Source organism: Aquila chrysaetos, chromosome 6 (assembly GCF_900496995.4).
Source record: "Aquila chrysaetos chrysaetos chromosome 6, bAquChr1.4, whole genome shotgun sequence".
Classification (NCBI taxonomy): domain Eukaryota; kingdom Metazoa; phylum Chordata; class Aves; order Accipitriformes; family Accipitridae; genus Aquila; species Aquila chrysaetos.
The window spans coordinates 51,826,631-52,070,423 of NC_044009.1; the positions used below are offsets into that span (position 1 = coordinate 51,826,631).

The 243,793-nt window shown below is 39.4% G+C and overlaps 5 protein-coding genes across 25 annotated transcripts; 2 read left to right on the forward strand and 3 right to left on the reverse strand.

Annotated features, from left to right (window-relative positions):
* Positions 1-24,148: 24,148 nt before the first annotated feature.
* On the reverse strand, positions 24,149-29,336 carry RBM43 (RNA binding motif protein 43). Of its 9 annotated transcripts, none has more exons than XM_041124265.1 (5): positions 29,114-29,336; positions 26,492-26,690; positions 25,881-25,975; positions 25,226-25,799; positions 24,149-25,129 (listed from the first exon to the last, which is right to left on the reverse strand). In XM_041124265.1, exons 1-5 carry the CDS (start codon positions 29,276-29,278, stop codon positions 25,056-25,058), a joined length of 1,107 nt encoding a protein of 368 aa, XP_040980199.1. In that variant the 5' UTR covers positions 29,279-29,336; the 3' UTR covers positions 24,149-25,055. The 9 variants fall into 9 exon arrangements, with proteins under 9 accessions (XP_040980199.1, XP_029874029.1, XP_029874030.1 ...); XM_030018169.2 differs by adding an exon at positions 28,800-28,833 and having other exon boundaries at positions 24,149-25,799; positions 28,912-29,130; XM_030018170.2 differs by adding an exon at positions 28,800-28,816 and having other exon boundaries at positions 24,149-25,799; positions 28,889-29,130.
* An 819-nt stretch (positions 29,337-30,155) lies between these two features.
* On the reverse strand, positions 30,156-40,863 carry NMI (N-myc and STAT interactor). 8 transcript variants are annotated; one of them, XM_030018172.2, is made up of 11 exons: positions 40,667-40,773; positions 39,766-39,843; positions 39,453-39,503; positions 37,795-37,872; positions 37,341-37,499; positions 35,761-35,868; positions 34,464-34,626; positions 33,466-33,572; positions 33,160-33,349; positions 32,398-32,504; positions 30,156-31,437 (listed from the first exon to the last, which is right to left on the reverse strand). In XM_030018172.2, the coding sequence occupies exons 3-11, from the start codon at positions 39,495-39,497 to the stop codon at positions 31,249-31,251; spliced, it is 1,146 nt and encodes a 381-aa protein (XP_029874032.1). In that variant the 5' UTR covers positions 39,498-39,503; positions 39,766-39,843; positions 40,667-40,773; the 3' UTR covers positions 30,156-31,248. The 8 variants fall into 8 exon arrangements, with proteins under 8 accessions (XP_029874032.1, XP_029874035.1, XP_029874040.1 ...); XM_030018175.2 differs by lacking the exon at positions 39,766-39,843 and having other exon boundaries at positions 40,667-40,863; XM_030018180.2 differs by lacking the exon at positions 39,766-39,843 and having other exon boundaries at positions 39,386-39,503; positions 40,667-40,767.
* Positions 40,864-41,020: 157 nt separating this feature from the next.
* TNFAIP6 (TNF alpha induced protein 6) lies at positions 41,021-72,298 on the forward strand. Of its 2 annotated transcripts, XM_041124269.1 has the most exons (8): positions 41,021-41,128; positions 41,304-41,399; positions 56,411-56,589; positions 64,908-65,045; positions 66,392-66,553; positions 68,741-68,969; positions 70,056-70,096; positions 71,187-72,298. In XM_041124269.1, exons 3-8 carry the CDS (start codon positions 56,490-56,492, stop codon positions 71,348-71,350), a joined length of 834 nt encoding a protein of 277 aa, XP_040980203.1. In that variant the 5' UTR covers positions 41,021-41,128; positions 41,304-41,399; positions 56,411-56,489; the 3' UTR covers positions 71,351-72,298. The 2 variants fall into 2 exon arrangements, with proteins under 2 accessions (XP_040980203.1, XP_029875091.1); XM_030019231.2 differs by lacking the exons at positions 41,021-41,128; positions 41,304-41,399; positions 56,411-56,589 and adding an exon at positions 58,722-58,977.
* A 1,716-nt stretch (positions 72,299-74,014) lies between these two features.
* RIF1 (replication timing regulatory factor 1) lies at positions 74,015-111,093 on the forward strand. 5 transcript variants are annotated; one of them, XM_030019086.2, is made up of 35 exons: positions 74,015-74,229; positions 75,640-75,718; positions 76,401-76,497; positions 79,086-79,216; positions 79,660-79,754; positions 81,714-81,903; positions 84,283-84,375; positions 84,468-84,606; positions 85,972-86,123; positions 86,913-87,033; positions 88,535-88,708; positions 88,962-89,072; positions 89,320-89,382; positions 90,308-90,408; positions 90,837-90,923; positions 92,621-92,694; positions 92,803-92,983; positions 94,045-94,152; positions 94,391-94,540; positions 95,960-96,059; positions 97,231-97,495; positions 99,256-99,298; positions 99,638-99,840; positions 100,028-100,127; positions 100,500-100,643; positions 101,387-101,529; positions 102,542-102,631; positions 102,713-102,767; positions 104,069-106,846; positions 107,375-107,515; positions 107,784-107,861; positions 107,954-108,069; positions 108,431-108,584; positions 108,838-108,946; positions 109,886-111,093. In XM_030019086.2, the coding sequence occupies exons 1-35, from the start codon at positions 74,123-74,125 to the stop codon at positions 110,104-110,106; spliced, it is 6,993 nt and encodes a 2,330-aa protein (XP_029874946.1). In that variant the 5' UTR covers positions 74,015-74,122; the 3' UTR covers positions 110,107-111,093. The 5 variants fall into 5 exon arrangements, with proteins under 5 accessions (XP_029874946.1, XP_029874947.1, XP_040980585.1 ...); XM_030019087.2 differs by lacking the exon at positions 107,784-107,861; XM_041124651.1 differs by lacking the exons at positions 74,015-74,229; positions 75,640-75,718; positions 76,401-76,497; positions 79,660-79,754 and having other exon boundaries at positions 79,144-79,216.
* An 861-nt stretch (positions 111,094-111,954) lies between these two features.
* Positions 111,955-242,982, reverse strand: NEB (nebulin). Its single transcript, XM_041124650.1, is given in 164 exon segments — positions 111,955-112,852; positions 113,567-113,676; positions 113,981-114,130; positions 115,103-115,195; positions 115,681-115,864; positions 116,188-116,295; positions 117,369-117,461; positions 117,742-117,834; positions 118,131-118,223; positions 118,526-118,618; positions 119,575-119,667; positions 120,151-120,243; positions 120,836-120,928; positions 121,540-121,632; positions 122,435-122,527; positions 123,769-123,861; positions 124,378-124,470; positions 125,664-125,756; positions 126,217-126,309; positions 127,812-127,904; positions 129,948-130,040; positions 130,870-130,974; positions 131,606-131,710; positions 132,163-132,267; positions 132,407-132,520; positions 134,008-134,118; positions 134,587-134,697; positions 135,559-135,663; positions 136,977-137,081; positions 137,859-137,963; positions 138,111-138,221; positions 142,081-142,179; positions 142,306-142,407; positions 142,900-143,010; positions 143,487-143,597; positions 143,704-143,808; positions 144,392-144,496; positions 144,616-144,720; positions 145,968-146,072; positions 147,305-147,412; positions 147,591-147,695; positions 150,442-150,546; positions 152,045-152,149; positions 152,636-152,740; positions 153,280-153,384; positions 153,699-153,803; positions 154,931-155,035; positions 155,469-155,573; positions 156,275-156,379; positions 156,550-156,660; positions 156,889-156,987; positions 157,182-157,286; positions 157,380-157,484; positions 158,126-158,233; positions 159,729-159,836; positions 160,117-160,224; positions 160,533-160,637; positions 161,366-161,470; positions 162,141-162,338; positions 162,826-162,939; positions 163,629-163,736; positions 164,214-164,318; positions 164,410-164,514; positions 165,097-165,201; positions 166,101-166,298; positions 167,021-167,134; positions 167,221-167,328; positions 168,286-168,390; positions 168,975-169,079; positions 169,164-169,268; positions 169,405-169,716; positions 170,575-170,682; positions 170,870-170,971; positions 172,119-172,217; positions 172,468-172,572; positions 172,875-173,186; positions 173,279-173,383; positions 173,909-174,013; positions 174,238-174,441; positions 175,462-175,773; positions 175,950-176,057; positions 176,202-176,306; positions 176,506-176,709; positions 177,188-177,499; positions 177,676-177,783; positions 177,928-178,032; positions 178,232-178,435; positions 178,914-179,225; positions 179,402-179,509; positions 179,654-179,758; positions 179,958-180,161; positions 180,640-180,951; positions 181,336-181,443; positions 181,622-181,726; positions 182,810-183,013; positions 183,420-183,731; positions 184,689-184,796; positions 185,294-185,398; positions 185,877-186,080; positions 186,491-186,802; positions 187,367-187,474; positions 188,178-188,282; positions 189,042-189,245; positions 189,949-190,260; positions 191,210-191,317; positions 191,412-191,516; positions 191,875-192,078; positions 192,727-193,038; positions 194,238-194,345; positions 194,441-194,545; positions 194,904-195,107; positions 195,756-196,067; positions 197,267-197,374; positions 197,470-197,574; positions 197,933-198,136; positions 198,785-199,096; positions 200,296-200,403; positions 200,498-200,602; positions 200,961-201,164; positions 201,813-202,124; positions 202,493-202,600; positions 203,409-203,513; positions 203,993-204,196; positions 204,391-204,702; positions 205,516-205,623; positions 206,523-206,627; positions 207,110-207,316; positions 207,463-207,774; positions 209,289-209,396; positions 210,218-210,322; positions 211,859-212,065; positions 212,823-213,134; positions 213,516-213,623; positions 213,785-213,889; positions 214,590-214,796; positions 216,304-216,615; positions 217,532-217,639; positions 218,687-218,791; positions 219,020-219,226; positions 220,449-220,760; positions 221,598-221,705; positions 222,074-222,178; positions 222,839-223,045; positions 223,177-223,488; positions 224,168-224,275; positions 224,373-224,477; positions 224,972-225,070; positions 225,768-225,872; positions 225,966-226,025; positions 226,027-226,074; positions 226,157-226,258; positions 226,916-227,032; positions 227,804-227,911; positions 228,102-228,206; positions 230,061-230,165; positions 230,911-231,015; positions 231,120-231,224; positions 231,535-231,639; positions 233,081-233,188; positions 234,126-234,329; positions 236,878-236,922; positions 241,450-241,515; positions 242,061-242,179; positions 242,888-242,982. Coding segments are annotated over 162 exon segments (22,821 nt in total). The 5' UTR covers positions 241,483-241,515; positions 242,061-242,179; positions 242,888-242,982; the 3' UTR covers positions 111,955-112,678.
* Between the last annotated feature and the right edge of the window lie 811 nt (positions 242,983-243,793).

Here is a 243,793-nt window from a genome sequence, read left to right on the forward strand (position 1 = left end):
GCCCAGCTCTACTCCCCTCCCCTGGCACAGCAATGAGTTCCTCCTCTTCAAGTTATTCTCATACTAATTAGACTATGGCAAATAAAGAGAAAGATCAATGTGCAGTCCCAGCCTTAGATGTTTGCAGCCACTTAAGCTGGCAGGAGAAACGGCTCGGAAGGACACATAGTTCCCAGGAGGCCACACGTACGAGGGTGGTAGGAGGTGGACACGGAGCGCGTTTGCAAGCTCCATGCCACACAAGAGCAATTTCAAAATTGTAACCATTAACTTCATAGAAATGGCAGGTTTCAGCCACATGCAAATTGCACTAAAAACCACATAAGAATTCTGGGTTTCTTTTTTCCCCAAGTCTTCCACCTGCAGATGACAAATGTATACTGATATGATCGCTGGCATCTCCTCCCCTTAAATTACACCAGCTACGCTAAAAAAACCCTGAACCATTGCCACAAAGCACAGCCCCCCCGCACCTGCTGTCCCAGGAGGAGCTCAGGCTCTGGGTTGCACCTAAAATAAGACCCTGCACCACCTCACTTGCAGATCCCCAAATCTTTAACGCCAAACACGGCAAAAACAGTGCCTGTGCAAACAGCACTCCCAAACATTCAGATAGTTCATATTCCTAGAGCACGAAAGCATTAATTTTTTTTTTGTACAGCAGTTTGTTTAATCTTTCTTCTTGTCATATCAAGTAATTTGTCACCGGAGGGGAACTGCTCTTCTCATTGTATCATATTCACAGGGAGCAACACCCTTGCGGCAAGCCATGCTCTCAGCAGTCAAAAGCTTCGGTTTCGCTCTGGTTTATATCCCCAAAAGCTATTTAATAGTTTGCACATTCCTTCCCATAAAGTTTACCCTTTCAGTAATTTACGGCTCAGCTGGAGCAAGGGCATTCAAAGTGCCGGAGCTGAACTCGTCACCGTGCAGAGTGGGCACACGGCGGGAGCCACCGACTGCATGGACAACATCAATGCTTCTTCCCAAAAATAGGAAATTAGGACCTGATCCCTATTCAAGGGATATCATCCCAGAAGGAATTGGGAGGACCGTGGTCAAGCCCTGGGTTGGACTCCCCAACATCCACCTGTGCTACGACCTCCTGCCATATGTGCTATGCAGCAGGGCAGTTGATTACCTGCCTTTCCAAAGCCGTCTCTGTTTCACACAAATCACAGATTACGTGCCAAAATTGTGCTGTAGGGAGGTTGCCTGGTTGCTCAGCAGCTGCATTTGTGCTGAACAGAGCTTGGGATGGCAGGCAGCTGCCTGCAAGCCCCTGCCGGAAAGAGAACGAGGTCGAGATTTGGAGAAAGCCATTTAAATAGAAGGGCGAGCACTGCTTACCGAGACTAGGTAAACTCCAGTTTATTTCAGTTAATAAAAATCAGCAGTAAATTGCTGCAGGAGGAGGAAAGTACCCTGAGGTTTGCCAGCAGCAAAGCTTTGGGCGGAAAAGTGTCATTTTGGTTTCCCTGTTCTTCCTTGCTCCAGTTAGCTGTGAAAAGGAAGGGAATAAATAGCATGGGACGCACGCAGGCTGCTGCGGCAGCACCAGGGGCTGCCGCGCGAGTGCTTGGCCCCTGCCAGCCAGGGAAGCGTGAAATGTGGCACCGTCTGTGCTCCCCCCCGAGAGCTGGTGACACCACGAGCACATCTTCTGCCTCCTCCTACGAGTAAGGGTGGCACGTTCAAGAGAGAAAAACCGCCGTTGCAGGTTCAGAAAGTCAGCCTTATTTTGCATGTTAAATAGATAAAAAGACCTTTGAGTGCAGGAAGAGCCTGCCTAGAATTTCTTTTGCAAGCCTTGCTGCTGGTGGCCCCTGTAATCCACATCTCCTGCTCACCAAGCTTAGCCCTCCAGGTTACGGCTCTCGAAGTGACAAGTGGCCGATCCTGGCATCGCTTTACAGTTTACAGAATGTTCCCCTTAATTATTAAATACAATATTTACAACCCATCGCTCCAGATTCCCTTTAAAGCTCTTGCTGAGCTCTGAGCCCCTTCTGCGGCTGTCCTGATCCCAGTCCGACCTCCAGCCACCTCCATCTGCAAGAGCAGTTCCCACCGACCAACGCCTGCAGGAACACGATCCGTGCACCCATCGGATCAGAGCTAAATTCTTGTCTTTCCCACCTGTTCTTAGATTTCCAATCCAACCCAACCCCGGTAATTTTATGGTTCCCATTTCTTGCTTTTAAGCAGAAGTTACACGCAGTGACTGCTGCTATTCGTTATGTAGTGATGGATGTGCAAAAACATGAAGGAAGCACTCCTGGTACTGTGGGATTTTTACTCTTAAAATCCACTTTTTGAAGTCATAATATTTCAAAGCACATTTATAATATGTTTGCAATATGGGTAAAAAGATTACTTTAGTCTCCTGGAAAATGTAATTTTCCAGTAATTGGTGTTCTCCTACAGTATCTCATATACATGCACTAATCCCTCTCCTTCAGCCTTGCACCTATTTTTACCCTACATTATACTAAAGTAGGGTGCTGAACTTCCCCAGTAGTTCTGATCTTTAAAATCCCAGTAACTCCTTGTAAAATCAGATTTCCAAAAGGACAGAGAGTTTCTAATTATCTATTACATGCTCTGAGATTCAGTTCTATGCCCATAGCACAATTTTCAGCTTTTCTACAATTTGCAAAACTGCCAGCTCCCCACTCCTCAGTTGCAGCAGCTTTTCTGAAAACAAGCTAATATTTTCCTTAAAGGTTTCACCTTTGGGATAACAATGGTTTTAGCAGTATTACGTGCATATTCTTGAAAGTGAATTGATTTGTATCGTAATCACTACCCGTCTATTATCTGCAAGGGCAGAAAATCAGTGTAATATTGTACGACCTGATGAGACTTTGCTTGTGCTTACAGTGTGGACACTTGTGACTAATGCATCTCTGCCCTCTCCGCACTGAGGAAGAGACCTTTCTTCTGCTATTTGGGCAAACAGATGAGGTTTTGGTGGGTTTTGTGTGATTCCCTATTCAAACTTCGGTCCTGCTGGGGCCTTTTTCTCCCAGTCCTACCTGCTCCAAGTCTGTGGCAGGAAATGGTAAGTATCTGTTGAAAATTTAATCAGTTCATCAAAACCTTTTGGGTATTGTATTAGTAATTAATTCAACATGAGTCAACATAACTCAACATAGTCATGTGTCATGGAATAATAAAATACAGAGATGGTAAAAATCTATTAGCATACTTATATCCTCCTGCTGTCTGTGCAGGATATATGCAGGGTATATTTTTCTCCACTGCATATTTAATACCCATTTTCCAGCACAATGGCCCATCATTATTCTTTCTATGCTATTTTTGACATAAATGAGCAGTTTAATTTCTCTTGCATAAACAAATCTCAGACCTCCTGTATTGTAACATCCGTGTTTTCCCCAGTAGTAAAAACTTTAACATTAAGCTGAGTTTATTCTCCTCTCAGCAGGGAGCTGGCACGCAGCACCCTCACCTCCATGGCACCTGGCAATAAGTACTGCAACACATTAACATGCTCTTATAAGAAACTTGATGACAAAAGAAAAAAAAAAGGAAAAAAGACAGCCCAGGGAAATTAGGAGGTTCTGCATTCTATCATGATGGAAAATCATGTCAGAAAATATTCCAAAACTCACTGGTGCATCTTTACCCATAGATGAGCTGCCCATCCACCTCGATACTTTAATTTCATACACCACCAGTTTCTAAGTGAACAAATACAAGGATGTTCTGGAGTCCAAACATCCAAGTATATTTTCTTCTACTCGTTTCACCCCAACATCACTGTAATATACTGCTGTGCTAAGAGTTAGGGGCTGAAAGACTTCTGTTTTGTTTAAAAGAAACTTTAACTCATCCCTGCTCCTCGCTGCCTGCTGCCCCTCCTGGGGTGCTGGGAAGCCAGCGGAGGTGGAGGAATCCCACCCTTGCACATCACCCAGCTATTGCTCCAAAGCAAAATCCTCAAAGGCAATTATCTTCTGCTTTAACCTCCAACAACCTCAGTTCAAAGGTCAGTGCCCAATAAATGTGATTTCTGCTCAATTCTCTAATCACCGTTAATCTTGTTAGCGTGATCCTCAGCTCCATCCGTTCTTCGACGTCTCTTACTTGCACTTTCCCATTCCTTCCATCTTTCTTCTTCCTTTTAATTTCCTAGGACTTCTCCAAGCACATTTACGTTATCTTTCCTTTTTCTATATTTGGAATTCTCAACACTTTTTTTTTTTTTTTAAACAAAACTACATTTCAAATGCTTCCAATTTCTGAATCTCTCTTATTAAGATCCAACAAAATTGCATTGAAAATGCTATTTTTTTTCCAAGTTGACTTCCTATATGTCCTAAATCTGCTAAATTTGCAAGAGCTATCTTTTCCTGTACCCTTTGAATAGCTTATTCTTTAGACTCTAACCCAACAGAGCCTTGATACAGAAACTTTTCCACCCTCTCAAGACCTTTTCTCTCCATTATGTTTCCCTCAGATTACGTTTTTCTCTTGTTTTGGCCACTGTTTTGGTCTTAGATAAAATGAGAGTCTCTATTCATGCTCTTTTTTTTTTTTTTAACCTCTCCTGATTTTATGCTGGCATAGCTGTGTTTGTGAACTTCTCCTTAATAAAAATAAGAAACTGTTCTCCAAAACAAAAAAAGGGAGCAGAATTATGCTGTGCCTGCTCCTTCAGTTTCAATAGTGTTGATTCTATCAATTGTCTACTGGGATTTTTGCAACTGCAGGAGAAAGAGATGCTTAAAAGGTAAAAAAGGAAACCTTTAAAGCAGTGTGTAGAACAAAACTGGAAGTTTCGAATCCTCAGACATGTCATTTTTGTGTCAAATCATAAAAATCCCAGGTATTATCCATCTGACAGTATACATGCATATGTTTCTATATTTAGCAGCTAGGAGATAAGCTTAATAGCTAGCTTGCATTTGCCATCAATAGGCCACGTGGCAGGCGTGCGCATGGGACAATGCTCTGCTTCTACACCATGAACTTCTGTTCCCTACTTCATTTGTTTTGAAAAAACAATCATAACTCAGATCTTAACTCATTTCTTTGAATGCCTACGCTGCAAGTGTTCAAATTAAAGATATTTGGGTTTTCCTGCTAGCAGCTTTGGGGTTATTCTGTAAGAGGGAGGTGGGAGAAACAGTCTTAGTTACCCTGAAACTACATATAAAATATTAACAACTAGCAACATCCTTCTATCGCACAGATGCTGGTACCTGGTTCTCTTATTATTACATTCAGTTGAAAGGATTTCTGGTGAGATCAAAACTGAAATCCCTGTAACGCCTTTTCCCCCAGCCCCTGCTTTTCATGCAGGCAGGAGCGGGAGCCTTGGTCCCTCACGTGAGCCTCTCCCCTCGAGCTCAGACCTTTCCGAACGGCTCTTCCACCGCCTGCTCCATCACTCGCTGCGGAGACTCCATTAGATATGGGGAGTAAGAAAGCGTGATCCTAGAGACTTTTTCCTTCCCATCCTTCCCCTTCCCTCTTTTTTCTTTCTTGAATGCTTGTTTTCCTCAAAATTTTAAAGCTATGTTATTTGTATCTTTCTAGTCTTCTTACATAATGTTTTCCTTGGGGGGAAAAAAAAAAAAAAAAAAAGACATTAGTGAAGCCTCATCTGCGCACTCCTGAGACACGCTGATGTGACTTCCAGGCAAAGAGCACGCGTACACTTTCTGCGCTGTTTTGTTTCTCACCCAGGCTTTTTCCGTACGACGCAATGATTAGATGTGCCATCGAGCCGGGCAGGCTCGGGCAGTGGTTGCCTCAGTAGGGTACTGGGAAGACGAGAAGTGGGGTTTGCTGCTTAAAGCCCTCGTCTTGCCAAGAGCTGAGCAGGAGCTGTGGGACTGGAGTACCTGGGAGGGCTCAGGGACGAGGGGCCTGACGGCTTCTCAGCAGGACGGAGGCATGACCTGTATGTTAGCAGACACCCGAAGAGTGCCAAAACCCTGTCTTTTGGTTTTCTGCAAGCAGAATACCAACCACAACCGGATAAAAGCCCCGGGCAGATGCTGAGGCTGCTGCGTACATCAGCCCCCACCTGCATCCACGTCAGGGTTTATGGGCGCAGGGAGGAGAGACTGCTCTGCTCTCCATCCTTCTTCCACCCTCTTTCCCCTTTCCCAGTCCTTGTCAAAGAGAGAAGAAAAGCTGCTAACAGCCACGTTATCAAAACAGCGTTGCATCCTCCAGATATACTGCTCTGCACTACACAGATGTGCTGGCTGGCTCGTCGCTCTCATTAGGAAGAGCACGTCGTTAATGCCCCCAGAGCTCCCCAGAGCTGGCAGGGTCAGGGTTTCACCCGTAACACTTCTTGCATCGAATTCGAGCCGTTCAGCAGTGACATATACTACCTTGCCATACAAATCCCTTTTCGTTAACTAGGAAGCGGAAGAAAGCCTTAATTAGGATCTCAAATTTCAGGAAAACGCAGTAAAGGCCCTTCAGCCTTGAGGTTTGGGTCTCTGCGTGCCCAAACACTGAGGGCACAAAGCCGATGTGCCAGGCGTCACGCGCCGCAGACAGTGGACACGATGGGCCGTGACTGTCACATCGTTTACGAGCTGACATGCAATTACAGAGGGGTCTTCGGGCGACCAGCTGTAGGACAGAGGCCGCCTTCCCAGAGGAAACATAAGGCAGCTGAAGAAAATAAACCGCCAAGGTCATAAAAAAAAAGAGGTGTGAGGTACTAGCCTAGTACTGGCTGACTGGTCCCCAAGTAGTGGTTTCTGATGCTGGAGGACAGTGGGTTTCACGGGCATCAGGTGCGGCATTTAGTTTGTCTAAACAGAAAAAAAAAATTTGTTGACAATCCCAAAAGATGTTTCTATCATGACTTCAATTAGCATTATCTGAGGCTCGGTTTTTTGGGTTTTTTTTTTTTTTTTTTTATATTAGGACACTCCAGAAGGGGCAAACAGGATCTGAATGGACACAGAGAAGGGAAGGCTGACCCACTGTGGGTCCCACCATTGGGCCTGCCGTGGGATCTGCAGTAGGGCCCACCGGGGGACCCACTGTTGGGCTGACGATGGGACCCATGATGGGATCTGCTGGAGGACCCCCTGGGGGGCCCATGGCGAAACCTGCTGAGAGGGCAAGCCCTGTGGCATGCCCTGGGACTCATCATTGGACCTGCTGTGGGACCTGGCAGGCTCAGGGAATAGAGGGCCAGAGAGTGGGAGACCCAGAAATGGGTGAGGGCAACAAAAAACCAGGAGGCCCAGAGAATGTGGGAGGTCAAAAAAGTGTGGGAGGCCCAGTGGCACCTCCCACAGCACTGTGTTGCAAATATTCTGGTAAAGAAATCAAAATTTAATCACATAGAAGAGTTAGGTTTGTTTAAGAAGTAAAATTGTGAAGCATAATGTATAGGATTGTTAAGTTTGAAATGTAGCCATATAAACTTTAGGAACTGTGTTATGTGTGACTATAGGAACCTTAATATTGTTAAAGTTTGAAATAGCTAACCATAGAAACCTCACCAGGAAGTTACTGGTTTTTCTATGTTTTGTTTCAAGAAACTAAGGAAACCATCATGAACACCAGTTTGTCGCTTGGAAACCCCCTTACCCTTCCCATCTCGATTTGAGTATCAAAGATTCCAATCAGTAGAGCTAAGTGTAACTGACCAATGATTGTTTTTAAATAAGAATATCAATAAGGTTATATAATCAAAGGAGCAATCATTATAAAGGTTAAATTTAAGAGCGAGCATAATATGCATTTTTATGTAGAGAGCTTATGTAACAATGACCTGACAGAAAAAGTCTATAAAAACTGATTGATTTTGATATTAAGTTGGACACGCCTTTGGAGGAGCAATTCCCCGTGTCCCCAGCGCTGCAATAAATGAAGTCCCTGCTTCTTAACTTCACATTGGTGTTAAGGAGTTTTATTCCGGATTTCGGTAACAACTGTGGGACCTGTTTTGAGACCTGCCGTGTGGCCTGACATGAGACCAGCAGTAGGAGGCCCCAAGACTGTTGTTCCGAAGAGTGGAGACTCAGAAAGAGATGGAGGCTGAGAGAAGATAGGCAGGCACACAAAGTTTGGGACGCCCGGAGAATTTAAGGAGGCAAAAAAAGTTTGGCAGATGCATGGAAATGGAGAAGGGCAAGGAGAGTTGGAGGCCCAAAGAGTAGGGGTGCCCAGAAACATGCGAGAGGCTGAGATTGAGTTGGAGTCTGAAAAAGCAAAGGAAGCACAAAGACTGGAGAACAAGAGTAGAGGCCCAAAGAGACCTTCCATGGGACGCAATGCAGCACCCGCTGAGGGACCAGTCTCAGGAGTTGCCATAGCACCAGACGTGACACAAGCAGTAGGAGACCCAGAGAGGGTTGTCCCAAGGGCTGGTGGCCCAAAACCATCAGACCTGTGTGGGTACCTTGTGCGCTTAGAGCTGGAGGCACACCAGAGCCCTCAGATGGCAGAAAATAAGGACAACCGGCACCAGTGAGAAAAGCCAAGCTGGCACACCTGGGTACCGTGGACCAAGCCTTACAGGGAAATGCTGTTTGCTGTGATTAAGATTTGTCTCTTTTTTTCCTCTTTCTCCAAACTGCAGGTCAGAGCATACCCAGGGTTTTACTTTCTTGCTCCTAATGGTGCACAAACGTTGTATTTTGAAGAGTTTTCTGCTTTACCCTTTTTGTTCAGGGGCCTCATAAAGGGAACAAGGTGCAGCACTGGGGTAGGGGACCTTTCCTGCAATGGGGACAAAGGGCTGGATTTGTGCTTTTTCACTCTTCTCTCTTGCTTTTAAAGTGCATTCCACTAATATTTACAACTATTTAGAGAAAAATACTCCATTTGCCCTAAGAGCTGGTTATGGGCTTGTAATGATGAAATAAAAAGCAGAATGATTTCATCCTGGCTATTGGTGATGGGCTCAGCCAGGCAGTAAACAGGTCCCTGTGGTGCACGTGGGTTGTGCTGAGCTGCAAGCCCACGTGTCTGCCACAGGAGTGGACGCAACAGTTAAGGCAGACCTGGAAGAGAAAAGGACCATTTAAATAAGGGATAGCTGCGGAAGCTCTTGGAGAAGGGAGACATGAGAGTCCCTCCTCCAGATCCTGGCTCAGGTCAAGGGTTTAGAAACCACGTGTGAAATCTGGGCTTGAGCAGAGGAACAGCTTCTGGGTGCTCTCCTGTGTGGCTGAGAAAGGACAATTCTCTTCGCTGCCAGTCCTATGGCAAGGGGAAGGAGTGGGGCAGGGAAAATGAGATATAATCGGATGAAAGATGCGGTTACATAGATTGCTGAATTCCCTGACAAATTGGGAAAACCGCATGGCCTGATTACTGTTTGGAAAAAAAAAGTAAGATGAATGCAAGCATCAATGCTTTGGAAGGAATTAGAAGATGTGCAGATGACTGTATTATCCAACCTTAAGTGAATATTTCGCCGATTAGAGCAATAGATCTATGTCACAACTGGGCTGGAATACAAGTCCTTGGGACACATCACACAGAAACCTTCAACGACAGCCAAGCAGGGGGAACAGCCAGCTCTGGAAAGCTGCAGAGCACAAAGTGGTCTGCAAAGATGCTGTGTCCTGACCTCTCATCTCGATGGCTCCCGTGGGCTACGCACTGCCCTAAATGTGCCTACTGAGGTTTCAGTCCTCGACGGAGTGGCTGTCCCTTGTCCCTAAGGCTCCCTCATGGACACCACGTGCATTGTTTGCCCGTTAAATCCAGAGCCTCCGGATACCCCGTGTCACACTGCGGGGTGGTTTCTCACGGCATCCAAAGACATCGACACCCTGGGAAGGAGGCCTGGAGCACACGCGTCGCCCCGAGCGCAAACGCAGGGACCCCCTGGACCACCCATCACCCTTTCCACACCCCCCCCCTCCATTCCTGGCTCGGCTTGTGCTGCCAAACCAGTGCTGAGGAGAGGAGGGAGCCTTGCCCCAAACCTCCTGCAAGGCTTTGGGGTTCAAGAGCTGTCCTTGGCCCCTCCTGCCTCACCGTCCCCAGTGGTGTGCCAGCTCTCCCCAATTCTCGCCTCCAGCCCCCAGATCCCTGTCCCCTCCAAGCCTTTGGGACAGGGCAATCCAAACGCAGGTTGCCCAGAGCCTAAGCTACTCCAAAACAACCAACTTTCACCCCATCCCTTCTTTAAAACAGCGAGACAAACGCTTGGAGAAGATGAAGCACCTATTACCGTGTTTGAAATGAAATTTGGGGCTCAGAGGAACGCTTGCACAGCCTGCAACGTTCAACCCTGGACTTCAAAAGACCATCAGCTTCTCAAAAAGCCACACCCGCTCAAAAGAAAGGCCTTTTTGAAGGCCACAAGGGCAGCTGAATGACCCTCAGATTGGCTCATCATCTGGTTTAAAAGTCAATACTGATAAGCAAAGTACTTAAGCAAACTACTTCAGGTTAAGCACCTGTTTTGTCAGGGCTGAGTGAGCACTACAGGCTCAACTGCAGCCTGTTGACATGGAAATGACATTTTTCTGTTATCCTAAACTGAGCGCTAATAACTTTTTCCCATGCCTGGCTCTGCAAGCCATAATAATGAAGGGCTGAAAGCAGTGAAATTTCGCTTTCTCCTCTGTAGATGCAAAGGGGTTCAGCCCTTCTTCGGCATCGCCTCATGCCAAACCTGAGCAGGTTTGAGGGATTACAGCACAGGTCCCACCGATAATTCATCTGCCTTCAAAAGGCAGCTTTGGGAGCGCTCCATGCCACCCGCCTGGGACCATTTCAGGCAGGGATTTCAGCTCCTTGCTGTCGCAGCTCTGCGGAAATAGAATTTATGGGTTTCAGCGTGTCCCAAGCGGCCTCAGGTCTCAGCCCTACATGTCCAGACCTGGATGTCGGTCTTGAATCTACCCCAATCTGAACGGGCAGGACCATCCCCAGCAGCATACTGCTAAGGACAACCAGAGAAATACCTTCTCAGCCAAATGTCAAGCTTCACCTCTCTCCGATAATACCTGCATACAAAGAAATTACTTCCCTCAATCTCAGTAAAAGCACATTAGGAAAAACTTCCATTTCTAGGAAAAAGACTTGACAGCTGTGTTGAAATTACCTCTGGTAATTTTAACTGAGTGGAAGCTTTTATATTCAATTGCACCAAAAATGTAAAGCATGTCACTTATTAAGCTTTTATGTCTGACATTCAGCCTAGTACCTGACGACATCTTTCTAGCAATCTGGAGATCATGCAGCTAATGTACTTGGAAATGGTAGAATTAGGTATGGTGGAAAGTCATTAAATTTGAAATTAAATGGGCTCTCTTGGTTCTTGAAGGTAATCTTAAAAAAAAAAAAAATGCCTCTGCAGAAGTCAGAAAACATCTCCCATATTAGCTATCTGAGCTTTCTTGTTCTTCCTTTAATAGCGACAATTAGTTGACTTGAGTATCACACCAGCTTCGCTGTGATTAAGGAGCAGGCACCTGCAGGTTCCCACAAAAACAAAGCATCGAGTCCTCCTCGCCATTGGCACCAGACAGAGCTCCTGTCTTAGTCTGAGCTTTATTAGCCCGACTTCAAAGGTTAAAAAAAATGCCATGCAAGTGGTCTGATGCTCTGGCAAGCCAAGCTATTTTCTACCCAAGGCTTTTTCAGCAAGAAATGTCTAACCATACATCATAAGGCTGCCTTTAAGGGGCAATTGGAGGGAGGGACGAAAAATCTCACTTAGACTAGTCTATTAAAATCCACATAAAAATAAAAATACAAAAATAGCTGAAGGAAAAAAAATGCCTGTAAAGTGTTTAGGCCAAATTAAACAGCCTAGAAATGCTTAAAACAGCGTTGCCATGGTTTCGTACACCAGCTTGACGCTAAACCATCCATACTCTGCGATTCTTCCCCGGGATCTGGGAATCCCAGCCCCATAAAGGGTGATGGGCATAACACGGCAGGGCTGGCTCCTCGCCCCACGGCTCAGCAGAGCACTCCCCTAGCACACCCAGGCATATTTTTGTGCGAGGGCTGCGTCAAGCTACCTGTGCAAACTCACACGGCATCCACTCCTTTGCAGGAGTCTGATGGGTGACGGTACGGTGGTATAGGTGCAACAAGCTAAAAACCCCTCAGATGCTGCCACTGGCCGTGTCCTCTGGGATCAGCCACGCTCTGGCATTAGGAAGCACCACCAGTGGCTTGTAGGGCTCTCCGGAAAAATCTTGGTTCCCACCTTACGGCTGAGCTGAGGCTGTGCTTACCAGAGCATAGGCATCCTGTGGTTCATTAAGGGGGTAATGATCTCTGGGTGAACATTAATGGTCTTTGTGCGAGTATAAAACAATGCATCGCTGCCAAATATCTGGCTGCGGTTAATAGCTTCAACTCTAAAGGTAAGCACCGCAGAGGAAAATATAAATGTGTTATTAAAAAAAACCTCTCTCAAAATAAACCTTAAAGAACAATAAAAACAAAACAGTCACAGTATAAACACACCCTTTTGCGCCTTTCTGCTGTAGCACATACCGCAGAACATATGGCATATAAGATCACCCACGGACCAGTGCTTCCTCTGCAGGCTAACGGTAACTCGAGATGGGGAATAGCGAGACGTGATTTCCTTTACTGCTGCTACCAGGGACCCCTTCTGCATTTCACGTGGCTCTCGCCCCAATAAGGGGGGGCTCTTGCAAACCCCTAACGGCTCTCGTTAGCGGCGCGGGCAATCAGAACGGATATAACCTGACAAACGGAGGAAAAACAGGCGAATTGGTTGTACCCGAGCATAACCGTGGGACCTGCTGGAAACCCCACCCCTGAAGTTATTTCGCTGACGCGCATATTCACAGGCACAAAGTCTGCAGTGCCGTTCCCTTGTGCCAGGCCTGTTGCCTGCAGGGTATCCGCAGCGCCCTGATGGGGACGTGCCACCAGCACATCTGGGGGAAGCACATCTGACGGGACAAAGGCGGTCCCGTAAAACCTGCTTTGATTTGTTTAATGAGCTGCTTATTGCCAAAGATGAAAGAAAGGAGCGTGGCAGCTAACAAACCTGGGAAGTGCTATTAAAGTTGTTTTCTAGCACTTCTTGATGGAAAAAAAAAAAAAAAAAAAGACACATTTCTTGGCTTTGTCCATAAGCCCGCTATCTCCAGGCTCTGTAAAGCTGTGTATAGGGGGTCCCGACGCCCTGGGGTATCATGTCATGAGGGCACCAGGAATGATACCCGGAGGACATGGTGTCCCAGGGGTATCTGTCCAACCTCCTGCTTCACGCCTGCAAAGTCCTACAGCACCTCCATCCCCAGCAGGGAAGGGGCCAAGAGCGAGAGCTTACGAGTTACATCATCAGCTGCCATCTAAATCAAAGTAATAGATTTTAAAATGACATTATAGAGCCGAGATAGGCCATCCCCAATTTCCCCACTGTCGCTACAGACCCTACGACGCAGTGCAAACATAAATATCCAGACAGATGTACACCCCCCCCAACCCTGGCCGATGGCAGGTCGCCTTTATAACCTCATAACCTGCACGTCCCGTTCACAAAGCGAGCAACGGCTGAAATCCGGACTTTAAAAAGGGCCCGAAAAGAAAAAGATTCAGCGGTACGAGAGGCCGACGTAACGAGCTCCGCGCAGCTTCCATGGGCGCAAGGCACCGCGAAACTGCCGACAGCTACAGAGGTAATTTTAATGGTGTATGTTTGAAGTGTAGTACACATTAAGTACCAGTGGGTAGTAAAATACTTCTAATTATTCCCACGTCCCTGAGTTTTCACACCTCCATTTTTTTTTATATTCAATTCCCCTGTTTTCTTTTTTGGAGTTAATTCTTTTTTCAGGCAAAGAAGAGCACAAATATGGTTTGTTACACAAAATAAACTGACATGCTCTGTGATTTGGCTACAAAATAGGCACGTTTTGGGAATGGCATATACAGCATACTGCATAAAAACACATTTTCACAAGGAACCATGTCAGACACAGCAGTTCCTTTCTCTAAACAAAAAGAAGTCTTGTTTGCTAAGTCAGTTTTACTTCTTTGGCTAGCGAGAAGTTTTCCAAATTCTTCATTTCTTTTCAATTTATACAATTTTTCACAAAGTATTTTCCAGCTCCGTGAACTGCCCAAAGCACAAGGTGCAAAAGCAGAGAGCTGACTACAGACAAAGAATCAGGAAAAGTCTGAATGCGAACATGCAAATTCAGCACCTGGTGAATTTCTCCCCAAGTGTCCCTGCTCACACTCAGCCAGCTTCAACACCAGCATAACACAGTTTTCTGGCTCTCACAACATTATCATGAGCCACAACATATCCTCTACTCCTTTTCTTAAGGCGCCAACTCTGATTCCTGCAAATACTTGAGATTCTCAGCAGTCGTTATTTTCACGATTTTCAATTCTTTTCATTTTCAGGCTTTTTAATCTGCTTTTCAGTTAAAGGGCTGGAAACATGCACCTTTAAAAGGCAAAGAACTCGACATGGAGGGCTTTAGAATATAAACATGGCGTGGGGTCTCGTATCCCATGCTTCCTGAATGCTTGAGGCTGACAAAGTGTTAATATTTCTCTGGCCTGTCAATTTTTATTCTGCTATTGAATGTGTAGCCTCAGGCAAGCATTTGCCCTCTTTGCCTCAATTTTACAATCCATAAAATAACAAAGAAATTACAATACTTTGACAGTTATGAAAACACATGACATTTATACTCATTTTACATAATGCTTACTTTTCAAAAAATGGACTCATTGCCTCAGATTTCATGTTAGTGCACTGGACTATCATGGGAAATATCTCCAGAGGCAAACAGAAATAGTATAAACTTCATGGCAGGTGGAACCAAAACTTCACAGCATGAGGCTGTAGCAAGCCCCTTGCATCTGAGGAAAACCAAATCATATTATACCAGGAGCCCAAACGAACCAAAGAACATTATCGCTTCATCTGTTCAAAATTTCCTAAGCCTAAGGTGCCACAAACACATTTATATGAATGATTTTAGACTAGATAGATGTCTTAATATTTAAGATGTCAGATGGAGTAATATGTAAGTAATTATGTTTTGCCTTTCATTCAGTCTTTGTCAGGGGTACAGACTGATGGCCCTGGAGATTGAAGGCTTCTGTCTAGATAGTGCAAATACTCATTTTTAACACAACGAGCGCAAGTGTTAGCTGCCGTGCTTTCCCAAAAGGGCCAAAAGTGGGACCGATCTATTCGGCTGCGGTTGAATCTTGTCCAGAAGAAGAGTGTCCTCCCTTTGGTAGCCTAGGGAAATATATTAATATATGGAGCATGCACAGCTGGTTTCCTGAGCAGCGGTGAACTGGTACCAGTATGGAGCACAGCCTCAGCGGGTGCCTTACGAGTGCTGCCCATACTAAGAGTAGTGAATGTAAAAACTGCCATCACTGGTGCGTCTGCCTTTGCAGATCTACCACGAACAGGCAGTCTGGGGTCACATCTCCACCCAACCTGGGACACGTAGGGCAGCAAAACTCAGCCTCTCCCAAACCTCCCCTAGGCAGCAGATTCGCTCGAGTCGAGGAGGTTTGGCTCCTCCGGCGTGAAGGCAGCGGGAAACTGCTGAGAAATGGACCGAGAAACAGGGGTGACGATGATGATTTTGAGAGAAGTCTCCCAGGGGAACGAGGGAGGTACTGGTGGAGGTGCCAAGTCAATCCACATCAGAGAAAAATGAAAAAAAAAAAAAAAAAAAAAAAAGAGAGTCTTCCTGCTTGCCAGATCATGATCGAGCCCTGAGGATTCACATAAGACGACCTCGCTTTCGGGAAGCCGGCTGCATCCCTGGTGATCTGCACCCTCCTGGGAGATGCACCCCGTCATCGCACAGCCTGGAGTGGACCAAGCCGTCAGCAAGCCGCTGGCCCACGAGACGGGGAGACCTTTTTCAAACCGATCTGCCAGTTTTCCCTGTGTTTGATACAGCCCTGCGTGGCCTCGTGTGCTGCCCTGGGTGGCCACCGAAACCCACGCGTCCCGATTAGGACACATTGCTCCTAATCCGCTGCTGTTACCATGCTCCAGCCATGCCTATATTTATTGCCTATTCATACGACAGCACAAATTCAAGTATAAATTCAGTGCAAAGCACAATTCATCAATTGGCCATTAGCAATGTTACATACGGACATGAAACCAGGTTTACATAGCCCAATAGCAGGACTACTAATATCTACCCACCGATGCAACCATTAAGATGAATGAACATCACAATTTTACCTGTTCACTTTTAGCTGTTACCAGCCTTGTACAGTTGTGATGAATCTGCAAAGGCCACTTAGCAGCAATATTTGACAATTCTGCTTTATTTTGCCCAGCTTCACTATTAAAGAACGCCAGTTATTTGCAAAGTAGTTTGTAGAAATGTGAATATGGCACATGAAGGGAATGAAACCATTTCTCAAACTCCCATGCCCGCTCCAGACCTGCAAAAATTAATTTATCCTGTGAAAAAATTGAACTGCTCGATATAAAAATGTGTTTCTTCCGGAAACTCAGAAACACTGCCCTGCGTTTTTCCCTTCCCTGCTTTGGTTAATTTGCCCCAATTTGCCCTCTCCTGACAGAGCCCATACCACGTGTCACCATTACCTGGTTGAATTAGCAACAGCCCACAGTAAATATTTAAAAGGAAAAACTTCACAGCATGATGAGCAGACTTTTGCAAGTTGGCATAATAACAGAAGGAGAAGCAAACACCTCTAAGAAATACCTGTAAGAATTATCAAAGGGTCTTTGGGTCTCACACGCCAGAGCTGCAGCTACAACTGTGTGCAGGCATGGCATTTTGCTGATCTTGAGGCTCATTAGTGGAAACACAGCTGTTTTCTCCAGGAAATTGTCAGCCTCTTGATGTAATACTGACTTCGTGGGGGGGAAGCTGTTTTAATTACCACCTGGAAATACACAGCAAGTGTTTACAAGTTGCAATAGGCTCTCCCCTGGGGAAGAATACAGAGTTTTCTTAACTCTTTAGTGCTGTGACCCAGGTATTTATTTACTTCTGTTTGTGTTTGCGCAAAGCCTGGGAGTCGTGATGGATGTGCCTTGGGACTGGCTGATACAGAAGCAGCATAAATGTCAGTTGACATGAAGATAAGAACTCAAGAGTTGATCGGCTCAGGCTGAGGTGCTGAGCAAACCAGCTGCATCTCGCCTGCAAGGCCTCTGGCATGCTCATTTTTAACACTTTAGCTTGGTGGCACTCTCAGCATGAAGTATTCCTCCCTGAGCAAAACAGGTCAGGAGCGCAAACACCTGATTGGGAAGGTCCGTATCAGATACCAGGGCAAGTGCAAGCTCCAGGCACCTGAAACGCTCAGGAAACTAAATCATGCCTCACCTACGGTTGTATGTCTGGGATACTCCTCCAAGAGCTGAAAGAGATCTGCTAGACGTGCGAGGGTTTTGCTTTATCTCCAAGCACTGGGAAACTTGGAAGAATGCTAAGGAGGAACACATGTTAACCAGTCCACAATCCCAGCAAACACACTGTATGGAAACTGGAGACACAAGGACAGTTTTACACACTGACCTCTCTGACGCTGGATGCGTGTCGCAAGCAAGGGCTCTTGCAGGAGAGGCACCGCCAGCCCTTTGGTGCCTTCCTCTGCGTTCCCAACGGGACAGCAAAGCAGGCAGGTAAGTAGAGGCAAAAGACTTACCTAAAAATAAGCAACAAGAATCCAGAACTGTCTAAAATTTGTCCTCTATGCTGTTCATCTAGACACCCTGTACAGTAAGGAAGGCTGTGGATGCTATCTGTAGAGAGCACTGCATATCACCTGTCCCAAAGCGGGGTAAATGTTCCTTCAGAGGAGGCTGGCTATCCCCAACAACTATATAGTTAGTTCAGGCAGCTGACTTACTACTGGGCATCTAAGTTCTGGTAAGAAAAATATCATTCTTGAGGATCTCTTATTTCATTAGGTATTCAATATGCGATTCCCATGGCAGTACTGCAAGTCTGGAGGCTCTTCAAGGTTACCCACATTAAAAAACTGAGAGCATAACACAAAAAGCTAGAAATGTAACACGGGCCCCAAATCAGCAAGACTTTAAATACCTTCCACAGCGCCGAGGCTGACGACCTTGCACACCGAGTTCACCGCTGTGAACGTCTGGTACCCAAACAACCACAGCCCACAAAGAGAAGGGGTGGTGTGAAAGTTGGCCTTGTTTCTGCAGCATCACCGCCGCGCGCTCAGGAAAGCCAAGCACAGCTCTGGGGCGGTGCGTGTGCTTTTAACAGGAATGCAAAGTGGTGTGGGAAGAAGGAGCGGGAGCCAAGCAGCTGGCTTCAATTAATCATCAGCTCTGGTGGAGGCTGGGAGGATGACTCTGGGGTGGTGAGGACCAGACCTCATGGGTTGTGGAGAGGGATGGAGAGGAGGCGGGTGGCGTGGGCAGGCTGCGATGTGGCCGGGCAACCTCAGAGCGTGTTGGTTAGGCACGTCGGGGAGCAGCGATGGCGGGGGGGGACAGCTCTGCAAAAAGCGTCGAGCCAATAACTAGATAAATACAGTTATTTTGGTTTTGACTTCGGGAGAGTTTGGGGGAAGGTCGACAACTGTAGTTGTTATAAATACTGTTATGTTGTGGATTTTCTTAAGCTTTCCATCTTCAAGTTCTTTGTTTCTTTCCTCTGTAGCTGATTCACCCTCGGTTGCTAGCAGTGAGATAGAGTTCAGCTACATCAGCTAACAGCTCCACGTGTGGAAAAATACTCCAGCTGCTACCAAGAACAGCATTTATGACTGTGATTTTAAGTGTGTTTTTGGAAGCACAGGTAAAATCGTATCTATGTAAGGCTGTGCCCCCAGTTCCTGTCCCTTTTGCATCTAAATGAGGCCCCACCCCTGAAGGAACATCTCTTCTCTATGTAAATAACACCAAACTTCCCTAAAGGCCTGTCTCTACCCTATGTAAATAAAATCACAGCCCCTCCAGGCCTGTCAGTGCTAGGCATTAATGAGCCTGCAAAATCGTTTCTTCTCTCATTTGGTTTGGCAGTGCAGATGCTTAAGTCTCTCAATGTGTTATTCAGAAAGTTTGGAAAATGTAAAGTATGCCTGAGAGAAATGCCAAATCCCTTAACTCATGGGGGAAGTGTTCATATAACTTAGAGGGGGGAAAAACGCGCTGTGGTGTTTACTGTGTGTATTAAACTTTCCAGTTGTTAAGAACTGGCTGTATCTGCACAAGAGCTATCTGCTAATAAACAGAAGCACCCAGACAATGGTAAAAATGGCGAGTTTCTGCAAAGTAAGTCCCTGTGTGCAGGCCAGGCAGAGGACGTCTATTTGCAACACCAAGGAGAGATGTTGCTTTTATTATAATACTAGGAAAAAATTGTCAGAGTCCATGCCAAAATAGAAGTGAAGATTTTTAATTTTTTTTTAAGGGTGTCAATTGAAAATCAAACCCATGGCTGTATACCAGCACTGCCCACTGACTTCAGTCCCAGCCACGCCAAGAGGAGATGAGATGGGCTATTCTTATTTGCAGGAAGGGTTAAATTCCTCAATGCAGCGGTGGCTCCAAAGCCCTTGTACTTCGTGGGATCTGGAGGAGACCAGGAGCCCGAGAGCAGTGCAGGTAAGCCGGGATCCAAGCGCAGTCTCAGCGTAGTGGTAACGGGGTGGTCATCCCCACAGCTCACATGTGCACCAGAGTGATCTGCCCTGCATGGTGCCACGTTGTGCTCGCCTGATTCAGGGCTCTGTGGGCTGAAAGAATTATTTTTAACAAGAGATTAACTACAGCAGTGCTCAGGCTTCTGGTCATCTCAGCCATTTGTAACTTCGGTGTGAAATCAGTAAGTGCTCGATTTCCTTAACCCTTTTTATACAACCTTGAATGAAGGTGATGTAAAAGCACCTTGTGAGCGATGAAAGACTGGACGGGTCTACTCCCAACATCTGCTGCTCCGCTTCCACCAGCTAAGGGACAGAGCAGGACCTGCTTCTGGCATCTCCTTCCTCCAGCTGCACCCAGGCCGGACCCCAGCAGAGACTTTGGGATTTCAGCTCCAAAGCATCTGGCTCCCTCTTGTGCTCCCCGTGTTTATGGCAGGAGAAGTCGGATGGGACAAAGTCTGGAACCCACTGGGAGAGATGGTCCCCGCTCATCTCCTCATGTCCAGCCCGAGAAGCAGATCACATCAGTAGCTGTTAGTCCAGACCTGACCCACTATGGACCATCTCCGTATTCTGGTACCCCTGAGCTTCCCAGGAAATACCAAGCTGTTCCTGCAGCACAGCTAGGGAATAGGGTGTGCGGCTCCATATGCACTACGTGCAGCCTGCTGCTTATAGCTTGATCGGGGATGAGTTGTGACTGTCAGCCATGGCTTCTACCTTGGAGAAAATCCACCCTTCTTCTGCACAATTCGGTCCAAGCGACAGCACTGCCATCTGTACGTACCGCTCTCAGCATGCGATGTGTTTCCTCCTCCGCAGTGTCAGGAATTTAAGGAGTATGAAAGGATTTCACCTGTACAAAGATAATAGAACTTCATTTTTCCAGTATTTGATACAGCTTTTTTTCTAGTAAAGTACTCTGTGTAGCAGGTCCTGATCCATACTGTTCCTATTACAAAGGTGGTAGCAGTAACGAGTGAGAAAATCCACCTGAAAAATGGCTTTAATGCAATGCTCCAGCAGCAGTGGCCGCTGCCATTAGAGGTAGTATTTCTTTTTAACTGAGTTACTTTTAGGAGATTTCTTTAAAGGTCATTAATGGGTGTCAGGAGACAAAGGAAAGCTGTGTTAGGTGAAGCGGAAAAAGGGACTTGTTTTCCAGCAGATGTTCTGCAACTATCTATAGCCAAGGAAAAAGTAAGTACAACCAGACCGGGCTCTGTCAATTCTGAGGTTTTGCAGTTTTGACTCAGTTTTTCTGTTTTGTTTTGGTTTTTAAATCATAATTAAAATTAATCTTTTTTTTTTTTTTTCTCTTAGCCAAGTTGTCTGGTTATCTTCAGGCAGCCTGCTGCAGAAATCAGGGAAGATTCCCATCTTCTAATGGTAGGTGAAAATGGTAAAGTATCTACACGTGATTTCACTGCTCTTAGTTTAAAAGAGAGGGATGGAAAAGGTCCTTTCATCAGTAACAGCAGCAGATTGAAGGGTAGAAGCCCCAAGGACAAGAAATGAGTTATTTTGAATTAAATTGGATAGAAGCCACGCATCCTGTAAACACCCACCAGCCACACTAAATGCAAGGGAAGAAGTCACCCCTGAAATGTTGTGCAATGGAGAAGGAATTTCCCCAGCATTAGCTTGGCCCTGCTCTACAGCTGCTGTTCTCTTGCACAAGATGTGCAACAAAACAGGAACGTGTGTGTGTTTATGGGAGCCTCTCGAGAGCCGAACCGGAGCCAAGCGAGAGCCTCAGCTCCTCCGGATACACAGACTGCTGAATTAATCTCCTCTCTCCTGGTGGGAGTACGTCCCCATCCGACCCCAGTGGGCTGCAGGTACTGACTCACCGACCACCCTGAGCTCACCCTCAGCTGATGACTATTGTCTGTTTTCATCTGGATTTTATTCTTCCAAGTCTCCAGTGTGGCCAGATGAAGATGTAAGCCTAAAAGTTGTCTTAAAAAAAAAAAAAAAAAAAAGTAGGAAAAGTAAATAGCGTTACTAGCAAATAACTCGTTCTTTAAGCAAGATATGTGGCTCCAAAAGTAGCAAGTACTTCTTCCTTAGGAAAATGTCACTCTGGCATTGCAATCTTTCAGGAGACATGACAGGTCTTTTGTACTATGTGCTTTTTTAACAAATGCACAGAGAAAGTTTCAATGCAACTCAAAGGTGGCAGAGGCAGTTTTGATGACAACAATTAAACTTGCAGGAAGGGCTTTTCTCCTAATGGAAGAACCTCCTTCCCGTAGGAATTGAATACATCTTTTACACTGCATAATTAGAGGCACAGGTACAATGGGGAGTAAAGGAGGCTTTGTCCTCCCTTTGCCACGCCAGAGCAGCGCTTTGTGTCAGCGATGGCGAAAGGACTCCAGTAAATCATTCTTCCTCCATCCACCTCCCCCATCCCCTCTGGTCAACAAGGAGATTGCTTTTGCCTCCAAATTGTATAATATTTTCCTGCTAAGGGATGTCAAATTATCTCTCAAATCCTCAGGATTTCAGGCGACAGAAAATGGTGTTTACCCCACTAACTGTAGTGGGGTGCTGCCAGGAACTGGGCTCAGATTCTGCTGCTGTTTGTGACCCGTTTTTTATTTTTTATCCTCCTTTGTCAGTAGGAGTTGTGCATTAAGTGAAAATTAGGCTTTGTATTTTTACAATGTGAACTGTTATGTATTCCCTTCTGGTGTAGGGCAGCAAGCGTCGGCACAGCAATGAGGATAAATATTTTGTTGAGGTCCCATGAGCAAATTATCTTGTCAAATTAAAAGTGCAAACCTGATGCTGAGAATACTGAGTCAGCAGCGATGGTTTAGATCTAGGAATAACATCTGATATGGTTTCCCAGATATCTTCCAATATACACAAATACAAAATGCCTTTGTCAAGTGGAGTTTAATAGATAGAGCAGTGCTTTGCTTGCCATAAAAATAACTGTGCGAACGGGAGCTGGCAAGTCTCTTACCACACCTAATACTGATTTGTTTTGTTGTATTTGTTTAAGTATTCATGGTAATGACAAAATTGGACTTTCTTTTTTTGCTAAACATCTATTGTTTTCCATGGCATCCGCATCGCGAAGGAAGGAACAAATACGTGTTTCACTTATGATGTTATTCTCCTGAAATGCTGTTTATATTTTACAGCAAACACTAGTCTACTCTGGTGAATCACAGCTTTTTTTTCCTGCTACAGAAAGCAGGTTCCTCTGTGGGGTTACATCTTAGAGCAGCTCAGTCACAGGCCATACGTGCCACAGCCTCTCTACTATCACTAGTAAAGACCCTGCGCTTGCACAGCTACAAGGACCCATCAAAGGTGACAAAGGTGGGGTGTTTCTGGCCAATGCCACTGCAAATCCGACATGAAAATTAGCCCTGGAAAGCCTGGAGCGTAACAATAGCTACTATTTACTAATCCACCCCAGACCCAGATCCCTATTTGCTAGGCACTCCATAAACAAAACAACCAAGGCAAAGCTCTTTTTGTCTAAAGAAATGACATCCTCGGTATGAGACCAGAGACAGCAGATGGGAGAGCTCCGGGAAACAATGAGACAATGCTGGCTGGCGGGGGAGAAACGGCCCCAGCACTCGCAGCCGAGCACTGCCAAGGACGTGGTGGCAAAGGGGAGTTCGGCGAGTGAATCAGAAGAGGAGCTGTTAGAACTGAACCAGGATTCAACAATAAAATTTTATTCAACTGTGATGTTTTCAAGACTTTAAGATCTTGACTGAAACTCGTTCAGTAAAAACCATCTTGCTTGCCAGGCAGTGAGACCTGAATGACCCCTGTGCCCATGCTGCAAACCATTCTGTTGTCAAGCTTGACTCAAAAAGCGACGCTCAGCCAGTAGTAACCAGTCAGGATTCAAACTAACAGCAGTGCCACCAGTTTAGCAGTCTGGCCCTAAACATTTATTGAAGTGAATAGGAAATCCTAATGCTATGAATCAGAAAAAAATGAGGCTCTTCAGAAAAGAGAAGGGAAGACCAATCAGGACACTAGAAGAGAGCACTAATTTCATTAAAGGATTATCCTTCATAGAGGATTTTCTCTTTTACAAGGTTGAAAAACTTCCCGTCTTTGCTTAAGCTGCATGGGGAGTACCCAAAACAGCCGGGCGCTGGAGAGCTGTCTGCGCTCCGTGGGGAGCAGCGGAGCGGCTCTTCCAGGGCCTGACTCCGGCTGTCCGCCTTCAGCCCCATCCCTGACCCCCCCTTGGTGAACCTACTGGCTACAGGGGAACTTGGAAGAGATTAAGCCTTTAAATACTACTCCCCTCCTTCCAGTTCAGCAAAGTACTTAAGCTCATCACCTTTCCACTTTTGACGGTATATTTTAATACACAGCATTGGCACTAGTTTAACAACTTTCTCTTTCGTGGGCATAATTGCAATGGATAATCAGTCATGACAAGAAAATGCCTAAAGCATTTCTTGGGCTGTAGGTCTGGGCTTCCAATCAAAAGTCTGGGGGTTGGTTAAAAGAACACGGACACGGTATTTTGTAGAACTAATTTCTTTAATGGCATAAAAACTTAAAACTTTTACTGCACATAAGGCAAAAGAGACGGTGCTCTGTATGTTTTGACAAAGTATTCCAAACACACCGATATCACAAAATAAAAGTTGTTTTCTAAATTGGTTTTATAAAAAGCCTAAATTAGGATAGGCATTTGGACTCCTGTAGTGGATATAGAAACAGATTTGCAAAACAGAATCTGATTCAAAAGTCTAAATGCCCCAAGATTTTCACATCAAAACTTTGGATACATTTTCATGTCTAAATAACATGCTGTCAAGGGATGCTGCAGATGCTGTTACAGCTGGGAAAAAAAAAACATTATTGCTCCTATGAAAACAAACTCACTTATTTTCTACTGTCAAGAACTTCCAATGCCTTCCTCTAAGGTCCTTCTCAGGACGTGGCAAGCCTGTAAATTTAATAAGCATGCCATCCCTTCAAGTGTCAAAGCTCTATCTTCTTCATGTACCTCAATGACAAGAACTTCCTTCTGCAGATAAAGGCAACAGAAAAAGGCCACCATTCCTGTTTCCACTGGTCATCTTGCACAAAGAAACACTAACTCAATGCAGTATTTCATATCAGGTTGACTCACCCAGCTTTGTCAGCCTGACTTCTTATGCTAATGAGAACTCTCTAAAAAATGTTCTTTTCTCATCACATGTTCCCTGACAGCAAGACAGAATGAGTGTACATGTGCCCAAAATGCAGCTAACAGAAGCAAAAAAATGGCTGTATCTGGACAGGAGAGGCCTAATTTCTTCAGACTCTAAGCTCACAAGAGATGAGATGCAGTGACAGATCTGCAGTGACATAGAGGTGCACAGGTTACACCAGTACAGTCTGGTGCTGGAGAAGCACAATGTGTAAACAACATGAACACTAACTTTCTACCTTGTTTGAAACAGGCTCTGAATCTTATTGCTCACTTTCTTTGTAAATTCAAAAATTTCAGCAGGATTTCCTACAATATCAATGTGAGTATCATAAGGAATGATCAAAACATGAGGGTAATAGGGTTTTAGATTTTCACATGCCCATTTATATCTCTGCTTCTCACCTCTGGTGTGCTCCTGAAAGTAGATCCTTTCTTTACGTAAAGTGTTATGGAGTTTTATAGACTGATTTTCAATTTTCTCTTTGACTTTTAATACCTGTCCAGCATCAGACCTATTTCCAATATTCTTAATGTATACTGTAGTTATATCACCATCAGTGACATCAGAAATTACAACATTGTCATTTACTAGGAATGTCCTGGAAAAAAAGTACTTCATGTAGTGATATATATCTGTGTCGAGAACAACCACTTGTTTTTCCCCATCTGCACCATCAACAAAATTACTTGTCTCTGTGGTAAGTCTCTGTTGCTGTAGCCTCCTCCTTGGTCTCTGATGGGTCTTGCTTTCTTCTCTTTTGTCCTTCTCTGAAAGGGATTTTGCTTTTAGTAAGAGAAAGTCTCTTAGCAATTTGATTGCTGGAAATGACCCTTGAACAGAAATATGCCCATTGGATTGCAAAGGACCAAAGCTTAAAGCTGTGCTCTTCTTTTTAATTTCTTGTATCAGATCTTCTAAAACAAACTGATCTTTGAAAATAGACATATCGAGGACAGATGTGACAGAGCTGAAGACCTAGAATTTTGAATTAGAAAAGTTAAGTAATGGTTAACATAGTAATGGAAGTACAACTAGATAAGTTATGAATGAGCTTACGTTTTCACAGTAACGGGTTACTTTCAGCGGATAGTATCTGGACAGCCTCTTGTCTTCTAGTCGATGTTCATCCTTCTTTAGAACACTCTCTACAACTAAAGAGAAAGCCAGATTCACTTGCTGCGCAGTAAGATAACGCGTCATTGCCAGTCTGATGGCAGAACACTTCACGGGTGTTTTTCTCTTGATGCTTTCCCTCACAATCTTCCATACATACACACAGGTGATTCAATATTCTTGCCTAATATTCTATGTATTAGTCGAAATTGTTCAGAGAGAGACAGAAGCCTGTCGTCTTAGAACATTAATTGGCAGAGATTTATTCTGAAAAGCCTGACTACAAAAATCATATCTGTTATGCATGGTATAAATTTATTCCTAAAAACAAACATAACAAAACGCTTTGCACGAAGCCTGTTCAGAGTCACGACTTCGATGAACAGAAATAGAATCCTAAAACTTTGACTGACTAAAAGAGAGGTGTTAGTCTCCCAGTTCTATAAAACCCTAGTACCAGTAAACAATTTAAAATAATTTGGTTTAGGGTTAACATTCTAGGGCTAATTCTTTGGGGGATGGCTGTATTTACTATAGTACATTAATCTAAATACCTTCCTGATCTTCAAAAGTTACATATGCAACGCCTTTTCTCCTTGTTGGATACATTACTTCTTCCACATCTCCTCCGTTGTTCTTCAACATTTGGAAATGAATCATCAGTATGTCAGTCATGACATCATTGTGCAGAAGGCCATCTGGAACACCAGTGATGACAACTGTCCTTGCTGATTTAGCAGCTTGTGCTGTTGCCTGCGCACAGAGACATGGCACACTTGTAAATGCGAGGAGTACCGGTGACCTCCCGTAGAGGTTACCCAGATTCACCCTGACTGCTGAAATGACTCCCCTTCCTTTTGCACAGTCAACATGCATGTTTAGTAGGTAATTAAGAAGACTGCTGAAATCAGATTTCAGTGAATGCCAGACCCCCTCAGGCACCTTTACATTACTGCAGTAAAAAATGGCCTGACTCTTAAGTGTAATTTACACCCTCTCAATATTTTCTTTCCTTAAAGCGGTAAAAATTAGAACTAAATTTAACAGTTTCTCAAATGAAAGGTCCGGTGTCACACTGATCAGGTTGTTTCCTCCGATTCTAATATTCAAAATTTGAAGAGAATGAAAAATTGCACGTACTGTTCAGTAAGGATTTTCTTTTCAGAGTGGAAGGGTCAGATTCAGACTGTCCTTACTTGTCAAATTCGTGAGAGCTGGGATCTAGGGTTGTGCTCTGACTCATCTCTCTCCACTTATTAAATGGATAACCTTGTTAAATTGGAAGAACATAATCCCAGCCATCTGAGACTCGCAGTGTGTAAAACAACTAACTACACACATGATTTTCATCACAGCCAAACCTCCCAATGCTGCAAACATGAAATCCATCCTAAATAGGATTTGCATTCATGTCTTGTTAAGAAAAGCATATTTTCTTTCCGTTCTTACTACACAGACATAAACAGTCATATTTCATTGGGAATATCATGGCAAAATTACTGTAAATGGTGGAACACCGAGTAAATTTTGTAACAGTTCATTGACTTTTTGGAAGAAAGAAAATAATGTAGTATGTCTGCATGGCAGCGTTCATGGGAACGAACTGTCAATAACTTCAGAGCGACTGTACTCGAGGTCAGTCACTCCATCTAAATTCTTTAGGCTTCCCTTACAAAGTTTCTTCTGGACCTGGGCTGCATAAAACATTAGGGCCAGCACAGCAGTTACAAAGCCTACAGAATGTGCCGCCGGGGGCGAATGCTTCGTTGACGTGCGTCGAAAGCCTTGTGGACCACCACCGCAGTGTTTCTGAAGGGAGTGAGGAGACAGATTAAATGAGACTGTGCAACCATGCAAGCTTTTAATTCATGAAGACGTAAGGCCTTTTTTTATCACCCATCAAATTTAAAGAGCCAGGAGCTTTAATTATATTAGGCAATTATTTTGGTGGTAATGTTCGTGTGAAAGGAAGTTTCTGCACTAATGAGACAACATGAAGAGAATATAAACAGGGTGCTTCCAAGATTGACGGAGCTTTATGCAGGACTTTCTCACGCTTCACACAGCCGATGCGGCCCGTGCACGAGCGGGAGCACTCAGCTGCCAGACAGCATCTCGCACCTTGCCAGCTGGTATTTTGGAACAACACCCATGCCTGCTATTGGGGTTAGACAAAAAAAAAAAACCACGAACGTACAGTTCGTTTTGAGCTGAATCACTTGTAAGACAAGCCAGCGTTCGGTGGCCGCTGCCAGGCAGATAACGCGGAGCCGCCGAAGGCCAGGCCGCGCGTTTTGCCGTTTCTTGGCCAATCTGCTACGCGGGTCGACGCTGGCGGGAGGTCGGATGTGAAGACTTACCTGTAGACCCCGCCGGTTCTCAGTGTTATTAAAAAACAGAAACGTTATCCCTGCTGAGGGGGGGGAATCAGACCCGTTGCTACCACTAACTGACTGGAGGGCCAGGGCAGCAGGCCGCGGCAGAGCGCTGCTGTCGGAGCGCCCGGTATTTATTTATTTCTTCGGCGCGGGGACCGAGGGCGAGGCGGCCACGATTCGCTCCCTTCGTTCGCCTCGCCGCTGCTTTTAACTCTCCGCGGTTTCTAAGGAGCGGTGCGAGGCGAAGGCCCCTCTTCCCGCCCCGCCTGGCGGGACCCACCCGCAGGCCCGGGTCGCTCCCCTGTGAGGGGAGCTCCGGCGGCGGGAACCGGCCGGCGGGAAGGCCCGGGCTCTCCCCCGGCCTCACGGCGGCGCAGCCGCCATTCCCCGGAACCTCCCGGCGGGAACCGGCCCTTCCCCTGGGGCGGCGGGTCGGCGACCCTCCCCTCACGGCCCTGCTCGCCCCCCGGCCGCAGGCACTTGCCATGGCTGCCGCCGGCGTCCCGGGGAGCGGGCGGAGAGGGGCTGCCCGCCTTTCCCCCCCCGCCCCGCCTCGCCTCTTTCCGCCGCGGGGAGACTCGGCGAGGAGCGGGCGGGCTCGTCCTGCCCCGGCCCGGCGGTGAAACCGAAAGAGAAACGGCGGGGCCCGGAGCCCCGCGGCGGGAGGGGGAGACGGGACGGGGCACCTCCTCCTCCTCCGCGCCGCCCCGCGGGGACGGTCTTGGAAGAAGCAATACCCCCGATTTTTATTCACATTTCGTGGCAGGAACCCTCCCCGGCTCGGCAAAGGCAACGTACCCTGGCTAGCCCACCGCCTCCCGGTGCCCCCTCGGCGTCTCCCCGGCGGCTGTACCCGTCCCGTCCCCAGGCCAGGGCTGGCTGGAGGAGGCGAGACTCGAGGTTTGGCTCACGGTGGAAGCTGCGGCGATGAAAACGTGAAGTATTTGTATGTAGTGCGGGCATAAAAAAAGGTCACGGCTGTTCTCCAAGCTGCCAGTCAAAGGTGACTTCACCCCAGTAGGTGGGGGGGGGGAAAGGGCATTGCCATTCATAGGAACATCGCCTGAATTCTGTATTCTTGGTTTTCATCGTTAAAACTGTTGTCCGGCCTTTATGCGGCACCGCTATTGCTTTAAACGGTACAATCAATTCGTCAGAGAGGACACCGAGACGCTCACAAATACTGTCTTAAAAAGTTGCTTCAAATCTCACCTTGATTTTATATACTTAAAACCTGTAGCTTCTCACTACTCCCGCACACTGTGATACCTTATGAGAATTTTAAACCTTTTCTTTCTTAAAGCTTTACTTCTCAACATTTATCAGTGAGGTACAATTAAAATTCATGACATTTTTTACCTTCAGCAGGTTTTCCCCCCCTTTCTTTTTTAAGGCATCTGATCTTATCAACGTTTTAAGACTGCTACATGCAAAAGTAGGCAATCTCCATAAATACTCCGGTACTACTACTTTTTTTTGTTTAATTTCATAATTGTCAGGTAATCAATCCATGCCTTTGCATGCACGAAACAGCAAGAGGTGCTACAGTCACATGTATCTCTCCCAACAGTAAATTCAAAATCAACTGTGGTGCTAGTACCCTTTCAGTTTCTGATATTTAACCGTATCTATTGCCTACTAACAGTTTCTTTTGAATAATAATACCTGAGGTATATTTGTAGTGCTCTTCCTGCATACCAAGATGTCAAATACTACGAAAATAAGTTATTTTCAATGTTAGACCCACGCTACTTTGAAGTTAAGATTATTGTTGCCAAACCGTTTCAGCCCCCAAGGGCAGCAACTAAAAAGGACCACAGCAGAAAAGAAAAAACATTCCTCCTTGGAATTTCCATTTTATTTCAAAGGTCTTTGAGAATGAGAACTGGAAGGATGAACTGGAAACAAAAGGGTCATTTTACATGCCGAAAAATTAAGTTGCCCTAAACCCTATATGCCTTTTTCCAGCTGACCCCTCTCTACAGACCCTCCCAGAGCCAGCAGCCGGGCCAGTCACCTGCACCAACACAGATACCTCAGACACAGTGTCCACCATCGAACTGTTTCCCCAGCATTCTTACAAAGTAATCTGTTTTAGATACAGAATCATCTCAATTCTTAACTGTGATATTTTAAAATAAGCAAAACCATGAACAAAAATGAGGAAAAATGTAACTGTAGAAACAAGTATTAAAACCAAATAAACCAGGCTATTAACTTATCGGAAGCTCAGCAGAATTTGCATCAGATCCTAAGAGAAGTCACAGCATTGCAACAGCTAAAAGCAGCATTACTGCTATGGCATTTCTTTATAAGAAGTGCCTTATAGGCACTATTTCCTGAGTAAATCTGTGGTGGTTTTGCACTCTCCCTTTTTATATTTTAATTTTATGAAGAATTTGATAATGCAGCTATTATGAAATTACAGCATAACTCTTTTCAGGTATTTGAGTTATGGTGGCACACAGCAGTCTCAGCAGGACTGGAGTTCTGTCCGAGCTACCTTCTGAAGCTGTGGCACTTTAAAAAACGCAGGTCCGTGAAGATGCTTTTGATTGAGATTACATACAGCTTTTGTAACCAAAATGTAAGAAGGAACAGATTCATCCCACTTTGGAGTATGTGACCTATCTAAGATTTGCAAGATACAAAATCTGCAAATTTGCAGAAAGCCATCTTAGATTAAGTTTCAAGTGCTGGTAAAGACTTTTTTTATGACTTTAATCAGGAGCCTTTGGAACGCCAAGCAGTGAGTTTTACTGAGTTTCTATGCAAATCTGTGCCATTACACAAATCAGAACGACAGGTAGTTCCTCTTTTTCAAGTGTAATTTCAGAACATTAAAGCACAATGTCTCCGTAACTTCCTACGCCTCTCATGAAGCAAAACCTCAGAACTTCATGAGTTCAATCTACAATTTCCTATACAGCATTCTAAGTATCCTCCTCAAACCAAACCCATGTTACTCCTTTCGATACATATTTGATTTTCTCTATTTCCCCACCACTATTACTAGGCTTTTGAAAATGAATTTCAATCATGTCCTGTACACTTTCCTCGTCATCTTCCGTCTCTTCAATTCTTTTCAACAGAATGGTCTTCTTAGAAATCCCACAATAGAGCTATTGAGGAAAGGAAAACAAACTCCTATTACACATCAGCTGTTGCATGTACATCTAAAGGAACTCACAGATACTAGAAATAAACATATCCTTGATCAGATATGGCTAGGATCTTTGATTACATTTTAAGACTTTGGACAGTGTGGTATATTTCTGTCACTGAAAATAGCAGGAGTTCAGAACTCTGTCATACACTACGGAGTTCAATAGGCAATGCACCTAGCCTCCTGAACTGGTGTGTCCCACACACTGGATTTGGGGATCGCTGATGACTCTAGACAGCATCACTCCGTAAAAATCCATGCCAATACATAATACACACCTGCAAAGAATGCTGTTGTATCTCATAAAGGCACACACTCCAGTCAATGCTTTAATTATAAAGGCCTGATTATATACACAATACTGACTTGATTACAATCTATTCATTCAAAGCAGAAGACAATTTCAGTGAGAATATGATGAGCAAGCAGACTAGTGTTACCGGAAAAGAAGTCATCATTTGGGTTGAATGAATGAATGAAAAAAAAATGAATGAGCAAATGTTTCATAGAACAAGAAGGGTCTCTGCTGAGACTATCAACACGGCCTCTCATTAGGGATGAATATGACAGTGCTTTGTGACTTGGAAAAACGTTGTTGTGTTTACTATTAACCTACTTCACTTCACAAACAATTCAGTATTTGCCTCCCGTCTAGCACAGACATTATGGTAAGTAATGATATAATTTGATCAAGGAAAGACATGCACACTCTTTTAAAATAAATTATAGCTTTCACACTGCAAAACCTAAGATTATAAGCAAAGCGCCGTATTGCAGATTCACACTTACTATTAAGTTCCACAAAGTGTATGACACAAAAGCTTCTGCAGTCCTCAGAACTGAAAATTCTGCCCATATCTCATATTTCCCACATATCTGTTCTATTTAGCGGTTAGCCTGGACTAGATTCTTTTACCTGAAACTTTTCCAAGTGTACGTCGGTGTCTGGGGAAACAGAAAGCCTATAGCACCTTCCGTTTACAAAGAAAGGATATTTAGTACATCTTGCCAAGCCATTAGCTGCTGTAATGGAGAATGAGAAAAAGAGGAGTAAGAGTAATATAATCTAAAATGCATTTTGTAAGCATATCAAAGAACAGACTAATTTTTCTTATATGGATTTGGAAACTAATATATGATAGCACACTTGTAGATTCTTCATATGCATTTTGCAAAAAGTTTATTTGGCATTTCCAAAAAAGCAAAATCCTTAAATATCCACAAAAGCTTCTGAAATAAATCTAAAGCAGCTGCTCTAAATGGATGTGGCTCCACTGATCTTCATCAAATTTCATACAGTTGGGCAATCTGAATGCCTGTCTAACTTCATTGTCATGAAACAAGAGCTTAAATCAAACACATTTTCCTAATTTTCTTTTTGCAATATGTGTCCAGCAATGCAAAGAAAAAATAGGGGTTTGACAAAGTTAAGAAAGAAAGAAAGCTCACAAACTGCATATCAGGTCATGTTTGATCAAAAAGGAATATGATGAAATACTGCTTTATTTACAGATGTGTGGGTGAACCCACATCTTTTCCTGATCTACTTAACTCTCTGTGGGAAGAATTTGCTACATTCAGTGGTTAAGTAAACACAAAATGTAATATGGAATGGAATGTGACACAGAATGGACAATATGGCCTGTACATCTACCTAACGAAGTATTACATACTATACCTCCAGGTCTGAGGAATGTAATAACAGCTGTTCTAGACTGCTTGTCATAGTTCACATTTTCTACTTCTCCTCCTCCCTGTTCAGATTTGTAGAAAGTCAGCTCTAATTTGTCTCTCATCCAGTCTTCAGGAATGGATAGCTCAGGTACTTCTGAAACATTGATCTTCTTTCCAGAAATAGTAACATGAAGCTAAAAAAATTAATTTTTTGTGAACTTTGTAACTGAAAACACCCAAAAAACTGAACTTAAAGCTTTTTAAGTACTGCAAGTTCATATCTTTACAGTTTCATATCTCAGTTGATTACCTCAAACTTGACTCCCATTTCAAGTGCAAAAGGCTTGACTCTCACATCTGCTATTTTGCTGTCCAGGTTCACAGCATGCTTACCCATTTTTATCAGTCTCTGGGCAACTAAGGAAAATCACAAGTTTTCAGATATGAAAAGCCTTGTTTAATCATTATAAAACCAAAACTATTCCCCACTCTCTTAAGGAAAATCTCCTTTTGCATCAATAAAGAAGAAATAAATAACAGTTAGGCAACCAGATCCCACTACCCCTGTCTTCAGGCATGTCTACTTCCATAAAATCTCAGTGGTTATAGGCAACAGTTAAAATATCATACTATCTTTAGAGTAGTACAGAAAATATCCTTGGATAAAAACTACACATCGCTACCAGGTGCAGAGAACGCCTATTAGCAATGTTAGATTTTAGCTGAAAGAAATGAATCAGACACTAGTTTTGTATCTGGAATATACTTGCGTAACTGAGCCACCCACCAAGCAGGCCCAGCCAGACTGCCTGCAGGCTCCTTGCAGGCAGGCACCAGGCTGTCCCAACAGCAAGCATCTCAGTGGGAAGCAGGCAAGTTACAGACTGCACCATCCCTCTGTCGTCTCAGATCTACCCATCATCTGACGTGTACACTTAACCAACGTAACTGCTGTCAGAATAAGGTACTGCCCAGAGTAAAGAAAATAACCAAATTCTGCTGTCAAAACATTTTGACTCATTCTTGACAATACTCTGTGAGGTAGAAACATATTCCCAATGTCAAACACCAAGCATTGTTTGTATTAGCTGGGAGCAGAAATCTGGTAATCCAACAAAAACATGCAGAGTGCTTGCAAGAATTTTTCTTCTACTGATTGGTATCATAATAGTGAAAGGTTCTCTGTATATTCTTTCTTTGGCTGTTGTTGATTTTTTTTTTTTTCCCAAAATGTTTATGTACATCTTTTTCCTTTGGCAATGAAATACAACAGAGACATTAATTTTATACATAAAATATGTGTCATACCTTCTTCATCTTCAAAAGTAAGCAGTGCCTGGTTTTGATTCAGTCTGAATGGGAGTTTTGTAGTTACACCAAAAACACAGTGAGTATTCATATCTGCATAGTCATTCTTCATTTCTTCCATGTGACTGAACTTCATTTTCATTTCTGCTACCTGTTTTTTAATCTAATATTTTAGAATCAAGATAGGAAAAAAAATCATTTCTGTAATTTATTGCAGAACAGAAAAATGAATGGTAGTCTTTCCTTGAAGTGCTACCTGTATTTTGGTCTTTTTAAGTTTAATAGTCAGATTGAAGTCATGGCTCATTAAACAGGTAGAACTCATCTAACTAAACTGACTAGTTGTACTTTTCTATTCCTGGGATTTTTGTCAATGAGGTGGGTTTTTTTTTTTCCCCTTTGATTAACTTTGAACTTAAACTGACTGTACACAGTAAAAATTCAATTGAAGTCCACAGGGATTTCCACCTGCAGAAGTAGAATACTTTTGGTGTCTAAAATTTGCAAAATTCAAGTATCGGAGTCACTTGTGTTGCCATTTACTCTTGCCTAATTGCATCACTGCTCTACAGCAATGGGAAGTCTGCTAATGAACAGCCTTGTTTGTTGCCATCTTAGTAAAATAGGTAAGAATATCCACGTATTTTATAACTAGGATAGATTAAAACTGTTCATGAAAACATTGGTTGGGAAAGGCTGCTCTGATAGACTTGAGGGAGTTTCAGAGAACTCTTTTTTCCCCTTTACGTAACTATTTCAAAATAAAACCCTGTGTAGAAGAAAAATACTGTTTGTGTCAAGATAAAATAACCAGAGTAATTAAAGCATTCCTGCCACCTATCTTCAAAACCAGCATCTTATCTGTGAGCCTCCTTTCTTTCCTCTGCTGCCAACGGAAAGAGAGAGACTTCCTAAAGATAATTCAGACACTGGGTGTAGCTCCCTGTTCATACTGAATCTCCTTCTAGAGGAGCCTTGCCCTGTCCAATGACTGCATAGGAAATTTAGGAGGCTGGACTTAACTGACATCTCCTAAAATGAGAAATGTAATTTAGAAAGCTAAAGCTAGTATTGTAACATTGTTATCATTAAACAAGGTAACACTTGGATAGAATTTCAAGCTCTGTATAAACACATTATCTTGCCAGGTAAAATAAGAAAATAAAACTTCATGCTGTATTTTATATTGAAATGAGTAGAGGTTCAAATGCTGAACAACTGGCCCCAGTGGCCTAGAACTGGCAAAATAAAAGTGTGCCCCTCTAAAAGACAAATTGCAAAATATTTCAAACTTTACCTGACCATCCCGTGAAAGCCCTGAACTACATTTTGCAAGGTCTTCTTTGAGCTTTTCAATCTCTCTCTTCAGCTCAGCATTTTCTTCAATTAGTACATGGAGTTCTCTCTACAGCCCAAAAAGTATTAAATGCAAAATTAAACACATAGAAGACACAAATGTATTTCAGCAAAATCTGCAGACATCAGAAACTGTTTCAACTTTTAATTATTCTACATGACAGCTGTGCACGATGCATTTTTTGCATAGCTTTAACCATCCACAAGGTAAATTCACTCACTGAGGAACAGTTTCAGTCAAAGTAAATTACAGTAAGAGGGTTTTTGAAGAGATGCATTAGTGTTTCCAAGCACCAAGTGTACCATAAATTGCACAGCACTTTCCATAGTTATGTCAGTTCCTTATACATGCAAGGTCAGAGCCTATGTCAACACATAAACATTTTATTTTTTTATACCATGTGTGATCTTAGTAACTGTTTTTCCCTTTTCTGAAAAGTTTACCAGGTAAGGGCAGTTTCTAACAAACTGCTACTCTTCCCTCTTTATACTTCAGCAAGGAAGAGGGAACACCTCTTCTACCTCCTCTTCTACCTCCTATTTGCTACATACTTCCTCCACACCAGTGAATCCTAAATGGGCATAAAGCCTATGTAACTAAATCCAGTACTTCCTGGACAGGGTACACAACAGAATGAGAAGGAAACACAGCAGATATAGTCAGCTCCAGCCATCCACAATTAGAAGATGGCTCCTTTAACGTCATTAACCACTTGAGACATTTAGACCAGTTCCCATCAGCTGAAGATAATGTAAAACAAAAGCTAGATGATGATAATGACCTCTTTTGGGTATAAAAGCCAAACACTTATGACTGGAGAACCAAAACCAACTTTCGGAAAATCTCGTGCCAACCTGAATGTACTTAACCTATTAATTATATTTTAATAGCTTGTAATATTGAAGCCATAACTTGTCATCAGTGATTTACAGGCCAAACCAAACTTCACTGAAACCACCTCCTTGACAGCTTATGAAAACTTATCCTATTACTGTACCAATGACTGCACATGGCATATTGAGGTAATGAACCAATTAGTTCTAGGACCAACTAGTTCTAGAGAGAGGAGGCCTCTTCAAACAGGTTCTGTCTCTTGCCCAGCTCATTGTCACTTAAGAAATGCTAACCCCTTGGGTGCTGTAACATCTTCTAAGACGGGCTGGGAGTTGACAAAGCAGTAGAATCAATCCATTCAATTTTATCTGCATCACGCAAAACTGAAACCCGTCTGTTACTGGAGAATCTTGGAAGAGGAAGACTGGTTTTGTCAGTCTTCATCTTCTATACAAAACAGGTCTCAGTTTTACTTTCACTCTTCCAACATTGCCATAAGACTTATTTTATTGCACTGATTCTTAATCTGCCACTGGAAAATTATGTGTAGAACGTTCTAGTCATACAGTCTGCAAACCAGTAAAGCCATTTAAACTGAAAAGGAAATATTACTCTTATTTTTTCTAATCAACACCTCCTTCACAACTCCCCAAATACTAACAGTTATGAGTAAGCCTTCTCCATACCTCATGGGTCTCCCTAGACATAATTATGTTCTTATGCTGTTTCTCTTGAAAGTCCTTTAGCTTTATCAGCTCCTCCTCTGCTTTAACACACTCTTCATCAGCACTTACTTTACAGAGAAAAAGGTCAGCTTTTGCTTTTTCAGCTTTTTCAACTCTTTCCTGGATAGTAAAAAGAAAAAGACTTTTAAATTCTTTTTTCTTCCACGGGAACAAACAAAACCTTAAGTAAGGCCTTTATTTATTTTTAACACTTTGGCTAAATATTTTTCTTAGACTTACAAGTGTAGTTACCACCGAGATCAACACAAGCATGTACCACTGAAGAATAGAGGACAAGTTAGACAAACATGCTACGATTGGGGGAAAGTTGATTTGGTTTTAGAAGGCTGGACTAAAGGTCTTCCAAGTATCTTTCAGCTAATTTCCATGATTCTATGTACTTTGTAGAACTTGCCTTCCATTTCTTCAGTTCTCCCGCAAGTCTTTCCATCTCATCTTTTGATGTGCCAAAAGGGTCAGGGGTTGCCATACTCTGGAGAGAAAAGAAGAGGCACACACAGGTTTTCCCCTCCACTAGGCAATAACTGAGACACTTCAAACAATTCAAATGAATCTTCAAAGTAAAAATAAACCCTCTGCAGCTGGATGAAGCGTTTTGCCATGGTAGTTTTCAATGTATGTCCGTTAATGAAAGTCCAATGTATTTTGCCTGTGTGCCCATTTGCTGTTTTTCTCCAGTTACGCAGGCCAGACATGCGGTGAGTCAAACATTTTGAGAGACCAATTATATTTCGTAATTAAACCTTCCTATCTGCATGCCAGAGAATAGCATATACCACATAATTTTTAAAAAATGCATTCAGACACTTAGGCCAAATCATTGAACTATTTCAATGGCTGGACAGGACAAAAATCTAAGAAAATGGATCCTGGTCAGTAATCATTATTTGCTAACTATCCAACTGAAAATATTCACAGGCTAGTATTCTGATAAATAATAAAAGCAAGCTGTCTCTATATTCTTCCATAGGGATCTAAGCCCCTCAAACCCACAAATGTTTATCTGTATGCTTTCTCAGCAGTTCCTCTAAGAGAATGTATAAAAAATATACAGGCCTAATGAGGAAAAAATTTCAAGACCCGATGCTTCAAAGCTCAGGGAGATTGGACAATAAAAGGTAACAACAAGCGGGAGGAAGGTGATAAAAGAAGCATTTCAGAATTTAAGTACTTCAGGGCAGAAGTTCACGAGCATGGGAAAACTACAACTGGATAAAGCCCAAGAAGACAGACAATCTTCTCTGTTCTGTTTTGTTTCTATGGCTGCAATATTCTGCAGAAAAGAAAAAAAAAATCCAAAGAGACCCGCTGAAGCATTCCCTCCCTTTTACTTAAGATTACATAAAACTTGAATGTGAACCATAAAATTTAGGCATGGAAAAGATCTAAATTAGATAATCTTGTCAACTCTCTTGGTAATGCTGGGTATTTCCTAAAAACAATAAAATATAAAATAATTTTTTCCACTATTTTGTTCAGTTTCAAATGCCTATTAAGCAACAGGGAAATCCCCATCTGCATATAACTTAAAACCAGAAAAAAAATTCCTTTGCTCAAGGGATTGAGTGCAGGAAAGTAGAAGCATGCACCTGCCACAGCTGGAAGCTGATAAGAAAGGTTGCCTCTTTTTTTACTGAAAAATGGTCTAAGACAACAGTTTCCAACCTGAAAGAAGGAAAAAAATAACAAGGAAAACACAAGAAATCCCAGGGAAAGCCCCATCAAACTACTTGCCGCACTGCAGGAACTGAATCAAGGGAGGCACCAGGAAAAAGGAAATTCCCCTAAGAAACCTCCACAGAGACAGATGAGCAAGCGAGGTAGGACAGGAAAATTCTAACAGAATCTTTAATGCAGACACTTTGGAATGGGACTCTCCCTATGGCAACAGGAGGCGGGAATGAGGAATGTGCAAGGTATTAAAGGATGGAAGAAGATGAGACAAGAAGTTTCAGAAGAACTGTCCTAGCAGTCCTACCACAAACCTTCATTCAGAAATACTGTTGTCAAATACAGATTTTTTTTCCAGGCAGCACATGAGGAAATACTCACAAAACCATTATCTTTTAAAGATAGCGGGGGACTTGTAAAATCCATTGAAACCTGAGGGAAAAGGAAAAAAAATTACAACATTGTGCGTATTGGCTTTTTTTTGCAGCAGAACAGAATACCAGAAAGGAATACCAGAAGCTGTGTTGAGCTAAAAGAATTTTTAAATGTAAATGTTCTATCATTTTATAGGCAAAAGTGATATGTATTGGATATCTGAAGCCTCCTTCCTTACTGAGCATAAAAGCCAGAGACATATGTGAGGAATTCTGTATTGCACAACTTAATTTTTCTGTCCTGAAACTTATGTACTTACCTTTACACTACTTTTGTAATGTTACACACATGCTTAACATCCTGTATGTTCTGTGCTTCAGAGAGATAACTCTTAATCCTGCTTAACACAAATGAAAACATTTCCTTTACACAGCAGACAATGTAAAATCTGGAATCCGTTGCCGCAATGTTTTGTAGAGGCAGATAAAAAGGAATTTAGATAAGGTCATGGGCCACTGATCCAGAAACAGACGCTAAGGCGCACAGATTCCCAAGCAAATCTAACCTGTGGATGCCGGGGCAGCGCAAGGGCTTCGCACCACGGGTTAGACACCGTCTAAGCAGTGTCGTCTACCAACTGTCAAGACCTGAGCAGCTGGCAGCCCAGCATCCTGACCCGGCTGGACATTTCCAATGCTCTCACCTGGAAATCCTGAGCTTGGCTTTTACCCGACACCACCGCACCTGTTGCATTCAAGAAGGAGGCTTGAAATGGAGGCCGTCTCTGGTTAATGATCCAGGAATCCCCTTCTGATTTGCGTTCAGTCACCAAAATTTACTGACTTACCTACCGATTCTTGATTTAGAAAAGCGAAAGCAGCGTAACTGATAAAACATCTTCCCTTGGTTTCTCCACAGGACGGCCCAGCCTGCAGCTACCAGGCCAGCCTCGTCCACTCCGCCATGCCTTCCCTCATGGTCCGGGGGACCGAAAAGGCGGCTGGCGCCCGCGCTCGGAGCTCTACCAGCCCAACCGCCGGCGCTAGCCCCTCACCTCCCGGGCTGAGACCAGGGACCGCGTCCCAGCTCCCCCCCTCCAGCCACCCCCCGAGGCCGAACGCCACCAAGAGCCCGAGGCTCGCTGCCCGGCGAGGACCGACGGGCACCGGGGCGGGAGACGAAGCGGCCTGAGGACGCAAGCCGGGGCTCACACAACTTACAGAAGCCGCGGGTCCCCGCGGAGGCAGCCGGGCTCCCCACGACCCCTCCGAAATCACCTCCCCGCCGAGACCGGCGCCGCCCGCTTTCGCTTTCGCTTTCCCGCGGGGCGGAGGAGGAGCTGGCGGGTCCCCCGGTCTCCCTTCCTCCCCCCGCCCGCGATCCTGTCGCACTTTGCGGGGGGGGGGGGAAAGCCCCGGTCCCCGCGGAGGCCGCCGCTCCTTTTCCTCGAAATCACGTTGGAGGGAGACGGCAGCGTCCTCCGCCGCCTCCTCAGCGGAGGGGAGCCCGGCCGGGCCGCCTCCCCGGCGGCAAGGCGGTCTCCCGCCCTTGCCCTCTACCCCCTCCACCCCCCCGGAGGGGCATGAGGGTTGCGCGTCCCACCGTCCCTCAGCTAAACGGCGGGGAGCCGGGGCGGGGGGCTGGTGTGTGGATTTCGGCTGCGGAGCCCTGAGGCATCGCTGGTAAATAGCCCGTGGGCAGCACCCGCCTTGTAGCGTCCTGCCGAAAACGGGAAAATCCCGGGAAGGGTAGGGAGAGGGTGGGCTGGCGAAAAGGCGGCTCGTTGCTGCACCTTCAGGGAGGGCACGAAGGCTTGGAGTCGGCCATCACCTCCCTTCTGTTTGTGCTCTTTTTCAGCCGTCTCTTAACGTGACTGAAAGCTTGACTGGTTTGGCCTCTGGATCTTTCTGTGAAGTAAAGTGACCAAGGCTTGGCGTTCTCAGGCTAATCCTGATGAATTTGCTTTATTTATCGTTTGTTTGCCTGTTTTAAACCACATTCTCTGGGACTGTGTGTTGCATTATAAGGAATAGGTCTTCCTTCTTCGATGGGCTGTGGCGATAGGCTTAAAACATTCGGTGATAGAAAGACCCTTTGCTGATGGAGATGCTGCATTCAAAAAAATCATTTCTGGAAGAACCCTGGAAAAGCGAGTGGCAGGCGGTGGCCACGCGGCCCTTTCCCTGGAACGGCAGCAGCCCACCATCTCGGAGGGAGCTCGCCATCTTGGGTCAGGGGGATGGGGCAGGGCCCTGGGGCAGGGGGTGGCAGCCGTCTCTCATCAAGCAGGGGGCTTCATCCTCCTTCCAAGAGATATGTGGTTGATTTATAAACCCTTCCATATATAGATTCATAAAAATGACCCATGGCAGATGTGCCCAGAATTGGACAACAAAGTCATTGATGGGCAGTCTATAGGCAATGCCAACTTCATTCTGCGCTAAGTGTTTAAGGGCTCTCAGTTTTTTTCAAGTCCTTTGGCTGGCCATAGCATGTGTTTGGTGAGTTGGATTGGAGCACCGACCTGACAACTACCGCCTATCCCTCCCCCCCAAAAAAAACCCGTCTTTGGCCAGATCAGTTCCCGGATCTGACTACAACAGCTAGTGCCAGCATATGGAAAGAAGGGGAGGAGAGCTTTAGCATGCATATGAGTCAGCTTAGAGAAGTCATGAAATGTGGACTGATGTGAAGTGACTTATGGCTGCAAACATTTGCTGTGTTAGCCAGTGGGCACTCATTTTATGAAGAGATTTCAGGGAAGAGCTGCTTCGGGGAAAAAAAAACCGCTTTGATTTAAGTGATGATCAGTTTGAAGAAGAGAAAGCACTGACTCTTCATTGAAGGGGAGAGTAAAAGGCTTTGGTTACTGAATGATCCTTCTTCATGTAGGTAACTAAAGGAAAGAGTCTCTTACTGATCTTCAGAGAGCTGCTATGACTCACTTTGTCGTGCAGATTATGTTGCTAGGACAGACTGGACTTCTTTTCATGGGAGTTGTCAGGTGGCAGGTACAAAGTGTGTGTACTTCAGCATGAGTGGGTGAAAGGAGAGTACCACATGAATCTTTCACTAGTAGCTCTTGGATTCAGGAGCACACAATGCATCCAAGATTGTAGCCAAGCAGTGGGATGCAGCTGATTGAATTCAAGACTTACTATCTATTTAGATAATCATAATAGATGCATTGCACTCATGAACAAAATTTGGGCAATGTCTATGTCCTAGGGCGAGAAAAAAATAAAGCGTATTTCTTTCAGGTTTCCTTTAAAACTAAGCTGACTAATCTTTTAAATGTTGCCCTCAAAATTGCAAACAGACTCGTACTCATTGGCCAGAGTATTTTGTATGGTTAGCAGTCAGTCAGCGCTGACTGTTAAAGAAATTAATCCTCAGAAAATCAAAATATGCCAAATAGTTGGGGAACAAGTAGAAGCTGACTTTGTCACTTAGCAGATGTGGATTTCTACTTTCAGAGGAAAGCAGGAGGAGCTGTATAGCAGCGAAGCATTGCAGTGAAATTGGTTGGGCTCTGCGTGCACGGTTGATGAGGCCTGTGCAACAGCAGCCAGATCAAGGTTTTCAGAACTTTTGCTTTCATTGGCTATACAAATGGGATCTTGGATTGCACCCTGTTTGGATAGCAATCACCTTGTGCCACTGAATTCAGTGGGCATTTTACCCATGGGGTAATTATTATGGCAATTTCAAATGTCCTTATCTGTTTTTTAAGACACGTGGATGAAACTATGACCCTGTATTCGAGATTTTTTATTATTATTTTATGCCTTGACAATGGATAACTGTGTTTACTATTGCTTTATAAACACAAACTTGGTTACTAATGAGATGAGTAAAAGGGAGAGGTTTAGCTGGAGTAGCCAGGGAGGAGGAGGTGATTATGTTATGACCTAAGTACATCAGATTTCAGATTTAAATGTCAGAGTGGCAGGCTGTTGTCCAGTAACCGTGGTCATGTTGGGAAGTCACTGCTGATCTGAAGGAGCCTTATTCCTCCAAACTCCAGGGAATGCAGCAACGCCAATCTGTTTACATGGCCTGCTTTGGGATTTGAACTGAACAGTGTGTTTGTGATTGTTTGGTGAAGGAAATTTATTGGAGATACTGAACTGTGCCAAGTTCCTTAACTGAAATGGAGTTGACTTGGAGTTGATATGTTAATTGATTTCTATGTGTTGTGAATTTATAGTGTTAACCACATATGAATCAGTGTGAAGGGAAAAGCATTGATTTCATAACTCTGAAGAGTCTAGCTAAAGGGGAAAATCAAGGAGTAAAATATAGCATAGAGTACAAGAAGCTTTAAAACTTTCAGGATTTCTCTGAGCAGTCTGCATTGATACCAAACTTGTTCTTCAGGAGTCTGAAAAACTCTTGATGAGCCTAGAAATCTGAACTGGAAACTTCAAAAGAAAACCATGACCCTTCTGGCAGCGTAGGATTAGGACTCATCTACAGCAGGAAATACTCTGATTAATCTGGAAGAAGGTTTACAGCCATAAGCTTACCTTTTATTGGTACCAAAACAACTTGACCATACCTCAGCTTCTGGACAGTAACTGTTAAGAATCTCATGGCATTACCTTCAGGGGGAGAGTATTTTGGGTCTTTTAAAGTTAGAACAGATCCAAAGAAGGAAGTAAATGGAATTTAGGTGCTTAGATCATAACTGTCATAATGAAAACCCTGCTCAGTGTCCATCTGATCCTTGAGGTACCCCAGCTGCAAAGGAGCCTTGTTCTCCAGACAGGTCTAGTAGCACCTTAATGTTGGCAGTTCTGAGTGCTTTAGCTTGATAATGCTTACAAGCCACATTCAACCACTGAGGTGTTCTGGTGGCCCATATGGTACTTTCATACTCCATCAGAATCATGTTCCACAGCTGTCCGGTTTATTTTGTGCTTTCTTTCAAAACCTGGCCAGCAGAGGCTAGTGATGCCTTCCCTGCTTGTCTTCAAAATTTGCAGAGTCTGGAAAATGGTGCATCCTTTTGTAGATTATTAGAGCCTGGAAAAAGAAATAAAATTTTAGCTTCTTCTTTAAGGACCTGCTTATGTATTCTGTTCACACATTATCACACAAATACATTCCTTAATAAGCAGGGTACAGTCATGATTCCTGTTTATCAATGCTTTTTCTCCTGTGTTCTTTGAGGAGTTTTCACACATTCTAAGAGAGAGAACAGAGACCCCATGTCCCAGAGCAACCAGTATCGTGTGGTCAGAGCACTGTTCCAGCAACTGGGAGAAACAGGTTTGACCTCTCTTCAGTGAACCCAGGTGTTCCAATCCTTTGCACTTTGTCCAGCAGCTAGCCTGCCTAGAGGGAATGATGATTGCTGTACCACCTCCCACCCTTAGTGATCCCTACTCAGTTACTGGAAAAAAAAAAAACTATAAACCCCAGGAAAACAGAATTTCTTCTTTCTATCCTTGGTGCAGTGCCAGGCCCTGGAGAGGGGCAGATCTGGATCTGACATTTATTGTATTCTTAGTAACTGTAGGTGATATCTTACGCAGTGCGCAGACTTCTAAGCAGCATTGAAAATCACCATGATGATAGTTCTGGATCCCACCGCTGAGATACCAAAGTCTGTAGTTCATCAAACCCTGATGTCAAAGGGACACCAAGAACACATGGAAGGTGGTGTCTCTAAAGAAGCTGCCTTATCTACCCTTCATTCCGCTATTTCTCCCGTATCCTGAGCATTCGTGCAGCCACGTGGCAATCTAGACTGGGAAATGGACCAGCTTAAAAACTAACCCTGAACAAAGTTGCTCTTAGCTGGCTCATTTCAGTTCATGCTGTGGTCAAAAAACAGTGTGCCATCCCAGGAGGGGGTGGCATGCAGCAGGGTCAGTAGGCTCAGCAGGAGTGAATAACAATTTATTTCAGCGGTGCTGGCAGCGTATCATGGCTTAAAGCACTCATCAAAATACAGCCTCATTGTCTGATGTGGTATAGGGTGCCTCAGTGCCATAGAGGAGGTTCCAGATTTTGTTTCAAGGGGCCTACATTTTAGGCATGACAAAACATAGTCCTTTTTTTAGTCCTTTTTTCTAGCAAGGCAAGAGAGAAAAATATACATGACAATGAACATCCAGCACCTTTAGATGTCAAATATCTGCCTCTCATAAATGTACAAGTCCATTTCCAACACAAGCAGAATTATGAAATAAATACTTTATACCAATTTACATTCTTTACAGGAAGGATTCTGAAATGCGTCCAGCAAGACTTGGGAATGTTTCAGCTTCCCTAAGATGTGTGTCCCAGAACACAGTAGTATGAGGCAATGCAGTGGTTTAGTAAATAGTCCCAGCACAACCGCTAGAAAGCAAACAATGAAAAAGAAATAATCTAAGATGTGTGTTGTTATGCTTGAATCACATTCCAGTTCTTTGGCTATAAATCACTGCATGTTAATGAAATACTTCTTTCAAATAACATTGTCAGTGTTTCAGTGAGGATTATTGGTTTATATGGGCAGAATAAATTCTAGCATGCAGGCCATTTTACACTGAGAAGACGTAAATGAGAGGGAAGGGAGAGTAGGAGAGGGGGTAGAGGAGATGTGCCTGTCAATAGTATTAGTCTGTGCTTTTATTTCATTTGAAGAATGAATAGAAATTGATTGTTTATATTTCTTAGGAATGAAAAATGTTGCCTCTGAAAATCCCAGGTGTGTCCCAGGCTAACCACTGGCCATAGCATGGACTGTAACAGAGGGCAAAATGTTTCTTTGGTCCGTCTCTGGCCTGAATGACAGATTCTGAAATTGTCCATAAGAAAAAAAGACCTTTTCTGTTTCTTGCCAAGAAGAAAAAGATCTTTTCTGTTTCTTGTAGTCAGCAGGATTTCTGAATGAATACTTTATCAAGATAATCTTTTGGGGAATGTTTAAGTAAGTGCCTTAGTCTCTGGAAATGCTTTTTGAAAGAGATTGTGAGGTTTCCTCCTTCTTTTAATTTCCCAAAATTATTTAATACATACCGTGCTTCATGAAAGAAACACTTAAGGTTCTGTCTTAAACAGGAAGCCATGGTACAGCTGAGATAAATTTAAAAGTAAATACATGTGAGTTAAAACATGAGAATTGCTTATGTAGAGGATATCTCTGTGCAGTAAAGTAATCCCAGTATTATATAGCTTTGGCCTTGAAATATTACTGGAAAAACTCAGAACTCTAAATGGTGAAGGAAGGTCACTTTGCCTGAAAAACTGTTAATGAGAATTGAATGTATTAGGTTTAGTTTATAACAACACTGTTTTGGTCAGTGCATCTCAATCCCCAGTTCAGATAAACCCTAGGATTTAATAAATCATATACTGATATTCCAAGTCTTATCTTCTGTAAGTCTTAACAAACCTAACCTCACTGGGAAAATTGTTAAGTAAGTAAGAATGAAAAGCTCGCATTTTTAGAGAATGCAGCTTCTTTTTCCAACTTCTGCCTCCATCCTTAAGTCTTTTGGCAGAGCCCAAGTTGCAGAATGCTGAATAGACTGCCTGCAGATATTTGCAGGTACTTCATTTTCTTTTACCCTTTTTTTATTGAAAGGCCCAATGGGAAGCCAAGGATTGACTAATGGCTATCTCTTATTCTTCTGTGGAATATCACCACGTTCTTTCGAACAGAGAATAGATCCACAAGAAAGGCCCTCACCAGAAGTATATAGAGTAAGATGTCATGGGTTGTGCTGTTTTTCTTGTTTTTTCTGTGTTCTTGGCTTCCTGTTTTCTGTGTCCTTGTTTCTTTCTCGGCGAGGGGGATGGGACGGGGAGGGAGAGTGGGAGGGCGAGGGAGGGGGAGGCGGAGGTGCGGGGGAGGGAGAGGGAGAGGGAAGGAGAGGGGGAGGGAGGGGAGGGAGGGGCGGGGAGGGAAGGAGATAGGGAAAGGGGACAGGGAAGGGGAAGGGAACGGGACAGGCGAGGAGCGTGATGAGGAAAGGCGGTACAGGTGAAAGTTTCCCTGTAACTTTACTTTCGATTGCCTTCCCTGTATCTAGGTCCCTTGTCTTTCTCTTTCCCTTTCCCTTTCCCTTTCCCTTTTTTTCCAAATAGAGCGGGGTTTAATTGTTTTGGATGAACTTGTATTTCAATTTATTCCCGTGCTCATGCACATAAAGCAATGTTTTGAAGATAAAGACACAACAGCTGTTAGCCGAGCTCATTTCCAAATGAAGTGTTACTAACTCTTAAGAGCTCTCTTTAGTTTTTGCAGGGTTTTTTTTTTAAACACTGGGTTTTTATGCCACTGATTCTGGCTGAAGATATTTTGCTGTGTCCAGCTCTTAAATAAGTGGCTCATATTCTCTGATACTCTGTTTTAGATCTGACAAGTCATCACGGTTACATGTCAAATCAACATTAAAAATGTCTAGTGTGAAGTTAATCACAGCTGAAGACAGCCTTAGAATACAGTGAATGAATTTGTATTTTTATTATTTCACCACAAAAAACTGACTAACACTTTTAGGGAGGAGAAAACTGTTAATAAATTCAGATAAAAAACAGTTGTGGCAAGAAAAAAAATATATTGAAGAAGCTCAAATATTTGTTTCAACTCTTCCAAAATGAAACCGTTTATTTTTCATTTCAGACATTTTGGAAAAGAGCCATATTTCGTAATTAAATTTTTTTAAAACTTGAAATGAATTTTAAGTACTTTAAATCAAACAAAATAAAAACTTGACCCAAAATCAGTCTGTTTCACTAAAATGTCACTCTCTATTTTGAAATAACAGACAACTTTTTTTCCTTTCTGTCTTTTCTTCTTTGTGTTTGGCCAGGAAATAGAAAATTCATGGGGTTTATTTCTTTACTTGGTTCTCCCCACAAACGTTTCTCAGTAGTTACCTTTCTCAGTATGAGTGTGCAGGCAATAACGGTCTTGTATCAAAGCGTAGGATATTCAACATGCAGTAAAGTTTCGGTAAGATTTGTATCATCCTAGCTTTGGGGGAAAGATGATTCATTCAGCTCTACAGCTTCATTACAGTGCTCTAAATTTGGGATATTTATTTTTTTATTTGATGGAGCTGTTAATATTCAGAGAGGACAGAGTATACAGTTTCTAGAATGACAGCCAGCAGTCCTTCTGCTTACATTGCCAGCTTGATAGCTTTTAAAACACTGTGCTAAAGTTGGGCTGGGATTCCTGTAAGATACCTGGAGCTGTTCTGCAAACAACTGAGTATCAAAACCCACACATATTCCACCTATATGGAAACACGTATATGAAAAAAATGAGGAAAGCTTAAGTCACAAAGAAGTAACCAAAAATTAGGCTAATTTTCATTCGGATAATCCATTGTGGCAATGCTATCAAGGACAGCCTTTGATTTTTTTTTTTTTTTTTCAGGCTGAATTTGTATACTTAAAGATACTGAATAATAGACTGAAGATTCATCTTGCTTTTGGCCCAAGCGCGGATCACAGTTTTGTCACTTGAATCAGCTACACTAGGTTTGTGATAGTGCAAAGTTTTTCTAAAATTGTATACTCATGTATATACATCTTTAAGTACAGAAATTCATGTGCCAATAAGGCACTTTCTGTAGTACTGTTTAAAGACTCCTTACACTGAGAAAAAAAATCTTTCTGACTTACTTGTTCTTAGAACTGCAAGAATTCCCTTTTTACCTTTTCATCTTCCAGTGGCAAGAAATTCTAATTTTCCATTTATATTCCCATTTTGAATTTTTTTTCTGCAGTGCCTAGAGTGGTATTTAGTAATATTTACTGTTGGTTCTTTCTTAGCAAGATAAATATCAAATGAATATCAATCAATTATATTGTAAGTAACAGGGAAACACAGCAGCAGCTATAATGCTGCTGAAGGTTCAGAATGACTAAGAATGTTTAAGAGCAATTAGCTGGCTTATTTTTATCCATTTTTGACACATTGTATATGATGTTGGTTTAAAAGAACTATAGTTCATAGATGTATTTGTACAATTGAATTAATCTCTCCTGAAACGGGTTGCTTCACTTCATTTCAGAAGTAGTAGGAATAATCCATACCATTATAAAACCATTTCCAGCCAACTTGTGCAACTGGGCATTTCCAGGATTATGACACAATGCCAAGAATATTAGTTAACACCATACTGAATGCTGTAATCACGGTATTGCATGCGTAAGGCAATGATCAGAGAAACCAGCTTGTTTCTCTTGAGCTCACAGGATGTGAATTATGCCCACGCGTATAAGCAAATCTGTAGCCTCACTCTTCTCAGATGGTTAGAAAATGGGTGACAGAGATCTAATACATCATACTAAACGAAATAAGATAAAACCCCCAAAAAGCTGGTAAAATACTGAGTCACCATGGCATTAGGAAAATTGATTTCCTCAGAAGCTGAAGCAGACAGCAGGAGGGAGGAGAGAAAATGAATGTGCAGTGGGGTAGGAAATGAGTGTTGCAGACATAAAGGGACATCTTAAGCAATGACTGCTGAGACTAATCCACTGAGTATGTTATCACCATATTCATCTATTTGGGTTTCAGAAAGGAATTTAGCATAATACTGCAAAGCAGATTAATGTGTATGGTTAGCTTTTATGGGACTGGAGGTATTGCCCTTGAGCTAGCAAGGCGACTGTAAGACCAAGGACAGATTCTGCCACTACCATACCAGTGTCTAGAATGGTAAGCTAACATTTGGTTTTCCAAAGGACATCCCTGTGGAAGATCCCTGTATTCAACTACAATGTCTGACATACCACACAAAATGAGTGAGAGAATAATAAAGCAAATGAAAAGTAATAGAGGGGGAAATCAAGAGAAAGGGTAAGAAATGGCTGTCCACTTGAGATTCACAGTGTGGGTGGACAGCTTGCCACAGAGTGGGCATGGGTGTGCGTGTTTCTGAAGAGGAAAGCAGACCTTAGCCTGGTTTTTGTAAAATGAGCCACTAGTGGTGAGGTAATGCTGCAAGGCAGCAAGAAGGCATTAGACTCAAGGAGTCTGAAGGAGATAGTGGAAGAGTGAGCCTGAACAGGTAGCCCCTACTGATTTAGGGATTTTCACTTTGCCCTAGATTCTAGGACCTGCCCCAGACTCTTCATGTGTTTTACATAGCTGTATTTCTGCAGCCACTGGATAAAATGCATGATGAGTTCAGTGGCCTCCAGGTTTCCAAAGTGCTGAGTTTAGGGAGGAGTGATGCAATGCTGGGCTATCCACTTCAGTTCCACCCTGGGTCTAATAAATTCCTTTTTTAATCTATCTACCAGGAATATCAATCAGAAACAATGTATTAAGAACAGAGCAGGAGACATTTTGATGACCTCCTATAAGGACAATTTTTCCAAAGTATTTATGTATTAGTATTTAGTATTAGTATTACCTGGCAAGATTTTCACAAGTATTTGTGCACAAACTCATGGCAGTATTTTGCTTCTGAAAATTCACTACCTGCCTAGGTACATCTTAGGGTATGAAAATAATTTTTAAAATCTAAGATGTTATGAGATGGACAAATGAATGGGTTCTAAAGTAAAACAGGTGAAAAACAGTGGTCAGATATTCAGCATATATATGCTCTGAATGCCCATTGGAGGCTCACTTGATGGAAAGGCCTTAATTCACGCACTTAAATTAGATGCTTAGAAGTATATTGTGTGAATACCTGTGCTATGTTGTATGCCAATGAAATTATAAAAATAAGAGATTAAAACAACCCTTTATGAATGCTTAGTTACTTTAATTATAAAGAAAAAATAATTAAAATAGTAAAGGTGTTTACTTTGTAGGCAATACTCTGTCAATTTTGCAACAAATTATGCAATATCTCACTGAAAATGTAAAGTGAGTAATGTGATTTTTTTCCTGTGCTCTTTAATTTAGTTATTAGTTCATTCTGTCCACTTGGTGTATTTTAACTGTTGCCAGGATAGGGATCATTCTCACAGTGCCAGAAAACTCTTTAGTCACATAATTAGTATAGATAAATAAACCATCAGAGAGGAAAAATATTGTTTCCTTTCTGCAGAAGTAATTACTCACTGCAGCTTATTAACTGTCCTTTGCAGGCAGAAATAATTATTTCTACTATTTCATACATGGGAGGTTTTCTTAGAATTACCCATTTATTTAAAGCGTATAAGCTTACAGGAATGTTTATTTCCCCAAACTGCTTGAAAACAAAGTCTCTCTTGCAAAAATTGTCTCCATGTGGTTGAATGATCACCAGTGATTTGACTCTAATCTTGCTTTCACCAATGTAAAAATAGTTAATATACAATGTTTTTTAAAAGTATTGTAATGTAAATACTAGGTGTTTCATATAAGTTTGCCTGACACTAATATTTTTATGGACATGTTTACTAAAAAGAAGAACATAATCTTTTAAACCTCTGATTATTAGGTATTTTATGTGCATATTACAGGTGTGTATGTATCCTTAAAATCTTCTTAATGTCTGAGCACATCCTGGCACTTCGCATAGCATAAATGTTTAGTTGATATTGGATAAAACAGCATTTTGGTAGGTAGGTTTTCTTCTGAGAACCAAACTGTTTGTCTTTGAGGTCAGATGTGACTTCAGTGTTACCAGCTGCAGGAACATGGAGGAACAGGTCTCTGTCTGTACCTGTGATTTGTACCGTGAACCCTCTCTAGGATCTTCCTCTGAGCACTGAAGCAAATTCAGCTTCCCAGCAGAAAGGAAAACTTTTCTGTAATGGCACTGCTGGAGAGCAGCTTCCAAAACATTGAGGATATTTGAACCTACATTGCTTAGCCACAATGGGCCTGTGCCAGTCAGCAGTCCGTAGGTATTTTAGGGCAACTCTGTCTTAGTGTTTCCCTTTAAAGCTGCTCCACTTCGGCTAGTAAACTAAATATTCCTTGTATCCAAGAGCAGGAGAAAAACATTCTTCTAAGAACCCTGGAAGAACAAGGCCTGGGTCATATTTTTTACTACATTGGCAGTTTGATATCTAGTATTCAGTGAACAAGACTCAAGCGTCCTACCTTTGGTCCTAAGGGACTAAATTCTGTACATCTGACATTTGCATACATTAATTTTGCAATCAAATATTAATATTTTCACATACACCCCCAAAATTGTTGCAGTTTGCTTTGCAATGGCTGGAGTTGCAAGTTATTTTTTCTTTTAGGAGTTTCTTGGCAGTCCTTGGAGCCTGTTTGTCTTGGCATCCCCCTACCATATTACCCATTCTTCAGTATCATATTCTAAAAACTGTGTTTACAACATTTTGTGATTTTTTTAATATATTTATGTATTTTTAAAATGTAAACATAGAAGAACATCCATGAGACACTTGTAAATTTTATATCTGTATATATTTTTAATTTTGACAGGTTCAACTATTTTATTTAGAATTACTGTCACTATAGGACTTCAACTGACAAATATTTTAACTTGGCATATGTTCAGATTTTTTATAAGTGAATCCATTATACTCTCCTAACATCTGCTCTTAATAATCCCAAATATTTTTGGTTTGTTCCACTTTCACATGAAGTTTTTTGTTTGCTTTTTTTAACTAAAGCACCACTATACAGAATGGTTAATTCTTATCTCACTGATGTTGCTGATAAAAATGGGCATTGATTGCAATGAGAATTAGACTATAAGACAAAGGAGAGTAAGTTTTAAAATATTTAGTTGTAGGACAAAATACTCTCTGAAAGATTAACTTAACACTGTGACAATAAATAGTAAAATCATTGGCCAAATAAGTTCTCACGTTATAAAATTCTTCTAAAATTGCATCATCTGAAGCATATGGGGGAGAGAAAAAGTTAGGAAATTTGATTAGAAATCTTTCCTTTAAATACAAAAAATGTGTGGCAATTTAGAAAACCTCTTTTGTAAATTCATTGGGAGGTGAGTTTCTCACTAGTCCAGAACATAAATGTAAGAGTTTCATAAACTCTTTTCCACAGCACACCATTTCGGTAACACTTTTCAGGTTTCACTGAAACAGAAAGCATACAAGAAAAGAGAGATTTGAAAAGCAATTTAATATATTCAGGTAGGCCTACCAAATCTGATTGGTTTCTTTCATTTTGGATGCATTTCATACTTAAAGCATCTTGTCAAAGGCATTGTAAATGAAATAGGTATTTTAAAAACCTGACTTGTTATTTTAAAAGGAAATCTTACTAACATCAAATGCCAAACTAGGATTTTGTATAAACTGAAATGTCATCTGGAAAATATATGACTCAATTCTGCGCTATCTGACACTGCAGAGTCTTTTGTTGGAGTACTATGTTTAGTTTTGGCATGACACTTCAAGAAGGATGCAGGCCACCTGGAAAGAGTACAGGGAAGAGGAACAAGAATGATCAAGAGTTGAGGAAACATGACCTACAGGAAAGATGAAAAGAACAGCCTGTTTATTTTTAAGGAGAGACCTGAAGCAAGATACAGTAACAGTTGTAACATTCCTGCTACAAAGAGGCAGCAAAGAATCTGTTACTCCAGTCTTCTGAAGCAAAAAGAAGAAATGGGCTGAAGTTGCAGCAGGAAAGATTTTAGTTAATACAAGAGGTTTTGGTTAAGGAAGGTGTTTAAAATGTCAGGAAGATTTAAGCACCAGGAGGCTGTGGAATTGCCATCACTGCAGGTTCATAAGAATAGGCTACACAAGTATCTGCCAGGAATAATTTGGGTGTAATTATTTCTGCCATGTGGCATATGCTTGGGATCTGATGGTTCTTAAGGTCTCCAAGGAGGTCCTGGAGTGTGGGACAATCCTTCAACTTGTACCTTGACAGCTCAGTTAATGAAAAAAAAAGAAGTTTAAAGTAAGGTAAGATTTGTTTAAAATGAGATAAAAATAAGATAGAACTGGAAATGGCCTTCTCCCAAAGAACATCAAGTCCAAGCTCCTCCTCAAATGTCATCTCAAAATAAGTTAGGTGTTCTGTTTGGCTGTTCTAAAACTTCTCTGGACTTATGGTTTGAAATTGTCTTCTACTTTGCAACCTAAATTTGTATGGGAAGGGATGGGTTGATATTGTTGTTGGGCTAACTTTTTCCTTTCTTTAGGTTAAATAGCTCTTCTTCCATTCTCAGGTTTCCCACAATGTAAATTCAGTCAGTGTAGTCATATTCCCCCCTTTCACATCAGATATTTTAGTTTTTTCTCGTAAGAAAAACATAGCTTTAATTGTTTCACTATCTCTTTCCCTGCACCCCTTTTTCCTACACTTTCCACCAAGTAGTTTTTTCTGAATGAGATTAGTTGCTTGCAAAAAAACTCCCAATGAAAGGCCTTTCACTGTATACCTTTCCATTTAAATACATCTTTCTTGGTATCATTCTCAAAGCTATAAACAATATAATTGTCATATATTTTATATCACCAATAGTAATATATGAATCTTAGAACACAAAAGCTATAAATATTTGCACCCTTTTCATTCATTTATAAATAGAAGAAAAATGAAAAGTTTACATGCTTAATATTTAAATTAATGCAAAAGAGATTCGTGACCGAAATACACTACTGTTATTTTTTTTAAATTCCTTCATCCTCAGTGGTTCATCCATTAAGCTACTGGATTGTTTTTTCTCTCTGTCATTGCAGTTAGTCTTATATTGCTATGGGCTTCAGATCACAGTCTGAGAACTACCAAGTTAGGTGTTCACTTCGAATGCTAGTCAAAACCACAGAATAAATTTCAAACAGTATTTCTTAGCATATGTATCTATGGAAGGAGTTAAGGAACACACACACACACACACACACACAGAGTGTATATAATATTTGTCTGGGATATATTTAAATGTGGAAAACTTGGAAGAAAACTTAAGAAAATACTGTCAGATGAACGTCTCCAAGTGCCCACGTACAGCTGTGGAATATCTTCTTGCTGATGAGAGGTTCTGCTAGGATTTGCAGATGAAAACTTTCCTTTCCAGCTCACTTGGGAGGCAGATGTATAGGACTGAATGTGTTACTTTATTGACACTGCAAGTTGCGCAGACTTATGCCTAGGCTCAATCTGGAGCATATGTCGAATGTTAATGCAACACAATAGCAAATATTAGGTTGTTTCCTCAAGTATCAAGATATCCACCATACCCGATTACTCGTCACTATAAAACATGTACTGAACTGTGTAGAGCTTTTGTTACTGTCGAACAAAGATGAAGTTTATTCATTTGAGGGATTATTTGGAGGATATTATAATAGAATCTGAATCCTTGCTTCAAGACTGGATGATGTCTCATGATTCCTTACAGCCTCAGTTATTCTGGGATTCTATGATTCATAAGCCATTGTATTTCTTTGGACTTACTAACAGATAGCCTTGTTCCTCCAGGGAGGTATATATTCATTCAAACATTAGACCTTGTATAAATCAAGAGATGCTGTCAGATGCTGTCAGATACTGTCATTATTAGAATTGTATGCTACTTTATGTCCTTTATTGATTAAGTTGCTTTTTCTAACTGCGGCCTTTCACCATTAACAGTTAACTTCAGTAAAAAAAATAAATTTTATTCATTATTGCATGAGTGTCTTTCTCAAGAATTTCAGTATGGTAATCTATTACAAATCATCTCCAAGCTGGTATGCACTCCTTGCTTTTATGTGTTAGTCACTGTTAACACATTTTTGTGATCTTGTGGGATTGGCACCCACCTAGCACAGAACAGTAATTCCCTGTAGTGTGGACATCTGGCTCTGATATAAGATTATTAAGCTATCAACTCACATTGCAATGTGATCCAGAGGGTTTTGCATGGAATGGCAGACGAAAAGGTGTCCTGTGCAGAGGAAGACGTCCACATCACACTTCTTCCAGAAAGAGAAATCTTCGCGTCAAAGAGGATTCTCTTCATCTGAATCAGTAATTTGTCTATTTAGATTACCAGTGAATGATATTTCAGTTGGATTTCCACTTCCTTTCAGTTTCCATTCCTTCCCTCATGCCTCTTGATTGTTTCTAGGTTCTGAGAACATACCAGGAATATGTCACAACTCCAAACCAGCAAAGGCTAAGTGCCAATCTTCTTCAGCTAATGAGAAATGAATGCTCCAGAGCAATGCACTCAGCACTGTCTCCTCCATTCACCACCACCCCCCCCCCCAAAAGTTTATACTGCTGTCTTCCCAACTCATATCCCAGGTAACCTCAGATGCATGTTTTGGATATTGATGTTTAGAAAGCAACAGACTTCTACCAATATGCTTTCACAGAATAATGTTGAATTAGGTCTCATTCAAAAAGCTTGGACTCTTATCTGTTGGGCATTAAAGTAGAAGACAAGTACAAAGAAAGCACCAATCCTCAAATCTAGAGAGAAGAAAGAGTAGGGCTCCAAGCTCTATGCAATAAGACAAGACCTGGAGCACAAGTCTTATGAGGAGCGGCTGAGGGTACTGGGGTTGTTTAGTCTGGAGAAAAGGAGGCTGAGGAGAGACCTTATCGCTCCCTACAACTACCTAAAAGGAGGTTGTAGTGAGGCGGGTACTGGTCTCTTCTATCAGGTAACTAGTGATAGGATGAGAGGAAATGGCCTCAAGTTGCGCCAGGGGAGGTTTAGATTGAATATTAGGAAAAATTTCTTTACTGAAAGGGTTGTCAGGCATTGGAACAGGCTGCCCAGGGAACTGGTGGTGTCACCATCCCTGGAGATATTCAAAAAGCGCATAGACAAGGCACTTCAGGACATGGTTTAGTGGGCATGGTTGATGGTTGGACTCGATGATCTTAAAGGTCTTTTCCAACCTAAACAATTCTATGATTCTATAAGTCTCTGGAGTGCTTTCTTGTTTTGCTGACATAGGAGCTGTAAAGTGTGGTGGGACAAGCAGTGTGGTGGGATGATCAGTGTGGCGGAGACTGGTGAACAAACTGGCAGGCAATATCCCTGGTCCCAGCATCCCACTCTGTAGTAGCTCACTAGCAGGGCAGGAAAGAGGACAAGAAGCCACCATGCCCTGAATGTCCCAGGCTGGTCGGAGGGAGCCAGCGGGCTGCCATCAGCTTTCTCGGATACCTCAGTGGAAAGTCCCAGTGCCAGACCTTGACATCAGAATGCATGTGAGCTTTGTTGGGAGCGAGAAGACATATATACGTTGTACACCTACTGCTGCACACTGAAGGTTCAAACTTGAATGGGTAAGGCACGGGTGTGCACAACGGGATTGTTACACGTAGGTGAACTTTATTGGAAGAACAGGTTTGCTCTCATCAGTGAGTGCTGCAGTGACAGGTCAAGACATGGGGATTTTGGTGGAAGGTGCCTTGCTACTCTGATGCAGGGGAAAGCCTCTCACTCAACTTGGTTTCCCCACAGTTCTCCCCTTCATCATCTGCCCGAGTTGTAGGTGGGAGGAATACATGTGTGTGTCTGTGTATACAATGTAGCTAGGCACTCATCACTTTATGTTAAGACTGGAGTGATGAAGAATATCTTCCGCATTGGTATAACAGTCATCTATGTCAAATATTTTTGAGTAGGCACAGAGTCCTCCGCCCTTTCCTTTTCATTTATTTTGATTGTGTTCGTGGCCATGAGCACATCTTTTTCTACAGCTCCTGACTCAGAAGTTACAAATGTTATCAGAACTGGAGAGCAGACTCTTCCAATGGCTGCTCAGGAGTGCGGAGCACCAGACTATTTTCCATACTCTCATCTTTCCTCCTTTCTACTCTCCCAGTCATTCACAAGGAGCAGCTGCAGCATTCACTTTCAGCCGGAAGGGAAGACAAGCAGACAGCTGTCATGCTATGAATCAGATTTTAAACTGTGGGTTGGAGGAGAAGATTTTAGCTTTATTTCCCACTTGCAGAACAAAGAGCATCTGTTTTTGACACTTGCAGTTTTATGCTGATCTGGGAGTTTGACTTGCAATTACAGATTCCATGGAGGGAAACTGAATTCAAATAGCCAATGTAAAATATTCTCCTTACAGTTTTTTTCATTCATTAGGTCACTGTGAAATTAAATTCAAATTATATACAAAAAACCAGAATGTTTAAATGAGAATGAGAGGTACTGTGTGTGATTCTCTTCAGTCCTGTAAATGGTGTGACTAGAAACACCATAAGCAGTTAAACTGGTTATTAGTTTTATTGGTTTATGGAACTTGAAGACAGTGAGTGCTGAAGAATGAACAGACTTTGGCTTGAAAAGTGTTCATGTGTGCTGCAGTAGTGAGGGATAGAATGGTTTCTTGGACATGCTGGGAATCAAGAGAGCCAAAAGTGAGTCACATGGACGACTGCAGACATCACATCTAATTGTGTAATAGTACTGCAGCAAGCACAATTGGAGCAGGCTTGCTGACCTCACAGCTGAAAGCACTATTTAAGATCTGGCTACCAGATGTTCCAATAGGATCTAGCCAGCTGCTAGCAGAGGTTACCCTGAGTGTTTTAACAGGGAATATTTACAGCCTAATAGTTCGGAAGAGATGATTGCACTAATTTTCTTTTCTGCCCTGCTGTGGGACAAGGCTCAAGCATGGGGATTCAAGGACGGAGTGCTGCATAACTCTATTTGGTTAGGTAAGAAATAATTTAATCATCAATGTTTTGCTGCAAAAGTCACTGTGTTTGTCTAACAGTATAAAAATGAGCACCTAGCAATACAAAAGGGAGCCATGCATTAATATTAGCAAAATCCTGCATTGAATTGCTGATCATTTTATCTGAGTAGTGACTGTAAGTTTTGTCCTTATGAGCTTACTACTTTTACTATTTCTCTGAAGTGCAGGAAAAAGTAGTTATGGAATATTTCATCTGAATGTATTTTCCTACAGTGTGAGGTAAAGTGAAAACAGCATTAAATAACGGTTGCTTCTAATGAAGGAAAACGAGTATGAAAAGAAACATTTGCCAAAAGAATGAATTACTTTCTGCATGAACATACTTCAAATGCCTGGGGTCCTACACATGAAACTAAATGATCTGGAAATAATAGCGGTAATATTTCATAGGTTTCTAGGAAGGTACAGAAATGTATATGTTTTGGCCATTGGTTTGTTCACATCATTAAACAGTAGAGAGAAGATTTCAAAAGGACTGTAGAAAATGCTGTGGGAATAGTTTCTTATACCTCAAGAGGGTTTAAATAGCTCTTAGAGTTCTTTAAGAGATCTTTATAATTATCCAATATAACAGAAAAACATATTCAGAATATAGTCACAAAAAGGGTGCCAAAACAAAAACATGCACTGAGTGGTCCATTTTATAAACAAATATTTACAAACTCCTTTATCCTCTCTAGAATGTTGTGTATTTCTTTAGGGATATTAAGGAATTCCTGTAGCCGGTACACATTTCTGTTGTGCTCAGATGTTTCATGAGGGATTGGGGCCATGCTCTATTAGCTGGTGCAGCAACCATGTCACTCCATTCCCTTCTCAGAGCACCATGTAGACTAACAGGAACATAAATGAGAAGGAGAAGTGATCTATATTGTTTTCCATTTGACTGCACATTTTTAATGACTTCTCGTTCCTTCTAAACTTGGAACACGCCTGCTGTGTCGCATAGTTGCTGAAGGTGCTCAGGTGGGAGAGAGCTCCATGGCAGGACAGCTTGGCAGCTTCACGCACCACCTCAAGTGGCTGGTGGTCCATTCAGAAAAAGGATGACAGAGAAGAGGTCTGTGTGAGAAACAAGCAAAGCTTGTATTCTTGGCTGGAATAACTGTAAGGAGACGCAGAAGATAAGTAGGACTGAGGCTATGTTAAGCCCTGATAGTAGGGGCATAGAAGTTGAATTTGATACAGGCTGTGATGGGTATTCTTGTAGAGAAGAGATGTGGTCAGGGCAATGAGCAAAGGGGCTTGCTGCGTCAGGGCCCTTGCTGATCTGTAGCCTGTTCAGGCTGTCCCTGAACAAGTGAACAGCACATGGCCGTGCACAGGTCCTGTCTGTGGTTTAACCGTTCTCACGTTCCCTGGCACAGTTTTGCTCTCAGCCAGCCAGTGGTCTTCTAAAGAGTACTCCAGTGCTGGGCCAGGGAGAGCCGGGCCATGGGCTATCCCTGGATGAGACCACCCTGGTGATGGGGAAGAGAGCTCAGGCACACACCATGCCACTTGCACTCACGGACCCATTAAAGAATGGGTCCTGGGTGTTCCATTTGCAAATATTGGCATATCCACATGACTGTTGCAACCAGCCACCCTGGATGTAGCCTTTAGGGGCTTCTACAACATAAATGTGAATTTGTGATTGCGGTGATCATTTAAGCAGTTCTATGAATTGAAGTCAATTTGAATAAAAAATTTTCTGGCTCTTTAAAATGAGGAAACAGTGTTAACTGGAATGCATAATAAAATTGTGTTTTGCTACACCTTTAGCATTTATCATGAGAGTAAATAAAAATAAACCATGGGGTAAAAACTGATGACTTGCTCTAAATAAACAAACGCATGCAAAATCTGGAAGCACAGTGTGCAACTTTGAAATCAGCCACTCTGCTTTCTTATCTCCAGGACTCTATTGAAGCTTCTTTAGAAACGCACCATGTAGTCTAACTACACCAGTAAAATTATTGAAAAAAAACTCAAAATGCAGTTAATTGAATTACCCATGGAATTCAGTGACATTATATATACATGAAGAAAAACTGGCAAAATCACAGCCATCCAACTTATGCATCTTTGTATTAAAAAAAAAAAAAAGTGTAACTTTAACAGTAAAACAAGTAACCCCAATCTCATACTCACTATGCACAAGCATTAAAGCAAGACCCCTTCCCTTGAATAAAACCTAGGAATGCGTAGTGACATCTCAGCTTTGCTTACCTCCCCTTCTTCTGGTAAAGCACTATAAACACCAAATTGAAAATGAAGGGTTTTCCATTTTACCTTTCTTCCTCAGCAAATCATTAGCATAAATATAAAATCTTGAATTACTGGCAGTCTAGAAATGCTCATGTCTTTTACCTTTTTTCTTGTTATAAAACATCTTCTGTTTTCTCAGTAAGCATGCAGTTCTGCTGCAGCTGGCTGTATCGTCTTCCTTTTAATACCTTTCTTCTGTGAATGGAATTTTATTGTTGCTCATTTTTGACACAAGCACATTATAACCTAAGGTTTATTGTAAACTGATGAGAGGATTGGAGCTGTCTTGCCCAAATATGCTCATACGCTTATTTGAGTGCCAGTTCTTAGTGCCAAGAAGTAGGTTTCCCAGGACAGCTGCTGCACTCTTTGTGTTCAAAATTTCATCCCCGTTCACACACCGTATGTCAGTGTGGTTTAGGGGCCATACCTACCCCGTTTGGTGGAGTACTCTGAGTACGACCGTGCGTGTTAGCAGAGGCCCATGCTAGTAACTCTGCATGGCCATGCTCTGCTTAAAAGTTAAATATTTCTTTGTATTTAGCATTTAGTATTTGTGTCATGCATATTGAGGGTACTTTATTAGGCCAAATTTCATGCTTGTTGTGTTTGTGCAGGAAAGATTGGCTACATTTTACCATCTCCTGCTGCTGTGGGTGAGTAGAGGGTTGCTGTCCTTGCAGGATCCTGCTGTCTCTGGAGTTCAAGGAGAGATTTTAAGAAATGTGAGTTGGAAGAAACATGTCCTGTCAGGCATGTAACCCATGGCTTTTGAGTAAGAGCCAAAGAAGAAAAGTAGTTGGAGAAATCCCCAAGAGAACAGTCCCAATATGCAGGTTTTCAGGCAAAGAGAGAAAGAACTTTGTTGAAAGTTCTCGCTGTAGTCCAGGAAGAGGAGGTTTCAGGCAGGTCAGATAAAGCGAGCAGCCTTCAAGCAGAATCCCCCATCAGAGCAGATGCCCAGCTGAGGCTGGAACAGGTTGTACTCTGTAGTGTGGGCCCCATGGTACATGAACGGTGTGCATTTACAGTGGTAGGCGTGCACTTGTGCTTGCCAGTGAAAACAAATTTCATGCACATTTACCTACACAGCCATGATATTGCTTCCATAAAGACTAATGGTAATTTGTGTGTGTGTGTGTGTGTTCATGTATGACTGTGAATATGTGTATATATGTATATACATATACAGATACATAAATATGTAAATGTATATTAATAGTTAATGAGTACAATGCTTTGACCTAGGTCTGGTTTCGCTGATGCAGTGTATCTTTCTGCACAGCCCCTAATGTAATTAAGAGGTAAGGGGAAAAAATGCCAGTGAAAAGATCTGATCAGTTAATTAGGATATACTGTTAGGGAATACTGTATCATTGAACTGTGACACACCAAGCCAGCATCAAATCTCAAAGCTTGGTGGAGTACCTGTGTGTGGTCTATCTTTCCAAAAGCTACTTTTGTCATGTTACAAAGGAGTAACAGAGATACAGATTGGTGATTGCTCTCAGCAGGGTAACACCACCCACCAAGACCTTGCACGAAGACTCAGTGGTGCTGCTGTTGGTACAGCAGCCCTTGCAGAAACTGCGAAGAGTGGATCTTTCCAGCAATATTCTGACAAACTTGATGCCTGTCCGTAGTGACATTTCAGCATCAATAAGCGGGGGTAGATACCTTTTGAGGGATAAGATTTGAAAACAATATTGCCAGGTGAAAAAGTCAGGAGAACTAAAAATGATAAGTTTTTACTGTTAGCTCCAAGAGTGATGAGTCCAAACAGTGGCGATTTCCCCTGAATGCCTGGTGGTACATCCAGCAGTAGTTCCAGGGAAGGAACAGGGTGAGTCTTGCAAAGGTGGCTGCCAGAGCGATGGGAGCTTCTATCAGCAAACATCATTGACAATAAGCTTTAAGACTGCTCTTGCTTTGACTGTGACTGGTCACCTTTGCGGAGGTGACAAACCATGGAATTCAGCTGCCCCTTACTCTTTGATTTGGTGTAGGTGGGGCAGCTCAGCTAATCCCAAGGACTACAGTCTGTGTTTTTCAATTCACCTTCCAGTTCACTTCCCTGTGAGCTGCAGTGATCAATAATGTCAATTGCAGGTTGTCCCCTGAGTGTGCAGTGAGGCTAAAAGGTGTGCTATTTTCTGTAGTACTCAGATCTTCAATTCATGCATACTGAATCCAATACAGTCATACTGTAAAGAAGCAGTTAGTGGATTTATCAGGTTAGACATGATAGACTGTTGAGTGAATGAAAAATAATACTTTGTATGAATAATTTTTTAATTAAAATAGATTTTTTAAAAAATATAACATACCATTATTCCACAGTTGTTAGTTGTGACTCTTCTATGCAATGGAACTGGCTTCTTCAGAAAGATTTTTCCACAGAATGTATGTTATCCCATGCTCAAGCCAGTGACATTCCCAACAATGTTACAGAAAGCAGCTCTCAGTCTTCTGAGACTATAATCAGCAATATAATTTACTTCACTGGGCACAAGGCCAGTGACTGTGGGTCCAAAATCTACATTGGCAAACGTCATTCTGTATCTAATAAGGGAACTCACCATTGCTAACCACAATTCAGTGGTGACCATGTTTTTTTAAAAAATACCCTAATCTAGCCAAAACTACTGACTCTAAGTGTGTCCCTAAAAAAGACATTATTTTTCTTCCCGTGGTACAAATAACTACTGTAAAAAATTCTTCCTCTTTTACATCTTTTTTCAGTCATGTTGACTAGTGATAGCTACAGACAGCCATTTCTCTCAGATTATACTAAATATAAGAAAGATCTAAACAAAAACGCCATTCAGATTAGATATGCAGATTGGTTCTGAGACAGATTTCCATACATATGGCATCAGACAAGTGCAACATGATAAGATTATAAAACTTGTAGTAGTACTGACAGTTTCTAGGTTTCCCTGGAAAGCTGATTTATACTGTACTTGCAACAGCAAAGAAAAAAATAATGAAGAAAGTATATTCATTTTCTGTGCAGCAAAAATGTCTGCCAGCAATTGTTCTGGTCCTGCCCTTTGTGACACAAGCTCAGATATTTTTATTTCACATTTTTATTCCCTTTAATTTCTGCCTCTCCTCTATCCAAGTAGCTCTGATTTAACTTCTCTGGAGATTCAAAACAAAGCTCTGATTCATCTTACAAAGGCACTTAAAGTTACATCCAAACGTATGCTGTGATAGCAATCCAGAAGGAGCTTCCCTGGAGTCAGACAGGATACACGGAACTAGTGATGCTGACACCAGCCAGTTGTTCCCATAACTACTGACTTCTGAGTAGTCCTTGGGGAGTCCTTCCCTGCATTTGTTGATTTTCTGTTTTTCAAAACTCACCAAGCTCTGACTAGCTCTGTTTTTCAAGACTTCTCCCAAACAAAAACATACCTTTGGGTTGCAAAAATATGCTTTTGGGTTGGGAGGGACATATTTTCCTGACATTTTCCGAGTGGCACAGTTACTAGCTGAACATGTTGTTTCTCTTCTCACCTGGACAGTAGCCTAAAGTGCAGGTCTTGGGGAAACTGCTGGAGGCAGTGAGAGCACACTGGAAGGGGGGCCAGCTGAGATGCAATAGCGAAATCATTTATTGCTTTGGTCCCACAGAACGAGCAGCTGGAGTGTATCACAGGGAGTCACGCTCTGGAAAGTACCAGCTCACCTATGCAGAAGCAAAAGCAGTCTGTGAATATGAGGGAGGACATCTAGCTACCTATCAGCAGCTGGAGGCGGCAAGAAAAATAGGTTTGAAAAAAATCATGGCTGTTCACTTTTCGCATTGCTCATTCATAATGTTGCCAGTCTTGTATTATCATGAATGTTACAAACTCTGGGACTGAGGGACTTGTAAACTCCCTGGATTTTTGCCCACGTTGCATGCAATTTCCCCCCTCAGTAACAGAGCATGACTGCGCTACCTACAGAGCTGTCGGGGATAACATCTGCACACAGTGCTACGCATCCCCCTGAGCTCTGGGTGCAGCACAGTCCTGGAACCAGCAACAGCCAGCAGAGAGCCATCTGGCTGAGCTGGGAAGCAATGGTACCTCCCCAGCTACAGCACCTGGCTGCTGCTGGGGGCTGCAGGCGAAGGTGTTTATCCCCAGGGAGTTTCTACAGTAAATGTGCATTGCTATTTTTCATATCATCAGTCAAGATGTTTTCATAATGTTTATTCCAGCCATATTTGCTCTGAGAGAAAGTGGGTGGTGTGCTCGGAGTGAAAAGTGCAGCTGAGTGAGGGCTTTACTGTATTTTTATTTGATTCCTAATAAGAAATGATCAATTCATTCAGAACATTAGGAAAACAATGGAAAATATCCTCCACTCTAGAAATTTGCAGGCTACGCCGTTGAGTCAGAAGCTGGCTCTCGGCACCAGCGCACATGTAAAAAGGGTACTTTTGTCTCTTCTGAGTAGCTCATAGTCCTAGGACGCCACAAATATGTTCCAGTTCGTCTCCGTGAAAACACTGAATTGGTCTCTACCAGACAGTGACTAACATTGCATTCTTTGGCTATTGTTTTTAAGTTCTCAGCCACAAAATGCATTAGCAGGATCTTTTAGTTTAGCAAGAAATACTTGAGGCATTCCAGGTATTTAAATTTAAATTGAAAGTATTTTAAGTAAATACTTCATTTTCTTAGCTGTCTTCTGTATGTAGTATTTTATTCACTCTCACAACTTAATGCTGCAAGCTCTTGAGATTTGATTGAGTAAATTTGTATGACTTCAAAAGGGAAACAAAGAACGCACTTATATAACTCATCCAATGTATAATTTGGTTACAAATGCTGGTACAGCACTTAAAACTCACTACCAGGAAACTATATAGTCCATCTGCATTTGATTTTTGTTTCCAAATGAAGAACCAATAATCATATTGTGGAGAACGCAATGCAATTTTATATTCTGTGTTTAAAATTATCCTCTCAAAGTACTGTTCTTTCCTGGAGTTCAATTTCTATTAGGCCAATTACATCCAAGTCATTGATCAGCTTGAGTAAGGGTTTACTTACTTGAATAAAAAGCAGAGTTTCTTGCCTAGAATTGATTTATCACATCTATGTCTCATTTTCTCCCTGTTGCAGGTTTCCATGTATGTGCTGCTGGCTGGATGGCAAAGGGCAGAGTTGGTTATCCCATAGTAAAAGCTGGAGCCAACTGTGGCTTTGGAAAAACTGGTATTGTTGATTACGGGATTCGCCTCAACAGAAGCGAGAGATGGGATGCCTACTGCTACAACCCTAACGGTGTGTTTAAAAAATAACCCATTGCTCTTCGGGTCTAAGATTATGACTACACGCCATACTATCTGGCTGCGCAAAGGCACCCCGCCTCTGAATGAGTTAGCTTCAATACCATAAATGTGCTGTCTGAAAAGGGGGGTGTATAGATACACATTTATTTGGAGCCTTGCACTAAGCCCCCTCTGCTGTTACCTATAGCTGATCTGGCTTGCTCAGAGCTCTGTGTCTCTGCAATGCATTGTACCATATATCATAGGGCCTAAGCAAAGTCCTTTCAGAAACTAAAAATGTAATGATATGCTGTTGTTGAGTAAAAAGTTAAGTAATATTTCCAACGTGATGTGCAAATGTCTTGTTTTGTATAAGAGGTTACGTTTAGCCTACAATTTCATTTAAATAACTAATCTGAGGTGTTTAATGTGGGAACCCTTTTCCAGACATTTTGCCTGTAAACAGGCTAAATTTAGTGTTAACCCTTATTCCTTCTTTCTCGTGCCTGAGATAGAACAACTTTTGAAAATGCATGCCATGTCTGGGACTGAAACACCTGACAGATCCAGCTCCCAGCAGTGCCTTGTGTGTGCGTATGTGTGCGTGCATGTGTTAACTAGATGGAGGAAAGTGGATCTCCAAAGCAGAATGGGAGACACAGTTCGAACATGACTGGCAAGACTTAACCACATACGGGACATCTCTCCATTCCCCTCCATTCAATACACTGCAGGTGACTAAAATATTGACACGGCCACTGTTTCAGTTTAGCTTGGTATCACTTCATATAGCAGGGAAGACAGAAGTAGGACCAACAAGAAAAGCAAAGCTTAAATTTGTGCACTGCTCAGCTTTCCTACTACTCCAAGTGTACTACCCTGCCTGGCAGAGCCAAAAGTTGGAGTTGTCCGTGACGTCTGTACAGCTGTGCACATTTTGTTTGTGCTCACAGGGCTTCAGCTTGTTTATGTTAGCTGGGCAGTTGTTAATCAAATAGCTCTGTGGGGTGGGGGACATTCACAGATGTTCAGCATACAAAGAAAACTGCAAGAGAGACTACTGCATTCATTATTACTTCATGTAAACTGTCAGCCCGACTTTATCCTTTGTCAGCCTTCTCCTCTGGGCTGAGAGGTAGTTACTTTCCAAATGCTCTGTTTGGTTAGAGGGCAAAAGGAAACCAGAACTGCCAACACTCAGCAGATGGCTTGAGTCTCTCCCATTAAAGGGATATGTATTCACGCTTGATGGACAGTCTGCTACAAAGCCTGGCAGGGTTGTCTGTTTGCAGGTAGAAGACAAGTAGCCTAGGGGAACAAAGACAAATTTCTGATTGAACTGAGCCTATGCTCTTCTCTAGGATGCTAAAGATGTCAAGAGGAACTTGTGGAACTGATCACAAGTTTGAAGTGTACATCCAACCTAGCAGTGATCTGGAGCTGAAAAGCACAGGACTTGAGGACAATGTACAGACTAAGAGGGTTAATCACACTGTCCAGCTTAAGGCCCCTAACTCACATGCACTGAATCACCCTTAGAAAGTACCTCCCTCTCCCCCAGGTCTGCACTTGGGGAACTATGACAAATCCTAAAGTCAGGCAGTGTGAGGTACCCAGATTGGTTGGTCCCACTGTCAGGGATCTGGTAAAGTTCAAATGTCCATTGAATCAAATGGGAATGAATGTTTTTCATCCCAAAGGAGACATTCCAAAGGGAATGAAGAGCTGCAGCAATAACAGGACTACAATGCAATATACATGATCACTAGCCTTTATAAGTTTTCTTGTAAAGGCACACTTTCAAGAGGTTTCTGAAGAAGAAAGGATGAAACTGAATGCCAGGGTGACTTGCAAGTACACCTGTAAAGCTTACAGTTTGACACAGCCAGAAACCCCAAATGCCTTTTATATAACACACTTAGCTGTGGCCCAAAGTCCACGGAAGTCAATGAAAGATTTTCCTCTGAATTCAGTGAGGTTTGGATCATGCCTCTTGTTTCCAAATTATCTGCTCCCAAAAGCTAGGAATCACTGACATTTCTTGTGAATGCTGAGTGCTTAAATGTATGAAAGGTGCTATCATGGTGGGTGTTCCTATGTGCTTTTCTATGGATCTGCTGGGTCAAAGTGCACAAAGATTTGAACCATAGCCATATCTAGAATGAATACTTAAACCCTGATATTTTTATTTTTCTCTTAGGAAAAGAATGTGGTGGAGTCTTCACAGATTCAAAACATGTTTTTAAGTCACCAGGCTATCCAAATGAGTATGAAAATGACCAAATTTGCTACTGGCATATTAGAGTAAACTATGGACAACTTATTCATCTACAGTTTCTAGAGTTTGATGTTGAAGATGACACTGCTTGTATGGCTGATTTCTTGGAAATCTATGATAGCTATGATGATATCAATGGCTTTGTGGGCAGGTAAGGCAATTCCAGCTTTAATATGCAAATAATCAAATGATTTAATTTTTTCCCCAGAACATTACTTTAGAAGAAGACTGTATTACCTTATCCAATTAGCACCTCTGATATGCCCATAATACTTGTAGCAGTAGTTAGTTCCCAACTTATCTTTCCTGGCAATTTACTGTCATTAACACAGGCCTGTGAAGAGTTTCAGAGAATTACACTTTGCCTTTTTCTGCTTTGTTAAAGTACATGAAAGAAAGCTGCAAGACTTTTTAGTTAGCTGCTTATCCTAATTCTCTATTATTTTACGGGAAGAACTCCTAGCAATCTCAAACAGTATTTTGTATTTGCATATTTGCTTTAATTGAAAGGAGGGAGGTGGGGTGTTAAACTGTTAGCAAAAATGTATTTAATTTAAGTTTCTATTCACTACAGAAGTAAAATATTTTCTAACAATATCAGAACAGTACAAGTGTTATATATATCATCTCTCTTACTAGATTTAGTTTCCCTCTTTGCCTAATTCTCACTTCCTTTTCTTCGATGTCATATTTTTGCTTGTCCTTTAGCAGTCATATTTTAGTATGAAGTACCTCAATTTTCCATAACAAAAAATGAACCAGAAAAAGTGATACAAAACACTTCCCAATTTCTGCCACTTTTCACATGCTCTCTACAAATCATCTGTAGCAAAGCAAGGATATAGTCCATTTGTTCTGCCTTTACAGATGATTTTACATGTTTCTCTTCACAATGTTCTTCCTTTCTTAGCCTTGGGCCATTGTTCTTTTCCTTAACACCTTGTTAAATTGCTCTTTGTCTTGTTTTGCATCATTTACTTCCTGCATATATTGAAAAATGCATTTTTCCCTCCCCTAAACCTTACTATAAGATAATGACAAAAATCCTTTAGGCAATTGCTTTAACATATAGTGGAGAATTACATACACTGAATACCTAGAACCAATATAGCCCCATGAGCCACAGCTCCAAAGGCGAGTACAGCCTGAGAGCCACCATTCAGTGTAGGTCCCCATATAGCGGGGTAAGGCATATTTGTTGTGTCGTTTAGTCATGACCATTTATATTTTTTTCCAGGTTTTGTGGAGATGAGTTGCCAGATGATATCATTAGCACAGGTAATACATTTGCACTCTTTATGGTAAAAAAAAACAGCCAAAATCACCTTTTGTCCCTACTTTCTAATAATATATGGTAAAGATGTCCAAAGACACAATCTCATCTTCATGGCCAGCATGTCATAAACTGCTATTCCAAACTGCCAGCATGCTCTTTCATCAATGCTATTACTTCTAAATAAATGTAAAAGAAAAAAAGTCTCGTTAGAAGATAACCAGGGTGCATCCCGCTGGCCTTACAGAGGTAGTACACCTACGCATGTTATGGGATTTTCACACAGGCGGCTTTATACAGCAGATCTGTATGCACACAACCTTCATGCACCAGTTTTTCCCAGAGCAAGGATTGCAAGAACACTTCCAAAGCTGGTTATAGACATTGCTCTGTGTGTGTGTGTGTTTAAACAGCAGGTCAAGGTCTGATTACATGTAAATCAAAGCCACTTTCACCTCTCTTTGCTCAAGCGTCGCAAAGTCGCTGTAGCACAGCTGTCACACGGGCTACCTGTGCAAGGAAGTAGCCATGTTCCCTGGGATAGTCTATGGACAGTCTGTGCAGGAACTCACGTTACCACACTCCATCCCACAGCCGTAACCAGCAGAAAGAGAACAGAATAGTTGAATTGTTCCATCCCTGACCTCCCAGTTTACACAGGCCTGGTGGAGGTGAGCAGATGACCCCCATGGGAGAGCGATGTAGCAACCTCACCCCTGTGTCACCTAGAGATCCATGAGGCTCTACGCCAGACGTGTCTCACACATGAAGCGTGACATTTCACAGGTAGAGTGAAGCAGAGCAGCACCTTAAAGAACGGGAAATGATTTGCAGGAAGCACTGGGTACACCAAAACTTTATCAACCTCTGGGCTCTGCAAACAAAAAAAAACTGATGAAAATCTGCCTGTTTTTTTCCATGGGGCTAATGGAACTATAATCGTCCCAGGCCACATCTGGGAAGTAGACAGACCAGCTGGATTGCTCTAAAGATCACAGAAGCAAGCAAGAAAGAGCACTTTAAAAATAACTCTGAAATATCCCATTTTTATGCCACCCGAAAATGTAACCTTTGTTTTTCTTTTTCTTGTCCCAGGCAATGTTATGACCTTGAAGTTTTTGACAGATGCCTCAGTGACTGCTGGTGGTTTTCAAATTAGATATACTACTATGGACACACCTTCAAAATCAAGTGATGGAAAGAATACAACATCCCAAGGAAAAACAAACTTCTTATCCGGAAAATTTGGTATTATGTGAGCAGAGTAATGAGATACACTCATTAAGAAACATGTTTTAGAACCCAATTCAGATATCTGTTTCTTCAGATAAGACATTTTCTTCATATCTTTCTGACTTTTTGTTTTCTGCCTTTATATACATTTTGTTAATAAAGTATACTAGGAAATAACTTATAAAATATACTTACATGAATAATAGAAGACTATTTTTAGATTACAAGTACTGTAAAAATCTGAAGAATTCATTGTTAACAAAGATTTTAAAATTATTTTTCTATGTAAACTGCTCCTTCTCCTCATTTCTTGCACCATTTGAACAAACTTTTGTGTGACCGTTTCAATTATTTTTAAATTTAATATGCTGTTCTCTCCTTATTTTCTTTGATTTCCACATATTTATTTTTTAGATTGTTGCTTTGTTTCTTCATTTTCTCTACACATTGTTATTTTTTTAATTAACTCATTTCCCTGAACTCAAAAGGCCTTTAGAATAAGCTTATTTTTTAGATGCATAAATTCATTTTGTGGATGGCCTAGCGACCACCTATGTAATCTCTGAAGCCAAAAGATTGGCAAGCAGCATGAACAGCACAGAATCAATTACATCATTGTCATAATTTTGTTGTGAGATGAATTAGAAACTACTCAGTGAATTTTGTCAGGGTTTCCTCATCCAGAGAAGAGATGTTCAAGTCCTTTCACTTCTCTGATTTCACTTAGTAAAGAATCAGATTAAAGACCTGGTAATGATAATAAAACTGGTGAGATGAAGCATCAAAAGAAATTGCTAACTGAGCACCAGCAACTCTGTTCAGACGATACTGTCGAGATGCTGTATGTTGTTTACACGGGTTTTAAGAAGACTGTACTATTTTGAATTGATGAACATAAGTCATTCTCTGTGTTTTTAACTTCCGTTTAAATTCCTCAGTCTGAAGCAGCATTAAAGCTACCTCTGTTTTAATCATCTTGTGTTTCCAATGAATTATTTTTATTTCTTGAGAACTTTTCAGACTTTGAAACATTTTTTCTTAATTGAAAGCAGTAAATAAGTTTTAAGAGTTTCTTTCGCTCTGAATATTTTCTTGACCCCAGATCTGCTGAAGTCCAATGCCCACTGAGAATCTTCCTGTGAATTATTTTTTTTGTTTCAAGCCTTGTGAATTCCTCAGAAAGTTTTGCACAAGAGGGGCAGGATCTTAAGCTAATCAGACCCATCTTTCCTTTATTTATTCTAATCCTTGGTTCTTTAAATTTATTTCATCTTTGAGCTTTTCTTATTGCAGTTTCACTGGGAATACAATCCTGCTTCCTGGCCGTACTGGAGAACAATGTTGCGGCTAGCACTGCAGCTTCTCTCCCTGTCATTTCCAACACTATTCATGCTTCCTGTGGGCTCCGGGAAACAAAGTTCGTGTCATTACATTTAATAATTTACTGGTGCTTTTTAATCCTGCCACCTGGTGGACTGAGTAAACCCGTTCACATCCTCCTGTTACAAAATGTCATTCCTGTTCTCCAAGATCAGCAAAAGTGTTTGTTAATAAGGAAAACGCCTGGAGAGAGCTGTTAACATTTTGTTTATGACGTAGGGTGGCTTTTTGTTGGTTTTGAGGGGGTTTTGTTGTTGTTGTTGTTTCTTTAATTGAGGAGCAACAGGTGTTGAACTGATATGGATCAGAACCAAGGGGTGTACAGGAACTACCTGCCTGTCTGGAAACCCCTATGGAGCCAGAGGGGTGACGCTGTTTGGGGAAGAGTTTCTTTCCCGAGCAGGCACTCCTTCTCAGCATCCCCAACGCCACTATGAAGCCCTGCGGGTGACTAAGGAAGAAAGAAAGCCTCAGCCATTAACGTTACTGCTCAGGCCTATCTCTGTCCCTGAGAAAGAGGGTTTCTCCGCACTTCAGACTTGCTGCCGCTGCCGTTGTTCCATATTACACTCACCGACGCCCTGATGCCATCCACACACCCGTCACTCGTCCCCTCAGTGACTTTACCGTGAGGCGGGATATATCGTGCGCGGCCAAGCTCTAACGTCTCCCGCCCAGAGAAGACGACGGCGGTGATGGACGTCGGGCAGCGCTTGGTGCCGCAGCCATGGCGGGGCGCAAAGACCCCGGGTCACTTTCTGTTGCACTCGCTTTTCCCCGCCATTTGGAAACCCCGCATCTACTCGGGGACCCCTCGTTAAATGGCCGTCATAAAAAAAACCCGACTGGGAACGGCCGCGGGGCTACACATCTCACAGCACCGACCCACCTATTCGGGTCTTAAGGAATGTCAGGTTTACGCAGGCAGGTTTCTGCGAAGCTGGAGCTCAACTGTAGCCGCTGAGCAGCTGTGGGAGGTCTGGAGATTATTTTCCAGTCACAAATAAATGATTTGTGGGTTGAAGGGGCTGAGGGGAGAACCGAACTCGCAGCCCTACCGCCTGAGGTGAGCGACCGCCCCTCGCGCCCCCCCCCCCTCCCTCCCCCGCCTCCACCAATCGGCGGCGAGGGGCGGTGCCCGCCGTGGGCAGGGGCGGGGCGGTGCCCGAAAGGCGCGGGAAGCCATCCATCGCTCCGCGCTCCGCCTCGCGCGCGGAGAAGGCGCGCGACGCCGTTCGATGTCCTCCGGCTCGGCCGCCGGCCCCTCCTCCCCGCGCTCCCATTGGCTGGGCCGGCCGAGCCCGGGCCCGCGCGCCGCCAGTCCCGCGCGCCGCCATCTTAGCCCGGTTAGGCGGCGAGGGCCGAACGGCGGCTGGCCTCGGGGCTGGCGGCACCGGGCTGCCCGCCCCCGCCGCACCATGAGCGCTCCCGCCGCCTGCTCCAGCCTTCAGCCCCTGCTGGAGACCTTGGAAGACCCAGCCGCCCCGCCGGGGGACCTCACCGACGCGCACCTCACTATCGTCAAGTGAGTGCGGGCCGCGGCCGCCTCCTCACGGCCGCCTCCTCAGGGCCGCGGGGGCGGCGTGAGGGGAGCGGGGAGGCCCGCGCTGCCTGAGGGGACGGCGGCCGCCCTCCGGCGGTGTGGCTCCTCGCCGGAGCGGAGCGGGGAGGGGGGGGGAGCAGCCCGCAGGCCCGGCGGGCTCGGTCCGCGTGTGCCCGGGCCGGGGGAGAGTCAGCCCCCGGCAGCCGCTGCTGCCGCGGCGGAGCGAAGCTTCTGCCCGGCCTGAAATGGGGAAGGGCTGCAGGGCGCGGGGTTGCGTGGTCGCTGGCTGGAGATCGCGGGAAACGTGCGGGCCTGGGGGGGGGGGGGGGGGCGGCGTCTTTTTGGTGCCTGCTCATCCCAGAGTCTCTCCTTGTGCATTTCCTGGGGAAACTGCGGAGATGGGTGAGGGAATGTTGGGAAGTAGTAACTTTTTTCTTTCCTGACTGGAAAAAGACTTGGCATTTCAGCTTTGTGATTGGAAAGGCTGGGTTTTTCGCGTTTGGGAATGATCGTGTCTTCTCTTAATTGTGTTTCTTTCTGGAAGGTATTTCTTAACCATGAGGATCTGCTTTTACCTGGCTCTTTCGAATTTGTTAGCGTATGCAAAGGCAGCGTCTCTTTCCATCAGTATCTCCCTTGAGTTCCTGTCTTTTGGTTCTGTACTACCTTTTAAAGCTGTAGCTGCTTACATGTCAGCAATATTGATCACACTGTAAGATTTTACAGGTTTCCAGTAATAACTGACAAAAAAGAAGTGCTAGCTTAAAGATAGTGTTAAGCGACAATAGATTTCTCAGGTTGCCTTCTGGATGATGGTGCTTAATATGGTTGGTTTTTGCTATGTCAGACTGATTGTTAACATTTTGTAGGACAAGTACAGCTTTTCTATATGGATGTTCTTCAGATATGTGCAAAGTCATCACTCTTAGTTGTTAAACCAGAATTTTGGGGGAGCCTGCCTTCTAGAACTGCTTTTGAGGAATGTGCTTTTTAAGCTCATATGTTTTTGTGGAAAGTTTGTCTAATTTTCAGCAGTCATTTAAAGTTTGCATATTAACTTTTAATGTTTTTATCACAGTTGACAAAAAATGAAAGCCCTTAATGTTTTCTTTTATGCTCCATAAGCACAAAATGGGTCATTAGTCACTTCACTTTTTCTAATATACTAGGACATGTGTGCTTTATAACACAATACTTTACTGATATGTTAGGCTAACTATGTGGTGAGTGGCATTTTTGCTCTTTAATTTCTTCAGTGTCGTATTTTAGCTTTCTAAGGAAAGAAACGGTTCTATACTAGGTAATGAATTGTGTATTAAAAATTTAAAGTTATGTCAATTATAACATGTTTAACCTGTGAATATTACTTGTTTTCCCTTCTGCTCCTTGAAGTCGCTTGACTGGTGAGGAAAGCAAAGAATTCGTTGCAGATGTCAGAAGACACTTTCCTCAACTTTGCAAAGTGTTTAAGGTATGTCTTTTTCCATTCGGTTTTCTACACTTCAGTGAACAAAGATACATTTAGGTGGTCAAGGTCAGTGGCCGTTGTAAGACTCGAACTTGACTTCATTTAGTAAGAATCCAAGCTAATGACGTAGCAGTAAGGGGTTGTTGGCAAAATATATCTTCCATATTATTAGAAGTTACTACAGAAAAAATAAAACACAGGGTCTTGGATCTGTTCAGGCAGTGTGATGGAGTCAAATCTAATCTTCCAGCCAGAAAGGATACTGTGTTCTGTCTGCCTTTAGATGGACTTTGGGGATGTAGAATATGTGGTAAATGTAAAATTTTTTTGAAGATTAATGTAAAGACTCTTCTTGGCCATCTTTTTTTCCCTACTGTTTTAGATGTTTAAAAACAATTGGAGAGTCAGGTGATAGTACATAACAAGCGAAGAAGTAGAACTTTGGATGTTTAGAACTTCAGTAAGGATGTCTAAATTTCAGAGAACAAAAATGTCTTCAGAACCTCAAATGGTTTTATTGATTTGGAGTGTATGTAATCAGGAAGAGTATCCTATAATGGTGCATTTTTCATCAAGTGTTTGCTTTTGACAGCTCTCTTTTCATTGAGCAGAAGTGTTGGTATTGAGACAATACTTCACAGCTACTTCTGTAAACTGAGACTTTATGTGCATTGCTTTTTTTCAGGCACACATTTCTAGTCAAAATACAGAGCTAAGTAATGCAGCATTACAGGCGTTAGGATTCTGCGTTTTCAATTCAAATACTACATCTGAATTACCCGGTAAGCAAGCAAACTTCAGTGTGGATGCTGGTAGTGTGTGTATGTGTGTTTGTGTGTCTATATATATATATCTATATCTCGGAGTTCTTTCTTCATGTCCTTATTACCATATACTTTAATTTTGACAAAGTTTACAGTTCCCAAGTGGTGCAGTGGTTTTGTCTCTAGTATGAGCAGTGTGATCAGTTCACTAATTCCATCTTGTACAAAAAAACTGTAAATTTTTTTTCATGCTGTTATGCTAATACCGTTTTACTAACTTCTAGTTTCATTAAATGCTGCGGTAGCAGTTAGGTACTGTAATTAGTTTTGTGGAATTAGTAATCAAAAAAAATGTCCAGGTGGAAAAAGAATGAACAGGGTTTTTTTTGTTTGTAGAATTTGGGTATGCATTGTAGTGTTTTCCAGCCTTTACCTGGTGATTTCTAGTTGTTACACTAAATCATAGGATGGTTTGGGTTGGAAGGGACCTTTAAAGCTGTTGTGGTTTAACCCCAGCTGGCAACTCAGTCCCACACAGCTGCTTGCTCACCCTCCCAGTGGGATGGGGAGAGAATCTGAAGGGTAAAAGTGAGGAAACTTGGGGGCTGAGATAAAGACAGTTTAATAGGGAAAGCAAAAGCTGCACACACAAGCAAAGCAAAACAAGGAATTCATTCCCCACTTCCCATCGGCAGGCAGGTGTTCAGCCATCTCCAGGAAAGCAGGGCTGCATCATGTCTAACGGTGACTTGGGAAGACAAACGCCATCACTCCCAACGTCCCACCGTTCCTCCTCCTTCCCCCAGCTTTATGTGCTGAGCATGACGTCCTATGGTCTGGAATATCCTTTGGGTCAGTCGGGGTCAGCTGTCCTGGCTGTGTCCCCTCCCAACTCGCTGCTGGGGTGGGGTGAGAAGCAGAACAGCCCTTGGCTCTGTGTAAGCACTGCTCAGCAGTAAGGAAAACATCTCTGCGTTATCAACACTGTTTTCAGCACAAATCCAAAACATAGCCCCATACTAGCTACTGTGAAGAAAATTACCTCTATCCCAGCCAAAACCAGTGCAAAAGGTCATCTAGTCCAACCCCAAATATTTTGCTGGTAAATATTTCAACTTAAACTAATTTAAAGTAATTCAAAATCTTATGGCCTACATTCCTAGGAATCCCTTTAATGAAAGGTTTTGCTGCTGAGAACTTGAGGCTATGCGTCAAGGTAAAAACACTGGATTTTGTTAATACGGGAGAGCTAATGTCCAAGTTGGCTGGTCCTCGGGAGGTACCTGTTCCACATTCCAGGGGTCAGGCATATCCAGTTGCAGTAACGTGATCAGAAGCTGCTCAGTGTCAGCTGTCTGTGTGTGTGTCAGATGGACAGGTTGTGTGGTGGTGGAAGGTGGTTAGGCTAAGGTTGCCTTTCGTAGGCACACAAGGAAATACATCGTGATTTGGCTCTTGCATGGTGCCTTGATGGTGCAGGAGTCTATAGTGACTCTTCAGATCGTAATAACAAATGGCTTGCTGTCAATTATTCTTTCTTCTGAGGAGGAGGAGTGTTAAATACTCTTGGACAAGTGTTCTGGAATGACCTTTATTAGAGAGAAACTTGACCTCAGGCAAGACAGAACAAAATCATATGGGGGGATGTGCAGAGAGCACTTTTTCATGTGACTGCCATTCTGTTTATTGAAATTGCTTCTTTCAGTTCTTCTACTCAATTTTTCAGTGTGTCCTGCTTTCCTATTCTGCAGAATTTAGCCAGATTTCCTATGAGAATGAGGCATCTGTAATAATGTCTATGTGGTCCCCTTCCTTTCCCCCATAACTTTTTAACCAGTTGATAAATTACAGTCAATTTTGTTAGAGAATGTCAGGTTTCAGAAGTAATTAAGTCCTGAAAACAGTGGAGAGTTAGGGAGAGCAGACAAAAACCATATGTACTCTTGATTGAGGAAAGGACTGTATGTGTGTTTATGTTTCTCTGATAGTGAGATCATTTACCCACAAAGCCCAAATTTACAAGGAATCAGGCATCATTAGTTTGGTATTTTAAAGGAATACATGATTTCTCCATCTATGTTCCTGGTTGCGTTTAAGTCCTGTGTTACCCCTATTCTTTTTTGTGTAATAAGCTTGCTGTTACCTCAGTTACAGCTCTACTGCCCTCTTTAATAATAAAGCCTCTTGTAGGCTCTAAAATGAATTTATGCAGGTCAGTATAGCAGTGAAATTGACCAGACAAAGTGCTGCTAAATTCACTTGAAATTCAAGAAGTTTTGAATAATTAAATATTTAATCTTTAGTGTTTTTAGGTAAAATAGTCTTCTAGTTTTATGGGTTTGTGGTTTCTTTTAGAGGTAATATAGATGTACTACATAAATAGTATCTGTATATTAATATATGTTGAGCTTTTTTGCTAGTTTATTTTGAGAGAAATTTCCAAAAATTGCCAAAAAATAATGTTTAAGACATTAAATCATGTCCATTGGGACTTCTAGTTGAATGGATCTTTAGTAATGTTAACTGAGCAAGATGACCCGAAACTTGGGAAGAAGCTGATTGGAATTGCATGAACAGAATTTGAGTGCTGTGCATTCTGCTTTCAGCAACTGAAATACACGACTTGCTTTCAATGGTGAACAGTGTTGCTGTAAAAACTTCAGACAAAAACACTCGCACTCGGGCACTCTGGGTGATCTCTAAGCAGGCGTTTCCTTCTGAAATTGTTAAAAAAGAGGTAAGTTTCTTCACTTTTTTTTGTGTGTGGTCTGATTTCCTAGGGAGATGAGGCTTGTGCAATCTCTTGGTCACTCTCCACTCAGTAGCTTTTGAATCTGAAGGTTGTTTTCCAATTCTTGGAAAAATCGTAAGGGCAGCTACAGAGGGAAAAGAGCCAACAAATTATTGCTTCTCGAGGAAGAAGCTGCAATGTGAGCAATTCTGTTAGACACCAGTGAAGCAGCATAGGGGAGAAATGTTGTGACTATTCCAGTTTGGTTGGAGTGATTCTTTAAGCAGTCCAAACCACTCTGTTTTGTGACAAGCTCTAACCTTAAAACTAGACCGAGCATAATCCAAACACAGGGCACAGTCCTGGGAAACAAAACTTCATCATTCCAGCTTCTCATGGGGAAATACTTGTATTTAGGTGCTCGCTCTAATGTTATCTTATATCCTCAGGTGTCCAATATTATTTCTGCCCTGGAAACGATACTTACTAAAGGAGATGTACAGTCTATGGTGGTTGAATACGAAGCACTAAATGTTATTATACGGTACGTTCACTGCAATATTAAATTGTTAAAATAGATGCTTAGTTTTGGGAGGAAACTATTGAAACAAAATCTTAGTGGCACTAAGTATTCTAAAGAAAGTTTTTTTGAATGCTCTTTGAATTGTTCAATATGTTCAAGGCTGTCTTCCCGCAGTGTTTTGTATTACAGTCAGTAGAACAGAGTGAAATTGTGTGAACTACTATCTCTGTTTCTGTCTCTTTGCCAGTGGTTCTCCTGAACCGGTTCGCTTGAAAAATACTCCTTTCATGATAATCCAGCAATTGATTCTGACACAGAAAGTAGTCAATATTCAAATAAACTTTCATTGCTTTCATTTTCAATGGCTTATTAGGAATTATTTCCAAAGTCTCGTTTGCCTTCACAAGTCCTTCTTATGTCCTAGCTTTCATTTTCAGAACATACCTGATTGAGAAATTCTCAGCTGTTATATGGGGTTTTATTAAAAAATGTCTCTGTGCTGCTTTACAAATTTTACTGCAATGTTTCTCATGACACTGCTGAGGGTACTGTTTAATTCCAAAGGCAACTTTTTAGGACCAATACCAAGAATGTGTTGGTTTGGTCAGCAGTGCTAGAATAGTAAAATTTTATCTTTACTTAGTATTAATTTAATTTCTTTATTAGTAAATATGTTGAGCTTATATCTTTACTATTATTTAAGTATTCTCTAAACTTCTTGCATCTGGTTTGAACTGCAAATCCATTTTAAAGTGAAATAGTTAAAGCAGTAATTATCTGCTTATTTTATCTCTATTCTAGTACACCCATTTTCTGTAGCAGAGAAGTTGGATATTATCATTTAGTTAGTATTTAGCAACTTCTTGCCTTTGGCTAATTGTACACTAATGCCTCTTTTGCAAATATGAGATTCAGTAGACAGTTGTTTCTGGAAAATTAAGCGTTTTATTAAATGCTTTCTTTTAGTTATTTTATATGTGTGTGTATATAAATATAAAAAATAATTCTATATGTGTTTATTAAAAAGAATGTAGTTCTCCTTAAGAGCAAGAATTGTACCTGCAAATAATCTTTAAACAGATACTGGGTCTCAGGCTGATTGACAGTAGTGGTAAGACAATGCTCTTGTGCAGAAGTTAGGCTGCTGACAAATGTAATGGGAAACCGTTCTCTTAAGCAGTGCTTGTCCTCTGGCTTTCATAAAATATTTGAAACGCAGCAGTTTTCCTTAGTACAGCAAACCCTTTTCTAAGCTGTAGTGTTGGGGATTTGACATACCCGTGGCAAAGAGGACACTAGCAAAATTCCATCACTTAGAGACAACCTGGTTCCTACAGGCCAGTTTGAATGTATGCTGGGTACTCCCACTTCTGAAAGTCTCATTGGCTTCTATATGGAATGGTTGTAAGCATATGGAATTGCTTATCATACTGTGCTCTTAACAGCTCAGCAATAGAGGGATAAGATAAGAAGACTTGACCAGGCTAATGTACATTGAGTCTGTGCAAACCTGTGCTGCTTCAGGGTTTGGGGTTTTTTTCAAAATCAGGCATACATTGTTTTCAGCACATGTGGCCTGCTGGAGCTGGTCTGGACTGCTGAGAACACACAAGGGGTGGTTAATATGCAAACTTTGTACTTGGGCACTGATAAGGAAGTATGGTGTGTTTCCTTCAGGCTCTCAGTTCAGCACTTTCGATCAAAAAGTTGTGATAGAATAGAAAGGACAACTGTAAATGTCAGTCTGCTCTGCTTTTGCAGAGGTTTATCTGAAATGACACTTCAGCATTGCGGTTTTAAGTGAACTGTCAAAATACAATTGTTTAGAAAAATAAAAAAAAATGAAATTGTTTAGAATGGTTTCCTGTAAATCACATGTTGAATTAGAGCATTTATTGATGATACCAAGATTATCTTTGAGTGTTTGAGCAGTATCTCTGTTGGAGATTTGTAATAGCTATATTTGTTTTTTGGATCTAGCTTAATGGAGCAAGCTCCAGCCCAGATGGGAGAAGAGGCTGTGAGGTGGGCAAAACTGATCATTCCTCTGGTCGTCCATTCAGCTCATAAGGTGCAGTTACGAGGTGCCACTGCCCTGGAGATGGGCATGCCACTGCTGCTCCAGAAACAGCAGGAGGTAGCGGCTGTCACTGAGCACCTAATGACCACAGTAAGTGGAAACGCTGTGCCTTTTTTCTAGAGATGGCAGGAATCTTAATCGGGGTTGTTGGTTGGTTGGGGGTCTTTTAATTTTATTTATAGTCTAGGTAGCGCAGGAAAAAGCTACTGTGCGTTGACACCAAGTTCTTGATGACAGCAGTTTTGACAGAAATTAATATAACAGCAGTGTAAATATAGGACCACCGTAAAAAAACAAAACAATTACATTTCTGACAAGAATCATTGATCAGGAAAATAATTTGCCTTTTTAAAATGACCTTCAAGCACCTGTCTTGATAGCATTAACTCATAGATGTCATTAAACTTTTATTTTCTCTTAAAGAGAATTTGCTTACCGAACTAGAATCAGCAGAACTTGGTGCGGCAGTAACTCACATCATCTAGCTTAGCTTCCTACTCAAAACAGGCCTAGCTTCAAAGTTAAGGCCAGATTGCTCAGAGCCTTGTCCAGTTGAGGTCCGAATATGTTAAGGGATGGAAATTCTACAGCCTGTCTGGGCAGTTTGTTCCAGTGCTGAACCACCCTCATGGTAAAAAATAGGATTTGCCTTGTTGAAACTTGTGTCTGTTGCCTCCACTCCTTTCTTTCAGTACTTCTCAGAAGCATCTGGCTTCTTCCTTATAATCAAGCTATACATAGTAGAAGACTACAATTATATTCCATCCCACCCCAAGCTAAACAAGCCCTGGCTCTTCTGTCATGAACTCTGTCCCGTAACCATCTTAGTGGTGACCCTCTGCTGAATTCACTCCAGTTTGCCAGTAGCTCTGGTACTTTGGTGCCCACAGTTTGGTATAGTGTTCCAGAGATTATTTGATGAGTACCAAGTAGAGGGGTCAGTTCTCTGGACTTGTTTCTTGTGTTTTTGCTAGTGCAGTCCAGTATGCAGAAGCGCATTCCTGATTTAACATTTACATTTTTGTCCCCCACTTCTTTTTCTGCAGAGGTGTTACATAGCCTGTGAGTCCTTAGTGGGTACCAGTACATGGAGTTCATCTATCCCAGGTGTAGGACTTTGCCTTTGAATTCTGTGAGGTTTCTGTCAGTCCATTTTTCGAGCTTGTAAAGATCCTTGTGAATGGTACCCCTGTCCTCCAGCATATCTACTGATGCTTCCCCCCCCGCCGTCGATTGTGTTAAATCGTATCAGCCCTTGTTGACCCTTTGTGAATTGCACACTTAACCTGGGCTCTGAACTGGTAACCACCAACCTTTGAGCCTAACAGTCCAGCCACACACCGTGTAATCTAACTAGTTTGTATCTCCCCAGTTGGGCTACAAGGACACTAGAGGAGACTGTGTCAAAAGCCTTGCTAAAGTTGGAGTGGAGAACATCTGCTACACTCCCTGCATCTGCAAAACCAGGCATTTCCTCATAGAAGTCAGTCAGATTGGAAAATCAGGTTTTGCCCACAGTAAAACTATGCCGGCTGTTTGTAAGGACCTTCTTGTTCTTCTGTGTGCCTAGAAATGGCTTCCACAGGAATTTGCTCCATAATTTTTCCAGGCACAGGAGTGAGATTGGCTAGCTTGTAATTCCCCAGATCCTCTCTTTTGTGGTTTGGTTTTTTTTTGGTTTTTGGGGGTTTTTTTGGAAGGTTGCATAAAATTTGTCTTGCCCTACTCCATCATTGGGGATCTCTACTGGTTGCAGCGACCTCTCCAGAAATAATAGTGTGGCCTTGTTGTGTCATTGGCCTTTTCCTTCAACACCTTTGGATATACCTTGTAGAGTTTGATGGATTTGTGTATGTCAAGTTTATTTAAGTAGTCCCCAACTCAGTTCTTCTCTACCATGGGTAGTACCTGTGTGCCCAGCAGCAAAGGTAATGGGAGACGGATGTTGGAGGCCTGAGGGTAAAGATGGAGGCAAGAAAGGCATTGAGTACCTCAGCATTTTCTATGTCCCTTAAAAAATTCCCCACCCTATTCAGCAACGGCTCCCTTGGTCTTTTTGATGAAGCTTTTCATGTTCCCTTTCACTTCCAGAACTGTAGGCTTATCTATTTTGCCTTATTCACTGCTGAATTTAAGTACGTTAACAAAAAAACCCAAACAAACAAGGTGGTTTTTAGGGTTACAGTGTGTTTTGACTTGAGAGTTAGACTACAAATATTTAAGGAAATGGATTTTGATTTTTTTGGTTGTGCGTATCAGAATAGTTGAAGTTTATGGTTGGTTTCAATTATGGTAGCAATGTTCGACTGATGTATTAGCAAATGCTATGCGGTACAGCATGAAATCCTTCTGATCTAGAAATAGCATAGTTCCAGGTTGGTTGTTTCTCCAGACATTGGTATGAGTATTTAGTTTTTAGAATACTTTGAATATATTTCTTGTAGAAATTATGTTTCTTTCTGTCTGCAGAAAATAATTTCAGAACTTCAGAAATTGTTTTCTACAAAAAATGAGACTTACGTGTTAAAATTATGGCCGCTGTTTGTCAAATTACTTGGAAAGGTAAGCAGAAAAGCACCAAGTTTTACAGTCATGAGTCTTGAAGAAATTTTTGACAACATAAATATCTTTATTCTGAACTTCTTTATCTTCAGACTCTGCATCGTAGTGGCAGTTTTATCAACTCATTGCTGCAGCTGGAGGAACTTGGATTTCGTAGTGGCTCACCAGTGGTAAAGAAAATAGCCTTCATTGCATGGAAGAGTCTAATAGATAATTTTGCTCTAAATCCAGGTAGATTAAAAAAAGTTAACCTGAATTGTTTTGACTACTGTCACTTTACATAACTGGAAGAGAATATTCTGTCTAATGGTGGTTAATACTATGTTACATACCACTGGATATACACATAGTATATCTGTGGTATATACGTAGTGGTGTATATATATACATAGTGGTATATACTGTGTGTATATACATAAATAAAATTCAAGTTGTTTTGTTTGTTTCTTTGTTTTAAGGAAAAGTGACAGTTTGATCAGTAGTTCTATCTTAACTTTTCTGCTAGGAGAAATAAATAGAATAAAATAAACAAACTTTTGTTCTATAATGCTTTAATTGATCCAAACAGCAATGAAATAGAGAGTAAAACATTTTGTAGGTCTTATTTTGGACTGCGTGGATTAATTGGGGAATAGCAATGCTTCAGGATTCTAGAGGTGTTAAAAAAAAGTTGATTTAAAGGTATAAGTGAGACCTGAACAAGCCTTTTAAGTCTACCCTGTGTCAAAAGACACTTTATTTTTTACCTTGATTGTGCTTCTCCTTACTCTGTGTCCTGAAGAGAAAGCTAAATGTGGACATTTCTTAGTTTAGCTGAATTTAACTTAAATTGTCATTTTAATTTGTTTCCTATCTGGTCATTTGTTCTGATCATTGTTTCCTGTAAATTAACTAGTCATTTGTTCTGACCATTGTTTCCCGTAAATTACTAACAAAGGATTTGATTCTTTTGGAAGATAAAATCCGTGGCACGACTGGCCTTCATTGTGCGTGTTCCAGTATGGCTAATAAGGATTGCATACTGCAAAAGCAGTCTCTGTCAGCAGTTTCTTATGAATTGCAGGTGGACAGGTTCTGATGCTGCTGGGCTGGCTAAAAGTTTTTCTTTTCTTTGAACACTTGCATAGGCTTGTGCAAACTTCTGTCCAGACATGCTATGCTAGTTCTGCTTCAGTGGTAGATGATCATTTGCAGCCTCAGCATGCTGTATTTCAGATCATTCATTCTCATCCAGGGGTAATGCACATGTGTTAAGTGTTTGGTTTTTCTTCTACTGTGGCAGATAGGAGTCTCTTAACATAGCGAGCAAGAGTGAATTTCCTTCTGTTTATGTTGATATTCAGTAGATTTCATTTCGGTCTTGGTATTGGAATGAAATACTTGCTATTTCCAGGGTTGCTCTAGACAATAGAGCAGTAAAATAGTCTGAAAGGTTGGTGCATTTACTATGTGTTTTAGTTTTGCAAATTGTCATTAATTGAATTTTAAACTAAAATATATTAGGAAAAAACCTAATAGTTTAAAAATTTTCCTTTTTTGTTGTTATGTGATTTAATTATTTGTGTTGCTTAAAAATATGCTTTTTTGGTCTTCAAGATATATTGTGCAGTGCTAAAAGGCTGAAATTGCTAATGCAGCCACTGAGCTCGATCCATGTGAGAACAGAGGCTTTGGCACTGACAAAACTGGAGGTCTGGTGGTATTTACTCATGAGGCTGGGACCTCAGCTGCCTGCAAACTTTGAACAGGTAACGGAACTGAAAATAGTCATAGCTTGATCACTTAGCCTATGTTGAGTGTGTGAAGTTAAGTCCCCTCTTTGTTACCATAACTAATTCTGTACCTGCTTTGTCCTTCTCTAGTTTATTATTAAAATAAGACTGTCTTAAGGAACCAAATACGATGTGTGCTGTGCATGCGTTCTACATAGCAGGAGTGCTTGGGACTATACGTCCAATCTTTTTAAAGTTCCAAAAGATTTGAGAGCTTATCTGCATGTCATGTGAGCATCTCGGTGAAGATCTCCAGCAAGTGAATGCACAGCAATAGTAAACGTAAGCACGTTATGTAAGGACTGCTTTGTCCTTTCGCTGTGCAAGTGTATGCTTTGGAAAGTCTGCCATAGGAAAACATACTGAAAAGATCACAAAATATTTAGAAAGATGCATAGAGAGGAAAAATGATGGAGGTGTTTCATTACTACTCACATTATAACGGGAGTGAACGTAATATTTCTATCAGGTTTCTAAATTTCATTAAATTAAACTTCAGGGTGGGAGTAAAGAAAAAAATTACCTTTTTAGATACAGTATAGTTGGATGATTCTAACATAAGTTGTTTAACTTAGCCGTTTCTAATTCATGTATATGCATGTTTTATACAGCATCCTAAAAATATTGTTATAAGTACCTGGAAACTCTGAAACACTGATGCTGTGAACAACAGTACAGTCTATGTGATATTTGAAACATGGTTCTTTGTGGCTTATGGCTTGTATGTGTCATGCCTATTTTCACTGAGGTTTGTTATCTTTGCAGGTTTGTGTACCATTAATCCAAAGTACTCTAAGTCCAGATTCTTCTGCTGCATTGCAAGGAACTCCCTTACGTGTACCAGCCAACCAAAGTTTAGCCTCGGCAACCCCTGCACAGAAGTCAGGTATTAAACCACAAGCCTGGTTCCAACTATATTCTAGATACAGAAAGTAATTTATTTAACATGTTTATGCTTTTTCATTTGCAATATATTATTATTAAAACCAGTAATTTTTCTGCATGTTCATTGGAGAGATCAGAGGTCGTGATTTATATTCATAGAATCCTAGAATGGTTTGGGTTGGAAGGGACCTTATAGCTCATCTAGTTCCAACCCCCCTGCCATGGGCAGGGACACCTTCCACTAGACCAGGTTGCTCAAAGCCCCATCCAACCTGGCCTTGAACACTGCCAGGGATGGGGCATCCACAGCCTCGCTGGGCAACCTGTTCCAGTGCCTCACCGCCCTCACAGTGAAGAATTTCTTCGTTACAGCCAACCTAAATCTACCCTCTTTCAGTTCAAAGCCATTACCCCTTGTCCTCTCACTACCTGCCCTTGTAAAAAGTCCCTCTCTGGCTTTCATTTACATTGGATAAAATTAGGCTGTTGTAGTCAGTATTTCAAGTTTACAAAATTGCACTAATCAAATTGTGTTGAGGACCAGTTTTAATGTTGTTGTGGTTTAACCCCAGCCAGCAACTAAACACCGCACAGCCACTTGCTCGCTCCCTTCCCCCCCGTAGCGGGATGGGGGAGACAATCGGGGAAAAAAAAAAAAAAAGGAAAACTTGTGGGTTGAGTTAGGACAGAAAAGGAAGAAAATAATGATAATGGTAATAACAATAATAGAATAAGAATATACAAAACAAGTGATGTACAACGCAGTTGCTCACCACTTGCTGACCAATGCCAAGTTAGTTCCCGAGCAGTGATCCTCCCAGGCCAACTCCCCCCAGTTTATATACTGGGCATGATGTCACATGGTATGGAATGTCCCTTTGGCCGGTCTGGGTCAGCTGCCCGGGCTGTGTCCCCTCCCAACTTCTTGTGCCCCTCCAGCCTTCTTGCTGGCTGGGCATGAGAAGCTGAAAAATCCTTGACTTAGCATGAACACTGCTGAGCAACAACTGAAAACATCAGTGTGTTATCAACATTCTTCTCGTACTGAATCTGAAACACAGCACCGTGCCAGCTACTAGGAAGAAAACTTACTCTCCCAGCCAAAACCAGGACAAATGTCCTGAATTGTGTCCTGTTTTGCAAGGGAGCTTTGGTTTTAAACTTGGTTTTTCATGTTTTCATGAACAGTGTGCTATTTATATATGCCATTTTCATTTCTATAGCATTTTTGTTGTCAAAATAAAGTTTGGCATCTGAGGGTTTGCAGTATTTGGAAAGTATAAAACATACTTTCAAAATACATGGTTATGACTGTGATGTTAAACCCTACTGAATAGGAGTGCGTGCTAGGTATCTGGCTGACTGCTAGCGGTCCCTTTTAGCCAACTCTATTCTGTGATTTGTTCTTTTCCTGTTAACTTTGGGATTTTGATCTATTGGATCTTTCCTTTCACTTGATTGCAGGTGACGTGAGACAATGTAATTTTTCTCCTCTCACTTAGGTCCTTACCCGTTTGCAAGTCCAGTCACACCAAGGCTCAACTTGAATTCTAGTACAGCAGGAGTGGTGATGATTCCTTCCATTCAGCTTTTGGGAATTGAAATGCTGCTTCACTTCTTGATGGGATCAGAAGTTTTAGAGTTTGCTAAGCAAAACAAACTCGTACTTAGTTTAGGTATACGAGTTATATTTTTTTTTTTAAGTACTTTCACATAATCTGAAATTGCAAATTTTGTTGGATTTAAAGATGTCTACTAGAATGAAACGCTTTAAACATTTAAAACTGTTAGTTGACATCGTTAATATTAGAAGTTGTTTTTATATTAAATGGTGTACATACACATAGGTACTTGATTATTTTTAAGCCTTATCTTACCGGTAGACTGCAAAATAACAGATTTACAGAAAATGTTTTTTTGTTCTCCTAGAGCCTCTCCAGTACCCACTGATCAGTAGCCCTTCTTTTTTTTGTAAGCATGCCAGTACGCTTATAAACGCAGTTCAGGATGGCTTTATTGCAATTGGAAAAGAAATTCCTGGTAAGAATTTAGTGGTGAAATTTGATTTCTTTTCTGGAAAACTAAGTGGGTGAGGGAAGCATAAGAAGAAATAACCCCTTTCTGTAATAGTCCAGTGTTACATTAAATAGAACTGGTCTGACTTGGTTTGAAAGCTTAGTCAGTTTTGGCTTATGTCAAAGTCTGTTTAACACAGTTTGTATTTTAACTGCAATTTTGTTTAATATTTTTATTACAAACTGAATAAAAATATTGTGCTATTTTGTAGATTGTATGCTGAATGTTATATGGAAGGACATAAATGGATACGTAAAAACAGCTATTGAATCGGGTAAAAAGTGTATTTTTTGGGTTTTTTTTTTTTTTTTTGTCATTGCTGACCAGTTAGAGGTTTTTTTAAGACTAGACCTTAAGGTAGTATTTGCTTCATTGCTGGTAAAGCTTGGTTTTAGCCATCATCAGTAGTTCTTTTTGAAGCAACAACTGATATTTTTCATGATGCCTACATCTTTGCGTGACAAATACAAAATCATACTGATCTGATCCAGTAAGGCTTATTAGGGAAGGCACAGTAGTGTGTGGCTGCAGGTGTACTGCATGTAGTGGTAAGAAAGACATTAAAGTACTTTAACTGCAGTTCTTGCTGAAGAAATGTTACCATTTCCAAAAAAGTAACCCCACCCCAAGTCTTTGGTACTGAGAAGTTGAGACATTCACTGTGTTACTCAAATTAGTGTAAAGTTATGTGACTACAGCTACCTTTTTTTTTCTTTAATTAAATTTTAGTTCATAGTAAAGTATAGTGTCTTTACTGATGTATGGAAGTTGTTTCCTGTTTTAAAAAGTGTTCATTACTCTGTCAAGGCTTTGAAGGTCCAGAATATTCTTAATAATGAAATCTCTTATATTGAAAGATCTAACTGAAAACTTAAGAGAAATTAAGTGCATTGCTTGGATGAATGCAAAATTTCACAACTGTTTTTTTTAGTGTGTCAAAGTTCAGGTTGTTAACGATACGAAGGTGTTTCCACTTTACTAATAAAACTTAGGGTTTTTTTTATTTAAGTGTTGAAGTTTCAGTTACACTGTTCTTCAGAGCAGAGACTTGGTATCTGAATCTATTAAGTATTTGGAGTAGGTTTATAAATATACACAGAATTTTTTTGATCTTACAGTACTTGAATATAAACTTCTAAATGATAGTTGGAGTGACCATTACTTTGTTCTGCTCTAACTGTAAATATGCTTTATTCTAGGAAATAAGAAAGAAAAGCAAGGGTCAGAAGTACTTACTATGTTACTACAGGCCTTAAAAAACACTGTTAGATCAAATTGTCTTCCTGTGCAGAAAATACTGGTAAGTTGGGTGGGTTTGTCTGATTTTTAAATCTCTTTTCTTTTTGATGGTCTAGATTTGGATTAGTAGCAGCCTTTTGCATCCAACTTATCAGAATGGTCTCTTTAAGAGAGACAACTTTTTGGTGTAAACTGTAAGTTATGCAATTCTCATCAGATGGCATAGTGTTGCTTAAGGGTTTCTTTCTTTAAAAGAAAAGAATCTTTATCTTTCACGTTTATCAGCAATGTTCACAAAATTGGGTGCATGGTTCCCCTACCAGAACCTTCTGCTTCAAAGGACAGTTACTTTCATGATGGATTTTTTGTCATTTTACTAAAGGGAAGCAATTGTAACAATTTTGCTTTTATTTGTGGTGTGACTTAAAATATTCTAGCCCTTGGGGGAAAAAAATATTTACATACATTTTCTTCTTTTCTCCTACTTAGTCCCTCATTGATATTACTGTTAAGGAATTGCCTCCAAAAATACTGGGATCACCAGCTTATCAGGTTGCTGATATGGACCTTTTAAATGTAAGTCTGACTTCATTCCAGACTTTGTCTTCATGCTGAAAGGTATTAGGATGTCGTATCTGCACAAATGTACCAAGCTTTGTAAGTCGCAAGATCCAGGAAATGGTATTATTTCATGTTCCGGAATGCAGACTTCGTTTCCAGCCCTCACTGCTGATGAGTAATTTAACTGTCTATCACTAAAAAGGGGTACGCTGAAAGTACTGTAATAACGAAAGAGGATTTCTCATGTTGAGGTCATGATTCAAAATACAGGTTGTAGATACTTTGCAAGGAGACTGCATAGTCAAACTGCGTAGTACTACTTATTTACTGAAAACCGATGTTTTGCGGAACTGTTCTGAAGTCAATAGAGTGAAGTACTTAAAGGTAGAAAGCGTTACTCCTCAGGAAAAATTAAATGCATAGGAGCAAAGCAGAGAATGTCATGCTAGACAGCATTATTTCAGAGAAAGTTCAGAGGTAATAGTGAACTAAAGCCTGAACTTACTGGCTGTAGTCTCTGGCAGAAAAAGCAGTGATATTTGTTAGTAGTGAGAGCTACTCTGTTCTGCTGTGGTCCTAATGAGCCCTGACTGGAGTGCTGTACTGTGTTCTGTGTACTGCACTGGAAGGGAGAAACAGATGATAGCAGTCTAGAAAATAACCACAAAAAATAACCTGTGAGAAAAGGCTGAAATAACACCTTATTTGGTGGTTTGGGTTTTTTGTGTGTGTTTGTTTTTTGTTTGGAGTGGAGCAGACTGAGCGGGAGCATGCTACCAGTTAGATTTATTAAAAGTTCAAAAGGTTGTTTAGAGACTTTTAAAATTGGATGATGATTAGCTCTTCTACATCCACCAGTAGATAGAAGGCAGCTTGTTTATTTCGCAGCAGTGGAGATAGAGCTTTTTAGCCTAGGAAAGTAGCTAAACCTTTACCTTGTTAGCCAAGGAATGCATGGAATTCATTTGGAAGCTTTTAAAAGCAGACAAGTATCTGTGAGAGATGACCTAAGTGTAACAAGAGTAAGCGAATGCTTCAAGTCAAGTGAGTAGTATAAAACTTTCTCTACCAGAACTGGCTTAAGAGCTCAACTCTCAAACTTCCTCCCAGCTTCCCCCCCCCCCCCCCGCCCCAAAGTGTTTTATTTACATTTGGAGGCTTTTTCTGACTTAGGTACAAGAGTCAGAACTTTATTAGGCTGATTGAAGTTTTAATTGGCAGGTATTCAATGCATTTTGTTAAACACTTTAACATTAGCAAACCTGAAATGCTTAAGATAGATTTTAACAGAGGTTGTCCAAAAGATGCCATGCTGAAACCTTGAAATAAGCAAATTGCATATTGCTCCATCTTGTTCCAGGTGTCATAATATGCATTGATTTTGTTATGTACACCTACCTTACTGTGTTGCACATCATTTCAAGGCAGTGGTGACTAAGTACTATAAAACTTGCAACTTTTTAAACAGAAAAGTGTTTTGCTTCAACTATAGTATAATTGTTATTCTGCTGAAGCACCAGGATCTAGCAGAAGCTTAGATTTCCAGCTTTTCCTCTCACTTTTATTTTGAAGTGTTAGAATTGACAATTTTTGACAACTTTTAATAATTGCAGATTTCTTAGAGTTAAATGTAGGATATAGATACACATGAGGCAACCATTTCATTTGATCAGCGTATATGTTGTTTTGACCTCTTGAATTTCTCTTACAAGGGAACACCAGCTTTGTTCTTAATTCAGCTGCCTTTCCATAATAACCTCTTGGAATGCTGTGTAACAGATGAGAGGTATGTGGTGGTGTTTGTTTATAACGACCTTCCCATAGAAGACTTCACAGAAGTTTTTCCTAACTTCAGCTGAAAAAAGTATCTTACCTATTTAACTTCCTTCCCTAGATTCTTTGTAATTCTGGAAACGCTTGTGGGTTATGTTTTGTCTGGGCCTACATCTCCACTGGCTTTCAGTGAATCTGTGATCTGCATTATTAATCAGAGTGCAAAGCAAGTGGAAAATAAGGAGCATCTTTGGAGAATGTGGAGTATTGTTGTTAATCCGCTAACCGAATGGATTAATCGGGTATAGTGGCTTTTTGTTCTCTTCCCCATCTCCCTGGCCCTGCCCACGCCCCCCCTCCATCCCCCACCCCCCAAAAAAAAATTGCAGGAAAACTTTGTGCTGATAGTTTATGTAATTTCAGGAATTGCATGTCTTGAAGTGTCAGTAAAATGAAATAAGCCCTGGTAGTATTTTCTGAAACTGGAATGTGTGCAGCATGTTTTTTAAAAAGCCCCTAACTGGAGTATGAATGTTTGCAGTGAGGTAGGATGAAGGGCAGTAGTGGAGTAGTGATCCAGAGTGTGGTTTAAAGTGATTCCAGTCAATAAGAGTGATCACTCTTAAGTGCAGTGTCCAATATAGTGTTGGGAATGTTCCTCTCCTTTTTTTAAGATTATAAACAAGTTCATAGATGTGCTTCAGGCCTTCACTTCACACATGCAGCATAGTCTTGCTGCTACAAAGGATGGAAACCTGCCCTCCAGGACCTGTTAACTTTTAAATGCTAAGAGGCTTCTTTGTTTTATGTGAAAATGTAGTAAATACCGAGTTGTGATGTTTAGGATGTAATTACAACAGTGGCTCTTACTAATGTCAGACTTTTTGGTTGGAAGCCCTAATGAAAGGCATATAAACTGTAATATTCAACAGGTTCTGCAGATTACTTACGTGAAGTATATTGACTGTAATGTAGGGGTTGTTGAACTGATCCTCATGTAGTCATTAGACCTAAAAATCTTAGAATTTATGAAGGAAGTTTTAGGTGCTTTAAGTAGGTTGCTGTAATCGCTTATTGCAACTGAAAGAAGTAAAAAATATGTAAGGTGTTTCCTAACTGATTGGTTTTATTCTTGGAATTAAGTTATTTTGGAATTTAGAAACAGTGCTTTTTATCTCTTTAAATAGTGGGATAGTGGGATCAGCTTGAACTCTTGAAAGAACTGAGAATAGCTAATTTCAAAATGCCACTGGCAATTTACCTTGCACAGATCTTATGTATAAAGTAAATGTATTTAGAACAGCCTTATTTGTCATCTAAATTTTGCAGCTTCGTTAATCAGGAGATTGTTTTGTCATTGCAGACTAATGAAGTAAATCAGGGTGATGCACTGGAACACAACTTCAATGCTGTTTATAGTGCATTGTTGCTACCCGTACTGCATATCTTCCCCTTTCAGGAATTTCCACAGGTAATGGTGAATGCATAATGTTGCTTAGAAACAATGCGGGTTTTATAAAAACTGTGAAGTACTATCTGATAATTTCAGAGTAGAGGTTGTTCCCAATACATATATACATTGGACCACTGCTTCAGGGTTGGATTTCTTGAGTTACATAGGTTTTGACAGAAGAAGAAAACTTAAAGCAAGTTTTTATCTCTATGCACAGATGTTGATATTTATAAACTTTTTCTTTCTGTTGTTAAAGCCAACTATGAAATCCTTGTTGCGCACTTGGTCAGACCTGTATAGAGCATTTGCTCGCTGTGCTGCTTTAGTTGCAACAGCAGAAGAAAACCTATGCTGTGAAGAACTTTGTGCCAAAATAATATCTGGGCTAGAAGGTGAAACTCCAGTAGTGAGTATAAACCAGTGATACTGAACTATATAAATACTTTTAGCAGATATATTTTAAATTAGATATAAGAACCTATTGTAAACTCTGATGTAGTACTTTCTGTAACTTAAAATGTTTTGGGTGAGACTTAGATAAAGCTGTAACAAAATTCTTTTTACTAACGGAAGTTGGAGTTGATCTAGAAATCGATTGAAAGAAGAGAGTAGAAATAATTATCAAGCTTAAATATTAAAATAGCAGTTAAGCAGTCTTCGGATTTTTCTTCTAAGAAATAATGGTTTAGTGAATGTCATCATCACGGTAAATACGATTTGTCCGGTTGAAATGTGTGTGTATATATAAAGTAAGTTCAGGTTGAATTCACAAATACCACAAAAACAGGCATTTTGATTAGGAAGGATGGTAGGGCAGCACTGTAGCTTTCAGAGGGCATAACTTGCTATATTCCTGGTACCATCAACCTTGTACACTAAAATTTAAAGACTTTACTTCTAAAGCTTTATAAAAGAGAAAGCTTTTGAAAGAAGAAGCCTTTCTATTATCTGTCTTGCATGTTTGCAAGCCCACATCACATGGGGAGATAGAGTGTCTGTAGATGTCAGGGAACATTAGCTTTGGAACATAAAATCATTCATGCTTCAAAGTTGACTGTCTTTTGAAAAAATACCATGAAAGTAACAAATAAGAAACAGACGAGAAAGAAAAATGGAATTTGAAAATATGGAATTTGGAGGATTACATCATTAGAACTTACTTTGGATGCTGCTGTATCCTGATGATAAACTTCAATTTTCCAAAATTAATAATTATTAAGCAAGCAAGCAATTATTAACCAAGCAAGCAAGCAATTATTCAATTATTTAATTGAAACTAAACTGGTTTTGGCCCACAATATCAATGTTCCTTTTAAAAGCAAATTTTGTTTTATTTAGAAGAATTTGTGATGGATTGGGGGGCAAAAAACCCAACCACCTTGACCCATCTTTCTGTATGTACTAGAAATCGATCATGCTTCCCAAATGTTAATGACAGCCTTATTGTTATGCCTACAGTGGCTTTTCTGAAAGTCAGGCTGTGTGAACTTAAGCACACACTGACATTTGGTGACATGTTTTGCTAGATGGCTAGTACCTTGAACCTTAATACTTTGATGCATCTTCCTAAAGCTAACACCTTCTTACAGCTGCCTGTTACTGTTTTGCTTCTTTAGATGGTATATATGTTTATGTCTTATTTGCATAGAATGGGAAGACTCAGTCTTCAGCTTTTGTAAATCTGTGTGTGTGTGTGTGTTAAAATGTAATCTTACCAGAGTCTTAGCTGATAATGCAGGCAAATTCGATCCACTTTTAAATTTAAAAGCTGTTTGCATTGCTGTCCTGAATGGCCAACACGGGTTTTTTTCTGTTTCCTCCTCAGATGTTTTCAATGATGGATGGTCTCACCCATATTATGTCAGTTATGGTTGACTGCATCAACTTTGCACCATATGGTACTAAATATCAGCCAAAAAATAGATGTAAGACAATGCTTCAATATTGGGGTTTTCTGTGTCTTTCTCCCAGGGTTGGTTGAAAATTAGAGTTGTTGTAGATGCAGAAGTGATGACTGTAGGATATCAATGGTCTGTATATGCTACACATACTATCTAAGCACTGAAGGGATTGTCCAAAAAAAAATCATTAAAAAAAAAACAACCTAAAAATATCCAGTGTGCATATTTGAGTATCAGATCTCTTCTACTTGTTGAGCAGTTCAGTAGTTACTGTATAGCCTGGCAAAATACATCTGAAATTGATGTAAACGTTGAGGCCACTTTATTTTTCATTTCATTTCACTGTAAAACACTGCTGGTTTCTGAAGTTGTATTTGATATGTTGGCTATGATTTCATTTTTGCATGTGAAATCTGCTTTTGCTTTGCTGAAACATAATCTGAAGCAGTAATGCTTCGTCATAATCCATAGCCCAATTATATAATACCTGCCTAAAATGATGATAAACTTTTAACATTTGCAAAGCTACTGCTCCTGAAGCTGCTTTGCATAAAACGGTCAAGAATAGGTTTAACAGAAGACAAAAGGTCATTGTATGTAAAAATGTTCTTTGTTTTGTTTCCTACTACTGAAGCTGAAGAAATAATTTACAAAATAACCTCATTCAATGTAAAACTTGAAGTGTTTATAATTTCTCTGCCCCATATGAATTTGTTAAAGTAGTAAGACATTGTGTTGAACTGCTGAAAGAATGAAAAGCTTTAGTTAGAAAAGTTGATGAGGAAAACCATGATGGAGACTTCACTTACAAACAAACAAACTAATTAAACTTGATACTTCCCCTTCCCTCCTCCTCGCCTGTTCTAGAATTTATGCATATCAGCAAGCATGTGTAGAGTGGTTGCTGTCTCTTTGCAAGCAGGCATTAAAGATACTTAAAAGCATAGTCATTTGTCTTACCAACCATAAATATAAATAAGAGGAATAGGAGTCATATCTGTAGTGGTATGATAAAATTATATATTAAAAAATTTATGTCTTCTATTAGGTCTGGTTTTATACTATTTGTATGTAGATGCAGTTTGGGAATTAAAGTTCTGTTTCTCATGTATACAAAAAAGTTCAGATGTGTTTTGTTGTAATGCATGTTGGTTAGATAGGAAAAAATTTTTTTATTTTTTTTTTTTTATGTTAGCTCCACAGACACCTACAGATTGGTCTAAGAAGAAAAAGGAACCCCTTGGAAAGCTTGCCTCTCTATTTAAACTCCTGGTGATGTTACTAAACTCTTTCCATGTGTTCAGTTCCAAAGAAACCTGTTCTGAAACATTGGTCTCTGTCAGTCCTTCAATTATTGCTATTCTTCACAACATCATCAGCCACGTTTCATTGCCTTCAGTGATTGGGACTATGTTTGCAATTTTTTCAAAACCCCTGGCAGTGTTTTATGAAGAAACAAAGTGAGTATTTTAAGAATGATTGGAAAACTGGATTCATTGTATTCCTGCACATTTGTGAAATTTTGTGTGGTCTGTAGCAAGCAGTGTATTTGAATATAGCTCAGGGTTTTTCAGAGCTTTGGCACTAATATGCCAAGAATTTTCAGCTCCTGACAAGTCTCTCGCCTTTGAGAACACCGTGTATTTTACTACATTCAGCCCAGCTAGTAGGTTCTATTTTTGTAGTGCACCCAAACACTGCAGAAAGGATGGGTCTCTAAAGTAGTGGCTGAGAACTTGCTGTTTTCTACAACTGCTGCCCAAAAGCTGGGGTGCTGGGACTGAGCGCGTGGTGTACCTGAGCGAAGGCGGCTGCCAGGAGCAGCCTGACCGGCACGTGTGTGACCCTAGAGCCCACGGCGCGGCCCTGCCCTCCTGTCACTTTCAGTGGGATGCAAAAACACGCACGTGCGAGTAGCAGTCTGCATTGTAGTGCTTTTCTTTGGAAAGAAAACCAAACCTACCTAGTTGTATGTGAAAGGAAACCTACAGGACTTCTGAAAGCTTGGTGTTTAAAATTGTCATGTCTCTAGAGTGAATGTGTTGTCATCTCTGCAAGACTAAAGTGTTTGGTTTCCACGTGCTGTTTATTTTCACTGTGGTGAAGGTAGTTATTAACATGATTTGTTTTCTAGTGGGCAGGAACTGCGTAATGTTTTGCACGAAATAGAGAAGTCGTAATTAGTTGATGTGCACTAAAATCCTGCAGGTTTTTAAGCAGAGGGAAGTACTGAGAAATACTTGCTTGTTGCTATGTGCTTTTTTTCTTTTTTTCATATGGCTTTGCTTTTTTATTTTTTAATTGTTGTAGGCTTCTCTTCCCAGGACGTGATGGAATTGTTAGGGGCTTGGTGGGAGGGGGCTGGCAGAGGCTTGTCTCTGATTTGCTGATGATGCAAGAGATGTACACTTTGCTCAGGATAAGGAAAAGAAATGGAGTACAGCTCTGAGTGTTTTGGGAGGATAGGACAGGATAGGATGCTGCCAGTCAGCCTGAAACTTGAAGCAGCGCTGCTACCACTAACCTAAAATTCACCAGGAGTCCCTGTCTCGGAGGCAAGAGGCTACTTGTTCTTGTGTAAGGTTGAGCTGAACACCACCTCTCTCCATCTCCCATCTTATATGCCTTTGAGCATTGTCTTAGAATTATTCATTAAAAGGCAGAATTGAGTGTTGGATATATGTTTTTGAAGGAAGGCATGTGCAAGCAAATACAAGTTCTGGAACCTCTTCAGGTTGGAGGTCACAGGCTTATAAAATGAACTACTAAATGTAGTTTTCTCACGTTTTTCAGGGTAGTGTACCTAGGGATTTATTTACATGAAGTTACTGAGTTTAGGTGGTACTTCAACTTTTTAATGCAGATATTTATGGGGCCTGGGAAATCTGTTTGGGGAGAGGGTTAAGAGCAACATAAAGAAGGCAGTTAGAAGTTACTTCATAAGAAAACCTTAAGTTTGTACTAATTACTACCCATCTTTCCATTAGTTTCTCTTAAAAGTTAGCATATAAGTATCAGTGGGGGATAAAGGATAGGCTTACTTGAAACTATTTACATCAGGAAATTTTTTAATTGCCCAGTGGGAGGCTAGTTTCACAACATTATTTCATCAAGTTGTATACTAAAACTAGTGTGCAGTGCTTGAGTGCATTATGTGTTTAATTCTTATGCTTGGGATAAATGAGACAGCAAAATATAACTTTTTTGTTTGTTTTGGCAGGCTTGCTGATGTATCTAAAGTATACAGTAATCTTAACAACAAGGTAAATTTGCTAGAGAAATAGCTTGGGTTTGGGAAAATGTGTGACACTAGAGTTTTGCCATTCATCCTGTATTCGGGGAAAAAAAAAATTGAAAAATGTAATGAAGGTAGAGATTTAATTTTTAAACTTACTTATTTTTTACTAAAAAGGTAGCTGAGGGGAGGACCACTAAGCTTAGCTATTAGACTTTTCATGTGGTGTGGCGTTTAAACTTGTTTATTCAGGCCATACTATTCTATGGGATAATAATGTTTTGAATAATGTTTTAAGCTTTTAAATAGTGAATATGTGCAATATTTGAATTAAAGAAAAAAACTTATTGTTTCTTCTCTCTCTCAGCTTGAAAAACTACTGGCTGAGATTATCCTGTGTTTGCAGTCTCACTGCACTGGCTCTTACGATAGTGAACTGCTAGAGCAGCTTTCGCCGTTGCTCTGTGTAATGTTTCAGCATAAGAGCAAACAAATCCGCAACCAGTGTGCTCACTTCTGGAATACAACATTTGCTAAGACTACGTCACTAACATATCCTGAAGAGTTAAAGTAAGATACTTTTTTTTTTTTTTTTTTTTTTTTTTTTTAAGGAAGAGATCTTGGGTTATGTACAAATGAATTGGTATTGTTCTGGTTACCATTTATATTCTGCTTTTTGTGCGAGCTGGAATATCTGTTGGTCTTGTGTGCCTTCCCGCCCCCTGCCATAAGTTTAAAAATCTTTTTTGTTGAGCAGATCTGTGTTAAGCCAAGCCAAAAAGAAAATTCCACTCTTGCTGCCTGGTTTTGAAAGCATCGAGGTAGCCGAAGACTGCAGTGGCCCCTTCTCTGATGTGGTGAGTATTTTGTTGACCCCCAGCGGGTGCTTCATTGTGTGTAACTTCATGGGAGCTGTTCAGAAGGTAGCGGCAAGGTCAGTTTTGATTTCTACTGTGATTAGCCTGCGCTTGCTTCGTGTTTAGAATGATAAACTATGCTGTTTAAGCACTGTCAAAAGACTGAGCTGGTTCTTAACAGTTTATGCATTTTAAATTTCAGGTTCTATTAGTTTGTTTGAAATAATTAATTTTTTAAGTTGTCCTCTACATAATTTAGAGGAAAATGGGATTGTGGGACAGTTTAGTTGTAGAAATTAATACATCTCAGGATGGGTTTGTGAGCTTGGAGTTTCTTCATACGATGCATTCAGTGTATTTTTATTTGAATAGGCGGAAAATTCACAGCTGGATGCAAAGATAAGTGGAATGGAAGTAAAGTTGGGTCAGAAACGAGACTCTATATTGGCACAGACGAGTGAACTAAAAAACGAAGTAAAAGACCAACCCAGTAAGGTGCAAGTAACATCTGCGAAGGTAAGGTGTTTACAGATAGGTGTGATGGAATCAAATCCGTTATATTTTGCAGCAGAATGTCTAGTACGGGCTGCAAATTCTCGGTAAAAATTAATAAATTTTGTGATGCTGAAGTATTTTTCTTTCAGACTTGGGCTGTATAGCATGCTTTAACTAAATTTTCCTGTTAAAATTCCCTGCTAAGTTTACAGGTGGCTGAGTTTTAAGGAGGGATCATGGAGGTCTGCTTATGGATGGGAGGAGTGGCAACCAGGTACAAAATGCACACCTCGGTCTGGTTGCAGGTTGTGACAGATTCAGGTGTTGAGGTGGATCTTGGTTTTGGGAGACCTGTGCTGCCTGCTCCAGTCTGTCACTCGCACTAGGGAGAAAAGGGTGTTGTATTCTTAAGGAATCACTGATTTAGTAAATGGCAGTAAATGGTAACCCTCCTGAGTATTGAGGCACTTTCACCCGTTACAGCCTTTGAAATTCACGACACTGAGGGAAGCGCAGAAGCTCACTTCAGGGCATGGAGGAGGGGATGCAGACTCTCTCCTAGGCAGTAGTGTTGGGGGAAGAAAATCACTCATGAAGAAAACCAGCACCTACTGAGGGATTTGTGCCAATTAATATCCTGAAAGAACTGCGGTTATTTGAGAACCGTTCCATTTAGGATGGCTGTACCTGAAAACTGTGAAAACATTTTCAATTCCTCTATTTGTTTTCTAATCCAGGTGGGGGGTTTTGTTTTCTTTCTATAGTTGAAACTAGAATTTTCATCTTCAAAGACTAGAAATGAGGTACTTTTGGAAGAGGAGAAATCTGTTGATTTCGTGTTTATTCCTCCAGAAACAAAAGCAAGAATATTGACAGAACATCAAAAAGAAGTGCTTAGGTCAAAGAGGTCTGTAACTTACTCTGTTTTAAACTTAATGTGAAATGTCATTACATTGAAGTTATGTCAAATTGACATAACTTCAATTCTTGTATCTCGGACTACTGGAGGTAATCAAGTCTTACTCTTCCATACAAGTTACAAGGTTTAAAGCTAACAAAGTTCCTTGCTTTACTGTTTTAAAGCAACCAAATTATTCTCTGATCTGCATTTCCTATTTTGATTAAATATACTCTGTTATCTGTTTGGAGTTTGGTAATTTGGAGTTTACGTTTTTACTTCATGACTCTCACTTGCAATGTGAAATGGAAGATGTTATTTTTCTTAAATCATTGACATGAAAGGGGTTTTTTACCTGACCTGAAGGAAAGACTTCTAAATTTGAAGAGAAGTCTTATGTCAGTAGCATATCAGAAATTAGGGTATTCCCAAGACTCATCTTAATTACAAGGGAATCTTTAGAATTATCATCTTTAATGTGAGAAAATAATACTAGAGTATTTTCTGTACTCAGACAGCAAAAACATAGTGTAAGCTGAATTTGTGTACAATGGCACTTGACAGGAACTCGCATGTGGTGATGAATTCTTTGCAGGGTGGGATTGCAGTCACAGCTTTTTCCCCCCAAAAGCATGTTTGAAATAAAAAAAGATTTAATGCAACTGAAAATAGCGGTGTCGAAATAAGGAGATAAATCATGATCTGCATCCCCTTTGCAGTTTGCTGTGCCAACTGGAGTCTGAGGTTGTAGCAGCCAGTTGCAATTTTGTGTCTTTTCTGCCCAGAACAGGGAGCAGAGCATATGGTCACACACTGTCCTGATCCGCAATATACGCTGCCCTGCTTTTTGTGCAGCAGTCCCCAAGTGGATGCGTGTTGCAGTTCGAGTAGTCTTGAGGGTTTGGAAGTTCAGTCCTCGTCATACCAGTATCCACTCTCTTGTGACGAATGCGTTACACTACCCCATCCTTTTATTTTTCTAAAAAAAGGGTCTGACTTAACATTTCTGGTTTTGTTTCAGAGTTGATATTCCTGCTATGTACAACAATTTGGACACATCACAAGACACTACCTTATTTTCTCAGTATACTCAAAGCCAGGAATATCCTTCGTAAGTAAAGGTGGCCCGTATATACATCAAAGGTGTCCTCCTTTTCTGCAACACTTCTAACTTAAGTAACTTCTATTTTAGGGAAAAATCATCTTTAATAGAAAATGCAAAAGAAGATACTAAAACCAAGCCTCAGGTAATTTCTCATTGTCTAATGGTAATGAAGATATCAGAATTATAACCATACCAGTGATGTTTTCTTCCTGTTAGTAGCTCTGGTAATTAATGGCAAAACTCTTTGATTACTGGCTATGATATGGTTTTAAGATTGATTTGGAAACTCTTCAAGCACAAAAACGCACCCCCAAGTGTATCGGCTTGCAGGACTAATTCCCTTTCTCTCTATTAATTAACCTGTAAGACTCTTGAGAATATCTTTGTTTTCTTGGGCTTTCTCTTATTTTTTCCATGTCTGAATAATACTGACACAGGCTCCGTGACTACAGAATACGCCAATAGCTTTTGTGGTTTGTATTTCATTCTCGCTGCCAGATTTGAATCCAATACTGTTGCAGTGTTCTTTGTGCTGTGTTCTGCTTTATGTAATTTACACTAGAAAGGGCCAATCATGAAGCATTTTGACTTAATTTCAAAATGGGAGGATTTATATAATTAGTTTTAGTGTGGATGTATTTGAGTTTTGTTACCCAGCTACAGGTATTATAGGGACTTACCGATCTGTCATGTGTATGTGCTACTGACTATTTTATTGGGGTAAAAATACCCAAAAGCTGTAGCACAGGCTTACTGTGACTTGCTATGGTGCTGCTGTTCTAAGAATTGTTTAATTGCCTAGCTTCACGTTAGCAATTGTAACACTGTTGACTTCTCTTCCATAACACTTTTTCCCGAGCAGATGCATTTGGTATGCATCATGATTTTCTGGAACTATTTTCACTTTTAAAACTCTTAATGTTGATTTCTGTATTACTCTAGTGGACCACGCTTTTAAACAGCTTAGCTGTGTTTCCCCATTCTGAACTGCTTTTGGATAAAGCTTTAAGGGCTTGAGGTGGATTAAATAATAGATTTTGGAAGGAAAAAAAAAATTGTAAATCCTCAGTATAGTTCTGTTCCCTTTTGGAGAGGAGTTGGTTAAACAGCTAGCTTGATCAACTGTAGTGCCAAACAGATGGTAGGTAAAATACAGCAGAACTTTCAAAAATTTTTAGGAGTAGGTTTGTTAGTATCTCTGGCAAAACTTAAATAAAAGGTTTTTGCAGTTCTCTGTGGTTTGAGATTAAAGGGCTTTAAAAAAAAAAAAAAAAAAATTTTGTCTTGTATAACTACCATAGGATAGTTAATAAAATAACTTGAAGGAAGGGTGGTTTGAAAAACCTTGTGGATATGTTGTTTTCTATTCCAGCAGAGCTGGGGTTTTTTATATCATATTCATAGCAAAACTACAATACTTTGCTGTTCATGTTTTTGGGACAGGAAGAAAATGCAGAGAGTCAAGGATGCACCAACAAATCGGATGAAATTTCAGAGGACTGCAGATCAGATAATCCTCTTCAGAATGCTGCCTGTGAAAAAGTGTCATCTCTTCCTCACATAAAGGAGAGCTCAACTTTAAACAATGAGGGAGAGTCAAGAAGGGATAGAGCTGAAATGATTCTGGAGGAGCCGTCAGTCAGAGAGGGATTAGAAAAAAATACAGTGGAAACAGCTTCAAAGGAGCCCTTAGGAGGGAACAAAAACACTTCAAATGTCAGCAACAGTTCAACTTCAAGTGACGTAATTTCTGGAACACCGCAGCCTGCAAGCCGACGGCAGTCTTTTATTACTTTGGAGAAATTTGGTAGTTCAGAGAACAGACCCTTTAGCCTTTCAGCATTAAATAGTTTATCAGAGATGTCTGGAAGTGCTTCTGTGGCAGGTAAACAGAAAAATACAAATGTATGCAAGACTAGTGCTAAACCAGAAAAATCTGGAGAAGACGACAAAAAGCCTTCAAAATCTGAGTCTGAACAAATATTTACTGCAATACGAAGGCTAACTCGCAGGCAGAGTAAAATGGAGCACCAAGGATATAAGCAGTCCAAGTTGCTCATTAGGTCAGAACAAGAGAAAAACGCACGAGAGTCTTTTGCTTCCAGCAGTATGGAAAATAGTCCTGAACTGTCTGTTTCAGTAGAAGACATGGAATTTGTTCTCCTTGCTCAGTCCCAAGCTCTCCATTCTACAGATTTAGAAATTAAAAAAGTTGAAGATACAATAACAGAAATAGAAAAGGTCCAGGCATTAGATACAGATTCTAAAGAAAATACGCCCCCAGAGACGACCGTGTCATCTGACCAGGTAACAGGTGATGATAGTCAGGTTCCACATGTGTCTCCTAATCAGAAAATACTAAGACGTTCTTCAAGACGACGGTCGGAAAGCCTAGAAAGTACAGCAGGTAGTCAGGATAAGGAAGATGGCCACCAAAAGAGAGACAGACGTAAAGATGATGAAAAATCTGGGCAAAAGAAGGTGCCGCAGACTAAAGATGATGTATCCCAAAAGCAGAAAGCAGTTTCTGGGAAAACTGCAGAAAATACAAATAAAAAAGAAAGCAATCTACCCGAGAGTAGTGCTGCAGAGGACTCAAACTCAAAGGAGTCTCCTGCTTCAGGGGGCCTTGATGAAGTGAACAGAAGTGCTAGGAGGTCAGAAGATAGCTTAAAGACTGACACGGAAGGTCAAGACTGTAGCTCCAGCACAGTAGGTCAGAAGATTATTAAATGCCCACGATACCACACACGAAGAGCTTCCCAAGGATTGCTTTCCAGCATAGAAAATTCAGAGGCTGATGGCTCCGAGACCAAGGAAGAAAGCACAAGGAAGAAAAGATCTGCCAAAGTGAAAAATAAAAGTGATTCTCTTGAAGGTAAATCAAAAGATCGACAGCCAGGAAGCCGTAGCCATGAGGTGTCTTCCCAAGGAAACGAAACTAAGAATCTGTTGGAAACAAATCAAGGTGAACTGAGCCATGAAGCCAGCGCAGATGCTGCACTGACATCTGAACTGTGTGACCTGGAAAACCAAGTAATTCCTACAGCTGCTAGCAAAGCTGTGGAATCTGCCAGCTCAAAGAGTTCACCTGATGCACTGGATGCAAATGTGGAACAAAACAAGAGCAATACGTCGATAGAATTATTCACCAATCCCTGTGTATTTGACCAAGATTTGAAAGCAGCAGAGGAAAATAAGCAAACAAACATAGAAGACTATTGTTCAGCTGTTCTGACTGAATTTGTACTGGGAGCAAATGCTTCAGGTGGTGATCTTTCCTCTTCGCAAATACCCGACTGTCAGCACAAAAGAAGCAAAAGGCTGAAAAGACTAAGGAACTGTGGTGGTTGTAAAAAGTCAAAGCGGCAAGTAATGTCATTCACCGATTCAAAAAATGAGACCACTCTTAAACTGAACAAGCCCCAAACCACCCCAGTTCAGATGTCTGTAAATACATCAGAGATGTCTAGTAATTCAAATTTTGACGAGAGCTTGTCCATAGCACCTTGTGCAATGAGCACTCCATTGCATCCTCCTAAGGAACCCAGTGCATTTAACTTGGAAAGAGAGAGAACATCTGAAGATGACCTGCAAGGAAGTAGTGGTGTAGTGGAGGAGGATCTAGAGAATCTGGAGTGTAAGGCAGGTGAAGTTACTGAGTCCAGAGCGGACATAAAAGAACCTGCTGATCAGAGTGACCGACCTGAACAGTGTCAGTCTGCCTGTGTTTCAGATGAGCCTGGTGACAGCTGTTGGGCTGCAGGGAGTCAAAGCGAAGAACCAGCAGCTACAGAAAAGGAAGAAATAAGTCAGAAGGGACAGCTGGAGGAGATACCCAAGGCACTGGTTGTTGTTAGCAAACCTGAGAAAAAACAGATGAATGGGCTAGAAGGCAATCAGGATGATAAAGAAGCAGCTGAGAACGCTGTAGGAGAAACTGGCATTATTCAAGATAAAGAGATGAAGGAGGAATTAGTGGAAACTGAAATTACAGTGCCTGAAAATGTGGCCTTAGACAAAGAAGATGCAGTAGCAAATAACAGTATGGATTCACCTCAAAAGCCAGAAGATCATGATTCTTTAGCGTTAGTTAATGAAAGCCCTAATGGTATGCAGGCACGCTGCATGTGGTCTCCTTCAGCTTCTCCATCCACTAGTATTTTAAAGAGAGGCATAAAAAGAAATCAAGATGATGATTGCCTGTCACCCGCTAATAAGGTATTGTGATGTGATTCATTATGTGATACTCACAATTCATTCAATTCATAACTGGGATATGCAACAGTGTCTGTAGTGTAATAAGTTCCAAATATGTTGAGTTATTGCCTGTATTTTTCATTGTAAATGATCTTACACTGAAGACTTACAGATTTCTTTTTGGAATGTGCAAGCACTCACAGGCTTGCATTACTGGGGCTTGGGGTGGGGAGTTTTATTTTCGAAAGAGTCTGCCAAAGTCTAATCTGCTGCCTGGGTTGCAGTGCAGCAGATGTTACTGCAGAAGCACTGTGTGCATGGCCAGGGTCTTAGCGCTGGATTCTGAGCAGCTTTTTACAAAATGCATTTAATGTTTCCTTTGGCAACAAGGAAGCCACGGTTTCTGTCCTTGGGCGAAACATGATCTGTGTCATTCAAGAACTTTAATGACTTTATTTCAAACTGAGTTATTTTGTCTCTTCAGACTTACTTCACCAGAGTGTGGTGGTTTCAGTTCACACTATAAAAACTACTTCTCTCTAAAAACAGATTCGTCGAGTCTCTTTTGCGAATCCAATTTATCAAGAAGGACTGGCAGATGACATAGATAGGAGAAGTCCTGTCATCAGATCCCATTCATCTTCACCATCTTCCCGAAATCTTAAAATTTTGTCTAATATTCAGGCTAAGGTAAATTCTGTTATGTATGTTCTGTGTGTCATAAGTACTCGCATTTCTCATTTATCATAGGTAACATTGCTTTTAGTGTATGTTCATAGACAAACAATTGTAAAAGCAGAGAATCAGTAAGTGTACAAAGTAATTGTAACTGGTTTAGCCTGACTCATTCTGTTACTCTCTGAAGACAAATGCGCTCTGAGATCTAGGTAGCTACAATCTTATGATTAACTGAATTCCTACGATCCTGAGAGATATTTTTTCCTCTTTTTCTATCCAGCATATTACCACTCCAACCAAAGGATTTCTGTCCCCAGGATCTCGTAACCCTAAATTTAAGAGCTCAAAGAAGTGCTTAGTAAGAAGTGCTTTGGTTCATGTATCTCTTCTATTTTTTCCTGTATTCAGTTGTGTGATAGTTAATTTAACAATTTTTCTGTATTATTCGAGATCACGGAAATGGCTAAGGAATCGCTGCCTTGCCCTACAGAATGCATGTATCCTGCCTTAGTTGGTTGCAAAGCACCGGTTGATGTAATTTTACCTCAGATTACATCAAACATATGGTGAGTGGATTGTTGCTTTTGAAGATGACGTTTTACTAGAAACTGAATTCTTACTGAACCTACAAAACCAAATTTTCTAATGCAAAATGTGATGACTTAGAGACATCTTTTCTAGTCTACTCAGCTCCTTTTCCTTCTGCTTGTATTACATATGGGAGGGCTTTAGAATGCCATTCCCTGATGGATAAACTGCAAAAAGGTGTGCTTCTGCAGATAGAATGTCATTTGCATTTTGTTTTTTCCTTCACTTATGTGTATGTGAATCAGCATTCATGTAAGATTTCTTTCTGCTCCACCGTGCCGGGCAGAAAGGACGTGAATTCTAGCACAATAAACCATTTTTCTTTCTCCCCTGCTGCAGCGCCAGAGGCTTGGGGCAGCTCATTCGAGCAAAGAACATTAAGACAGTGGGTGATCTGAGTATCCTGACAGCATCAGAAATCAAAACTCTTCCCATCCGCTCTCCAAAAGTTTCCAATGTTAGAAAAGCTCTTAAAGGATATCATGAGCAACAGGTAAAGCTTAATTTTAGTACCCAAAAAGCCAGTCTTAGCCTACTGAAGTGCTAACATCCATCATGAGGAATAATGTTTCCCCCCCCGTTAGAAATCAAAGTAACATGGGAATTCAAGGTACAGATGACTTGGTTACAATATTATTAACAGGAATAATGATTTATTACGAGGTTAAAACATGTCCCACCGTGTAATCTACCCCTCCACCCCACTCTGAATATGCATCTCTTGTTCTCTCCTAAAAAATATGCAGGTAAAATCTCGAGGGTTTGAGGAAATAGCAGCGCTTGAAGATGCAGAAAAGCCTGTAAATAATGTAGAGGATAAATCTCTTTCTGTAGATGAAGAAAAACTTGCAACAGGTACCTATTGCCTGCTTTTTGCTTGGGATCTGGATGTTTCTGCTGTTTGGCTGCTTTCATTCTCTCCTAATGGGAATGCTGGATCTTTTGGGGGGTTGTTTTTGAGAGAGAGTGTGTTAATAGCCAATATTAGCACATTAGATGGGTGTTTGAGTTAGCCACTTTATGAAGCTCTGTAGCAGTGGCTTTTTAAAACTTCTTACATATTTTGAGGTAAAGATGCTGCTTTTCCCTAAACAAGCTTGCATAAGTATGTGAAGAACAAGTTAGGCAGGGCTTTAAGTACTTAATTTTCTGAATCTCAACAGGGTATGTCTCCTGAGCTGCTTAATACTGTAGTAACTGCTGTGGTTCTGGGCACACAGAAACAAGCAAGATGAAGCAGAGAGAGTTATGTGGTGCCTCATCCTGAGGGGGGTGGGACAGGAGAGGGGTGATTCCCTGGATACCCATTTTGGATTTGGGTGCCTAGATTTTTATTTGAATTCTCCTGGGCATTTGGGGAGTTTGGCCTGATAGCTCAAACAGGAATCCATATTTGTTCTTCCTACAAGATACTTGAAGCATTTGGTTAACTGGAGAACAAAGAACTCAGGAGTAACTTCTCCTCAGCTGTCCAGTTTAAAAGTTGGACTTTGGGATAACACGTCTCGAAGAACACTGGCAGTATCTGACTAGGATCAAATACTTTAATTTCTGTCCTTAGTTTTATTGTAGAATTGTGATCAAATATAATGAAAGTCACCATAAAGAAGGGTAGCGTGGAGTGCTGAGGGCTGCCTTTGTCAGAAGCTCTCATACTATGCGGAACAAATACTTTGTAGACTGCTTGAATATGTTATTTTGTACAAAAGCTGTACCATTCTGCTGCAACATAATTCTGCTTAGATTTAAATCCAAACGCACAGGCTGCACTGCCCTACTTTTCTTCCTTTTCAGATTTGATTGAACCTGTTGTCGTGAATACAAATGACCAGCCCACAGCAGATCTTCTGAGCCAGATTGATGCACTTGCTGCTCAGCTGACCTCCGAAGATCTTCACAGCTATTCAGGGAGCCAACTTTTTGAGATGCAAGAAAAACTGGTTGGCATGACAAACTGTATCATGAAGAACCTGCAGTCCCGCTGGAAATCCCCACCCCATGAAAGTTCCGATTAGTTGTTTATCGTTTCTAAGTAAGGAGGATTTTGTTACAAAAATTTTCCCAAAAAACTGCTTTTCTTACTGGTGAATTACTCCTTAAAGTGTGCGTCTTGTACTATAGAAGATTTTTTTTTTTTAACACCTATATGAGCGAAAGGTATTGTGGGTTTTTTTTCTCGGGGTTTTTTTGTCATTGTTGTTCTAATTTGTGGGATTGTTTATTCCCTATTAGAGGTATTTGTATTGGATTGCTATGCATATTTCTTTCACTACCTGAAAGAAAACTTCATAAAGTTGTGCAATAGCAAAGACTGTGAAACCAAACCAACAGAGTAGTTAAATTATTTTTTCAAATCTGAAGTGTTCTTACTGCTGCAAACTCTTACTATTTGGTAAGAGATAGATCTTGCAGCTCTGTTCATCTGCTGCCCCTGTTTGTTTCCTTTTAAGTTGCTGAAACTCTGACAGGCAGTGGCTCTCTTTTCAGCACCATTTTATATTGAGATAAGCTGTGCTTACTTCCTTACGGCAGCAACGGTCCGGGAACCTGGTATTTGACAACTGGATGACATCTATTTTTGCATGTATTTTTGTAAGAATCGCACTAAGCAGCTGATAATGAAATGTACCCTTACAGGTAAAAGACTTTGCAAAACTTCTCAGGCTTTTTCCCATGTTCTTTGCTTGCAGTAGTTCTCCTTCTGTGGAGAAGACTTTTTCCTTGGGGAAATGAATGGAATTGATAAGAGCTCATTGTATATTATGTACAGACTTATCATGGCAAATGTTGGTTAGTAATTTATGATCTTGAGTTTTAATTGCATGGAATGCATTGCTGCTTCTCAGAGACCTTTCAGAGAGAGTTCTCGGGTTTTACTCTGGAAGTCTGATCTGTATATATTGTACTGTAGCTATCAAAACGGACGTTTATTGAAAGGAGTTGCTGCAGGTGGTTTTAGAACTTAAAAACATGGGCAAATAAAACAGCAAATAGTTCCCAAACTTGTTAGTGTTGTAGTTTGGTGGTTTTGGGTTGAGTTGTTTTTCCCCCTTCAGATCTGCTTAGCCTTCCCTCAGCATTGCTTTGGATTCACGAGGTTAGAAGGCACCTTGGAAAGTCATCGCTGCTGCTCTTAAGGTAGGAGCAGGTCCTCAAGGACATGGTAGTATCTTGTCAGCAGGACTCTAGATACTCTTTGCCCTGTTCCTGCATCTCATGAAGCAAATGAACAGGACAAAGAGGTGTCTTGGAGCTATAATGTGAACAGTGCCAGTGATGAGTTGTCTGCAGGTTTTCTGGTTTTCTTGAAAATGTTATTTTGATTCCAAATCTGCCTCTTTAGGTTTGTTTTGTATCCAGTGACCTGCACAGATAAGGATGTTCCTAATGCATCTCAAAAGGGTGCTAATGTCTTTGTTTAACTAACACCCTTCAGTGCTGGCAATTCTGAATCCTGCTTTGAGGAAGGATGGTTCCCTTTCAAGCTGGTGGTGTACACCATGATGTGCTGTGATTCCCCTTGAACAAAGGTCCTCAGAGTTAATGTTGCAACTCTACTGTTAACTTGTTCTTAACCTTTAGTCTATCATCTTGGACACAGTATACAGTGATTTCTTACTTCTTCTTTTCTTGGAGACTGGCTGGTACCAGATGCTTCAGCAGATGAGGCAGGTACCCACTGTTCAGGTATGACACAGTTTGTCCAGTTCCTTCACAGCCCTTCTGAGTTCGACTTCTGTTGTGGCTGTTGCATCCCCCATCACCTTCTGGGTTCTTTCCCTTTCTCAATACAGTTTTCTGAACAAAGCCAGTTTGTTGTGAGATTGAATCCTGCTCTTCAGCATGAGTGAATACATCAAACATACTGCAGAAACATTAGCTTTATTGAGTCACTAATTTACAAGTAATAACAGCTTTTGACCCCAGAACAGTTGCATGGAAAACACATGCATAACAGCTCAGCAAGCAGGAGGAGAGGCTTTTGGTTTTGGGTTGGTTGGTTTGTCACCCCTGCTAAACATTGATTTGAGATACTAAGCTTAAATGTTGCTTATATGGAAAAGAAGTGAATACATTCAAACAGTTTAGAATAGACCATAAAAATACTCTCTTTATGGGAGAATGAATAAAGTAATACGTGGGAGTCTTAGTCTTACGTACATGTATAGGTGATAGAATTTCAGAAATGCTGAACTGGATTGCAGTTGTAGCATAGTTAAACATTGTGATGGTATGTGATGTTGAAATGTTTGAAAGTCCAGGCAATGTTTAAAATTTTTTTTTTTTTTTTTTTGATACTGGAAGAAATACAGTTCTCATGAGCAATGCCTAGTGGTGTGTTTACAGGTAATTCTCAAAAACATTTTTCAAGGATGTTTCAAGACTGTTTTGCTCTGCAGTTACTTTTTTTTTTTCCCAGTTTGGTTTTTTTTTGCCCACATCACGGTTCATAAGGCACTATCAACATGGAAGACAGTAAGGCACTTTTTCCAAAGTGTTACAAACCCTTTTCTAAGGCTTACATTTTAAGAAGTGCCGGCATGTCTGTGCCATGCAGATACGCTTTATGGAAAGACGTGCTTTGGTTTAGACAGCTTCTACGTAGTTGGCTGGCAGCATGCCAGTCTTGCCGGTTCTCTGGACAGTCCCATACATCCAGCCTTCATCAATTGCTTGTACGTTTACAATTGTGTCACCATCTTTGAAGGAAACCTCATCAGCATCAGCTGCCATATAGTCATACATGGCCCGGTAGGTCTTCTGTTGGTTTTAAGAAAGGAGAGGGAGGGGGCAAAAAAATGAGACACATTTATATACCCCTGCTGTCAGCACTGACAGCCATAGCTGTTGGCAAGAATCAAAATCTAAGAGCAGGCTAAGGGCAAGTTAGGTTTTGACTCATTTCAGTATGCTGAAAGTATGACTGATGGTAGTGCCTGGGTGGTCTTTTCAGTCTTGTTTCAGATCACAAAAGGTTCCTTCTCAATAACTAAGTACCTTAGTTACCTGGAGTACCACAGTACCTTAGGTTAGAGCCTGTCTGTTTTAGTGACACTGAAGCTGAACAAAATGTTTTTAGAGTGTATATGAGCAGTATCGGCTCCAGGTAGTTCCAGCCATAACTTTAAGGTGTTGCCTCCCAGCAAATCTTGTGGGGAGGTGATGCTATATCCATTGTCATATATATACTCTATGACTCAATCTCAGGAGTAGGAAGAAGTGTTAATGTAAAGTTTTCAAGAACAGGTGAGGGTCTATCCCACTTCAGTGAATCTGTTACTCCTTCACCTGGTTTTGTACCAAGCTTCAGCCCAATGGGTTCTCAATCCTGGATTAACATCATCTGCGTGATGGAGCATGCACCACCAGCTACTGGAGACCTCCAGGGCTGTGCACCGTTGGTAGGTACTCAGATTAACTCCTGCCGCAAGCGTGGGATTGTGTGTCTTAATACAACCGATCAATGCTACTTACACCAGCAGTAGAGGGGTGAGAAGGAACCGATGATACTGTTGTTTGCTGGGTGGCAACTGACGATGACCGTTGCTGTGGTAACTCTACGGTTTTAGCATGTTTGTAGCCCACTACAAAAGGAAAATACATTGTGTGTTGTTTATTGCAGAACTGGCAATAGGGTTAGATTGCTCTGAATAAAGATCAGGGGATAGGTCATTAGGTGGGTCAAATCTGCCTTTTACCTACTGAAATACAACTAACAGATGTAAAGTTAAGTCCATAACTCAATGTTTTGCAGGTGTAATTTTGTGCTTTTTTTCCTGGCTAAAGGAATTACTGAACGTGAGCCAGTGACCAGTACTGCCTTGCCTGATGGTCTGGATACCATTTGCCCTCATATGTGAATAAATGGCATGTTTGTTCTCCTCGTACCTGTTGTAGTTGTGGCAAAGAAGCCCCCGTTGCTGTAGTAGGACAAATGTTGATCAGCGCCGTCCGAGGGTTCGGATTTTTCATCGCCACCACTCAGGCTCAAGGCACTGGCAGAGCGGGAATGCTCCCGGCTGCGGCGCTGGGCTTGGACTGCAAGGAGAAGGCAGTGGGAAGTGATTCATGGCTTTGTTTTGTACAGAGAAACATGCATAAAAATACACGTGTGTACACACGTATATACAAGTTACTTTATACATATACACATATATGTGTGCATACATATTCTGTAAAAATAACCAAAGCACTCTACCCTTCTTACCATACCCATAGAAGTGGTTGTATTGAGTAGAAAACTGACCCAGGCCCCATGCATGCTAAGCAGAATTGGTTACTGTGTTTTACAGTTTATGGCAAAAAGTGAATTAATCACAGTCTATTTAAAAGGCACAGTTACTATGTCCCTGTTATCTTTAATATTCAGAATTTTCTTTTTTCTTTCTCCAACCTTCTTCCCTTTTAGTGCTAGCTACTTTGAAAATTTTTATTCCAGTTATTCCATGCTTTTCTTCATCAGCTGACACAAATCTGAGCCATGCCTGAAACTGTGTTTTCCATCATTCAGGATGCATCTCTTCTCAAACAATTACCAGGAAAGGAGTTTAAAAAAAAAAGTAACTGAGGAGCGGTAGTTTTAGTTATTTAAAAAGGAAGCACATGTTACAAGTAAGCAACTGGATCATGCTATCTGTGTATCATATAAACAATGCTCTTCATGCCTGTATTAGATCACTTGTATATAGTAGTAAGATTAACAATGTATTTTTTTGAGAAATAGCTATATTAAACATCTAGCTACATTTATGTATGCTGCTGAAGAAGAGCTATAGACAACTTCTCCTCTAGTTACCATTAATTCTCACAAGAACTGTGTCCCTGTGTAACTGTTGAAATCTCAGCTCCGTTTAACAAGGTGTGAAGTCCGCGTGTAAGTCTGCACCTGCGTTCTTGCATACGTAAGGCGCTAAGCTGTGCTTTAGTATCCCCAAACTATCAGTTTTAGTGATTGCACGTGCACAAGTATAAAACCTATTTTGCACAAACAGTACAGCCTATGGAACAAACCAGAGATCATATGTAAGCTTCTGGACTGAATATTGTCTTCTGCTGGGTCGTAGTCAAAGACTGACCCGGGATTAGTGCGCCACACACGAAGACCTGTAAGAGAAATAGCATTTTCTGAGGAGAAGCTGTAGCTCAAGCAGCTTTTTAGAGCTTGAGCAGCACATGTCTGTCCTGAATCAGAGTAAAAGTGTATCAGAAAAGTGAAAGCAGTATTTCATAAATCTGTGTTTCTCAAATCTATAGCACAGATTAGGCTTTTTTTTTTTTAATTTAATCTACGTCAGGTAAGCCAAGATATTTCTCTAGTATGCATAGAGAAGAAGTTAAAAATGTAAGAAAGAAATGTAAGTCTAGGGTTAGATTATAAAGTTGGGCAGAATGGGACAGGCAGACCACAGGTGATTTACAGCTGCTATAAGAGAATATTTTCAAAACGGACTTTTTATGAAACATCATCTCTAAGTAATGACAAATTTGAATTGATATGGCTGAGCTTAAATAAAACAACTCAGCAAGGTCAGCTTGTGTTTTGTACAAACGTAGTACTTGGGTGATTATAAAACCTAGGTTCTGCTTACCTGTGAGATTCTCTTGATCCTGGTCCACGCGCTTTCGCTCCATTTCTACTACTCGCCTTTGAATGCCCCTATAGCTAATGTCACTGAAGTCCTGCATGTTCTTTTTCACACGTTCTGTAATGGGGTCAGTAACTACAGGTGTGAAACTACCTTTGCTTTTCTCAAAATCTTCATGGTATTTCACCTGCAATTTAAAATGAAATGTCTGTTCTCTGTAGCTTAGATGAATAATTTTTATTCCTGCTTACCTCAGGTGAATTTCTGGTAGAGAGGTGGACTGCTGTTCTGAACTTTTGCTTTCTCCAATCCAAGGAACAATGAGAGAGCCTAATCCCAAACATGCCTTTCCTGCAGTCACTCTTGCCTTTAGCATTTAAGAATTAGGGTAACCAAACTTGGTATATATACATTGTCCTTGAGCTGCCAACCCCAGATTGTCTCAGGAACAAGGTTATTTTTTATTTAAATCACTTGCCAATTTAAAAATAAATCTATAAATGCTCTTACTGTAGAGATATGTTTCTGGGTCTCTCGTACACGCCGCATTTCAGGTGTATCCAGCACATACGCAGCTTTGCCTTGTACTTGTTTTCGGAAACTATCTGAATAAAGAACCTGCCAGATGAGAGAAAGGAAGTGAGCACAGGGCACAAAACTACTGCATCATGAGGAATGAGCTGTAGTGAAGCAGCCTGGCAAAGAAGGAAAAAAAAAGCAGCAGGAGCTGTGGTAGTGAATAACATTAGAATGCAAAGCAAAATTCTTTTTCATAATTATGACATGGACAGCTCTGGACTTGATCCCAAACGTTCCTTTTATTAACTAAAAGATGCTTACCTTTTTTAACCTTGTAACAACAGGTAGAGGTAATGCAGTAATAATGTTCTAGGTACTATTTTCATATATTTGACATGCACCACACTGACTTTAGTGAAGTTATCCATGTGAAACAGACAACATAATTAGACCTGTATTTATCATTGAAATACTACAATTTTTGCTGGGCTTGTAGTTTTGTTTTTGAGTGATAACAGTTGCATCATGCTTCTGTAAACATTTGCAGACTGTACAACATTCAAGGTCAGGTTGGACGGGGCTCTGAGCTACCTGATCTAGTTGAAGATGTCCCTGCCCATGGCAGGGAGGTTGGACTAGATGACCTTCAAAGGTTCCTTCCAACCCAAACTATTTATATACATAACAGATCACAGAATCGTATTTACAAGATGGCGTTATGTCAGGATTTACCTCTGGAGTAACAGGTTAGCAAAGAAGGGCCTAAAGAAGGCTATTACCAGATTTGTCATATTTTTATATAGAATGTCAGAAATCTAACAAAATATACTGTTACTGAAGAATGATCATTTTATCTGTCATACAGTATAAGACCAGTAAGAACAGAAGATATTGGCATGAGACTTGAATGCAACATATGTTACTTGAAATTCAACTGGTATTTAAAGAAAAACCCAACCCAAACTAAAGCAGTTAATCACACAAAGAAATACTCAATTGCAGCAGAAAGTAAAAAGCAAGTATTAAAGGATTTTATTTTAGTATGGTTACTTCATACTTCCAAACTAGGTAGCTAGGTAGTTAACAGCTGCACTGTTAATTTGAGTAAGGATTTCAGGGATTGAAATGTTACTTTTTAATGTATTTTCATTTATTGGCTGAATAGAACATACCGAGCTGATGTTTTCTTGATTGCGTTTAGCTCTCTCCATCTCTGGAGTCATTGGTGTTGGAGTTCCTTTTGCCAGATGTTCCTTGTACAAAACCTACAGTGTACAAAAAGGTGTCCACAAGTCAGACTGGAATAATTGATAGCTCATTCTGTAAATGGTGTTATTGTTTAAGCATACTCATCACTGCAGGGGTAGAAAAGATCTTGGGAAATAAAGCATCTAAAAAGTTATTTGCTAGAGCAAAAGGTAAAAATCAAACGGAAAAATAGGCAAAAATAAGGAAAACTGAGAAAATAAGGTTAAATTAGAAGTGGAGTTTTTGTTCAGAATGGTTATTTTTAATATAAGCTGGTTGTCTGTCTTCTTTCAGTACCGAGCTAATGTGTTCTTGATTGCGTTTGACTCTCTCCATCTCTGGAGTGACCGGTGTAGGGGTTGCCTTCCCTAAGCCTTCTTTGTATACAACCTACAGATCACAAAGTAACTCAGAGTCACAAATGTATGAATTCAAAACTGTAATGTTACGGGGTTTAGAGTAAACACCATCCATTATGAAAGAAAAAAAAAAGGTCAGAGGAAAAATAGTATTAAAAAGTTAATTGACAAAAAAAAAAAATCTTTTAAGTACTATAAGTTTGAGATGACTTTCTAAGTTTGAGGGGAAAAAAATTAGAGGGTTAAATAAAACCAAGCAGACTTAAGTTATTAAAAAGAAAAAAAAAAAAGTGCTCTATCATCCCCTTTACTTCTTCCAGACAATACCGAGCTAATGTGTTCTTGATTGCGTTTGACTCTCTCCATCTCTGGAGTGACCGGTGTAGGGGTTGCCTTCCCTAAGCCTTCTTTGTATACAACCTACAGATCACAAAGTAACTCAGAGTCACAAATGTATGAATTCAAAACTGTAATGTTACGGGGTTTAGAGTAAACACCATCCATTATGAAAGAAAAAAAAAAAAGGTCAGAGGAAAAATAGTATTAAAAAGTTAATTGACAAAAAAAAAATCTTTTAAGTACTATAAGTTTGAGATGACTTTCTGAGTTTGAGGGGAAAAAAATTAGAGGGTTAAATAAAACCAAGCAGACTTAAGTTATTAAAAAGAAAAAAAAAAAAAAAAAAGTGCTCTATCATCCCCTTTACTTCTTCCAGACAATACCGAGCTAATGTGTTCTTGATTGCGTTTGACTCTCTCCATCTCTGGAGTGATAGGTGTGGGGGTTGCTCGCCCCAGGTTTTCTTTGTACAACACCTGTGGGATACAGAAGATGTATCCGGTATCTTAAAACCCCCCAAAATCAAACGGCTTTGAACACAAATCATTACTTTATTATCAAATTTCAAAAAAAAGTCACGACTGATTATGATATGCAGCACTGCACAAAAGCCAAACATCTACTGCTGTAAGGAAGGGTAAGAAAAATAAACTGTAGAAGAAAAGCTTGTTATTTTTCTGGTTAACAAAGAAGGGCTCTATCCAGCTACAACTATGACAATGGCTCCATAGGCTGGGGCAAGCTGCCCATGGCCCTAGAAAACTATTTAAGAAATGGTATCTGCTGTTTTATCTGTATTTGAAGCAATCTGTGACCTTTTTGGGAGGGAGGAGGGAGTTCTGTTGCCACACTGACATTAGGCAGCCAAATAAAGAAGGGTGTTGAGGATGGGTGTCTGGTATCACTGCAGCATTACACCTATACATCTCCCCAGTCCATGAGGCCACCTAAAAGCTATCGCTGATATACTACCCAGAACAGGAACAGTCTCGTTCCTTTTGTGTTATTCTGTTTAAAGCATCCTAAGTCACCTGTCACAGCAATACAGGTCAGAGAGGGGGCATTGTTCGGGGTGGGGTGGTTGGGTTTCTTGTTTGGTTTTTGCTAAAGTCAAATACCCTTGAAAAGCCAATGAAAGCTTAAACACTAAGCATAGAGAGACACACCTGAATATCTTCACCAAAGGATGCTAAGCTCTTAATATTGTCTGGATAGAGCCCACAGGTACACAAACTGAGTTGTAGAAAAGGCCTACATTTCTGGATCAGACTGTTAACACTAAAGTAATTTTATTTTAGAAAAGGAGGATTAATTTGCAGAAACAAATACATCTATTTTTTATATTAAAATCAACTTTCAGTAGGTAGTTAGATTGTTACTTTATTAAGATATAAGCAAAAAGGAAAAAAGAAATATATCTATTTTAAGGTACCGAGCTAATGATTTCTTGATTGCGTTTGACTCTCTCCATCTCTGGAGTGATTGGTGTTGGGGTCACTTTCCCCACATTTTCTTTGTACAAAACCTACAGGATACAAGGGAGTATCCAAACATCATTAAAAAGGCACCACCAACAAAAAGAAACAAAACCCAAACCCAAAACAACACAAAATATAGCTTTTGAATCATTACACTTAGAAAGGGTTAGATTTGGGGCACAATGCTGTTCCCAAAAGAAGCAACGGGAGCTTTGCCATTAATCTACAAGGATGCAGAAATAGTCCCTGTATGGAATCAACTCTGCATGAAAGCACACTTGTAGTGAGAAAGAGTTAAAAAAAGTTGCAGGGAAACAATAGCCATCCAAAATAGATCAAACCTAGTTCTAGCAGGTTCATACAGTGTTAAATAGAAGATCTATGATTTGTTTGGAAGCACAGAAGGTAGGAGGTTTATGCTACATGGCAGATTCCTTTTATGAAGTTAGAAAGCACAGATTACTAAACCGCTACAGTTATGTTAAACACTTCATTCAGATCTTTAGGAACTGGTTTCCTGTTAAAAATACCGAGCTAATGATTTCTTGATTGCGTTTGACTCTCTCCATCTCAGGAGTGACAGGTGTTGGGGTTGCTTTCCCTATGTTTTCTTTATACAACACCTATGAGACATAAGAAAGGAGCCAAAGAAAGCAACAATAAATAAAAAGCTAGCCATAAACAAACTTAAAGCCTAAGCCATTTTTTTCTTGTATTTATTTTCTCAGGACCTAGATATTATTTATATTTTTAAAGAAGGTACTTACTTAGCAATATTTTACTAGAGAAGTAGGGTTGACATACTGGCTTTTTAACTACAGGATCACTCGTAACAAATAGTGTAAGTACTACATAAATGAAACCACAAAAATAACCATATTGAGGGGCTGAGGATGTTACGAATTTGTAAATTATCAACTTTTTAAAAAAAAAGAACATCAGCATTGCAGAAAAAAATGAATGGGTTTGTTAAATGTTTTTAAGATTAGAATAGGGCATTAAAATCACTCTTAAAAAACAGTAAAAACTGCAAGAAGTTAAAGTCACTGCTGTAAATCACAGTAAGATATGAGTAAGAAGTAATCACTTCTGTAAGCTGCTTTAGAATCAGGGTTGGCATTATTTTGGAACAAGTGTTACAACATCCATTTATTAAAACTGTTAAAATGTTCTTTTAAATAGTGTTAAAGGGAACTTTTTTTCTTAGGAAAGTACCGAGCTACAGATTTCTTGATTGCGTTTGACCCTCTCCATCTCTGGAGTGATAGGGGTGGGGGTTCCAGTCCCCACGCTTTCTTTGTACAACACCTGTGTAGTAACAAGAAGCATCCAAAAACATAATCACAACTCAATAATAATTACATCCAACATGAAGTCAAGTATTTGAGTCTGTTGGAGCTCAGCCTGCTCTAATGTACCCTAAAAGCTACTCCTGGAAGCAATGAAGACTGGATTGCACCCGTGAGGGTCTGAAGGCAAAGAGGTCTATGGTTTTATCTTAGCAGGTGTGTCAAATCCAACACAGAAGCCTCTTAGGTCAAATATATTTTCATGGTGGAGGAGAGCTTTTAGACTATCACGGAAGCGTGCTAGAAAGTCAGACCCTCCCTCTTCTATGATAACAGCATTAAAACAGGAAACCGATAGGATTTTAAAAAAAAACCCCACATATAAAAGAAAAAGGAAGTTGGAACAGGGAGCAAAATGGTTAAAAATATTTAGGATCGTGTAAATAATTACATATATGAAGAAGTGTTAGGTCAGTAATATTGGAAAATATAGTACAGTGAAGAAGAAAGGATGTTTTTGTAAGTTGATTAACATGGACGTAAGGAGTGGAATTGTCCAATTTTAACATAGGTTAAAAAGGTCTGTTTAAGTGGAGTTAAAGGGAATACTTCTTTTCCTCCACAAAATACCGAGCTAATGTGTTCTTGATTGCGTTTGACTCTCTCAACCTCAGGAGTGACAGGTATTGGGGTTCCTGTCCCCAGATCCTCTTTGTACAACACCTGTAGGGTAACATGGCTATATTAAAAAAAGAAAAAAGGAACAAGCAAACAACAGTAACCCACGCAGCTTGCTGAGAAAACAGACTGAATGTTTTTTGAGGTCGCTCCGAGCCAAAGCTTGGAATAAAAGAGAAAAATTAAAATGCACCTCAAAACTATACAGCTAAATGCTAATACTCTGCAATGCCTTTTGGCAGAAAGCTAGAATACCTTCTCTATTTGCTTCTCAGGAGCTATATAGACAAACTGTGCAACAATAGACTGTAAAAGACTTCCTAAAGGCAGAAAGTATCAAATACAACACTAAAGGAACACAGAAATCAGCTCTGTTTCATTTACCCATTCCATAAACATCACAGCAGGTTACACTAGCATGTATTAGAGCACAGTTATACTGAGGTCATTTCCACAGATTTGTATCACGTGCTGAATAGTTTAGTTCTTGTATATAAAGTAAGTAAAATCAGGAAAAAAAAAAACACCACACAAAACAAAACTAAGGATTGTTGTGACTAAGAAAAGGAAAACAGGGTGTTTAAGAGGAAAAAAAAAAAAAAAAAGAGATAATCAAACTCAAAAGAAAGGTGGAACTAAAAGTTATTATTAAGATGATGTAATAAAAAAAGAGGAACAAGAATGATGTAAGTAACAATTAGAAAGAAGAAAAAAAAAATCTCAAAGGGACCAGGATATTATTTTTTGTGTAAGTTGATTATAAGGGAGCAAGATTTTTTTTGTTGTTGTTAAAAGTTTTTAAAAATAGATTAAAAGGTAGTTTTCTGCTTTTCAAATTAAAAAATACCGAGCTAAAGTTTTCTTGATTGCGTTTAACTCTTTCAATCTCAGGAGTGACAGGTGTTGGGGTTCCTGTCCCCAGATCCTCTTTGTACAACACCTGTGGGGTAACATGGCTATATTAAAAAAAGAAAAAAGAACAAGCAAACAACAGTAACACGCAGCTTGCTGAGAGAACACGCAGAACATGAAAGATGTTTTTCTGAGATGCCCTGAATAAACATAGGGACTAAAAAAATCCATAAAAATAAAAAACTAATTTAAAACTCTGATGATGGAGTTAAACACTAATACACTGGTATGACTTCTACCAGAATGCTAGAATACCTTCCTGACTTGCTTAAGTGCTTCTCAAGGTGGGCATTTAAAACTGGCGAGTATTTAGAAGATTAAAGTCGTATATCAATTATAATGAAGTATATTATTGTCTTTTCACCAGCAGTGAGGTCAATTTTTCCTGACTGTACTTGAGTCATTAGAGGACCAGGTCCTAATGTGCCTTGCCAGAAGTTTTTCTGTATACACAGCCCTCAATGAAGAGTCATCCATTCCCCGAGTGAAACACTACTTATTGTCCACAGTTTATCATCAAAGAATCTAGCTTGCTTATTACAGGAAGGACACAGAGATGTGATCATAATAAAGGCATATGTGTGAAAATGGTCCCTGAGAAATTATAATTACTAGTGTTCTCCTATTTTACATGACACTTTCCTCACCCCGAGAAACATCCTAATGCTACTAATCTTTTTTACCCTGCAAACTTGTGCTACCAACCTATCTAGAGCAGTTTACACTAGCTGGAGATTTGGGCCACTGTCTCTGTGCAACACTATTAAAGACTCTCTAAAGGAAGAAGGCATCAAATACAATGCAGAAGGAATAAAGAAAACAATTCTGTTTCATTTACGCATTCCATAAACATCACTGCAGGTTACACTGGCATGTATCAGAGCACTGTTATACTGAGATCTTTTCCACAGACTCGTATCAGGCAATAAATAGTTTAGTTTTTATATGTGGTAAAAGCAGGAGAAAACCCAACAACCAAGGATTGAAGTGATTAACAAAAGGAAAAGCAGGAATTAAAGACGAAAAAAATATGTTCAGAGTCAAAAGAAAGATGGAAACACGGAATCTAAAAGTTATCATTAGTAAGATGATGTAATCAAAACTAAGTAAGTAAAAATTATGGAGGAAAAATGTCAAAATATGGGGAACGGGATATTCTTCTTTGTGTAAATTGATTACAGGGAAATACAAGAGTATTTTTGGGGGTGTTAAAATTATTTTTAAATAGGTTAAAAGGGAAATTGCTGCTTTTCAAATTAAGAAAAATACCGAGCTAAAGTTCTCTTGATTGCGTTTGACTCTTTCAATCTCAGGAGTGACAGGTGTTGGGGTTCCTGTCCCCAGATCCTCTTTGTATAACACCTATATGGTAACATGGGAGTTTAAAAAACGTTAAGAACAAAAAAAAAAATACTGCATTTGGTGGAGGTAACACGTTTAATTTTTGTGCCCACTAAATATACTCGAATGCAGGAAAAATTAGGAAGTATAAAACAGTTAAGAATTGTGATAAATTCAGAGGAAGTCTGACAGCTAGAAATAACTGCATCCTAATTCTTAGATATGCTTCAACAGAATGATAAGGCATTAGAGGAATGGAATTATGCAAATTAAAAAAGCCAGTGTTTTTTAAAAATGCAAAATACCTTAAGCTTCACAAAAAAAGCTTTAAAAATTAAAGGACATGAAGCATCAAGTATTATGATTATTAAAAAAGTCTTTTAAAAAATAAGTACATAAAATATAAATAACAATGACTAAAAAATTTAATAGCAGAAAGGGGATGTTTCTATGTTTATAAGTTAATTAGAAAGAGTAGAAAATTTACAGGTGTTAAGTAGTTATAGGGAACTTTTTTCTTAAATGACAAAAAAATACCGAGCTAAAGTTTTCTTGATTGCGTTTGACCCTCTCCATCTCAGGAGTTACAGGTACTGGGGTTCCAATCCCCAGCCCCTCTTTGTACAACACCTGTGTGGCAACAGGGAAGTATTTTAAAAAAAAAAAAAAAAAAAAAAAAAAAATGGAAAGGAAAGAGGACAGGGAGGAGAGAGAGAGAAGACAAGTCATTTAATATAGCAAAACTTCAAAGTATGAAAAATAGAGTTTTGTCAGCCTTGTTCAAAGGCTAGCAAAAAAAAGTCAATCAAAGTAATCCACTAGTATTACTATGAGGTTTGTTGTCATCCCACCTGGGTGCACACAGATAATGCCAGCAAGAACTGCAGGAGTGTTCTGTGCAAAGCATAGCCTGAGCCAAGCTACCTGAAAACTCTTTTGCAAAGGAGTTTCCTTACCGAAACAAAAGATCTTGCATGAGCAGCTTTGCCTCTAAGATTTCTAAACAGGGTCACCAGCATAAATGAGATTACCTCAGAGACAATTAAATGTAGCAAAACGTTTAACAACAGTGGCTTCTCTGAACTGTCCTATTAATCTCAAGTCAGGACTGAATTTCATATCCGTCATGTCTGAATTGGGTCAGAGTGAGTTAAAATTGGTTGTTAGCTGCTCTAATTAAAACAGAAATATAGAACAAAATTATGACATAATGGTCATTTGACTGGAACGTGTTAGGAGTAGAAACAATCTGGATAGAAATTCATTACTACAGTAATTTTTTCCTTATATATGCGATTTTCATTACTTTTTCATATTGCAGTGATATGGGGATACCACCCAGGTTTTCTTACAAAGACCTGTAGGATATAAGAAAGCACCCAACACAGCAAAAACAGGAAAAGAGACAGCACACGCTAGTTGCATTAGATTGCTTTGCTTCAGGAAGTGTTAAGAGTTCATTTTTCATTTGCAGTGCAAACAGTGTGGTGAGTCTGAAGACTGTGAGAAGGATTGACTTGGTTATTGAGGAGGAGGGTGACATCACTCAGACTACTACTATTTCATTGGGAAGAAAAATAAGGTACTGCTTAACTACTTTAAGTAAGTGAGGTTAAAATCTCACAGCTGGAACAATTTAATGACAATTACATTAGATTTGAGTGAAAAATTAAAATATAAAGATACTGACAGGGTTTTAGTGATTTGATTAAGAACGGGTTGTTCAAAGTTCAACAAAGAATTGAAAGAAAAATTTAGTATGGAGGAGTTAAAGGGATTTGATTTGCATTTGAAATGGTAGTTTTTGTTTTATTTAGCAATACCGAGCTAATGTTCTCTTGATTACGTTTCACTCTCTCCATCTCTGGAGTAACCGGTGTTGGGATGCCAGTCCCTAAGCCCTCTTTGTATAACACCTGTGAGGTACAAGAAAGTTTCCACAAAAAAAGCACTCAACACAGGCAAAACCATTAAATATGACTATTTTGTGAGTTATGTTTAGCGTTAGGATCACTTTTTAATTAATTTCACACTTGTTCTAGAGGCAAATATTAAGGAAGAGGCTGATGGTTGATTATTTTGTAAATATATGACTACAGATACTAGAAGATAAAGGGTTAAGATAAAACAAACATGGAGAGAAACACCATGTTAATTTCACAGCTTACTTCCAGTTTTGGTTCTTAAAAGAAATGCATGTAAAGTTGTAAATCACCAAAAAAAGTTAAAGCACCAACAGGTGAAATGAGTTAAAAATACTGCCAGGGAAAAGACAGAAGCAGGGTGACATTCTAAACCATTGAAGAAAAAGAGATTATATGTTAGGATGTTATGCAAAAATAAGTTGTTATAAATTTTTTTTTTTTTTTTAAATACCGAGCTAATGTGTTCTTGATTGCGTTTGACTCTCTCTATTTCTGGAGTGACAGGTGTTGGGATACCTGTCCCTAGGTCCTCTTTGTACAATACCTGCAGAACACAAGCACCCAGCAAGGTGAGATGATCATATTCCTTCCACAACAACTACAGAACATTTGGATAGATAATTTACCTGGTTTATAGGTAAATATAATCTGGGATTATATATAAATATGTGCACAATTTATTTTACTCAGTGTGTGTCTTTAAAAGTACAGTCACCAGCTCAGCAAAGTACTTAATGTCTACGGTGAGGTGCTTGAACACACTGAAGTCAATGGAATACTTCATTATAGTAGGACACAAGTTTAAATATTCTGCTGACCTGGCATGAAAGGTAGGTATGTTTTGTTTTTCATCTTACTTTAGGAAACATATTAGGCGGTCAATGTTTCAGTCAACTTTTCAGTCAGTCAACATTTCTGGAGGTTTTTTTGGTTTGGTTTTTTTTTGTTATGGTGTTAAGAAACACTGAAAAAGCTGAACCTTTTATAGACATGTTTAATACAAAAATACTTAGTTGTGGGCTCTATTTCATTTTGATCTCTGTGACTGTTTGGAACACCACTATTTTACTTTGGTTTAGGTCTCTAGTAAGAAAAACAATTGAGTTTTAGCTCTCATATTATTAGGTTTAACTTAACCTGTAATTGTTTGATCTAAAAAAAAATGCATTTTTCATGAAAGGAGTTCCATAGGAGATGCCTGGGTTGGTTTAAGACCTAACCATGCAGAAATACATTACAAATGCATTCATGGTTCTTCTTGCTACTAGTAAAATACTTGCAACAAAACAAGCTAACAAAAAAAATAAATTCACTGCTTCATGTCATTGAAACAATGAAAAAATCCCCAAAATAAAGCAATCACAGCAAGAGAAAACAAATTATGTAAAAGGTTAGAAAAAAAGAAAAAAATCATTTCAAAAAACAACTCAATTGTGCAAAAGTGAGCTGTAAAACACACTAGTATCATAAACAGCTCGAAAGGGAAACAGTACTTCTAAAATCAGGAATAGAAAATTCTAAGATACTCATTATATGGGCGTCACTGCTCCTCAGCACTGTATAGCAAACATCTGAGGTATCAATAATCACAAGACCACATCCTGCCTCAATTCTGTATGCAGAGATCAAAGTAAAGCAGCAGTGGCTCAAAATCAGGAGAGCTTGTTGTTATTAAAACCTATGCTTAGCTAGACATGGGAAGAGCCAGGTACTGTTTCCTGGTTTTGTGACTACAAAAAAGGCTCCAATTATTTTTTTCCACAAAGTTCTATCTAGCTGATCCATTTTTTTCAGACGAATTGTAAGGCATCATCCAGGTATTTTTTGTTTCTAGTTCTGTGTTTAGAAAGGGTCACAGAGGTAATACAGGGAAGTGGCTGATTGTAATGATTACTGCAAAATTCAGATATTTAAACTTCCTGATGCTGAATATAGGGATTTAAGAGATCTTTTCTCTTTTCAACAAAAATACCCACAAACACTACCAAACGTCGGAGCTTGAGCTCTGCATGAGTATACAGGTAAATACAAAGTATTGGCCATTACCGAACTGATGTGCTTCTGTGTCTCCTTGACACGCTTCACTTCTGGAAGATCAGGAATTGGAGTTCCTTTTCCAATACTCTCCTTGTACTTAATCTACAAAGGCACAGACATTAAAAAAAAAAGTAAAAGGATTTACATTAAAGCACAGCTGACGCATGTACGTGTAACAAGTTACATGAATAAAGAAACGTAAGTCCTTTACACTTTACAAACTCATTCAAATTTCAGGTATTAAATGTATTCCGATAGAAGGAAACAATCAAGGAACCTTCTATTAAATTCATCTATTAGATAACTCTGCCGCACTTCTACAAAGCACTTTAACAGTAACTTGGCTTAGGAAAAAAGCAGAGTCTTGTTTGAGCCAGAATTTTTCAACTGAAGCTTAAAGTTCGGGTATCTAACTTCTCCCAGGAGATTAATTTCAGCAAGAACAAACCCCCTAATTTGTAACAACTGAACCATTTCAAAGTTTAAATACCTTTGAACTTGATACCATTTGGTTTTTCTACCAATGAAAGAATAATTTTGGATTTGTAAAAATCTATGATATTCAACAAAGGCGTGAGTCATCCTACAACATTTTAACAATTACAGTCCTATTTGCATTTCTACTTTAGCGTAACAAAAAAAAAAAAAGCATTTTACAAGAACATATTTAATATACTATGCATAAAACAAATGGCTGAAGTGTTAGTAACTTTTATACTAAGATTATGTCAGCATTCAAAAAAGCATGAAAAAATTTACAAATTTCAAAAGAAAAGTAATATATACAATTATTCCAATTTTAGCGTGTTACAATTTTTTATATAAAAGTTTTACGAGACATACTTTAGTAGGGCTTTGCTCTGGCATCCTCACAGATGCCCAGGGCATTTCGATCGGTGGCACAAGGGCCGGCCGTGTACCCCAGGGGTCAATACTGGGGCCAATACTGTTTCACATCCTCCTTAGGGACCTGGATGGCGGGACAGAGTGCACCCTCAGCAAGTTTGCAGATGACACAAAACTGGGAGGATTGGCCGATACACCCAAGGTTGTGCTGCCACCCAGAGGGACTTCAACAGGCTGGAGAAATGGGTTGAGAGGTATCTCATGAAGTTCAACAGTGGGAAATGCAAAGTCCTGCAGCTGGGGAGGAATAACCCCAGGCTGAGGTACATGCTGGGCGCTAACTGTCTGGGAAGCAGCTTTGCAGAGAAGGACCTTGGCGACCTGGTGGACAACAAGCTGACCATGAGCCAGCAATGCACCCTCATGGCATCCTTGGCTGCATGAAGAAGGGCATTGCCAGCAGGCCAAGGGAGGTGATCCTTCCCCTCTACTCAGCAATAGTGAGGCCACATCTGGAGTTCTGTGTCCAGTTCTGGGCTCGCCAGTACAAGAAAGATACGGACTTACAGGAGTAAGTCCAGTGCAGGGCCACAAAGATGAGCAAGAAACAGCAGCATCTTTGACATGAGAAGCAGTTTAGAGAGATGGGACTCTTCAGCCTTGAGGAGAGTAGGCTCGGGGGGAACTTATCAATGTGTATAAATACCCAGTGAGAAGGAATGAAGAAGAGGGAGCTACTCTTCTCAGTAGAGCTCAGTGACAGGACAAGAAGTAATGGGCACAAATTAAAAACCAGAAAATTCAATCTGAAGACAGGAAAACACTTTTTTACTGCAATGGTGCTCAGACACTGGAGCAGGTTGCCCAGAGAGGTTGTGGTGTCTTCATCCTTCGAGATATTAAAAACTCGAATGGATGTGGTCCTAGCCAACCTGCTCTAGCTGATTCTGCTTGAGCAACAGGGTTGGAGTAGATGATCTCAAGAGGTCCCTTCCAACCTAAATGATTCTTTCAATCTGTGCTAAATAAATTGTGTTTTTGATGAGATTAAAATGATGGCAAGAGCTTTCATGTTTTAGAAATGGATTGTAAGTAACAAATTGTGTGTTAATAATTAGAAAGATTACTGTTTAAGTAACAAGAATAGGCAAAAACTTCTAGAGAGTAACCCTTAAGCTGGATGGATTATTGCCAAACCACTGTTAGCAACACTTAAAGAAATAAGAAGGCGGGGGGGGAAGAATTATTTCAAGTTGAATTAGCATTGGTAGAGTATTAAAAAAATCAATTCTTTTGTACCGAGCTGATTGCATCCTGGGTTTGTTTAACTCTCTGCATCTCTGGCGTCTTTTCAATAGTAGTTCCGGTTCCAATATCTTCTTTATATAAAATCTTAATTTTTAGAATGAAGAAAACAAGGTTAAGCACACAAAACAACATTATTTCTTCTAAAGAGTGAATACAGGCTCGTGACAGTGATTTGTACACAACAGTGCAGGCTGAAAGCCAACTCGGAGGATCATCTCCAGTCACAGCCTTATTGCCTATTTGAAGTCTGTCCTACTACATGAGTGCCATTTGTGCAATAAAAGGGGCTAATCATTTATATTTGTAGTAATGCATTTTAAGCAGAGTATCAAAACATTTGTAGCGTAATTTTAGGACTGAAGACTAGTATTTTTTCTAATTTGTTCCTTTTGTTCTAATTTGTTTTATTATGTTTTACACAAATGTCCTCCACTTAGTTACTTACTACGGTAATGGTGCTAGTGGCAAAATGATACAGCAGACTTTAGGCACTTCATGGTAACACATGAAATGTGAAACAAATCAGGCAGACAGTTGACTTTTCACTGAAAGAGGACAATTGCAACACAACAAGAATACACTACTTAACATGGTAACAGGACAAAAGAAAGGTGGATACTAGTAATACCAATTTAAGTACAAGATAGGTTGTTTAACTATATCACAGCTATGTATATATGAAAGAGTACAATCAGGGCACTCTACAAAAAAAACCCAGTAGATTAAAAGGGGTAGCAAAAACCAGCTAAATCCACTTAGAATAAAATTAGTTTTGTTTGAAAGAGTTCTTATACACATTTAAGCAGATCAAGAACATAAGTACCTGTAAGGTAAGAGCCCAAAATTGTTATTTTATTAAACATATTAAATTGTATTTTTTGGAATGAGAACTGAAAACAGAAAATAACTATACCGAGCTGAAATTCTTCTGGTTTTCTTTCACACGCAGCATTTCTGGTGTGTCTTGTACAACTGTAACTTTTCCTTTACTGTTCTGTAGGTCCCACTGATACTGAAGCTGTTGAAAAAGTTAAAGTAAAATGTCAAATGTTGACTCTATGCCACAAAACTTTACTCATAGTTTTCTTTGAAGATGAGGAAAAAAAAGTATTTTCAAGTACACCTTATAAGGAGGTCATTTTAACACCACCATTAGTGATATAAAGATGTACCACACTTACAAATACTCTCATTTAAATTAGCAATAGGAGATCCTTAACTAAATTCACTGAAAAAATCTTGAAAGGTGCCAGATTGTATCTAAAACAATTAAGTCTCAACAATGAAAGTTAAAGGTATCAAGTCAGATTGTGGAGTTCTGTTACTGACCATACAGTCTTGCAGGTAGTCCCACTGACAACAACAGACAATTTCTGTAAGTATAATTCTGTATTACTTGCAAAGGAATTGTCAAAACACTGCAGCAGAAAGTTTTTTTCAAGGAAATTACACAATCATTGTGGTGGTTCCCAGTGTCATGCATAAGTGGGCTGCTGCATCCATAGTGGACCCTCTAACTGAAGATCCCTGAGAATATAAAGGCAGCCTAGCTGGGACTAGAGTGTGATATCGGGACCTTGTTAAATGAAAAAAAGCTGAACATTTTTTTATTATTTGAAAGTAACAGTGTTTATTATTTATATACGTACTGTGCTAAAGTTCTTTTGATTCTCACGGACTCTCTGCATTTCTGGTGTGTCTGCTACAGGCACATAGTATGGCATAGTCCTTTCTGCATCTTCCTTATACCTTTTCTGATAGAAAATACAAAATATATTCCATTAATACCAAAGCAGTAATAAAACAATCTGGCATTACTTATTGTTGCATAATGCCCATCTTTATGGAAATGTGAGTACTTCTGTGTCTGTTATAAATTCAGATTATGCCTCTGTGTAAGATTTACTTTAAACATTAGGTTATTAAGGAGTAGGAAAATTAAGCTAAATCTACTTAGAACAAAATTAGCTTTGGTATTGCAAAAGCAATAGAAATTATTGTTTCATTTTATGCAGTATTAAAATAAATTAATTTCAATATTGAAATGGGATTTCAGAGTAAGAGATGCCACATCACAGCTCTAGAAAAATTTGTTTTTCTGGTGTGTCTCCTGAATGTTGTGACAGGCAGTTATTTAGGTGCTCCAAATGAGTATCCACTTGAGGTTCCCACAAGAACAATGATTAAATTGCTTCACTCAAGATACCTGGCTCGAAAGGTTCTTGACCTGCTGGGCATGAATAATCTCTGGAGTATCGACAACACTGGTGTAGTTGGCTTTCTCCATTTCTGCCAATTGTTTATATTTGATCTGTTGGGGGAAGGCTCACATTTAGGTGCCTTAATCATATCTTGACAACCATTTTCATTTGGTTTAATCAGAAAAAACTGTTAATAAATTTTCTTTTAAAGACAACATCAGCTGTGATATACAAGATATTCACACAGACCTGGCTGGCAATGTCAGTGGCATTCTTTGCTCTCACAAAATCTGGTGTCTCCAAAGCCAGTTCTGTCAGACCTTTTCCTCTGATTTCTAATTCCAAGGCTTTTTTGTACTCTTTCTGCAGATGAAGACAGTAAATAGATACCTTGTCAATGTGAATGCAACACCTTTAGCAACTTCAGATAGTTTCATGACCACCCCACAAAACAGGAATACTACTAATATAAACTCACAATTAAACACAGAAATTGTGTCATTAGAGTGTGTACTTTATGACTTAAATCTTGAGAACAAATAGCCCTACTCCAGCAGTATTAAGGTCACTCTTCCTTCTCACACCAGTAATCTCGAAGTGTAAGTTCCTTTAGGTGATCAGTGCAAAACAGTAACTTGTACAGAAGAGAAGCAACAGAGGGAGAGCAGTGTACGAAATGCATGTGGTAGTGAAGAGTGGTCACAGATGTTTCACAATGAGTGTGTCCAAAAAATGCAAGGTGTCAGGATTCTCTGTGATGTTTTGGGGCCTTTGGAATAAATACCATCCCTAAAAACTCAGTGCTGCAGCAGCCACTCTTCCCAAAAAGATCTTCCACTAAGATCTAAAAGATTTATTTTGTATAGATTGGTATAATTCCTATCTCTCTATGCCAACTCTGCTGAACTTAGCTGAATATGTCTGTAATATTCTGGTAATAAAATATAGGCTCTTGGAATAAATCAAAAACTCTGCACTACTAAGCATAAAATGCTGTTGCCAGTAAGGATGCTTATCTTAAGAGTGTTTTGTTAAGAAGCAAAATCGTAAGTAACACTAAAAAGTTCCTTTTTTTCAGCTTTCAGCCTGATGATGTTAAGGCTCTTAAAATATGAGCTAATCTTATCCTATGAAAACAATCACTATGAAATATTTATTATACCAGTCCACCACGTAAATAAAGTAGCTGTTAAGTTTGCATCCTGACTGTCTGCTGGCCACCTCTCTCCGCCAAAATGGGGAAGACTGCCTCGGCCATCAGTCCTGCAGCTGCCAACTGGGCATCAGTCCTGGGCAGGGGGAACTGTTCATGAGCATGGCTGGTGTTTCTGACTCACCCATTAAGCATAAAGCATTCAAAAAGAGCTCTTTGCCGCACAGCGCACCTCCCAAAGCAGAAGTATGCCAGTCTGGTTTCCCCATTGTAGTCCCTTTCTGATCTCTCACTTTGCTTCTTGTTTCCTCAGCCTTGGTCCTTAGTTCCTAATCCTTGGTAACTGCTCCAGACCTAAGATGCCTAGTTTACCAAACTGACACCTCTGGTTCCTACGTTTAGCCTTGCTGCATCATGATGCTGCTTTAGTCTATCCCTTGACTGATCTGACTATTGATCACAGCACCTGTTTCCCACCTATATTCCTGACGGTAACTGCAAAGCCAGAAAAGAGCTCACTTAAAAGTTCAGGCTCCCAGTTTTATCCTCAGTCACCCACACACATTCTTTTTTTCTCTCTATTCAAGAGTTTCTAGGGAATAACAAAGTTCATACTAGTGTTACACAGCCATAAGTGTTTATCAGTTGGAGGCTGTTACATCTGTTCAGGTATTTTCCCCAATAGCTTTTGACATACCTCGTTCAGGATTTGAGTTGCATTCTTCGCTCTTAACATGTCTGGAGTTTCCTCTAAAGCTGTTAGTCCTTTACCTTTGACACCTTCCTCCAGATCCTTCCTGTACTCTTTCTACAGAAGAAAGAAAATGAAAACTGCAAAGCCAGACTAAAGAGAGTTCTACATTCTGCAACTTTGTGGCAAAAATTTAAAAGGAAAAAAAAATATTCCAAAAGCTCCAAAAGAAAAAGAATTTTTTAAAACAAAAAAGAATATTGTATAGGGTTATATAAGAACTACTGCAACAGAACAGAGTATAGTAATTATTGTTCCAGATAAATTGCAAAGGCACACACATATAGACCCCATTATGGAACAGTTAGGCTGATGAATGTCAGAAAGGGACACAGTAAATATGCATACAGTTAACGAACAATGAAGTTAACATCCATGACAAATTAGATCACAACACAAAATATATGTAAACATGCTTAATGTGAATGGTTAGGAAAAAGAAAGTGGTGAAGAAGACATGCTGCTGAGAATACTTAGTGGAATTATTTAACTTGACAGAGGAAATAAGCACAGAATAACTGCTACCTCGCTTGCTATTTTGGTTGCATATTTGACATGTAATAAGGATGGTGTAATCTCCAAGCCAGTGAGGTTCCTCCCCTTAATGGACTCTTCAAAGTCCTTCTTATATTCTTTCTAATGAGAGTAAGAAGAAAAAAAGCAAAATAGCAAATATTTATTACATTATTTTTAATTACGTGAAAAAAATACTGGGAGGATGGAGCAGTGGTTTGGTATTAAAGTCACAACGACAATCTGTTACAGTCAATGCTGTGGGCACCTAAAACAATAAATCCTGTTTCTACTAAAACCCATGAAACAGCTCATTACTTTCAATGGAAATATGACCTGACCCTGCCTTCTTTTTTTTCTTTTTCTACTTATTTGCATATGCAGAGGAACCATTCAATAGAATGACTCAAACATAATGACTAATGGCCTTATACAACTGTTTTTCAGCATGTATAAGCCTTCATCTGTGACAGGACAAGATTATACTTCAAACAAACAGAAAAGAACTGCTTGAGGAAAAAGAATGACAGGTCAGTGAAGAACACTATGACAGTAGAGACGAACAGGAAATAAATGGGTTTCTCAAAAATAGAGTTCTGAGGTGAAAAGAATAACCAGGGTACTTTCTGTGGATTATGATAACCGACACACATACTATACTCATGTTGCAAAAGTTTAAGTGAAATGTATTTCATATTACGTTTGTTCTAAAGACTCGAAGACTTGCTTAAGCTTCATTTACTGATAGCTTCTTGATGAAAAATTACAGATAAGAAATTTCATTGTGACGCGGGAAAGCTTCATTAATTTTAAATGTAGTATTTCATAACCACTATAAAGAAAAGTGATATAGCTATAATTTTCCAGTCTATCAGGATGCACAAGATGCAAGTATAATTGCCTGTCTAAATCACTGCTAAAGTTTAACTATAAAAAAATATATGTTAAAGTTTTTTAGTCTATCAGTATTGATTTTAACTGTACCTCACTCTGCATGAGCTGAGATTCCTTTGCAGTAAGGTATGTTGGAGTTTCAAAGTCCAACATAGGTTTTCCTTTTTCCTTCTCATACTTTTCTCTGTATTTCACCTGAGAAGAGAAGAAAAGGAAAAAAGTTACCCTCCCAAATAGTCAAAGAACCAATTCATCTACTAGCATGTGCCTACTTTGGTCAACAGATCTGTACTAAAAAAATGAATGTCTAATACTGTTTACCTTCCTGAAATCCCTATTATTGACCATAAAATGTAAAATCAAAGGTCAAGCTTGCAGCAAAAATGTGTGTGGCCTAAAATTCTACTGATTTATTTCTTGTTCCAGAGAATAAGCAGTGTCAGCTCAGATTTCAAGAATTTACTGATCACAAGAAGGAAGACAGGTAGCTGTAAAAATCTAAGTTGAAGGCACTTAGACTGCTCATGACCATGGCTGAGTTCAGCCAGTTACATGTTAATGAATTCCTGGAGTGTTAGAGGCAGGGCTTGAAAAGATGCAGTTTAGCAACTTGCTAACTAATTCTGTGCATGAGTGTCCAGGAAGTAAAATGTCCACAAGGATGAAGATATTCTTCCTTCAAGTTATAGTATCCAGCTTTTAGGGCATCAATTTTCAGACTGCTGCATGAGGTAATGCTATCTCTTTGGCAGAGACAGATCCTGACCTCAAACTGGAGCAACAAGTAGTGACTTTAACTACAAACTGATCAACAACCTTTCTCTTATAGTCCTTTGCTATGTAACCTTTTTGCTCTTCTATGCCATGCTGCAGAACAATAACTATGGCCCTTTGTGTTCTAGCAGTAATTTCTCTCTTCCTTTACAGTCAGTAAATACCTGGAATAGAACCTGGAATATAGAGGATTAGAGACCAAATCAGAGTGCGAATTTCTTTGGAATGATTCACCATTTGCTGTATTCCAGAGAGAAAAAATGTCAGACAATAGCAGCAGTAGGTATTGTTCTGGTTAAAGCAATTTTGGATGCAGAAAAAGAATGGCAGAGCTCTCCTTTTTATCACTTGAGGCTAGAATGGATAAAGCAATTGAAAATACACTGTCAGCAACAGCCCTACTTCTTTCAATTTCCAGTTTCTGTGATTACCAGGTCCTTTTTTCTATAGATGAAATTACCCTGATAAATGTATTATACCGTGTAAAAAGATTCATATACAACAGACATAAGTAACTTTGAGATCTACTCTAGGATGAAGAAATCATACAGATATTTTACATGTGTTCTAAACTTGCAAATATTTCTCACTGACTTGTTTACTCAGGTGCGCAGTGTTTATAAAGCAGATAGGGACAGAGATGGTTACATTCTGGAGAATTTGCTAGGATGGCTTCAGTGATGGAGACTGGTACTCGGTGAGTGGGGTTAATGAGAAACACATGACCAACTTACGTGGCTCTGTAGTTCTGATGCCTCCCTTAGATGAACCTGTTCAAGATTATCTGGCACCACATGGTAGTGACCCTTACTCTTCTCATATTGCTTCTTGTACTGGTACTGAAGGGAAGGTGTCAAAAATCATCTCAATAAAAAAAAAATCCCTCAGCAAATTTACTTCTTAGGTCCAATCAAAGCAACACTTCAATGGAACATCAAAGAGAAATTAGAAATACAAAAAACAAAACCAAAAAGTTTAACTCCCAGTATCAGACATCAATTCTAAAGATGTGGGTGAACAGTTAACTTTTTTGACCATTTTGATTGCAACAAAGATTTTTTCAAAACCAGCATTAAAAAAAGAAGAAAAAAGAAAGCACAGTGGATACATCAAAAGGCTGTACCAGGCAATAATGATTTTTGTCTTTTCTCAGTAAAATTATCAAGTATTTTGTTAGCCATAATTCTGTACATCTAGAACAGGGGGATGTTAAACATAAACATGAAATGAAAAAAACCAGACAAAAATAAAAACTTTAAATATAGTAAGCAGAAAAGAAAAAAGTAAAAAAAAGAAGAAAATGGTATTTGTTAGTGTAATGCAATCAGTTAAAATGTAATAAAGAATCAATTCACTAAAAATTATTAGAGGATTTAAAATATTAGCAGTTCTACAGCTAATAAAGATTTCACTTCCCAGGGGGCAAATGTGGCAAAGTTGCTAGTTAACTAGGAAATAATCATTAGAAAGTAGAGGAAGAGATCACTACCAGGTGATGTCCCATGAACATAACAGAGGGAGTAATTGTTACAGAAATAGTTAGCAGAGATCAATTCAGAATGGAATCAATAGTAATGGAAAAATCAAATGGATCTGGGATTAGTTAATGAGCTTACAGCACTGGCGAGCTGGCTTGTACTCAGGACATGGTTCATGATCAGCGATTCGGACATGTCTGTGACAGGCTTATGAAGTTTCTTTAAATCTGCCTTGTATTTCACCTGCAGGTAAGAAAGGACAAACAACATCAGAAAAGGAGACTGCTAATAAAACCTGTGATGTTGAATGTATTAATAACATAAATGATGTCTTTGTTAAAGAAATCTGAAACTTTTAATTTCCCTAAGGGAAAAGCTAAGTAAACATACCTCACTAGCCATGTTGTGAGCGTCTTTCATGGTCTTGTAGATTTTAGCCTCCTTTAAATCATACTTTGGCTTTTTACCCATCTCTTTGGAAAAATTCTCCTTGTATTTCACCTAAATTAAAAAACAACCAGGTATTACAACTATTCTTGAGTACTCATTTGTTTGGCTGCAGAAGGCAAAGAGATCCTACTTCAATGCTCATGGTAAGCAGAACAAAAACGTAGTAACTTGAAGGCATCCACTGGAATAAAGGCTATTTTAAAGACGAGCTGACATGGAAAGAAAAACTACATACAAAATACCACTTGCAATTTCTCATTCAGTGCACAGGTTCCATCTCCTCATTGTAAAAATAACAGACATAGTCACGACAATTATGTTGACAAAATACAGCTAAATTCTGACCCTCGGAGATGAAGAATTTTTCACTTGATGGGAACTGTGCATATATAAAAGACACCCTATTTCACAGAGACAAAAACCAACACAGGTATAAAGAGTATTTAAAAGAACTTTTTATGTACTTGGGAACTATGAGCTTTAAAAACTACCTGAAGACATACGAGCACTGAAGATGGCAATATATCAAATACTTTTATACATACTGTTATACACATACTGTGTTCTGTATAAATCACAGATGAAGAAGGATGCTAATGCTCACAAACAGAATAGTTGTACAATTAATTACTAGGAATTAGATTATGCAAGAGGCTTAGTAACACTTCCAAACCACATTAGCATCAGCAAGGTAAACCATAGCGATGTAAGCCATAATAATCCAGCAGACCCAGGCTGGAGTCACAGAACTGTTGATAGGAATGAGAGTTTTGCTAATGACTTAAATAAGGGCAAGTCCTTCATCCATCATGACTTGTCCCATCCCGCTGCTGCAAGTGCAGCTAAAGGCTAATTCCTCACTATTTCTTGTAAACCTACAAAAGGGATGGTTCCATTAGGAATGTTTTGGTTTTATTACTTTTTTTGCTATCAGAGATGCATAAAATTGTTTCAGAAGTCACTGCAGAATGCAAGAAAAACTCGAAGTATCAAAGATTAAGTTCTGGCTTATCTAAATTGATCCCATAGTTAGTACGTATGCTCATCACCGTTAGAGTAAACATCAGTAGAAAAATTCTGAGGATTTGTCATGTCTCCCCCATAGTAGTATTCTGCCTTGTCTGGGAACAAGTGAGGCAACATGTCTTTCTGCTTACCAATCCACATTTCCTTGGAGATATTTTATACTATGCAAGCTAGCAACCCCCATCCCTGGTCTAAAGAACAAGAACCAAACAACCGTCATCAGTCTTTCTGAAAGAATTTGGTCTTGTTCAGGACCAAGATTATACTTATAAAAAGCATGCAGAAAATACAGGACTGTGACTGATGAGGAAAAAGGATTAATGGTTCTTCAGAAAAAACCCTGATCTCCCAGGCAATATTTATGTGAAAATTGAAATGAAAGAAATGAAATACTGAAGAACTGATAACCAAGTTGAGGAACAGCTGACTCATGCTAGAGGGTTTTTTTATGACAATTACAGAAATGTAAACAGATAATTTTATATTAGTAAAAAGAGACAGATGATTGAATGCAGAATTAAATCACGTTCCACAATCACATTTTACACTTTGAATTCATTGTCATATTCTTGCCCATACAGCACCATGTGGTTCATGCTGGATACCACTGTTGCTCTTTTGCTTTGCAAAATAAGCCAACATTCAGATAAAACACACAGTGAAACAGGCAAACCCACAAGTTATATAGCTGCTATAAGAAAACAAAGAATATTAACATTTTTGACATAAAGGCATCAGTATTGGATCTGACCACACAAAAATTAAAAACAAGCAGAAGTATACTAGAATCTGTTATGTTTTGCAAGCTATACAACATACGATCAAGATCAGACCATCACACCAAAGAGTTCGCTAATTTAAGCCCAGAAGAAATGTTGCTGGAAGATCTATGCAAAATTAAAAGCAAGCATGTCAGACAGGCAGATGAAATCCAACTAAAAAAAGGCAAGTGGATAAACAAACTGGACATAATGCTTTATAAAGGAGAAGTTTATGAGAAGAAATGCCTAAGAGAAAAAAAATGTTAAAGATTGTGCCAATTATTCTTTGCTCCGTTATTGCCTCTACAATAGTTAATTTTCTCTCAGAACTAAAATAATCTCATCAAAGCATGTTTCTAAGACTAAGAGGAGAACTGGCTAGCATTGGAGCAAAAGCACAGAGAAGGAGGATCTCATTATCACTTAATGGGAATAAGAGTAATTTCTTCTTTTTCTTGTAGTTGAAATTGTTCAGTTTAAGAATCCTTGGTTCTACTGAAAAGATTCCTGGTTTTCCTGACAAACACAGTGACTGACATTCAAACATGCGACAGTTACGTGCAGCAGTCATGGCTAGACATGGAAAAACCATAATGCCCCTTTTTTTTGTTTGGAAATACATGTGTAAAACTGAAATGGCACAGATCTGTCTGCTTCCACTTCAAAACTGCTATGCAGCCATCATTTTTTTATCTTCCAAGGGTTTTTGAGATGGCAAGAAATATAAGAAACTATGTGCCCTCAAATCACTACAGGGTACGATTCTCAGAGGCTCTGGGACTGATTCAGTCATAGGCTATGCTTCCTTTACGCCACTCCAGCACAATATAAACAGAATAGTTTAAATGAAGTTTAAAGAGAAGTTTGAATAGTTAAAATGTGAATGTTATGCATATGGTATGACTGTTTACTGAAAATTACCAGCACCATTGTTTGGGTTTGTCATACACACGTATTTCCATGTTTTGCAGAGTTTCAGGAAAACCAGCTCAAGCTTATATGTCTGGTTTTAGGGGTTTTGGGTGAAAAAGGTGAGTTTTCACAATGCATGAGTGCATCGGAAACTTCCATTAAAAACACTGGAACTTTCAGAAACATTATGAAGGGCATAATAACATTTCAAGCTTCATGTGGTGTTTCTGAAACAGACAAATTCCCCACCCACAGGATTCCCATGCACTATCTTTCCAGAGCAAAAAAAGAAAGTCACATCCAGCTAAGCAGTCTCACAAGTTCTGCTACATTCAACACCTTTGAAACAAAAAGATCCAGTGCAACTGGTGCATCATAAACCCTTTAACAGCTTGGAATTGTAAGATAATATACAAGCAAGAGACAGATGCATAAAAATGGCATTCCCAGATGTGTCACTTAAAATTATCTTACATGACTACTTAGCATATTAGCTTTCTTAAAGGTTCTCATCCATGGGGTATCATAAGATGCAGCTCCATGCCCTCGCATATGTCGTTTGAGGTATTCTGCCTATAATGCGTAGCAAGAAAGCAAGATCAGAAATGCAAACAATTGCAGGTTTAAAGCATGAAGTGGTGAGAAAGAACCAAGATGAACTGAGGTCCTGGCAGGAAAAATTGTCACAGAATATAGCAAGCATGTGCTTCAGACTGATCGGAGAACATGACCATTGTATAAAAGTAAGCAAGCTTCTATTAATATAACATGTTAACTTCAAACCAGAAGATTCTTTTAAAGGCACAAAATACAAAGAAAGTGGCTGAAAGAAACAATGTCCATCTCATAAAGGGTGGATAATAAGAGTTAGGTAAAAGGCTGCCTCTTTTAAAGCCCATACCCATGAAAAGCAAAAAAAAGAGAACACGACTGACGCTTCAGCCTTAGTATTTAAAAGATCTTGTCATGGCATCATTTTAAGGAGATTCTGTACCTCCATTACTGACATTTAGTAAGTAAGTAGAAAAGTTTATTTAATGAAGAACCTTGCATCGGGATTTAATTTTTACTTTAAGACATTCCCTTTAAAATATTTCCTTATCCCCTAATCTAGAAATAATTTCAGTTATAATATTAGTATTCCTCTATAAGTTAATATCATATCTCATTTCTCTCACTGCTTCAACGTTTTAACAACTTTTTATTATTACCTGGCTAGTTAGCTTGGACACCTCCTTTGCCAGTTCAATATCTGGACGTCCCAGCATGGTTACACCAATGCCAGCTTCTCCACGCTTTTTATATTCAATCTAACAAAGAAAAAAAAAAGTATAGTTTAGTAGTGATGACATTCCCTCTTAATTATTTTACTGACACTGTTTTTAATAGTAAAACTACTGCTAAAGAATTATACAGAAGACTTAAAAACCACTTACATTACTAATTAACTTGGCAGCCTGAGTTGCTTTCTTAATATCTGGTCGATCTGCTATAGGGGTGTAGTGGAGCTTGGACTTGGCATCTTTCTTGTATTCAATCTAATCCATGATGATAGACAGAGGAAAGAAAATTACTGAGATTTGTTCTTCAGGAATATACCTAATAAGGACAGAACAGTGTTGCTGGGAAAGTGCTTTTTTTTGGGGGGGGGGGGTGGGGTGGGTGTTAAATAATTTCACAAGGAATAGATTTGGGAATCTGTTTTTGCAAGTTGTCTACAAATGAAGAAATAAGCATATGCAATTCTGTCCGTATTTGAAGGAATGAAAGGAAGTATTAGATGCAATTTGCACTAGATTACTTTAAATCCTACCATGTGATTAAGTAGAAATACGATTTTCAAATAAATCCTTTATTTCAGTCCAATTTTACATTTGTAAATATTTGCACCTTTATCTTTCAGAATTACACCTGAACATGGAGGCTGGGAGGAAATCCAGAAGTATGTGAACTTTTGTTTTTGCCCGCTGACTTTGATCGAATTTACTTACACAAGCTACTTAATTCATGAAAAGACAAGACAAACTTACTGTGCTCTGTTTTTTAGCAACTTCCATGGCATGTTTCACTTCGGGAGGCTCCAGCATGACAGAATAATTAGACTTGCCTTTGTCCTTCACAAACTTCTCTTTGTAGTTTGTCTGTTAAGAGCAAAAAGGGCCATGTGTGATTTTTTAATTTCACATGGAGGTAAATGCTACTGAAAGTTGGAAATAAGCTCACTGAAACCGTTAAGACAAATAAAACACAGTCTCAAAATGTATGGTCCCCAGCTTGTTTGTCATAATTTGCACCTTAGATTAAAAAAGCTTGCTATTTGGAGATAATGATTTGTGTTTAAACTGTGTTCTATGAAAAATAAAATCTGAATTAAGGCCACCCATTAGCACTCCAGCCTGTCACTTTTCTCCAGACTATTTCAACAGATTCCCAATAAAATGTGTTTAGCTCTTTGTTAAAGTCTCATTCTGGTAGGAATTAATCTTTCTGACTCCTTGGGCATTTTACGATAAAACTCTAAATGTGTTGCATGTGTACAAAAACATACAACAGTCTAATCAATTATAGGCAGCAGGTAACAATCGCACCATAAATTGTTATCACACTAGTTACTTACCTCGCTGACATTCTTGGTCACCTCTTTCACATGAACAGTGTCTCGTGTCTCTGGCAGGGTTGTATAAGATCCATGTGGAAGCTGCTTCTTGCTCTGTTCTTTGTATTTGTTCTGAAAGCACAGAATAAAAATAGGTAAACAAACAGCAATACAATCCCCCTACCCCCATATTAAAAGGATGTACTTAAAATGAACAAAGAACTCTCCGATGCTTTACCTCAGATACAAGAGAGCTGACGTTCTTAGCCAGGAGGATCTGAGGTGTATCTGGAACAACAAGGTACGTTCCCCGAGCTTTGTTGTGCTTCTCTTTGTATTTTATCTAGCAGTCAGAAAAGGTACCATTTTAAGCAATGTATATCTTGTCTTGTGGCTATTTAAAAAGAAATTACTATAGTTGTGCCTACTTGTTAGTGCAAAAGTTTGCAGAAAATCCCATATTTTGATGTTTTCCAAGATAAATTCACTCCAGTCTATATAATCCTATAGCTCTCACTTGGAATTTTATTAACATATTGAATATTAATATATTGTTAGTAATTATTAAAGATACTTTGTGTTATGCACAAGTTATACTTACAGCTTTTTTTGTTGTTTTCTCCAGATAATATTTTTATTTCAGTAACAGGAACACAGAGATATACCAAACGTCTAGGGTGTTCAGGCAATGTTAACTTTGAATATTTATTTAATCCATGAACTAGGCCACTGACATTTACAAGACCAAATTTATTCAGATTTTGCCAAGTTGTTAATGAAATAAACAAGTCAAACCAAATAGTGAAGTGAGACTGAGCATAACTTTTTAAAGCTTCATTCTTAATCCAATCATACTTCCAATAAAGTCGTTTATGTAGTAAGTAAAGTTCTAGCAGAACAAAAAAAGTGAGTGTTCAAGTACTTACATCACTTGCCAGGATGGCATTATTTAAGGCCAATACTGTGTTTTTATCATCTGTGACGGAGAGTTTGCATCCCTTTAGGAATTCCCGGTCCAGTTTATATTCATACTGCAGGAAGAAAAAATAAAAGGATAAAAGAAGAGTCTCAAATCTTCTACTTTTTTTTTTAATTCTGAACATGAGAGATGTGGGGAAGGGGAGTATTCAGTTTGTTCTGATTCTCTTACATCACTCTGTTGCAGAGATGACTTGGCTGCTTGAACAAAATCAGGCCTATCAGCAATCCAGTGCCAATGAGCCTTGGCTGCTTCATATTTCTTCTTATAATCCAGCTGTTTACAGTGAAACAACAAGAAAAAAAGAAGTTAATTGGAAGTTGTGCACTTTACACATGACATACAGATGCAAATTCTCTTTTGGTCTGTACCAAATAAAGAGAGAAGAGGTAAGAAAGTGCATCTACATCAGACCAGGGCTTTCCTCTGAATCATGTACAATCCAGTGGGAGTCCATTTACTCTAGCTTTTCCACTGCTACGTGGAGAAAGGAATATGAATGACTGAAAAGATATCACGACTTTGAAGAAGGTGACTGCTTTCAGTTCCTTGCCTATTTAAGCGCATGTTGGGCCATCAATAATAGAAAACACAGTAGAGCTTCCCATGAAGCACTCACTTTGTCTACAAGAACATCATCACAGAAAATTTCTGGGGCAGTTATCTCTCTGTCAGGAAAACAGAGGGGGACGAGAAGAACAGTAGATGTGTGACATACAAGGACCTCAAGTGACCTCAAGGACAACTTGCAAGAGCGAGCACTTTAATATGAAATAAATTAAAATATATTTTATTCAAGAAGAATAAGAATTAGAAGCAATGTCCAAGCTCAAAAAATTTCAATGGAACTGAAAATAATTGCTCGTGGTTTCACTGTGTCCTGGTTTTGGCTGGGATAGAGTTAATTTTCTTTCTAGTAACTGGTATAGTGTTAATGTTTTAGATTCAGTATGGCAAGAATGTTGATAACACACTGATGTTTTTAGTTGTTGCTGAGCAGTGTTCATGCTAAGTCAAGGATTTTTCGGCTTCTCATGCCCAGCCAGCAAGAAGGCTGGAAGGGCACAAGAAATTGGGAGGGGACACAGCCAGGGCAGCTGACCCAGACTAGCCAAAGGAATATTGCATACCATGTGACGTCATGCCCAGTATATAAACTGGGGGGAGTTGGCCTGGGTGGATCGCTGCTTGGGAACTAAGTCGGCATCAGTCGGCAAGTGGTGAGCAATTGCATTGTGCATCACTTGTTTTGCGTATTCCAATCCTTTTATTATTATTGTCATTTTATTATTGTTATTATTATCATTATTAGTTTCTTCCTTTCTGTTCTATTAAACTGTCTTTATCTCAATCCATGAGTTCTACCTTTTTCCTTCCGATTCTCTCCCCATCGCATGGGGTAGGGGGAAAGCAAGTGAGTGGCTGCGTGGTGCTTAGCTGCTGGCTGGGGTTAAACCACGACACACTGCCAGTCCCAAACACTATCCATAATAAAATTAAAGTATTAATAAAACTGAACTCACATTGCTGTTTAGCTTGTAAGCATGCCTTGGAGTCTTAATATGAACTGAATCTGCTATGACATTGCAGTGAGATTTATTCCTCTCATACACTTCTTTGTATTTCAGCTAAAGAAAGACAAACATAAACAATGTTTACAAAGGCAATATCATTGTTGACAAGAAAAGCATCAAAACATGAAAAATATAATATTAAAAATTTCTCCTGTCAAGATAAAATCTTAATAGAAAAAATTATATCAATACATCTTGGTATCAACTATCTGCCTGAAAGAAGGGTTCTCTTCAGCAGCAATTCTTTTTAAATAGAAAATGTAGCAGGTAAAACTCACCATGAAGCACAGACTAAGATTTAACAAAATCTACACATGAACAGTAATTCTTCCCGTTTCTAGTTTTTTGCACCTAATAGCAATGCTTTAAAGACTCTTGTCTTATGATAGGCACATTCAATGCTTTCTGAAAATTCCTTTATAGAATCTCAAATTCAGCACTCAGTTTGGAATCAACAAAATGTACTTCAATTCACAGATCGCTTTTGAATACCTTTGTCTCTTAATGATCCATGTTAGTATCTGGATAATATGGTTATTTTTTCCTCCTAGATTTACTCATTATATAGATAATTCATGTAGCATCTGAATGACTTTGACGCTACTTATTCTCACAGTACTATGTTGAATTATGGAAGTGCCAGTATCATTTTATTTATGGATATCTAAGGAACAATACAAAGGTCAGAGAGAAAGCCTAGAGTAAGAGGAAGAATTAGGATGAGGACTCCCAAATCCTACAATATTACTCTATCTGCTTCATCTTCCTTTCTCTCTCTTCTTTTTAGCATTCCATTGCCCCATAATTAAAACACATAATTGTTTTAGATCAGAATATTTACCTTACATATTTACAATATCCACAGAAGAAATGAATAAACACAGTAATGTATTAAGTATCTTATTCAAGGCTCCACAAAAGCCACTACCCAACAGAGGAAGAAAACCCAAAAACAAACTCCCCAAATCCATGCTTTAATTAGATAACAGTTCCAGCTCATGGCTTTTATTACTAGCGAAGGCTGCTCTACCCCAGCAAAAATGTTCCAAGAGCTACAAAAGAACATTACACAAAAAAAACTTCCTGCATACTTTCATACTCTACTGTGTTTTTTTAAAAAAGCATTAAGTACATATGGAGTTTTACATGCAAACAAAACCAATACATTCTAACAAGAAGCTATTTTTTAATGACAATGTTACATATGAGTTAAAAGTATTGCATATCAAAGCAAAGAGTTACTTCTGTGTCTTTGTTGATACCACAGACAAGGATAATTTACTTACATCACTTATTCTGTCCTTGACCTTGCGCACATGCAATAACATAGGTGTATCATGGATTGTAGTATAGCCTTTAGGCTTCTCTTTGTTATATTCCAACTTGTAAATAATCTGAAGATAAAAATTATAGATTATATTATTTCTTGACACTATTGGTGTCAATTGAAAAAAATCAAGATGAGAAACATTGTTTAATGGACTACTGAAAATGCCATATTCTTCATTATCACACTTCAAAGGTCAGAATTCAGAGAAGGAGGTATGCTTGAAAGGGACTGACCACACTTACATCACTAATCTGTTTGTTGACTTTTGTAGTCCTTAAGTGTTCTGGAGTATCCACAACCATAGTATACTTGTCCTTCTTCTTTTCATAGTCCTTTTTGTATTCAACCTGGTGATTGGGAAAGATTTTATGTTAGCCATACAAACCAAGACAAAACACCTCCAGGAAATATGTTTATATTCACACATAAAATTGCAAAATCCTTCCACCATAGCCAATGAAAGCTGAATATGCACAATCAGCTAAACTTTGCAAATCCCTTATTTGCCTAGGAGGCTGCCTATCTGTGTGATTAATTTTACATTTATTTCACTGAGTGTAAAAGCTTCACTTCTATCCTCAATCTCCAAGATTGAGCTAAAAAAGCAATCTCGGCAGATCAGTGACTTTTAAAATTCATAACTGGACAACATCTCATTTTTAAATATTCATCAAATGAAGAGAAATGTAAAACATCTTACACAGTAGAATATAAAAACTTCCACTGAATATATCATAATGCCAGACTATTTTAAAGGCTTTGATAGCAGAATTTGTGTTTTGATAATTTCTTTTTTAAAGATCATCTTGCCCTGCTCAGGACTCTAAACCTGTTTTCACAGAATTCAGTGAGAACAGACTGTACACTGAGAATGATAAATCATTGTAGACAGCCTGAGGGCAGGTGGAAGAGATTAGAACATATTTTTTAAAAAGAACTTTCATGCTCTATCTTGCATCAGAAAATAAATCCATGCCTTTGAAACAGGACTATGACAGACAAAATATAAAAAATCATATACAAACAACAAATCATAACATGAAGTCAACTCATATGAACATGCAGGTCAGGCAGAGTGCTATTTTTTTTTTTCTTCAAACATACTCACACTTACCTGCAATGATTTTTTAATGACATAATATAAATCCACAGATAAATTGAACAAAAATGTCTAGTAAAGAACTTCAGTACCTTATTACTGAAGAATTTTATTAACTGTGCTAATAGTAACAAAGAACAACATCCCTCTCCCTCTCATGTAATTGTTTTCTACTGCTGCATTTCCAGTTTATAATTTAAATGTTATATGCCAGTTTCACCTGGCCCAGTCAGGAATAATTTTTACCGTTGAAGAGTAAGGTTACTGCTAGCAGCTGTGATTTCAGAGCAGAAATAAATATGTATCCGTTATTTAATAAGCCACATTTTCATCCAACTGGTACAACCAAAATATATATGCTGGAATCCAGATTAAAGAAGGTAGAATACGGAAAATTAATTCTTCACAATATATCAGAGTCATTACAGGCTTTCTTTTACATCGTCAGAAATATAAATGTATTAGGCTCTTTGTTCTGTACGAATAAATAGAGGAATCATACTCACTTTCTACGTTCTGATTCTTACTAGAACGGGCAAAAGGAGAGAGGTTGGTTTTTTTTAATAAACTGTATTATGTGACTGCATGAGGACTGCTTTGCTAGCCTTGCTTAAAAGCAGTATGTAAAGAAGGAAATTGATGAAAACATGATTTACTACGGACCTGTGTGCCTATACCATTTCTAAGAGCACTTAGAAGTGAGACATGACTCTGTTCTGTATCTAGGCACAGTCTGACACCATTCTCAGGCAGAGTGGTAGATAAATGTTGTAATCTACTTGCCAAATTACGTCTTCGTGTTCATACTGAATTAACAGACTTGCATTATGAGGGGTGGTCAGTCCAAGAAATGGTGGCAGAATGAGAATTTGGTTAGGTAAATATCTGGAACAGCTAACACACAATATCTTAAATATATGGAAAATTGTTCTTTATGTAAGTATGTGAAATTTAATATAGAAATATATATAAAAATTATTTATAATGAAAGGAGAAAATGAAGGCAAGATCAGCCTGAGCTCAGTGAAGTCCAAGTTACAGTAAATATTGTTTCAGATATTCTGTTTTAAAAAATACTTTGTCATAGCCAGCATTAAGCACATTGACAAAACTCTGGAGTCTGATGTCGGTAGAAATTTAGAGAACTCCCAAGCATTAAATATTAGAATTCCAAGCAGCTAATTTGTATATATATATTTGCATATATAATGTCTCCTACGGCAGCAGTTCTTCATATTACCTGGCTCCATAAGTATGTGTTGTAGAGTGCTGTCAGCATATCTGGCCTCAGAATTTCATTACATCCATGTTGCAGGAGCATCTTGGCAAAGGATTTATATTTTTTCTGTTCATGCAAATGGCAACGAAGCACAAAAGAGACTTGTGAACACCATAAACAACAATGCAGCTCTAGATCCCAGACACTTTGAGAGTGGAGAGATTTAGGCAAGGTACTGTATGTATTCACTCAGATGTGCATACAACTTACATCTACATAATTAAGAATGTCAAGAATATATATTAAAAGATTTGCATACTATCCCATAAACGAAATTCTGAAAATATTTTTTGGGAGATAAGACTAAATTATAGATTAAGGTGAGGATACTCAAAAGCCAAATATGTCACTGTTGCTTGAGTAATGAGTAAGAAGATAATGTCTGTAAAGGTCATTAAAAGAGAGGTAATAAAAAATAAACGGATGATACAACATGCATTTTTTAAAACCTCTCCAATGACTTCAAGAGGCATTAGATTTCTGATGTCAATTGATGCACAATATATGAAAGTACATACAGTAGAGATTAGCTCACTCAAAAAGTAATAATTCTTTTTGGGTGGCAAAACAAAGACCATCTGATGAACTGAACTAGAACATCACAACATCACAGGTGAAACCTGTGATACTGCTAGCTATAGACGTTTCACACAGACAGAGTAGCTGTGAGTGACCAGGCACTTTCTGGCAGCACCGGCTAGTGCTCCTACAGTACCTGACTGCTCAGTGTAGTCCCCCACTTGGCCAGGAGGTTCCTAGGATCATCCACAATAACGCTGTACCTATCTTTGAGCTTCTCATAGGCAGCTTTATATAATTTCTGCTCAGAATAGCATAATACAGTGTAACAAATTAAAAGAGAGTGAAGACACAAAGAGATCATACTTCTAACCACTGAAACCTCTTTACATGGACTATTTAAAGACTGGGATTGAAGATCATACCCAAAAGAGAAAAACATATTAAAAAAACACATAGAGAGAAAACATTTCCAAATAATATTTGCATTTCTAAATTTCCACTGGAATGCCTAATCTACAATTTAAGGATGCCTATATTCTATCCCTGCCACTCTTCAATAAGGCATTTTACAACTTACTTTCGTCATGAAAAATAACTGCAGAAGCAACTCTCTATGGAACTAGTTTCTTGATTTGAGTACAAAGAGAACAGAATGAGATTCAAGTGTAAAATACAATGTTATACTATCATCAGAAATTTTGTAAGCAAAAACTGTAATGCCTCATCACAAAAAACTTCACTTACATAACAGAAGACATTTAGGCAAGTTCATTTCCATGTATGGAGCCCCCGTTGCTAAAATTTTACTCATTCATGTTTCTCCCATTAAATTTTTCCTTATTTGCTCTACCAAACAATAAGAAGACTGAATACTAACAACCTTCCATAACAAATTCTGGTTCACTGCTTATCAAATTGCGCATGAAATGACAGCAATGGTACTGGAATGGAATCTGTTGTGAAACAGTTTTTCTAACCTAGAACAGGTAATACTGTAATAAATTGTTTACCTCTCAGTAAATGTAACAATGTCTGGTGAAAAAGAACAAAATACCAAGATGTGAGAGTCTAAATATACTCTGCTTTAATAAAAAGCATCAGAGGCCGGTGTGGTATGTCAACTCTAAGCTGATGAGAATTCACGTAGAACACAGTGCTTTTCAATGGGCTTTGTCCTGTGGGTGTACAGCACTACTCCTAGAAAATCCACTGGTGATTTTAATTTTAGATCCAGGGGCATTCATTAATCCCCTTTGCTACTATGTTATGTTTATTCTTTCTTTAGCACTACAGGAGAAAAGTAAGAAAAACTAAGTAGTAGAGTGGGAGAATTCAAGGCAAAGTATCTGAAATGAAACAGAGCTATGGTAACTTCGAACGTAATACTATCTTCCTGACACTGATGAAGTTTTTCTTCAATGTTTCAGGAAAGCAGTTGTGATTCTCTCTACACTGTTTTCACGACAATCAACAATCAGTGTTACTAAGTAAATAGCACTGTTTAAGTTAGCATGTATTTACCAGTCAGCAAAGGAGAGGTTTCTTTGCAATGACAAAGTAATGGAACAGGGGTCAGGATTTCACTTTTTAGGTACTGTAAACCTGCCCTATCCTAATACTCAGACAGGCAATAAGAACAACCTTGTCTTTCACGATTTTAGTCTGACCTTAAGACATCTTTAAGCCTGAATATATTTTGATTTATTTACAATTTCAAAAGGAAGATGAACCTTCAACTCGGTATTAACATACACACACTTACTACTTCAGTACGAGACTCTACAAAAATCACTTACCCCATCCATCAACTGAGTTGCATGTTTAAAATGCTTGTTAATTGGAGAGTCAGCTACATACTGAAACTGAGACTTAGTCTTCTCAAATATCTCCTTGTACTTACACTGGAGAAAAAGAAACAAACAGAAAAAAAACATTCCAATGTTATTCCAAAGATGGGTAGGGCAATGAAAACATGATTTTAGAAACAATCTGCAGCAAAACCATGGTAGAATTATTGCATATGTGCATTTAACATATCTACAAACAAAAAATAGTTGTAAATGTAGTATGCAGAATGGAACTAGCACATCAAGAAAGCAATGGAAATTTCAAATCTTCATAATTTTAAAGCTAGACTTAGAATCACTAGAAAAATTACTATGGAGCTGATATCTTTGCAAGGAACAGAGGGGATAAGTAAAAGATCATTTTGCCTCTGTTTTCTTTTACAGTAAGAACTGAAATTGTAGAAGCTATATATTAAGTTCTACCATGAGTTATTCATATCAATGTCTAGGTTAGAACTGGATTCTCCTGGGAAAAATTTATCTACAATATAAGCAAATGTCAATAAAACCTTTAGCACCAATTCAGACTGTTTTACTTACCCCACTGTAGAGCACCTTATTCTTTTCTGCCAGAGCAAAACTTGGAGTATCCCATGCATAACAGCCAATGCCTCTGAGACATGATAAGTCTTCCTTGTATTTAACCTTCAGAAAAGAAGTAAAAGGATTCAGTTTTAAGTGACACCAAGTGGTAGCCAATCAATGCTGAAATGGCACCTGAACACAAGGTGTAGCAAACAGAGCTACATCCATTATTATTCCATTATAAAATAAGTTAGAGTAACTCATACTTTTCTGACGGACTAAGATTATTCACGTACCTAATCTATCATTAGCTATTGGGGTTCCTGTGTGAATTAAAAAAACATTTATTCTTGTACAATTAAGGGATTATTGTATATGTACAGATATGTACAATGAAGGGTTGTCATAGGGTTAACAAACAAATCTAAGCAAATGCAACTGAAATTAATCAAGACTGTTCTGTTAATTTCAAAAGGAGAAGGGCTGTAATTTTAGCCATCTGATTTGCTCTGTCATTTCACAGATCTGCCAGGTAAAAGTGCAAATCACTTTAAAAATTTCAGCTACCTTCCCTTTCTCATGAAATAAGACTTGGTTTTCATTTTGGAAACCTACTTATAACTTTCAACCTCTCACATCCAGAAACTATTTGAACTCACATCACTAATAGCATCCGTGACTGCGCGATGATGGAAATGCTCTGGACGGTCTGGGATTGATCTCCAGATTCCTAACTGGCTCATATAATTTTCCTTATATTTCACCTACACATAAAATTGAAGAATGAAGTAAAACAATCTGAGAACAGAACACTCCAAATCATACAGTTTCAAGACATTCCTTTTTCTGAAAAATCAGAACTAAAACAGTGGAAATGAGATTTACTTGCATTCACTTTTGTAACACCAAAGGCAATCAAGTGTATAATCTTCCAGAGAAGGAAAGAAGTTAATATTAATAGTGCTGATCATATTTTTCTAATTATTTGACACACTTAAATAGAGCGATAGCATAAGTGGCATATTCTAGGTTATTATATGACAAACACTAATTAGGAATGAAAATGTTGTATACATACACTGCTAATATCATCGGTGACCTTTCGATGATAGACAATATCCAAAGCATCTTTCACTGTGTGGTATTTGCCCTTAGTATTCTCAAAGGTTTCTTTGTAGCGCAACTGGTAAGAAAAATAACATATAAAAGAATATATTATATTTATCTGTCAGGAATTGTTTTAGTTAAATTTCCTACCTCTTAGGATTGACATCCAGGGATATGTTGCTGTCTAACATCCTAATGTAAACCCTGAGATGCTGCAATTGCTTACAATCAATTGCAATTTGACTGAGACTTATGGTGAAAATTAGAGAGAAAAGGAGTTGGTACCTCTAAAACAACATTTCATCCAGTTCATTTTCAGACTGAATACTGAGGAAAAAACATCCACGTATCACAGGACTACTCTAGAACAGCAAAAGTGCCACTTTTTGCATAAAAAACTACTTATCCCTTCTTCCATGTCCTGATCTAGAAGAAAGCAGGAAGATCATTCCAGTCTTAGGAGAAAGACTTCCTCTGAGGAGAAATTCAGATGTGCAAGAGAACTGGGATGCTCCTTTGCAGTATTTAAAAATCATACTTAAGAGAGCAGTAAGACTAATCAGTAGAACAAAACACCAGCCCAGCACATATCCTTTCAGGATACAACGTGCAATCTGAAATATATAGCAAAGATCTCACGAATGAGTAGAGTACTCTTAGCCATTGCCTTAAATCACAAATCACTATTCCATGCTTGAAGGAAAAATCAATTTCACCTTAATAACCTTATATGCAGCAGCTCATAAAATTTTTCTATCTAATCTACTTCTAAATTAAAAAATGAGCACATTCTCAGTGACATGCAAGTTTACTGTAACACAAAACTGATATGAAAATATCTGATAAAACATATTCTATCCTGGCTCCAGCATCAATCATTTCACTCCAGTCTGCGCTATTTGGAGATTTCATGTGTAAGTAAATTACTTCAAATCTATTTTTCTTTGGTGTAAGACCACACTTCAGTGCAATGGAAAATGAATTATAATAAATTTTAAAAAAGCATTAAAGTGACATGAAGTAAAAACTTAATAATCTCTGTAAATATCAAATGGAAATGTACTTGCAAATGGGGTGACCTCGTTTATGACCCACACTGAGATATTCTATGCTTTGCATGCTTGTTCTCCATCGACCCTTTTTCTGTTCTTTTCATAAAGAAACCAAAAGAAGCAGCAGTGAAAGTGTTCATGGACTACATACATCACTGGCATTCAGGTATGCTCTCTTGGCTCTGATCAAGATTGGTGTGTCCGGGACAGGCGTGTATTTGTCCTTCATCTTCTCATACTGGGTTTTATACTTTTTCTAAGAGAGATAGCAAAAGGGAAAAGTTATATCTTTAGTCTTAGAAGCATTTGCTAATCTGGGATTATATTAACACCTAGGGGTGCTACACTGACTGCATAAAGTCATTCTTGCAAAGCCTTCTGTCAAAACTTTGGGAACCAAGCTCAGCTGTTCAGCTCTTTCTAGGTCTTCCTGGCCTTTCAGCCAGTGTACCTCAGGTTCTGCAAACAAGCACTTAGAAACAGGTATCTTATAAAATACTAAAACATATTAAAAAAGTGTACTCTTTTACCACAACTTATAAAAGAAATGTGGAACTTAAGCATAAGAGACAGAAAACTAAATGAAGGGTAAACCGATCTGAGCCTTGAAACTATCACTGAAATTAGAAATAAAACTTCTAAACAGTTCAGCATAGTGGTACCAAACAAAAAAACCGCAAATATCTTACCTCACTGACCATGTCCTTTACGTGCCTAGCATGGGTAAAGGCTGGAGTCTGACCACCAGCATGATGATGAGGTCTCTCTTTTGTGGCAAGTTCCACGTACAAGTACTGCAGCAAGAAGAAAAGAATCAAAAAATATACATTTCAAGTAAGTTTTACTTTATCTCTCTGAAAAATGACTGTAAATTCACAATGTATAGATAACCACAAGATTTACCCCAGGAAAAAATAATGTGCCCTTTCCTCTTCCTTACTATCTCAGTTCATACTCTTGATATTCTGTAACTGCCAGTAACATGCTCACAAACCAAGAAGTCAAATTCATGTGACATTAATGACCTCTCTGCCCTACATCCAGACCTAGCTTTAGACAAAAGCATCCATAAGGTCTGTTTTTTCTCTGGTGAGTATCTTCATTTTGTTCTGCAAATTTAAAAATACCACAAAATTTGTAGCTAGTAACTCAGATAATGAACTACTGTATCAATAAAGAAATGTTGATGAATAAAGGTAGATGAATAAAAATATTTATTCCTCCGATGAAGTCAGAGTTTCAGAGAATTGGAACAGAACTGTACCAGGGTTCAGTGCTCTGTTTCAGATGGACAAAGCCGAACATGTCCATTACACAGACATGGTCAACATGAAAATTCATGGCCACTTAAAAATGAGGAATAGTCACTTTAAACATCCTCTGCAGGAATTCTACATTGGTTTGAAATGGTCTGGAAGGATTTTTCTGTACTTTAAGGGTATATTAAGAGGGATCCCCTGATAGGTTTTTTTTTTTAATCAGTCAAATTTTTCACCTGGCTTTGTATTTTTTGTCCTTGCTTGGCTCTTAAGAAGTCAGGTGTATCAAGGATGGAAGTGTATTTTGTCTTCAGCTCCTTGCCTGCAGCTCTGTAAACCAGCTGGAAAAAGACAGGTCTGTGAATTATTTTTTCTGTTACATATGTTCATTTAGCAGCCAAACAACCACAGCTTTGCAATTATAACATCTCACGTATTTCAGAAAAAACAGTGAGAGGGTCTGAGCTTAATTATAGCTAACAAAGATGCTCAAAAATAATACAGAACTTACTTCACTCAAATGGGTTTTTAGTTCCTGAACTGCTCTGTATCCAGGAGTATCCAATACCACATTGTATTTAGCCCACATCTTCTTTGCAGTATCCGTGTATATATAATTAGACTGAAAGAGAAAAGCAGTATCACTTAGGAAGCTTTTATTATTCTTGGTAGTAAAGAAAATTTTACAGTGTAACCTAACAGCACTTTGAAACAACTAACTAGCTGCATGGCAAGAAATTCTGTCATAAGTCTTTACTCATTTTCATGTACTTAACTTCCTGGAAGTACATAGCATGCATGTAAATAAATCAATCATTGTTATACACGGTCCTCAGAAGAAAAATCTTACCCAAAGCTTACGCAGATGACGAGCACGGACCATATCAGGAGTATCATACAGAAAGCAACCCAAGCCCTTCAACCACTTTAGATCCTCCTTGTATTTATTCTATCAGGCAATTTGAAAAAGAAAAATCAAAAGTTAACTTTTGGGATAATTTCATTAATCAGTCCCTAAACAGTTACAAAGCATTTATCTATTACAGAATAGAATGCAAATGATAGAAGCCAAATTCCACTTTTGGTATAAAGTATTAGACCTGTTGTATTCAAATACCAGGTGTCTCAACAGAAGTTGCTTACATCACTTGTGATGTCCCCAACATAGCGGCAGTGCAACACCTGAGGAGTGTATGGCAATGAAATCAAGTGTCCCTGCATCCTAAAGAAATCTGACTTGTAGATCAGCTGAAAGACAAAGAGAAAAAAAGCATTTCACATGTTGGTCGTGCTGAATATTCTAAATCTCTTCTGGTTTTTTTATGTTAGAAAGACACATACATCACTGACAGCTTCCTGCGTTGCTCTGACTTGACGTATTTCTGGTGTGTCTGGAGTGGTATGAATCTTGTCCTTGTACTTGTGGTATGTTGCCCGATACAACCTCTGTATCAAAGGAGACAACATTCTACATGTTAAAAACTTAAAATGGCAAGCAGATTGGCAGAGTCTAAGTACTTCTCTTTTCAGGGCATTTTTTTTGCTAGGTGTTACATAACTACCAGAGAAAACAGAGCAAACATACTATTTTTAACCAGGCAAAGATTTTCCACAATTGTTTTTGATAGCAGCATCTCTAATGCATGGAGAATGTGAGACACTAATCCTACAGACATGTAAATATGTATGTTTAATTTTTGTCCTATTAAAGCCAAAGACCAAAGAATTGAGTACATATATATAAAACCTAAGACTATCGAGACCCAATGTCATACAGATACAATAATTTCTATGCAACTTTAATCAAGTAGCAGATCAGTTAATAAAGTTAAGCTTATTTTATATTATGGTAACAGTTTTACAGGATTACAGAAAGTTAGAGTTATCAAGAACTTTAAAGAGCCATACAGCCCAACTCCAAGCCTGGATCAATGATCCCCTGCCATTCCTGATGGATATTTTTCTAAACTGCTCTTAAAAGCCTCAAAGAACAGGGACCCTACAACATTCCCAGTCAATGTACTCTCATCATTCATATTTTGGGCACTACAAATACAATTGAAAGCAAATACATATATTTACTGTACCTCATTAATGACTTGATTCACTTTCTTCACATTTTCAAACCCAACATCTTTAGGTCCCAGAGTATATCCTTTAGCTTTCATGTGTTCATAAGCTTCTTTATATTTCAGCTATAAAGTGGAAAAAGGAATAAAAACATAGAGAAACTAAATTTGATTGTGATTCTACTTACACTGCAGTTCTGACAGTAATTTATGCAGTATAAAGAGCAAGATTTTTTTTTAGAGATAAACACATGAGATTTAGCTATATCAGAGTTAAATACACTACACATCACATCATCATTATTTTTACCGTTATCATGTGGCCCAAGATTAATAACATTTCAAATTTCTCTTCCATCTAATAAGATATTTGCATCTGCCTGAGGAAATTTATATTTTGATAGTAATTGCTTCAGATAATTATTGGGTTTGGTAACATTTAAATTCTGTTAAGGCACACATTACCAATGTTGGGGCTTGAGTGCACTGAGATTTAATTGCACTGACTAGCCACACCTGGGATGTCAGGCCTTGCCTGAGCTATGTTGTAAGCTGTCCTGGTTTCAGCTGGGATAGAGTTAATTTTCCTCCTAGTAGCTGGCACAGTGCTGTTTTGGATTCAGTATGGCAAGAATGTTGATAACACACTGATGTTTTTAGTTGTTGCTGAGCAGTGTTCATGCTAAGTCAAGGATTTTTCAGCTTCTCATGCCCAGCCAGCAAGAAGGCTGGAAGGCACAAGAAACTGGGAGGGGACACAGCCAGGGCAGCTGACCCAGACTAGCCAAAGGAATATTGCATACCATGTGACGTCATGCCCAGTATATAAACTGGGGGGAGTTGGCCTGGGGGGATCGCTGCTTGGGAACTAATTTGGCATCGGTCGGCAAATAGTAAGCAGTTGCATTGTGCATCACTTGTTTTGTGTATTCCAATTCTTTTTTTATTATTGTAATTTTATTATTGTTATTATTAACATTATTAGTTTCTTCCTTTCTGTTCTATTAAACTGTCTTCATCTCAATCCATGAGTTTTACCTTTTTCCTTCCGATTTTCTCCCCGCCGCTCAGGGTGGGTGTAAGTAAGTGAGTGGCTGCATGGTCCTTAGTTGCTAGCTGGGGTTAAACCACGACATAAGCACACCTGTCTTCAGCCCTGTCTATATCCTCATTTTCTGGATGGACATTGGTCCTGTGTTATTGGTAACTTGCCTCTAGCCCTGTCTCCTGGATTTACCTTGCACCTATGTTGTAGGTAGCTTGTCTCCCATCTCTGCTCTGTTTCCTGCAGCTCCTGACTGGATCCCCCTGGATGGACCTTGGCCCTGGTTCCTCACCTTGTCTGGGACTGTTGATGCAACCTGTTATCAGCACCCTGTTCTGCCCACCCCATTCAGGTACAGTGGGACTTCACTGTGGATGATGAGCTCACTGCCTATGTCATGGTCACCCTCAGTTCCTGGCTCAGGCATCCACACGGAACTACTCCACTCTTGTTGCTCTCTGACAAGCAATTTCGTATCTGAGAAATAACTGTCTCAAACAGTTATATCTCACACAGGATGGGCATCAAATATTCCCTTGCAATTCATGTTGTAGGAGGACTTAGTACGTTACTTACATCACTGCCGATGTATTGGACATGTTTAGCATGCTGAAAGCTGGGAGTATCTGTGGGAAGGGTGTATCCAGTAGGTAGAGCATTCACACCAGCCCAGCGATACAAATTCTGCAAGAGAAGAGAGAGAGAGTTTGTGATAACTGTGTGTAATATTTGAGACTATTCATTAGCTGCATAGGAAATCTCTTAATCACAATTGGCAAAAGATTTCCCCCATGTCTGCATTATAATGCATACTTGTAGCTTAAATGAGGACATTTTCCCACTTTCATTTTAGAGCAGTGAAATCTAGCTTCTTTATCTGTAAAGCTACAGACAGACATTAACTTTTAAAGAATTTGCTTTTTCAATATCTGAAACTCTGTGGGCCCAAAAGTTTTATACTTACTTCACTCTGTATTTTGTTCGCACGATATGCCCGCTCCAAATCTACTGTTTTATCAGTAGGAATCATTTTGCCTTTAACATTGTGCATATACGCACCACGATAGACAGCCTGAGAAAAAGAAAAAGTAATTAGAGGAGAATCATAATTGTGATGTTCTCTCACAGTACGTATTGTTTGCATACATACAGGATTTTCTCCTAAAAACTGGATGGAAGTCTTTTGGATTCAGGCAACTAATGATTTTAGTGATTGTGTTCTCATATCTTTATAAGGGCATAGGCAACAAGTTGTAGATAATCAGCAGTGATTAAATTATTAAAATAAAATTATTAAGAAATATTAAAAGTCGCATTTCTAGAACTTGTGAGGTAATGGCATATGCAATATTGGGGGTGAAAGGCGATACAAATACTTACTTCACTTAAATTCAAGCCACTGAGGACATTCTGGACATAGACAGGAGTTTCCATGACCACAGTGTAGTCACTTTTCATTTTTTCTGCCTTAGATTTGTACTTAATCTGCAGAGAGAAATTCAAGAGCTCTAACTAGTAAGGCTAGTCATTGTTAAGTGAATTTATTATATTTACTATTTATTTTATTACTGAACTATTCTACTAGTGAACCAGCATTTAAACAGAAAGTGTATTGAAACTATGGCTGAATAAATGAACACGGCACCTCACCAGATAAGAGCAGCTGATAAGTTTTATCAAGGAACATCAGGAAATGTCAATACTCATTCACAGAATAGGCATATGTACCATATGATAAATACCCAACATACTTCTAATACAGAACTTATGAAGGGACATATATTCTCAAAAACCAGAATGGTTATTCTCCTATTTTAATGGCTTAATCCCAAACTAAGGATGTGTCATAAAATCTTAAGAAATCATAAAATCAACATCAAAATACTTTTAAAAAATATGAATTCTGCACCATTTCTGCTTTACTTCAGAGCTTCTGAATGAAGAATTACTGTTTTAAGTGCTTTTCTGAGAAGACAAGTATTTAAACATATGCTTAATACTTTCTGAATGGGATGTAACCTGACAATATCTACTTCTAGAGCAGCAAAGTTTAAATAACCATATATGGTTCTTTAATGAATACTTCAGTAGAGAAGGATACATAACATTTTCCAGATTATATCTGGAGTAGAATAAAGCTACTCCGTCCTTTTAATACAGTGGAGTGAAAAAAAAAAAAAAAAAAAGGAAGCAAAACCAGTGTAACCACTCACATCACTGCGAAGATCATAGGCATGTTTGGCATGGAGAATTTCAGGAGTGTCCCATACAAAGCAGCCAATGCCTTTCAGCCAGTTAAGATCATCCTTATATAACACCTAAGGTATCAGAGCAAAGAAACAATCTGTAAGACTTCCACTAGGATCTAATCCCTTATTGCTAAATCAGTGTGAAACACAACTGTCAAATGATGGCAAGTAAAATTTCCAGTATTTTGACTTTTTTTTGGCTTGAGAATATCAAAACAATTCCTTTGGGAATTTAAATAATTTTTCTTCATTGTTTCAGTTTGGCCAATAAACACAATGATTTTTAAAAAAACTACTTGCATATTCTACTGAGCAATGATTTACTGATAGATTGCTGGCCTACTCCTGGACTGACCTATGCAAGCCAAGTGCACAGAAGCTTTGCACCACCAGGATTTTCTCAAACTTCCAAAGTTTCCACATCTTATGCAACCAAATAATAAAGGACGATTTACAGACAGGGATGGCTGAACTGGTAGAACTGTAAAGTTACGACCCAATGCCTACACTGATAACACTGAAATTATGCATACTAAGCCGTATCACAACTATGCACTTATTGTCAAGTGTAACAAAAACATGATACAGATGCTATTTAGCAGTGCATAATACAACGGATTCTAGTGGCGACTTCAGAGTGCTCCAACTAAGTTTTTGCTAAATCATTTCCTCTAACAGAGCATAAATGCAAGAATCTTTTTAAAAAAGTGAGCCACAAATACATGATTTGTGAACTTACATCACTGACTTGATCAGTTACTTTTCGAACATGGGCATTGATTTGAAGATCTGGAAGACAGATCCATTCATGGAGATGTGTGCGGTAATCAATTTCACTGACTTTCTTCTGTGCGTCCTTAGCAGAAATTATGTCCACCATGTCAGGAATAATGTGGATTTTGGCTTTATTCTTTTCATAGACTTCCTTGTACAGACGCTGCAGAGTTAAAGCAGTACATTAATAATGCTGACAAATAGTCTAAAGCATTAACTATTGATAAATTTGAAGCAAAATTATTGATATTTTCATGCAATGTTAGTGGGAGAGCAATCACTTTGGCTATGACTAAAATTTACATCTTGCCTGCTCTAAAAATAATTTGCAGAACCTTAACAATGGTGCTAAAATGTGATTTGTCAAGTTTTCATTGTATTCACTTGTTAAAAGGAGGTAGACTATGTAGTGCTCCATTTTATACATAAACATACTACACTAAAGGTTTAGCCATGCAGGCAATTTAACAGTTTAGTCACAAGCTTGAAAAGACATTTGTAGGTGTATTATAGAATTTAGCAAATACTGAACACTGCCAAATGATGTGGAAATGTGCTATCTGAATGAAGACATGTGGATTCTTTGAGTAGCCTCTTCTGAGATAAGTATGGTTTTATCAGGAAAACACACATCAGTAAACAACACTTACATCAATATTAAGTTTTCCAACTCTAAGGCACCTTGCTGTATTGGGATCATCCTCAACACCTCTGGGTAGCGTGTACAGTGCTTTAAACTTGTCATATTCTTCTCGGTATTTTACCTAAGCAGATGCAAAGAAAGGCAGCAAATAACTAACTCCATGAATCAACTGTATTTTTGGAACAAAGTTCAACAGTACGCAGAATATTTAACTGAGTCCAACAAGCAGAGAAAGCCTTTAAAGCAGGATCTTGGTTTTCTATTTATTTTAAATGGCAAAGAAAGCACATCATAACTATCATGTTGTAAAAATAACAAGTTGACTAGAAGACTTTAAAAATAAATAGAAGTAGAATAAGCTATTTATTTATTTTTCCAGCTCTTTCATTTAAAGGTAGCCATGAAGAGAGTTACCTCTCATAAGTCTCAGTTCAGTAAAGCATAAGATTATGTTCTTCTATACTTGGTAAAGCACCATTTAAAGACATTTGGTGTTTTTTTGACCTGCATGCTTATGCAATTTAGACTAAAAAAAAAAAAAAACCTAACTAGACATTTTCAAGAAACAGTTTCTATTACTATAAAATGTGATATTTTTTTCCATGAAAAGAAGCAGCAAAGGACTAACTGTTATCCAAATGATTATCACAGAAAGCTGATTATCTAAAGATACATATTATATCTAAATTAAAAATAGAAGATAATTTAAAAAAAACTTTTTTATACCTATAGGATATGCAAGGCATTAAGCATTTCATTGCTAGAATTGATGATCTCATTTAAAAAAAAGAAAACATTTCATACACTTACAATACTAGCATTATGCTTCAGTTCTTTTGCACGAGCTAGGGATACAGCATCAGAGGGCATTATATAGCCAGTAGCTTTCACTTTTTCCCAGGCTTTCTTGTAGAGATTCTATGGGGAAATAGAAAGTCTCTGTAAGCGGAAAAATTCTTCTCCTGGGTAATAACCAACGACCAATAGAAATGAAAAGCCCTTCTGTTTTTATTTATACGCCATAACTATTACTTAATATCAAGAGGCTGTACACTAGCTTAATCTTGACAGTGCGCATAAAGGGTGATAAAAAAGCTTTCTAACTCTTCATGCCCATTCTCATACAAGGTCTTAATTTTGTTCAGCTGCAATTTTCTTCAGGGAATCCATTTATTAATGCACGTATTTTGACAAGACTGGAACTACAGTTAGAAAATATGCCCTCTGCCTGAAATACAGCATCTTCCCCATATGCAAGCAATGCAGAGGACTATCACTAGCTTTGATAAGATCCATGTTTGGACATTTATCTTCAAACAGAGTGAACAAATAAAATAAAACAAATATCCCACATAGTAGCACCTTAAGAGGAAAAAAATGTGTAGAAACACTTACATTGCTAAAGAGATGTTTCAAATTTTGAACTCTTTCAGAATCCACTGTTTCAGTCACAGTTGTATACTTGTCCTTCGTTTTGTGGTAATCTTGCTTGTATTTCACCTGTAATATGAAAGACAGATCTAGTTAATTTGTTTCAATTCTCAGAAGGAGCATGGGGAAAAGCCTGAGTAGAAAAAGTGGGGAGACTCACATCACTAGCATTTACACCACTCTGCACTGCAGTCACATAGAGAGGTGTGTCAGTAACAACACCAAAGTTCTGCAAATTCTCTTTTCCTGCTGCTGTATATTTTATCTAAGGAAACAAAACAAAACAAAACAAACATTAATGCTGAAAATGACCAGGAAATTCCCTGCCAGCTTCCTTTAAAATCAATTCTGAACAACTGAAGCCCAGGATTAAGGCGTAGTTAAGACCAACTTTAAAAGTAACAGGCCATAGAAAAAAATATTTAATATATAGCCAGTATGAACTAAGGAATAATGAAAATTGCACATCACTCTACAGCATCTAGTAGGCTAAGAGTACAATTAGCAAGGCAAGAGACACTATTTTCCCAACATAAATGTCTCACTGAAGTATGTTGTGCACAGGGTGGCATACAGAAAAACAAAGCGTTATCTTCTCACTGTTAAAAAACACAACCTTGCTGTCCTTCCATTCTCCTAAGTTTTCTGCTCCTTCAATAACAAAAGTGATCATGTCTCTACAGATGAAACTGAAAGAGCACATTATAATAGTTTGAACAAAATATTTCTGATGTAATAGGAATTACTTCATTCTGCTCTGGACTAGGACAGGTGTCAGTCCCAGTGAATCATAAATGGAAGAACAAAATCTTATAAATATTTACTTATTTGAGGAAACCACACTTACTTGGCTCTGGAGGTCATAGGATTTTTTAGCATGCAGGATTTGTGGAGTATCCCAGACGTAACATCCAAGTCCCTTCAGCCAATTTAAGTCATCTTTATACACCACCTATATGGAAGAAAACAGACTATTTAGTTAGAAAGAAATTTGCATTCTGCTTGAAGAAAGTAGTATTTGTTTCTTCTCTATATTCAGTATCTTCCACTTGTGCAAACTCAATGCAGAAGGTTACCACTGAATCTGAACAAGGCTCTTTCAGTAATTCCAATCTATTTGGAAGCTTAAATGTGAGCACAGACAAGACTAGCCCATCTCACAGTTTGACTCAATGATTTTTACCCACAGGATTGGCAAGGGAAACTAAACCAAATGATACAGCATAGTAATAGGCCAGGCAATTAACACATCATCAGATTTTATTAGGAAGGTTGGTTGGCCCAAGTTGAGATACTGTTGACTATGTACTATGAAAAAGTGTCGTAATTCAGTGTGCATTCGCTCAACCCCGAACGAATGAAGAGGAGTCTTCTCCAGACCCACTGGATCCAAGAGGACTGTGGATGCTGTCCTGGCCCCTGTGCACATTACAACATTCCCAATTACAATACATAAGGATCACTGCAGTGCGGCAACATTCTGACTGTACCATGGTACATCCACATCTCTTCCCTGCATGTGCCAGATGGTAAGCTTTCTATACAGTGTCATCCAGTCAAGAAGAGATTAAGCGTTGATAGCAGTGACCTTTGGGAAGGTTTCATAAATGTTAACTTAAAATGTTTCCAATTTACAAATGAATACTAAATAACCAGACCATTAAAATGTCCCAAAGAAAACTGTAAAAATGTAATTTTTGCTACTATGCTACTAAGCAATCTAAGACCATGGTTATTAATTTCATATTTAAATACTATGGAAGATATTTGAAAGTATTTTATATTTAAATACCTTGGAAAAAATGACATGAAAGGCTACTAAAATATGAAACAAATAAATGAAACACATACATCACTCAAAATTTCCTGGGCTTTTCTGGCTTGAACAACATCATTTTCTTCAGGTGAACAATTCCACTGATGGAAGTAAGTTCGGTATTCAAGATCACTGAGTATATACTGGCACTTCTTGGCTAGCACGTGATTCATCATGTCACTTGGAATATGGACATTTGCTTTGGTGTCTTCATAATTCTTTCTGTATGCCAACTAAAAAGGAAAGATTGGGGGAAAGGTGAGAAGAGAGAAGTGTTTTTCCACATAATTTTGACTATAATAGGCTACAGGTTATAGCATAATCTGAGGCATGCTTTCTGGATTTAGTAGCTAAGCTCCCATGGGATTCAGTAGGATGAAATCTTAACTTCGATATTAATCATGACTTATTCTGAATGACCGTCTTACAGATTTAACAGGTGGTGAGCAAATTAACAAGACTTGAAGATAAAAAAAGTCACATTCTCCAAACATGTTTTTAACCTAGTTAAAACTCCCTGTCCAAATGAAGATAGAATAATTGGGATTATACTAACTTTATGCCCTGCATGACATGCTATATGTGCAGTGGTGATAATAACAAAATACCAAATGTGCATTTACTTTTCCAGTTCTTAAATTCCTACTTCAATTCAATAGTAACACTTTTTTGTTTTTTACATGCACTATTTCTTACTGCTCAGATTCTTAAACTGAAATAGAAGAAGGTTTTTTTCCCTATTCTAATATGTGTAATAGCTAAACAAATCCCTTCTTAATCTCCTACATCATTTCAAGTTCAATTATTCAACCCATGTAGAAAATAACCATTCAGGAAACAAACATTGAAAACACTTCTACTGATGTTATTAAGCATTGCATTATTTATGTTTAAATATGTCACACTAAAATAAAGAAAATGGAAGATACTACAGCAAGACTAATTCTCTCCTTACCGCGCTCCTCATTTTCTGGAATGCTAGCGAATGAATGACACTAGGGAAATCACCAATCTCCTTCCCAGCCAGGTAATGGCCTTTCAGCTTCTCATATATTTCCTTATATTTAAGCTGCAAAATATTAATGTGGAAATTTTAAACTTCATTCTAACAACATATAGGAAAAAAAAGAGAAAGAATGGAAAACTCATACTAACCTCACTATTTATGTAGTTTGCACGCTTCGCTCCAACAACTGGAATATATTTCTCATCCAAAGTATATCCAATGGGCTTGCTGATTTCCCAAGCTTTTTTATAGAGTTTCTAGACAAACAAAACACATACAGCTTTTGATAAAAAAATCCATTATACTTTCCAAGAAACCCGACTCTACCATTTATATGCACATGGAATATGACTACTTCTATAGCGCAGTTCCTTATTCCATGAATTGTCCCCATAGAGCAAATGAAGAATATTCATTTTGAACACTTATTCATTGTGAGTAAGGCAAACAAAGTAAGTGTTCCAATTCAGGAAGGTACTTGAGCACAAATTTGAGCTGATCTCTGCTTTCTTTACTATATTTGGAATTCAACATTTCTCCTCTGGAAGAGTAAAATATCCAAAATGTAGATATGAACTCTTGTTTAAAAGTGCGGTATAGAAATGACATTAATAATTTTATAAACACATGTTCAAAACTCTGAAAAATCTTCAAGTAATACTATTGTTTATTATAAGAGCATTAACTGTGTCAGTGGCACTTTTCTAATGCATCATATTTACCTTCAGACTAAATTATGAAGCACCTAGTAGTATGAATGAGTAGCCACTTACATTTTCAAAAATTAGAGGTTTCTCATTAAAATTAGTGAGACTACTCAAAAACAACTGCTTAATAACACAAATAATCTAAAATTTTCCTCTCATAAAAAATAAATGTAAATTTTATCAGTAGTCTCGGAAGATATTATTGGATGGAATTATAAATTGGTTTTGTCACACAAACTTACTACTACTACTACTGATACTGCTAATACTAATTCCAAACACCACACAGCAGTGCTTCAAGATCAGTTCAATAAGGAAAGAAATTATCCTTATCCCAATGATCCAAACTGGGAAAAACTGAAGAAAAAAAGAGATTAAATAACTTTCCCAGTGCCACCCAGCAGACTAATGACAGAAACAGAAATAGAACAGTTTTCGAAAGTCCACTCCACATTCTGTTGCTTTCAAAACAAACAAATTAAAGCTTAGATATTTATTGAATCTTACATCACTGTATAGTAAGGACATATCTTTGGCATGGTTCAGCGCAGGAGTATCATCAGACCCAATATACTGGCCTTTTTCAAGGTTAAATGTTTCCTTGTATTTTAACTACAAAAGAAAACAAACACAATGTTAATTCCACAGGAGAAATAAATTATCCCAGCTAGTCCATCTATTAGAAGTAGACATTAATTTTCTGTTATGTTATCATATCTTCAGTAATGTTGTGTAGTATGTCACAACCACTATTATACACAGGCAAATGTCATCAGTATGTCACACCACAAAATCCACACAGCATTCTAGTGAAATTAAACATACCGATCAGCAAATACATGTTAGTAGCAACAGCAGGAACTCCACTAGCATTATACAACTAACTGCTATTGACCAAGAACTGGACTCAATTTTAAACTAATACAATCAAAATCTATGTAAACTCTAAATAAGGGACATGCTATATTCTTCTACAGAAAAATACAAAATTATTTTGGATAGCAATATTGTGTTGTTAATTTATATCACTTCTTATTAAACTTATTTACCCGAGTAAAAAAGTCTATTATTAATGAAGCATGCATATGCACACACACACATACATAAGGCTAAACACAGTATAGTTTAGCAAAAGAAATTAAGTAATCTACTAATTCTAGTAATATAACAGTTTCTATTTTTAAAAAAGTACATACATCACTCTGATTGACAGAATTAATCTTTGCCAAAACAATGTCGGGAGTGTCAACCACACTGGTATAATTGGAAAAATTATCAAGGGCTTCTTTTGTATATGCTCTCTGCAAAGAGATGAAATATTTTCTTAAACACTGTGCATGAGAAAGAACAGCTAATCACATAACGGCTAAAATATTTTGTCTTACCTTATTTATCAGTTCTTGTGCATTCTTAACTTTCTTATGTTCCACTGAATCCAGAGGAATCCAACCACAGCCACGAAGCCATTCCAAATCAGATTTATAAAGATTCTAAATCATAAAACATAATAAAAAAGGAAAGAAATTATTTAATTTAGGATGACATTTTTCAGTCTTACGTAATATGGATGATATACTTAGACCAAACCAAGTGGAAATTACATAGTAGGTATGTAATATCACTTACATCACTTTGCAGATCATAGGCCTTCCTTGCCTGAATACAGTCATTCTGGTCAGGATGGCATGTCCATTCATGCAGGTATTGGCGGTAGTCAATATCGCTGACCAAGGTCTGACATTCCTTTGCTGCTACAACTGACACCATATCCGGAGGGATGTGAACTCTGGACTTTGTTTTGTGATAGTCTGATTTGTACAACCTGTCATTCTGGATCTCGCCTGCATGCTCAAACCACACCAGTTTTGGATCATCTCTCATACTGGGAACTCCAACATAGTGACCTCTTTGTTTGACGTAGTCAGCTTTGTATTTAAGCTGATGGAAGAGGGGAGAAATATGTATAAAATCAACACTGATTGTACCTGCTCTGTTTTTAACCTGTGAACAGCTATGGTTTCGTCAACACAAATAATAGATGAGAAAGGGAGTTGTCAACTGCAGTCTTAGGTTTTCAGTACATGACCAGATAAAAATATGACACAAACAGTAATGTTACTTTGTATAGTCCTTCCACTTCAAAATATACAATTTTCTAGACAAATATGCTACCATTTTTCAGTGAACAGTATTTTCAACGTAAGAGGAATGCCTTGTTAGAAAATGTTTGCTAGTAAGTGGATTTAGCCTTAGTTTTGTAATAAATTTTTGTAACAAATTATTTGAGACTGTCTGAAGAGTGGATGCTTATTTAAGTTATTTATATCACACTGTTTTGATAAAATGTATATTCAAACTGAGTAACGTAATAATTTTAACATCCATTATGGAAAAGTTTAAAATGTAATGTGCATACCATCTTACAGTTTTTCAAGGAGGAAGCCTCCATAATACGCCAAAAAGTGAAATCATAGTTATATATTATAATCATAGTATCACTTCAATTATTTAACATTTATAAAATATCGAAGTCCACCTTAGTTGATTTTGAAAGGACTGTTCCTGAAGAAAGCGAAGGTGGAAAGGAGAATCTGACCTTTCAGCGCTGATATCTGTAAAACCCATAATAACAAAGATGGCTGCATTGTTTGGAGGACAGTGGACTTCATGGGTCATGAGAAGTCTACTGGATGTTACCCCTAATGGAAAGCTTTCTGTCTCTGTTGTTGAATTTGCAAGGCCTTTAACATTTCCAGGTTTCCAAGCACTTGCCTTCCTAACGAGAAAAATTATTACCTCGCTTTGGACATCATTTGAGCGTTTGGCATGACAGATCTGCACAGTGTCAGGAGGTAAGAGGTAACCAGTGGCTTTTTCTTTCTCCCAACTCTCCTTGTATAAATTCTGTGGAAGATAAAAGTGAGGAGGAATTCAACACTACTATAATGATAATTATTACCGTATATATGTAACCTATATTAAAGTGTAAGGATTATAAATCCTTCCCTTAGGTTGTTAATAAGGCAAGTTTTCTAAATTGCTTGAAAGAGTTATTAATGTGAGTATAAACTGTCAAGGAGAGATCACATACCTGATTAAGGATTCTGGCTGCCTCTCGGGCCATATCTAGCTGTGGCGTATCTGTTAGAGTATAATTTGACTTGACCTCATTCCATGCCTTGTGGTATTTAATCTAGAACAGAGAAAGAAATGACCGCCTTGCAGCACCATCACGAAATTGGGAAAACATAATGCCAAGACCCATATTTTATGCATAAAATAATGTATAAACCCCTGAATTTGCAAGGCTATTAAACATGACACATTAAATATACATCCAAATGGGTAATTTTTTTAAAAAGGAAATTATACAAGACAAGAAATTACAAAATTTCTCTGAGAAAATTTTGAAAACTTGTTCCAAGGCAGCTGGATGGACAGAGGATAATATTCAGAAGTCAAAGGTATGCTAGCTGTTTGACCTACAGGGATGTACAGCCAATAGCCAAGGAAGAAGTGTTCAAACCAGGGCAATAGATTTTAAGCTTTTTAAGAGCAAATCTCTTTACTAAGCATGATCTCTCTGTGAATGCAGCATTCTAGCATCTCCCAACCACAGATATCTACACTGAGTCATGTTCCCAAGCACAGGACATGCCCAAATGTGTGTATGTGGTTGCATGGCAGTATGCCATTCAATTCAACCGTATCATTGTTATTGCCAACCTTTTACCAGTGTCTGAGTTAATGTGAGTGTTTAGCTTGGCCTGTTCTGTAACAGAAGCATGCAGCAAAAAAGAAACATAAACTCATGAACTGAGACAGGGTCATGTAATTTCATGTTCACAGTCCAGCTTCTCACAGACTAGCCTTCAAAGACATAAAAAGAATGGCAAGCTGAGAGCACACCAGTTTTGCTCATGTTTATTGTTACACAGTGGTTAACTAGAAAGTGTAAACTCATATTGGCATAAGTGAGAAGGATTAAACATTACGGTTGCCAAAGTGCAAGTGCTATTTATGTTCATGTTGTCAATGTTCACCAATGATATCGGCCAAGGCTGAAAGAAGGGGCTGGTTGCAGAACTAGCACTGGCTTTTCACATGTCTAGGCATGATGTTATTCTGCTCGAGGAGCTTCTTCCCTCATAAGTGATGGAGATAGGCTAATAAAGTCCTGTTTATTTTTATGTCATATGTTCACAGAATTCCCAGAGACTGATTGAGAATTCTTTTGCATTTTTTTAAAAAGATAAAATAAATGTCCTTTTAAAGATAAAATCCTACCACGTACAGATACAGATCAAATTAACAGCCCAGAAACATGCTAGCAAACTTACATCACTACGAATTTCACCACTATTCTTTGCTGTGATATAATCAACTCTGTCCGCCACTGGAGTAAATGGAAGAGTTTCGACTTTTGTACGGTACTTTCTCTATACAAGAGAAAAGATGAACAGTCAGATTATACTGGTATATTTTATAGCTAACACAGCAATTCTGAATACATAGACAAGACAAGAAAGTTTACATGGAAGGAAAAACTCTCCATACACAATGAATGCTGTGGGAGTACTCCAGTTGTACTTTTTATTTTAAAAAAATATTAAAGTATCTAACCATTAAAAATACTTTAAATTACAACTACCCTTAAGAAAATTTTAGTATTGAGAAACATTTTGTTACCTCATTCAAGAGATCTCCAGCATATTTGACATGGTTGATTCCAACCGAATCATTTGGCAACCATCCAATACCCCGTAACCATTCTAAATCAGATTTGTAAATAGCCTGGGAAAACAAAATAGGGTCCATGCTGTTAGCTACAGTTCCCTGTACAATCCAGCAAGATTGATAACTAATGGCACTTCCACTGGTTAAAAGGAGAGCAGTAATTCCAACATGAGCACTATATCTGAATTTATCACACTTCAAACTTGGCAATATATAACACTGGCATGTATTTTGCATTCCTAATAAACAGCAAAGCCAATTCACTGAATTCAGCAGAAGATTCCTACCACTTAGAGCTGAAGCAGACTAAGAAGAGACAATACAGTAATAAGTTAAACTAAGTTTTCATGTTAACTTACATCACTCTGAAGATCGTAGGCTTTCCTAGCCTGTATGACATCATTCTGATCTGGAAGACAGACCCACTGATGCAAGTAATGACGGTAATCAACATCACTGACCAAAGACTGACCATGTTTAGCTGCTATGATAGATAGCATGTCTACTGGTAGGTGGCACTGTGTCTTCCATTTGGCAAAGTGTTTCTTGTATTCTAGTTCACTCTGAACTTTGCCTATGCCAAGGGCAAACTTCATTTTCTTATCTGCTTTTGCATTTGGAACTCCAACATAATGTCCTTTCTGCTTCTCATGATCCAGTTTGTATTTATACTGTGTAAAGAGCAAAGATCACCATTACCAACAGTTATCATGAAATAGCTCTTAAAGCATAGGAAGAGCTAGATGCCTCTTTTGGCACTTACATCACTAGCAATTTCTCTAGAAGCTTTGGCTGCCTTGATTGGGATTGCATCTGCTCTCAAATCACAACTCATCTTCAACTCATCCCAAGCTTCTTTATACAGTTTCTGAAAAGACAGCAAAATGTCACATATATGCTAAATACTCTGGCATTTGCCATTAAAGAAACACATAGTTTACTGCCATTTGTTTGCTGAAATATCATGAGAATCTTTTGTGCATTACTCCTGCTCCTAGCCATAAATACTGCTGCAAATCTTACTGCCTTTCAAACATGTACAGTACCTGCAACCAGTTTTGTAACCTATACTGCACAGAAGGGTGTGTGTAAAAGTTCAGAAAATATTTATATGCCTTGGGTTCTCGTCCATTTCAACAAAATATTATCTCAGTGGTGGGTGATATTAATAATTTTTAAATAGCTGTACACAAGCACTTATTTTAAAATGTCTGAATACTTTAAGAATACTCAGCAGAGAGAAGAGAATGTTGCAAGCCCTGTATGAGGACAGACTTCAATGAGATTCACGTGACTTAATCGTCAACTTTGTAAGTAACATCTTAGAATGGTAAAATTCACAGAATACACATATTATTTTATAGAAATGTAGAAAATATAATGTTAAGCATACCTGGCTATAATTAACAGCATTAGTCTTGGCTAAGTTGATTTCAGGTGTGTCTGGCACAATATGGATCATAGTCTTGTCCTTTTCCCAGGCTTCTTTGTATTTTGGCTGTTAAAATAGTTAATTTTATGATATTGTAATTACGGAATTTCACTTGTCAGTAACATAAAATCCCATAAATATCTCCTGAATTATCATCGTTAAAAAAAAAAATTTCTGGAAAAGCATTAAACTTGACTTAAAATACCACTGATCAATTTTATATTTTAGCAGTGATATTTCTCTTTAACTGTTTATAGCCTTGAAACAGCTTTAAGAACATTGTAACGTACAATGCTGACTTGTTCGGCATTCACTTTAGCTAGAACAACGTCTGGAGAATCAACAACACTGGTGTATTTCAGGCTTTCAATACGTGTACGATACACATTATCACTCAGGAGATCCTGGGCATGCTTCGCTCTCTTAACATCCGGAGAGTCATTAGGCAACCAGCCAATTCCACGAAGCCACTCTAGGTCTGACTTATAGACAGCCTGTATCAGACATGGTCAGAAAAGGAAAACATTGTGTTTAAAATGACTGTCTTAATTATTTTGAATTATACAAAGCAGTGTATGTTTTAGAAAATGTCAAAGCAGCTAGAGCTACATTAATCCTTTTTATATACAAGAGATGTTCACTGTCATAAGTAAAATAAAACCTGGGAACCTGGTTTTAAGTAGTTCATTTCTTAAACAATACATTCTAAAACCTGTGAAGTTAAATAGAGGGGAAACAACTGAACAGAATTGCTGTCAATGATGATGAGTATTAAGATCTTAAAAGAGCCTTCCTGTCCCCTCTAGCCACTTCAACAATTTACAAGTCCAAACAAAACATCAAGCTGCCCACCAGAAAATTTCACAAAAAGGAGGAAAAAACCCCAGTTATAGAGGTAATGGGGGCTAGAGCTAACTGGCATAATTCCTGAAGTGCTATCAGGCAACATTATTTAGGTTTTAACTGAGCAAATACTTCAGCGAGGGACACGAATCTCACCTCCAGAACTCGTAACTGAAACAGAGGAAAAGCGACTGATGTTGACTGATAAACAGCAAAGTCAAGTCAGGAAATCAGCTGCACTGACTCCTCCTGCTTTTAAATCAGCCACTAAAACATCTTACCTGCTATGTTACACAGTTTTCTTGCAATTAAATAAATTTCCAAGTCAACTCAGCTAATCAGGAGTAACAAAAGCCAACTGATTCCAAAGTAGTAAACAGATGTTATTTCGTAAGTCCCATCAAAGCAAGAGAGACAAATCTTCATCCTCTCCAAATCACAATACTCCAAAAGCATATGTAACACAGCAGATAACATTTTATAAAATATAGAGGTAACACCAATACTTTTTAAAGGATGAAAAAGAGCAGATAATAGCAGTAACATGAAAAACTGAAGAAAATAGTCTAAAAATAAATCCTTTGTGACTGTATAATATCAAACCATCAAAATAAGGCTATAATCTATTAAACAGCAACAGTAGCTACTACCACATGTCTACACATACGCACATCACTCTGTAGGTCGTAGGCCTTCCTTGCATGGATCACGTCATTCTGGTCAGGCAGACAGGTCCACTGGTGAAAGTACTGGCGGTAGTCAACATCACTGACTAGATTCTGGCACTCCTTGGCTGCCTGCACTGACATTGCGTCGACTGGTATGTGGATCTGGGCCTTTGAGTCATGGTACGCCTTCCTGTAAATTCGGTCGTTCTGCAGCAACATGGCACGCGCAGCCCACGACAGTTTGGGATCCTCCTGGGCAGTTCGGCACCCGATGTAGTGGCCTTTCTGCTTCTCGTGCGTTTCTTTGTACTTGTACTAGAAATACAGAAACAACATAAGCAGCCACACATTGCTACACCTGAAAGTGACTTGTGAACAAAAGGCTTTCAGCTTCCTAAGCTGTCAACCCTTTGAGCCGAACTTTACTCAGCTCTGCTGAGCTGCACACAGGAAAAGACAGACAGAGCGACCACATTAAGAGAAGACTGTACCTCACTAGCAATGTCTCTGGAAGCCTTTGCTTGTTTGATGGGAATGGCATCAGCTCTTAAGTCATAGCTTTTCGCCTTGGCCTCATCCCAGGCCTTCTGATAATGTTTCTGCAAAGAAAATTAATTGCCCTTGTTACACGCAGTCAAGACTCTCTGATACCAACTCCCTTTCTTAAAACCTACTCTGGAAGAGCAATTGTCATACTCTTAGTTTAGTAATGCTTCATGTGCCTAATGATTTCATTCTCTTACGTTGCTGATGTTGAGAGCATTGACTTTGGACTGCAGCATTACAGGAGTATCAGAAGGTATGGTAATCTGCGTCTTGTCTCTGTCCCAGGCTTCACGATACAGATGCTAAAGGAGAAAGGAAGCATAATGACATTTCACTATGGTCTGAACACTGAGAAAAAAAAACACCAACAGGAATTCTTTAGTAATTCTGATTTGCAATACTTTCCAATTAGTCATTCCCACGGTAGAAATTCTGCTGTCCACCACAAAACAAAAGAAATGCCCTCACATAAAGGAAAAGGTAAGTGAAAGGTAAGCTTACGTCACTGATCTGCAAAGCATTGATCTTAGCCTGGACGACGTCTGGCGAGTCAGTAACGCTAGTGAATTTCAACTCCTCTGGCCGTGTGCGGTACAACCTCTCGTTCAGGAGCTCCTGGGCTTTCTTTGCTTTGACCACGTCCACAGAACCTTCTGTCAACCAGCCAATGCCTCGCAACCATTCCAGGTCTGACTTGTACACATTCTACAAAAAAGCCAAGGGTTATCAACGTTGCAGAGACAACTCTATGTGCAGAGAGGTTTCGTACAAGGCTTTCCCCAAGCTCCTTCTCTCACAGTTACACAACAAGCAGTCAAGGAGACCATGGCGCACCAGGTCCTTCCCACACACAGCTAAACCCCTGATTTGCACAGCAACAAAGGTACTTCTAAAGGTACTCGCTGCATGCAAACCAGTGGCATAATCTGCAAGCAGGCTGCAAGCAAACATTCTAGAGCGGAACAAAAAACCACGGCCTCCTTATGAACTGCCCGGAATATTTCTGGCCTCCCAGATGAAAACACTACTGATTCGGAAAGGGTCATCCAGATGAATTAAAATAAACATACCAGGACTGACTGCAGGTTCGTGAACGTCCATTTGAAAGGATATTTGCACAGTCACTAGCAAACAGAGCCTCACACACCTGCCATACAGCTTTTCTACAGTTACTCTCACTCACATCACTCTGTAGGTCGTAGGCCTTCCTTGCATGGATCACGTCATTCTGGTCAGGCAGACAGGTCCACTGGTGAAAGTACTGGCGGTAGTCAACATCACTGACTAGATTCTGGCACTCCTTGGCTGCCTGCACTGACATTGCGTCGACTGGTATGTGGATCTGGGCCTTTGAGTCATGGTACGCCTTCCTGTAAATTCGGTCGTTCTGCAGCAACATGGCACGCGCAGCCCACGACAGTTTGGGATCCTCCTGGGCAGTTCGGCACCCGATGTAGTGGCCTTTCTGCTTCTCGTGCGTTTCTTTGTACTTGTACTAGAAATACAGAAACAACATAAGCAGCCACACATTGCTACACCTGAAAGTGACTTGTGAACAAAAGGCTTTCAGCTTCCTAAGCTGTCAACCCTTTGAGCCGAACTTTACTCAGCTCTGCTGAGCTGCACACAGGAAAAGACAGACAGAGCGACCACATTAAGAGAAGACTGTACCTCACTAGCAATGTCTCTGGAAGCCTTTGCTTGTTTGATGGGAATGGCATCAGCTCTTAAGTCATAGCTTTTCGCCTTGGCCTCATCCCAGGCCTTCTGATAATGTTTCTGCAAAGAAAATTAATTGCCCTTGTTACACGCAGTCAAGACTCTCTGATACCAACTCCCTTTCTTAAAACCTACTCTGGAAGAGCAATTGTCATACTCTTAGTTTAGTAATGCTTCATGTGCCTAATGATTTCATTCTCTTACGTTGCTGATGTTGAGAGCATTGACTTTGGACTGCAGCATTACAGGAGTATCAGAAGGTATGGTAATCTGCGTCTTGTCTCTGTCCCAGGCTTCACGATACAGATGCTAAAGGAGAAAGGAAGCATAATGACATTTCACTATGGTCTGAACACTGAGAAAAAAAAACACCAACAGGAATTCTTTAGTAATTCTGATTTGCAATACTTTCCAATTAGTCATTCCCACGGTAGAAATTCTGCTGTCCACCACAAAACAAAAGAAATGCCCTCACATAAAGGAAAAGGTAAGTGAAAGGTAAGCTTACGTCACTGATCTGCAAAGCATTGATCTTAGCCTGGACGACGTCTGGCGAGTCAGTAACGCTAGTGAATTTCAACTCCTCTGGCCGTGTGCGGTACAACCTCTCGTTCAGGAGCTCCTGGGCTTTCTTTGCTTTGACCACGTCCACAGAACCTTCTGTCAACCAGCCAATGCCTCGCAACCATTCCAGGTCTGACTTGTACACATTCTACAAAAAAGCCAAGGGTTATCAACGTTGCAGAGACAACTCTATGTGCAGAGAGGTTTCGTACAAGGCTTTCCCCAAGCTCCTTCTCTCACAGTTACACAACAAGCAGTCAAGGAGACCATGGCGCACCAGGTCCTTCCCACACACAGCTAAACCCCTGATTTGCACAGCAACAAAGGTACTTCTAAAGGTACTCGCTGCATGCAAACCAGTGGCATAATCTGCAAGCAGGCTGCAAGCAAACATTCTAGAGCGGAACAAAAAACCACGGCCTCCTTATGAACTGCCCGGAATATTTCTGGCCTCCCAGATGAAAACACTACTGATTCGGAAAGGGTCATCCAGATGAATTAAAATAAACATACCAGGACTGACTGCAGGTTCGTGAACGTCCATTTGAAAGGATATTTGCACAGTCACTAGCAAACAGAGCCTCACACACCTGCCATACAGCTTTTCTACAGTTACTCTCACTCACATCACTCTGTAGGTCGTAGGCCTTCCTTGCATGGATCACGTCATTCTGGTCAGGCAGACAGGTCCACTGGTGAAAGTACTGGCGGTAGTCAACATCACTGACTAGATTCTGGCACTCCTTGGCTGCCTGCACTGACATTGCGTCGACTGGTATGTGGATCTGGGCCTTTGAGTCATGGTACGCCTTCCTGTAAATTCGGTCGTTCTGCAGCAACATGGCACGCGCAGCCCACGACAGTTTGGGATCCTCCTGGGCAGTTCGGCACCCGATGTAGTGGCCTTTCTGCTTCTCGTGCGTTTCTTTGTACTTGTACTAGAAATACAGAAACAACATAAGCAGCCACACATTGCTACACCTGAAAGTGACTTGTGAACAAAAGGCTTTCAGCTTCCTAAGCTGTCAACCCTTTGAGCCGAACTTTACTCAGCTCTGCTGAGCTGCACACAGGAAAAGACAGACAGAGCGACCACATTAAGAGAAGACTGTACCTCACTAGCAATGTCTCTGGAAGCCTTTGCTTGTTTGATGGGAATGGCATCAGCTCTTAAGTCATAGCTTTTCGCCTTGGCCTCATCCCAGGCCTTCTGATAATGTTTCTGCAAAGAAAATTAATTGCCCTTGTTACACGCAGTCAAGACTCTCTGATACCAACTCCCTTTCTTAAAACCTACTCTGGAAGAGCAATTGTCATACTCTTAGTTTAGTAATGCTTCATGTGCCTAATGATTTCATTCTCTTACGTTGCTGATGTTGAGAGCATTGACTTTGGACTGCAGCATTACAGGAGTATCAGAAGGTATGGTAATCTGCGTCTTGTCTCTGTCCCAGGCTTCACGATACAGATGCTAAAGGAGAAAGGAAGCATAATGACATTTCACTATGGTCTGAACACTGAGAAAAAAAAACACCAACAGGAATTCTTTAGTAATTCTGATTTGCAATACTTTCCAATTAGTCATTCCCACGGTAGAAATTCTGCTGTCCACCACAAAACAAAAGAAATGCCCTCACATAAAGGAAAAGGTAAGTGAAAGGTAAGCTTACGTCACTGATCTGCAAAGCATTGATCTTAGCCTGGACGACGTCTGGCGAGTCAGTAACGCTAGTGAATTTCAACTCCTCTGGCCGTGTGCGGTACAACCTCTCGTTCAGGAGCTCCTGGGCTTTCTTTGCTTTGACCACGTCCACAGAACCTTCTGTCAACCAGCCAATGCCTCGCAACCATTCCAGGTCTGACTTGTACACATTCTACAAAAAAGCCAAGGGTTATCAACGTTGCAGAGACAACTCTATGTGCAGAGAGGTTTCGTACAAGGCTTTCCCCAAGCTCCTTCTCTCACAGTTACACAACAAGCAGTCAAGGAGACCATGGCGCACCAGGTCCTTCCCACACACAGCTAAACCCCTGATTTGCACAGCAACAAAGGTACTTCTAAAGGTACTCGCTGCATGCAAACCAGTGGCATAATCTGCAAGCAGGCTGCAAGCAAACATTCTAGAGCGGAACAAAAAACCACGGCCTCCTTATGAACTGCCCGGAATATTTCTGGCCTCCCAGATGAAAACACTACTGATTCGGAAAGGGTCATCCAGATGAATTAAAATAAACATACCAGGACTGACTGCAGGTTCGTGAACGTCCATTTGAAAGGATATTTGCACAGTCACTAGCAAACAGAGCCTCACACACCTGCCATACAGCTTTTCTACAGTTACTCTCACTCACATCACTCTGTAGGTCGTAGGCCTTCCTTGCATGGATCACGTCATTCTGGTCAGGCAGACAGGTCCACTGGTGAAAGTACTGGCGGTAGTCAACATCACTGACTAGATTCTGGCACTCCTTGGCTGCCTGCACTGACATTGCGTCGACTGGTATGTGGATCTGGGCCTTTGAGTCATGGTACGCCTTCCTGTAAATTCGGTCGTTCTGCAGCAACATGGCACGCGCAGCCCACGACAGTTTGGGATCCTCCTGGGCAGTTCGGCACCCGATGTAGTGGCCTTTCTGCTTCTCGTGCGTTTCTTTGTACTTGTACTAGAAATGCAAAAAAGAAGTATTAAATGAAACAGTGAATCTGGGATGAATTTCCCATAATTTCATATTGCTTCTGATCACAATTTTTTTTTTATGTTATGAAATATACTCATTCAGAGTTTAGAAATCTCTAATGCATTCTTGATCCACAGATTTTGTTTATTTTCATTGTAGTTTATTATTTTCTAATATCTGCTTAATGTCAGGATTTATAATTCAATGTTCCCTTTGGAAACTGTTGTCCACTTTCTTTCTGCAGTGAATTCTTTGTTAGTAGGCTTTCAAGATGAATCTGATATACCTTTTTTTTTAATTTGTACATAGCTGATTACTTCAATCTTGTTTCTCAAGGTAATAGAAAATAAACGTAAAGGAAAAACGTACATCACTCGCAATATCTCTTGATGCCTTTGCACTTCGGATTGGAATTGCATCAGCCCTCATATCATAACCCTTCTTTTTGGCCTCTTCCCAGGCTTGTATATAAAGTTTCTACACAAAAGAAGACAGAAAATGGCTTCTCAATATTCAGAAATACGGAATTTCTACATTTCATAATTTTTTCTTAAAATTTTCATGAATGCATATTTTAGAAGATCATTATGGTTAAAGAAATCCTTACTTAATTTCTGAATTTCCATTACTTCAGTATATGTTTAAATGTTCTTACATGGCTAACATTAGCTGCATTGGCCTTCGCTAACAAAATATCCGGTGTGTCAGGCATGACGTGAATTGATGTTTTGTCTGCATCCCAGGCTTCTGTGTATAAACGCTAGAGAGAGGAAAACACATTCCTTTAAAAAGTTTCTTTATGTGTGTCATGATGGAAAGACCGCAAATTTGAAAGCAATAGTTATCAAAAATATATCCATAATATACAAGAAAAGTAATCTTAAAGCAGAACAAGATATATGTAACTAAACTAATAAATTTGTCCAAAGAAAGTATTTTACAAACTGTGAGGGGTAGTTCAAGCAAGCTTTGACTACCCTGTCATAGCAAAGCTTCTCACTGAACAGCTCAAGAAGGAAGCTTTGTCCTTCCTCATTATTTCTCAGGCTAAGTTGGCAGAACAATTCATTGATTTAGGATTGCTGGGAAACTGCTGTAGGAGGAAAACTACATTCATTATTCTGCTGTATCTGTATGAGTTGTTTGACTGATGTTTCTTATTAAAGAGAAGGAGCAGGTATTTTGTGACTTGCATCCTCCAGGTCTGAGATAAATTCAGAAGCTTCACTTCCAGGGAACATAAGCTATTTCCTCATAACTTGTTCATCATGCAGTATGACATTCAGTCAACAATACATCGTTATAGCAGCTGCTGTAAAAGCCTCAGTATTCTGCTACATCCTATCTTAATAGCATGGTCATGGCACCACCACCTCGGAACATACCCTAACACCTTGCTGGAACATCATTTCTGCAGATTTCACAGTATTGTCTAAGAACTGCAAAAAAATTTAGCCTGTTCTGTCAGAGATGAGCTTTGTATAGTGAAGTAGCATTAAAAAAACCAGAAAAACCATATCAAACAAACATTTTAAAATAGGATTTCAGCTGAGATGGGAGGAAGAGGGAAATTCACCAAAATTTTTAGTATTACTCTTGAAAAATATGTGACTTAAGTGAATTTTTTTGACATTTTTACTAAGTGTTCAGTTCAGACAGACCCCTGAAATAAGAGCTTTCCTGTGCAAAGGCTGAATTTGGACATTCGTTTTCTCTAAGTCCACAATGGCAGTGTTTAGTCTTTGTATTTTATATTTTTCACATAATGAACAATTTCTATTAGCTAGTAATACTAGTGATTTTGCTAAAGCACAAAACAAAACAAAAAAACCCAAAACCTCACCTTGTTCATTATCTCAGCATTTTGCTTGGCTAAGACCATGGCCAAAGAATCTGTCACACTAGTAAATTTAATTTGGTCTGCTGGTTGACGATACTTCCTTTCACTCAGGATTTCTCCAGCTTTCTTGGCTTTTTCAACCTCCATGGAACCAATAGGAACCCATCCAATACCTCTTAGCCATTCCAGGTCTGATTTGTAAACAGCCTGAAAAAATTTGAAAGTTCATTATATATGTGCAAGTGTGATCAAATATTAAAATAATTATAAATAAGCATATTCTAGTCTACATGAACAATTTTATATATCTCTGCATAGTAGAAGGACATAGTTTTGAAAACAATTGTTATTTTTGAAGATTTATTAAAATAATTATTAAATAACAAAAAGAATAGAGTTACTGAAGAGCTCCACAAATAACAGAGGTACACACAAATTACATCTCAGGCTGAGGACTGAGAATATATGATTAAGCACAAATTTGATGATAGAATATTAATTATTTCATCTCTATCAACATGTCTGATGCAAGCAACTATGTATCTTTTAAAAATTCTATTATGTAAGACCCAGTATATTTAATTATGTATTACAAATTTTATGATTTACTCACATCACTCTGTAGATCATAGGCTTTCTTAGCATGGATAACATCATTCTGGTCCGGCAGACAGATCCACTGATGCAGATAGTGGCGGTAATCAACATCGCTGACCAGCTCCTGACATTTCTTGGCCAACACGATTCCCAGCATGTCCACTGGGCTACTGAAGTGTGTCTTTGTCTTCTCAAAGGCTTTCTTGTACTCCCTGTCACTCTGGATCTTGGCTACGTGCATCGACCACATCATCTTTGGATCATCCTCTATGTTACGGGCCCCTATGTGGTGGCCAAGCTGCTTGCGATAGCCTTCTTTGTATTTGTACTGAAATAAAGTATGTTGATATTCACATGGTATATTTATAAATTAATAAAAAATTCATACAGTTTAACATAATCATTAGTCTCTTGTTTAGAGAAAAATATGTTTTAGGTCTTTCTCCTTTTTTATTAATTTTCACATAAAAAGGATTTTTATTCCAGATATCATTATCTCTGATTTTTTTATATAACTATATCACACTTTCAATTAACTAAACATTTAATTTCACACACTTACTAACAATTTTGATATCCCACATTTTTTACTATTAAGATTAAAATGTAAACATTAACTTATTTTAAAAGCTTATTACAAAACACCTTGATGAAGATAGTCTGAGTTGGTCTTAATACTAACAGTTTAAATATCAGTCTTGATAGAAAAACAAGGAGCATAAAAAGCTGTTATTCTCTGTCTCTTAGTGATGCTTCCTCATCCCAGAAGCAAAACCTGTCATAGTCATTGCATATTTTTTTCCTGTTTTTATATTCAGACATCTTGAATTTTAATATCACATTTCAACAGAGCTATTTTCTCCCCAGGAAAAGACAACAATTTAGAACTTTTAGAACTGATTTACTAATAAATCTATCTTGGGGATAGATTTTAAAGTATTTCCTATTTTGAATCAGAAATTAATTTGACTAACTCTAGCATAGACTCATATGCCTTATTGATCATCCTGCTTGAACATCCATGGACATCAATGGAACTATTACAGGGGGCATAGAAATAATCCTAATAGTATTTTATTTATTTATTGATGTGATACATACTTCATGCATAAAAATACTGGTTATCCATTCCTTCCATGCACTAAAGGCATGCAGTGGAATCACTGGATTTCAGTATTATCCATTCTATAAACTATAAGGTATTACATTAATGAACAATGGAATAAACTTTCTGATTCTTTTCCATTACCAAATCCATACAGACATGATAAAAAAACCTGCTTACATCACTGGCAATCTCTCTGGATGCTTTGGCAGCTTGAATAGGAATGGCATCAAAACGCAAATCATGACCCTTCTTCTTCGATTCCTCCAAAGCTAATTTGTACATTTTCTGTGAGAAAAATATTCACATTCTTGTTTCAAAAACAAAATTACACTTCAGTTAAGCACATCTGTGTAATAAAACAAATGCGGCCCTTGAACAATATTGCTAATGTTCAGAGAACTTAAATATCTGAACACAGCTCTATCTTCTCTAGAAAATAAAACAATGCAGATTTCAATGATCTTGTATTGTAGATGCTTGGAAACTGGAAACCATTTAGGGAAGGCAAAGAAAGGAATATTCTAAAAGTTAAATTATTTATTTCCATACCTTGCTATAGAAATGACTTCTCATTTATGGCAGATAAGATATTTTAAAAGCCCAATTAGATACCTAGGAGGTAAATTCTAGAGAAAGAACAACTCTGATGATTTCAGCAGTGGAGCTAACAATTTGTGAACTAAAGAAATTGACAATATTATAATATTAATTAAAAGTCAGAGATGACAAAATTGTACTTGTCAGAAATCTTTTAATTCTCTCAACTCTTCAGTTTTACTCACCTGACTGTAATTTAATTGGTTTTGTTTAGCTAGCAGGATTTCTGGTGTGTCAGGCATGACATGAACCATGGTCTTATCTTTATTCCATGCTTCAGTGTATAAATGCTAAGAAACAATACAGGAAGAGATTAATATTGCATTCCAAAACAAGGTAATATCTCATTAATCAGGTAAAACATAGAGCATACTAGGTAAAATTAGAGGAAATATAGCATGGATAAATGGTTATGTATTTAATCAAGTAGAGATATCATTACTGAAAAGATAATTTATCTGAGAAATTTTAACAACACTTAGAAAACTGCCACGTTACTTAAGAATAATGAATAAACCAAAGCATTATTAGTGCTCACTGCACAGACATGTCAAGGAAAAGATTAAAATGTACTATGTAGAACATCATGAGAAAGTTGAGTCTTCCATTACATGGCCTAATATTTTTCATTGAAATAAACAGAGCACACTACTTGAAAATACATCATCTCTGAACTTCAGCATTACCTGTGATCATTATATTTCTAGTCCTGTCTCCAGGGTTTAGGCCGAGACTGCTAACATGTTACCTAATCGAATCAATACTCACCTTATTCATTGTCTCTGCATTCTGCTTGGCTAAGACCATCTCTAGAGAATCAGTGACGCTAGTAAACTTGATTGTGTCCGGAGGCTGACGGTATAGTTTATCACTCAGGATCTCCCCTGCCTTCTTGGCTTTTTCAACCTCCAAGGAACCAAGTGGGACCCAACCAATGCCTCGCAACCATTCAAGGTCAGACTTGTAGCAGTTCTATTACCAAAAAAAATGCACAAGTTACTCTAATAATAATAACGCAATTTACACAGTGCATCTTTTCACAGTTAAGTAACTTCACTATCAACTTTTAATTCAAATAAATTCAAAGCCCTAGAGAATATCTTAGAAAAAATAACTGCATTTTATCTACATTAAGAGTGAAAACATTATCCAAGTTTCACAGAATGGCAAATGATAAATAGACCAAATTCTGGAATTTCAGAATTTAATTTAAATATCAATTAGTTAACCGATCCTATCGGAGATCTGAGTTTCAATTAGCCATGAAACTTAAAAATAACTCTTGCAAATTTAATTCTACTGCATTGGTATGTTATGGCCTGGTCCACATATGTAAAATATCAAATACATTCCTCACCAAAAATTAAATCAAAAGAGCTTACATCACTCTGTAGATCATAGGCTTTCTTAGCATGGATAACATCATTCTGGTCCGGCAGACAGATCCACTGATGCAGATAGTGGCGGTAATCAACATCGCTGACCAGCTCCTGACATTTCTTGGCCAACACGATTCCCAGCATGTCCACTGGGCTACTGAAGTGTGTCTTTGTCTTCTCAAAGGCTTTCTTGTACTCCCTGTCACTCTGGATCTTGGCTACGTGCATCGACCACATCATCTTTGGATCATCCTCTATGTTACGGGCCCCTATGTGGTGGCCAAGCTGCTTGCGATAGCCTTCTTTGTATTTGTACTGAAATATAAATCAAGATATCATATTTCTATATCACCTCTAAATATCAGGTACTCGTATTAAATATTTCTAATAATAAACTCTCAAAATTTCTCTATAACCTACAGTCAAAAAAAACCAAACTGTCAAAGCAATTCTGGGGCTAATAACATGGATTCTCACGTTAAATAGTTGAGATTTGAGTTAGAACCCTAAATAGAGGTTTTAAAGTAAGTTCTTCTGAAAGAACACTCTTCACTAGTATTAGTGAGAAATAATCCTCGACTTACTAAATATAATTAATCCTTATTAAATATAATAATATACATACTGTTAAGATTTAATTAAAGATACAGGTTTATGAGCTATAAAATTAACATGATAACAGCATTATATTGTCCTTATAACTTTTCAACATTTAATTTTTACAATTAAGTCTTTAAACACATATAATAATTTGCTTCCAAAAATTTATTATTTCAGATCACAGTTTAATTGGAATGCCTTTTACAGAATCCACCTGATAACTTTCAGGTTACAGAGATCAGATGTCACCACACAAAGGAAAAAAAAGTAGTTTCTTACATCGCTGGCAATTTCCCTGGATGCTTTGGCAGCTTGAATGGGGATAGCATCACTTCTCAAATCATAGCCTTTCTTTTTTGCTTCTTCCATGGCCTCTTTGTAGAGTTTCTAGGTGAAGAATTAACAATGGGATTCATGTAAGTAAGCTCCATATATTACATTCTATGCAAAACAAATGGCTTGTAAGTAGAGTAGATTTAAAAAATTGTGTTGAGATTTATTCTAACCCAGCTTTATCTAACTTTCTTAACTCAATGCCCCAGATCAGGAGCCGACAGAAATTCGTATCAAAGGAAGATCTTTGCTAAGTACATTAGCTAACGCTTTTTTTCTTTCAATACTTTAAATAACATAATATTGACTACAAATTTGGAGATAAACTATTCTTCTATACAAGTGGAGTAAAACTTACTTTTTAAAGCCACCTCTTACTCATGTCAATTTATCTGCCTAAACTAACATTGAACACTGGGATCACTGCTCTTCAGAACTGTGCTGGAAATTACCTTTTTGGTACTTCCAACGTTGGAATAATTTTCTGCCTTCCCAATGGTATGCACATTGGCAGAAATGACTCCTAAAAATTCACTGGAGACACTCAACTTCTCATGGAGTTTATTCTGAATAGCACTCACTGTTGTATGTACGCACTACTGTACAAATACGCAAACGAAGTTTTTAAAGTCACAATTTTGAGAATGAATATTGGGGGTTACTTAAACTGATGGTATCATCTATATAAGGTTTATCAGAATACTGATGATCCAGCCATGAAACAGACCAGTTACATTTGGAGAGCTAACACACTCACCACACTGTAGTTTTGCATGTTCTGTTTTGCCAGTGTGATTTCAGGTGTGTCAGGCATTATGTGGATTTGTGTCTTGTCTTTATCCCAGGCCTCAGTATATAAACGCTGAAAAAGAAATAACATATGTTAAAGGGGGGAAAAAAACAGGGACTACTTAGAGATCTAAAATGTAAGAAGAATTACAGATCTGTACCCCAAGTCTAAAAAATCCTTATTCCTTATATAGCAATGAGATTTTATATTCACTCCTCTAGATACTTAATGTTCAGATTAAGAACTGGTAACCTAGAAAGAATTGTGTTAAAAAAAAAAAGTTTAGAAAAAAGGCACAGAATGCTAATCAGACACACAGAGATCTAAACTCTAAAAACAAGGCGTGTTTGAAAGACGAAGTGGTTTTATTGACATAAATAGGATTGAGATCAGGGCCACATATTCAGACAAAGTCTTACATTTTAAGTACTACGCTGAATTGTTTAAAATACGGATGTTTCAAAGACTGCCCTAAAACAAGTTGTTTATTAATTACTAATTACTGGATAAACTTGATAAATTATTGGATTAGACAAATTGCTATATTAAAAATTAGATGAAAGTTATGTAACACATTAGTAGACACACTGTACAGTATGTGGAAAGCTTCACAATTAATAATTCCAATTTAACTGGGTAACTTGGAAGATACTATTAAAATAGCACTTGCTGAAAATAAGTTACCTGTTGATTACCAAGAATGTAACTTACACTCTTAAAGCCTCACTGTGCTGAAATCTCACACAACAACCACTCATGTCTATTTCTAGTCCTGTCTCCAGGGTTTAGGCCGAGACTGCTAACATGTTACCTAATCGAATCAATACTCACCTTATTCATTGTCTCTGCATTCTGCTTGGCTAAGACCATCTCTAGAGAATCAGTGACGCTAGTAAACTTGATTGTGTCCGGAGGCTGACGGTATAGTTTATCACTCAGGATCTCCCCTGCCTTCTTGGCTTTTTCAACCTCCAAGGAACCAAGTGGGACCCAACCAATGCCTCGCAACCATTCAAGGTCAGACTTGTAGCAGTTCTATTACAAAATACAAAGACAGTTCTTTCATTAATATTGCCAGTTAAACATTTCATATATACCATGCAACTAATGCTTACTTTCTGTAAGTTGCCTTCCTCCTAGTTCAATCTGCAAAACAATCTCTGTCGGCAACCCAGATTCAGACCCTGTATCTGTCTTCAAGGGATATCATTCACCCGACAACATGGTGGGGAATGGTCAAAGAGTAATGGGATTAAAACAAAATCCTGAAAGTCAGTATAAACTTTTCCTGTAACATTTGTTTACAACAAATAAATGATCACCCACTACGAATAGCAGGTCTTAATTTAAACCATTTTCTCCAAGACAGAACAAAGAAATTCTCTCCACTAAAGTCAGGCAACTAAACCAAAAAAAGTCATACTAGGCAATTTCCTCTTCATACGCAGTTACTCCAAATACAAAGGTATTAAGATTGTCTATTATGAAGGATTATATGCAGCTAATTCTACTGTTCGGCTAACTGATTAGCTGTATATAAACAACCTTCATAATATTCAACCTTCCTTACACACAGGTTCATTCACTCCTAAAAATCTTATGAACTTGCTTGGAATAGGTAAAAACACAATGTGAAAAAACACTATATGAGAGAGACAGTCTAAGAAGCTTCCATAGTTTATATTCCAAGGAAATTACATACATGTTAGAATTCCAATGCTTATCAGCAAGTACTCACATCACTTTGTAGATCATAGGCTTTCTTAGCATGGATAACATCATTCTGGTCCGGCAGACAGATCCACTGATGCAGATAGTGGCGGTAATCAACATCGCTGACCAGCTCCTGACATTTCTTGGCCAACACGATTCCCAGCATGTCCACTGGGCTACTGAAGTGTGTCTTTGTCTTCTCAAAGGCTTTCTTGTACTCCCTGTCACTCTGGATCTTGGCTACATGCATTGACCACATCATCTTTGGATCATCCTCTATGTTACGGGCTCCGATATGGTGACCAAGCTGCTTACGATAGCCTTCTTTATACTTGTACTATAGGCAAAAAAATGTTCAGCGAGTTTTAGTTTAGTTCTCTTTACGTCCATAGCAGCCCCTGCGGCACAACCTCCAGACAACTGAGCATCTGAAACCACAGAGACTTTAGAATAAGAAAATACTCAGCTGATGAACTGCAGCATACAGCTACAGAAGGATTCATATAACATTGTCTGCATGATACGACTTTCACATTTTTGAAGACACTCCCTGGCCTACGTATTAAGAACTACTACTCAGTACCTGAGAATAGAAAAAGTCACCAAAATACAGCAGCCATACAAAACGTCCAAAGTTCAATAAACATTCTCTACAAAAAGAATCAGTTAGTAACCTTCAAGCATGATAGCCAAATAAACTCCTATTCAAACAATTCAGGACATAAAAATTGTAGGAACATAGAGACAGACCTGGAACTGTAAATAGAGACACTAAACACATATATGTAATACATTTTTATATTAATGCCTAATAATAATAAAAATATTATTTAATTTTATACTGCCTTTATTTTTACACAAAACGTGTTTTGGGTTTTCTTTCCTAAGGTCCAGCTCAGCTGTGTAGCTGCAAAACCAGGGGACTGCAGACTGGCAGTACCGAGGGCAGCACGCCACCTCAAAAGTCTACTCCGTTGCACGAGGAGATGCTGCCACAAGCCCAGGAGGGACGCTGCTTTGGATTATGTCCGTCACTCAGCTCCCACAGTTACTCTCTCCACACCATCTACGCAGACCCTCGCAACGCTGCACACCCATAACATGCAGGGACATCTACAGGCAGACCCCCCAGAACCAAAACATTTACGGACTAGCTGAATGGTAATGACAGGTAAGATCTGCGTTGCCTCCATTCGGCTGAGGTTGCAAACCCTGGGCCTCCCCTGAAAGAAAGCACCTGCAAACTGTCCGGTAGCGCATGCTGCCAAGGCCTCCTGTGTACTTACATCACTTGCAATGTCTCTGGAAGCTTTAGCAGACTTGATAGGAATGGCATCTGCTCGCATGTCGTAGCCCTTTTTCTTCTCTTCCTCCATCGCAAGCTTGTACAGTTTCTGAAAGAAAAACAAGCATTCCCCTCAAGCAATGCTCCTTCTCCGGCCACAGCAGTGTCCAGGACAGACACTTAACCCCAGCTCAAACACCTACCTCACTGAAGTTCACTTTGTTCTGCTGGGCCAGCAAAATACCAGGTGTATCCGGCATAATGTGAACGCTGGTTTTATCCTTCTCCCAGGCTGACGTGTACGCGCGCTGAAAAAATGAGTACAACGTGAAATAAGATCACGCAAGCACAAGGCGACAAACCCAAAGAGCAAACTAGCTCAATGAACTGAAGCAAGGGGCCTCTACTTTGCACGGACTCAGGAACGCCTTTTCTTCTCCCAAAACTTTCTAACGCTCCACCCTTTTCTTGTCTGCACTGCGCCCAATTACTGCTCCAACCACGCAAAACAGAATTTGATCTAAAACAAGGAACACAAATCCCTCATGCAAGGGGGGGGATGCAATACCCCCCTTGCAAAACCCAGGCCCTGGAAGGAGAGAGCCCAACGTCCTGGGAAAGGAAGGCGCTCGTTTCCTTCATGTTGCAAACACAAGGAAATCTCACTTGGTTCATAATTTCAGAGTTGTGCTTTGCCAGAACCATAGGCATCGAGTCAGGAATGCTCGTGAATTTGATGGTGTCCGGGTGTTGCCGATACTTCTTGTCACTCAGGATGAGGCTCGCCCTCTTGTTCTTCTCATCGTCCAGCGAACCACTGGGGGACCAGCCAATGCCCCTCAGCCACAGAAGGTCGGACTTGTACACATTCTGAAGGACAGGCAAGGACACAAAGCAGCTCAGCAACCTCCTCACTCCATGCAACCGCTACTCCTACCTAGGGAAGCTCTGCCTACCAAAACACATTCCTCCGCGTCAACCCACCAGTCACCACCACAGGGACCCCCATTAAACTCGCCTCCCCGTGCCTACAGCAGCACAAGCAGGTGCCAAGCAATCCACAAACCTTCCCCCTACATCTTCTTACTCTCCCCAGGGAAGACCTGCCCCATTTGGCAGGCTCCAGCTGGCAGTGGCACAGGAGGAGCCTTATACCTCATCACCTAACGCTCTTCATACTATTCACCACTGCACACGTGGCTTGCCTTTGCCCACCCTCGGTCCTCCAAAAGAAAATATTTGGCTCCGTTGCCCTTCCCCTGCCATACAGAACTCCAGCCACCTGCAAAATGCTCAAGGCAAGACAGGACTCCTCTGTGACCATAAACTAGGACCCCACACAAACTTCATCTCTGACTCTTCATGACACCAACTCTCAGCAAGATAGTACAGCACCACACAGTCTCAGTCTCACAGAATCAGACTACGTTTATGCTCCCCACCTGGACCTTCTCCAGCAAAGGAACAGAATGCAGGAGAGACTTCTCGTTTTCACACAGCCAGTAAAAAACAACTTACATCACTCTGAAGGTCGTACACTTTCCTGGCTTGTACAACATCGTTCTGGTCCGGCAGACAGGTCCACCGATGCAGAAGATGCTTGTAATCAATGTCGCTGACCAGCTCCTGACATTTCTTGGCCAGCACGATTCCCAGCATGTCCACTGGGCTACTGAAGTGTGTCTTTGTCTTCTCAAAGGCTTTCTTGTACTCCCTGTCACTCTGGATCTTGGCTACGTGCATCGACCACATCATCTTTGGATCATCCTCTATATTTCGGGCTCCAATATGGTGACCGAGCTGCTTGCGATAGCCTTCTTTATACTTGTACTGCAGGGTTAAAGAAGCTCAGTAAGTTTCAGGCCAGCTGTCCTCCCTTCTGATGCTATCCTGCAGCAGTGCCTGTGAGCAAGTGCTTTGCTTATGGAGCCTGGCAAGATCACCACGTGGAGAGGCGTCTAAGTGCAGCACATCCCCACTGTGTCCTACACTTCCATCCCACCCCGCACCTACACCGGGCCACAGGAGGCACACGGAGGCCCAGACGGCAACTCCAAACAAGCTAGCTCACGAACCAGGAGCAATGCATGCCAGCAGACAGGGTCTCCACACAACCTAAGCAGCCCCACTGAGAGGCCAGCTCAGCAGCTGGGAGGCAAAACTCAGGGAAAACCACAGGACTGCTCCAGCGGGCAACCTGGGCCTCATCCTGCACAGCCCTGCCTGCACTCACCCACACAGCCCACAGCAGCTGACACTCTCCACTGCACCAGGCTCTCCTGCACAGTGCTCAGCAGTCTTTTCTCCCAGCCCAGTGTGTGCCCTCAGCTGCAGGCCTATACTCACTAAGCTTGGAAAGTGACAAGGGGCAACACGACACTTTTTCCCCCTCCTCTTACTGAAATGTCAAGCAAGACTGAGGAGAGATTGAACTCACCTCCTCTACAGTAAGGGAACAAACCTGAGCTACAGAACCTCATATGAGACAGTAAATTGAGCTCCTGCAGAGCTGAGCCCTGAAAAGATACTCTGGGGCACAGTAATGACGGGCCTGCAGTGACCCCCATCCAGACAGAAACGGTTAATGCCCCAGTCATAACAAAAAACTTGGTCTGGGTTTTCTTTCCTAAGGTCCAGCTCAGCTGTGTAGCTGCAAAACCAGGGGGCTGCAGACTGGCAGTACCAAGGGCAGCACGCCACCTCAAAAGTCTACTCCGTTGCACGAGGAGATGCTGCCACAAGCCCAGGAGGGACGCTGCTTTGGATTATGTCCGTCACTCAGCTCCCACAGTTACTCTCTCCACACCATCTACGCAGACCCTCGCAACGCTGCACACCCATAACATGCAGGGACATCTACAGGCAGACCCCCCAGAACCAAAACATTTACGGACTAGCTGAATGGTAATGACAGGTAAGATCTGCGTTGCCTCCATTCGGCTGAGGTTGCAAACCCTGGGCCTCCCCTGAAAGAAAGCACCTGCAAACTGTCCGGTAGCGCATGCTGCCAAGGCCTCCTGTGTACTTACATCACTTGCAATGTCTCTGGAAGCTTTAGCAGACTTGATAGGAATGGCATCTGCTCGCATGTCGTAGCCCTTTTTCTTCTCTTCCTCCATCGCAAGCTTGTACAGTTTCTGAAAGAAAAACAAGCATTCCCCCTCAAGCAATGCTCCTTCTCCGGCCACAGCAGTGTCCAGGACAGACACTTAACCCCAGCTCAAACACCTACCTCACTGAAGTTCACTTTGTTCTGCTGGGCCAGCAAAATACCAGGTGTATCCGGCATAATGTGAACGCTGGTTTTATCCTTCTCCCAGGCTGACGTGTACGCGCGCTGAAAAAATGAGTAAAACGTGAAATAAGATCACGCAAGCACAAGGCGACAAACCCAAAGAGCAAACTAGCTCAATGAACTGAAGCAAGGGGCCTCTACTTTGCACGGACTCAGGAACGCCTTTTCTTCTCCCAAAACTTTCTAACGCTCCACCCTTTTCTTGTCTGCACTGCGCCCAATTACTGCTCCAACCACGCAAAACAGAATTTGATCTAAAACAAGGAACACAAATCCCTCATGCAAGGGGGGGGATGCAATACCCCCCTTGCAAAACCCAGGCCCTGGAAGGAGAGAGCCCAACGTCCTGGGAAAGGAAGGCGCTCGTTTCCTTCATGTTGCAAACACAAGGAAATCTCACTTGGTTCATAATTTCAGAGTTGTGCTTTGCCAGAACCATAGGCATCGAGTCAGGAATGCTCGTGAATTTGATGGTGTCCGGGTGTTGCCGATACTTCTTGTCACTCAGGATGAGGCTCGCCCTCTTGTTCTTCTCATCGTCCAGCGAACCACTGGGGGACCAGCCAATGCCCCTCAGCCACAGAAGGTCGGACTTGTACACATTCTGAAGGACAGGCAAGGACACAAAGCAGCTCAGCAACCTCCTCACTCCATGCAACCGCTACTCCTACCTAGGGAAGCTCTGCCTACCAAAACACATTCCTCCGCGTCAACCCACCAGTCACCACCACAGGGACCCCCATTAAACTCGCCTCCCCGTGCCTACAGCAGCACAAGCAGGTGCCAAGCAATCCACAAACCTTCCCCCTACATCTTCTTACTCTCCCCAGGGAAGACCTGCCCCATTTGGCAGGCTCCAGCTGGCAGTGGCACAGGAGGAGCCTTATACCTCATCACCTAACGCTCTTCATACTATTCACCACTGCACACGTGGCTTGCCTTTGCCCACCCTCGGTCCTCCAAAAGAAAATATTTGGCTCCGTTGCCCTTCCCCTGCCATACAGAACTCCAGCCACCTGCAAAATGCTCAAGGCAAGACAGGACTCTTCTGTGACCATAAACTAGGACCCCACACAAACTTCATCTCTGACTCTTCATGACACCAACTCTCAGCAAGATAGTACAGCACCACACAGTCTCAGTCTCACAGAATCAGACTACGTTTATGCTCCCCACCTGGACCTTCTCCAGCAAAGGAACAGAATGCAGGAGAGACTTCTCGTTTTCACACAGCCAGTAAAAAACAACTTACATCACTCTGAAGGTCGTACACTTTCCTGGCTTGTACAACATCGTTCTGGTCCGGCAGACAGGTCCACCGATGCAGAAGATGCTTGTAATCAATGTCGCTGACCAGCTCCTGACATTTCTTGGCCAGCACGATTCCCAGCATGTCCACTGGGCTACTGAAGTGTGTCTTTGTCTTCTCAAAGGCTTTCTTGTACTCCCTGTCACTCTGGATCTTGGCTACGTGCATCGACCACATCATCTTTGGATCATCCTCTATATTTCGGGCTCCAATATGGTGACCGAGCTGCTTGCGATAGCCTTCTTTATACTTGTACTGCAGGGTTAAAGAAGCTCAGTAAGTTTCAGGCCAGCTGTCCTCCCTTCTGATGCTATCCTGCAGCAGTGCCTGTGAGCAAGTGCTTTGCTTATGGAGCCTGGCAAGATCACCACGTGGAGAGGCGTCTAAGTGCAGCACATCCCCACTGTGTCCTACACTTCCATCCCACCCCGCACCTACACCGGGCCACAGGAGGCACACGGAGGCCCAGACGGCAACTCCAAACAAGCTAGCTCACGAACCAGGAGCAATGCATGCCAGCAGACAGGGTCTCCACACAACCTAAGCAGCCCCACTGAGAGGCCAGCTCAGCAGCTGGGAGGCAAAACTCAGGGAAAACCACAGGACTGCTCCAGCGGGCAACCTGGGCCTCATCCTGCACAGCCCTGCCTGCACTCACCCACACAGCCCACAGCAGCTGACACTCTCCACTGCACCAGGCTCTCCTGCACAGTGCTCAGCAGTCTTTTCTCCCAGCCCAGTGTGTGCCCTCAGCTGCAGGCCTATACTCACTAAGCTTGGAAAGTGACAAGGGGCAACACGACACTTTTTCCCCCTCCTCTTACTGAAATGTCAAGCAAGACTGAGGAGAGATTGAACTCACCTCCTCTACAGTAAGGGAACAAACCTGAGCTACAGAACCTCATATGAGACAGTAAATTGAGCTCCTGCAGAGCTGAGCCCTGAAAAGATACTCTGGGGCACAGTAATGACGGGCCTGCAGTGACCCCCGTCCAGACAGAAACGGTTAATGCCCCGGTCATAACAAAAAACTTGGTCTGGGTTTTCTTTCCTAAGGTCCAGCTCAGCTGTGTAGCTGCAAAACCAGGGGACTGCAGACTGGCAGTACCGAGGGCAGCACGCCACCTCAAAAGTCTACTCCGTTGCACGAGGAGATGCTGCCACAAGCCCAGGAGGGACGCTGCTTTGGATTATGTCCGTCACTCAGCTCCCACAGTTACTCTCTCCACACCATCTACGCAGACCCTCGCAACGCTGCACACCCATAACATGCAGGGACATCTACAGGCAGACCCCCCAGAACCAAAACATTTACGGACTAGCTGAATGGTAATGACAGGTAAGATCTGCGTTGCCTCCATTCGGCTGAGGTTGCAAACCCTGGGCCTCCCCTGAAAGAAAGCACCTGCAAACTGTCCGGTAGCGCATGCTGCCAAGGCCTCCTGTGTACTTACATCACTTGCAATGTCTCTGGAAGCTTTAGCAGACTTGATAGGAATGGCATCTGCTCGCATGTCGTAGCCCTTTTTCTTCTCTTCCTCCATCGCAAGCTTGTACAGTTTCTGAAAGAAAAACAAGCATTCCCCCTCAAGCAATGCTCCTTCTCCGGCCACAGCAGTGTCCAGGACAGACACTTAACCCCAGCTCAAACACCTACCTCACTGAAGTTCACTTTGTTCTGCTGGGCCAGCAAAATACCAGGTGTATCCGGCATAATGTGAACGCTGGTTTTATCCTTCTCCCAGGCTGACGTGTACGCGCGCTGAAAAAATGAGTACAACGTGAAATAAGATCACGCAAGCACAAGGCGACAAACCCAAAGAGCAAACTAGCTCAATGAACTGAAGCAAGGGGCCTCTACTTTGCACGGACTCAGGAACGCCTTTTCTTCTCCCAAAACTTTCTAACGCTCCACCCTTTTCTTGTCTGCACTGCGCCCAATTACTGCTCCAACCACGCAAAACAGAATTTGATCTAAAACAAGGAACACAAATCCCTCATGCAAGGGGGGGGATGCAATACCCCCCTTGCAAAACCCAGGCCCTGGAAGGAGAGAGCCCAACGTCCTGGGAAAGGAAGGCGCTCGTTTCCTTCATGTTGCAAACACAAGGAAATCTCACTTGGTTCATAATTTCAGAGTTGTGCTTTGCCAGAACCATAGGCATCGAGTCAGGAATGCTCGTGAATTTGATGGTGTCCGGGTGTTGCCGATACTTCTTGTCACTCAGGATGAGGCTCGCCCTCTTGTTCTTCTCATCGTCCAGCGAACCACTGGGGGACCAGCCAATGCCCCTCAGCCACAGAAGGTCGGACTTGTACACATTCTGAAGGACAGGCAAGGACACAAAGCAGCTCAGCAACCTCCTCACTCCATGCAACCGCTACTCCTACCTAGGGAAGCTCTGCCTACCAAAACACATTCCTCCGCGTCAACCCACCAGTCACCACCACAGGGACCCCCATTAAACTCGCCTCCCCGTGCCTACAGCAGCACAAGCAGGTGCCAAGCAATCCACAAACCTTCCCCCTACATCTTCTTACTCTCCCCAGGGAAGACCTGCCCCATTTGGCAGGCTCCAGCTGGCAGTGGCACAGGAGGAGCCTTATACCTCATCACCTAACGCTCTTCATACTATTCACCACTGCACACGTGGCTTGCCTTTGCCCACCCTCGGTCCTCCAAAAGAAAATATTTGGCTCCGTTGCCCTTCCCCTGCCATACAGAACTCCAGCCACCTGCAAAATGCTCAAGGCAAGACAGGACTCTTCTGTGACCATAAACTAGGACCCCACACAAACTTCATCTCTGACTCTTCATGACACCAACTCTCAGCAAGATAGTACAGCACCACACAGTCTCAGTCTCACAGAATCAGACTACGTTTATGCTCCCCACCTGGACCTTCTCCAGCAAAGGAACAGAATGCAGGAGAGACTTCTCGTTTTCACACAGCCAGTAAAAAACAACTTACATCACTCTGAAGGTCGTACACTTTCCTGGCTTGTACAACATCGTTCTGGTCCGGCAGACAGGTCCACCGATGCAGAAGATGCTTGTAATCAATGTCGCTGACCAGCTCCTGACATTTCTTGGCCAGCACGATTCCCAGCATGTCCACTGGGCTACTGAAGTGTGTCTTTGTCTTCTCAAAGGCTTTCTTGTACTCCCTGTCACTCTGGATCTTGGCTACGTGCATCGACCACATCATCTTTGGATCATCCTCTATATTTCGGGCTCCAATATGGTGACCGAGCTGCTTGCGATAGCCTTCTTTATACTTGTACTGCAGGGTTAAAGAAGCTCAGTAAGTTTCAGGCCAGCTGTCCTCCCTTCTGATGCTATCCTGCAGCAGTGCCTGTGAGCAAGTGCTTTGCTTATGGAGCCTGGCAAGATCACCACGTGGAGAGGCGTCTAAGTGCAGCACATCCCCACTGTGTCCTACACTTCCATCCCACCCCGCACCTACACCGGGCCACAGGAGGCACACGGAGGCCCAGACGGCAACTCCAAACAAGCTAGCTCACGAACCAGGAGCAATGCATGCCAGCAGACAGGGTCTCCACACAACCTAAGCAGCCCCACTGAGAGGCCAGCTCAGCAGCTGGGAGGCAAAACTCAGGGAAAACCACAGGACTGCTCCAGCGGGCAACCTGGGCCTCATCCTGCACAGCCCTGCCTGCACTCACCCACACAGCCCACAGCAGCTGACACTCTCCACTGCACCAGGCTCTCCTGCACAGTGCTCAGCAGTCTTTTCTCCCAGCCCAGTGTGTGCCCTCAGCTGCAGGCCTATACTCACTAAGCTTGGAAAGTGACAAGGGGCAACACGACACTTTTTCCCCCTCCTCTTACTGAAATGTCAAGCAAGACTGAGGAGAGATTGAACTCACCTCCTCTACAGTAAGGGAACAAACCTGAGCTACAGAACCTCATATGAGACAGTAAATTGAGCTCCTGCAGAGCTGAGCCCTGAAAAGATACTCTGGGGCACAGTAATGACGGGCCTGCAGTGACCCCCGTCCAGACAGAAACGGTTAATGCCCCGGTCATAACAAAAAACTTGGTCTGGGTTTTCTTTCCTAAGGTCCAGCTCAGCTGTGTAGCTGCAAAACCAGGGGACTGCAGACTGGCAGTACCGAGGGCAGCACGCCACCTCAAAAGTCTACTCCGTTGCACGAGGAGATGCTGCCACAAGCCCAGGAGGGACGCTGCTTTGGATTATGTCCGTCACTCAGCTCCCACAGTTACTCTCTCCACACCATCTACGCAGACCCTCGCAACGCTGCACACCCATAACATGCAGGGACATCTACAGGCAGACCCCCCAGAACCAAAACATTTACGGACTAGCTGAATGGTAATGACAGGTAAGATCTGCGTTGCCTCCATTCGGCTGAGGTTGCAAACCCTGGGCCTCCCCTGAAAGAAAGCACCTGCAAACTGTCCGGTAGCGCATGCTGCCAAGGCCTCCTGTGTACTTACATCACTTGCAATGTCTCTGGAAGCTTTAGCAGACTTGATAGGAATGGCATCTGCTCGCATGTCGTAGCCCTTTTTCTTCTCTTCCTCCATCGCAAGCTTGTACAGTTTCTGAAAGAAAAACAAGCATTCCCCTCAAGCAATGCTCCTTCTCCGGCCACAGCAGTGTCCAGGACAGACACTTAACCCCAGCTCAAACACCTACCTCACTGAAGTTCACTTTGTTCTGCTGGGCCAGCAAAATACCAGGTGTATCCGGCATAATGTGAACGCTGGTTTTATCCTTCTCCCAGGCTGACGTGTACGCGCGCTGAAAAAATGAGTAAAACGTGAAATAAGATCACGCAAGCACAAGGCGACAAACCCAAAGAGCAAACTAGCTCAATGAACTGAAGCAAGGGGCCTCTACTTTGCACGGACTCAGGAACGCCTTTTCTTCTCCCAAAACTTTCTAACGCTCCACCCTTTTCTTGTCTGCACTGCGCCCAATTACTGCTCCAACCACGCAAAACAGAATTTGATCTAAAACAAGGAACACAAATCCCTCATGCAAGGGGGGGGATGCAATACCCCCCTTGCAAAACCCAGGCCCTGGAAGGAGAGAGCCCAACGTCCTGGGAAAGGAAGGCGCTCGTTTCCTTCATGTTGCAAACACAAGGAAATCTCACTTGGTTCATAATTTCAGAGTTGTGCTTTGCCAGAACCATAGGCATCGAGTCAGGAATGCTCGTGAATTTGATGGTGTCCGGGTGTTGCCGATACTTCTTGTCACTCAGGATGAGGCTCGCCCTCTTGTTCTTCTCATCGTCCAGCGAACCACTGGGGGACCAGCCAATGCCCCTCAGCCACAGAAGGTCGGACTTGTACACATTCTGAAGGACAGGCAAGGACACAAAGCAGCTCAGCAACCTCCTCACTCCATGCAACCGCTACTCCTACCTAGGGAAGCTCTGCCTACCAAAACACATTCCTCCGCGTCAACCCACCAGTCACCACCACAGGGACCCCCATTAAACTCGCCTCCCCGTGCCTACAGCAGCACAAGCAGGTGCCAAGCAATCCACAAACCTTCCCCCTACATCTTCTTACTCTCCCCAGGAAAGACCTGCCCCATTTGGCAGGCTCCAGCTGGCAGTGGCACAGGAGGAGCCTTATACCTCATCACCTAACGCTCTTCATACTATTCACCACTGCACACGTGGCTTGCCTTTGCCCACCCTCGGTCCTCCAAAAGAAAATATTTGGCTCCGTTGCCCTTCCCCTGCCATACAGAACTCCAGCCACCTGCAAAATGCTCAAGGCAAGACAGGACTCCTCTGTGACCATAAACTAGGACCCCACACAAACTTCATCTCTGACTCTTCATGACACCAACTCTCAGCAAGATAGTACAGCACCACACAGTCTCAGTCTCACAGAATCAGACTACGTTTATGCTCCCCACCTGGACCTTCTCCAGCAAAGGAACAGAATGCAGGAGAGACTTCTCGTTTTCACACAGCCAGTAAAAAACAACTTACATCACTCTGAAGGTCGTACACTTTCCTGGCTTGTACAACATCGTTCTGGTCCGGCAGACAGGTCCACCGATGCAGAAGATGCTTGTAATCAATGTCGCTGACCAGCTCCTGACATTTCTTGGCCAGCACGATTCCCAGCATGTCCACTGGGCTACTGAAGTGTGTCTTTGTCTTCTCAAAGGCTTTCTTGTACTCCCTGTCACTCTGGATCTTGGCTACGTGCATCGACCACATCATCTTTGGATCATCCTCTACGTTACGGGCTCCTATGTGGTGGCCAAGCTGCTTTCGGTACCCGGTTTTGTATTGGTACTAATTGAATGCAGAGACAATAATTATCATCTCTTTTCACGCTGTAATTTAAATTTCTCTTTTGTTAATACAGTGGTTAATATTTTTGCATCTAATATATTTTAATTTTTTGCATATTTTTCCAATATTTTTAATGTTTTTATTGCAAGTCCAGAAGATATTAACTGATTATATACTATCTCGTTTTAAATTGTTTTAAGTAATTTAATTAACTTTACATCATTAAGAATTACGCAACCTCTGGGGAGGGCAGCAATATAAGACTGTTAAAATTTTAGACCTCTCCTCCTTTTATATAAAAAACATCTTTATCCAAAAGTGTCTACCAGCTCTATGCCTCGCTATTATTTTCACTCTGTAAGACTTACTTCACTAGCTATGTCTCTGGATGCCTTTGCTGACTTGATCGGTATAGCATCAGGAGGAAGATCATAGCCTTTCCTCTTCAGCTCTTCATATCCTAACTTGTAATGTTTCTGTTGGAGAAGGATTCAAAGTATTTATCACAAATAATCTCTCCAGAGTTTTTCAATACTACAGCTTTCCTCCCCTGACTCTTGAAAATAAAGCATGAGATTCCAAACACAGTTTCATTCATCAAATTAAATTCCATAGCTTGCTCTTAATAATGCGTATTTTGTTACTGATGATATAAAATACTTAAAAATTACTATCTGTATGTTTCTGATTAACTCATTCGAGATCAATATTTTCTTTTAGTTAACATAGTAATCTGAATGATTCATAGTGTCTTCTACAGAGGTGAATAATAAAACCCCATTATTCTCTACACCCAATTTCAATTGCAATTATTTTTGTCTTCTTGAGTTCTTACAACAGAGCTGCTAACATTTCTTTACCTTTGCATGTAGTCTATATTTGTTCCATTATAACCAGGAATTTGATGTAAATTACACAATGCTAAGTAATTCTACAGAGGCAAATCAATATAATCAGACATTTTAACAATAACGACAGACTTACTAAAAAGTAGTGAACACATATGTACAATGTTAATATGATCAGTAGGGATGAAAGAGAAAACTGCTAACTTGCGTTGAATATTTTCTTGGTATTTTTTATATTCTCGCAACTCCGATTCCTAAAATAAAATTCTATTTTAGCAGTTCCACTTGGGCTTCCCAGTGCATAACAATTTTCACAGGAAAAGATCACAGGTGTGCTTACAGCTGTTAGAATTGCAGAATTACTCTACTTTTTAAACTGAAGGCACGATGGGTAATTCTAAATTCCATAAAAGAAACATTGTGGAGACACACTTACATCACTTGTGTTAAGTAAGTTTGATTTAGCCAGCAAAATTTCAGGAGTATCAGGCATGATGTGAACCTGAGTCTTGTCCTTGTCCCAAGCCTCTCTATACAGTATCTGAAAAGAGACACAAACAAAAATACCTTGTCTGATAAAAGGCTTACATGCATAGCAGTAAATTCAGTTTACCTTTTCTCTACAATAGCAAAGCAAAGATATACTATGCAAGCATGAGCAATGTAAACAACACAAGGTATTAAAATCAAATAATACAATGACTTCTTACTGAAATACCACCTCTTTTTCTTCTTACATCTACGAAATGTCAAGGAAACAGCATTATGACAATACATTTACATACTATATAGTAAGTGTCTCATTTATAGTTATTACTGAATAAGTTATACAGCGCTAGAGACCTTAATCTTCTGAACAAGTCCTAGCAGTTATTTACAACTGAGCAGTAAGGCACTAATTGTAAACATCTGATATTTGTATATTTTAAGCACATGTTCTGATATGGAGATCTTTTTAACAAATGTATACTGATGCATTCATTTATTGAATCACTTGTTCTGTCTCTAGAGGCAACTTACATCACTTCTATTTTTGGCATTAGATTTTGCTAAAGTGATATCCATGGCATCTGGGATACTTGTGAACTTAATAGTATCTGGGTGCTGCCGGTACTTCTTTTCACTCAGTATTTCAGAAGCTTTCTTGTTCTTTTCAGATTCCAAAGATCCTAAAGGACTCCATCCAAGCCCTCTGAGCCATTGCAGATCTGACTTATATACATTCTGTTCAGGAAAAAAATAAAAACCATAGAATATTATTTCCCTGTTCATTTATTAAACCATATTAAAAGATTAACTGGTATTTTAGATTCAATCTGATCTATACTGGCATCAAAAGAGAGTTATTAAAGATACTTTTTAATAAGCAGTAAATATCTTACAAAAAAATAAATTAATTAAATCCAGAGGGAGCTTACATCACTCTGTAGTTCGTAGACCGTCTTTGCCTGGGTGACATCAATCTGGTCTGGCAGACAAGTCCAGCGGTGCAGCACATGTTTGTAGTCTATATCACTAACCAATTCCTGACATTTCTTAGCCAGAAGAAAGCCTAACATATCCACGGGCATATTAAACTTTGTCTTCCACTTTTCAAAATCTTTCTTGTACTCTCTCTCACTCTGCATCTTAGCTACTTGCATAGACCACAACATCTTAGGATCATCCTGTAAGCTGCGGAATCCAATGTGATGTCCCTGCTGCTTGCGGTAACCTTCTTTGTACTTGTACTAAAATTATAAAGATTGCATTATTGAAATTACAGTAAGAAACAGACAATGGTAAAACATATAAGCAAAATATCAATATACTCTCTCAGTTCAATGTTTCTCATTACCAATGAAATGAGCAACTTGTTATGGCATGTCCTGTAAAGTTTTAGTAGCCCCTTAATTAATGTGCATTACTTGATGTCAGTGAATGCTCTCCCTGGGAATGAACAGAGTCCCTGGAGAGGAAGAGTGCATGGCTAGAAGAATGGTCTTCTGTGCCATCTGATTCATATAGTCATACTGTTCAGAACTAAATGCTGACACACTGAAATATTTTGATTAATAAAATAATCAGAAATGAAAAAAGCAGATGCTTAAGCATTGGAATCATTTCCTAATGATTAATAAAATCTCTTCCATAAATGCAGGAGTTGTATTCATACCAAGTGATGATAACAGCAATACATGTGTCATCACTATTTCAGAGTTGTAAATAGGATTTCTCAGTATAGGCACTGGGATCAGCTAATTGGACCAAATTTGCTGCTGCTCTGAAAATGCAACATCCAAAAGAGCAGACAACTCCTAAATTTGTATGACTAGCCACTTCATGGATGGACCACAATCTCTGGAATTGTCAAGATGCCAGAGCCACCCTTTTTAAATTGTTTTCGTCACTGACAAGAACAGATCAGGAAAGAGTTTTGTCAGCAATTTTGTTTTTTACTCCAAGCCACACCTTAGGAGAGAGGTGTATCTCAATCTAGGGCGACTCTGTAGGTTATAGCAACTTGATAAAGTGTATGTCATTGAATTAGAAATGTTGCTTACATCACTTGCAATGTCCCTTGAAGCTTTGGCAGCTTTCACTGAAATGGCTTCAGGTGTGAGGTCATAGCCTTTCTTTATCATTTCCTGCCAGCCAAGCTTGTATAGTTTCTAAAATTGAAAATAATATTAATTAAAAAGTCTTAGTAATATGTAAGTCACCTTCTGTTTAGATATGCTAATGATCCATATTACCAAATTCTGGTCACCTCACAGGCTTCAGTTACGAGGGAAGGGCTACTAGAACAGGAACTGAGAAATGGGAAACTGTTAAGCAAGGAACGCAGGTCTTCCAAGTCTTAGGCTAGTGACTAAATAGTTTTTCATTACTGCGGCAGCTTCCTACAATATCTTATCTTGGGGATTTGAAACATATATATATTTCAAATTCCCCAGATATCTGGGATAACTGAAAACTCTTCAATTGGCTTAATAAAACTTATTAATTAATAAGGCAGTAATGTAGCCATTTAATAGTCAATTCCGTTTGTGCACAGTTGATTTTACGTACCAGCACTTGCAAGTCAAAGATTTGCCTCTGAGCAATCATGCAAAGCAATATTTTACACTGGCACAATTGCCACTTTCTCATATTTGAAAGCTGACAGAAAAGTTAGAATCACTCCATGCATTTCTTTTCCCATATGTTAAGTTAAAAATATACACAATGAACTTTTAATTTTATAGTAAAGAATTTTTAACATGTTTGATTTCTATGGTAAGCATAGAGTATGTATGGACTATGCACATCCAGATTTCAAAAATAGTATTTATATTTTCCATACACTATAAGGTAATTCAGGCTGTTACTTTGCTAGCCTGAAAATGGCACTTATTGCCACTCTGAAAATATCACTCATGTAAAAATTCTAGCCTCTGTTCTAAATCCCCCATTCTGTTTCTTCTAACTTACACAAATTCATTACTTATTTTGAAATGGGAGGCACCTTTCAATTTGAAGAAAGTAGGTATTAATTTAAAATGTAATAGGAAGCATTAAAAAACTCTACCTGACTGTAGTTCGCCTTGTTCTGTTTTGCCTGTAGAATATCTGGTGTATCTGGCATCACATGAACCTGAATTTTATCCTTCTCCCAAGCCTGAGTATATGCATGCTATTGAAAAAAGTAACATCAGATGTGTTAATATAAATGACAAAGGATGGCTCTTTTGGGGTTTTCACCTTTCCATTTGCACCCTTTGGATATGGATGTGTAAAAAGATTAAGGTGCTGACTTAGATTTATTTTATTATGTAATGACCTAATCCAGAATCAGCTGAATTAGGACACAGTCTTGCTTCTAATGAAGTCCAACTATCAAGATTTTCAGGGCCAGTAATTTCTATACAAGAATGAGAAGAACAGAGGTTGGAGAGGTAGCAATGAGAAAAATGAGAAAAGATTTCTTTAACCAATGCCATTTATCAGTAACTGAGTGTTTCATTAAGAAAAAAAATGAAAAAGATGAAACTGTAAGTGACACTTGTTTTTCCCAGGGAAACACTGCAACATAAAGGTGGTGACAGAGACTTATAGACTGTTTATTGAAATGGATTATATGCGAATGTCTGCCTAATTTTCCCCATAAATACTCACTTTGTTCATCATATTTGCATTCTGCTTTGCAAGGACCATGTCCATGGCATCATTCTGTTTTGTAAAGGGAAACATGCTGGGATGCTGGCGATATTTCCGATCACTTGCAATTTCTGTGGCTTTCTTAGATTTCTCCACATCCAGAGAACCAGCAGGACTCCAACCGATACCTTTGAACCACTCATTGTAATCCTGCTTGTACTCATTCTGCCAAACAGAACACAACAGGAAATTTTACAATTTACAAACGGCTCACACAAAATAATTCTGTTGTTTCCAAAACACAGACATAATGAAAAAAACAGGGAAAAAAAGTCACAGCTGTGAATGACACAAAGAAAACAGAAACTTACATCACTTTGTATCTGATTCATGTTTCTGTACAGTTCTAAACTCATTGCATCTGGTAGAAGCATATATTGGTGAATCAGTCGTTTGTAGTTAGTATTGGTTACACGATCTTGTGCCTCCTTAGCTGCCACGATGCTGAGTGTATCAGAAGGCGTTTGGTAATGTGTCTTGCTCATCTCGTAAGCCTTCTTATATTCACGATCAGACTGCATCTTAGCCACTTGCATATAATGGACAAGTTTGGGATCATCCTGAAGGCTGCGGAAGCCTACAAGTTTTCCCTTGTCTTGTTCATAACCTAATTTGTATTTATACTGTAAAGAGAACAGAGACAGAGACTTTAGTTCTACTTCATTTGTTTAATAGAAATATCTATATTGTAGGGAAAAAACCCACAAAACTTAGATTAAAATAAGGTTTTTACATTGTTAAGAAAACACCACAAAACATATAGAGGTGGTGGCTTTGTCCACTTACTCTCAGGGTGCACTCTAAAGCAAAACAGATGTCTAGCATCCCTTTTAAAAGCAGTACATTTAAAATACTTTCTTAATAAATGAAATTTCCTTACAATAGTTTATTCTGGTCCTGCATAAGGTTCAATGTAACCTGGCATTCAGTTGCTCTCTAATCTCATTATAAATAACACAATGAAAATATGAAACATACTGACAGAAAGCAAAAGGCAAAGGAACACAAAAGATCTCATTTGCTGAAGACAGGTCTTTGGAAAAAGTGCACCTTTCATTCCTTTCACACTATAGTTTAAAGATACCCATATTAGCTCTAAAATGAGTTATTACAAACACTATAACCAAGGTACATTAACCCACACAGTTCTCTGTTACTATTGCTATCCTGCTTCCAATATTTGTTTTGGGTAACTATTTTTGTGGTACTCTGCACCATACTCAGAATACTTGAGTTCATATTGAAAGACTTAACCATAAAACCAAACACTTAATCATCACTTCCATTAGGTTCACTTGTACAAATGATTTAAAAATTCAAGACACTTCCCAAGATCTTTTGCACTTTTTTTGTTTAATAAAACCAATGGTTCAAATTCTTAACCCCTTCCTCAACCTCTAATCAACCCTGGACAATGAACTACACAGACCAAGTATCAATTCCCCCTTTCCTTCACTGCTTACTGCTTGAAGAGAACTCAGAATGGAAGTATCTTCCTCTCAAACTTAGAGCAGTGGCAGAGCAAACTGCCTTTGCAGTGGCTGCAACATCCCCTATGTTGTCAAAAAAAAATGGTGGGTTAAATAACATGTCCTCAGGCCCTAACTTCACCCCTTTCTTAGGCTGGATTTGCCCCTGCCACAGCAAATCCCTCATCACTGATACACAAAAGGATTTCAGAATGGTCCTGATTTCAGAAGCTTGTATTCTCTGTATGAAGAAATTTAATAGGACTTTCACCAAAGCAATAAAGATAATTGTACTACAGCAGTAAAAATAATTTAAGTCTGTATCTGTTCTTTTCAAATATTTCTAAGAATGACCTCTGAAAATTCTGTCTGAACTACAAATATACAACATACATTTATAAAGTATCCAAGCACCATCACACTGAGGAATGAACTGCCTTTTTTTTTTTTCCTAAGAGTCCCTCATATATCTCCTTACCTTTCTAACAAAGAAATTGGTCTTTAACCCTCCTAGAAAACGTATTAGAATATTTATCAAATATGTCGGAATTATTTACAAGCAAGATAATAAGGAGCCTTCATATATTTGGCATATAAAACTGAATTGTGTCAAGAAAGGAATGTTTTACAATATCTGAAATGGATCATCTTTTCTTTCAAAAACTTACATCACTAGCAATATCCCTAGAAGCTTTGGCAGCTTTAATAGGGATAGCATCAGCTCTGAGATCATACCCTTTCTTCCTAGATTCTTCAAATGAAAGTCTGTACATTTTCTGTGAAAAGAAAGAAGAGAAACATCCTTTAAAAAAGCAAAACACAGCACACTCACTTAAATAAAAGTCTATTAATTTTACATGATAACTTGAAACACAGACTACTCATATGTTTAGCATTCCTTGAACAGTTGTTTAAGGCACTCAGGGACACAAAGAGATGAGTATTCCTTCAAAATTAACACCAATCCTAGCATTCATACCTCAATGCAGCTGGACTGCACTATAATCAGTAACAATAACCTATAACAAAAGAGCAAGAAATTGCATTTGTTTCCCACATGCACAAGTATTGGTGAAAAGTTACATCTATAAGGATGTCAGCCTTTTAAAAAATTAGATAAATATTTCTATTTCTGTGCACATTAAAGATGTGCACAATTACAAACAATACTTTATTTAGCATATGCAGATTTAACAACTGGCTACTGAAAAACTGTCTATAATATCACCTGTTACTGAAATAATAGGTTCAATCTGCAAGAATTTTGAATCCAGTACAAAACTGTGCATGGGGAAATAAAATAATAAATACAGTAACAAACAAGGATAGTACTCAAACTCTACTATTTTGTTAGTAACTATTATATTTTAATGACCTACATGAACACAATCTGCCTATAAATATTATGGCTTTTTCTTGGCAACTTTTGGTATTTAATTTTGGTGAAGAAAGAGGAAAAAGGAAAACAAATAGCTTTTTGTGAAATTACTACAGGTTAGCAAAATGAGAATTAGGGAGACTTTGTATGCTGTCATCTCACTTCTTCCTAATAAAAAAAAAATAAGAGCAATGTCATAGTCTTACAAACAGTACTCACATCACTTAAATTAAAGGCATTAGCTTTTGCTAAAGCAATCTGTGGAATATCTGGTGTGATGTGAACTTTCTTTTTGTCTTCTTCCCATGCTTGTTTGTACTTGTGCTGGAAGGATTAAAAAAAAAAAGAGATGTCAACATAACCAAAAAATTAAATAAAACAATTTAAAAGAATATTTCCTATTTGAAATATAAACTTTTGTTGCAATGATGCAACTACTAACATGGTAGGAACATTTGTCTTTTTATTTTAGCACTTAAAAGCAGTGTGAATCAGTATGAAGTTAATTGTGTGAGGCTGAAATAAAAGTGGAAGAAATACCAATCTTGCTAGAGTATTTTATTGCTCATCTCTTGCCCAGCAGTGCATTCAAGCACATTGAACCGCAGAAAACAAGAGGTTTCAAAATATACTGGGTCTGGCTGGGATGGAGTTAATCCTCTGCATAGCAGCCTGAACAGTGCTGTGTGTGAGATTTGTGACTAAAACAATGCTAATAACATACTAATGTTTTAGCTGTTCCTGAACAGTGTTTGCACAGTATCAAGGCCGCCTCTGTTTCTCTCTGTCCCCACAGCGAATAGACTTGGGGGTGTGCAAGAGGTTGGGAGGGGACATAATCAGGCAGATGAACCCAACTAACCAGAGAGATAATCCATGCCATCTAACATCATATTCAGCAAATAAAAAGGGAGAGGAAGGGGTATAGGGAGGTTAGACATCTTTTGCTCAAGAACTGGCTGGGCATCAGTCTACCCGTGGGAGGTGGCCAGTCATTGCTTTTGCATCACTTGTTTTGTTTTCTTTCTCTCTTCTTCCACTTCTCCTTTGCTTATTAAACATTTTTTATGTTGACCCACAAGGTTTTTTTGCTTTAACTGTGCCTTTCCTCTTCCCCCATCCCACTGTGGGGGAGGGGAGGAAGGGAGTGAGTGGCAGTGTGGTGCTTAGCTGCCTACCAGGGTTAACCCACAACTAAAAGCCAAGCCAGAAGGTATACAAAAAAAAATTGTTAGAGGTAGATTATTAGTTTATCTCCTGGAAAATAAGTATCAGTTGAGAGAGGCAATAGAGCTTTTCTTAGAGGAAACAGAGCTAAGGAAAGTGCACATAAGATTCTGATGGTCCCTGTAGCTACAATGCACGTGAAGTCTAGACTTTTCTAAAGAACACCAGCAGATTACATCAGTTCAGCAGGAGAATCAGAAGAAAAAACTCTCATTATAAAAGCATTCATATCATGAAGCAATTTCATATGAACATAACAGGCATCAGATGAAACAGACTCTACATTTAAAAGTTTAAATCCTATTTCCGAAAGGGATCACTCCACTATTTTTAGCCCCTAGATTCAAACTACTAGAAGTCTATAATCACTTATCTTGGGTAAACTTTATTAATAAAATGTGACCCCCAGGTCTGTTGTTATATGTTTTGCTTAGAAATATTAGTGTTATGCTTTGCTTTCAGGTATATCAAAGGTCTATTAAGATGAAATACAATGATAGTCAAGCATATTCATTAGCTGCCAAAATTGATGATTTCCAAAGCTACGCATACAATAAGATAGACTATTACATCAGGTGTAGTTTGTTTCTTACTTCTGCAAGCTTAAATGAATTTTGATGAACACTTTCTTACCTCATCCATGATTTTAGCATTATTTAAAGCTAAGACCATGTTCATGGAATCCATAGGAACAGAATACTTCAACTTGTCTGGATGCTGGCGATACTTCTTTTCACTAACAATTTCCATCGCCTTTTTGTTCTTCTCAGCTTCCAGGGAGCCCAGTGGCATCCATCCAACACCCTTCATGCTTTCATCATATTCTGCTCTGTATTGATTCTGGAGGCAGAAAGATAAGAAAATAATCAGATGCATGAAAAAGTCTGTAAATCATACACTTCTTTCTGTGTTTAATGAATATTAGATTTCAAATGCACTTATTCTACAAAGAAACAAACAGTATCAAGATGCATTCAGGGTTTATTTAGAAACACATTTGTTACAGTGACGTCTGTATTTTATTACTCCACCTTTTATACAATGTTCAGATCCTCCTTATGATGTATATAGATTGCTCACATGAGATTACATGCTAAGGCCCTCTTGAAGAAGGGGATTATCTTGAACTACTATACTGAGAAAAAAAGGCCCTTCTCTCTAGAGGTTAAACATCCCAGAAAATCTGAGACTATAGCTACTTAGCTGATTTCCCCTTCTTCTGAAAAGGTATCTTTTTGGGAGTACAAGATAAAACTATTAATGAAAAGGGAAGCTTTTCCTGTTTTGGCCTGCACACAGCTATTGCTCCTGAAAAGCCTGACGGGACAATGTAAGCAGTATATATCCATTTCACTTTATACATAAAAGTACTTATTTCTGAGCCCAAATTCTTTAGCAACAGGCATAATTTAGTATTTCAGAGTCTTAGAAAAATACAATGGCTATCATTGCTGAAGGTCTCATTTCATTTACTACATTTTAGTATACAACTGAACTAATTTCACTAAGAAAACAGTACTATTTCTCTTACAGTATGCTTTCATAAACTAAGCATCACTGTATTCACAATGCAAAGGTTGAAGAATCTCTCACTTACATCACTTTGTATCTGCATCATGTTTTTGGCTAATTCAAGACTCATAGCATCAGGCAAAACATTGTAGGTATGGATCAAGTTTTTGTAGTTTGCATTTGTAGCCGCTTCCTGTGCTTTCTTGGCTGCCACAACACTGACCATGTCAACTGGAGTATGGAAATTAGTCTTTGACTTTTCATAACCTTTTTTGTATTCACGATCAGACTGCATCTTAGCCACCTGCATGAAGTGCACCAGCTTGGGGTCGTCTTCAAGGCTACGGAACCCAATATGCTTTCCTTTCTCTTTTTCGTAGGCTAGTTTGTATTTATACTGACAGCAGGAAAGAAAGAGAACAGCAAAAACTTAAATCAAAAAAAAAGCACTATTAAACTCAATTTTATCTCTGAAAACATTTGTTCTTTTTCATCACAAGATACCAGGTTTAGTCATTTAAACATACACAGTCTTACAAAATAGCCCACTGAACACAGGCACATGAAGCTCAGCAGCTTGCTGAACAAAGAGCAAAAAAGCACAATTCAGTTTAACTCCACTGGAGAGCAAGTACTGCAAAGGTTTATCCCATCAAGCATGTAACTTAAACCTAGACAACTCAAGATGCTTAAAAAACCACTTTTGCACATAACGGAGCACTTAAAAAATGTTCTGTCTTTGCAGCTACCCTGAGTACTATCATGCAATCAAACTTACATCACTTGCAATGTCTCTGGAGGCTTTGGCTGCTTTTATTGGAATAGCATCTGGCTGCATGTCATAACCTTTCTTCTTGTCTTCCTCCCATGCAGCTTTGTAAAGTTTCTAATTTAAAATGTAAAAGAGAACAGGTACTCCATTATGAAGGCAGAACTACTGAAGTACCCTACATCACCATTAAAATATTTTCAAAAGACATAAAATTTAAACCAATGTTTGATCTATGCAGCCGACACTGAATGCCCACTGTAAGCATGGTAACTCACATTGCTCATTGTGACCTGGTTCACTCTAGACTGCAGAATTTCTGGAGTATCTGGCATAACATGAATGCTGGTCTTCTCTTTGTTCCATTTATCGGTGTAGAGCCTCTGCAATTACAAAGTAATATTTAGCATTGAAAAGGCATTGCACTCATAAAATAAGACCTTGCTTTTGTTTTGCTCATCTGCAATGAATAATATTTTACAGTAAAGTTCCATAAGCACTACAAATAATCTTCAGAAATATAACTGCTGAGTGGCAATATTATATTCCTCCTCTTTCTTTAGTACTTCATTTGAGAAATTTGCAAAGTATGTTTTGATAACTAATAAATATTGAAACTGAAAGTTTTCAGTCTGCATTCTACCCTGCCTTAATGCAAAGCATAATTTTTTTTTTTTTTTTTTCACACACCCCCTTTCCATGCCAAATAAGGATCAGTGGTGTCCCAGATAACTAGGGACAAATTTAAAGAACTCCACTTCCCAGGGAAACTTGTACAAAACTGACAATTTCAGGGTTTTTTCAGCTCACTGATTATGAATACTACTTTCTGCAGAAAAAGAGCACAGGTTACCAAATCACATACACAAAAGAGAAATCTTTAATCCTTATAAACAGAAAAGTCCCTTAATTCTGAATACAGTCTGAGGCTTCCATCATCTCTTAGTGTCCAGTCTTAACAAAGAAAACCACTACACCCATTTGAAATTCTAATTACTTCAGTGGGAATGCACCTGCCCCACAGTTTTGCAAGAAAAAGATCCAATCTCTGGCTCAGTCATGATCATCTGAACAACTTCTCACCTTATTCATGGTCTTGGCATTTTGCTTAGCTAGCACTTGTTCCATTGCATCCATTGTAATAGAGTACTTCAGCTTGTCTGGGTGCTGACGATACTTCTTCTCACTGAGAATCTCTGTAGCTTTTTTGGCCTTTTCTACATCCAGTGACTGAATTGGTATCCAGCCAACTCCTCTCAACCAGTTATTAAAATCTGCTTTGTACACATTCTTTTAAAAAATAAACAAGGAAAAACACAGTGAGACAAGGAAAATTAGAATGCCTATATACATAAAAGCAGATAAGACCTTAAAACTTCTCCTGGTCATTCATTTTTGAAGGACAATTTAGACAATCCTATTATAACTGCTACTGTTTTCCAAATTTTTAGCATAACATTAACAACTATTCATGTGGTCGGCATAAAGAAATTCTTTTTACTAAACCAATGTGTAGAAGTCACACTACAAACCAAATGCACAGACCTTAGAACAAATTTTGAGTGGTAAATATGAAAATCTGACAAAAATATAGTAATTTTTTAAAATTACTTGTTTGTTAGTAGACTTGGTTCACAGTAGAATTAATTTGGAGAAATTGTTTCAACAACTTCTGCTTAATGGCCTGGTTCTGCACAATCTTGAATAGACACCATTCCTATTTAATCATACTTTATAACATGGCTTTTAGAACAGATAAAGGTACCAAAATGCTGCGAAAATAAAATCTATTCCTGAACTGCAGTGTTAGAAGTAACAGGGAGAATATCAGAGTCTGAGAAAAAGACCATATACTTTCATAGCATGTGTACACAAGGCAAAATTTCTTTGTCCTCAGGCATCACGCTTCTCTCCTTGCAAACATCCTGAGTTAGAAAGCCAAGCAAGCTCGGCCAACTCAGCAAAGCTGGGTAAAAATACAGTGGGGAAGCAAAAAACTTGAGATGAAAATTTCTGTATTTGAAAAGAACAGTGTCTAAAGATCAGATCCTTTATCTGTTGGCCAATGGGCCACACACATTATTCTCTCCAAAGAATGCTTGGAATCTGAAGAACAGTTTCAATCCGATTATTAATGTTTTGGGGAATTTCAAATTTGTCAGAGGACTGTTAAATAATGCAGATTAAACTAAATACTTTCTGGATAAAAAAGCAGACCCTAAAGTTACACTATTGAAAAAAAAATGGAAACAAGTCACAAAACTTAATGGAAACTACAAAGATTTTTTATGAATCCTTCTCATGTATGGCATATGCATCTGTTGGAGGATAGAGGCAGGAAGGAAAAGTGAACAAAATAAATAATTCTCAAATCCCTAGATATAATAGAAACATACATAATGTATATTTTCAGTAAACTTAAATAAAATATGGTCAGAATTTAGACTCCACATAACATAGGATCTCTGACAATACAAATAACAATCACAGTAATAACACATCAAAATTACAAATTCAACTACAAAAATACACGAATTAGAAAAACATGTTCATTTGTTGAGAATTAGCCAAACACGTAGAGATACAAAGAAAGTTTTTACTTGCTAGGTAAGGTCCCTAGAATTTCTCTGCTACACATAATTCTGATAATCTCTGGAAAATACAGGGTTCCAGACCAGACATTTACATCTCAATCTACTGTTAATCCAATACAGTTAATTTTTTAACCTTAAAAGGTTAATAGTGTAAAACAGTCATTATGAGAAGAAAAAAAATGAGCTGATTAATCATTACATACATCACTCTGAAGCTGCATCACATTCCTTGATAGTTCCAGATTCACAGCATCAGGCAAGAGTGTGTAATTGTGAATTGGCTGTTTATAACCAGTGTTTGTAACTGCTTCCTGGGCTTGCTTGGCAGCCATCACACTGAACATATCCAAAGGAGTATGATATTTGGTCTTGGTAACTTCGTAATCCTTCTTGTACTCACGATCTGACTGCATTTTGGCCACATTCATGTAATGAACAAGTTTAGGATCATCCTGCAGGCTACGGTATCCAACCTGTTTGCCTTTTTCTTTCTCATATGATTCCTTGTACTTGTACTAGAGACAAAGGAAAAGGAAGCCTTACCCACTTTGGAAAGAGAAAACATGCTTTTGATAATTTTAATACTTTGAAACTCGATATTTTAACAACTGCAGTTCATTCTATAAACTCATAAATTGTTTTTCAGACAGGATTATTTAGGTCAAAAAAAGAAGAGGATTTCTGGATTTCTAAGCTTGTCTTGACCCCTGGTATAGATCTAAACCTAGATATGCAGTTACATGCCCACCCTCACCATTGGCTCCGCCATATTATATTTTACTGTCATAGTCTTCTAACTCCCAGAAACATTCAGCATTTGATTAACAGACTAGCATAATAATATATTATTGAAAAGCCCAAGACTACCAAACAATTAGATACCCCAATACTCAGCTACTGGAGGGAGGCATGTTTAAGTGGGGAATGGAAGTCATTTGCAGCGTTTTGCTAAAGTTAGTGAATTTATTTCTGTGTTCCAAATCTCCTTTCATAGCTTATATCAAACGTCACACCAAGTTTTACTGTTGCCAGCTGACGTAGCTGCCTGAAAGCAGCCGCATTTCTGTACAGCTCGTGAGTGCTAGACAAGTAGAAGTACAGGTCTCCAGCAATTAAGAATACAGCAAAAGTAAATTATAACAAAGGAACTTTCAAATAAGCTGGTGAATACTTGAAGCACATACAACAAACAGCACCAGCTCACTAGCACTCACACACATTATGATGCGTTTCCAAAGAAACAGGTTTTTTTAGAGGTTCATGTAAACATCTGAATTCACCTGTTATTTCACAGTGTAAGAGTTTCAGTTCTCAGAGTTAAGTGTCTCTATGTCATTATATGTATATACCATATGTTCTATGGCATAATATGCTATAGAAAGCTGTAACGCAATAGAGGTATGTATTCCACTTTACGTAAATTATACTTACATCACTTGCAATATTTCGAGAAGCTTTAGCAGCAATAATAGGAATGGCATCTGGTTTCAGATCATATCCTTTGGCAATGGTTTTTTTCCAGTCTGCTTTGTAGTTAGCCTTATAGGGAAAAAAGGTATGAGTTCGCAGTGTTACAAGTAGAAATTTTAACAAAGTTGCTTAAGCCAATATTTTGATTCGTATAACTATAATAAAAATATGCAGTTTAGGCTGTGCAATTGCAGGGAAAAATGTTAACCTGTAGACAAACTACAGTTATATTATGATAAATAAATCTACTGCAAAGATAGGAGAGTCCTTCAAGACAACCAGTTTAACTCAAATAGCTAAATCATTAACTCTGTAAGCATTTTTTGCAATTTTTATGTGGAACAACTCTATCAGTGGCATTTTTGCCCTTGCTTAAGCAAACTCATTTTTCATTTGACTGAACCTTCAGAAATTTTTTCCTGTTAGCTTCAAAATCAGGCCTTGTGGTCCTAAGCGACTGAAGGAACCAGTCTGGCTGCTTTTTTGTTACCAATTAGTGTCTGGACAGACTAACAGTATTTCAAGGCTATTAAAGGAGATGTCAGCTTTTACCTAGTTCCTGGAGGCCTGATAATGCCATCAAAAAATTTAGTATCACAAAGGCAATAAAATTGATACTATCAGTGGAGGTCTTTATGGTGTTGGATAGATGCAAGAAGTGATGGAAAACAGGCAGACTAGTAGCTGAATGGCAGAAAAAGCCACTGTCTCCACTGGATGAGTTAATTTCCTTTCAACACCCAGCAGCAGGAAGCAATATACAGAGAAATTGTACTGCTTGCCTATGCAATGTGTTTTATATAAAAGTAGATGACATAAGTCTCCAAACCTATAGGAATCTGAATAATTAGGCGTGCTGGTTTTTCTTGTTCAGTCTATCCAAGTAGTTTGAATAAAGCACTGAAATGTGTTTATGTTCATAAGTGCTCGAACAGTTTAAAAATTTGGTTAACAAGCACAAAATTCATTGACTTCTAGAAGTAAAAGTTTAGCTGAATTCAGAGCTTGTGCATTTCTATATTCAATATCATAGCATGAATGAATAAAAGTGATTTTTTCTATTAAGTAAATGACAAATAAATATATTATTGAACAAACTATTGATTATACGCTCACATCACTCAGATTGAAGGCATTGACCCTGGCTTGAATAAACTGAGGAACATCAGGATCCAGGGTGTATTTGTGTTTCATTTTTTCACCCTCTTGCTTATAGGTTACCTGCAAGGAAAAATAAAAAAATACTTGTTGACAAGTACAAGGTAGGTAATATTAGTGTTAACAAACAGACACAAAGCAACAATGCTTAATTCTTACTAACAAATTGCAATTTTACTATTTTTACAGTTTTTAAAATAGAAAGGATTTTTTTAGATGGAATATCATTAACATATAAATATGCTAAAAATTTAAATCAATATATTGCATTCATAATAAAAAATTTCTTACATCACTCAGTTGCTTGGTGTTGTGCTGAGCTAAAACCATTGGTATTGAATCTGGTATACTTGTAAATTTGATGGTGTCCGGGTGCTGACGATATTTCTTTTCATTTAATGCGTCTCCAGCCTTTTTAGCTGTTTCAACATCCAGTGAACCGAGAGGACTCCATCCAATACCCTTGAACCAGCTGTTATACTCTTGTTTGTATGCATTCTGAAGGAGAGAAAGACAACACGGACTTAGATTTTTCCCACAGAACTGTAATAATTCTGTTTGAAACAATAATCACATAGTCTAGCTAGTGTGTTCTACATTAGCGGGAAAAATTTATAAATTCTTGAAGGGAACAACAGATTTTTTATGCTTCTCTGTGATTTCATAAGGAAGAAAATGAGCTATTGTATTTTTGATTCATGATTCATTTCTTATGAACTGCAACATCCCTTCAGTATTTACCAACCTTCCTTTTCTTTTACCCATGTGAAAAAATTCACCAACCTTCAACTCTTAATAACTTCCAAGCTACCATATGGTGACTGTTTAACATGGTTTAATTTGTTCTGTGTTTCAGCAGAATCTATGAGACTTGGCCTTACACAAAGGTCCACAGAGCAGAGGCTCAATTTTTGGTTTTCTTCCTATAGTTCCTTCTACAGTAAAATATGCAGAATTCACAGATTGCAAGTGAAAAATTTATCCTGGCTACAAAATATGCAGAAGGTTATCCCATATAAACATTCAGACAGGGTCAAGGCACAGTCTGAATGCAAGGATATTGTGGACACTCTTTTTTAAGACCCTTCCATGTTTGAACTCTAAAATGAGTGGTCCTCCTTAGGGATCCATACAGAGTCAAATTCCACAGTATACAGGAGGTGCAGAGCGCAACCATGTATGCCAAGTCAACCATTTGAAACTCTGTATCTGCAAGAAGGACAGAGAAGGTCGTAGGAGGGATCTCCCATATTAAAGATCTCCAGAAGGTATTTCTAATAATATCAACAGTTACATTTTGTCCACTCCTTCATCTGAAATAGATATGATAGTGTAGTTGGACTATTATTAACTACCTCATGTGAAGACAAAGCAAAACAATTTAAAAGAAGTCTTAAAGAATAAAACAAAATTATGTTAGTTGCTAAATAAAGTCTTCTGAGGAAATGTGAAAAAAAGTTTATTTGAATTCAATATTCCAGAAGTCTGCTCTCCACTGATACACCAACATCAAAATCCTCTTGAGTAGAACTCACCTGGAATTTGGTATTTTTAAATGCCACCACCAGCTGATAAAAATTCTAAGGATCTTCCCCAAGACATAAGAAAAACAGACCGTTCCCATACAGCCATAGCAATTTTCATTGAATATAAACTCATATCTTATTTTTCACAGTGTGCAGGAAAACATCCATGAAATTGCAATCATTAAAATACTTACATCACTCTGAATTTGCATCATGTTCTTTGCCAGCTCAACGTCCATGGCATCCGGCAGATAAGTGTAGTGATGGATCAGATTTTTGTAGTGGGCATTAGAAGCTACATCCTGAGACTGTTTAGCAGCCTGGATACTGTACATGTCAGGAGGTGTATGATAGTTAGTCTTGGTCTTCTCATAGTCTTTCTTGTACTCACGCTCAGACTGAATCTTTGCTACATTCATGTAGTGGACAAGCTTAGGGTCATCTTGCAGGCTTCTGAAACCAACCTGTTTTCCTTTAGCCTTTTCATATGCTTCTTTATATTTATACTAGAAACAGAGGAAAAAGATCAAATGTACTGTGGCATGGCTACTGGTGTCCACACTAATGCAAAATGAAAGGAAAAAAAAAAGCTGTCATGACTTTCATTGGAAAAAGAAGCTGCAAGCAGTTCAGAAAGATAAGCTCTCCTAAAAGGGGAGAGTACACCCAGCAACTGCACCTACATTAGCTTTTCTTGCTCCACCATCTAAGCCTGTACACAACAGGTTACACACATCACAATAAGATTTATCAACATTAGCTACTCTGGTAAGGAAGGGAAAATATTTCCTAAGCATTTCTGTGTGGAAAGCTGTATGAAATATATCAGAATAATTGAGACAATCCTTCTCAGTCATTTGAAAGCAATAGCAAACAAATGGAATATGACTGGACAGCTTCCTCTAGTTATATGAAACCACTGGAACATATCCCACCTTATACAATTTGCACTATAAGGCTGTCTGATTCATGTATAAGCCATACTCCACTGTGTAACCAAAAGTACCCTTAGCACATATTGTCTCGTGGTCTGTAAATAGGTGCTAATGTAGTGTGTTTTCTGGAAATTTGTCACAGAATGATTGGAAGAACTACTGATTTAATTTCTCCTGTGAAAAGTGGGTTAAGAAACACAGTGCAATAGCATTTGCCTACCTAAAGCAAACAAGATGAACATAAAATAGGTTCTACACAAACTAAGCCTTTGGGAAGGACCAAGAATCTCTTTCGCATAATACTGACTCTAGTGAGACTTATGCAACGTAGGAGGTCTACCATATGGCCTGCAATGGACAACTTTTTTACTAAATGCCTAAGAAAATTATACCTGAACAGATACTTACATCACTAGCAATGTTTCTTGAAGCCTTGGCTCGAGTAATTGGAATAGCATCGAGTGACACATTGTTCCCTTTAGCTATTAGATCATGGTAGCCTTGTTTATAATATGCCTAAAAAAGAAAATCTGTATTATTCTGGAGAACCTAGTAATCGCATGAACTATATGCAAGTCAAAGCTACCCCTAAGCTACTCCAGGCAATTCTTTAAAGGCAGACACAGTGGGAATCATACATAACTATCAGTCTTCATTTCTGAGAACAGACTTATCTATTAATTATATTAATTAAATGATTACATGATTAAATGGTATCTGGTTGGAAATTCAAATGACACCAAGAATGAAAAATTACAGTGATACAAGTTGATTATACAGAACTGCCTATCAGGGAACGGAATCTGCAATATGAGCATATCTGTAACATATTACTCAAAAATTCATTAACAGTGTGTAAAAAATGTTGTAAAGAAGTCACTTACATCACTGACATTAGCTGCATTGTATCTAGCCTGGATAAACTGTGGGACATCTGGGGTAAGAGTGTATTTATGTTTAACTTCCTCTCCAGAAGATCTGTATAGTTTCTGTAAAATAAATGATACTGAAATAAATCCTTCTTTCCTTGTATAGCTAGCCCCAACTCACTGTAAATTAACCATGGGTTTATGTTTGATTTTGCAATTAAATGTACATTGCCACCTATCTCATAAAGATTGAGGCTGCACTTTTCATACAGGATTGTTGATAGAAGGAATGGACCCTAAAAGCTCTATGCAGTCTTTACTCAGTAAAATTAAGCCCTTTAATGGGACATATAACCCCATTTCTGAAAGAGTGGGATAATAGGATAATAAGGGATGGTAGGTGAGTGTAACATAAAACAGCTTGCTGGTTTATAATGACTGACATACTGTGATTCATCAAACATTCTGTAATTCATTCATTATTGTAGGTGGTAAAACATCAATAAACAATTTGAAAATTTCACATTTTTAAAATCAAATGTATTTCAATTATACTTAAAATATAAATGGACAGAATCAGCCGATGTGAACTGAAAGAGCCACATGATTTCCATAGAGATTTGCAGACATATAGCAGGCAAAATCTGAGCACAAAACAATGACAACACAGAGAAACACTTTCAGACTAGCAGTACTTTAAAAAATTTTAAAGACAATGCTTAAACTCTTCAGTAGATACATCTCTACTTTACTATAACACCCATTTCTTTCTCTACTTACATCATTGAGTTGAACTGAATTCTGTTTAGCTTGGACCATTACTGGAGAGTCCACCACACTTGTAAATTTAATGGTGTCTGGATGCTGGCGATATTTCTTTTCATTCAAGGCATCTCCAGCTTTTTTAGCTTTTTCTACTTCTAGTGAGCCAATGGGGATCCAACCAATACCTTTCATCCAGTTATTATAATCTGCTTTGTATGCATTCTAATAAAGGAGCAAAAACAATGTTTTAAAGGTTAGGAATTAGAAAAAACAATTCAGGGACCTCTCCTGAGTCTTCACAGTTTTTGCTTGAGACATCTCAAAAAATTCTGTTCACGTGAGATTTTACTTACATCACTCTGAATCTCCATCATATTTTTGGTCAGCTCCACATTCATTGCATCTGGTAAGTAAGTATAGTGGTGTAGGGGGTTCTTGTAATTAGCATTGCTGGCAATCTCTTGAGCCTTCTTGGCACCAACAACATTGACCATATCCAGTGGAATATTGTACTTAGTTTTTGTTTTCTCATAATCTTTCTTGTACTCTCGCTCTGACTGCATCTTGGCTACCTTCATATAATGAACGAGTTTGGGATCATCTTGGAGGCTTTTGAAGCCAACAAGTTTACCCTTGGCAAGTTCATAGGCTTTTTTATAGTTAACCTGTTAAAATATAATAGAACATGGAGAATATCATCTTAAGTGTAGTAACTTAGCAATAAGTCAATTAAAAGTAAAAGCTACCCTGTTTTTTCTACAAAGGGTATCCCTCACATTTAAGTCAGTGACAATACATCTTAATAAAACCAGACATGTATCTCTTCACAATCCACTGCTACACAAACCAGTTAGTTAGCTTTCAAAGTAGCATTATCTCACTTGTACTGATAATAAGAGGGAAAGGAGTCTTAAAATACTAAGGGACTTCCACGAGGCCATCCCCAAGAATCTGCGCAAAAGCCAGTGATGTCCTAGAGTCTTTTATCTCATTTATGTCAGGCCTATAAATAAGGACAGAGAGAATTTGGGGTCTGTGACTGCTCCTGGAGCTGTCATTACTGACCTACTCCTCATGATTTTCCTTAATCATACTGGAGTGCAAGATAGCCTATTTATTCACAGAGAATTACATAATGAAACAGCCTTTTCTAAAGGTAATTATACAAATACATTAGTGAAGCAATGAAACACCAATAAAAAAATAACTGTGTTAAATACATCCAATAACATGCTCAAAAAAGGCAATAGTTATCCTTCAGATATCCTTAGTAAACATAATTGCAAACATTGTTTATGTAAGCTCTTTTGAATTAAACAGTTCCTTTAGGAAGGATGTACTTACATCACTGGCAGCCTGCCTAGCAGCCTTGGCAGCTCGGATAGGAATAGCATCACTTTTTAGATCATAACCCCTTGATTTTAATTCTTCCAATCCCGTTTTGTAATAGTTCTAGAAGAAAAGGTGAATTTTGAATGAACACTTTCTAGCTAACAGAAACTTCATAATGTAAGTTGAATCAAGAGCTCTGGATTCAAAAGATACTTACATCACTAATATTGTAGGCATTAACTTTAGCCTGTATAAACTGGGGCACATCTGGAGGGAGGTGGTACTTGTGAATAATTTCTTCACCTTTGGATTTATACGTTATCTGCAAAGAAAAATAAAGAAAGAAATTTAGCAGCCCAATGTTTACAGATTGTAAATGCTTAATAATGCTGAGTGACAGAACTTAAAGATCTCATGTTACCTCACTCACAAAGAAAGACAGAGATAAAATCCTAGTCCTTGCCAAGTGAATGGTATAAACCCCATTGACTTAACTGGTGCGAAGAATACATTAAGAATGATGGACATAAACAAAATTACAAACATACACACTAAGAATTGACATGAACAGCCAATTGAAAAACTAAAAAAAAAAAAAAAAAAAAAAAAAAAAAAGATTTCCAGGTGATTTTCCACTGCAACAGAACAGCGAATACATGCAAATGTTTTTGTGCTTTTGTGTGTGTATATGCACACACATTCACGTACACATTCATTTCAGGAGCTCTCTTAAAACTAGATGATAAAGTGAAGGTGGCCACAGTGCAGAAATTGATAATGTCAGAGTGTAGCAATGTGTTTTCTAGGTTTACTTACATCACTCAGCTGTTTGCTATTGATCTGTGCTTGCTTCTGTACTGGAGAGTCAGTCACCTGAGTAAATTTGGTTTGATCAGGATGCTTTTTGTAGGTGTGCTGAAGAAAGATAATAAATATATTTGAAGAAAATGCATATAAGCAAAACTATTTTATAAGACATAGCAATGTAGCGTTACTTGGGATGGTTAGCAGTTATGGCATGCACGCAGATAAGCACTGTCATGCATAATGGTTCTCATGTTACTTTTTAACATAATCAGAGAGCAAGTAAATTTTTTAAAGTATTTTTAAACTATTAATGTAAAATATTTTATAGGTATATAAATACTATAATGTATAGTATACATTATATTATATTATACACATTATAGTATATATATTTTAGTATATTATATACAAATATATATTTAAAGTATTTTCCAAGTATTGGTAAATTAAATAAAATTAGTACTAATAAAGTAACTAAAGTACTTTTAAAGTATTAATGCAAAAATGTGTTGACTTAAGCATGTAAATGCTTGAGGTTCATTCTTCATTTTGGTACTATTCCTCTAATTTTATGTTTTTACTTCTTAAAAAAAAAAGATTGTGCTATATCTGTCTTGATCACTAGATGTCACAAAAGGTTCTAAAATACAGATGAGTATGTTTTTTAAAAGTCACATATGCTAATAAGGCCAAATTCAAAATCATTGAAGTTAACAGGAATCACTCTGTAAATTACTACATGCCTCAGAAACAGCTACTCTGCATGTAGCTGGCTACTTGATAACCACTACTGTCCTGTACTTACATCTTTACACTGGTCTAACTTCTTAATAGCTTCATACTCTTGAGTTATGGTCTGAGGGAAGTAGCATTTTGTCTTTTCCTCCTCATAATCTGCTTTGTAATTTTTCTAGGAATAAATCAACATTCAGTAAGAAACCATAATTGAGCTTTCTCTGAAATGAAAGTATGATGGTGAAAACAGAACGATTGCCACACTTACATCACTCTTCATAGCTTCAACTTTCATGCAGTGTGTATGATGTGGGTCCTCAAAGCTGCCCCAAATAGTGTCCTAAAATATTCTTTTGATATGCATCTTTATATTTTACCTGGAAAAATAATCACAAGTTGATAAACAAAAGTAATCAAGAGTGTCAGTACTGAACAATGTAACATAAATCAAATACATACATCACTAAAATTCTTCAGAACAGTATCAATCTGGAACTTTGGTGTGTCACAGTAATTCATGCTGGTTCCTTTTGATTGTTCATAGGCTTCTTTGTATAATTTCTGCAAAAGAAAATAATGTCAGATAATGCAGCAGATTCACTGCAACTCATTCACACCACATTAAAAATGACGAGTAAAACCATGAAATGATTACAAAGAAAAGCTTTCCCAGAAAATTGAAAAACAGATGACACTTTTTTCCCCATGATTTTTTAAAAAACCCTTTTTTTAGTGACTGTTAGGTTTGTAAGGGAAGACAGAAAGGTCCGACTAACTTCTGACATGGACAAATATGCAATCTCTTTCCACACAGATGAAAACAGCAAGAAGAGAGAAATCAAGAAAGCCATTACAATGAGCAACCAGAACACAATATATATGAATATGCAAAAGCACCACATATTCTATCACTATCAGCATCAGCTGAAGTTCCTTAAAACAGTAAGGGAAGAAATGTAACTGTCAGCTTGTGATCCATTTTCCACAGGGACCTAAATGATTAGCTTCCTCATAACATGCCACAGCTATTGTTACACTCTGCTGTGGAGAAATGACTCCTTATCTATACTGTTCTGGTTGGTGGTATCTCATGACAAGTACTGGTCTATAAAACTAAAAATACTAAGAGATCCAAAGGAGAAGCCTTGTGAAGAAACGATGAGTTTCGTTTATTGTACATGACTGAAAATCATCCAGCTGTACTTTGATAATACTTACATCACTCAGCACATTTCCTGCAGCTTTTAATTGCCTCAGCAACGGGTTCTCTGTAGCAGGAAGCACATTATAATCTGCAACAGCTTTGTTCTTTTCATAGTCTGCTCTGTATTTTATCTTTAAAAAAAAAAATTTAAAAGGGTAAGGTTTTAAAAAATCAGTATTAAAACCCAAACACTCACTAACATATATCATCTTGAACTTTTCAGGAAAATTTCCCATTTTTTAACTTATGATTCATGATGGCAAAGGACCATGAAAGGCACTCAGATCACAGGAGTGCATGGATGATGAGATGGGAGGCAGGGTCACAAGAGAAGTGAGAGCTATTTAGTAGATGTCGCCACCTCTCAGCCCCTCTCCAAACATTGTAATTTTTCAAATAGCGGTTGACATCTCAGGATAGTCACACTCATACAATTTAATGACATAAGATTGTCTTTGCTGATGCATATACTATTGCAGAAAATGCAGAAGCCAAACAAATACTGTTTTTTGAACAAAAGATGGGCCAGCATAATGTCATTGAGATACACTGAGCAAAAACAAGTAAATATGAAAATACTGAGCCAAACTGAGCTAGCTTAAGTTGGTCTTAGTTAACAGTATTGATTTGTTCCAACTAAAAATCAGTCACATAACATAATCAGAACAAACAATGAAGCAAATTCTACTTCACTGAAAGAAAATTATACTTCATAGGTACTGTTGTGGAAGATTATAGGCATGGTTAGGAGTTGTTACAAGCTTCCTAGTGGGAAGCACACAAGAATACATCTTTTGCATATAAGAAAATACTTTTGACACTGGAAAAAACAGTTTCAGCACAAACTGGCCTAACTTTAGAACTATACTCAAACTAAACAAATGGGAGTACACATAACATACCTTACTGACATTATCTGAAAGTCGCTTATTAGCTTCATATTCTGGAGTTTCAGTCTGCATAAAGTATATTTGGTCTTTGATGTTTTCAAAGTCTTCCTGGTATTTTCTCTGTTAGGAACAGAGACAAACAGGTAACAACATATCAAATGTACTTACATTATAAATGAGACATCCACGAAGTAGCTTATTTAGGAAAAGAGAAATACCACAAACAGAGTGGGCAAAATCAATCAGTATTCGCCACATTAACATAAACAGAAGATAAAGCTGTTCAAGATTTTCTGAAGAATTCACTTACCATACTTATATTTTCTGCATTCATTTTCGCAACTGCAACATCATAGCATGGAGTTTGACTCCACTTGCCTTTAATATTGTCTTTATAGTCCTTGTGGTAAATAATCTATAACAAAATAAAAAAATAAAATTTAATCCCCAAGATACAGCTCAATTTTCACTTGACAGATCTGTTATCAAAAGTTGTCTTTTTAAAGTTGCTTCACATTTCACATCTGCCTTATAACCACTTTATCAGTTATTGTCTAAAATGTCTTAAATATGATTTGGCCTAACCAATTCAGTATTCAGTTATTTCTCTTAGTACCTTCCCTGACCAAAGAAAGGATAAATAGGTGAAATAAGTCATCTCTTCTAGAAGATGTTTATTAATAAGAAAATCTCTCTATGAGACATCACTAACATATTCCTTTAGTTCTATTTTCTCACATAATATTGCTGTCACAAATATATTTGTCACAAATATATTTGTCACATAATATTGGGACATAGTACTGCCCATTGGTTAAGCCAGGATTTATTGTTATTGCTGCTGAGACTTCTTATAAGCAAACCCTTTTAATATATGGATAGCCTGGTATATGTGATTTCTATTAGACTATATTCAAGCACATGGAAATCAAGTATCAACTGTTTAAACAGACAGTTTCTGTCTGTCTAATAACAAAACATCTTCCTGAGTTTTGTCTCAGTGTTCCAAATGCATTTTCAGCCACAGTTGCATTGCTTATCACAAAAAATACAACTTCTCCAACGTCTTTTTAATTGTTACCACATTGATAAAGAACACATACGCCAAAAATAACCTTAAAAAATTCTACATTTTGTTGTTTTGGAGATATATATATAACTTACTATTTTATTCATTTTAAAGAATTATGATACTGATCTTGCTTTTTACACGTCTAAAAATTTTCTTGATGACAATTTAGCTTCTAAGCTATGGAAGAATAAGATTAAAGAAATTTTCTCTAAATGAAATATTACCTTCTTTCACCTTCCAAATGGGTTCACTACAGTATTTTCTTAGTGGTTTTGCAACTGTAAGTGAATACTATAACTCTCTAATCTTAAACAGCAGATAATTTTCAATACACAGCAATAAAATCATGCATGTTCTCTTCATAATAGCTAAATTCTGAACTGAGTTAAAATCCCACTTCTGTCTTACAAGAGTATGCAACTTAGTTCCAGTTTCTTCAGCAAAAGTTGGTCTTCCCGTATTTCACTTCACCTTCTGCATTCCTCAGATGTGTTTTATTCTAAGTATACCTAAAATTCATTGACAAGGACTCGCGCCAGAGTCTTTGTTAATCATGCCACACAGTTATGGAATTTAATGTTGAATGTTACTTGTTAATTCGGTGTGCAAATCAGGAAACAGTTATCTAAGTTGCCAGACATTTCCACTGATTGGTATCCATTAACTTAAGAATGCTTGGGATATGTATGTGTACAATGGTTTGACACTGAAATGAACATTTAGAATGTATTCTGCACAGTTGATGTAGGCAACTTTTCAGCAAAATGGGGTTATTCCTTGTAAGCAAGTAACTCACCCCAAAACCAGATATATATTTATATATCATTGTTTACATTTAAGAGAACAGCAAAACGGATGTTGTTTATTATTTTCTCCTGTAAACACAGAAAGTGTAAAGCAGAAGACTAAAAAAAGAGAGAGAATAGGAAGTAATGCATGTATGGTAGAAGCAGAAATGTTTTGTGAAAACGAAATTCACTGACAAGAATAAAATTTCGCCTTTCACCTGAGCCTGGGCATGATTTTCTCTGAGACACCTGAGTAAGAAAGGAACTGACTTCCACCACTGAAAAGCAAAGGGGTCTTCATATGAGCTCTGTTCTTTTCTTTTGCTTTCCCTTTCCTTAGGTACCTTTTTGCCTCTCTAACTCCAAAAGCGAGGTTTCTGCTAAAAGAAGAGCACTGCATTCTACTCACATCACTCAGCTGTCTTGTCACTTTCTTGGCTTGTTCCACATCAGGTGGATCTGGCAGAGAAGTATATTTAGATTTTCGTTCATCATGCCCTTTTTTGTAGACAATCTGAAAATATGAAACAAGTAAATATTTACAGTAACTACCAACTTAAGCATCAGAACATTTACTGTTAAACCTGCTAACGCCACCATTAACAAAAGTAGTTCTGTCCACAGCTACTGCAGCATAAACTCTTTCAATCAATGTATTCTGGAGGACTACTGAGAAGTCTCTTGATAAGAAACAGTGAAAAAGAGTCAGTTCCCTGGGAAAGTTTTCAAATATATTACTCTGTTGCTCCTGATAAACATGGACTAGTGAACTTCTAGACATCTGCAAAATTCACTGAAATCTTTACCTGAGACCTGAAATGCTTGGTTGAAGAGTTCTATGTGTTTAAGTATCAGTAAATCCCACAGCCTCACAAATTCCTGACTTTTCTTATCACTGTTTTAGCGAGACAGATTTGTAGGCCCACAACAGTGAACTGGGCTTACAGCCAACCCTGAGACTTTCTCCACATATTTTGAGAGGTACTTGAGGTCTTCTTACCGATTACCTCAGAAGATCTTTAATAAATTATTTCATTCATTCATAATCCAGCACCAAACTGCCAACAGATTTATACTCTAATATAGATTATGTATTTTTCTATTGAAATAGCACTACTATCAGAGCTATCAGTGCGCACCTACACATTTTTATTTTCTGTTCCATTATGAAGTTTTTATAGCTAGTCAAAGTCCACCACGTAGTCTACCAAGTTACACTGTAACAGTGACCCAACTGTCAATCAGGTTTTCATACTTACATCACTCAGAGACTTTTGAGCCTGTGCCACCCTTCTGAGCTCTGGACTGTCATTGTACGGATAGAATAATGTTTTGTCTCCTTCCCAGTCTTCAGTATAGAGTTTCTAAAAAACAGAAAAATGCCAGAATATTCAGGACGAATTGATCACTCTGACTTGGAATCCTTCTTGCACTTCAGCTGCCTAGACCTGTGATTTTTTTTTCTTACCTTACTGAACATTGCTGTGTTTTTTATTGCATTCACAAGCTCTGGAGCATCAGGGGGAAGCAGGTACTTGTCCTTATTCTCCTCCCAGTTCTGTTTATATAATACCTGGAAAGAAAGATCAGCACATTGGTTACTCTGTCATTAGAAAAATATTTACTTTTGTGAATAAACTACCTACTCTAAAGATTTTTTTCAAAGTGAAAGTCTCAAACCAGTGACATTTGAAGACATGAACTAGAAACATTTAAGATATATTTATACTTGCCTTATCAACTTCTCTGCTATCCTTCTCTGTGCTTCTAAACTGTTCTTCCAAACATTGCTCTAGTGCCCTGAGCTGAAAACTTTATTCATATCAGTAACCTTATGATCTCCAAACGTTCACAACCCTTCCAGAAAGTCAGAACTCGCTCACCTTGCTCACTTGCTGTGACACCTTCTTTGCATGTTCTATATCCTTGGCCTTTTCATCAATGTGGCAAATAGTTCTAGCAGCTTCACCAGCCATGCGGTATTTAACCTAGACCAAAGCACAACAAAATGCATTTATTCTTACAGCAAAAACTGACAGGTTTTTTAAAAAGCAGAATATTGACATTTTGACAAATAATACTTTAAACACACAAAACCTGAATTCAGTAAAGCATTTAGGACTAGTTGTTCCTTAGAAATTAAGACTATGGAAACAAACAGATTTTGTGAATTAACTGAGAAAGAAATACAGCTTTGAGACAGTTTCAAGAGATGTGAATCTAAGTTAGAGTTAGTGTCCCTCTGTAATCACAGAGTTCTTTCTAAGTGTACTTCCACCCTGTATAATGAGATAGAGAGATCCCCACGCTACGCAGTATATCTCAGTTTCATTACCATGTAAACACTAGCTGTAGTGCCAAAACCAATATAGCCACATTATCATGGCAAAACAGCAGCTTCGGCACAAAATCATCCTAATGCGGTTATATCACTCCCAGCTTGACAGCGGGCTCAGTCAGCATTAGCGCATGGATTGCTGCATCACATTCCTCAATATATCCTAAGTCAGGAGCAGAGTAGAATTTAAAGCACACTCTTCTGAACACTGGTTAGGTTAGGCGACTACCCTCTTTAGGGGTTCCCACTCCTACGGACTCAACTCTCCCTATTCACTGTACAAAGAATTAGGAAGCCTTTATAGGCGGATTTCAGTTTCTCAAACTGTGAGGTGTATTGTTGAAAGGTAGACTACAGCTGCTTAAAAGGAAGAGTGGAGGATGAGCTAGCTTCCAGAACTAAAGGCACTGCATCAGTGGGCCAATTGCACTTGGGCTAGCTTTCAAAGGCAGATCACTAAAAGTGGGATTCACACAGAGGGGACAACACCTCTTGAAAAATCCCATAGTAAATAACAGGATGTGCAGAAGTTCATTTTGCAACACCGGGAGAATCTAAGCATCATTCTTCCAGTATCTCTTTAGGAAACTTACTTTCAGTTGCTTTACGAAAACAAAAATGTTTAAACACATTTTAAAAACAAAATTCTAGGGTTATTTACCCAGCGGACAACTTAACCTCAACAAAAATTCATCAGGCACATCATTCATGATGACTGCAGGACATAGTGTGTGAAATCTTCAAATTCAATGATATGGGCATCACCATCATCTCCCGTGCCTGTAAATTCTGATCAGAAATTTTCAAACCTCTTCAGGCACAATGAAACAGGGCTATTATGCAGCTGGAAAGGAACCATCACATCTCCCTTCCCGAAAGGCCTAAATTTCAACCTACAACACAGAACTCCAGTTGTCATATATTCTGTATTCCTCAATCTTGTAATCTCATAAAGTTTCTGCTAAACTTTCAGATTGCCTTATCACAATATCATGAAAAAATTATCACTTGTATCTAACATCTAAACTTGTGACTCAATTTTCTTCTTTACCACTCAGTAAATATTTTTTCTTATGACAATTGATACCTACCTCACTGAGCTGGTCTTGCACTTTCTTGATTCTCCGAATTTCCGGGGTATCAATCGTGGAAGCATATGGCTTTCCTTTTTCTTTTCTAAATTTTTCTTTGTACTTGTTCTGAAGGAAAAAAATGACAAATATAGTTAAGACATATCCTAAAGCTCTGGCAGAAATGTATGTAGCAATTACTGATTTTTTTATCTGGTTAGCATAGGAATTTGGAGCAGATTATTCAATAACACAAACTAGCATTACTCAATTACATTTGCAGAGTTATGCTTATTTTAACCAACTGACTTTCTTCCATCTGACACAACAGAAAAAATCCATTTCTACTTTTAGGCTGGTTTAGATCACCTCTAATTGATTATGTTCTCCTTAGGAGCTTGATATTGATAAATTTACAGTTACCATTTCATTGATCAAAGATAAGGAAAATATGTAGGTGAGGGTAGCAGTTCTAGGCCTGTGATCTCACATAACACTTAAACAGTGAACGCTGGTAGGTAATATACATTAAAATTTAGGAAAACGGATCTGACACCATCTGCATCTGTGCAGAGCAGTTTTCCACTTTTCACAACATCGCATGGTATTGGTCTACCAGACTCTGATATGCCGTATCAGGAATCTAGGTTGATGCTTGTTCCTATATAATGTGCATAAGTATTTTTCTTGGAGATACATATAGAGGGATAGAGAAATACACTATTATAAAAAATATTGAGGTTTGCTATTCAATAGACATTAGTCCCTGTTATCTTCCTTCACTCAGATATCCAAGTCAGATAATGCAGGAGTTCTGATAATCTTCAGCCGTCTGCCTCAAGCCACTTTTTGTGCCTAATAATTACTTAATGCACTCAAGCAGGAAACAGGCAAGAGAGGAGCTAATTCAAAGAAGGAAACTTCCTATTTCAGGCAAATAACATTAATAGACATCCTGAAATGAAGTACCGGAGACAAAACAGTAGCATGAAGGTTTGCAATAATACCTATTAAATATTTGTAAAGTTGGCATTCCTCAAGAAATAAAAGACATGGGACTATTTACCTCACTGAATAGGTCCTTCATTTTATTACTGTGTTGTAGATAAGGTGTCAAAAACTTAGACGGGTCCACTTTTGTCCGTATTGTCTTCTTTCTGACTGGAGGTGCTGCATCACCAACAGCAGTTTCTTCACGCTCAACAGTATAGGTGATAGTTTTAGGACCTGTGAAGTCTGTGCTAACAGTCTCGGTGACCTCAGTGATCACCTGGGAATAAAGAAAAAAAAAATATTTGCTTAAACTATAAATCATCATTTTACGATAAGCATTTTTCACCTCCCCTATCTAGTAAAAAGATATTCAGTTCTTATCCAGGGACCACCTGCAAGACAGAAAATCAGTGACACTTTTCCTACCGGAATTACCCAGTATGCCTACTATACATCACCCAACCTAAAAAAAACCCACAAGGAATTAAGTGTCTGGCTTATTTCTGTATCAAACTCATGTAATTATTCTCCAGAGGAGCTGGAAGAGTGGGGCTCCTGTTGCCTCTGTTCTATACGCATAACTTCCACTGGCATCAGGGGAGTTCTCAGGTGGAACCACTGGCTACTACAACCGAAGTGTAGAAAAGTCCTCAGTGCTGAAGTTGTGTTGAAGACATACATTGCACAGCCAGTACTCCTACTGACATCACTGAAAGTTGTGAAAGCAGGTCAAAGGTGCATACAGTCATTGAAAAAGATTATCTTCTTGCAAAAGGAAAGGAATGGACGCAGCAGACAGACGAGACCAAGTCTTTGGGATCATTGTAATAAGTACACGATGCACCAGCTGACTGAACAAATATCTAGAATCCACTTTTTCTACTAAACTACATTTTCTCATAGCCAGATCGCAATCATGGCAGAGACATAGCTGAGATACTTGTATAATCAATCAAGCAAGCATCCATTGGAAATAACCCCTTAATTAATTTAATTTTTTTATGTATTTGTTTATCAACGTATTCACGCTGTAAGCAATAATTTTAATACTAAGATTCTACTTAAAAACATTTTAAAATAATTATTACAACTTTAAAATTTGCTCCAAAACCACCTGAATAAGAAAGTATCAAGATTTATTTCATATGAACTAGCTTTAAAAAAAAAAGTACCTTTAAAAAGGAATATATGAAGCTCATATTTTGGATTGCTATTTGCATTAGCATGAGACGGACCAGAAAATACATCAAGCATTAAACATTAAATTGAGAAGTATACAAAACTTTAATTATGTAAAAATGCAAAAAAAAAAGGTATGTTTACTATGTGAACATTAATTGCATTTCACTGAGATATTAGTTACTTCAGCACTGCCACAAGTTTCTCTCTTACAACTCTTTACAAATATACGAGTGTTAATCTAAGTTTTGGCACTGAAAGCACTGGAGAGTTTGAAACCTGTCTATGTGAACACTGTGAACAGCACTACCTGCTGTTAGCTTTACGAGAAAACAGTGAAGCTACATGCTTTTATAAAAAGTTGTAATACATTTCTCAAACTTAGGAGAGGCTTGATTCTGAAAATACAGCATTTTGTGCAAAAAAAAAAGCTTTTATTTTCATATGATAACTCATAGGACCACACGACACTAATGCATTAGACTGTATTTACAGCTGATGGGAAAAGGTCTAATCACACTAGCTAGAAAGACATTTGTACTCATACGTAATTCTTCATTCCACAGTACTGTTTTCAAAAACTAATGCAAATCAGAGAAATAATCAGTCATGCTATTGCTCCCTTTCAATCCAGTCTGGCTACAGATTTTAGAACACCTGATGAATGCAGTGGATGAATTAATCTTAAAAATCGTAAGATGGCAGTTTCCTTCAAAAGTGTAGTCATAGATTACTTGCTCCAATAGTGTTAATCAAATCGTATTTTAATAAATTAAAAATACAGGAAGACTTTGGGAACAGACCCTTTGTTTCAAAGGAAACACACTCACAAAGTGAAGTATTAAGCTTTTGTTTCCACATAAGCCTATGCCGTAAAGAATATTTCATGGTAACGTAGCAGATAGTTCGGTTATATCTATATTATAAGTAGAATTTCAAATTATGCTACTAACTCCTTGGTGACTCAAATATTTGTTACCAGTGACATGAAAAAAACTGCAAACCACCACTATTTAGTGAAATTACACATGGTGAAGGGAACAGAACTGATACATGTAAACTGGTTTCAGGCAGAATCTTTTTATATTGCTCTTCATAACAAGGTTGACTAACGCATACACGTGCCTGTCGTTCATATGTACATATCTAGTCACATTCACATCCTCGATAATTCTGCTCATTTTTAACACTAATAATTGGATTTTGCACTAATAATTTGATTTCTGTCATTATGTTACCTAAGTAATCTTCCTGTCTGTGTTTCTCGTTATTAACATAACCTGTTGCTTCATTTTGTCAGCTCCTGTGTAAACAGCTCCTGGCCAGGATCAAAGGGAAGACTATCAGCAAGACCCATGGCAGGACAGAAATTAGCACAGCTGTTTTCTGATGGGCACATCCACATCTCCTTCTAACGAAAACCAAAGAGTGGCAGATAGGATACTCAGAACAAGCTAGGAGTCCTCTAAAACGTCCCACAACAGGGTCTTGCAGAGGAAATAAAATCTTAAGCAGCAACTGTTCACTGATATTTGTGTGTTTAATATGAGAAAATAGTTCTCAGAATACAAAAGGGTACTAATTTAGCATCATGCATTAATTACATACATATTATACTCCACACGCAACATCACAGGGACCTTTACCTCATGTGGTTCACCCTCCTCAATAATTGTCTCTTCAATGTAGTACTATTAAAAGAAAAGAAAAAGAATCATTGTTAGGACAGATCATACAGAATAGCAAACTGTAGCTTCTGTTAAGCTGTTTTAAAAACACACTTCTGGAGAAATAGGCCTGTAGTTCATAGGTACCTATGTAGTTACATTTGCATCCTTGGCAATTCTAAACGTGTTCATTTTTTGCATTAACAATTGGATTTCCTCCATACATTCCTCAATTAATCATCCTCCCAAGTAATTAATGAAGGATCATTATCTAATTTTACCCACAAGAGGGAAGGCAATGATGACCGCACTAAAAGAAAGAATCAGCATTCAAAAAACCAGGATTTTCCAAGTGTTTGGTAACAAGCTGAGAGGACTGTAGTAGGTTTCTCTCTCTAAGGCTGCCCTCAGAGTTGTTCCTACTTACAGATCCTTGAAGGACACCAATAATTACTGGCTGCCAGATAGACTTTGTACTACTGATCACAATTCTGAGCTCTGCAGTCCAGACAATTTTCCACCCACTTCATTGTCCACTTATCCATCCCACATCGCATAAATTTGGTGATAAGAAGACTATGGGAGACTGTTTCAGAGGTATTCCTAAAGTAGTCAAGATATGCAACATTCACTGGTCTCCCCTTGTCCATAGCAGCAGTGAACTCATTATAATAAGCAATGAGTTTGGTCAGCCATGATTTGCCCTTGATAAATCAATGTTCACTGCTCCCCATAACCTTTACGTCTTTCATGTGTTTAGAAATAGCTTCTAAAAGGATTTGGTCCATAGCCTTTTCAAGGACTGAAGTGAGGTTGACCAGCCTGTAGTTCCCTGCATCTTCTTTCTTGCCTTTCTTGAAAATGAGTACGACATTTGTCTTTTTCCAGTTGTCAGGAACATCCCTGCATCACTATGAACTTTCAAAGATGACAGCAGCCTTGCAATGTCATCAGCCCGTTCCCTCAGCACCCCTGGATCCATCCCCTCTGGTCCCACAGAACTACGTGCATCCCAGTGGGTTAAGTCACATCCCTAACTCTGTCTTCCTCTGCTGTGGGTACAACTTCACTCCCCCATCTCTGCTAGGAAGCTCAGAGATGCGGAAGACCACAGGACAAGCCTTATCAAACCTGAAGCAAAAAAGGCTTCAAGTACGTCAGCATTTTGCCTGTTCCTTGTCACTAGCTTCCCTGCCTGCTGAACTATGGTCCCACACTCACTTAGCTTTCCTTTTGCTGCTGATGGTACCTGCAGAAACCTTTCTTGGTGTTCTTAACTTCCCTTGCTGGCTTCAACTCCAGCTGAACTTTGCCCATGCATGTAGAAATGGAGTTTATAATGTCTTATGTCTTTATGTTCCTCCCAAGTTGCCTGCTCCTGCTTCCACCTTCAGTATACTTCTTTTTTTTGTGTTTGAGCTCAGTCAAGAGCTCCCTGTTCATCCACACCAGCCTTCTGCTGTGTTTGACTTCTGCATATTGGACTGAACCATTCTTGTGCTCGGAGAAAACTGTTCTTGAGGATCACCCAGCTCCCCTGGGCCCCTTTGCCCTCCAGGGCTGTTTCCCATGGGATCTTCCCAAGCAGGTCCCTGATCAGGCCCAGCTCTGCTCTTCTGAAATCTGGGATTGTAATTCTGTTTATCTTGCTCACTCCTCTCTGAATCTTCAACTCCACAGTCTCATGGCCACTGCAGCCATGGCTTGCCCTTGACCTTTGCATCTTCCACCAGTTCTTTCTTGCTTGTGAGTAGCATGTCCAGCAGAGCATCTCTCCAAGTTAGTTCACCAATCAACTGCATCAAGACATTTATCTTCAGTACTTTCCAGAAATCTCCTAGGTTGCTTGTGCCCAGCCACAGGCCCTTCCAGCAGATACCGGGATGGTTAAAGCCACCCACAAGCACACAGACTGTGCCCGTGAGGCTTTCTCCAGCTGCCTAAAGAAGTTCCTGGGGCACCACATCTACTCTGAAGTGGCAGACCTGCAGGCGGAGCACGAACCTTCGTCCTGATGCCAGAAACCATGAGCTTCCCGCCTTCTCCATCCCGACGGCCACCCTCCACCACCCATTTAACCAGGGTCTCCTTCCTTGCCACGTGCAGCTCTGCCTCTTGCTTTTCACGAAGGTGCTGTCAACGTCTTCTTCACCAGTGATGCCGCAAAGCCTGCTCACCTCCTCCTTCAGCAACCTGCAGCGCAACTGACCTGACCAGAACGCATCTCCCACCGGAGGGGCAACAAGGGTTACGTCCCTGTTTGCAGCGCTCTGTGGGCTTCGCTTCCCCCGCTGCCGGCTTGCCTTTCCCCACAGCGGCCGGCAGCCGGAGGCGCCACGCTCCGCTCCGACCAGAGCCGCTGCGCCAACGCAGAGCCCACCGCCGCCCTGTTCGCCACTTGCCGAGGACCCCTCTGAGGCGCCGCAAAATGGCGGCCGCACGATGGCGCCGTCCCGCCCGCCTGCCACAGCGCCGCACCGCTCCGCGGCAGATGGCGGCCGCGCTGAGGGGAGCCGGCCCGCGCCCGCGCTTCACCGCCCCGAGGCTTCGCCCTCCATCTCCCCTCGCTGCTTCACGAAGAAAAAGGCGGTTAGAGACGTTGCTCCATCCGCTGTAGCAAACGGCGCCTGTTTTATTCAAAAGGCGCTTCACTTGCCACTGACTTCCAGAAAGGGGAAAATGAGAAACGCGGGTTTCATCTTTGAAAATCTCTGCAGCAACGATTTGCTCGGGGTCACGCGCCAAAACGGTGAGAACAGAAAGCCCTTTGAATCTCATTAAATTCTCATTAACATTTAAGCCCTTTTCCCAGAGTTATTCCTCTAAGTTAGGTTCACGTAATTAGCCCATACTTTTCAAGCTGCATCTTATTGGGCTGTTTTGAGGCAATTTCTGCTCACTGGCTCTATACCGTGTTTGACCCACCTTCCACAAAGCCTCGAGTAACTCGGCAGCAAAGGTTTGTGTCGTTCACTGTGGGTTTTGAACATCACAAATGGCTACAGTGTCCAGTGCAGACTAATAACTCCAGAGAAAGACAAAATAGTATCTTAAAATCCTCAAAGTTTTCTCAGCCACTCATTATTCAGCAATAATTTTCTACTCTTTCGGAAGATGAATTTCTGATAGAACTCTTACAGGTTTAAAATAGGCAATTCATACAGAAGTGGAATTCTAGTTAAGAAAACTCTAGAAAGGCTTAAACTGCCTTAGAAATGTACCAGATGCTATTGTTCCTGTTTTATTTAACTTCTCACTATGAATATCTCGAGGGAAGCTACTAAAGCAGGACCATCTCGGTCTCTCTGAGGGATGTGGTTACAGGAAGGCAGTTGTTGAAGATTAAAAACAAAGAATGAAACAGACCTGTGTAGACAAAAAGCCCAACACACCATAATTCCAGCAGCAACAAATAAACATTGACAGCAAATAAATATACATTTTGTTACAGAGAGCACACACAATGCTCAGGAAGCAAAAAGGCAATTACAAGAAACATGGTAATAGGAAAATTAATGAACGACTGGTGTCTTTGCAACTAGGTGGTACAATGTCTTTAAAATGGACTTTATGAACGGTAACACTTATTTTCCAAAACACGTTTAACTAATTCAACTGGCAAACCATTTGACTTGACTTCATTCACTATTTGAAATGTGTAAAGTCAGCAGTCAGGGCTCAATGCTGTTACACTGCCTGAAATCAACAGTCCATTGAATATAGTGTGGAGATAATGAGTTGTGGGATGTCTACATTTGTACAGTCTTCCTCTTTTCCTCAAACACTGAGCAATTTGTTATAATCACCTACACATGATTTCATTTCAGAATAGTAATAATGCAACAGGTGAGACCATACTGGTTGTTAACCTCGTATACTCTTTCAATAGCAGTCATTATTCCAATGGAACTCGCTTATAATAGTAAGCTGTAGGTTCCCCATTTCCTGGGGATTCTTTTAATCAAATTGCTGAGACTAAATAATTAGGCATATAACTGAGTTTAAATGACTTATCAGCAAATTAATCCCTGATGCCACTCCACGTACATCAGGTTTAAATCTATCTCCATCTCTGCAACTTCTAAGGCTAAATTGGTTAATGGTACCTTGGTGGCACAAAGCTGCTGCATTTCTGCATTGCAGTGGGCACAGAGGTGAGGCTAGAAAGAGGCTTCCAAAGTCATCCTCTCTAGCATGGATTGAATGACAGAGGGCAAGCCAGGAGGGAAAAGAGATGGCCCACTGCATCTATAATTACACAGAAGAGTCATCACAAAACCTTGCAATGCGGGTGTGGGATAGTTACAATCCTTATTTAAACAGAGAAACTATGACAGGAACCAGGGAGACTTTGCCTCAGAGAGCAACTTTGTTGTTGTTGTTGTTGTTTACTGATCAAGCCATTTAATAGATATCTAGTCATACCCTAATCTTCAGAGAGCAATCAGCAAGCAACCATCTATGCTCATGAGCAATGTCTCATTCAAGTGATTAATATATTCATTCACAAAGGAGGAAACAAATATTTCTACTCTCAGATTGTCGTCTTACCTCCACTACTTCCTCATATTCTTCTTCCTCCATTTTGAAGGTATTCTTCTGTCTCTCCCCCACTCACTGGTCACACAGCAAATAAAAGTGAGAATATACAGTATTAGCCCAATACTGAAAGTACTGTGAAAAGCTACTAGTCAAGTTCATAAAGCACCTGGGGTCATGGTTAGTAATTAGTCAGATTATTACAATGTTGTTGGCTAATCAGTGAAAGAACTTGAACAATAGAACTAAAGTTGGGATCTGGGATTACTTTGACTATTATGGGAAAGCATTGGATTAAGTTTCAAACATACTGATATAAATTACAGTTTTGGACAAATACTTTGTCCTAATAGTTGTAACACCAATACTGGAATTCAATGAAAATTAAAAAAAAAGAAAAAAAAAAATCATGGGAAGAGATTTCTTGAAGTATGATTTGATTTTTTTTCATTACAACAAAATTATTTGAACAATTTTTCTTTTCTCTGTGGCTATTCTGTACTATTTCATTACATTATTCAAGCTCCTGTTTGAATGGGACCTTTATCTGTATATTCTACTATATTCATTCATAAGTAAAAGCATAATGTAGAAAAAGATTGTAAATATTTTTTTTAAGTGACCTTAGGTTAATGAGGCAATTTCTGTCTTCCCAGCATTAGCCTATAATAGATGCTCTGGGTTTTGGTTTTTTGGTCTTTTTTTTAGTACTTGTGGCTTTTTTCTCTCTATTTCTTCAGACCTGGAAAATATGAAAATCCATACAGTTGGCTGAATTACAATGTACAGATTACTGTCAAAACCTTTAAACAAATTAATTAACACAATGATTTTGCTATGAGGCAAAGCTACAATTTTCCACCAGAGACTACAGCCCTGTTTCTAATGTTGGTAGGGGATGAGGCTTTGGAACAGCTGTTCCTGAGTCCAAAGATATTTGCCGTGTAAGCTAATACTACCCAATGACGGGGTGGTTTTGTTTAGCTGGCTAAACTGCAATTCCTTCTGAGGCAAGTGAAGTCTAGTAATGCAGGTTAAATATAGCAACATAGAATACTGTCCCTTTTTAGTTCCAATGTGTTGAGAAAAATTACCCCCCCCAAAATCAATTTGTTAAACCAGAATGTTAACTATTAAAATAAATAAAGAATAACTCAATTAGTAAGTAGCATGTCGTGTGAAAAAGTAGGCCAAAGTTTATGAATAAACCCAAGAAGTAGGGATTGCGTCTAAGGATACAATCTACACAAACTGTCACTATTATAACCTTCAGTTACACCAAAACACAGTTCCTTTCCACTTACTGCAACTTGCAACTAGTCAGCCAGACAGAAAATCTGACTTCCATGGGCAAGGCATGACAACTACTCCCAAAAAACTACAGAATCAGGAAACAGCTCAAGATCCTATTCTAAGGAAAAGAAGTCAAACATGATTAAAACGTTCTTACCAGCCACATCCAGTAAATATCCTTAGGAGCAAAGCCTCTCCACTCTTCCCTCCTGAGCAGCACTGGGCGAGAGCGAGCCTGGTGCCTCTGTTCCTAATTACGCATGTGGCTAGCACAGCCAATCTGGCTCCAGCCCGCTCAAGTTTCAGCCCTAAATATACTTGGTGACCCCGGAGGAGGCCACCTGTTCTCAGCAATGTGAAGGAAAAGGGAGCTGGGTGCTTCTGTGCTCCCGAGGAAACCCAAAACACACCAGAGCTTGACTGAACTACACCAGGTCTCTGCTGAAATGGATTCCTAGGCAAATCCAAGGAGGCACTCAAATGGAAAAAACATGCACATTTTCTTCTTTCAGAGTTGATAATAATAACGAATTTGAATTGACAGAGACAATTTCATTCCTATATTGTACCTGAATCAAAACCATCCTAATTCAAGAATTTCTGAACTTCAGAGAAAGGAGAGAGGAGTCTGGACTTTGAACTAAATTTTTAGCATAAGTCTGTCTTTAACTTCATCCTTTAAGTATACCTGAAGTGGTGCTTTGTCAACTTAACTTGATGCAAATCACGTGTCAATGGTTTTATCACTTTTTATGAAATATTACATAGCTAAACACGTGGACTCAGGAACATGTGAAAACTGACTACTTGCAAGGAAAAAACTTGCAAGGAACCCAATTAACAGCCAATATGCCCAGTGAAGGAAGACTAAGAATACATGATAAACAGATTAAGCAACAGGGGAGCAATTCTAATGAGCAAAGTATTTTGGAAGGTCAAGAATTGATATGGCCTCAAGTTGCGGCAAGGGAGATTTAGGTTAGATATTAGGAAAGATTTCTTTACTGAGAGGGTTGTCAGACATTGGAATAGGCTGCCCAGGGAAGTGGTTGAGTCACCATCC

Coding starts and splice junctions, on each gene's coding strand:
- TNFAIP6 (XM_041124269.1), top strand. CDS start 56,490: ATGAATGCTCCAGAGCAATGCACTCAGCACTGTCTCCTCCATTCACCA. Junction 68,970..70,055: donor ATCAATGGCTTTGTGGGCAG/GTAAGGCAATTC, acceptor ATTTTTTTCCAG/GTTTTGTGGAGATGAGTTGC. Junction 70,097..71,186: donor AGATGATATCATTAGCACAG/GTAATACATTTG, acceptor TTCTTGTCCCAG/GCAATGTTATGACCTTGAAG.
- RIF1 (XM_030019086.2), top strand. CDS start 74,123: ATGAGCGCTCCCGCCGCCTGCTCCAGCCTTCAGCCCCTGCTGGAGACC. Junction 90,924..92,620: donor CTGATATGGACCTTTTAAAT/GTAAGTCTGACT, acceptor TTCTCTTACAAG/GGAACACCAGCTTTGTTCTT. Junction 96,060..97,230: donor ATATCAGCCAAAAAATAGAT/GTAAGACAATGC, acceptor TTTTTATGTTAG/CTCCACAGACACCTACAGAT.
- NMI (XM_041124258.1), bottom strand. CDS start 38,095: ATGTCTGGCCTGCGTAACTGGAGAAAAACAGCAAATGGGCACACAGGC. Junction 37,873..37,972: donor GCTTCATCCAGCTGCAGAGG/GTTTATTTTTAC, acceptor TTTTCTCTCCAG/AGTATGGCAACCCCTGACCC. Junction 33,350..33,465: donor AAATGGGAGTCAAGTTTGAG/GTAATCAACTGA, acceptor TAATTTTTTTAG/CTTCATGTTACTATTTCTGG.
- RBM43 (XM_030018166.2), bottom strand. CDS start 29,278: ATGCCCGCACTACATACAAATACTTCACGTTTTCATCGCCGCAGCTTC. Junction 26,691..29,113: donor GAGGCGGTGGGCTAGCCAGG/GTACGTTGCCTT, acceptor CTCTGTGCGCAG/GCAACAGCACAAGCTGCTAA. Junction 25,976..26,491: donor AACTTTTGAAGATCAGGAAG/GTATTTAGATTA, acceptor CTTTCTCTTTAG/TTGTAGAGAGTGTTCTAAAG.